This window comes from Lepidochelys kempii, chromosome 11 (assembly GCF_965140285.1).
Source record: "Lepidochelys kempii isolate rLepKem1 chromosome 11, rLepKem1.hap1, whole genome shotgun sequence".
Taxonomy (NCBI): Eukaryota; Metazoa; Chordata; order Testudines; family Cheloniidae; genus Lepidochelys; species Lepidochelys kempii.
In genome coordinates, this window is record NC_136390.1 from 58,116,378 (window position 1) to 58,404,735 (window position 288,358).

The 288,358-nt window shown below is 42.6% G+C and overlaps 3 protein-coding genes and 1 long non-coding RNA gene across 6 annotated transcripts; 1 reads left to right on the forward strand and 3 right to left on the reverse strand.

The window, feature by feature from the left end:
• Positions 1-1,059: 1,059 nt before the first annotated feature.
• SATB2 (SATB homeobox 2) lies at positions 1,060-167,495 on the reverse strand. Of its 3 annotated transcripts, none has more exons than XM_073306320.2 (11): positions 167,414-167,495; positions 162,773-163,000; positions 142,498-142,674; positions 95,807-95,933; positions 92,505-92,628; positions 87,630-87,732; positions 70,965-71,437; positions 49,520-49,732; positions 44,986-45,141; positions 33,006-33,203; positions 1,060-4,065 (listed from the first exon to the last, which is right to left on the reverse strand). In XM_073306320.2, exons 2-11 carry the CDS (start codon positions 162,939-162,941, stop codon positions 3,610-3,612), a joined length of 2,196 nt encoding a protein of 731 aa, XP_073162421.1. In that variant the 5' UTR covers positions 162,942-163,000; positions 167,414-167,495; the 3' UTR covers positions 1,060-3,609. The 3 variants fall into 3 exon arrangements, with proteins under 3 accessions (XP_073162421.1, XP_073162420.1, XP_073162422.1); XM_073306319.2 differs by lacking the exon at positions 167,414-167,495 and adding an exon at positions 164,144-164,873; XM_073306321.2 differs by lacking the exons at positions 49,520-49,732; positions 167,414-167,495 and adding an exon at positions 164,144-164,873.
• Positions 120,390-123,315, reverse strand: LOC144930952 (uncharacterized). Its single transcript, XM_078854730.1, has 2 exons — positions 121,594-123,315; positions 120,390-120,925 (listed from the first exon to the last, which is right to left on the reverse strand). The coding sequence occupies exons 1-2, from the start codon at positions 121,805-121,807 to the stop codon at positions 120,750-120,752; spliced, it is 390 nt and encodes a 129-aa protein (XP_078710856.1). The 5' UTR covers positions 121,808-123,315; the 3' UTR covers positions 120,390-120,749.
• LOC140895781 (zinc finger and SCAN domain-containing protein 29-like) lies at positions 131,955-134,098 on the reverse strand. Its single transcript, XM_073306322.2, has 2 exons — positions 133,471-134,098; positions 131,955-132,529 (listed from the first exon to the last, which is right to left on the reverse strand). Exons 1-2 carry the CDS (start codon positions 133,853-133,855, stop codon positions 132,417-132,419), a joined length of 498 nt encoding a protein of 165 aa, XP_073162423.1. The 5' UTR covers positions 133,856-134,098; the 3' UTR covers positions 131,955-132,416.
• LOC140895782 (uncharacterized) lies at positions 164,536-170,944 on the forward strand. Its single transcript, XR_012154355.2, has 3 exons — positions 164,536-164,762; positions 168,940-169,115; positions 170,225-170,944. It is a non-coding gene; the product is annotated as an uncharacterized LOC140895782 (long non-coding RNA).
• Positions 170,945-288,358: the final 117,414 nt, after the last annotated feature.

Here is a 288,358-nt window from a genome sequence, read left to right on the forward strand (position 1 = left end):
CCAAAATTCAATTGACAAGCAGGTGGTGGGGTACCGTAAGACACAGTTCTCTATTGTCTTTTTTTTTTTTTTTTAAACAAGCAAGTCTGCCGATGTTTCGCGCGGAGTGTAAATGAGTCATTAAGGGAAGAACCGCGGCATCCTAGCCATAGAATTAAAACGGGGGTGGGGAAAATGGCAATACTAAGGCAAGTGAGGACTGTTAAGTCTGGAGTTCAACATAAATTCTGTCTGCTAGGATGGAATCCAGGCACTCGCTACTTTGTTAGCTTAAGAATTTTGAGCAATTTTTTCCACTTATCTGCATTCCCTCAAAAAATCCTTTTCACACATTTCCACAGATACATCAATCCTTGAGGCATTCCCCCAGACACTCAGTAGGATGCCCCGCTATAAATATAATAAAAGCCTTTTTTTATGTCCATTAACCATGGACATGTGTGTTCCAAAAGTTTCCTGACACGCAGTCATTTGTGGTTTTTTAATTATAAACAGAAATATCCACCAGTGAAATATGGGAGCGGGGAACAAATATCTTTATACATTTGAGTTCCTTTTGCATACTGTGATCCAGTTGGTTGAAAGGCAGTGCATCTATGCCCCTCCCTTCCCATCCTGTCACAGATGATATGTGTGTGTGTGTGTGTGTGTGTGTGTGTCTATACACACACAGTAAAAATCCAGTCACATACTGGGTCAGATTCTCAGCTGCATTAATTCGCTAAAGCTCCACTGACTTGAATGGCCTTTTATGGATTTAGCAAACATCTGTAATGACTGATAATGCTGTTCTGATCACATCTTATTTCCAAAATAAGAACATGTTTTTTCCCTTGATTTCACAGGTCTGGTTCACTTTATCTCAGAGAGAAAGAAAATAAGGCCCAGTGAATTACGTGACAAATGAAGTCATATTTATTGAATGCGTTTTATTTCAACAACCAAAAAATTCTAACAGCCTAACAATGCACATAAGTTAAAAATTAATTATCACTTAGTGATAACAAAGATAAAGTTGATTTACATGGAAAAAAGAACATTTACAATATGTTAATCCTTATTCACATTGTTGATACCGCAATAAAACACAATTTGTTTTTTGATTTTTTTTTTTATTATTTTTTATTTCACAAAAAAGGCGGAAAATTGTGCTTTGTTAAGAGGCACTACAAGAAAAGTTTCTTTTTCCAAATAGATATTATATGATGGATACTGAATAAATAGACATATATGCATTGTAATTCGCAAAGTTCTGGCAAGACCACAGGCTAAAATGCCCACAGATTCACTTAGAACCACTGCAAAATTGGCAGTGAAATTAAAAATAAAAGGCAAGACTCAGCATTGAAAAAATACCTAATAAAATTTTTGGTTGACGTGTAAAAGATACCAAACGTTGATACCATCAACAGATGAACAACCTTGCAAGGGAAAAAATCAGTTTCCTTTTACACAGATGGAGTGATTTCAGTAACAGTAAAAGAAGACAGTTTTGAGAGAGTAACTCTTCAAAGAACATAAAACAGCAACCATTGAACTTCTGATTAAAGCTGCAGCATACTACAGAAATAAAGAATGAGGAGCAAGAAGGGTTTAATTAAGCAAACCACCATCATTTCGCAAAGGTACATAAAACTAATGCAGAGATACTGTTATGTTTCAAAACATTATTTGAAAAAGTCCCTTTAAAAACTCCAGAGGTTACTGAGCAGCTAGAATTAGCTTGTATTGCAACATGTCTTCTCCCTGTATATTGTACGTTCTGAGTAAATATCAACACAGAGGTTTGTTTTTTGTTTTTACTCCTACTTTTTATACCTTTCAAATATATAAATAGTATTAACAGTTATATTACAATGCCTGGTGTAGTAAACAGAAAATAACTTTCAAAGTGATATTGCATGAGGTCTTTGTCAAGGTTACATAAAAGCACAACACGGACAAAAAAGAAACCCTGCAGATATGGTTCTGACTGCAGTTTAGAAGGAGTCTGCAATAAGTCCAGCTGCAATAGTAGTGAAGGTGAGGTCGTCTCTTGAAAATCATTACATGGACGTGAAAAGTAATGCTCCCTGGTGTTGCTCCCGACAAGATGCCTCAAAACACTTGGAAACTATAGTAGATTGCAGCTTTAGTGCTCAGACCATTGAAGAGTCAGTCAGCATAAGTTCTGCTTTATGTAATGTAATTGCTATGTTAGGTGTCAGGGAAAATGTTTCAATTTACGACAAGAAGGTGACCACACAGATATCGCCGCTCATTCTTATTACCTAGAGCTGTTAGGCTGCGGGAAGATTGAAAAATGTGTTCGCATCAGGGCTGCCATGCACTGAATGTGGGCTACAGCTTGTGAGACTAGTGGCTGAAAGCGCTTAGTACCACTGAAATAATGTGCATGAAACAAAGGACGCCCAAGTTTAATAGACATAAAAGGGGAAAGGGAAAGGGAAGCCAAGAGTGGGAGACCCCCTTTATCAATCAATTTAACTGGACAGTTTTCTACCCATGTGGGTTTTGATATTCTAGTTTCCTAACTTGACTTTATGTTGAATCAAAAAATAATAATAAAAACTAAAAGCAACAACAAATAAAAGGCATAAATGTATAAATTTTAAGAACTGAAACAGAGAACAAGTAAATAAACTCCACAGTAAAACGTGGTTCATAGTATGAATTCCATACATCAAATCTCAAAATGCTATTTTTTAATCGAGACCTCATTAACGGACAAGTCTTCTATGCACTGAATTTCAGTTTTACTCATTTTGAATTCCGTGAAAATTCATCTGTTCACTACAGAAAGGGCAGTCTGAATAATGGAACGTGCTATATCGTTTTAAGTGTGCACTGTGTTTTAAAGTACTTTGACATAGTAGTTGTTTTTAAGGTGCCCTGATTTTTTTTTTTTTTTCCATTTTCTCTTTTCTTTTTTTGGCAGTGTTGATTTATGTCTTTAAATACATACCTCAAAAATTACCCATCAAGTTGCCAGATAGGAAGCCATATAATAACAATAATAAAAAAAATCAGGGATAAACATAGAAAATAAATAGGAATTCAAAAATAGTCACCACACCCTGAGAGCAGGCGGCAGTTATCAAAAAGCCAAAGCAACTCATTGTGAAGTGGTTTTAATACATAAACAAGTTTCATCTTTAAAGAACTCATTTCACAGTCTATACTTTCGGATTGTAAAGTTCTGTCCCATGCAATTTTATATATATATATATATATATATATATATATATATACACACACACACACACACACACACACACACACACACACAGCTGTAAATTTTTCTTCATTGATTTCATAGGTCTTTTTCTTCCTGTTAACTTGCTAGATGTCCCTTTCATAAGTGCAAGATTACAACAGGCATAATCCTATGTGATTACAACTATTATCTCAGTCAAAAGTAAAAGTGTAACACTCAAGTGTCTGTGTCGAGGCGATGTTTGATTGGATGATGCTGAATTCATTCAGTTTGCACATGATTCGTGTACAACATAAACAACAAAAAATGCAAAAAGAGAAAAAAAACAAATTAATACAAATAAACAGAAAATCCTTGGATCAATGTATTGCTTTCTGTATCATGGGCTCACATTATCTCTGGTCAATTTCTGAAGGAGTTGCCTTGCTTTTGTCAGGATTCTCCTCTTCGGGTTCTACTTTGTACATTTCCTCAGAGCCTTCTTCACTGTCATTCTCCTCCGACTCAGTCAGCAGCTCCTCATCTTTGTACTCTGCCACATCAACCACTGTTCCCAAATGCTCTTTTAGCTTCCCATGGTGTTTTACATGGTAACGTTGGTTCTGGAAGAATTTGATGATCGTGTGTTTGGGCAGATCCAGCTGAGCCGACAGAGTGTGAATGGCCTCCTGGTCAGGATACAGGCCTACATCATGGATAAAACTTTGAAGGATGCCTAAAGCTTCCAAGGATATCTTGGTGCGGGATCTTGGCTTTTTGGCACAACTGTCCTCAGCAGGTGGGGGTGGGACCTCTTCTCTTGGAGGTGTGTTTTCCTTTGCAGGCTGGGACTGCTGTCTATGCAGGACCTATATAATTAAACATATACACATATTCAATGAACTTTCTGCACAATTCAAAAATGTGGCCAGCCCTCTGGTTAAAAGGGCCACCTGATATATGCAGCAGATGGACAGAATATAGGTGAGGTTTTATTTTACCCTTTAGTATACGGACGTACTTGTGAATTTTTATTCTCCATTCCCTTTCTTCTCCACAAAGCACTGCACCGTAAATGCAGATACCAAAGGACAAAATATGAAAGCCCAAGTAAAATGGCCAGAGCTAGAAATTAAGTTGGGGGTCATTGTAGCCCAGTGGACATGGGAGTCGACTGGAATTCAGGATAGCTTGGTTCTACCCCCAGCAGATTAAATTCCCCTCTACCACAGATGGTCTGTGTGACCTTGGGCAAGTCACTTCACCCTTTTGTATCCCTCTTTCCCCTCTTACTCTTTGTCCCACTTATTTAGATAGTAAAGTCTTTGGGACAGAGACTGTCTCTCAGTATGTGTTTGTACAGTGCCTATCACAAGAGGATTTGATCTTGGTTTACATGCTACCGCATAGCAAACAATAGGATTTGGAACAAAACCAATGAGAATTGCTTTTAGACCAAGACTTATATAATGACATTTTTCAGACAGATGTGGCAATATTTTCCTTTTTTTAAATGTAGTGAAACTTGTCTTAACCCAGTGATGCTCAGACTGAGGCTCACGAGCCACAAGTGACGCTTTAATGGGTCTCCGGAGGCTCTTTGCAGCACATGATATTAAAACACTGTGATTTCATTATTAACCAATCTAAGTTATTAATCAGTCAGGATGCTTTTACTATGTTGTTATGTTATCAACTACAGATGGTTAATAATACTCGGCCAGTCATTTTGCTGTGAGAATTTTATATATATATATATATATATATATATATATATACATACATACACACACACACATACACACCACACACAAAGAGAGAGAGAGAGAGACTGGGAATAATGATGATTGCTAATTTGGCTCCTGAATCACTGAGGTCTGAGTATCACTGTCTTAAACACTTGCCTCTCTTTTTAGGCAGCTGGAGTTTGTCCCTATCACTCAAGGGACAGACAAACTTCAGCTGCTTAAAAAGAGATGGCCTTGAAGTGAAGGAGGGGTAGTGTTGTAACCAGAATGGCTAGGGCAGAGGTTCTCAAACTGTGGTCCGTGAGCTCCATGCAGGTGGTCCGCAGATAGTTCCCTCTGAGGTGCATGCCTGGGTGGCCTCACACAAGAGAATGAAAGGCCACCCAACTAGTTAGTGGAGTGCGCAGGCATGGCTTCGCTAATTAGGTGCCTGGACCCTGGAGAAGATGCACGTGTAAGGTGAGGTGGTGGGCTTGGGAGAAATAGGGGGTAAGTGAGAGGGGGCAGTGGGGTGAGAAGAGGGGCTGCAGCGGCCAGAGAAAGAGGTGACTTTCCCCAGCTCCAGGGCTGTGGCTGCTGGGGAGAGACGGCCCTCTTTCCCAGCCCCAGCTCTGTGGCTGCTGTAGCAGGGAGAGACCCCCCTCCTTGCTAGCCCCAGCTCGGGGGGTGCCACAGCGGAGGAGAAAGGGCACATCCATCGCATTAGAAAGGTAAGACTACTGATATTAAAATATGAATTGTGTGCTTTTATTTGTAGAACAAAATTTTTTAAAATTATTATTAAGTTTTTTTTATATAGCGCTTTTATCCAAAGCACTTTAGAATAGTTAGCTAATGGTACAAACAACATTTGGAGAGATCATGAAGTGGTCCGCCAAGACCCTCAGCAATTTTCAAATAGTCTGTGGGGAAGAAAAAAAAAAAAAAGCTTGAGAACCACTGGGCTACGGGATACTCTTGGAAAAGTCTCTGAAGATGAGAAGTTGCCTTTGAAGGGTGTCCTTTGAGCAGGTTTCACTACACTAGGTCTGTATTAATTTTGTTAACTTAGGAGCCTTGAGTTCAAATAATTAATTTTCCTGCATTCTAAGGAAGCCTCTGGACAAACACAGTCTTTGACCCTCTAAAGGGTTTTCACCAGTATTATAATATCTACTATTTGGAGGTAGGTTTAAAGAAAGCATCTGTAATTCCTATAGAATCCTAACAGCCATTTATAATTACTCAGAAAGGGCTTTACTCAGCCATTACCTCAGGTAAAACTTCCATTGAATTGTTAGAACTATATCGGAGTTACAGATGCTTTCTTTAAAGCAAAGTCCATAAAGGAGATATTACTGGCAAGCAAAAAAAACAAAACAAAAAAACAAAAACAAACAAAGAAAAAACCACCACCACAGGATTGAAGGCTGCCTTTGTCCAGAGGTTTCTTCAGAATGCAGGGAAATACTGATCAGAACTCAAAGCTACCAAACTAACAAATTTAATATGGACCTGATATTTCACAAAATAAGAGGAAATCTTGTTTCCCCACTTGAAAAGTATCCTTCAAGTCTTTGCTTTAAATATTCAAAACATCTTGCATGTACAGTATCGTTAAAATCAACCCTACATTCAAATGGTTTAGAAGAACTAAAATGATAGAAACTTGTTCAGGGCTCAGACTGAATTGTATATAAAAGGTAGCTATTCTCCCTGAGAAAGCCAGGATATAGCACATACACACACACTGAGCAGAACCTTGCTAATTCAAACTAACACTGGAAGAGACGGATCCATTGTGGATTGCCAAATCGAGCATACAAGAAAACAAATATTAAGATATCTGCATCAGAGTGACCTTTATTCATTGTCCATCCATGCCAGAAGAAAGACACGAGGCCATAGATATGGTTTAAATAGGCTACAACTTTATTCACGTATAATATCTGGGAGTACTCGGCAACAAATTGTACAATGCAGGAAGGAGGGGGTCGTCTCCCTGCTGTTCAAGATGTAGGTGCCCTAAACCCTCTTCTTCAGTCCCCCTTAAAGGGACCAAAAGAAGGAAGTGGGGTCAGCTCCCCACTGACAAGACATAGGAGCCCCAAGTTCCCCTGCTCAGCTCCCATAAAGGATGATTTCCTTCAAATCCTTTTCCAATCCATTTTATCGGATAACCGTATCCCTTCCATACTGAGTACCTGCACTGGACATCCGCCAAATATATGCTTACATAGAAGAATCATAGAAGATTAGGGTTGGAAGAGACCTCAGGAGGTCATCTAGTCCAACCCCCTGCTCAAAGCAGGACCAACACCAACTAAATCATCCCAGGCAGGGCTTTGTCAAGCCCGGCCTTAAAAAACCCTAGGGATGGAGATCCTACCACCTGCCTAGGTAACCCATTCCAGTGCTTCACCACCCTCCTAGTGAAACAGTGTTTCCTAATATCCAACCTAGACCTCCCCACTGCAACTTGAGACCATTGCTTCTTGTTCTGTCATCTGCCACCACTGAGAACAGCGAGCTCCATCCTCTTTGGAATGCCCCCCCCCTTCAGGTAGTTGAAGGCTGCTACCAAATCCCCCCTCACTCTTTTGTTCTGCAGACTAAACTAGCCTAGGTCCCTCAGCCTCTCCTTGTAAGTCATGTGCCCCAGCCCCCTGATCATTTTCATTGCCCTCCACTGGACTCTCTCCAATTTGTCCACATCCTTTCTGTAGTGGGGGGCCCAAAACTGGATGCAACGCTCCAGATGTGGCCTCACCAGTGCTGAATAGAGGGGAATAATCACTTCTCTAGATCTGCTGGCAATGCTCCTACTAATGCAGCCCAACATACCATTAGCCTTCTTGGCAACAAGGGCACACTGCTAACTCATATCCAGCTTCTCGTCCACTGTAACCCCCAGGCCCTTTTCTGCAGAACTGCTGCTTAGCCAGTCGGTCCCCAGCCTGTAGTGGTGCATGAGATTCTTCCATCCTAAGTGCAGGACTCTGCACTTGTCCTTGTTGAACCTCATCAGACTTCTTTTGGCCCAATCCTCCAATTTGTCTAGATCACTCTGGACTCTATCCCTATCTGCCAGCGTATCTACTTCTCCCCCCACACCTTAGTGTCATCCACAAACTTGCTGAGGGTGCAATCTATCCCTTCATCCAGATTGTTAATAAAGATGTTGAACAAAACCAGGCCCAGGACCGACCCCTGGGGCACTCCGCTTAATACCAGCTGCCAACTAGACATTGAGTCATTGATCACTACCCATTGAGCCCGACAATCTAGCCAGTATTCTATCTACCATATAGTCCATTCATCCAATCCATACTTTTTTAACTTGCTGGCCATATCAAAAGCTTTGCTAAAGTTAAGATATATCACATCCACTGCTTTCCCCATATCCACAGAGCCAGTTATCTCATCATAGAAAGCAATCAGGTTGGTCAGGCATGACTTGACCTTGGTGAATCCATGTTGACTGTTCCTGATCACTTTCCTCTCCTCCAAGTGCTTCCAAACAGTTTCCTTGAGGACCTGCTCCATGATTTTTCCAGGGATTGAGGTGAGGCTGACCGGTCCGTAGTTCCCAGGTTCTCCTCCTTCCCTTTTTTAAAGATAGGCACTATATTTTCCTTTTTTCAATTGTCCGGGACCTCCCCCGATCCCATGAGTTTTCAAAGATAATGGCCAATGGCTCTGCAATCACATCAGCCAATTCCCTCAGCACCCTTGGATGCATTAGATCTGGACCCATGGACTTGTACTTGTCCATCTTTTCAAAATAGTCCTTAACCTGTTCTTTCACCACAGAGGGCTGCTCACCTCCTCCCCATACTGTGTTGCCCAGGACAGCATTCTAGGAGCTGACCTTGTCTGTGAAGACAGAGGCAAAAAAAGCATTGAATACTTTAGCTTTTTCCACATCATCTGCAACTAGGTTGCCTACCCCATTCATTAAGGGTCCCACACCTTCCCTGAAAGTTGTAACATTATAATCACCCTACTGCCAGCTCGATCCAGGTAAAGAGGGTCTTTACTGGGCTACATGGGGTATAAATACACTCCACTCTTCCGGTCAGTAGGAAAGGCAACACAGTGTTCTTCTTCTAAACTGGCCCCAACTTCTTGCCCATCCCTGTAAACTTTTCCTCTTCTTCTCATTTGCTGTAAGGGAGACCTTTAAGGGGCAATGCCCCTTTTCTTCCGGCTAGCCAGACAAAGACCCACTCTCATAAAGGTTTCAGTGGGCACATTTTTTTTGGCCAAATGTCATGTTTTATTTATCATAACTCTTCAGACTACACTAATAAAAGTAAAAGTAATGCAGTCTCAGTAATACGACACCTCACAGCAATGTGCTGCTATTAAACTATTGCTGAAAAGTGAGTTGAGATAGGCACTTTCACATTTAGGGAAGGATTACGTTACCTTTACTCATTTTACTCCATGAGTTGTCCCACTGAAATCAACTGGGCTACTCGACAACTAAGGCTACTCACTATGACTCAAGGAGGCAGAATCTGGTGCTGAATTAGATTGTCTGTCTGTTCAAACAAACACACATATGAATGTGTGGGTAGAGTAGAACCAATCTGTATAGAGATTAAAAATCCATACAACAATATGAACAATCAGCCCAGAAGATGCAAAAATCACATCTGTAATAATACAGTAACTGCTGGTGATGGAGAACTCTAATGCACTGAGCAATAAAGTAGTGATAAGGCCTAAATAACGTCGACCAATTAAAATGAATGTTCCTGGCACTCTCGCTTCACCACTTTCAAATAACAGAAAGCTCATGTGGTCCATTGTGGCATGCTAGCATCAGCAGAAAAGTGAGAACTACAGTACTTCAACATCCTAATTGCATTAGGCATAAAAACACTAGGGCAGCCCCGCGGCAGGGCTGCCCTCCACAGTTAAAAGGCAGATGTCGGCACTGGTGAAATGCAGGTTGGTACAGTTCTGACAGGACCCATCTACAGGGAGGAGTGTTCATTGAATGAACACAGTCAATGTCAATGGATCAGAGTTCTATTTCTGTAAATACAAACACATGCAGTGTCAGCGAAGTTGCATTAGTTAGAAAAAAAAAGACAATCAAAATGAAAAAGCTGCAGTTTCTGTTATGCCTGTCTCCTTTGGGGATTATATTTTGTCTATGGATTTGTTTTTAAGAGATGTTCAGTCATTATATTTTTAGATAGTAGTGATATGGCCCAGTGTATGTCCTCTCACAGACCATTCCTGAAGAGTCTCCAATAGTTGTGTGCCTTGGCATTCTAAAACACAGAGCTGTCAATAGCAACAAGTTTAACTACATCAACAAACTGACAGTATGAACTTCAGAAAGCTGCATGCTAGAAGCGTCAAGAAATATTGCTGATCACAACTTGGTCATCAGCTATTGTAGGTACAAAAGCATCCAGAAAGAGTATGAGTTACTCAGTTTGTTTTTGTTGGAATTGGAAGTGACTTTTCTTTTTTTCATTCAATAAACAGCACGAGAAGTGATCCATCTGAAAAATGTTACAAGACTTCCAATCAAATATAATGATGAAAAAAACTCAGCAGTACAGGATCAGCAGCAGTAAAAGGTTTAATTTGAAGAAAATGAAGGGATGCCTACAGCATCTTCAAAGCAATCAAATCACCAAAGAGAGGGCTGTGCAAAAGAAAGATAAATACAGCGTAATTTTTTTTAACCCTTTCTGAGATGAAACCACCTTCCTACCCTTCCCAGAAGGGAATATGCTGACCATGGCTTATTAGTACAATATATTAGAAAAAGGTTGAGTTTTGTCTGAATTAATATCTTCTTAAACAACAAAGTCTTAATTCTACTTTCAGTTACACCAATGTAAATCTACAGTAACCCCATTGATTTCAGTGGGATTACTCTGAATTTAGACTGGTGTTAACAGCACATTGTAGTGGTATTATTTGCATATATAAATACAGATACACACAGACAGATACACACACTCTGCAATTCCTCCAAATACAAAACCGTTTATTATTTGTATCTCCTGATTAAATAGGTTATTAACCTATTTTGAATTAGTCAGAAGTTTGTATTTCTCTGGGAAACAGACCAATGGTCAAGTTCTCTTATTTAAGTGAGAATTAACTTCATGTTTTGTAAACAACTCCTTTGGACAAGCTTCATAAAATGCACTAGTCGATTTCTGCTGTTTGATTATTTCATTTACTGTTCTGCACACTACATCGTCACAAAGGAAACTATATAGTTTATGGTAGTTCCAGTTCCAGAATTTAGGGTCATCATTTTTCTGATTTCCATGCAAAATTCCTATGGATGTTAATAGGTGTTCCGCATACCACATTATGTACTCTTGTATTTTTGGTTAATGCGGTTCTGGCTCACTTACAGAATAGAAGCATCACTGCAGATTCTCTTTACAGCTAAAGCATGGGGTATGTGCATGTGTGTTTACATACGTGTACAGGTAGTAAATGATAATCGGTAACCTGTCAAAGAAGAATATGCATGAAGTGTCTGCTGAGCTGTGGAGGCAGGCTACAGAGAAGAAAGACATATGCAGCGAACACATTTTTTCAGAATAAAACTGGTTATCTGCTTGGTGGCAAGAGACACACCTGTACTATACAGAGTCTGTTCCCACACACCTCTCTTCCCTGTCCCAGGAGCATGATGATGCCTCCCCATTACTTAGACATCTCGCGGCCCGCTAGTCACTGAAGGATTCAGTTCAAATTTGCCCCCTTTGTTTCTAAAACTCTCCACTGACTTGCTCCATGCTTGTCTCACAGGTCTCCTTTCCCCACTCTCCTCCTGCTCCTCTAGCACGGCTCTCCTCTGTCCCTACACACCAATGGTGGATGAGTTTGTGTGAGAGCCTCCTTCTCTGCATCTTCTGGCCTCTGGAGCTGACTTCCTGTCTCCTTGCCCCTCACTACTTCTCCACCTACTTTCAAATCTAATTTGAAGATATATATCTCACTCCTTACCCATAGGACTTACTTTTCTGTCCGTCCGATAGATTTAATTTTCGAGCTGTAAAAGCAGCATTACACTCTAAGCCATTTTAGAAGGGACGTTGTCCGAAAGATGCCATATGAAATAGAGCTTTATTCCCATGTACTCTAAACACACACAAACATTCACTTTTCATATATGAGCCACCGCCGACAGAAAACGTACAAAAAGCTAATACGATGGAAGTTGACTTAAAAAGATAGAGTGACTAGTCTTAAATCGCACAGTATTGAAATATGTTTTGAAGGCCACAATGAAAACCAGCTGGGAGCCATGTGTAAAATATAATGGTACATGCCTGCAGGGAAGGAAGTTAGATATTGAATGATTAAGTTTAGGAAAGTATATAATGTAGTATATCATTACAGGAGTGAGCTGGATTACTTGTCATAAGCTAAGGCTTTGTGGTCTTTTTAAAATCTAAAGCAAAGAAATATTGGGGTGGGGGAAGGGGCCACTGCTCCGTTTCACAGGTAGCTGCTCCCCATCTCCATTAAGATGATCTTGGATGAGAAAACAGGCTTCAGGTGAAGACTACCAGATGTAGGTCCCATAGAAACAAACCAAACTGGACAAACTCCATTTAACTACAGTTCTCCATCAGCACAGAATTCAATTTTGGCTAGATTCATTACCTCATTGACATTCGTTTCCACTCCCACTCTCTCCCCATCTAGAGCTAAAGATGACAACATAGCCCCTCATTAAGGGAACATGTACTCTCCCACCCCCCAATAAGACAATTGAATAAATATATGTATGTGTTGCATTGTGCATTGAATGTCTGCCAGCTAGCTAAAGGTTAACAAAGCTTACTTTGTGAAAAACAGGTTTTGTTGCCTATATAACTGTCACAACTGATTAGAAACAGGAACCACATTTCTACATGATTTGTGTCATCAAAACTCTAAATTCTTTGTTTTACAATGTGGTTCAATTATTTCCTTCTTAGCAAAGAGAATTAGTCTGTGAGATCATTACTTCTAACACATTCTCTCAGAAACTATTAAGTTATTATAAGGTGTCCCCCCCTTGTCTTCATCGCCATCCCTGTCACTATGTCATAAGATTACCTTCCCAAAAGAGAAGACAGTAAATTTTTTAAGTACAGGCTCTCTCTCTGCAGGGATTATATTGCCAGAAGTGACTCAGAGCAGCTGGAGGCTCTGAGGATGGCTTACCGTGGGCAATATCAGTTCCCATAAAGCTACTGTAACATGAAGTCAGAGGTAGCAAAGATTCATTGGATCTTGCTTTCTCTTTTCTGAGAGGAAAGACTACCCCCGTTGGCAAGAGCCCTAACACTCCCTGGGGCAGGAAACAACCCGCACCCGGAATTTATCACACCATCCCAGACAACCAAAAATTGTAGTTGCATCAAGAACTCTTACGATGCCGATTATGGGGAATTTTAGTCTACTTGGGCCCATGAAACCCTAGAGAGATACAAGAGACTACCAGAGCTTTACAAAACAGTGGAACACACACACTTAGACCAGTTACATACTGCATCCATTACAGACATTTGGGCCGGATCCTACTCCCATTAAAGTCAGTGGGATTTGTCACCAACTTCACTGAGAGCAGGACCAGGTCCTTAATGGGACTTTCAATTCACAACTTAACACACTAAGCATCCACTTCAGAACAGTTACTTTCCTTGGCCCTGATCCAAAGTTCACTGAAGTCAATGGAAAGACTCCCACTGAGTTCTGTGGGTTTTGGATTAGACTCAATCACCATTTGCAAGACTTAACTTTGCAATCAAAGGGTTCCCATGCTGCTCCATCAGTGGCTACTTACCCTCACACCTCACAAGCAGGGTATCCCACTCCCCAAGACTTGGATTAACCTTAGCATGCTAGCATTTACTATAACCAGCCAGCCAAAAGTCATGCCAAGGAAGATGTACTATCTAGCTATGTTACATTAATCCATTGGAGACACATACAGATGTATACACACACAGCTCTGTATTTACATATCTTGCCCACAGGCTGCAAAGAGTTAGCTTAATACATTGTATTGTACAAGAATAGACCAGAACAAGACACTGCAGTAAACAAAACTACACACAAACAGGATTTCCAGTCGGGTCACACTGGCAAAAAGCATTAATTAGACAGAATTCCTGAGCTGAGACACTTTACAGGCTTCTATGAATGTCTGCATGAGAAACTGTAATAGAAGTTACAATTTGCACCTGTGTTCATTTTTCCTTTTAAAGTAGTGGGGTGAGATTTTTTTTTTTTTTTTGCTCTTGCAAAGTGTACTTATTTAGATAAATATTGCAGCCCTAGTTACAGCCCCAAATGAAGTATTTTCTTTGGGTTCATTCACGTGTCTGTTATTTTACATCTTGACACCATAAAGCTGTGTTAAAGGCTGTGGTTTAGTTCCGTTGCTTTTCTTGGATTATACAGTATCCTAAGGTCAAAAGTCAGGAAAATCCAAACTGTTATTAAAAAAAAAAAGTATCTATGAAGTGATGACAAATTGCAGACTACAGGTGTTAGATTACATTTTGACTTCAGGCAGGTTTAATATACTTTCGTTTCCTTTTACAATTGCTCCTAGCAGGTACTGTTATGGGTAAGGGATTTTAAAAAAAAAGTGGTGTTCAATAAAAGAAGACCATGTCAAAAGAAATCAATATGAGCGTGCAAAATGGTAGGAAGTCTGACATGGATATATATGTTCACTTTCATCTAGTTTTAGTCTGAGCTTCCTTTAATATTATAACCAAAATGCTAGTGGCATTTCTCGTGGGTTTTTTTTTAAATGCAGTTTAATAATTGCTTCACAAGAGTAAACATCAGCACCAAAGATAATCACACAATTTGTGATATATAATGCAACTCCTTTTATCAGGGCCCAAATAAATCTTTATGGGTTAGTTGGTTAAAATGATCTTTAAACCAACAGCCCTAATTCTTCTTTTCAGCTGCAAAGAGACAGCAGCTAATTTGAAAAATAAATAAATAACATGGCCACACAGCCCTTCCATATCACTTTTCATCTGCAACATATTAATTCTCTGAGTTAGGTGGACAGGGAAAAATGGGTTCCGCAAGGAACCCAAACTCAAGTACAAGCCCAGTTTCTAAATGGGAATGAGGAACTCGTTGAGTGCAATTCATTTCAACAGCTTCCCAGCATACATTCCATATGCTTCCTTTTGCTTTATGGCAGTCATGTTGCTTAAGGGCAAGAAATAAACAGTGATCGAAAAAAAGGGCAAGAGACAGAACAAACACCGAGCTTCTGAAACAAGGGATCGATCCTGCAATCATTGTGCACCCAACAGGTTCCCGAAGACAAGAAATGAAGGACTGTTGTGGTATTCTTAATTTTTTTTTTATTAGAGCAGCAACAAACTTTAATTGCATTTATAGATAAGGGAGACAAAGGAGTGAACTGTTCCATCCTCCTTAAAAAACTATGAGTTGGAAAAAAGTTCAGTAGTGTACTGCATTTGCCATCACATCAGAAGTGATAAGTGTAAAGTGTTAGTAAAATTCAATTAATCTCGTTGACTTAAAAAAAAAAGAAAGGTGTACTCTCCCCTCCTAGCACACATTGCTCCCATTAATGCTAACAGGGGCTTAGCATGCATCAAAGAGCAAATACACCACAAAACATTTTTAAAAGCTATCATCACTGGAGATAAAATATAAATTACAGCCTGATTACACTGTGCTGCTAAGAGGCTACATGTGTGATATGACTCACAGTGACAACTGGGGATGACCAGATAACATTTGGACAGGTCTATGGTTACTATAAAAAACATCTGGGCATGGGAATTTTTTTAAAACATAGAATTACTGTCTTCACAGTTGTTTGAAGAATGTTTACAAATCAGTCTTAAAAAAGAGAAAAATTTCTGCCATTACTTTACCACAATCATGACCTTATTTTCCAATAATGCGTGGCTTATTTCCCCTTCCTGATCTAGGTTAATAGACAGCACGTGGCTGCACAAGAGTTACTATTTTGCCAGTATAATGTTTTAAAAAATTACAACCCTGAACATGCTAAGTAATTCATGGGTGTCTGGAAAGGGTGACTTTTCCTTTGTAACACTGACTAAGCTCTTCACACAAAAACACAGAGAAAACTTTCATTGCTGTGCAGTGCATGGGAACTAGCTGATTTTATAGTTGAACATAAATGAGCTCAAGCTGATGATCCCTGGATTAGCTCTGAACTTCCCAACTCTTTCTGGTTTAAGCCAGATCCTTAGGTTTATTGTATCGTAGTTTTACGTGAAAGAGAATACACTCCTCTCCAATATCTAGCTGCACTACGAGAATTTTATAAACAACATTGTTTACCCAATAGGTGGAGCCGTCACATACCTACTATGTGGATACGTACTATGTGGAAAACAGGCCAGATTCACTCCAGCTTCTGCTGGTGAAAACCAGGCTGCAGGGTCTCTGATGGCAGAAAGGCCTGATTATGGATGTGGGTTGTAGCACAGGTTGGCTACAATCTCTCATTCGAAAGAGGGTGAAGGAATCAGCCCAAAAAGTGGGTGGCAGAGGCAGGGGATGCAGTATGGCCACTGCAGCTTGTGGATGCGCTTTGTTCTCTGCATGTGTCTCAGCCAGCAGGGCTCTGATGGCTCCCTGGTGCAGCGAAGGTGAAGCCCTTTCCCTATTGTAACTCGTGATGGGATTTAAAGATGAAAACGCTGCCTTACTCAGCCACCGGGAATGAGTCATCCTCAAAGTGCAGTGGCACATGGAGATATCACCTGGCCATTTGCCACCAGCTGGAGTGACTAGCCCAATAGATGAACACTCTAAATACCTAAGCCTCTTGAGTCTGAGAACTTGGCCTCGAAACCTCTGAGGTGACAGCTTTCTATCAAGATTTCTGGCATTTCCTGCTTCAGGTTAGATTGCAGATATTGTGAGAACAGCCTACACGTAAAGTGGAGAGAAGAACCGAGAAGCAATTGCAGGAGGGGAGCAACACTGCTCTCTTCTCTCCGTCTCAGGTATCTTTGGGGTGCCCATCATCACAGCATCTAAATTGCCACTAATGTCAGGCTTGGGTTCCTTCTGATCTCTGGTACAGCAGGACTTACACAATAAAGGACACTTCGCTGAGAATGGCCCATCTCTGGCTCTTGGGGGCTGCATTCTGGGCACTACTGACTACCAACTAATGCAAGCGGAGGTGTCAAATGAAGAGGCTGCCTCAGAGGCATCCAGACACCATCTCATTAAGGGCCATAACAGTTCTAGACGAAGGCTTTGAGCTGGCTCCAGAAGCTAACAGGAAGTCACTAGAGAATGCAAAACATGAGTCGAGTGGTTCTGGGATGTTTTCCTACTCAAGAGGCAAGCTGCTGCATTCTGTATAAGCTGTAGCGACCCACCCTCAAGCACAGAGAGAGGGAGCTGCAATAGTCAAGTCTGAAGGTGAGAAATGCTTGGATTGCTGGAGCCAGAACCTCCTTCAAGAGGAAGGATCAATGTTTCCTGCCTAGCTGGAGGTGGGCGATGGCATTTTGGGGCACTACTGTACTTAGAGTCCTTCCATCTGAATTTGGTTAGGGTGCGGTTCAAGTTTTTGGCAAAGACTTGGGTTGGTTCTTATTTTATCCAAAGCAATTCGCCCATCCCTAATTGAAAGCTGGCAAAACCATCATATTGAATAACAGAGCCACTTTTTCAGTCAAAGTCATCCAAAAATGGATCTAAACTTTTGACATATTTTTGGTACGTTCTGTATCTCAAAAAGTTACCACTCCATGCATTTTCTTCTTTATCCTAAACATCATAAAGGATTTGCCGTTAGCCTGCGGGAGAACTTTCCTGCCAAATTCCAGCCGAGAGCAAAGTTTAAGGTCAAGTTATAAACCCCATAACTATGGTGGCACAAATGGCGCCACTATAATCATGCAGTTTTCCAGCTACTTAGATTAAGAAGAGGGTTTTGAATTATTTAAAGGGAGGATATGTTTGGATTAGACATTTTATTCCGGCGGGTAATTATTTGTCCCATCAAACTGTTTTAGTCCTCACCCATGGCTATTTGGGGTTCCAAGAATACCCAACTGTTCTGTTAATTTTTACACTCAGAAGTCAGAAAAACCTGCCTGTTATGGTTAGTGAAAATAGTAGATTTGTGCTGATAAAACACTATTCAGCATGTTTTTGCTTTCTAGACGTAACCACCAATGCACTTAATAACAGGACTTGAGCAAACTATACCGTGTGAATCAAACACATAAAAGTATAAATATTCCTTTTTTAGAACGCCAGTCTTAAACACCACATTATAATCAACTGCCATGGTAAAAGGCAAAATAGCCAGCATTACCACACATACAACTGGCATAATACGCTTTATTATACCCTTAGCTTAAAATTGGGTAAATAAAGTCAAATGATCAAAGTGCTGAGTTCTCCAGGGACTATGAGACAGAAGACAGTAGATTTTTGGGAATTATAACAAAGATCCTTTGTCTTTGTGTTTCACTCTTGAAAAGGTGTGGAAGTTTTGAAAACACTGGACGATTATCTGATTTTGCTAGTCTTGTTTCAATTGCCATTTTTCACTGGACACTAATTATGACCAGTACTAGTTTTCCTATAGTAGATGACGGATGTTGTAAATTGCAAGCTGTAAGGAAATGTTTCCTACATTGTTTGCACTTGTGCGATACTGGCAGTACAGATGTTTTCTGTTCAGAAAATTAGGCACAAATGCAATTGAAAAATAAAATGCACTTCATTCTTTTTGATTAAAAAATTGAAACAATTCAGTGTAGATGTGGATGGCTGATGCAAAGGCAGGTAAAGTATTCAAAGGCATGTAAGTACAACGACAACAGTCTTGTGGTTAAAGCACTGAACTGGGACTCATGACATTTGGGTTCAATTCCCAGATCTCCCACAGACTTCCCTGGGCACGTCACTTTTCTGTGGGCTTCTGTTCCCAACCTATACAATGGAGCTACTAATTCCTTCAAACAGGAATTAATTCAGGGAAGGCTTGTGTCATGCAGCAGGCCAGACTAGATTATCACAATGCTCCCTTCTGGCCTCATAATCTAAGAAATTACTAATGGTTTGAACAAGCGACTGGGAGTCGTGACCTCTGAGTTCTAGTCCAGATCTGTCACTGACTCGTTTGGAGAAGACGACTGACCATTCTGTGCCCCAGTTTACTTACTACATGTGATCTTACCTACATTACAGGGATACGGTGAGGCTTAAAGGAGGTTTGCAGAGATCCCTGTAAGAGGAGCCTTAGATTTGCACTATAATTGCAAGATCCTTTATTTACATCATTTTGTACCACCAAGAAATGGAAGTTTATGGCAAGAGGATCTAGTCTTCCACTGTGCTACCCCTATAACTCCTGTTGACATGCATAAGGGCTGTGTGCCTACACAAATGGAAGAACTGACCCAAAAGAATAAGAAGTAATGTCGTTTATAAAAGGAACTTAATATATACGTCTTCCATGTGGGAATCCTTCAGTCCATGCAGCACTGATAATCAGTTCGCTTAGAAGTACTGATGAAACTAGGAAGTTACTTAAAACATCTTCAGACCAGCTGCTTCTCAGAGTTAAATGCATATATGTTGCTGTTACTTGCCCAAGGGCAAAGCGTGTACCTTGCAACCTGTACACTGGCTCTGTGGCATTTCACCATGATTTTGTTCCCTCGCCCACCAAAATCAGTTCGAGCATAAATCAAAACTACTATAATCAGTTCCAACACTCCACGACAGGGGCCCATCTTCTTCCATCATTCTCCTTTACCCCTCCTATAAGCCTGAAACCAGGAAATTTACGAACTTGTTCTGCTTTAAGCAACCCAGGCATTTATAGTCGGCACCCAAGAAAGCCTTGCTATCGAGAGATATAGGTCCTAATTCTGATCTCACTTACACCAGGGTAAATCAGGAGTAACTCCTCTTAAGTCAGTGGTGTTTCACTAGTGTAAAGCCAGTGTGAGAACAGAATCCGGCCTCTAGAGTGCCATCAAGAGCTTTTCGCTAAGCAAATGGGCAAAGAAGCCAGCCAAAGGAATGAATCAAAACCAAGGGAAAGTTATAGTTTAAAAACAATAGTACTCCTCTCAGCAAAGGAAAAGCTTGAAGTGCATGATAAGTGGCTAAAGACATAATCAAAGCAAGATCTAGAGACAAAAAAAGTCTCTTGATTGAATGAAATGTAAATTAACCTGGCCCTGCTACAAATGCTTCCAGGGGAGACTAGAGCAGTCATTGTCCTGAAGAGACCCAAACCAGTTTGCCTCAAACCAGGACTGCAGCCGTTCACTTACATGCGATCTCACACAAGGAACGCACACACTTCGGAAGTCGAGAGTTGGAGAAAAAACCACTGCAGAGCTTCCAACTGAGTTTTCCACGCAGCCTTCCTCCCCAAATGAGCAGATGGTTTACAGTTCGTCAGGGTCAGAAAATGCCCTTGTGGCTTGCTTCCTGCCTGCCTGCCTTTGTAGCTTATCTAGATCTTATCAAGATACACAGTCGAAAAAAATTAGAGAAGCTAAGTACAGAAATTAGAGAAACTAAATATAAACCAAGACCCGTTTTGCACTTGTAAAGACCAGCACACAAATCAGTTTTCAATGCTTACTTGTAAAACACATGGGGTATGATTCTGAGAGGTGCTGAGTGACGTTTTAATGAAATCATTGGGAGCTGTGGTGCTTAGCACCTAGGAAAGGCAGGCCAATTATTTTTAATATGCCCATATACAGAGGTACCAGAACAATGCCTAATTTATGTAATGTGCTTTGAAGAAATCCGACCCTGGTTAGACTCTGTTTTCTTTGACTCTCTTGATCCCAGACGGCTACTTTACCTTGCTTATCAACTAAATGAAAGGTCCAATTCTGTAGTCCTTACTCCTTATTAGCTCATGAAATGTTTCCACTGAAGTCAATGGGAGTTTTGCCTGAGTGAGGAATGCAGGATCTAGCCCTAAGCCCCTTAATGACCAATCTTGTAGTAACAGAACCTTTCTCACATCTGCAATACCGGGCTACAGAAGAGCGTACTCAAAAGGGTCCTAAGCGTGCAAAACATTGTTCAAAAAGCTTCAGGAGAAAGAAAATTATTAGTATAGTTCCAATGTCCCATATTGGAGCAATGCAAAAAACCATTGTCCAAGCCAATGTACAAAAAAGGATCATGAGATTAAAATCTGAAAACCATATTGGTTCGTCTAGTTCTAAGGTAAAGACAGTACTTCCTACAGGAAATCTCTGAGGTCAACCAGCAATTAACTGAAAGGTTCTGATTGAATACGCTATTGACTGCTCTCACATCAGACAGCTTCCTGTTTATTATACCTTATGGGCTGTCTAGGTGCCAAGACATTAAACTGTCAATAATCTATTAATACTGAACTACTCCCTCCCTTCTCCTCCCCTCCCCCCCATGCAAATGCTCTCGGGCTAAGGAACTGTACTAAAAATATGTAAATTTTAAAACTGGAATGAAAATTAGTTCTTTAGGTTATTTCTTTATTTTGCTCCAGCTTAAATGTACAGCAATGTTCATAAACAATATGATATACAGTCTATACCTACACAGAAAAAATGTATTAAAAAAATGTCACAGACATGATCGGGACCATATCCTGAAATCTGGCTTTCCTTTCCCAGCCATCTTAAACAGTCGAAGTTAAATTTAATTAACAATTTACAATGAGGAGACAGAAGTTATTTAAAGAGAGGCCTACAGGTCCTTAACATTCAGTGTCTGGGAAACAGTTGTATGTAAAAAAAAGTTTTAATGAATTTAATAGAGAAAAGCACTTTAATTAAATGCTGTCAAAGAGGATTGTATTAATGACTGCACACAAAGGAATTTAAAGCAAGCCAAGTATATTTAGCGAATAGGAACTGGGCTTTCGAAGGCTGTAACTATTTATGTTTCCACAGTTGCAATGCATCTAGAAGATCGCAGTGCCAAGTGAAACCAGTTATGTTATTAGATATGATTTTATTTATTATGGATTATTAAAATTTCAAATGCCACAGGGAAAACATTTATTTCACTTCCAAAATGAAACAAAAATATTTCCTGCTTCTTCAGTACGAGGAAAATAGGCGAGGAAGTAAATAATAAATAGTAATAATAACTTAGCACTTAACTAGTGAAGGGCTGTCCATACACATCTTTTAAGGGATGCATTAAATCTTGGAATTTGAGCATCTCAGCTTCTTTCTTATACAACTGGATAGATTCACAGTTCTTCTAACTGTAATATCTCATAATGCAAAGGAAGTAGAGTAACTAATTCATACCCTTTTACAGCCATATTTCCGTTATATTGACAAAGTGGATTTTTGTAATATATTGAATATCTAAAAGTGAAAAACTGTAGCAAATAGGTACCAGGTTTTCCTGAAAGCATGAAGGCAACCAGGCTGCCATATTTTTCTACATCTGAAGCAAGGTCAGGAAGGTTGAAATTTCCAAACCAAACTAGGAGATTTAGCCACCCAACTCCCAATAAAATCAATGACAGCTGTGTGGCTATATCACCTAGTTAAGTTAGTGCCATTTCAGACTACTTCTGCAGAATGCCCCACAGTGTGGATGAAATTTGGGGCATGGATGAAGGAGTTCTGTCTCCTCCTACTAGCCCCTTAAACTCTGGATTCAGGAAAAACACATAATATGGGCACGGCTTAATTAAGCAGACACATAAGAAAAAGCAGAGACCCAATGCAGAAAACAGAGACAGACACAACCAGAAACCCCAATGGGTGTCAACATGATTTTCTACCATGTTGGTACAAAGGCAATTATCAAAGATACCGTCCTAGGGTTATTCACGATAAACTATTGGAAACTGGGGGCTGTCTTTTGGTTTTAACTATGTCTATGAAACCCAAACAAATGTGAAGATTTTCCACATCTTTCTTGCCAAATGAGTGAAACTGTGTGTGTGTTTTGTTTCTCTTTTCCCAGAAATGGCAAGTGATTTTGCATACTCACATTTTTGGGTACCCAACCTGAGATACCTTGTAGAGGTTTGGGTTTTTATTGGAAGGTGGGTGTTCAGCTTGTCCTGAAAGTCAGGAGGTGTCTCAAAACCCCAAAACTGAGGAACTCCATATCGATAGTTACTTTCAAAAATGTAGGCCACATTATATTTATACATATACACATATCTACACACACAGGCTACATAATATTTCTACACACACACACTCTCACAGAGAGAGAGAGAGAGAGAGAGAGAGAGGCCACATTTATATATACACACACAAGCTTATAATTCAAAACATGAGGAAGGGGGGGAAAGCATTTGAAAAGAGGCAGAAGTTGGGCACCTACTTCCTTTCAGGACGATAAGAATGATCAGAAATGGAGACTTTCAGCTTTCTAAATAAATTAACTAATTATTTTTAAAGTCTTTTATTAAAGTCATGTGTTTGATCTGGGTTTATAACGTAGCCTTTGTTGTTCTACAGCTAGGGATCTAGCAGGCAGCTTCACTCTCCCGTCTGTGCTAAGATATTTTGGAATATTCTTGGAAATACCGTAAATGTAGATGAATGTAAGAAAAAATATGTGCTACTGTACGTCTACATATTCTATGTAAGAATTGTGTATGTACAAAAAACAGTTCCGGTTTTGATATGTACATATACAAAAACAAGCTATACAAACATATTGTATACATCAGCAAAAAGTCTCCCCCTGCAATGTGTGCATATTTGTGTATGAGCCACTATCCAGGAAGTTGGAGCCTTAATCAATGGAGAGGAAGAATAGCCCAGTGTTAGAGCACCGGCCTGGGGCTCTGGAAACCTAGGTTTAATTCCCTGCTGCATCACAGACTTCCTATGTGATCTTGACCATCTCTCCGTGACTCAGTTCCCCATCTGCAAAACTGGGATAACAACACTTCCCTACGTCATAGGGGTGCTGTGAGGATTAATACTGTGAGATGCTCAGATACTGGATATCTTAGACAGATACTCAAACAAGAGTGAGGTTTCTGTGGATGCAAGAGGAAGAGGCTGGGGCAAAGCTGCAGTTGTTACCAGAGGGCAGGGCAGCCAGACATCAGACCACACTTCAGAAATTCTGCTAACCAGCAGCTGGCTGATGAAGTTCAATATGGACCTGCCTCAGTCAAATGGAATCTGTTTCATAACAGGAAATGTGATGGGTGTCCTTTTTTTCTCTTCCCTAATGTCTATAATTTCCCTGCCAATACTAATTTGCATATCTTTACATTGCAGAAGAGGCCAGCTGCACTGGGATTGGCAAAGGGGGCCTTACTCTCAAGAGGGGTCCCCACTTGAAAGCTCAGGTTAATAAGGCCAGTGTCCTAGAAGTGTCCACCACACAGATCTGCCTGGCTGTAAAGCCAGCTATTTTATAACTTCTGGGAGAGGATAAGAGAGACCACTTAGGGAACACTAATATGAAATGAAAAAGAGAGATTTTTTTGAACTACTACTAGAATTTTAGGAGTTTAAGTGGGGCAGCAGGTCCAACAGCTCTTCACCCTCACACCTGTGTCTTGTCCTGCTTTGAAAGTTCACAAGTTAAGAGTTAACTTAATGGTCACGCTTGTGGCCATGTTCACACATCCTCCAACTACTGCATCATTCAGAATAAAGTGACCATCTGAGTTCATGGGCGCCCTGGGACTAGGAAACAGCAGGTTAAAGGTAGTTCAGGTGGAAGCATATTGGCCAAGTTGCATGGGGGGGCGGGGCGGGGAGTGAGCTACATCTGAGACGGTGCAGTGTAGCACAGACATGAACTGAGCAGAGCAGTTTTCAGGGAACATGCCATTCGGACCAATGCTGTCAATCTCTTGTCTCTCTGAGTATTAAATTAAGCTACAAACAGATTTTAATGGTGCTTATTATGCTTGTATCCTGTATATTGTTTAGCAGCATAACCATGAAGACCAGGTGATATAAAATGCTAATATTGACCTTCCAGCTTCTTCCCCTGCTTACAAGTGCCACCTCAATTCACCTACTCCGGCACCAGTTCTCCTACACTGATGTGCATCTGACTGAAAACTCCCAGCCCACCAGCTGTCATAGAGCCAGCTTTACAATTTAAGTCGATCAATTAGAAATCTAAAGGTACATGGTCATATGACTAGGTGAGTACTGCTTCTAGAGAGATCACTTTGAAGAGACTGAACTTGCCACCTAAGAAATGACAAAACTATCCAGCCTTGTTGCTCTCTTCTTTCTAGGGTTAAATAAAATAAATTAATTTCAGAACTAAGGCAGTTTCCCTTTAATTGCAAGTGTGCTTTTACTGTCATTATAAGGGGAGCTGCAGACTTCAACTTAATAAAAATCAGCAGCACTTTTCAGCCACATTAGATATCCACACTAAACAGAAACAGCTGAGAAGGCACAGTAGGTAGGTTTGGCTAGAACAGTAAAAACTCAGTGGCTTTCCACTGCAATTGTAATAACTATCAATCATAGGAAATTCTATCGGATACCTCAGAGTCTGATATAAGGGGCTCATTGTCTGTTATGTGTTGCTTGTTGGCTTTGTCAAAATGCATGCAAGCCTCACTGGGGCAATGTTTCTGAGCTACTGTAGACTGTCAGAAAAATGTTCTAATGGTGCTCATCAAAAGGTGAAGTGGTCAAACATTCATTAGGATGTAAAACCACAGTGCACAGCCACAATTCTTTTCCAAGTAGGGAGGTTGTAATTCCTGAAGAGTTGAGTAACAGAGCTGCATAAGAACAAGAGTACTGCTCTGAGGACTCCAAGTTCACACACACACACACGTCGCTTTCCACATCCACAAGGCCAAAACGTCTAAAGCAGTTACCCCGTTTTCAGGGCAAACAGTTTTACATGCCCAGGTGGCCAAAAACATAGATTTGGGTGTTGCAGGACCAAGGATTTTTGCTGCACTGCTGGCCTCCTGCCACAAGGGGCCGTTGTGCAGAACGGGCAGCAGCCAGTCTCTGGAAAACTTGAGTCCAAACCTCACTGGCTTTCTGGCAGAATATTTTTGAAACTTCCATGCTGCTGAGGTGGATCCCAAGGGAGTTACTGTACACAGAGGGTACAGTCTGGGGGATACATGGCCAACTCCCTCTCCCCACAACATGGCAGTTAGACAGAATGGAAAGAAGCCAAGACGATGGTGCAATGTTCCACTCTCCCACTGCAGCAGCAGCTCTTCTAAAGAAGCTGGGTGTTGCCGATATGGGGAAAGCCGCAGTTATTTTGTTCCGTATTCACTTTGATGGAGGATTTGGTTTCATGCCAGGAGGAAGAAATGAACCAATTTCTCAAAGACACCACACACGCTGGGGCAGTGGGAACAAAGAAGAACTCTGTAGTGGATGGGGACACACATGGGGGATGCTACAGGATGGAGAAAACCCTATTCCTCCCCAACTGCCAGGGGAGAAACAAACCTATTAAGATATATTAGCATTTGCAAATGGGCTGACTTTTTCTGTTTTAACTATCATTTTTACACCGCAGTAATACAAACTTGTCTTTATTTACCATATAGTTAGGCATTTTTCAAAGTATTTTAAAATTTTTTAGGTTGAAAGGCGATACAGAAATGGAAGACAGCGCATGCACACACACATACACACACGCACACAACTCCAGGTAACATTCAGTGGTTAGATAATCTGTCGGGTTTGGAAACAGAGTAAGATTTGACACATATTTTTCCCCATAGCTCAAGGTCAAACAGCACATAAATACACCAAGTACTCAACATAAATGTGCCAGCTCAAATGAAGGTTCTAAGCTTTCTGAGACTGGTTCAAATACAGCTACACTGCAGATACAGTACAACCTGCCTACGTACACCCAGGCTTCTAGACCCGGTTTTATCTGTCGGGCCTCATTCCCATTTTGAGCAAGGACTGACAGGGATTAGAGGGTGACTTTTCTGGTATGTTTTGGGGAGCTATGATGTAGGAAGAGGCTGAAGCGAACATGGGAACAAGAGGGTATAATCATGCAGAAGAGTGGAGTAGAACTGGAGTGCGACACAAAATGTCTGGGGAAATTCATAAGCACAAGTCGCACAAAAAGATAGTTTGGGATGGGAAAGTGGCTTTTGTCTAAGTTGTCAAGTATGTGAAGACTGCTGCCCTTCCCAGATCCATTTGTGGACAAAATGAGTGTGCAGATCACTGTGCAGCATACTCTGCATGCTCTTTTCCTTGAAGGAACAATATTGCCATGGTTTTCCTCCTACCTACTGTTAGCTAAGAGTTACTAATTAGTATTATTTTTAAAATGGAGGAATTTTACATCAGGTTACCTCTTTTTCTTCTAATCTGCATATCGTATGTATTGATTGACCTGTGCATTCTAGTGTTAGTGCCATTTAAAATCCGTTATTTCATAAAGTTGCATTATTGTGGAGCTCATTCCCTTCTTTATTACTTCTATAAAGAGACTACGAGATTAGGGTTTCATGGATTGCCACCTCCCCTGCCTTGACCCATTTTTACAGGTGACTGATGTTCTGATGTTTTATATTCAATTGTAATTTGTCCTGTGGCATCTCCCACAAAATGGTAAAATGATCTCCTTTATTTTTGTGATGCATTTTTCCTGGGTCTTTAAAAAGACACGGTGTTGTTTTCAGTGCTCCAAACAACAGACCAATACAAAAAGACCTTCCTGAAGGACAGCTTTCCACTATACCTTGTTTTATTTACTAACATTCCCCCAAGATGTATGATCTGAAATATTATAAATTGCCAGATTTGTCTAAATCAAAGCTCCTGGAGAAGAAAAAAGATATCCTTAGACAAAATAATTTGACAAAAGTAGCAGTGTATCAGGAAGCATGTGACATACATTCCTGTTTCTTCTTTAAAGTCAATGTTTGACTACACTTAAATCAATATGTATCTATGAGCTTGAGCAGATCTGTCTGACAGCTTATACAAAAAATGAAATGCAAGGTTGCCTTGCTCTTTGAATAGCAGGTGCTTTGCTGCAGCAGTGGCTCATTACTCTAGAGAACTAGCTTATCCATCCTGACACCCTAGAGACAACAGCTTGATTCATCATTCTCCCAACTGAGTCAGGTTTCTCTGCCCCAGCAATTAACAGTGAATTAGCCCTATATTAAAGCACCAGGCAAGACAGTTGCTCTCTGTAATGGTCACCTTGGGGGCAGAAAGGATAGAAGTGTGAATTACTGTGTCCCAGTAGTGAACCCCCAAATTTCAGCATAGGCAAGCTTCTCTAGTCACTTGTTAGCTTGAATGTTATGGAAGGGTAGCTGTGTGTGCTTCTATAGGGCAGAGATTAGCCTAGGACCCATGGTTTCAAAGGCTTATGGGATCTAAGTGAAAGATGGGGCTGGAGGAATAATCCCCCTCAACCCAGAGGCATGGCAAGCAGAACACCTAGGCAGCCACTACATGGCCCTGATAATTGCAGTGACCAGTCACAAAAATGGTCACTATGCATGTAATTTATCCAGTAGATCTATGTGGTTATAGTCTTCCTGGCCTTTTCCTTAGCCCCCAAATGAACTCCATGCTGCCAAAGAATGCAGCCATACTGCAAGGCTCCATAGGGCCTAGGGTTTATTGGCTCTTTGGTATAAAAATGCTTCCTTCTACATCAAGCGTCTTAGTGAAAATTTCTTCTGCAGTAAATTTCACCCCTTGAACAGTTCACTCAAGGAATAGGAAAGCACTCCATTAAATGCCTTAATATGTAGGTGTCAGGGAGAATCCAATGGAAGAGAGAAAAGGAGGAATAAAACAAAGTTACACACTAATAGCATGCAGAATAGAAATGTCAACTGTCTCCTTGATGGTCAGGGATTGCTGCAGCCTCCCCCAAAGGAGCTAATGCATCTAACTGTGGCAATAATCCTTTTAAACTATCAAGAGCCAAATTCTCCTCTCAGTTACTCCGCTGTAGAGCTGGAGTAACACAATCCATTGGATTTAAATTGATACTGCAGAGCAGAAATCAACCACCAGTGATCACTGGCATTCAATCCCTGAACTGTAGAGGAGTTTCAAAATTATGAACTCAACATGTAAATGAGACAGAACCCAGTGCAAAGGAATCTTCATGGTCTCCAATTTACTCCAAGTAGCCAAGTAACTGAATTTAAAGGGTTGCTTTTTCAAAAAATTTTCTCTATTTATTGACTTCTGCCCCGATTTCTGTCCCCTGCCGGGGTTGCACTGCATAGGGGCACAAACTCCATGAAGAGGAACTTCACCCTATTTAATCAGAGGGGGTATAGTTTGCCCTTACCCTGTTACCCCAAGAAAGCAGCAGAGGGATCAATCCAGAAGTCACAGATGCTGGGGGATCTGCTGGAAGCCAGAAGGCATGAAGACCCTATTACTGGGTAGAAGGGAAATGCTGGCCAATGACATGAGGCATTTCTTCCTCAGGCTCCTTTTAGTTTGGCTCTCAGCTTGGGAAGCAAGGGACCAAGCCCAATCTCAAACTCCGATTGCCATGTGGCAATGCCATTGCTAGAACAATTGCACCGTATCTCAATTCTTGAACATGAATGACTGCCACACAGCAAAACCTTTTTTAAAAAAAAAGGAAGACGGAAGAAAAATGAAACAAACTAGAGATGCAAGAATGACTACCCACCGCCTTCCTTGGGGAGCCTTGTAAGCTCTTAAGGTTTTTATCGGTTTGCATGTCTTACATTTACAACGCTGTCACTTGTTCTGGCCTATAACGACCATCACCTTGGCGTCAAGGCTGAGTGGTAACAACATACATTTACATAGCACCTTTCACCCCAAAGACCAGCAAAGCAGAGTACTTCTGTAGCAGTAGTTATAGGATTGTTTCACTCACTGCTAAAATGCAGCGAGCTCAGAATTGAAATGTGGCAGGCATTCTGCAGCAGAAACTGCTTCTAGGAGGAAGTGAGACTAGTTTTTCCAACTGACAATAGAGAGGGAATTTTAGATAGGCAGAATGGAATTACTCCAGCTGGAGTCTGGCCAGGATTCCTGGGCCTGAGACCCCTACCCTTGTATAAAGTGTCACAGAATTTCCAATGACTGCAAATGTGAGGACCTCAGCTTTACATCTCTGATACTAGCCGTCACTGATTCTTCAAAGCTAATTGCCTATGAACGACCCACACAGCAAAGCCAAAATCAAACCTTGCTGTTGAAAATAACTTCAGTAGCAGAGACTTAAAGTATGATTTAAAATAAACCAAAAAATCACTCTGTCCAGAGTTTCTTTTGACACTAGGGGACAGGTGGAGGTCTGTCTCTTGTACTGGTAGCACACCATTCAAAAACCAACTGGGAATTTTGGATGGGCAGACAAAGTCCTTTAAAATGCAGCACCCCCAAAACACAAACCTAATGTATCAACCATATCCCAGAGTCTCCAGAGTTTTGCTATATGCAGTTGCCAGCTGGTTCCATTTATTTTTCTTCATTTTTCATATTTTGCTTAATAAATAATTAATCTATGGCTTTGTAACTTGCTGACAAATACAAATGCATCATATTGCAATGCAGTGTAACATGTCACTCAGATGAGACACCGTGCACTATGCAAAAAAAGTGATGTGAAGAAGAGTTTTGAAAGTAGGCCAAATTATCAAGGTCACTGGTTAAAGCTAGAGCCAACTCAGGGAAAAATTATCTTGAACTGTCCCTGTCAGGTCCTTAAAACTGGTGTTAGTTCCAGGGCTGCGTTTTTCCACTTATAACAGTTTCCTTTGTGTGTCTAACACAGTTAAGTGCTACACAAAGTTGGTAGCCTTCTGGCACAACTGTTGTTGTTTTTTTAAGAGAGAATACTCCGCTACATACAAATTCATCTAGCTTTGCTGAGTATTGTTATTTATACAGTGCCAGAAGTGAACTTGGTCCTTTACAAATATGTAAGACGACAGTTCATTGCCTCAGATCATTTACAATCTGAGAGGAATGGGGTGCCAATGAACCCTGGCCCTCTGATGCAGGGCATTTAGGGTACTTTGTGCTGATGTGAGACTGGAGAACTTGAAGAGAGAAAGATGGAGGCTGGGAATAGGTTTTAAGGAGAAAGTCAAAAGTTGAAAAGCTATATGCAGCTGGATAGGGCAAAAAATGACCAGGGAGAAGTGAAGTTGTTTGGAGAGAAAGGGGGCAGAATTCAAAGAAGAGAGAATGAACTTAGAGTGGGGAACAGTCTCAGAACTGCCTGCAGAGGTGCTCAAAAGCACAGGAACGGAAGTAGAGAACGCGGATTGAATGGAGAGGCAGGGGATTAGAGTGATGAACAAAGCAGTTCTAGAAAAGAACAGAGAATCCAGTAACAGAACAGAGGCTAGAGCTGAAAGTAGAAACCATGAAGCTGAAAGGCAGGATCTCCTTGCATCAAGTCTAAGCTTCTTCTCATCAGCTTCAGGGTTTTTGGCAAATAGGACACCACCCCCCACCTAACTGCTTCTTGTCATCCCTTCTATCCTACTTCTCCAATAATACTAGCCTTGAATGGCCATTGTCCACTACCCCCCAAATCTCTCCAATTCCTTCTGCGCAATACCTTATGCATGAAAAGCTGACTCCAAACTAATCTGTAAGGCCTCTCTTCTTTTGATGACCTCCTCAAGACTTACTTCTGCTTTGACCCCCAAAAGAATGAAGGCTAGATCAAGAGGCGATGTGGAGAAATGATCATTATTCTTTAAAAAAAAAAAAAAAAGCTTTCAACATGATTTGGAGTCATCAAGCTGTGTACATAGGTAGCCTCTATGATTCTTTCTACTGTTTCTCCCTCCACCAACAACCAACATTCCCTCCTAGCATTTTAGCCTCAGTTAGCCTCATATCTTATATCAGATTTAAGATCTCTGGAGTGGGGGGGGAGTGTTATTTTTCCTGGGTTTTTTTTTTATTTTAATAAAGTAGCACCTAGTACAATGGTCCCTGCCGAGCTTTGGACACTACTGCAGTACAAATAATAATACCTCCTGCCCCCAGTGTTGGCTCATACCATAGGACAGTAAAGCACTGGTTTGAATTTACCTGTGGTAATGGTGCGCATGAGGATTGTAGGGTGGGAAAGTACTCTACAATTCTTTCCAGTTCTCATTTCACATTAGTCCTGATCTGCTACATGTTGCTGTCTCAGTTCTAGCCTCTCTTGACAGCCAGATGACTCTTGGTTTTGTGATGTGTATAAATATCTACTACTCATTTTCATTGATGTTTTGAAGCAAGGACCTCAGAGATGAAAGTCTGGTAGTATTTCACTCAGTCCCCTTCTTTTTCTGTGCATGTGTATGTCTATTTACCAGTACAACATCTTCTCATTTCACTAAGAACAACTAAGACAAGGCTAATATAAAGTGGCAAAGAACCAAAATCTAGGGCATGAGGCAGGAATGAAGCCTACAAACGTGCAGATGTCACTGAGGAGGGTTCTGAAATGAAGTTCTGCTTTCAAGGAAATGTTCGCCCTGCTCAGCACACACACATGTAGCTGAGATTTCCAAAGCACGGCTTCTCCAAATGTTTTACTTTTTAGACCACTTCACACGGGACATACCCACTCATGGACCACCTCTCCTCCCAACACCCCATATCTTCTGTGGTATTAGCGGTCTCTTTCTAATGATGGATGCTACAAGCATTTTTGGATAGTGGAGCATAGTTTGAGAATCCCTGTCAGAAGCTGTGAGAACTTTGTGGGTTGAGCGCATCTACTCAAGTTCCCAGTCCACTTTCCAGCTACACACACACGCTCTACGAGAAATTTGTTTTCAAGGAACATACTTTGGATTACTACTCAGAGCCATAATACTAAATCACAAAAATTTAGATTAGGTAGGTCCCAAAATACCACCAGCTCTTCTTCCTATTGAGTCTTACCCTCACTTATTGCCAGTGTAAGTAGTTTGTTTTGACCTCTTCTTTGGTAACCTAACATACACATACACACACACAACCAGCAAGCCCCATGGTAGCTGGAACCAGTTGCTCTTTTCTACCTTGGGCAGCTGTTGCAACACAAAGAACCACTGAATGGGAGGTTAGCGTTCTGACCTGCACAGGCTCAGGAGTGAGCTGGACAACGTGCTGCATGCGCTCGCTGTGGTGATGCCTGGACTCTTCCTCATAGATCACATCCCTCTCATGCTGGGGAAGGTTCAGGAAGCGGCGGATAGTGCAGAGGTTTTCCCACAGGGTGCGATTTTCCGGGCTTGGGTTCTCTTTCCAGCGGAGCAGCTCACACAGCCATCCCTGCACCAAAAGGGTTAGAGTAGTTAACTTGTCGAGCACTGATGAAGCAGATGTGAAATGAACTTCAGCTATCTTGCAGGCTTTGCTGATACACTGTTTCAAGTTCTGTTGCCTTGATCTGTCATGGAAGCCCCCCTGATTTCCACAGATTTAACTGGGTTTAACTGTGGCAAACCAGGGTTGCCATAAATCAATGGTTTCAGAGTAGCAGCCATGTTAGTCTATATCTGCAAAAAGAAAAGGAGGACGTGTGGCACCTTAGAGACTAACCAATTTATTTGAGCATAAGCTTTAGTCATCACTTAGCAATACACAGCAAGGGGAGTGATGTCGTGGTCTGGAAAAGGTTGAGAACCACTGATTTATTGCAACACTTAACAATACATCAAGGGGAGGGTGGTTGTGGCCCCTGACATCTGCTAGTGACCAACTCAGAAGTCCTGTCCCCACACACTAAATGAAAACTTTTGATAAAAAACACCAACAAGTAAAAACTCTTTGATTAGCTCTTGCTACATAATATCCGCTCCTCCAATTCAGATCCCAAAATAAAACTTGACCAGGTGTAAATAATCAAGTGCCTGTTTTATAAAGGAAGATTAAGCCTTATGGAAAAATCCTATCAAATTTAATGAGAATGAGACAAATAGGGCTCTGCAGGAATTACTCTAAAAATCTATGGACAATGATATCTGCTGAAGAGATTTCTAAACCAACCTATATAGTGTAATATTGGATAATGATATCCCTGCTCTATACTTCTATAGGTTAGCTTGAAATTCTATAGAAAAGCTAGCAGTCTGTTAAATACTATAGGGCTTCTCCATAAGGGCCAAGAAACAAAGGTTCCCAGAGAGTGAAAAGTGTGCACTCCAAGAAAGGAGCTGACTGTAGACCATAAAGAATACTGCAGGGCAAAACAACAAGGCTTATTAATGGCATTCACACACCTGGTCCCGTGTGTGCACTGAGCGTGGCTGTCTGTGACCTTGGGCCCTGCGCAGGTTAACTATAACTGCACCTGCAAGTATCTGAAAGTTGGCTCAGTTCACACCTGCAGGCAGATGTATCCTACTTAGCACTGAGGATATGATTTCTTTCTTGTGCCTGTGCAAGAGAAGATGCAATGCAAATGATGGAGTATATGAAAATAACGCCAAGGATGCTGTCAATGCGGCTTACTGACTCTTGTCAAAATATTTTACCTAGTCACTTTATAACCTAATCATTTCCAAGCTACAACTCGGCATTTAGACACCATTTTGACAGGCACCTTAAAATACCTAAAAGATAGACAGCTAGATCGATGTTAAATGCAGAGAACAGGAAGTAGCCCAGGATGCATATTTCCAAGCTGTAACCAAAGAAAACTTAATAGGCCGGTTCATTAAAGGCCCATACAGTCCTTCCTAAAAAAGGAAAGATTTTCATATAACAACTTGTAAGCCAGTGATGACTCCTAATGTGCATTGTAAAACCCCCATATGATATCGTAAGTGTTGTTTGTCTAACTCTCCACTGTGTCTTCTGCCTTCACCCCCTCCCCCCCGCCCCAAAAAGGAAGATTTGATTATCTCCGCTGCATCAGCCAAGACAGCAACACCAGCTGTTCTCATTGTGCAGCCTCTTCCTCACGGCCTACATGTTAATAACCTGATCATTCCATTTTCTCCTTCAACTGCCGGCTGCAGCACAGAGAAGAGACAAAAACCCAGGCCCATCTGCAGCAGCTGTAGGCACTGAACTGTGAAGCCACTGGGGATTTATAAACTAATCTGTAACACAACACTGCCTTGTTTTTACAAGTGAGAGGCCACATTTGTGCAGACCTGATCTTTTCTTGCAATAAACTGGGGGTTGGGGGGGGGGATGAAAACAATATATCTAATCATTTGCTTGGAAAATATATAGATATTTTTAAAGTATTTTACTTGGTATTTAGCTAAGCTCAGAGTCAGGTGATGGCTGAATTTCTAATACAGTTCTCCTCCATCCAAAATAACACCCAAAACTTTGTATCTTAAAAAAGAAAGAAAAAAAATCTTCCAGACCCAAAGTATTTTCTCAGGGGTTCCTTTGTACAAAGAAAACAATTTTTGAAATGGAAAATAAACCATCTGTGGAAAAAATAAGCTCCTATTTCTCCATCCTTTTTACTGATCTGAATAAGTCTCCAACTGGACTCTTTCAAATGTTTCAAGCAGGTATGTTTAACATCTCCCGAGGGATGCTGTAGCATGAAGACCAATCATTAAACAGAAAATAAAAACAAAAACCTACATCTGTTAAAAGACAGAGTTCTGAGAGATACAGACCTTAAGGATGAGAACACCTGCTGTTCTGATGGAGGCAGGAGTTGCATTGTGGGAAGCCCTAATTTGAAATGAGACAGGTGACAGCTGAGTGGTACCATCGCCACGGATGAAACTTGGAATGTCTAGCACAACACTCATTGCTGCATTTTGATTTATAGGCACCGTTATAATCTGCGCTCATTACAATCACTTAGAACAACACTACAGGCCTCATTATGGACTGCGTGCTCTCTGCCATTAGTCTTTAAGGAGTATAGGGCTCAATTTGCCCAGCAACATGCGAGGTCCTGACCTTGGAGCTATTAGGGAGAGGATTAGACTGCAGTGTGACCATGTGTGCAGACATGAGCAAACCAAATTAATTTCTGGCAAAGGAAGGCACCAGGCAAAGACCCTGTCCTTAGGACACCTGAGAACTTCTCAATTCCCCAATGGAGATACGCTAATGGTGTGTTTAAGGGAGCCCAGTTCTGAAGGTAAAGCACATTCATGGTATTTAGAGGAATATTAATCCAGTTTCCCTACAAAGTATTTGCTTGGCTGATCAGATTAAGGGATCTAGCCTTCAACAGCACCCCTCCCCCCCAGCAGGCCCCAAGAAATCTGTGATACTTCACAGGCTCAGACATATTGCACCATGTGTACCCAGCTGCTACAATAATTAGCTTATGAATGTATCAGCTGGTTCTGTGATTTTTATAAATAATAACTAACCCACAGTGCAGAAAGATTTTCATGAGCCTAATATTAGCAAGAAATTGCAAGGTGCTCCTACCTCTGAATTGTCATTGTGCTAAATGCCCTGTTTACGCTCATGTTTTATACGACTGGATTTCCCTCTGATGCCATTTATAAATATTTATTTTGCATCAGCAGTGGCAATTTTTTTGTGTCAGCTTTCTTCACAACAGTCATTATTTGTTTCCCCCTCCCCTTCACCCTCTATTGCACTTGTACACTTATCTACATCAAAACTATTCTTTCACACGCTCTTTTTCTATCCCTCTATTTATTCAAGCATTCATTCACTCGCCTATCTATTTGGGATTATCTATCCATCTAAAGGATCTGTTATTAGGTAGCAGCATAGCTAATATGTCAGAAAACACTAAGCCATTACCACACAAACATACACATTCACCCCTTTATAATTGCAAGTAAACCCTCTCTAGGTAAAGATGAGGAGTCTGCACTGGGGTTTTGGATTTTTTTCATTTAAACAATCTTAGCGTGCCATCCAAGGAAGTTTTGCAGTACCAGGCAAAAAGAAAAAAAAAGTGTAAATGTCAAATAAAACAGTGACAGATGACAGTATTCTCTATTGAATAGCACCGTTTCTTCGTGCATGTTCAATGAGAACTCATGAATTATTAATAAACAAATCTCCTCTTTCTGTTAAAAATCTCAGATTGGGTGTTTGGTGGATTTTGTTGTTGTTGTTTTGGGGGTGGTTTTGTGGTGGTTGTGTAGTTCTGTATATGTTACATGGCGCTTTCCAGGAGAATTATTTTCATTTAAGAAATGCTGATTCAGGCGTTCACAGAGGTACGGCAGTTCATGCTGATTTTCATCCGTGGTTTGATTTATTGGGAAAGAGGAGTGGGGAACAAAAAATTAGAGAAACCAAAAGGGAGATTCTACCCCATCTTCATTTACCTCACTGACCCAGAATGCCTGAGCTACTTTTCAGTGTGCTTACCAGTGAAGCCAGCTTAAACGAACCTATTGAGAGACTGAAAAATTGCATACTCTTCACAGAGATGTCTCCTCCCCGAGCTCCTGATGCTCCTGCCCATGCACATGTTGAGTGGTACTCTACTATGCAAGCAGACCCAGTGATTTCAACAGTGTTACCAAGGGAGGGTGATACTAGTCAAGGTGAATAAGGATGGCAGAATCTGGCCTTCAATGTCTGACTCTCACGTTCTTAAACCGGGCAATGTCTTCCATTAAAAATAAGAGGAGGAAAACACCACAATTAAAGGATGCTTTTGGCTCTATGTTCAGGCACACCCAGTACTTGTGGTTACCAATGAATTTTGCTAATAAATTCTTTACTTTCACCCCAAAACCTGAACTTAAATTGGGCAGAGCTCTAAATGCATCTTGTTAAAAGGAACTGTAAAGAAGAGCTGGCCTCTGTTTTTGCTGTTGTTCCAATCAAAAAGGATGAAGATTTTCTAGGCATTTTATTAGATAAAACTAATAATATCATACTAATGTCCTATTTTCTCTCTCTCTCTCTCCCCTAATCAAATACACTTCCCATAGCAAAACAAAAAAAACTGCAGGAGGCCAACCTTTCCCACTGTGTTTTTATGCTGTTAAACGAACAGCCCGCTTGCTACACTAAAGCATTTAGGCTTGGTGCACTCGGAATCCCCTCGAGGGACGGGTTAGTTGGTTCAACAAATGTAAGCCCTATTCGCTGTCACTTATCATTGATCCCTTTTTAGCGGCTTGACCCTTTTACTTTTGTAATACTTAACATAGCACGGGGGAGGGAGGAGGAGGAGGTTAAGTAAAATGGAAGCCAGGGGTATCAGAGGCAGATAAGATTAGGTTTAGAAAAGCTTTAAGAAGGTGCACACAAAGACCCCCAATGTTCTATGCAGGCAGAGCCCCACTTGTAGTCAATATAAGAGCTAAGAAAGCTTAGGTGAAAAGTCCAGACTTAGACATATTGGTCTTGAAGCCAGTGGCTACGTTCCTAGAAGTATGTCTATGGATGTCCACAATAGAAACAGGCAGCCGGCTGCCCAGCCTAACTTATTTAGACACAGCATAGATGCATGCACAGGATACTGACATGCTTTCAGCACTGATCAGGCCTTATTGCAGGCATGTAATTAAACTGATTCTGTGCTTCCTGGTGTTCAGTTTTAAAAAAAAAATAATTTGAGAATTTTCTACACTGACATTTTCCAGGGATTCCTGTGAATGTATGAGTAGGCAAATGAAGAGTTTTTAGTGAGAGTGATTCAAGATTCCTCTCAAAATAAATGTAAAAGGCCATTTCCTCACCCACATCATCAGTGCAGAAAATGTCAACATATGTGACAAAAAAAAAAAAAGCAACATTTGATGTATGTCTTGAAAGATTTTTTTTTTTAATGTTACGCCATTAGCCACAGAAATATCACTTTCTAAACGGAATCGCATGAATTCCCTGGACCAAACTTTCAGAAGCGCAGAAAGCATTCTTCTCTTCACTTGGCTGGGACTCTTCCGCAGTGCGAAATGAGCCAGATAATATTCAGCTCTTGTTCCTTAGTCGCCAAACTCTCTTTCCATGAATCCAATAAGTGTCTATTAAAATAAATAAACCCCTAATGATTCGAGATAACCTAATCAAGAAAGCTGAAATGGATAAAAGACTAACTAGAATGGAGAGTTCTGTCACGGGCTTCAATGAATTCTTGAGGAGGAGGTCACCTGAACCTTAAAAGCTTTACACAGTGCATTTTGTTCCAGTTCAAGGTTAATAATTTTATACCTTGAATTTACTAACGAAAACTGATCAATATTTTTTCCTCTTCCAAAATTTCAGACTAAACACTAAATCATTGGCTTTACATAGTAACTTCAAATCCTGGCATATTCCTAGATTAATAGAAATGAAGTTTTTTGCAGTTCCTGGTACTATATTCCTGAATAAAAGGGACATTGAAAGATTTTGTGTATTTAGGTTCCCAGAGTTCAAAAGAGCACAACACTGAGGATATCTCCTGTAGGAGAGTAAGACTAGTCAGTGGTTAAGACAATGGATTGGAACTCTTGTGACTTGGGTTCCCAGCTTTACCAGAGATTTTTTGTGTGACTTTGGGCAAATCAGTTAATCTGTGCACCTCAGTTGTAAAATTGGGATAATATTTCCCTACCTCATGGAGTTGTTGTGAGGATAAATTCATTATGTCTGTGAGGTACTCAGTAACTATGCGTAATGGACATATAAGTGTCTAAACAGATTGTAGAGAAGATTGTAGAGAAGACACTGGTGTCTAAGGGCTTGTCTATACTTACAGCTAAATTGGCACTGCTGCAATTGACGCAGCAGCGTCAATTTAGCAGGTCTGGTGAAGACCCGCTAAGTCGATGGAAAAGCGCTCTCCTGTTGATGTCTGTACACCACCCCTCTGAGAGCGTCTCCTATCGACACAGCAGTAAGTCAATCTAGGTTACAGTAACTGAGTTAGTGTAACTTAGGTCGACTTACAGCTTTAGTGTAGACCATCCGTAAAGGTACACAGAGAATTTAAGATCACTGGCTCAGGGGCTTATCTTTTTATGTTTGCCATATGACCTTATGGTACTGTAAAAGAATAATAATACCAAACTATGAATCAAATGGGTGTGCATCACACACTGAGATTCATAAGCACCATAAAGGTTCTCTGGAACTACAGTGATATATATATATATACACACACACACACACAAAATGAACATCTGAGTTCGGACATACCCTTCCAGTGCATTACACTGTAGGATATATGTGACCTGTTGTGCATGTTCATTAACAGCTAATTAGATGCTCACTTATAGGATTGTGGAGGGGTACAAAATATATCTATAATTATTTAAATGAGAATCACCTTACCATACTAAATATAGCCTCATAGAGTTGAAGAGGAGAGAGAAAATGATAAAAGCAAGGAGTTTCTGGAGTTAACCACACCCCCGTGTCCTTAACTCAACCTCTTTATTCCTAGGTCTTATGGAATCTTTGATCCTTTCTCAGAGGAGGACTGCAGCACAGTAAGCTATGTCTACACTGCCGCTGAAGATGTAACTTCCTTCTCAGGTAGACATATACATGATACCTTTGATGGAGCTAGCATGCTAACAATAGCAGAATAGACAGGCTGCACGGACAGCAGGACGGGCTAGCTGTCCCAAGTACGCACGTTGGGTTTCAGATGGGATCGTACTCAGGTGTGACCATGGCTACACTGCTATTTTTAGCATGCTAGCTCAGGTATGTCTACCCAAGCTGGATATGACACCTCCAGCTCCAGTGTAGACATACCTGTGTTTGCCCTATTGCATGGGTTCTCAATCTGGGACTCAAACCTGCCCTGGCCATATTGCTAAATGGGAAGGGGGGCCCAAATAAATCCCAGCTAGATGGCAGGAGTTTCCAGTACAGAAAAGAGGGCTCTGCTTTGGGAAACACTGAGAAACGCTCCATGGCCTGCAGTAGTTTCCTTGCATTTCATCTCAACATCACTAGCCTAGTTTTTTGTACTTAATTTTCCTGGGTTTTATTAATGTTTTTAAAACTGTGTAAGCATAGAAACATATTGGGCCTGATTCTGCTCTTAGCTACACTTGTGTAAGTCAGAGATGCTCAGTTGCGTTTCTCCTGATTTATACAGGTGTGAGTGAAAGCAGGTATTGGCCTCTCGTACATCAGAAAATCAGGCCATAAATGCCTGTATTTAAACTGCAAAGGATCAAACTTTAGATAAAAATATACACATAATGAACATAAATGGTTGTTAAGTAGAAAGTCTGAGATTAATGATCTCAGAACTGAGATCATTACAGGGGTTAAATTCCTTAAAGAAGGCTATCACCATATTGTCTTTGCACCTTTCCCTTTTTGAAGCCCCACACCTTTCATTTACCCTGATTTCCAAACACCACAATCTGTGTTCTCCTAAGAACCCAAAACCCTCACTTCTCTAGCTGCTAAACCTAACCTGCAACGGGATTTAAGAACAGAGATGGATGGGCATTAAATTAGAGGCCAATTCATTCCACCAGTGGATAATCCAAAGTAAAGCAGCCACTTTCATTGGGTACCAACTCTTTCTCCAGGAAGAGGGCAAAAGAAATGGGTCCCGCTGGCTCCTGGCTGTGTGAGAGGCAGCTCAACATTAAGGATTTTTTTTTAAACGTCAGAACATCCTTGTCTGATACTCACCGTCAGTTAACACTGTGAAAATCTCACAGTCATAGGTATTGCGGTTGAAAGAACAAGAGCAACTGCCTTACTAGTAAACTGGACTGATCCCGGTGGTCAGAGTTGGGGAAGAGGGAAAATAACAGGGGAAGCTTATGCAACACTACAAAGCAAGCCTAACCTAGGGAGAACAGCAAAGGAATGAACCTTGGAGAAGAGTGCAATCAGACTCTCCTTTAATATTCTCTCTCTCTTTCTTTCTTTTCTCTTTCAAATATTATTCCCCCTGCAAATATACGGATTTTCCAGAGCACTGTGAGTGGCATTACTCCCATGGAAATCAATGGTAATGCTTACAGTCATTCAAGGAGAGCAGAGTTAGGCTACACAGAGTGAAACCCATTGCTAGTTCTTAAATGAATGAATGTAAGGTTATTTGCTGAGAGCCCCAGCGCGCGTGATGGGGGAGGGAAGGGAATGTCCCACACAAGTGAACCAATCATTTGCTTTCCTTTTTTCCTAGCCCCTCGAATTCAGGCCAACTCGTGTTCAATGTCACCCCCACATCACATTAGCTGGGGAATCTTACTGGAGCACACAGCTAGTCTATGGGTGTGGTCAGTAAAGGGTCTTCAGGAAAAGAGGAGGTGCAGCACACTTCTATTTCTATTTTAAGACGACCCATCACTCTCACAGATCTTGGGAGACAGGCCAGTCCTTGCCTACAGACAGCCCCCCAACCTGAAGCAAATACTCACCAGCAACCACATACCACACAACAGAACCACTAACCCAGGAACCTATCCTTGCAACAAAGCCCATTGCCAACTGTGTCCACATATCTATTCACAGGACACCATCATAGGGCCTAATCACATCAGCCACACTATCAGAGGCTCGTTCACCTGCACATCTACCCATGTGATATATGCCATCATGTGCCAGCAATGCCCCTCTGCCATGTACACTGTCAAACTGGACAGTCTCTACGTAAAAGAATAAATGGACACAAATCAGATGTTAAGAAGTATAACATTCATAAACCAGTCGGAGAACACTTCAGTCTCTCCGGTCACTCGATTACAGACCTAAAAGTCGCAATATTACAACAAAAAGACTTCAAAAACAGACTCCAACGAGAGACTGCTGAATTGGAATTAATTTGCAAACTGGGTACAATTAACTTAGGCTTGAATAGAGACTGGGAGTAGATGAGTCATTACACAAAGAAACTATTTCCCCATGTTTATTCCCCCCCCCCACTGGTCCTCAGACGTTCTTGTCAACTGCTGGGAATGGCCCACCTTGATTATCACTACAAAAGGTTTTCTTCTCCCTTCCCCGGCTCTCCTGTTGGTATTAGCTCATCTTAAGTGATCACCCTCCTTACAGTGTGTATGATAACACCCATTGTTTCATGTTCTCTATGTATACAAATCTCCCCACTGTATTTTCCACTGAATGCATCTGATGAAGTGAGCTGTAGCTCACGAAAGCTTATGCTCAAATAAATTTGTTAGTCTCTAAGGTGCCACAAGTACTCCTTTTCTATTTCAGGGACAATCACTTATTCGTCCGCACTCCTCAGTGCCCCGTGTAAGACAGTTCCACACTCCCGCAGCATGTCATGGTAGCTAGGACCTCTCAGCACGGTGAATGCTGGAGCACCACAAGGAGTGGGCAATGCTGCCTTGGCAGGGCTGTGAAACCAAACAAACATCAGCTCAGAATCCCTTCTGAACTGGCTGCTGTGGGGGACGTTCAACACAACCTTACATTTAGTTCATTCCAGACAAGAGTATTCGTGGGTCCTCTTTTAACCTTCTGCTTCACACTTTCAAACTTTGCGTCTTTTTTTCTTTTTTCAAGTGGGACAGGAATGGGCTTATTTTCATTTCAGGAGAACGGCTGGTGTTCAGTTCTGCCAGGGGAGGGCTCAGTTGCTGCTCATTTTAAGCATTTGAACTGGCACAGACTGATGCTGGTGAGCCACCCAAATTATTTTTGGGTGGTTCGGTGCCTCTATTTCAAGATTCCTCTGGGTAAAATGACAGGAAGTTTGCAGGCAATTTTGAGCCAAACCTCAGAGAGACTGGTTTTCAGTCTGTGCTAAAAGCTCCTTATTAAAAACTGGCCTGTCCGGACTGTGTGTGTAACTTTGATATTTGCATGAATCAAATAATAAGGGGCACGTTTGCAAAATCAATTGTGCAGGTTTTATATTTACTGCACGTTTACCACATATGTCATTTATTACACAGTGGAAAACCGTTAAATGCACAGTAGTTGTGCCAAGTGGCATTATGCTTTTAACAGCTTTATTCGTTTAACAGCTCCAGTTCTCATTATATTTTGCCATGTGGTATATGAGATTTTTATGCATTTAACAGTTTAAAAGGGTTCCATGGTATTTTCCTTTTATGTATTTCATATTGTGCCTGTGTGTGTGTTGGGTTTTTTGGGGGGTTGTGAGCTGTAACCCAAGCACCTCCACATAAGACAGCAAAGGGAAATAACAATTAAGAAGGGAAAGAGAAAATGAAGAAAGGGGAAAGGAATCAGCCTATGCCAGGATATAAATACATATATGAGTAAGGCTCTTAGAATGGTATCAATGGCTTTTAATGCCTTGTTTAGATGCCTTTCAACATTTTCATCAGATTTATTTTACTTCAGTTTGAACAGTATTGTTTTATTGCCTGAAGGAAAGGAAAATATATTTATATATTTTACGAGTAGAGAGTGTGCACATGGGTAACACCCCCCGCCCCCCCGCGGTTGATGCCATCTCATAACAAAACTGCCCCTTTCACACAGACTTAAACATATCCCTCTTAATAGTCACCAACGCACTCACTGTCCGCCCTATACCAAACTCTGTCCCCCACTGTCTCCATAAAACTATTCTGGTTGGGGTTTGTTTGCGTTTTTTTGGTAAACAGCTGGATAAAATTTCCATTTCATTGATTCCTACAAGAATTTTAGCCCCACTTTGAGTTCCCCAGTATGAATTTTTTGCATCCAAGGTGAGAGCTAGTCTAAGTGAACTAAGTGTTAGCCCTTCTCCCCCAACCCCTCCTTGTACAATGGCAAGGACAGATAGTGAATTATTTAAAAGGCAATACTGTACACAGTATATACTGAACATAAAACAAGAAATATCTGCCTCAGATGCAATTTCCCATTGGTTTCCCACAGTTAGGCATTTAAGAAAAATAAAGAATTTATCTCCCAAATGAGGAGGAGCTTTGGAGGGTCCTTGTTCCACTACCAGAAATTTTAGGTTACGTACCACAGTGGGGAGGGAGGTGTGTGCATCTGAGTGAGAGGGCCCCAATATGTACAAAACCAGTACCAACTACATGGGATTGTGAGCTGGTCCCTTTTCCAACCTGTTTTAAAAGGAAAAGGAAACCAGCAGGGAGGCAAAAGACAAAACATGACAGGTTCCCCAGAGATTATTATTATTGCAGGAACAGATGTATTTTTATTGGTGGGAGGGAGAAGGAGAAGGGTCTAATCCCAGCCCCAGAATTTGCTCTTTTAAAAAATCACTCACCTGACTTTTATTGGCAGCCACTTTGGCAAACAGGGCCTGAGACACCTTGGCCCTTTTCATCTCCTGTTGGATCTCGTCATAAATGGCAGCTGTGATGTTGACGTTGGCGCCGTCCACCTTAATGGGGAGGTCTGTTGTCGGTGTTGAGGTTTTGGCCTACCAAGAGACCATGAAAATAATAATTAAAAAAGTGCTGCTTTCAGCCCAGCCATCTGTGCAGAAATTATCAAAGGATTTCAGTCAGCTGATGCCAAACTGCATTAGCTACAGAGGGACACTTCCTGTCCATTATTCTAATCAGGTTAATTGTGATTGGAAATAATTGCAATGCATTCCTATAGGACGTGCAGGGCCCTGTCAACCCTCTCTCTCTCTCCCACAGCATGTTTATTGAACAGCTCAAAGACGGGATAGGTAGCTGGGGCTCTAAGCTGCAGGCAGACAACTAAGTTTGTTCTGCCAACCTGCAAATGCAGCATATATATGGGGATATGCCTTTTTCTTTTTTTATTCTAAAAATGGCATACCTTAGAGGAAGAGCCAATTCTCCCAGAAAAAATGAGTAAATGGGTAGAGGTCTCTAAATAATAAATTATTACTCAATTTAATGCACTCCCTCAAGTCTCCCTCATTCTTTATTAAAGCTATACGTATGTCATTTGAGTATGTATGGTTTCCCATCATGATCATCATTATGCTAGCCAGCCAGTCACCTAATTTCACCTAGGAAATCAGTGGAAATGAAAAAAAAATCATTTAATAAAGCCAGGCTTTGGCATGCCTTTGATGTGCCGCCCTCATTCTCCTTAACTCATATTGCGATTTTGTGTATTCTACTGCACTCCTTTTAATTGAATGATTTCCCATCCGCTTCTGTGACAAATGAAGGACAATAATGGAGGATGCCAGCCCTTCCCCAGGCTGCGCTAACCCTAAAAGATTTGTACCAATGCAATCCACCAGGCTGCTGCAAGATTTTTATTTTAACTTCCTCAGCAGCACTAAGACTTTACTGACGAGTAACAGATCAAGAGCGATGACATGCCCTTCCACTGGTGCTTTTACAGTAGGACGCTCTGTAATCTGTGTCAGCAGCATCAGCTCCTCCGAATGCCAGCTTTCATTCATTTTCCAGAGGCTAAATAGCAGAGGTATTCGAGCTGATCTAAACTAGGTTTTAACTCTGAAACAGCTCACCCTGGAATCCCTGCACCAGAGAGGAAGATCCCTTAACGAAAAGATGAATGTCACAAGTATAAAACTGCCTGCTTGCAACTGAGGTGCAAAGAGCTTGAGAAATAAATGAGCCCAAGTGGCAAAGCTCACAGCACATTCCAGATCCAAACCTTCCCAGAAGTTCTGAGTGTATGTATTCCATTCCCAGATTTTGGTTTGGCCCTTTGTAAACCTTTGCAGCTGGTCCCTGTCTTTATATCTGCAATTCCCTGGAGTCTGGGGTAGTTATGACAGGGTTTTGGTTCAGGCTCATTTCTAGTGTCAATTCTTAGCTGGATACAACTGCACAAATGTCTGTATGTTAACAGAAAGATTACCTGGGCCAATCAGAATGTTCTGAACTCCCTCTCTTCTCTTCCTCCTAGCTCTTCCCACCCCAAATCCTTTCCTCACCATGGAAATCTTCACTGATGGCCCCATCCAAAGCCCACTTAAGTCAAAGATCTAAAGTCACCCACTAGTTCCAATGGACTTCTTTGGATGACACCTTAAATCTTGAGGGGATTAGGTGCCTAACTTTCAACCCCCAGGTTTGAAAACGGTCTTCATGCTACCGTAAAGTTGGCCGTTATTGGAATCTCTCAGTGCAAATAATAAGCAAAGGAAGAGGGTAAGTGGGCAGCAACAATGTAAGAGCTCTTAATTCCGGTCAGTTACTGCTGCATACCTTCCTCTTTTGTAAAACAGAGTGGAGAGAGCTGGCCAAACATATGCAACAACCTTTTAAACTCTCAGAATTTGTTTTCAAAGCACTCAGATCCTTTTGCTGAGTTAATCTGGTGCTTTGCTCCTCACGTTGGTCCTGAACAACACCGGAACATACCAAGGAAACACCCCCGGCGGGGATTTCATCACCAGCGCAGAATTACAGATGGGTGCTTAACTCCCCCTCCCTGTTATATCAACCCCACACTGCCCTTATTATATATTAATAGTAGCTGATGATACCCTCTCGTTTAACCCTCCACACTGAAAGATCATTCCCAGAACTACTGCCTCAGGAGACTGGTATCTATGGAAACAATGTTTCAAAATACCATTAAATCAACTTCTCTAGCACTGTAGCATAATTCCTAGAAGGACAGTACAATTCTCCCATCTAGCTACCTTTGCTATGTCCAAGGCCCCTCTTCTTCTTATTTAGAACATCTCCGCTGGGAGGCTGCACTTGCAGGAATCACTGTACAGGAGATCAAGAAGATACTGGCCTCACCCAGGCTAATACGATGTATATGGGAAGCAAAGTAAAACATGCTGCCTACGGGCTGGTCAGCAGCCTTGTTTTCAGGGGTGCCTACAGCCATGCCACTGGCGAGTGCTGAAGTAGGGTTTCACTGGTGCCCAGACGCTGTGCTGGCCCACTGCAGGGTGAGGAGCTGCTCCCGGCGTACTCAGGAAAAGACAAGCACTGAGGGCACAAAGCTCTATCTATCACTGTTGCTCATCAATAAAACAAATATGTAAAAAAAACCCAAAACCCTGCTGCCTCATTCAAGTCAAAAAGTAAAGTGAGCCTTCGGCCTGAAGAAGAGCTCTGTGCAAGCTCAACAGCTTCTCTCCCCCGCCTTGTCTCTTTAAACTTTTGTAATCAGATTTTCTAACAATGCTGAGCTCTAAAATGGGAAGGTGTTACCCATTATCCTCATTTTACAGATGGGGGAAAGGAGGCAAAGAGATGAAGCGGCTTCGCCAGCAGGTTGGGGGCAAAGACATGATCCAAACTCTGGTTTTCCAACTCCCGTGATCCATTGAACCACACTGAAAGCTAGAGTGCCCGGAGCCAGAGTGCCTCGTATGTAACTCTAGTTGTGGAATTTATCCTACTTGAACATTTGTGTGAATGAGCAAATCCTTTAATATAATAATTAATTCAGAAACACATGTGGTTATGATGTTTTAAAGTTTCAAATAGAACAGTTGTCTCGACAAATCCTTATTTTCATGAGATGGAAACTGGGAAGATAAAGTTAGTTAGGCCAATGACCTGGGTTTGCAACACAAAATTCATTTTCAAATTTGTGTGAGTAGAGTATGCTAGAAAATTACCTGCAATTAACAATTCCTTTATGTAATGTGTAGGTATAAAGTGCATTAAAATGCCAGAATGTATTTAAGCGACCTCAATTGTTTCTACAGAAACAAAATCATGTCTTTATAACTAATCAGTCTGTGCTACGCTACTGCCAATAACAGGACTGAGAGTTGCGGCATCCAGGCTACAGATCTCAGATATGAAAAGTACCCAGTAATAAGATTAGAAGCACAGATAACATGTACACAGAACTACAACTTAAATGCTTTACAGACTTGAAAATACTACAGTTACTAAAGCAGGATGATGAGACATGCCCATTCACTAGTAAAGTTTTGAATCAAGTTTAATGCTGGCACTGAGCTGGCTTAGCTCTGCAGTGAGGAATTTCAAATTAAAGCAATGCAAATGTTGTGATGACAAAGGTAATTTGCTGTAATCACAATCTCCTTCTAAGCACACACCTCTTTTTCAGAAGCCTGAATGTCTGTGAGATTATTTTCAGTCAGCGAGCAGGGGAAAATACACTGCAGTCTGTGTGCCCACATTCTCTTTTTCTAGTGACAGATGAGCATCGTATATGGGGAGTTAGGAAAGTGGGTGGTAACACAGCAACGATAAAAGTGTACAGAAATCTGAAGCTATGTCAATCAGACAATAGTTGGTGGCAAATAGCAAGCAGTGATCTTCTGTTTCAACACCCCACCCACCTGACATCTCCATACTTGTAAGTAATTACAAAAGTAAACCTCTAAAATAAGGACTCTGATGAGGCAGACTATTGAGCAAACTTATTTCGATGCGATTCTCATTCATTGGGAGCCATGTACTCTGTCAGCCACACACTCTTATTCACTGCAAATCACACATGAACCCAGGTCCAGCTCTTATCTCTGCCCTGCCCACTGTAATAGACACTAACAATGTAGGACATAAGTTAGAAACACGGCTCTTTCCATAATCCATCATGTCGTAGCCATACAGTGGACATACACCATTACTCTGTATACACAGCACATGTATCCTCTCTTGTGTACTGAAATACCACTTTATATTTATGACATGGATCATAGCTAAAGTTGTTACAGTGCCTTGCTGACAGCCAATAAACACCTCTTAACAGCAACTCCAAACCCTACAGAAGAAATTTCCAAGACACATCTAGGTGCAGGGAACAACAGACAGGAACATAGTGAGAAGCCCCCTCTCCAAGATATGTGCAGGATCTCAAGCCAAAGAAAAAGTTAAAGCGGGGTTGCACCTTACCTGGGGGGTTCTGGAAGAACTCGGACTGCTGGCTGCCGAAGACACCATGCTCACATTGGGGTTCATACTCCTCTCTCTCTCGTCCTGATATATACGATCCCGCTCTGTGTCAGGCAGGTTGAGGAAATTCTGCATTGCCCTCAAGTTTACCAGGAGGGATTGGGAAGCTGTCCTAGGGTCTTCTTCTTTACGCAGGATCTCTGACAGCAATCCCTGGTTCAAAAAATTAAAAAAAAAAAAGCCAAGTCATGTGTTGATTTTTTTTTTTTAATTTGTTTGGTGTAACCATGCGGGTTGCAATGCTGAGAACCTACATCAGATTCTTAAGGGTTCTCCAGAAGGGACGCTTTGTAGGAAAGTGTTTGTCTTCTGGGGGCTGTGGTTTATTTTGGGAATGTCCTATTCTAACGCTCGAACAACAATCTGAGCACAGAGATGCTGGATAGAAAGGTAGATGCCTGAGCAGAATGGCAAAACTGCAATTACTACCAGGTGCCTCCTGAAAATATTTTAGGAACGGTTAGATCTCTCCCTCTCCCTGCTTGAAGCTGGGAACACTTGGCAGTCCTGTTCATCTTTACAAATCTGCCAAGTTTGGTAAATTTAGTTCCGACATTTAAACAGCACAGGAGGTTTATTTTAAAAACAAAAAAAAAACAAAAAAAAACAGCATTTGGCTGGGTTTTGATGTTACAGTCCATTCACTTCAGTCTGGACAATTTTTTCTCAGAGGAGAGAATGCAGCAAATATGAACCTATCTCCAGGGACTGGTTACTTTATTTGCTGCATCATTTATTTGCTGCATCATTTAAATCATGGACCTCGCAATGCCAATATTAATTAATGAATAACATTCCTTCAGTGTTTACGAACACTTTCATGCCAGCAGGTAGCCAGTATAGCAGAAGGCCCTCAATTCAGGAGGATTTAGGGACATTAAAGTGTTATTTAATAAGGCCCTAAAATCAACAAGAGCACTTAAGCCCATGTATAACTGTAGGCACTACCTTGAAATCAATGTCACTATGCACAAACCTAAGTGCTTTGCAGGATCAGGGCCTAAGACAAAAGGCAATTTATTAGATCGTACAGGATGTACCATTGTCCTCACAAGGCCATACTATATCTGCCACCAGCTTATTGATATGTGTTTCACTTCCACAAGGTAATACTATGGTAACTTCCTTCAACATCTTTGTTTAAATTTATTCACATACAAGCAAGAAGCAGAGAAGGATTAGACTCACAGGGAGAAGAGGTATAATTCAGTACTGGGCATGCCAGTCAAGAGGCTCAGAGTTGGAGATTTCAAAGTATTAAAAAGGCTGCTCTGTCCCATAACATTCATACACCCTGCCCACCTAGCAATCTATCAAACTGAAGTATTACTCCCAGAAATACTGCCGAGAGAAAAAGCTTTCTGCTGGGAATTCCATTACATAACTAATGAAGCTTACCTAAAGCCTTCACCGTTAAAGGGTCAATATTTACCAACCAAATACTGGGGGAAACTGGGGTACCTCAGAAAAACAACTGTGTGGAAACCGTTGTCAAAAATATATCTCACCGTTACTTTACAGTCACGGCCCAGTGAAATCACATTACAGTTAGTCAATCTTACTGCAGTGCTCTTGTCATGCAGCCACATACTAGAAAACCTGAAGTATTTACTCTTGGCTTATTTTCTCCCCTCACATCAAATAGACCCCAATACCCTTGTTGGACATTTCCAAGACAGTTGACCAGTGACCAAAAGCCAATATTTTCCAGTGTTTATTGGCCTTATTCACTACACTTATTGACAAAACCAACAGTCTAGAAAAAAACACCCCATGTCTGCTTACATCTGCTCACACACTGCCAGAACATACACAGAAGAGGTATGTTTGAACCATGATCTGTTATGGAAGAAGCCACAAAACTGTTGTCCACAGACCACTGGTGGTCCCCAAGAGCTGACTGGTCAATGTCTCTCCTTAAAAGAAGCTAAAAATACATTTTCCTAATATTACTTTAGTATGTAAGCCACTGTGGTAGCTGCTACAGAAGTGCAATGGCATTGCAAATGGGAGAGGATTGGGGCCGTGCGATGAGAAGTAGAAGATGGTCAGTGAGGCAACCGGCCTGTTGAGATGAGATCCACACTATCGGAAAATTCAAAGACCCTTTAGTGTAATGGTAACGGCTCTTACTTCGGTTACCCACCGAAATCATTGACAGTACCATGTATCGTGTAGTTGGTATAGCTGTAAAAATGTATTAGAGACAGTACAGTTTGGGGACATTTCAAAATGCTTTTCAAGTTTTCCAGACTAACAAGCCCATGGAGAGATTAACTGAAAGAGGCAAGATATAATATATATTTGGTTTACAGTATTTTTCACTCCATGCATCTGATGAAGTGGGTTTTAACCCACGAAAGCTTATGCCCAAATAAATTTGTTAGTCTCTAAGGTGCCACAAGGACTCCTCGTTGTTTTTGCTGAAAGAGGGATGGATGTCCTAGAGGTCTAAACTGTGAGGTTTGACCTTAGCCCTTTGCCATTCCAAGGTAGATCTATCCAGTTCCTCCAGTTTTCCTTTAGAGTAAATGGAAAACCCTCCAAATTGGATAAAAAAATTAATAACCAATTTTAGGAGTTTCCTAACTCTTGATTCTCTGGCTGTTTTGGGGATATACCAGAAACAAATTAAAAACAAAAACAAAAAAACCACCTCAGCTTCCAAAATATTGCGTGATTTGGTGATTTTTCCTTATGCTCCCCTTTCTTCTCCTCCCTAGCACCAGGCTGATTTGAAAAAGAAACTTGTGAGCAACAGGAATGTACTCTAAGACAGAGGTTCTTGACCTTTTTCTTCCTGCGCCCCCACCCCTACCAACATGCTATAAAAACCCCACACAACATGTGTATCATAACAAACTGGTTTTCTGCATATAAAAGCCAGGACCAGCATTAGGGGGTAGCAAGCAGGGCAACTGCCCCATGCCACAGGAGGCCCCATGAAACTAAGTTGCTCAGGCTTCAGCTTCAGGCCCCTGTGGTGGGGTTTGGCTTTCTACCCTGGGCCCCAGAAAGTTCTAATGCCAGCCCCGCTTGGCGGACCCCCTGAAAGCTCTCAAGGGGCCCCGGACCCCTGGTTGAAAACCACAGCTCTAAGACAGCTTGCACTGCTTCCTCCTTCCTACTCCCTCTCCCTCACTCCAGCATGTCTGAATTTATGGTCTAATTGTAAAAAATGGAGATCAGACACATACACAAAAGTGCACCAGCAATTTCTTACAAGTGCAGTCACTGACTCCATACTTAATCAGGTAGTTGCATGTACAAGTGGCTCTGCCGGTGCCTAAACTTTGGAATGCATATTTCTAGACTCGTGCAAGCAATCGAGGTAACTGCACACCATCTGACACAGCTCCAACTTTGAGGAGTTGAGCTCTCTATGTACACCGATTCCCAATCACATTTGTGCATGTGGGAAATTTGGCTGTACAAATGTTATACTGAGGCTCAGTCCGCCTCGAAAGATGAGGGTGGATGTTTGGTAGCCTTATGAGCTATGTTAATAGTAGGACAGATAATGAGAAATGACTAACTCAGAGGGAAAAATCCCATTTCCTTCTAAGACTGAAGGGAACCCTGTGATGCAGTGCACCAGTAAACAATGCCAGATAGATCGCAAAGTGACAGAAAAGACAATACAATAAAATATCTTGAGAGCAATAACATTTACATTAATATAATTCTGAGCTATTAGAGTATACACAAAGTAACCAGCAAGCAACATTATAAAAAATAAAGTGATACTAAATAATCTGTTCAGCCTCTTTGTCACCTGCAAAAAATTAGGCTTTCAGTATGCAAAACATCTTCCTTCCAGAAAAACAAATGATCGTGATTTCACTTAATTGTAATTTAATGAGGCATAATTTATTTTTTAAAATGATATACACCAGGTGTGTGGTGAGGAAAGCAGCTCAGCCAGACAAACCCTAGTGTTTCTATTTTTGAGAAAAGCCTAAAGCTAGCCAAAGACTGTTTTCATTTCTGCAAATTATGTTTCTGCTAGAGGGGGCTAAGGAGGGAAACCCACAGCATTCATACATTTGTTATAAAATTCCGATGGCTAAATTAGCTCATTCCAACATACATACATTTCCCATATTAAAAAAAATACACACACATTTGGCAATTTGCAGAGTAACGAGCTATGCAAACTTAAAGGGACACTCTGAGGCCTGTCTAGTCTAAATTGAACTTAAATGAATAAACGGATATTCTTCAATCAAACAGAATCCTTAAGATACCCACTTTTAAAAAGTATTTTGACAGGAATTGTGCTTCTTTTTCCACCATAATGCTTATTGGTTTAAAACCATCTCAAGTGATGAGTGATTAAAACAGATGTAACAGTAAATTTAGGCCCTGCTTCTAAACAACATTGTACACATTCTCGGAGACCAGGTATCATACATGTGTACAGCTTAGCTTACATTTGGGGCTTATGCCAGGCACTGTATTTTATTTTTTTATTACACACTGTGCCAATAACTGACTACAGAAAACAAACACAGAGGTAGAAAAAGCAGCATATTTCCAATCAAAATATAAAACTTTGCAGGTATTTAAGTCTAGAATAATTTTGTCAGTGTCTTATGCTAGTTGAGAATTAGTTCACAAAACTTTACTACTGGCTTCAAAAAACGAGACAGTTAATATTTTGCACAAGTCCTATGGAGCCTTGTTTGTGATCTTATTTTATTTTGGTTTTGCTACCGACAGAATCTCCACTCTGAACAACCGGAACCTCAGAAGGAAGTCCTGTAATCAACTGTGGACAAGCAATTGGCAAAGTGCTGTGCACCTCCTAAGAGAGGATGTCCACAGTGGAGGCAACCAGAGCTATGGGTGCTCCACACCTCAGGGGATTGGACCCATGTGAACCAGGGTGGTACTGGAAAGGGTGGTGATTTAGGTTTGCCTGGCTCAGTCAATAGAGGCTGACTGTAACCTTTAATTGCCAGGCAACCTATGGACTTAATCCAACGCTGAAGTAAACAGGAATCTTTTTGCAGTCTTCCCAATGGACTTTGGATCAGGACCTGGAACTGATAAAGGACTCAATGGAAAGAATGATTCTATTGTCCCTGGCTTAAAAAAACAACAACCCACACCTCGTTTTTTTAAGCAAAGCATTTCAGAAGCAGTTTGTGTTGAAGGTGGAAATTAAATTGCCGTGTGGGCCAAATCAATGCATAGGGCCACAGGAGCAAAAAGAATAGTCTAATGCTAAAAGGTTCAAACAAGGCTCAGGACAACCACAGCCTCTCCTTTTTGCGCCACAGCCTGTGTGGAGTTGAATAGCGTGGGCAAAACGTGAACAAATCCCAAGCCTGTCTTTCTGAGACAGGGTTTTAAAAGTCTGGATAATTTTTTCACACTGCTTTTTCTTTTTTGTGCACCTCTGCCCTTCCTGGCTTTGGACAAGAGCAGCATGGAAAGTGCTGAAACAACTGAGGGTATGTCTACCCCCAAAGAAAAACCTGCGGCTGGCCAGTGCCAGTTGACTCGCACTTGTGAGGCTCGGGCTGTGGGGCTGTTTCATTGCCATGTAGACTCCCAGGCTTGGGCTCTACAACCCGACAGGATGGGAGGGTCCCAGAGCTTGGACTCCAGCCTGAGCCAGGAAGTCTATACAGCAGGGAAACCCCCCGGCAGCCAGAGCCCCGCAAGCCCAAGTCGGCTGGCAAGGGGCCAGCCGAGGGCGGCTAGTTGCTGTGTAGACGTACCCTGAAAGACTTGCTGTCGTGGCATTTCAAGCCCAATCAGAACCATGAGAAAGCCAGCTCCACTTCCCAGCAGGTCTGGATAAGATTCAGATGAGCACCAGAAGCTTTGGTGCTCCTTCAAATTCAGCCTCTGGCTCTCAGGGATTAGCGACGGTGACAGCGCCCCGCCTGGGGGGCGAGCAGTCTTTTCCTGCAGGAGGGCAGGTGCTGAGACACGCCACCCCCCTTTTTATGAATGAGAACTCTGAACTCATCCCTAGTGGGTGATACTGAAACTATACCCCACAGTATCCAGCAGCGAAATCTAATTTTACCGTACTAAAATGACCAATTTTAGATATAAACCATTACTACCTGCAATCAAAAGATAGAAAAGGAATGTTGCAAGGTGCACTGTCCTTCTGTAACCTCTCACTTTTATCAGCCCTCAGGCTTATAAAGGAATTTCACATTCTGTATACTTCGTGTCAAGACAAGTCTTTGCCATGACATTTCTCCAACGGCAACACTTATATTATTAGGTTTCAGAGTAACAGCCGTGTTAGTCTGTATTCGCAAAAAGAAAAGGAGTACTTGTGGCACCTTAGAGACTAACCAATTTATTAGAGCATAAGCTTTCGTGAGCTACAGCTCACTTCCTCAGATGCATATCGTGGAAACTGCAGCAGGCTTTATATATACACAGAGAATATGAAACAATACCTATTCCCACCCCACTGTCCTGCTGGTAATAGCTTATCTAAAGTGATCATCAGGTGGGCCATTTCCAGCACAAATCCAGGTTTTCTCACCCTCCACCCCCCCATACAAATTCACTCTCCTGCTGGTGATAGCCCATCCAAAGTGACAACTCTTTACACAATGTGCATGACAATCAAGTTGGGCTATTTCCTGCACAAATCCAGGTTTTCTCACATCCCCCCCACCCCCATACACACACAAACTCACTCTCCTGCTGGTAATAGCTCATCCAAACTGACCACTCTTCAAGTTGAAATCCAAGTTAAACCAGAACATCTGGGGGGGGAGGGGGGGAGGAAAAAACAAGAGGAAACAGGCTACCTTGCATAATGACTTAGCCACTCCAAGTCTCTATTTAAGTCTAAATTAATAGTATCCAATTTGCAAATGAATTCCAATTCAGCAGTTTCTCGCTGGAGTCTGGATTTGAAGTTTTTTTGTTTTAAGATAGCGACCTTCATGTCTGTGATCGCGTGACCAGAGAGATTGAAGTGTTCTCCGACTGGTTTATGAATGTTATAATTCTTGACATCTGATTTGTGTCCATTTATTCTTTTACGTAGAGACTGTCCAGTTTGACCAATGTACATGGCAGAGGGGCATTGCTGGCACATGATGGCATATATCACATTGGTGGATGTGCAGGTGAACGAGCCTCTGATAGTGTGGCTGATGTTATTAGGCCCTGTGATGGTGTCCCCTGAATAGATATGTGGGCACAATTGGCAACGGGCTTTGTTGCAAGGATAAGTTCCTGGGTTAGTGGTTCTGTTGTGTGGTATGTGGTTGTTGGTGAGTATTTGCTTCAGGTTGCGGGGCTGTCTGTAGGCAAGGACTGGCCTGTCTCCCAAGATTTGTGAGAGTGTTGGGTCATCCTTTAGGATAGGTTGTAGATCCTTAATAATGCGTTGGAGGGGTTTTAGTTGGGGGCTGAAGGTGACGGCTAGTGGCGTTCTGTTATTTTCTTTGTTAGGCCTGTCCTGTAGTAGGTAACTTCTGGGAACTCTTCTGGCTCTATCAATCTGTTTCTTTACTTCTGCAGGTGGGTATTGTAGTTGTAAGAAAGCTTGACAGAGATCTTGTAGGTGTTTGTCTCTGTCTGAGGGGTTGGAGCAAATGCGGTTGTATCGCAGAGCTTGGCTGTAGACGATGGATCGTGTGGTGTGGTCAGGGTGAAAGCTGGAGGCATGCAGGTAGGAATAGCGGTCAGTAGGTTTCCGGTATAGGGTGGTGTTTATGTGACCATTGTTTATTAGCACTGTAGTGTCCAGGAAGTGGATCTCTTGTGTGGACTGGACCAGGCTGAGGTTGGTGGTGGGATGGAAATTGTTGAAATCATGGTGGAATTCCTCAAGGGCTTCTTTTCCATGGGTCCAGATGATGAAGATGTCATCAATATAGTGCAAGTAGAGTAGGGGCTTTAGGGGACGAGAGCTGAGGAAGTGTTGTTCTAAATCAGCCATAAAAATGTTGGCATACTGTGGGGCCATTCGGGTACCCATAGCAGTGCCGCTGATCTGAAGGTATACATTGTCCCCAAATGTGAAGTAGTTATGGGTAAGGACAAAGTCACAAAGTTCAGCCACCAGGTTAGCCGTGACAGTATCGGGGATAGTGTTCTTGACGGCTTGTAGTCCATCTTTGTGTGGAATGTTGGTGTAGAGAGCTTCTACATCCATAGTGGCCAGGATGGTGTTATCAGGAAGATCACCGATGGATTGAAGTTTCCTCAGGAAGTCAGTGGTGTCTCGAAGGTAGCTGGGAGTGCTGGTAGCGTAGGGCCTGAGGAGGGAGTCTACATAGCCAGACAATCCTGCTGTCAGGGTGCCAATGCCTGAGATGATGGGGCGCCCAGGGGAAATAGCCCAACTTGATTGTCATGCACATTGTGTAAAGAGTTGTCACTTTGGATGGGCTATCACCAGCAGGAGAGTGAATTTGTGTGGGGGGGTGGAGGGTGAGAAAACCTGGATTTGTGCTGGAAATGGCCCACCTGATGATCACTTTAGATAAGCTATTACCAGCAGGACAGTGGGGTGGAAATAGGTATTGTTTCATATTCTCTGTGTATATATAAAGCCTGCTGCAGTTTCCACGATATGCATCTGAGGAAGTGAGCTGTAGCTCACGAAAGCTTATGCTCTAATAAATTGGTTAGTCTCTAAGGTGCCACAAGTACTCCTTTTCTTTTTACTTATATTATTGGCAGCTGTGCCGAACAGACCATTAACAAGGGTGTTATATGAATGGGATACTTTGAATGGTTTTGAAAAGACAATTCTTAGCCTACAAGCATCCAACAAATGACAAAAATATCTGTGCAATAGTGTGTACTGAAGATGTTCCTTATGGATTATCAGGATTCTGAGGACCTAAGGCCATTTTCATTATTTTCCTTTTTTTGACATCTCTGTACCCTGGCAATTCTTCCAGTTCAATTTTGCAGATCGAAGAAGTTGGGATAGTCAATGGAAGTTTTGAGCGCTTCTGCAAACCAAGCAGCACTAAGGTTCATCCATTCATAGCTGAGAAAATGCAATGTTACATGTATGCCCTGCCACTTGAACAATCCTTGTAACTTCCAATGGGACAAATTCTGATCTCACACAGTTGTAAATTCAAATGAACTGAATCCATTGCTGCAAAGGAGTTAATCTGGATTTATACCAATATAACTGAGAGCACAGTTGGCCCCTGACCTACCAGAGCCGTGGAATACATCCCATCAGCTCCTCATTTTTTTAAAACTTGATTCCCAGATTCACTACCTGTAGTCCTGATACAAGTCTGATTCTTAACACTCATTTAACTAATGCTATAAATACAGACATCTCAAGAGATGTCTGCTTAGGCATGAAGTGACGGCATTTAGTCTGATTTGAATACAACACATTCAGGGGGCAATAATGTCAATTTGATTTTTATTATTAAAATGAAATGTTTAAATTCTCAAGCAAATGGTGTTATTACACTAGTTTAATAAAGCCTCTTTTTTATTATGGCAGCTCTTTTTATTAGGGAAGACAGTGTGTGTGTGCATGGGGATCTGCATGTTGGAGCTGGGGGAAAAGGAGGCAGAAGAAAAAAAAAGAGAGAATATCTGCAAATGCCGTGCCATTTATATGACATACAAGAAAAAAAAAACCCAGAAAGGGAGCAAGACATAGCACATACTTTGTATATCTGTGCATTTGTTTCCAAGGATCAGAAATCCTGTGTATCAGCTGAGTAGGCAGGAGCAGCCTCCTGCAGAACACATTCTGAAAGCCTGACTCACATACTACTTAAGATCTTTTCATCCAGCCTATTGAATACAATTAAGTTAATTGAAACTGAAAATTTGGGTACTGTAAAACCCACTGTTGGAACAAATATCCCATGTACCAAAAATCTGCAATTTATTAATTTAAGCATTTCCCTTACAGACTGCCTTCTTTCCTGTGCATACAACAAAACGCGGCTTGTGCCACATTACACACAAGACTAAAACAAGCAGGCAGCATGAAAAGGTTTCAGGCAATGAGAGAGAGTTTTCTTTGCAAACAAACAAAAACAGGCCTTTCCTAATTGAAAGTCTACGTAGAACGGTGCAGACACCACAGTGATGAGTGTGGTATGAAGGTCTAAACAGATACCAACCAGAGGATTAAATGCTGCTAGTCTTCCTCCCACTTAAGTCAAGGCAAAGACACTCACAAGTGAAAGTGGACAGGATTTGACTCTCAGGCAGCTATACATGGAAGTTATTTTGACAAAATATATTTCAAACCAGAGACCTCGATTTTGCTGCCATTTAAGTCAACTGGAATTTTGCCAATTCAGTCTAATGAGAACAGAATTAGACCCATACCGATGCTATTTTTTCCGTTCAAAGCTCTTCAGTATAAATGGAGATTTGGTATAACTGGAACTTTCTTACCCTATGCACCATTACTGTGGTATCTCAGCTCCTCAGAGACAGGAATAAAATACCTTCCTGACCCCTGTGAGGCTGCTTCATTTTCCAGATAGGAAAACAAGGCAGAGAGATTGGGACTTGCCCAAGGTCACACAAGGAGTCTGTTGCAGAGCTAGGAACTGACCCCAGGTCTCTGAGTCACAACCCAATGCCTTAATCACTTTGCACTCTGCACAACACAATGCATTGAAACTACCTGGGCCTTTTCCTTTTATTTCATTCCAAATGGAGTTTCATTACACCCAAGTTCAATGAAATGGAATTCCACTCCTTCTATACTCTAGATCCCTTTTGCCCAAAACTATCTTCAAGCAATAGCCAATCAGCTACTAGCTGAGCTAGCCAAGTCAAATCTTCAAATTAGAACACTGATTATTCCCATTCACAGCTAAAGAGTTTTAAAAAGAAACAGGGGACGAGGTTGTTCTTTGGGAAGAGAGTTAAAAGTGGCCTCTTCAGCACTGAAGATGCTTGCTGCTTTTTTTTTTTTTTTTTTTGCCAGCTCTCTTTGTATCTGGCACCATGACTGTTTCATTCAAAAAGCCTCAGGTTCACTGATATTCCCAGTTTCTGCAGCTGTTCAGTAAAACAAGCACTGGCCACTCGCCCAAAAATTTTATTAACTTTGGCTACTGTGTCAAAACATTGGCAAAAAAGATGCCTTTAAAAAAAAAAAAAAGACTCAAAACAGAATACATTTGTTTGGTCTATAGGCTTTTCAGTCCATCGGGGGTCCCTTGAGCAAAGAGAACAACAGTTCACTAGTCTACTAACTGAGTCTGCTGGATCCTGTAATATGGAGCTGATCTTTTGTTTACAGCACCGGCAGCTTTCCCGGTTAGAACTCCAGATTCTCCATCATGCCTTTGCTGCACGGAAAGGGACATTAAAGAACGGGGATGAATTGTGTTTATTCTGCTTATGCTGACCACAGAGACCTCAGTTCTGGAGTCAAGCTGCCTGTTGGTCATCTGGGGACTCCCTCGCAAGTGAAGTTCTAACCTTTAGGGATCACTACAGCAAAACTGAAATTGTCTGGAAACTTTCCAGAGAATGAAAGGATAATTTATTCATCCAAAAGTGTCTTTTAAAAGTGTCTCCCTCTCATGGTTGTTACATTCTGTGCCGGTACATTTCTAAATGCATTATCAGCCTTCAGCCTGCTACACTAGGTTCTGGCAAAACATTTTGATTGAGATTTGAATACCAACTTTGCAGAAACTTCAGACTGAGTGAATCAGCATGAATTTGCAACGGGGGCTAAGGAAGAAGGTGCAAGGAACTCTCTGCCCTGAGAAGAGCCAGAATCTAAGCGTGCTCCTTACACACAAGGTATGAGGTCATAGCATCACCAGTGGGGCTACACATCTCAAAAGGAGAGCGGCTAGCCATGGCTCAGCCTCACCTTCCACAACAACTGGCAACCTCAGACCAGCCCTGAAGGGAGCTCACCCACCTGTTTTAGGGCACGTCTCCACCTGACAACTATGCCAGATTAAGGTAGGATGTAAATCTGAAGTGGCATAGATCTTCTGGAATAACTCCTTGTAGATACCCTTATTCTGGGATAAGAGTGCCTTTGTCTGGGGTTTCTATAGTGCCCCTCACCATCCTTTCTAAGTCTTTGCTCTCCCAGCGCATTCCAAGGGGCATTCTGCTCTTCTCGGTCTTCTGCAGAAAGCCTTTTGAAGCCTCTCGTTCACCTTTGACCCTTTAGAAGGCTATGGCTTTAAAAACACACACATACAAACACACCCCACAGCTACAGCTATGTCTATGAGTGGCATCTGCCCCACATTTAACAACTTCATTCATGGCAGCAGCTAAACCCGGTGCCCATTTAAACCCAGGTCTCCAAGAAGTAAATAAATGATGGATTTTCACCATTTATCAACCCTTCCTTGTTTATTTTCTAAAGGATTTTCATGGCTGTAAATAACCACCAAAATCTGAAATACTGAAGTCTTTTAAAACAAGCAAGGAAAAAATGCAAGATCTACCATGAATAAAGTATTTTTATAGCAACTTTCTACTTACAGTTTGGTTTAATGTAAACATGCTTATTCATATGCTTTTCCTATTTTAAAATACAGATATTCGGGATGCCTGCATAGCTTGGGGATGGTGATGAGACACCGAGAGCCTTTTGCCGTTAGGGCACTGATTTGAATTAGTTAGTATGTACAACATACACAGCATTTAAGATGTAAAGCACTATAGGCCAGACTGGAACATGTGACTCATCGCACTAGTCCCACTGAAGTCCCCAAGACCACTCCTGTGAACAACAGGTAGTGAAGACAGTGTCTGCACATTCCTAACTCCTCTGGGCCAGCTAGCCAAGAAGACAGCAGAGCTCTGAAAGGGAACTCAGGCCAGAGATTCCAGGGAGCTGAGTAGAAGGATGACTATTCCTCTCTGAGCTAACCTGTAGCCCCGCCCCTACCAGGCCTGGCAGAATAGCAAAACATGGAACAGTATTGCCTTTACCTAGGGGGAATAGCCACACTAAGCAGAATGCTATCAATTTAGATACACAGAGGGGGCCCATTGCTTCGAGCAACTAACAAACTGTACTTCACACCCACCTGGTGAGGTAGAGCTGTCCTATTATCCCCACTTTACAGATGGAAAACTGAGTCACAGGGAGACTAAGTGACCCACCCAGGATGTCCGTAGCACAGCCAGGAACTGAACTCATGTCTCCTGAATCATAGTCCAGTGCCTTAACAGCAAGAATACCTTTTCTCCACAGCCTAGATCCTCCCTCCACTTATCCTGTGTGGCCCCTAGGACATGTGGGTATTTTGCTGAGGGGATAGGAGGCGGGGGTGAGGGGGAAGGAAGGTAGCTAAGTGCTATAGGGGCCCATTGTGGTTTCTCATCTCTGTGTGCACCTGAAACTTCCTGTTATGCTAATATGAATTACTGCATATAGACCCCAATGTCTGCAAATTAAAACAAAGTCATATTATGTACCCACAGTCCTTTGCTAAAATGAATCTCTCAGGGTACGGTTATACTGCAAAGGGAGCCCTGCCGCAGCAAGACTGCCTTCAGAGCTGGGCAGCTGGAGAGCGGCGGCTTCTGGCCAGGATCCCAGCTCTGAAGGCAGAACCGCCACCAGCAGCAGCGCAGAAGTAAGGATGGCCTGGTATGGTATTGCCACCCTTACTTCTGCGCTGCTGACGGCAGAGCTGGGCCCTCAGTCAGCAGAACCCCCACTCTCCAGCCACCCAGCTCTGAAGGCAGTGCAGAAGTGAGGGTGGCAATACCGTACCCCCCCTAAAATAACCTTGTGACCTCCCTGCACTCCCTTTTGGGTCAGAACCCCCCAATTTGAGAAACACTGGTCTCGGCCCTGAAATCGGTATAGTATAGGGTAAAAGCACACAAAAGACCATATTTCAAAGGGGAAGACCAGACGTCATGGTCTGTGACACGTTTTTCATGGCCGTGAATTTGGGAGAGCCCTAGTTATGAACTACAATATCAGCAGCAATCTCAGAGGAGGCTACGGCTGTGTACATCCTTGTGGGGGGGGGGGGCGGGAATCTCTTCCCAATGTTCACCCAGAGCTCCCATCACGGCTAACTGGTTTAGAGGTAAGAAGGGCTTTGAAAAACATTGTTTTGTGCACAACCAAATTAAGTATTTTGAAGCTTATACGGGAACTCCCGACTTGCTGGAATTCCAGACTATAATTAAAACTAGTAATAATTATTATTTTCTCTCTGTGGGCCTCAGAGCACCATCCTGGTTCTAGTGAGTACTCGATAATGATCCTCAGAATGATATAATACGGTGTGTTCAAACTACTACTGTGACTCAATAAAGATAAAACAAAAGAATGCACAGTAATTAGCCGAAGGAATTAACCAGAAATCAGAGCAAATCACACTTTCTGAGGGTATCTGATGCACGTTGTTTCAGAATAAACTTGCTAAATACACTAATTTCAGATCTTTCAATCCAATTAAAAATTATTCCCCTCATGAGCAACGTAGAATGAACAAATTGTTGCTGCTAAATATTCACTGCAGATTTCTTATCCACAGTATGGATAACTATTGCTTATTCTGCCCGCCGTCACATGCAAAACTTTCATCAACCTCAGTGGGTGCTCTGGGCGCTCAGACAAATGCAGAATTTGCAATAAAGATCTATGGTGAGGGCTGCAGAGGAGTGTTCTGCCTGGTATGCAGATTATAACATAGCCAGAGGCTTAAGCAAATATTGCTGTCTCAAACAAGCTGCGAACTTTAAAGTTTTAGGAGAAGCCTCAGAAGTTACTTGAATCACGTGACTTTACCTCTGACTTCCTTTTCTGACCTTCTCCCTCCCACACACACACATACGCATTTGTTAGGCATTTGTTCCAATGGATTTAGCCTAGTTTGGATCAAAGCTTCCCCTACTTCATTTAACAGATTTGCTCAGATGGAAGGTCTCAGGGGAGAAATGATGTTAGTAAGAGGGGTTTTTCAGCATCTGAGTATGTAGGTCATTGGACTTTAAAATAAATTAGAGAATAGTTTATCTATTAAACAAGCTTCACGGTACATATTTTATGAAGCTATCCTTAATTATAGGTTAATGTACGGCACATAACCACCCTGTAGAAAGATTACACACTGGACCGTGATTTGGTGATTAATACAGTTATTAGCTAGTTGGTACAAGGATTTTAATGTACATAGAAAAATTGCTACAAAAACCTTTAGTTTTTAAGGTCAAGGATCCTTGTAAAATGTAACAAATCTGAACACTTCACTATTTGCCATGCCAGTGGGCTGGGTCTGCTCTGCCTTAGCACACCAGCCTTGGGAGGCGCAGTGGGGGGCAGGGTGACAAGAGGTGAGGACCCAGCCTCTGTCTTATTTTCTTTTTGTGGTGTTTATTGAGCCTTTGAGAATGTCCACGGATAAGTCTTGTGCACCACTAGTGAGTCAGGTCCTATCTGAACCCCTCTCCTACCTTTTCACCTGGTGGCTGAGTATTACTTGAGACATTGGTCTCTGGCCAATGGGAAAACAAAAAGACAGAGCTAAGAAATTTTTATTTAGAATTAAAAGCAAAGGAGAGAGAGGCACCAAAATGTGGCAAGATACTCCTGTTAAAATAACGTGCCCTAGAGTATGTCTACACAGACTGAGGAAGCCTGTGATCACGAGCCTCCGAGCCCAGGTCAACAGACTCAGGCTCGCAGGGTTCAAGCGACCATGCTAAAAAAAGCTGCACAGACAGTGCTTTTAAGCTGTGGCTTGGGCTGGAGCTGGAGCTCCGAAGCCCAGTCCACCCGGCCCCACCCCCCCAGGTGCCAGTGCTCAAGCTGCAACGTCTACACAGCTATTTTTAGGGTGTAGCGTGAGCCCTGTGAACCTGAGTGTGTCGACCTGGACTGGGAGGTTCACTGCCGCGGGCTGTGTAGGCATACCCTAGTGATCTGCTGCACTAATTCCAACGCCTCGTGGCCTTCTTAATGTTACGGTCTTGCACTCTAACACACTCAGGCTGAAATTATAGTAATTTTTTTAATGGATGTTAAAGACTTGTCTCTTTTGGGACAGTTGTTATGGATTGTGTAACACAGGACGTTAGCATCCGGGTGACTGTAAGTCAAGCATGAAATTTAATTTTTCTTTATGTAAAATGTGCCATTTGTATAATATCCATTTGTGAGTTCATCTGAGGAAGACAGACATTTAAAACAAAAAGTCTCAAAATGCTAATGCGACCTGAAAATAGACCTCAACGGGAGCTGAGCATGCACGTCTAAGTGTGACAGGGTAGGATGCGTCTGCATCAAATTATGAACTCCATTCTGCTCTCTGTGCTAACATCAAGTTGAAACTTGCCTGAGGGCAGCATATTGTACAATATTCCAGACAGAGCCCTGCCAAGGAAAGGTGGTTGATGCCTCCTTTGAAGAGTATTACTGAGAAGACATCAAGACTGTAATCTGGAGCCATCAACTCCGATTGTCTCTCATCTGCTGTCATGACCCCATGGAACAGTGTTTTGGGGGGATTTGGGGGAGAAGTGGGGGTTGAGGGTATTTGGGTGGTAACACCACATCTCCTAAAGAATGGTTCCAGACAAGAGGTCCAAGCCTGGGACCGTGCCCTGTAGAGCCACAGATCTAAAAGCAGTGACTAGACTTGGTTTGCTTGGAAGCACATGGGAACCAGCAATTGAGTCTGCACACAGAAAAATGGTGACCATACCGAATAGCAGTAGGCCAGGTTGTAACTCTGAGAACAAACTGACCCTGCCATTGGGCTAGTTTGTCATACAGATGCAAAGTGATATATAAGAGGAGAAATGTCATAACGTTATTATATCCAGTATCCTCTGAGGTGTTTAACATTCAATATCTTTTATAATTATGGATATTGTGACAAAGTTCCTCCTCGGCCTTGGTGGGTCCTGTGCTTATTGGTGGATTTGCTCGCCTCAGAGATTCACGGCAGCCCTTGCTTGTGGCTCAAACCTGCCGTTCACTCAGCTAACCTCATCACTGGCCAGCATGGAGAAAAGGAAGGATAACAATCCCCACAGTCTCTGCTGATCCACTTAGTGGGTCAGGGGATAGGCCAGGGACCTTTCCCTCAGGTGGGACCCACAGTACAGGTCAACTCCTCTTATATCCAATAGGGGGAAGGGGGATATGGGCAACCCGGGACCACCCTCTGCTCCAGATTCCAGCCCAGGGCCCTGTGGATCACAGCTGTCTGCAGTGTTTCGTGTAACAGTTGTGTGCCAGCTACTTCCTTGTGGCCTCCTCCCAACACCTGCTTTATCCTCACCACAGGACCTTCCTCCCAATGCCTGATAGCATTTGTACTCCTCAGTCCTCCAACAGCATGCCCTCTCACTCCCTGCTCCTTGCATGCCCCTCACTGACTGAAGTGAGGTCCTTTTTAAACCAGGTGCCCTGATTAGCCTGCCTATCTTAATTGAATCTCGCAGCTTCTTAATTGGCTCCAGGTGTCCCAATTAGCCTGCCTGCCTTAATTGGTTCCAGCAAGTTCCTGTTTGTTCTGGAACTGCGCCTGTTACCTTACCTAGGGAAAAGGGACCTGCTTAACCTGGGGCTAATATATCTGCCTTCTATCACTCTCCTGTAGCCATCTGGCCAGACCCTGTCACAATATTTAAAAGGCAAGTATTTTCTTTTCATTCATTAAAACAATTTTGGAGATATTTTCCATAACCCAAGCAAAAGTGTGACTTTAGCTGCCACTTTTTTTGTTTTGTTTCGTACTGGAATGCAGAGATGCATGGTCAGATTTGAAGGGTGGCATCTGGTTTGAATGACAAACATGCATGGAGACAGTGTACCCACAAGATATTAGTTATTATGCTTTTTTTTAAGGAAAAAAGAAAGCAAAAACGTACAAAGTAGAATCTAAAATAACTTGGAAGTCAGTGAGACTTGAGGTCCTAAGTTACTTAGATGCTTTTGAAAATTTTAACAGATGTGACTTCCCAAAGTCACACAACAGGCTGGCAATCAAGCTAGGACTTGAACCCAAGTCTCCCAATTCCCAGTCCAGTGTCTTAAATCCACTGGACCTATCCCAGGTCACCACAAGAAAGTGAAGAAATGTTCTGCAGATGAAATACTCCAGATTTCAAATGATCCCACAGGAAACTGTGGTAGGATCTCCACCACAGATGTTAATAGATGATATGGGCATATGCAAAGACTGTGCAATTGTTCGGAAAGGGCCTGACTGGCCTATCTCATATGTCTGCCTTCTGTTGCTGTTCTGGATATCTGACATTGCAGCACTCCATAGATGACACATAGGCATAGCTCAGGATTTTTACAATGTCAAAATCTGGTCACCCTTTACATGATATAGCAAAATGGCCGATTTAATCTAAAAGCTCTACGAGAACCTTTACATTTTGTGAATCAGGTTTTGGTTTACCGCATACTTCCCATTCAGCTTCAACAATCTTGCTAAAACACAGCCTCACATTCAGTGAGAGTCGTAGAATCAGCAGAGGCAGTATTACTGCTGACCTCTTGTTCAAGTTCAAAATATGTCATTCTGTCAATACCATCTACCTTAATTATACTGAGCTTTATATACAACAGGTTATGATCCCAGAAGGATGAAAAGCTTTTCCAAATTAAAAGCAGCATTTTGAAAGGGAAATACTCAGACATTCCTATGTAGTTTTCATTTGATATCCTCAAGGCTAACCCCAGAACTCAAAGTCATGTTGACTGAAAGTGCATGTTTTGCTGGGTGTAGCCATCTTATGAATTTATTGGCAGAAGGGAAGTAATAAAAATGTGCTCCATACTTTAATTAGTTCCCTCATAACATGGTATTTCCAAAATGGCTGTGCCAAAGAAAATCATTACTCCAGGAGAATCGACAAAGGCACTGTGCAGTGTGTGGAAGTCAGTGAACATCTGTGGTGGAGATCCAGGAGACAGGGGTGATACAAATACACACACTTGTCCGTGTTTTGTCTTGTTTGCAAAGCTGAACTAGAGCTTCACATGGGCTATTTACATAAAGTTTGTGCTGTATTTTTAAACATGGAATCCTGTCATCACTACACTCCTTCAGTTCTTTTACAAAACAATACAGGTTGGAGATCCATGTTTTGTATGTGAATGGCAACTGGCATGGAATAAATGTATATGGGAGGCCCTTCATGGACATGTATGTATTCAGGTATTCCACGTGCTAGCATAAAGGTGAGAAGGTTTTCTGCACTCACGTGATACTATCTTGTCATTATTTGCACATTAATGAAAGAGACCATTAATGTGATGCTATCAAACATGGTCTACTGCAAATGGCAGACGGCTCTCCTCGTGGCTATTCATCTGCAGGATTGAAAGCCAGCTCTGAGAGTTTCATCAGACTCACCCACTCACCTCTGCTGCTCTGGGGCCCCCACAAACACCACAATATCGGCATCAGTGGCAGATGCTACAGCAAGGAAATGAGGTCTGACGCCAGCCCAAAGACTCCCCCGGCTCCCAAGAAGGCAAACAAGAAGGCTGATGGCAGAAGGGGATAGGGGGCATAATGTCCCTCTTCCTGCCAGTCAGGCAGAGGCAGCTGTGGAAGGTTTCAACAATGAAGAAGAGTTCACGGAAGAGACAAGGGAGGCAGATTTGAGGAATGACAGATATGAAGCTAGGGAAGCTCTAGGAGGGACAAAAAGAAATAACTGGCAAGGCAGGAACTGAGAGAAAGATCAAAATACCGGGATACTATGCCAAACTCTGGCTGGCTGTGGAAGAAACAGCACTAAAGAACTGCTCCTCAGAGAAAGACTGTTCCCTTTCATTGTACATATGGCCCAATGCCATGGTCTCAAGCACTTTTTGTTCCCTGGAGCAATATTTTACTGATACCTCCTTTGCAACTAGTCGATATTTGTAATTTGTACATACACTGGTTACTGTAAATACCATGCATATCATGAAATAGCCTGTGTGCACATGCGCACACACACACGGACCACATGGGGCAGCTCATGGGGAGGCACAAAGCTTGCCCTTTTCAGCCCCGAGTCCTGAATCTCATCTGGATGGGAATCAATCCAGTCCCCAGTACCATCTGGAGCAGTCTGAAATCTGCAGTAAAATGAGCAGGCTGCAAAAGGCATGAAGGGAGCCAGACGTCAGTAGGGTGTGGGATCATCCTAACGATGTGTGCTTTCACCCAGCCATGCTCCTGACACCAGCTACAAGCAGAGATGAGAAATAGGAGCTGCTATGCTGGCCCGACACCAACAGGGGATCCCCTGCACTGGCATGGATTCTTCCTATGGCTGACTAACCTAGCTTCGCACCCACAATTAACAAGAGACACAGTCAAAAGTGGTCATATCCAATGGTGCCCACAGTCGTGCGCACATTATGCACGATGCATACCACGGGCAGGGGCAAGGAGGAGCAGCCTTGGCCACCCCACTGCCCATTCAGGTTAGGCCTGCAGCCCTCCATCATGACGAGTGGTGACAGGGCCAAAATTGAGTGAGTGGCATTGTGAGCTGGTGTACAGGGGTCCCAGCATTGCTTAGGTTAGGCCCCATGACCCCTCTGTCATGATGGATGGACCACAGGGCCAAAACTGAGTGAGTTGCACTGTGATCTGGTGTGTGGGGATTACAATGCTGTTCAAGTTAGGCCCCACGGCCCCTCCGTTGTGATGGAGGTGCCACAGGGTCAAAACTGAGTGAGTGCCATTGTAACCCAACGCATGAGGGCCGCAGCACCACTCAGGAGGGGCTGCGGGGCCAACCCTGATCATCACTGCGACCCCCATGCACCAGGTGGCAACAACACTCACTCAGTGGAGGGGCTCTTCCTCACCACTGCTGTCGGGCCGGCTCTGGCACTGGCTTCCCCTCCGCCCCCCGGAGACCTCCTCACTTCCAGCAGCACATATCCCCTCCTCAAGGACAGGTAGTGATGGGGACGGATCAGGCTGGAAAGCAGGGCCTGAACATGGCACGGACTAGGAAGGCCAGGCAATGGGGCAAGCAGCTGCAGCGGGCATGGCTCCACCGAGATTGACAGTGAGAACCAGGGGAAAAATTTCTGGGGGCACCCCTCCATATAGCAGCAGAAAATTAGACCCACAGAATTATTTTATCATGAAGTGGTATCCTAGCAGTGAGGGTTGCACTCCCCGTCTGCAAGTGAAATTCATATCACTTTACGCAGAATATAAGCTGCACTTTGCAATAATTTTAATAGCACCCAAGACTGACCATCTAACTTGAAAATTCAACCTAACTTGAAAATTTTGAAAGATTTATAACTGTGATGACAATAAGATGAGATTAGAAAAAGAGAAGCTGATATTTCCTTGGTATGTTTCTTGTCATGACTTGCAATAACCATGCAACCTCGTAAAGTTATGACCTTTTCCCCTCTGCTCTTCTTATTTAATAGAATAAAAATTGATACCTGGGTGCGGTTGAATGCCACTCTTGCAAAGACAGCTTGGGACACACTGGCTCTCTTCAGCTCATCCCTGACTTGCTGGTAAATATCTGGAGAGACTTCCACTGATGAATTCGTTGGCTCTGGTTTGACAGCTCTAGGGATGGGTGGATGATTCAAGAACTGTTGGTTGATAGCTTGTGGGTGTTGGTGAGCCAATAGCCGGCTTACAGCAATCTGTTGGTTTATCAGGTGGGCCATTGCTATCTGCTGCCTTACCAGCTGTGGACTGAGCTGAGGAGACAGGAGACCAGGGCTCATGATTGGCTGCAATGTTGGCACTTGATTTCGGATTGGAGTACTGTGGTGAACTTGGCCATGAGAAGATTGTTCATTGGTTTTTCCCAAGGTTGCCAGCTGGTTGATATTTGGTAAGTGCATGGGACGCTGACCCAGAACACAATAGTCTGATAGGTTTTCTCTTTCCACTCTTTCCACTGTTAAAAGAAAAAATGAGTTCATTGTGATTTTGATTTGCATTTACAGCAGGACTGTTACTATAACTGTTATTACAAGTGACTGTATTTTTAGTACCTATAATAAAATGCTACAGCTAAAGTATCAGACAGAGAAATTATTAATTCACACCTCTACAAGCTTTACTTGCAGAAACATGAGGGTTCCAGGAAAGACACACAGGCAAATGCACTGCCAAAAAGAACCAACACATCTTTTTTCAGTGTTTCAGCCACTGCTTACAGTCGCCTCCCTATAAACCTGCCAGCAGCTCCCCTTTTTTTAAAAAAAATTAATTTGCAATTATTAAGAAATGAAGGACAGAGTGTCCCACCACAAGGACTCTAGCTGCAAATGAAAGTCTTGTACCCCACACAAATAAAATGACCAGGATTGTATGAATTCACCTTGACATACCAGGCCATAGTTTTCAATAAACTTAGCTATAGCCAGTCTGGATGCATTTATATATATGATGTGATTAAAAGGGTTCTAGGACCTAGTATCACATATCTAGAAATTATTGACTCATCACAGGAATGTTTTCCGCAAATAATGAGCCACGATTTATCTCATGGATGTCACAATAATATTAGAACTTGTGTAATCGATAATGTTTGCACAATACTTTGAAGATTTTTTGTTTATCTTATATAGAGATAGTGTGGAAAAGTTCTGGGCATACACATAGGATTTTAAACCCTAGAGATCTCAATCCAGCATCTCACCGGAGTACTAAATACTAGAGCTGCATGAACAATGCCATTTATTTTTGTGGGAAATGTCTTCCATTTTTATTTAATCTTTCTATGAAAAACCAAAACCTGAAAACCTTGCAGCTTTTGGTCAAAAAAAATCAGTTTCTGAACAGCAAACAAACAAAAAATTCTTTTATCAAAAACTAAATAATTTTACTGAAATGTTTTCGGTTTCCAGTGTTTCAAAAAATTCCATTTCAACCAAAATGAGAATTGTGTGCCAAATTTTTCATTGTGGTTGCAAATCAACATGTTTCAATGAAAAAAATTTGACCCACTCCACTCAAAACAAAAAATATTTTGAAAATAAAACCACAAGCTTTTTTACAGTAATTGCAGCATATTGCACAGACACTTCATCATTCAATTTTCTTCAACAATCTAGTCTATGGACGAGGTGTTGCCTACCCTTATCCAAGAGACTAGTCCCAATTAATGAACTAGGATTACAGCACAAGGACAATCCATGTAAGAGTTTGCAGGACCAGGTCCTACTGTATCATTCTCTGATTCCATATCTGTCTTAATGCAAATTTGCACTATGGAATGTGAGCAATGTTAATACAGATCTATACATATAATTTACAAAAGCTTTTTTAGATATTACTGAACCTGTGCAATAGTCACTTGTCCAGCATGAATTAATCTTCCACAAATCCATTTTAAAAATTAATAAATAACCCTAGCATTTGCTAGAGACCAAACACCCAAAGTATTTTTGTTGAAGAGAAAATAAAGGTCAAGCTCAGTCCTCACTTACACCACTGTCAATTCAGAGCAATTCTATTGGCACCAGTGGAATTCACCTCAGTTTCAAGCGGGCTGAATTTAGCTCTAAGCAGTTTTGTAGTTAGGGAAGTGCAAAAGAACAAGGCACTGAATCTGGTGAATTTCTAAGAATACCAAAACCTTAAAGGTAACCAAGTATTTCTGAACATTTAGTAACAAATAAAATTCACTTTCCTGCGCTAAACCTTACTTGCCAAGTTTCCACTCAGACCTGGTTTAAGTGCCAAGCTATAAACCCCTTTAAAAGTAAAGTTTAAAATGAAAATGCTGCCAGGTTGTTAACCTTTGCAGTGCTAGCTGGTATTACAAGAATACAGACATATCATCTGACTCGTTTCCTTGGGTGTATTTTTCCCCTTACTATCAGTTTCCTTTTTTCATCATTTTATGCTGTACAGTAATGCACATGTCCTCCATAAACAAACCAGATTCTAGTCACTTTAGCTGCCTTAATAATAAAAAAGTCACCATTAACAATCACGTTGCATGGAAAAAATATGCATTACCCAACTCCCTCTACACTGTGGTCTCAGACTCACTTTCTAACAATACTACCCATATTGTCTGCCATGTTGCTCTCACAGAGTCATAGAGCCAGAAGGGACCAGCAGACCATCCAGTTTGACCTCCCATGTATCACAATCCACCAACATCTGTCTACTAAACCCAACTAAAATTCGAGCAAAGTATTACAATGCACAGGAGGCTAGAGTACAATATGCCACAGGCAGAGAATAGGAGGTCCCAAGGAGCACCAGTCCTGAGGCCCCTGCAATGGCAGGAAAATGACTAAGTGAGATATACACAGATAATCCTGGCAAGTGACCTGCACCCACATGCTGCAGAGGAAGGTGAAAAAGGTCATTGCCAATCTGACTGAGAGGGAAATTCTTTGCAGTCCCCACATAGGGTGATCCATTAGACACTGAATAGGTGAGCAACAACCAGCCAGTCAAGCACTCGAAAAAGAGAATGCTCTGTCCCACCTCAGAGACCTTCCTCCCTGCCCAATGTCACATCTCAAGCTGTGGCCAGTAGGGGCACTGCAGGGCCAACCCAGGCAGTGAAGTCAATGTGAGAATGCAGAAATGGTGGCATGGTATAATCCTCAGACAAAGAGCAGCCCCATGGCAATTAACGTGAAAAAGAAGGCAATATACAGAGGGCACAACATATGAATCATGAAGCTGAATGCCCTTGCACAGCCATATCAATACACAGCCTCACGTTTTATATAGGTAAGTGATATCCTCCATTTGCACTGTCTGATTTCCACACATTCCACTCACAGTCTTATCCTAGCATGTATTTGTCCTTCTCAGATTGTCTTGTACCTGTGCCCTTTGTCCCCATATCATACTGGCTAACTATTTAAATAAGCAAGTATGCAATATCAGCTATGAAGCTCATTACCCTAAAGAATCCTTGTAAATAAAAATGCAATACTTTCTGACCTACACTCTTCCAAATTTATTACACCAGTTAGCCAGATTTAAGGTGTCTGTGCCCAGGAGGTGCTAAGGTGCATTGCCAGAGCTTAGAAAGCAGCTCACACAGCACTCCAGGAAAGTCTTCATTAGGGGTGATCAGAAAACAGTGATTCAGTTTCGCGAAAACTATGTTTGACTTTTGTTTTTGTTCAGCAACAGGATGAAACCAAGCCTTTAAATATATATATATTATTATTATTATTATTATTGCCACTGCAGTGGAGTCCTTGCTCCAAATCAAATCTGAACCTGGGTCATCCCAGGTGAGTGCCCTAAGAAGCGCGTTACTAGCTATTCTGGGGCGCGGAGGCTGCTCTCTCTCTCTCTCTCAGTCCTGGAACGTGAGGAAAGTTTCATCAAAATAGATAAAAGTTTCTGCAAAAAGTTTCAGTTTCAACAAATCAGTATTTTCTGGTGAAAAAACAGTTGGTCAAAAAACTCCTGACCAACTGTCGTCTCTGTCCCTCATTTCTTATTAACTAGAAAGTCACCAAACACCAAAAACAACCACAGACCAACATGATCCCCTAACTGAGTGCAGCAAACTGTCCATTTTCTATGCTCCTTTCTCCTGTTGTAATGATTACCATGTGTGTCAAAGTATTACAGCTTTACTAGGAAGATGCCTGGATTCGGAGGAAGAGCAAACCAAAGCACATCTCTCCGTATTGTCTACCTGAATCCATCTTGGACAGTCTGGGAGCTGATGCAGATAATAGCATGAAAAAGGACTTTCCATTCAAATGAAAAAAGATGAATAGATTTAAATCAGATGCTTTTAGGCGGAAGAGCGAGGGCGTTCCCTCTTTTTTTCCCCATTTTTTTTTTACTTGGTTGTCAACAGAAACATTCTCATAAACAGCCTGTGGTGCATTTAGGACTTATGAATGACACTGGAATTGACTGCCAGCTCTAGGTACCAATTCCTCAATTCATTCGCAGAATGGTATAGTGCAGAGAGCAACAGGGCAAGCTTAACATGCTTCCCCACCAACACACTACTCCCTGACACTGGTAAGCCTCCTTTGTGGAGGAAATGGTAGACCATCTTCCAAGGCCCATTCAATCCTTGGCCTTTCCATTCCATGGGGGGCTACAAACTCTTTGTCTGAGATCTCCGACAAACAGCCACTGTAATGGAGGGGGAGGAGGTTGTGAAAAAGAATAGACAGAATTGCTTTATTTCCATTGTGATTTTAACTCGCCATCACAGGATAGCAGGTGCCATGTTGCTGTTTTTCAGTGGAACCATTTGAGAGTTTTGGTGGTTTTCTTCTTCGTTCTATTTCTTAATTTAAAACCTGATTCAATTTGATGACCAGAAAAGTCAAAGATTCTGGTCCTCGTGACAGCCAACTATATAGACTGCACTAGGCCAGTTTCCACACACTGGTCTGTTAGTGCACCACATTAAGCCCTGCAATACTTCTGAACCATAAAGATCAGTCATGCCTTATTAGTCACAGTCATGTAGGTTTAGGTATCACCAAACACTGAAGCAGGATCTGAACCCATGACTCTACTATTGCGAGGCCAACACATTAAGCCACAGAACCACCCTCTGCCTAGAGGAGCCAGTGCTACCGTGGCACATCCAGAGGCTACCCAGCTGCTTTCTCTTCATAATTACAAGCCAACTCTTTCAAAATAACAAAACCATTCCAGAACAAAGGAGGTGCCTTTAAAGTGGTAACGTCATATCTTTTCATCTATAATTACTGTAATTACTTATTTCTTTTCATCACAACCCACTTAGCCACTTCAGTACAGGGGACTAGCTTGAGGAGCCTCATTTTCATTCAACATCTAATCTTCAGTGTCTACTAAAGCCCTTCATTTACCGTCTGCTCTCTGGCCAGGCCACTTGCTCTTGCAGGATTGGGATAGATAGGCTCAGAGAAAATGCAGATGACCAGAATGAGCCAGCCTTGATAATAAGTTTTAACTTTTACAATCTCTCTCTGCCTCCATGCTCATAACATGCAAATGACCCAACAGCAGCTATATAGCAAATATGTAATAATGGGGGTTGGGGCACAGGGAGAGGCATTAAGGTGATTCTCTGTCCTAGCCTAATGGAAACACCAAACAGAGAACACGTCTGTCTGTTCTTGACTGTGCAGTGTTTAGTTCTCTCTCTCACACTCACCCCCACTTCATTATTTGTGCATTTGAATTAACACCAGGCTTCTGTGCAACCAGCAGCCAAGGTGAACTGGGCACAAGGTGAACTAATGTTATGGACCGACCCACCACAGCCAAGCCCTCGTACAATGTTAGTTTCTGAGCTCCCACATGCATCAGCACATTTACAAAAGATGCAGAGACTCTCTCTCTCTCACACACACACACACACACACACTAAGGGCTTGATCCACTGGAATAATGGAAAGTCTCCCATAGATTTCACAGTGTATTGGCTCTAACTTTGTTTCTTTTAATTCTGTTTAAACATACTAGGCCAAATGTTCACCCTATAAACGTACAACCCATGGAATCCAACTGGTTATCCCAGAGTGTCTTATTTTTACAGATCTCTTTTGTGCCACTCTACAGGTTAAATAGGACACACTGCCATTCGAATCCAGTATTTATAACTATGTGCAGTCTAGTTCACAGGCAGGATATGCTAACTGTAAGTCCATATGATACAGAGAGGAGCTCTACATGCCAGTCAGACTGAATAAAAATGAAGATGAAGAAGAAGAATAAACATTGTCAGAATAAATTTACAGAAACAGCTAATCTAGACGGACCAGTGTTCTTGTCCTGTATAGAAATGCCTGTGATAGTGTAAAATTATTCTGAGAAATGTTTGTCCTGGTAGTTACGCATCTTCCCTACAATTAGGCAGTGATCTACCATGGATGATGCACCTCCCAAACCATACCTGACCAATTGTGCAATGTGTGCTGTGGGTGATCACTTTCTGAGTCCAATTGCTAGCAATCATCAGGGGAAATGGATCACCCATGTCACTTACCAAGAGACTCGTCTAAAAACATCAGGTAACTGGAGTGCTGAATAAATATAAGTCAGTGACAGAAATACATTTTGTGTAATCTGCAATTCAGATGATCAGGATACAGCAGGGCTGCACTCTCTGTCCCAGCAACAGATATGGGGATTTTGCTAGCAATCATCAGGGGAAATGGATCACCCATGTCATTTACCAAGAGACTCGTCTAAAAACATCAGGTAACTGGAGTGCTGAATAAATATAAATCAGTGACAGAAATACATTTTGTGTAATCTGAAATTCAGATGATCAGGATACAGCAGTGCTGCACTCTCTGTCCCAGCAACAGATATGGGGATTTTCAAACTTGGTCTAGAGTTCCTTTTGCATTCTCACGTTCACCTGACGCTAACTTTCTCAAAAATTCTCCTTTGGGGCTGCAATTTCCTTAGCTGGCCTGAGACTGGAAGTTCGTTTTTGTTTTTTTGTTACGTGTGAGGAAAATCCATTCAACCAATTTTTGAATTATTTGTGACCAAAAAAGTTTTACGCCCTTTTTTTTAAAAAAATTTTTAAAGGGGTGGGGGATTGCACATAGTTATAAATACTGGATTCTAACGGCAGTGTGTCCTACTTAACCTGTAGAATGGTGCAAAAGAGATCTCAAAAAAAAAAAATAAGACACTCTGGGATAACCAGAGGCGGGGGCGGGGGAGAATTTCTTTTTTTACTTTGCTCCCCAATAATTCAAAAATGGCTGAGCAAAACTGCAGTCTTGGCATGTGACTGCTCCACAATGAGGAAGTATCTCTTAGCTAATTTTGAAAGTGAAAGTTTTTAAAAGAAAAAAGGTAAATAATTGACAACTCACTTCTGAGCATGCTTAGTGAGCATCTGTTAAATTTTTTAGCAGACACCTAGCAGTGACAACACACTTGGAGCTGTAAGGACTTCCCATTCTCTCTAGCGCAGTCAAAAAATAGGAATAACATTTTCCAAAGTTGAAATTCCCACACACGTCTTTTTCATCAAAATTCAAATTTCAAAATAGTTCAGCCAGTTCTAATTCTCTCCATCCTGCTTAACAGCCACAAAGGCCACTGCTTATGGGCTTCTGGAATATAAGGCATTGGGCGGGTTGCGTCTCATAGAACCACACACACACACAACACAGTCCTTAAAAATGAACGTCATAACATCACGGAGAGGAGAAAAAGAAATGTGGGTTTGAAAAGGTGTAGACAATTTTCAGATATCTATAACGTTTGCTGTATCCTGCCTGTTCTGTCAATTCTATACTCTGATTTTAAAAAAATTAAGTCTCCATCTTTTTCCATTGTAAAGATACAGCAGTCTCAATGTAAACCAATGCCCTACTGTCCCATCAAAGCAGTACAGCAGAACATCGTCTACAGCTTAACAGCATTAAAGATGTGAGCTCATCCCTCAGTGAACTGTGACCTTTCAAAGCCTCCGTGGGCCACCAAAATGCTAACAATATCAAGACCAATAGTTTCTTTATTTTCTTTTAAAAAAATGAAAAAACCCTATTGAATTCAAAAGAAAAGGTTCAGATTTTCATAGCAGGAGGAAGAGCTGTCAGCTAAACTGAAAGGCTTCGTTTTGGCTTAGCTCCAGATCAACAACTAAAGTACAAGCAAAAACCCCAAGAAACTGCAAATTCTTAAATAAGTTATTTAAGTATCTAAACTGATAATGAGTGTAACTAGCCATCCGAAATGTCGAAGTCCAAAGAAAACATTACTACATAGGCCAATTTAAAGCAAAAATCTTGGATGGAAAAGAACTGCTACCTTTCTAAGAAGTTCCTAAAAACACCTGCTTCAGATGAACAATTCAAAATAATTCTTAAAGAAAGAAATAGGAATTCTCAGTGTGCTCCCTCGGCAGTTGCTACCTTGAATGGGAAACTGAGTTCTGTCAGCCTGAGAGTGGAAAAGCTGGAAACTCATGCAAATGCTGCTGCTTCTAAACTCTCTAATCCTGCAACTGCAACTAAGACCCATGGTCAAAAAACAGATTCTCTGTCCGTCTGTCTGAGGCTGTAAACAAGTTTTCAAAAAATAACAGCGCCTACAACTATATCTGAAAAACAAAGAAGATCCAAAAAGATAAGACGACATAGATTATCCTCAGTTAAAGAAGATGTGTAATCCTCTTTCCTGCAACAGCTAGCTCCTGACCTACTGAAATCAGAAATAATTCATTTATATTGAAGCGATTCATCACTTCACAAAAAGACCATCAGCCAACATCTCTGAACTTACACCAAGATGATTTCTGATCTTAGGGATAAAGATGACTCTTATTATCTGGACAAACAAAAGACTTTTTAGCTTGTTTTAAGGTCACATCATATTTGTTGTTCTCCTTTCTCCCCTCTGCTTGAGAATTTGGGCTCAGGCTAAGAGATAATATTCACAGTACTAAAAAACTTTCAGTAGTGAAGGAGTGATTGTCTTTCCTATAAAACTAACCTTGGGAAGGGAATATATCTTTTAAAAACAGATAGCTGAAAGACCATTAGCAAAATATTACCAAAATGACACTGGACAATGAATTATTTCTATGAATTTTATTCCTTGGAAATGCTTTTGATTGCTTTGAAATATTTCTGTCACACACACACACAGAGTTTTTTATGTATGTATTCTTTAATTTTTACAGGGAATCTAAGTAAGTCAGTGTTAAATGTTGTAGAATCATGCACAAAACAAAGCAAATAATGCAAATGGAATTACTTCTGCTTTAACTCATTGCAAATAATTGCTTTTGCCTTTCAATGCGTTTGAACAAATGTTATGTTTTATTTACATATGGACTGGAAGAGAACATTTATGCTGGATTTTGATACAAACACAGAGAAGACTGACAGAAGAGCTCATTACTTTTGGACCAAAGACTGGGCTTCATTCATATTATATTCTGCTAAGAAATATTAAACTAATTATTCAGATCCTAAATTTCAAAGGGTCTGAGAATACATAGCTTCCGTAAACTTCCAGAGGAGATGTTTATGTTCAGTACCTCCGAAGACTAGGTCATCACTGTCTGATTTACATGCAATCCTCATTAAAACTGTGGGCCTGATTCTCATGTACATGAGGCCCTTTTCTTCTGCTCTGGGAATGCAAAGGGCCTTATGGGGTAATTTTAAATTCACTGCAAGGCCTCTTTCCACTATTAGGGTAGTGCAAATGGCCTCAGTGTAAATGAGGAAGTAGTCCTGTAACCTTAAAAATGTGAAAATTTAAAATCAAAAGTTAAATAAAAGATACATGTAGTAACATTAACTCACTCCATCTTGCACATTCTGTGTATAGTTTTGATCGGTAATTAAACTACCAAATACTAGATCTAAATGATTACATATGTGCTGTGTGACAAACAGAAAGTTACTGAGAACCTTAACTTTCTCATTTCCCAACTTTTAAAAAGTTAGAACTGTATTAATATAAGCCCTCTTTCCACAATTACATACACCAGGGGTTCTCAACATGTTTCTTTCTGAGGCACCCGCAACATGCTATAAAAGCGCCACGGCCCACCTGTGCCACAACAAATGGTTTTCTGCATATAAAAGCAAGGACCGGCATCATGGGGTAGCAAGCAGTGTAACTTCCTGGGGCCCCATGCCACAGGGGCCCCCCAGGTAGCAAAGTTACTCCGGCTTCAGCTACAATCCCAGGTGGAAGGACTCAGGGCCCCAGGCTTCAGCCCCATGCAGTGGGACTTTAGCTTTCTGCCCTGGGCTCCAGTGAGTCTAACACTGGCCCTGCTTGCCCTGAAATCTGCTCGTGGCCCCAGACCACTGGTTCAGAACCACTGGCATACACAGTATATATCATATACACCAAACTGGTTAGGAAGATTTTTCCTGATCTTTTCCCATCCTACTGTCCCATTCACCCATGCCCAAACACACATACAGAGTGCTAGACCAACAGCTGGGAAAACATGGAAAAATCTCCATTCTCACACTAGTAAATTCCAGTTATCAGTATGTATACTAACTCCTATGCTACTGAATAAATGATGAATTTCTTCAAAACTTAAAGGGGCTGGTAGACAGGGGTAGGAAAGTCAAGCCAGAACCTTATTCTATGATGGCCTTGACACAAGAGATAATTAACATTCTGAGCTGAACTAACTGAAAACTTTTAACAATTATAAGCATAAATAATTTAGCTGTATTTTCAGTAAGCTCAACAGAATGCACACTAAGAATGTTTACTTCAAATTTCATACAATTCCATTTGTATATAGGTTTGACATCTGTTACTAATGATATCAAATTATTGATTGTTCACTTTCTTATATTTATTTAAACATTAACTATATACTCTGCAACCTGATGATTTTCTTCTTTATTTTCCCAGAGGACTTTTTTATTTTTGCATTGCTTTAGTCATATTTACTTTGATCTTCCAGAATGTATAATTATTTTACTGTTTATTTATTTCCATGAGAAAGGGGGAAAAAAGTTTGACCTAGGAGATCTATCTATATGTGGCAATTTGTAACAGAATCACATAGCTTATGTTTAGGAAATCATGGTTTTGATTAAGAAGCAACCATTTAGTTCCCACTGTTTTATTAAAACGGACATTAGCAGATAATAGGAAACACATTTAAATACCGTAGACTGCATTTAGTTTGCAACGTCAAAAGTAATTTAGAAGCCCCTTTCTATTTTGCATTTACCACAGTGCATGTGATTTTTTTTTCGCTTGTTTGGGTTTTTGTTTGTTTGTTTGTTTTGTTTTTTTACATTCTACTAACCAAATCTGGCCTTGGATATGTATGTGCTGGTCCCAATGCCTCACAGTGATATCCAAGGGCAAAATTTGACTCTAAAATCTAACTGTTGCTTATATCCAGTTTTTTAAAAAACAGAACTTTTTACTTCTTATTAAAAGAGATGTGTGGCTATGTATATTTACAAACTCACTAATTTCACATATGAAATGAGTTCTACTGTACAAACCACCAACTGTGAAGTAGAAATGAAATTATAACAAAGAAATGGAGATGTGAAATTAAAAGCACCAAACTAAGTGCAGAAATCTTCCCTTTCAGAGGGTGCTAGAGATTATTGCAATGAAGTTACATAGCTGTTTATTTTCCATACCCAACTGTACCTGTCATGGATCTTTTGTTTTCCCTCCCACTCGTTTGGTTGATGAATCAACACCACTTGAACTGTTTTACAGCAGCTTGTGTTTACTTCACACATACCTTAACCTTCTCTTTTCTCCTCCTACTAACACACACATACTCTTCCAAACAGCAACGACTAGCTGAATCTCTTTAAATTGTGCACATACACAGTTATCTGGCAAACTCTTTAGGTTTGGGTCCTTGACCTCTTGATTGAAATCAAGGTCTCGCTCTGCTTTTACTGCACTTAATGATTTAACTGTGCACTTACTAACTAAAAAAAAAAGAAAGAGCTTGAAGAACTGAATGCTCTAAGAAAGGAAGAAAGTGGAAGATGTGGTGTGCTAGAAACACTTGGGAGTCTGAAGTGGCAACACTGAGAACCACTACAGTTAAGGGTTTCCAGTGTCTTTGGAGCTGGCATTACACCCTAGCCTGATGAAATAGCAAACCCATAGCTTTTCTTCTGCAACAGAGAGTTAAAGCGATCTACTAAATGACCTTGAAGCTCTTTGATTCCTTTGATTTGTTTCAGCCAAGAGCACTTTAAAAAAAATCTTTTTACTAAGAGTCATTTAGAGAAAAGAAAACACTTCTGAGTCACACGATGGTAATTTAGAGTGAGAAGGAACTATTCAATTCATCCTGCACAATGGTAAATATTAACGACATAGTAAATGTCTAAATCAAAATTTGCAGATGACCCCTGTGTAATTTTACAAAATGAAAAGATGTGTATCTTAATTCTCTTACGTACTTCATTTACAGTTTTACTTCAACTATTTTAAAATCTTCCACAGACATTTTTAACCTAAAACATAATCGCTCTTGCTAGGGCAAATATCACTGTTGCACACAACAGAGCTCTGATTTTTATACGTATATCTTCCATACTCCATGCACACATGTAACCACACTACAGTTAATGGGAAATAGGCACATAAATCAAAGGGAAAACAGATCCCTCAGTGTTTGCCCTGATCTTATGCAAGATAAAAATATTCTCAATTCTAAAAGAAGCTTCCTTATTACATTACGATGATGGGTTTATATTTTGCCTTAAATGAATTAAATAGCAGCCTTCCACATCTTATATGCTCTACTTTTTAAGAGCAAAAAACTGCAGACACTTTTTTAAAAGATTTGAGTTTCACGAATAAGTATACATTTGGTATATTCACTTCTCAAGAAGTTATGGGCACCATAAGGGAGTCCCGACCCAAGCTTTGTGAATCTGACACAAGCCCTTTCTGGCTGGTGAAAAAAAGGCTTGAGCTTCTGGTGCAAGTCATGCCTGAAATAGCCAATGCATTCCAATTCAGGGAAGGAATCTTCCCTTCCAGAGACCGACACTGAGGAAACCCTCCCTCTTTGATACATTGGTTCACGCCAACTACTGCTTGGTGTCAAACGTTCTGTTTCTGAGCAAACTCACAGAGAATCTAGCCACAGGTCAATTACAAACATCTAATTTAAACTAATATCCAGTCCCCAAAATCTGGATTCAGGCCAGGCCATGGTCAGAAACAGTTTTAGTGCCACCAACGATCTCCTGCAATAAATGGATGGTGAGCAGACATCCGTTCTCATCTTCTTTGACACGTCTGCAACATTTGACATTGTTGACTACAAGATACTGCTGTCTAGCCTGAGAGAGATGGCAGAGGTCCACTGGAATGTGCTAAAATGGTTTGAGTCCTTCCTGCAGGGACACATCCAAACCATGCTAGTGGGAAACTATGCCTCCACCACTAGACCCCTCATTTGTTGAGTCCCACAAGCGTCAATTCTTTCTCCATGCCTTTTCAACATCTATATGCAGCCAGTAGGTGAAATGAACACACAACACAGACTTAAGTGAGAGACATGTAATGACATACAGCTTTACCTTTCCTATAAGAAATATGAACAGAAGCATGACCAATGCATTGGCTGTCAAACTAATGATCCATCAAGCCACATATCCTGTCTTCCGACAGTGACCAGTACCAGATGCTTCAGAGGGAATTAAAAGAACATGATCCATCTCCTGTCATCCACTCCCAGCTTCTTGCAGATGGAGGTTCATGGACACCTAAAGCATGGAGTAGAGTCACTGACCATCTTGGCTGATAGACATTGATGGACCTATCCTCCATGAACTTATCTAATTCTTTTGTGAACCCAGTTATACTTTTGGCCTTCTCAACATCCCTGGCAACATGTTCTACAGATTGACCGTGCATTGTGTGAAGAAATTCTTACATATGTTTGTTTTAAACCTGCTGCCTATTAATTTCATTGGGCGATCCCTAGTTCCTGTGTTTTGTGAAGGAGTAAATAACACTTCCTTATTCACTTTCTCCACACCATTCATGATTTTACACACCTCTAACATATCCCCCTTAGTCATATATTTTCTAAGCTGAACAGTGTTTTTAACCTCTCCTCGTACAGAAGTTGTTCCATACCCCTAATCATTTGTGTTTCCTCTGAACCTTTTCCAATTCTAATGTATCTTTTTTGAGGTGGGGTGACCAGAACTGCATGCAGTATTCAGCGTGTGGGCGTACAATGAATTTATATAGTGGCATTGTGATATTTTCTGTCTTACTACTTATCTCTTCCCAAACGGTTCCTAACATCATTAGCTTTTTTGACTGCTGCTGCACATTGAGTGGATGTTTCTGGAGAACTATCCATGATGACTCTAAGGTCTCTTTCCTGAGTGGTAACAGCTAATTTAGACTCCATCACTTTGTATGTATAGTTAGGATGATTTTTTCCCCAATGTACAGTACTTTGAATTCATCAACACTGAATTTCATCTGCCATTTTGTCACCCACTCAGTTTAGTGAGATTCCTTTGTAACTCTTTGCAGTCAGTTTTGGACTTAAATATCTTGAGTAATTTTGTATTGTCCGCAAACTTTCTCACCTCACTATTTGCCCCCTTTTCCAGATCATTTATGAATATGATGAACAGCACAATTTCCAGTACAGATCCTTGGAGGATCCCATTATTTACCTCTCTCCATTATGAAAACTAACCATTTATTCCTACCCTTTGCTTCCTATCTTTTAACCAGTTACTGATCCATGAGAGGACCTTTCCTCTTATCCCATGACTGCTTACTTTGCTTAAGAGCCTTTGGTGAGGGACCCTGTTGAAGACTTCTGAAAGTCCAGGTACATTATTTCGACTGGATCACCCTTGTCCACATGCTTATAGACACCCTCAAAAGAATGATAATAGAATGGTGAGCATGATTTCCCTTTACAAAAGCCATGTTGATTCTTCCCCAACATATTATGCTTTATCTGTGTTTGATCATTCTGTTCTTTACTATAGTTTCAACCAATTAGCCTTGTAGTGAAGTTAGTCTTACAAGACTGTACTTGCCAGGATTACCTCTGGAGTCTTATTTAAAAATTTGGTGTTACATATCACCAAGATGGCCCAGCGCTTGAATGAAATCAGCTGGTGGATGAAGAGCAGTTGGTTGGAGCTGAACCCAAGCAAAACAAAGAGATATGCTAGTGGGCAGAGGAAAGCATTTTGAAGAGTTTGCAGTAACTATGCAATTCCTTTAGCTGAAGACACACACCTACAAGTGGTCAATCAGTCTGTAGTTTAGGAGTACTCTTGGATTCTTTGCCGACATTTAACTCTCACATACCAGTGTTCATTTCCAGTTACTAGAAGACTCCAACCCATCCTGGCAGATGATAAGCTAGCCTTGGTTATACATATCTACAACACCCACCATCTGGACTAAAATAATGTGATATACCTGGGCAGGAAGCCATCAGTCCTTAGGAAACTCTAACTAAAACAAAACACTGCAATGTATCTTCTTAGCAACCACAAGCTATCATGAGCACATCAAACCTGTCCTCTGCTCTCTCTCCACTGGCTTCCCAAAGAATATCAAGTCAAATTTAAGGTCTAAGACCTTATCTTCATGGTCCTCAATGGCCTGAACCCAGCATATCTAAAAAAGAGACTTAAGTTCTTAGATGAAGACTCTGGCCAACAAGTCCACTCTTCAGGCAAAATAGAACTTTCTACCATAAGGGCAAATCTAGTCTGTGCAGAAGACAGTACTCGGGGTTGGTCCGAGATTGCGGAACAAAGAACCATCACAAACCTCCCACCTCCCCTTCAAATACAAGGCGCACTTCTTCAGCCATACTTTGTCTCACAGAAATACATAGCAGCATGTGTATTTAAAAGAAAACTCCACCAAAACAAAACATTGCATTGTACACACAATTCTCCCCCTGAGGAAAGGGCAAGAGAAAGAACAAATTACCAATGACAGATGTTAGTAACGTCACGTAATGCGCTGCTGGAAGACACTCAGTCATTATGGCAACAAGGGCGTTATAAGAACCTACATAAAATAATGTTCCTGTATGAGACATTAGTATTTCACCAACTAACATAATTCCATTTCATATCATAAAAATAACGGGCCACTTTCAGTTTGGTACAAGTAGGAATAGTTGGGATGAATTTAGCCCAGTGCCTCCAAGCAACTTGGTCTCAAATGCACTGCTACTATCTAAATTCCAGGAATGCCAATACACTTAACCATATTTAAACAGAAAGCGAGGACACATTTAACTTAGGAAGACAAATTTTTAGTTTTCATAAATAAAATATGATGAAGGTGGTTTACATAGCAATTTAACTTTACAATCCAGATCTTCTAGAGCAGATTTTTTTTCCAAGATGTTTTAGTTTTCTTACACACACAGTTGATCCTTTCAATGCAATTACAGTCTAAAATGTGACGTAACTCGCATGTTTTCTTTAAAAATCTTTCCTTTCACACCATCCTTGTTCATAATGCACTGGATTTAATTTCCAGTGTGCTACAACTGTGCCCTCTTTGCGGACAAATTCACTAATATTATTAAGGCTTATCATCACTCTTACTTAAAACAAAATTTCAAACAGTCAAACACAGTTCATTGGCTTGGAAATTAACAATAACTGAAGTTAATTTACCTTTAATCTTCTTGTACTTCTTATACCATCTCCCAAACTCCTGGCACTTGGTTGCTGATACATTGGCATAGTATGTGCTATTTACAATGGATGAAATCATACTCTGGAAGTAGAGGAAGACAGAAAGTGTGTTAAAAAATAATGAAAACTCTTTTCCAGAGCTAGTCAATGACATGCAAGCTCACATTGATCACCCATTTGTGCCTTCAAAACCTAATGCAGTCACTGTGAAGGACTCAAAATTGGCTGTATTTCCCACTCTACATCCCCAGACATGATTACTCTGGTTCACGAATAATGCAAAAAAGGTGCTGTTTGAACCAAGACTCCTATCTCCAGCTCCTACTGACTTGTCATTTTAATTTATACTTGTGATGTCACAGAATCTTCATACTAAAAGCATAACTAGAGGCAGTGACACGTTGGGGGACACACACATTAGACACAAGGGGTAAGAACAATTGTGATTTAGGAACCAGATTCTAAAGGTAAGGTTAGCATGCATAATCCAAATAATGCTTTTCAGCTGCTTCTGTTCTGCTTTCAGCTGCAACAAGACCACACAGCCAAGAACTGGAGAACATCCGTGCTACTCGCTGCAGAACAACAGTTAGGCAAATAAGTTAAATTAATATAATTTATAGAAACGTGTGATTAGCTGTTGTGTGAAAAATCACTCAACAGAAAAATTAATAGTGCTATTCAGAGCAGATTAAACTAAATACACTACAGTTTCAAAGTAACCAAGGGCCACAACAAAATGTGGTACAGCTAAAAGATTTAAACTACTTCACCACCATCCCCAAAGTAACCAAGGGCCACAACAAAATGTGGTACAGCTAAAAGATTTAAACTACTTCACCACCATCCCCACCCTTTGCAGGTATCCTCTGGCAACTACTGCTACAATGCAGCTGGAAGATACTAGGTAGAGTGCTCTGCAGCACTTGACACACACAAAAATATTTTACATTTGGGGCACTTTTGGCTGTATGGTGGAACATAGTTTTGTCACGGGTACTTGTCTCAGTTTTATAGAGTAAATAATTGTTAATAACTTTTAAACTCTTCCAGAGCTGAATCATTCCATTATGTGTATATCTACATAGATCTATACACACACATTCACTCTAAAGCCCAAGAAGTTTAACAAGATGTGAGAGCCAAAGCACCCTTTCTTGAAATCACATTTTTTATAGCTACAGTCATGCCAGGTTTCAGAGAAATGTTGGCACCTGTTATGACACTTCTGCATAGTAGAAGAGATTAGAGAGATAGCATGACCTCAAAGCAATTGCAAGCTATTTACCACAGCTTCCAGCTCTGGCACACAGGCCCCTCTAGGCTCATGTGTAAAATGGGGTCTTATCCATGGCTGTTAAACTACTAGCTAGGCTCACTTCTGGCTTACTCCACTTTTACAGTGTTCTAAAAAAAATCCCATCCTGTTCAAGATCAATTCTGTATTTATTCAGCCCAGTCTGCTACTCTGTTGCAACCTCAAAAGATTCCAGTTTTCCCGACCCCTTGAGTTTTGGAGGTATTAGGAGGTTGAGAAGAAATTACTTTAGAGAGACTTAAGGAAGATTGGATGGTACAGATTAGTTTCCGTCTTTGAGGCATGAATTAACTTTAAACACAGAGGTTCCTCTTCCCTTTCACTTTCACATTTCCACTAAGCTGCAGTATGGGGAATTCAAAGTAGCTATGAAATAAGAGCTGGGAATTTTTTTTTTTAAATGTATGTTCTAATCACCAAAACTCAGCTTCAATTTTCTAGTTAAAATTCATATTTTGAGACCTACACCTAGTACCATAACAGTCAGCAGCACCTCCTTCCCTATTAACCCTTGCTTGTTCCTGAGGAAACAGAAGACTTTTGAGGGCATAACAGAGTGGAAACTTTAGCTGGAAGAAGCAGCTCTAAAGAGTTTATTTTTCCAGCAGGTTTTTCTTTAAGCTCTCACAGCTCTACAATAAATGGGCATTACTAAGATTATAGCTGTGGTGGTTCTGAGGAAGAAAAATGGGGCAGAAATTCCTCTTCCTACCCCCGGTGGGTGAACAGCTTCATTACATCCACGTGGAAAGAAAGCTGGCATCTGCCTGATAATGTATACTAGAACTAGCAGAGGATTCATATAAACAAGATATAATGTCGTAAGTTAAAATAAAAGGAGAAAACTATGGAATGGAAACAAAAACCACCAACCCACAACAAGGAAATGAAGTTTATACAAGTATGCAAAATACATGAACAATACTGGAATGATTAGCACAGTACCCTGCTTAACTGGGATTTATTTGTCTGAACAGCAGCCTTATGCTAAAGGCGGCTAAGCTGCAAATACATAATACACCTAGCAGGAGAAACAGAACAATTGTAAATCAAAGCCAATGATTACACTGCCCATTAGTGGCAATCAGAATCTCCATCTGGGCTGCAAGAAGAGCTCATACACCAAGAACAAGAGCTGGAGCATAGTACTGGTGAGAAAAAAAAGCCCCTTTCCACTTCTATACAGAGGGAAACTCAATGCACTGTGAACACATTATTAAACAGCAGCATTTACTCCGCAGTTGGACTCCTAGGAGACAGCTCTGTAATTTGCCGCTGTCAATAATATATTAACCACAAGGGGGTTGTAATGACATTTCACATTTGGTGCGGTATTTTTTTAAAACTGATTTGGGAGAAGGAATTGTATTCAAGGCAAATTCAGATAATGGCAATAGACAGCTCCTATACAACCTTCCACTGTATCTTTTACATTTTGGAAGCCATGACAACAGAGGTTACAACTTTTTGTGGTTCTAATGCAAGAAATGCATTCATTATGGTCCAGCTTCTGGAGTTCATCGCCATTCAGCAAATCACTTAAGCACATGCTTAAAGGTAAGCATGTGCAAATGCCTTGCTGAATTAGAACCCACAAAAGGATGTCTCTGTACCTTTATTCTCTGCATAATCACCAGGATAGAAATTCTTTCTCCTACAGTTCTGCCATCAGTAGTCTTGCTAATGTATGTCAGGATGAGTTTATAGAGAGGTAAGCCAACTGGCATATTCCCATATGAAAACTGATGGAAAACATCCCTAAACAGTGAATGAATGCCACCACATAACATGGCTCACTGTTCAGTTATACTGGATAGTGGTACAGGCCAGGTGCACTGGGACACACAGGATTGAAGACCAGTCTCCCTCCACCTGAGAGTTGCAGGTATCTCATCTCATTTCACTTCTTGAAATGTAATTTTGATATGCTAGTTTTGTTACCATCAGCCAAAGAGCCCCAACCTACTTGCTGGAACCTTCGCTAGCCAATCAATTTCTCCTCTTGCAGTGTCCATTCTATATATAAAGGCAAACACTTAAAGTGTTGTTCTACTCCAGGGGTGGCCAACCTGTGGCTCCGGAGCCGCATGCGGCTCTTCAGAAGTTAATATGCAGCTCCTTGCATAGGCGCTGACTCCAGGGCTGGAGCTACAGGTGCCAACTTTCCAATGGGCTGGGGGGTGCTCACTGCTCAACCCCTGGCTCTGCCACAGGCCCTGCCCCCATTCCCCAAGGTCCCTGCCCCTTCCCCCGACCCTGCCATGCCCTCACTCCTCCCACCCCACCCTCACCCCCACCCCCGAGCCTCCAGCGCACGCAAAACAGCTGATTGCAGGAGATATGGGGAGGAGGGGGAGGCACTGACAGGTGGGGCTGCCAACGGGCGGGAGGCACTGGGGGCTGGAGAAGGGGAACTGATGGGGGGCTGCTGACGAATTACTGAGGCTCTTTGGCAATGTACATTGGTAAATTCTGGCTCCTTCTCAGGCTCAGGTTGGCCACCCCTGTTCTACTCTGTAAAAGTAACACCTTCTTATGCAACACATCCACTCTTGTATTCAGAGTCACTTCAGTAAGCAATGTGTTTAGCATTTAAGGGTTGTTCGTTTATTTTTTGGACAGAAGGGGGAAGAGGTTAACTATAAAAGACATTTTTTCATGTTTTAAAAAGACAATATAAAAGCAATATATTAACAGCTCTACCTCTGTTCTAGTGAAGTTTTTTGTCAGGTAATATGAATCACTGGATGTTGGCTTTTTTGGTGGTGCAGAAGGGTGCTCAGCTAACCTTGCCAACTTTATACAAGTCTTCATGTAAGAAATTTGAACTAGAGCTCAGATTCATCAGGAGTCCGAACTGCAGTTGTGTCCTCACTGCAAGTGACAAAGTTGTACTGCATAAAGTTTCTCTCTCTATTAACACATACACACACACACACTTTTGTTGTGTTTTCCTAGAAACTGGCACCACACTGATGAGAGTCATATACATTTCTTTGTAATCAGAGACTGATGAAAACTGTGTGTGTCCCTAAAGTATGCTGCAGGCTTCTACCAGTGAGGATAAGCTGCTGTTGCAATACAGAATGTTGAGTGGTAGTACAAAATTCGGAGAGGATATATATGGAGAACTTGGGGTCCCTTTGAAGTTGAGGTCACAAGCCAGCTGATCGCCTTCCAACAACACATCACAAAAAGAAAAAGAGTACTTGTGGCACCTTAGAGACTAACCAATTTATTTGAGCATGAGCTTTCGTGAGCTACAGCTCACTTCATCGGATGCATACTGTGGAAACTGCAGAAGACATTATATACACAGAGACCGTGAAACAATACCTCCTCCCACCCCACTCTCCTGCTGCACCACAATTAAAGAGTAAAGAGATAATTTCCCAAGTGGATTGAAATTTCTCCTTTTTAATTTAAAAAAAAGGATTAAACATTTCTGGAATTTTTTCTTGTAAACACCTTGCTAAACAGTTCCTGGCTTTGGATTTTATAAAGCTGGATCCTCTAGTACAGGTAGAAGCACTGACCTGGGAGAGAGGGCATTCTTTGGCTAATGTGCTCTGATTCATCTCTTTAAGCAGTTCCTTTAAGGCATTGCGGACTGTGGCATGGTTCCACTGCTCTGCTGGCAAGTCTTCCAACTTTGAACAACTGCGAAAAAAGAAAGCAGAAAAATCAGACGGAAACATCACCAGCAAGGAAACCTGCTCTCTTTGTGCAACCATAAATCTTTGTGAAGACATCCCCACTTTACAGTCCCGTGCTCAGACCTTTCTTTAAAGTACATCTTTTTTTTCTCATCCCCATTCCCCCCAACGAGACATATGCTGCAACTAAGAGAATTACACCACATGCCAGAAATCCTAGCTAAGCCTACATAAGTGATGTAACATGTGTGCCTAGCCATTTCCTTTGGGGCCTGAAGGAGTGCAAAGTGCTCTGCTTAATGCAGGCCACACAAATGACTGGGAAAGGCAGCCTCTTAGGCACAGATAGATGCTCCTGCTGGAATAGAAAAAAAATTACACAACACGCTTAAGTAGTGAGAGACGCCCTCATTCTGGAGGGGCAAGGCTTTGGTCTAAAACAGAATTCTGTTCTATATTGGTATATATCCTGCCCTCACCACCGTAGTATCTGAGCACCTTCCACCTGTCACGTCTTGGTCACTCTCACTCTCATTCTCTTGGTAGGTGGGGAATTGCATGTGTTTTTGTAGCGTTCTGTTTCGGGAAGGTTACATTTCAGGTGCATTTGGGTGTTGTAAGGTTGTTTGGTTTTTTTTAAGTACCCACGCTCTGTGTTTGTATTAGAATAGGCAAGGTCAAAGAAATGTGCCTTGCAATCAGTGAGGAAGGCGGGGAAGTTTGTGACAACTGTTTGTTCCTGGGAGACTTTGTTTCAGTCTCAGACTGACCCATGAAACTGTTCTGTCTCCTGCACAGATGAGCTTTACCCTTATGCTAGAAAGTGCCTTTGTGTCTGAGGAGGGGAGTTGTTGACCAGAGTCTTCATCTCCGAACTTGAGGCTCTTTCAGACATGCTGGGCCCAGACCATTGACTGCCCTGGTGATAAGGACCAAGATCTTAAATTTGACTTAATGTTTGGGAGGCCAGTGCAGAGAGCAGAGGGTGGGTATGATGCTCTCACAGTAGCCTGTGTTGCTGAGGAGATGCACTGCAGCATTCTGTACTAGCTGGAGTTTCCCAAGGGCTGATGGCTTCCTGCCCAGGTATATCACATTACTGCAGTCCAGCCAAGAGGTGACAAAGGTGTGAGTAATTGAGGCCTGGTCTTTATCCACCAGGAGGGAAGAGAGGCAACTGGAGATGACAGAGTGTTATTCATAAAAGCTGCTATGTGAGAGGTTGGTGTTAGTAAAGAATCCAAGAGTGCTCCTAAACTACAGACTGAATTGACCAATTGTGGGCACATGACTTCAATCAAGGAGACTTAGTTGGAGACACTTTTCTCTGCCTATCAGCACACCTTCTGCCTTGCTCAGGTTCAGTTTCAGCCTGCTATTCTTCATCTATGAGCTGATCTCCTCCAAGCATTGGGGCATCCTGGTGGTCGTAGTGTGGGCATATGTGGTGAAGGACAGGTAGAGCTGTGTGTCATCCGCATATTGTTGGTCCCTGAATCCATGCTTGTGACATTATTCACAATGCTGTCTGACCATTTCACCTAGCTGCTGCATGTTGAAAAGGACTGGAGAGAGAACTGATCTTTGTGGGACTCCACAGATGAAGGCAGAGTGCAGTGGCAGAGGTGCAGCTTCCCATCACTACTCGTGTGTGTGTTCCTCCAAAAAACATTTTAACACATTACCCAGGACTCCTACCTCCTCTCTCGGGCAAGACAGCAGTATCTTATGGTCAACAGTGTCAAATTTTGCAGAGAGGTCAAGGAGGAGGAGAATGGATGTTTGCTCCATTGAGAGCATTGCCATCAGTGACACTAAAGCTATTTCTATACCATGTCCTGACCTGAATCCAGATTATGCCTGGTCTGGTATATTAGCTTCAATTAGAAGAGTTTATAGTCGGCCTGTGGCTAGCTTATCTGTGAGTTTGCTAGGTAACAAAAGATTTTACACTGAGCAATAGTTCACCAGAACTGAGCTATTAAGAGGGCAGATTTCTTCAGTGTCATTCTGGGGTGGATATTCATTTAGGGTGTTTAGTGCTTCTTAAGCGGAAAAAAATATTGCCATTGATTAAGTAAGTGAGGTGGAAAGTATGCAGTGCCATAAGTTTCAAAGTACTAGGCAGCTCCAGTGTAATGCATAGAGTCAACTCAACCATGCAGTACCGATTTCATACATGCACACAAAGTGGGGCAAGACCCTCTGTTGTTTTGCAGGAGGTTTTTGCAATGGGATTTACTTGATGGTGCTCGGATACGACAGCCATGAGACTCCTAATTATGATAAAGTCAGAATGAACCTTTTCATGTGGGCCAGTTATTTCATAATACTCCACTGTTTCTTACTCCTTCCTCTAAAGCATCCTGATCACTGGACTATGGCAGATGGGCCAACTGTTTGACCTAGTGAGGTACATCCTAGGTTAAACAGAGTTTCTTAAGAACTGGGTGGGCGCTTTGCTGAGGCCATCTGGAGAATTCTCCACCCTTTTCAGTGAGCAGCCCAGTAGCCTCCATCTTCTTTAAATGGGCAGGATGTAGAAGAGAAAAAATATATAAAATAAAAAGAGTGTGTAGAATTGTCAGACAGCAGCTACCGCTTTGTCCATCTGATGTTCAAGAGTAGGAAATAGTTTAAATTACCAGATGGAGCAGTAGAGGCAGGCTCTCCCCACCATGCTAGGATTGGCCACTGGAGATAAAAAAGACGGCAACAAGCTCTCTGGGCCATCCTGTCTGAGCCACAGTTAGCAGAAAGTCTAGACCCTCATAACCTGAGTCCTGGAAATAGATGAGGTGTTTATTTTTCACATACAATGTGCTAAGCATTTAATCAGGCCTGGAGGACCCATTAAATTAGGAGTTGGGGAAAGTTTCCCTTTAAAGGCTTCAGATCCCTCATGATTGATGGAGTCCCCCCACCCACCTACCTACCCACCTGCCCCATTCCTGCCCCCACTACACCACCGTGGCTTTACTGCTTCAGAAAATAAAATGTAAAAACAGTTGAAGGTTCACCGAGAAAGCTGCATCGTGAAGCACCTTTCCCTTCATTTTCCTTTTCATTTAATCAAAAGCCCAGAAATTAATGAAGACAGGATGTGCTAATCTCTGTAGTAATGCTGTGATCAACGGAGCAGCTCAGAGAATAGAGGAGGACAGATGTTCAGAAACACCCACCTTTGTAATTGGATTTTCAATGTCACAACATGATAGACATCTTGTAGCATGTCGGCTACTGTCGCATCTGGTGCATCGGTCACATAACTGAGGGGGAGAGGGTTCCACCTCCCAAGTTTGATTATTCCTGGAAGAAAAAATATAATACACATCTATAAGCTGTTTATGAAACATTTTGATTATTTGCTTGGTCAGGGTGCTCAGAACCTGCCCTGAGCTTTATTGCAATCCTGAACACAAAGCTATTTCTTTCTGACAATTGAGCCTAAGTGGAGGGGAAGGAATATATTTTGAATTGTAAACAGAGAGCTGTTTACATCTTCATGTTTCTTGAATTATTATAGAGAAGTAAAGGATGCAGCCCCCCACACAGCATCACCTTTCCTCATCCCACGAAAGCCTGCACTTTCTAAGTTAAGAGAAGCTTTAAATACCCTGTTCTCCTGATTTGAAAGCCTGCACAACCCTTAAGTAAATAGAAGATTTGGTTTTGAATTGAACAAGAAAATTCCTGTGTGTGGGCTCAGCACACAGTTACATCCTGACTGTGGTGCGATTCCCAGCACAAATAGCATTTGAAATCGATGAAGTCGTTAGAGTTCACTCCCAGATATGCGTTTCACCAGGCAGATGGTTGCTTTCTTTGGCAAAAAGTGACAGTGCTGTACTTGACCACATATTGAAAATAGCACAGCTGTCTTCCAGGTCCCTGTTTATACCTCTGCTCCTTCAGTAACAGCAGCAACACCCTTTCTAGATAGGCTTGTTGCAAGAGACAGTGAGTTCCCATGCGATAGTGCAAACTCTTTAGTGCAGAAACCTTCTCTTCTTTTAAATGTTTATATAATGCCTAGCACACCCTGGGCACTACCAGAAACAATTAATAATTATTAGAAAGGATGGACTTCCAGGGAAGCCCAGAAAACAGAGAGACTTTAGGAATATAACGAGGCACAGTGCTGCCTTGTGTGGGTACACAGCATAGTGGGCAGATGTCTGCTGTTCTGCTTCACTCCATCTCCTCAGCTCGGTTACTGGCTTCCTCTTTGTTTAATCTGCTTATCGTCTCTGGGCCCAGTCCTTCAAGATACCAAACACCCTTGTTCCCACTTAAATTGACAGTGCTCGAGACCTGGTCTTTGGCCCGTTCACACCCATTCAAGACTCCAGAAAAGATCAACAAGGCAGTCTGCGAACATTATCAAAAGCAACACAGAGATGACTGTTCACAATACTGTTACCTGGTGACACCACACTATTGCATATCTATCTGCAAGCTCTTATAATAATCCAACACCTTTGTTCTAAATGGGAAGCAACAACTCATGACAACCCGGCCTATCAAGAAAACTCACTGGAAATCTTCTGAGGTGATATCATGATGCTAAAATTAACGCAGTTCCCCACATGCACCATTTTACCAACGCTGATGATGACCAAATCTGAACTTTGAGTTGCATCTAGACTTATCAAAGCTCCTGTAAAGGTGGTTATGAGACGGCAAATCAAAGGCTTTGTGAAAATGGTAGCCCAATGGTCTCCCTTACTGCATGAGATACTTGGCACAGTGCTAATACTATGGGAATATTTTCTCTGTTTCTGCATAACACTGCCAGGACAATTTTGGTACAACTACTCTCCCCACTTGTAGCATTTCAGTACGTGCATATAGATTTCTTGGGAAACAGATCTGCAGGTGGTTCACGGCACATTTCATTACCATGTACAGACCCTGAGAGGGAAGCCAGAGTAGGCCATTACCTTTGCTAGTTCAAAGTCTCAATCTGATACGCTGGTATAGACTCAGTAGCTTCATTTCAAGAGTAGGTTATGAAGCTTTTGGTAAGGGTAGAATCTCGTCCACGACAAACCAAGTTAATAATTGTTGCTTGACATCCAATGCTTGGAAGTGGGGCATACACAGAACAAAAACGTTTAAATGATGCACTGTTTCAGTATTAAGATTTAACAATCTGGTGCTGAATATGCTGCAGTATAAATAGTGCCTGGACTCGGATCCAGTAAAGTAACACACAGCACTCATTCACAGTATCATATGTCTCCAGAGCTGGCTCCTCAAGCCATATTCCACTTGCCAAGGAAAGCTGTTTTTCTGAAGGGGATAGTTTACTTCATGTTATCTCTGGAGACAATGAGAAGTACACATAGTACAGCATACATTAGTCATGAAATGAGCATCAAGGGTCCACTGAGTGAAACACATGCTAGTGAAACAGTTTAGCTGCCAACTTCCCTTGCCCCTTCTAATACCATGTAATAATTTAACACAAAGTCACCTGAAAAATCCAGAAATCTATATCAGCTTCGCAGAACACTGGCCTTCCTATTTTTGATCACTTCAAGTTTCCATATAACTGAAAAAATAAGCATCATATGTGCCCTATAAGTCACATCTACATTGGTCACATTTTACAAGAGGCTGTATTCTTCATTCAGTTACAGGAACCTCCGTGAGAGAATACCATCTCCAAGTGTTTGGTGCTGGCAGCGCTGGAGAGACAAAAAGGCAGTAGAGGTCACTGGAGTTTGCAAGGAGTTGTCCCAGCCTGGGAAAGTTCAAAGCAAAACCACAGGCCAAAGCATCATGGGAAATACTCTATAAATCACTTTACAGGAAATGTCTGCTACTACTGGTAGTTAGATAGATTTTCTATCCTTCTCTACAGTCGGAAAGGAAACTCTTTTGGCTGGAATTAGACAAACACAGGTGTTACCCTAATGCCTGGGCATGTTAACACCTACTGTGAGTCCTTTACACCTTGTTACAGCACTGCTGATGCACGCTATTATTGCAGCCGGTGTGATTTGATGGGTGACATTTTTTAAAATATATCTTGAGTTAGTCCCTAGGCTAGCCAGAAGCCATGATTTCCATCCAGCACTTCAGCGGGCTCCACAGGGGGTTCCGTTCACGGCACTGTAGCTGCATTTAAGGCATCTGTTGTGTTGCAGGTGGGATGTGGGTGCCGGCTTGTTTAAGCACGCCAGTTCTCTTTCTCTCAAATAACTTTCCATCAGGATTTGAGCAGCACATACAGTCATAGTTTGGCTAGAGGCTCCCTTCTCATTTGTTCCCACTCTCAAGGGGATTTTAATGCGGCATTCATCATGATAGGTGAACGCCAGGATAGCTAGGCATAATCTTCCTAGATACATACCTTAATGGCCTAATTTCCAATTTTTAAGGTTGTGGTCTTTAATTATGCAACTTCACTTGTATTGTATAGAGTTTTTATCTTGTATTGAGCCCGAAGGGTAATCAACCCCCTGCAGCTGGCCTGGGTCAGCTGACTCCGACTCATGGGCTCAGGCTCCAAGGCTGTAAAATTGCAGTGGAGATGTTTAGGCTCAGACGGGAGACCAAACTCTGGGATCCCACAAGAGAGGAGGGTCCCTGAGCCCGGACTCCAGCCTAAGCCTGAATGTCTACACTGCAATTTTACAGTCCTGCAGTGTGAAGCCTGTCAGTTGACAAGGACTAGCCGGGAGTATATTCAATTGCAGTGGAGGCATACCCTGTGAGACTTAGAGAGAGTGGGAGAATCAGTGAGGCACTTTATAAATGATTACTGAACAAATACTCTATTTTAAACCTGAACAACATTCCTCCTTCCTTAATACTGTTTGAGGAAGAGATGCAGCAGAACTCTCAAGAAATCTGTTGGCAGATCCTTTTATGACTTCACAACCTTTTCCCATTAACTAATTCAATCACTCATTCACAAACCAATGACCCCTTTGGGGCTCTTTTTGTGGAGTGTTGGCAAACAGTGCACAAATGCTAATTGCCAGGAGTTTATTCACTAAGTTACTAGGTCAAGCTGAGGAGATTTTGAGGCCTTGCCAACAGGGAGGAACCACCTGTGTCCTGGAACAACCTTCAAAAACTGACCTTTAAATGGTTTGGTGTGAAACCGCCCGTTAGAGGAGGCCAAAAAAAAAAAAAAATCTTTTAAATGGTTTTGTCTGAAGAACATTTTTCAACAACTGTTTTAAAGAAGTTATTCTCCCTCCACTCTGTTTGGCTGAAGGCAGGTCTATACTATGGCAGTGATCGATGCTCTGAGATCAATCCACCAGCAGTTGATTTAGCTGGTCTAGTAAAGACCCACCAAATCGACTGCAGATTGCTCTCCAGTCGACCCCTGTACTCTACCCCTGACAAGAAGAGTAAGGTAAGTCGACGGGAGACTTTCTCCCGTCAACCCCCCGAGGTGTAGAACCCGCGGTAACTCGACCTAAGGTACGTCGACTCCAGCTACGTTATTCACGAAGCTGGAGTTGAGTAGCGTATGTCGACTTACCATGGTAGTGAAGACATAGCCTCAGATGTGTTAGCCGGAGCATTTTCAAGATTAGCTCCTGAAAACCGTTGCCCTCTGTAGACAGGCCCTCTCATAAGCTTGATTTTCAAAAATGTTGCCATCTCTTCCTTGAACAAGATTCATTACTGATCAGCGTCGCAGACTGAAGAACAGAGGAATGATAAGGATATCGATTCATAGATGCATAGATATTTAGGTCAGAAGGGACCATTATGATCATCTAGTCTGACCTCCTGCACAACGCAGGCCACAGAATTTCACCCACCACTCCTACAAAAAAACCTCACACCTATATCTGTGCTATTGAAGTCCTCAAATCGTAGTTTAAAGACTTCAAGGAGCAGAGAATCCTCCAGCAAGTGACCTGTGCCCCATGCTACAGAGGAAGGCGAAAAACCTCCAGGGCCTCTTCCAATCTGCCCTAGAGGAAAATTCCTTCCCGACCCCAAATATGGCGATCAGCTAAACCCTGAGCATATGGGAAGATTCATCAGCCAGATACTACAGAAAATTCTTTCCTAGGTAACTCAGATCTCACCCCATCTAATAGCCCATCATAGGCCACTGGACCCATTTATGAATATTTAATTACCAAAACCATGTTATCCCATCATACCATCTCCTCCATAAACTTATCGAGTTTAATCTTAAAGCCAGATAGATCTTTTGCCCGCACTGCTTCCCTTGGAAGGCTATTCCAAAACTTCACTCCTCTGATGGTTAAAAACCTTCGTCTAATTTCTAGTCTAAATTTCCTAGTGGCCAGTTTATATCCATTTGTTCTTGTGTCCACATTGGTACTGATCTTAAATAATTCCTCTCCCTGCAGCCCCATTTTAAATTTGAATATCTCCTTTCACTCAGAAAGATCCCAAAGTACTTTAAATTCCATATAACAAGCACCACTGAAAATGCAGCCACTTGCAGAGGAGGGAGTGCCAACCAAAAGACCCTCTGTGGAGGGAGTGGCAATCTTGGCTTGACACTTGGTGCTCGACAAGCATGCAAAAAGCATTACAGTTTTTAAGGTCGCATCCAAAAGATTCATACTTGCCTTGGATTTCAATGTATTTAACCCACAAGAAAATGAAGGACTGACTCAATGCTATTAGGATTTGAACTTGTGAATGTATCTAAACATTTCAAAACTGCATCTTAAATCACTAAGCCACCTTACTAGGTATTGCTTTTCTAGACCATTTACACAATTAGGGCTAGACCCTGGAACCCTCACTTACATGAATAGTCCTTTGAAGTTAATAGAGCTACTCATGGATTACTTAGATAAGAGTTGCAGGATCAAACCTTTAAAACTGGACCACTTCCAAAATATCATTCACAACCAAACAGAACATATAGGCACCATACAACAGAACATCTCTTGTGCTATTGTTAATAGCTTCCTTCACATCTACCACATTTATTCCCAATTTTTTACATTTTATAGACTATGGACATACCTGAACAATATTTTTAAAGCATATTTGTAGTAAGTTTGCAAGTGATTAATGTAAATGATTTAAAGCGCTTTACATGCCAGAACAGAGATTAAAGTCATATGGGTCAAATTAAGAAGATCATATACATTCCCCCCCACACACAAATTTTGCAGGTACAGAATGAAAATTCAACAATATTTAAAATAAAAAGTGAAGAGAGGAAAAGAATTCAGCATTCCTTGGTTAAAATAAAATAAAATACTGGCTCAGAAAGAAGAACCCTGTTTAATGAACACTGTGAAGGAGGGTATTTATCAACACTAACCGTGAAGGTTAGCTGATGCACAACACCAAACTTTTTCATTGTCTTCAGCATAAACAAATGCATCCCACAGAGACACACAAGGAGTGGAGGGTGTTAACAATCACTCCCCTCGTGGACTGAGACACTGGACCATCACCAGCTCCTTGCTTATACATTGAATATATCTCACACAGACCTTTGCTTCCGAGGATGCATGGTTCAGGGAACAATAGCATCACTTGCTGTAGTGATAGAAGTCTAATCAAACAAATAGTTTCTCTTTTAAACGAGGTCCTTTTTAACCGTTTTTCTTACCAGCACAATGTAAACTCAAGGGAAAGTAGACATTAGCATTAATATCCAAATTCTTTTAAAATAAATAAATATTACATATATCTATTATAACTTCCAGTTAAAGGCCATGAAACGCTGTCAATAAAACCCTGGGTCCTAGAATGATTGAGCCACAGAGTTGTTCGCAGTGGTGATGTAGCCATGTTGGTCCCAGGACGTTAGAGAGACAAAATGGATGAGGTAATATATTTTATTGGACCAACCTCTGTTGGTGAGAGACAAGCTTTTGAGCTAAACAAAGCTCTCCTTTCTCCAACCTGAGGAAAAGCTCTGTGTAGCTTGAAAGCTTGTCTGTCTCACCAAGAAAAGTTGGTCCAATAAAAGATATTATCTCACCCACCTTGTCCTCAACCTATTTATCACTGTGGACCGCATATGCAGCTTTCTGTGTGTTATGTGGGCCGCATCCACACTATATACTACCCCTATGGCCCTGGGGCTGTCACATGGGTCGCAGCTGTGCGCTGACTGGGCTGCAAGTGGTCTGTGGGTTGCCGGTTAAGAACCACTGCTCTAAGCCGTAGAGTCTCTGTTCACAGCATTACTTCTATTGCTGAAGAGACTGGTAGATTCTTGTGACACTGATTGCATCTGTTTACCATCTTCAGAGCAGTCTTGTCCCTATGCTATAGCAGGTAATTTACTGTTATTCAGACGTGCTTTCTTAAAGAAATTTAAAACTTCCTGTCCTATATAACAAGTACATAGAATTATTTATCCATAAATTAGTTCACAGGAAATCACTATCCTGCAGTATATAATAACTCAGCCTGTATTTCTAACCTGTGGCCTGGTTGTAGTACATCATCAGTGCATAGCAGCATAAAGGCTGCTGTAGTTACTGTTGTTAAACCATTGCAGGGAACGACTTTTCAAGCAGAAAGAAGAAAGTGAGCAATGGGGCACATTTTTTTAAACTGATTGTATTAATTTTTGTATTATATTATATTACTGAGCTGCTTCTTCAAGTTTTTATACCAATTGAACAGATTTTGTACTGCGTTTGGAGTCTGTTACATGGGGGGGCCTACATTTTTCTATTGAATTTGAATCAGTGACATATTGGGGTGAGAACAGATGGAAAAAATAATCAGTATAATTCTCCTTTGCACTTCCAAAACACCTTTCAGCTGAGGATCCCAAAGCACTTTATAAAACATTAATTAATTAAGCCTCATAAGGCTTAATTGTCCCTATGAGGCAAGCAGCATTATCCCTTTGACATACTGGTGATTTAGTGATTGAAAGTACACAATAAACATAATCCTATGTTTATACCAATACAAAAGCACCCCCCCCTCACTTCAGACCATAATAAATAATTCAGTGAGAGAACAGGAATAAACTCTGTGATTATGTTGTGATGTACACATCCACAAATCAACAGGAACACCCACACCTCTTGAATGATTAACACTCCATCTCAGTTGACTAGACATGTACAACTTTAGGTTGCGAACAAAAAGGTGACCTTCATTTGAAAGGCCCGTGTTTGACACTAGCTTTACCTGCAGCTATGGGGGCGAGAGTGTGCTTTTTAAAACTACGCACACAATAATATATAAGTGGAAGTGGAATTCTACAGTGAAAATAGCATGCATCATGCAGACAGTCAGTTTAGATGATCATGCTGGTCCTTTCCAGCCTTAAGAATCTACACTAATGTGGCTATTTTACATAGATGCAATTATATAAAATTATATATATTTGTAGAGAAGTGTCAGTAGAAGATCGCTAGTGTTATACGGTTCAATTATTGAACTTTAGACTGCTTTCAGGGATGAAAATAGCTTTTCTATATGGTCCTCTGCTAGGACTTTTAATTTTTTGAGTGCTAGTTTTGTTCATTCCCCTCCTCCTGAATACACTGTATTGAAGTATTTGACTTGAATAACATACACTGAACAGTCTGATGCCTTGTAATTCTATATACGGACTTTATATGTTGTTGCATAGAGGTTTTGTCTCGTGTAATAGATGCTGCTTCACATTTGGGAAACGTTATGTTAGAACCCTGACTTTTATTAGATTAATTTAATATAGTCACTAAGTAACTAGACTAAATTAATAAAGACTTCACTGAAAGAAAGAGAACAGAATTATTCTGCAAATTCAATAAAACTTCCTAAAACTGGTTATTTTAGAAGCCTTTATTTAATTTTCAAAACTCCCATTCTTTTTGAAAAACTGCCAAAATATTGGTCAGGATATGGAAAAAAACCATGTCTGATGTTCAGTTATTTATTTCATGAGATTGTTATTTAAACTGTTATACAAGGGAACATAACAAATGGTGATGGGGATTGGATTGCTGAAATATCTGTTCAGATTTTTTTGTATGTCAGTTTCTCCTGTTCATAAGAGTACTTGCTGGTACGATATTTTCCTTTTAGCATTTCTGAGATAAGTTTGTCCTTAGCTTGGACCAAGGTGAAGGACTGCAAGAATGAGAAAGAAATGCCTTTCTCTCCCTCTCATTTCTTTTGTGTGACACAGAGAAAACTTTTCCTCTAAAGCACCTTGTCAAAGGCATGAAACTAAGATCTTTTGAACAATCAAAAAGCATGATGGACAATCTACTGTCATCATATTATACTGATATTAGTAGATGCCTTTGATAACTCACATTAGCTCAGTGCCTCAACTTCCTTCCAAAGGGAAGGAGCTACACTCAATGACAACCTAAAAAAATAGGCTTGCCTCTCATACCTTGCCATGGAACTAGACTTGTTTCCACCAATATTTTTCAGTTCCTCAGTGTCAGGCCCAGATTGCTGCACTAGTGTAATACCTATTACGTACAACGTGCTGCATCTTCCTCAGTTTCACAGCTGTCTTTTGGGCACTCTCTGTTTTCTACATTTACGGTCTTTCAGGCCTGGTCCCAGGATGGGCTGAGTTCCCTCAACCCTGACTGCTGGGAGCAACAGATGTACAGCACCTCTTGGAGTCAGGGCCTCATGGGAGCAGTGGCCATTAGCATCCAAATTCATCATATGTTTTGTTCAGAGACTCAGGCTGCTATTTAATAACAGTTCCTGATGGTCTTGCTTTGGAGCATTTCAATCAGTCAGCACATTCCTGGGATACTACGTTGCTTTCTTCCCCTTCGTATTATACAATTGCACTTTCTTTAATAGCAACTTGTCAGCAGTATGATGCCCAGAAGGTCCCATGTTATATAGCTCTACATTCTGCCCTCAGTGATAACCACGCAAACCTAATGACCTGCAAGGTGCTGCCTGGGGGTAAATGAAGATAGAATTTTGCCCTGGCCTTTTTATTTTAATCTTCAACCGTTTACTGTCAACAAGATGCAGAATACAGTTAAAACAATGTGGCTACCTTTCCCTCTTACATTCAGGAGAACATGGGATCCTGAATGTACAGTCTTTGAGATCGTCACAGGTCCTAGCATTCAAAGCCTTGGAAAAGTCCTTTTTTAGATTTTACAATTAATTTGTGGTTTAGAAGGGCAGAGACAGCAGAGAATTTTTCCCCTCCCTTTTTTGGGGGGGAAGAGGATTGTTTTTCTTCGGGGAAGAAGAAATTATTGATTAAAAAAAAAATTCTAGATGTTTTCAAAGAGCTCCAAACAATTCCCTCATCTGTACTGCCCAATGCAATGTTACACCAAAAATCTCATGTAGAAAAGAGATCCATTCAGCAGTAAAACGCACTAACATTGTACTGCAGTTTAATATTTTTGAACACTTTTTTATGTTATAAATGAGCATTATTAATAGGCATTGTGGAGGCGAATAGGTCTAAAACTGAATCCACTGACATTGTTTTGACTCCTTTAAGGGAACAATACTCCTATGAATCCAAATATACTGCCTGTTCACAGCAATAGAACTATATGGAGAGAAGAAAGCAAGGCCAAGATTGCAGAGATAAAATTACCAGACTGTCTTTCTATAGAGGCAGCCAGAACTATAACTAAGACTTCAACAGCCCTCAGTTCTTGAGAATAAGATGATGTACAAGGTCAGGAAGAAGCAGTGTAAAAGAAAACCTACTTTAATACACTGGTGAAAATTTAGGCCTATGTAGCTTGATGGAGTCCCTTTAAAAGCAAAATGCAAAGGGGTTTTCCACAAAATCACTTTTTTTCCCCTTACTTGCTCCCCACCCTTCACCCCTTTCTTTTTTAAAAACATTAGAAATTCAGCTCTTGTATTCCCTATTTCTTCTGGGAAGTGATATGAACGACTGAAGAATTGGTAGGGTGATGTCATAAGCACCAAGGAAGAGGAATATGAACAACTGAGTGTGCAAGGATGTTGTGGGTTTTGGTTTTTTATCTTTGCCTGACTGCTTAGAATTATGACTGTTTCCACCTATTTAACTCAAACGCCTGACACTCAGCTGGGGAAAAGTTCTCTTGCTAATGATATAATACCTCAACCCCTTCAATTAAGCTCTGAATCCACTATGAGACCTTTCATGACCTTGAGAAAACAATGTACCTAATATTTGCAGCTAAAATCAAAACAAAAACAAGCAAGATTTTTTTTTTAAGTCTTTGGACCTTCCTCATACCTCGCAATGTAGCAAAAACAAAGGGCATAAATCCAATTTTCCTTGGTAGATTGATTAGTATTAGAAAAGTATACAGAATCGAATCCTTAAAATGTGCAGTATTTCTTTTCAAAATATTGTTAAATTGATCCTGTTGCCAGAACTCCAGTTTGAAAGTATTTTTAAGCTTTCAGAAATGTGACAGTAAGTTCAATATTAACTCTACAGGCTGATTTTTCCTTCACCAAATCCCACTTTAAAAAGGGCTTATACTCTGATTCCTCTCCTTCTCTCCCCACTTTTCTTCCAAGGAATTGCAAAATACTTCTAAATTTAGGATAACTATAAATAAATTTCTGCTGGTTATTGGGCTCAACTACATTGGGATTCATATCAAACAAAAAGAGAAAAAGGTTGCAGATCACTGCCAGAGGTGATGACTTAATGCAACCAGTAATTGTACCTAGCATCAAAAAAAGCAGCTCCAGTTATATTGTGGGTGCTCTCCCACTACATTGGCCCCCATTTTCTCCCAGCACTACCTTTATCTTCTTGGCAACATCCATTCTGCCACCTTTGTGTTTAAAAATGATGAGTCAGGTGACTAAACATGATGAACGGACTTAAAAAAAAAATCATGGTTATGTTTGGGGGGGGGGTTACATGATAAATTTGGGGTCATTTTTATTTACCTTCAGGTCTTTGAGCCTTTAGATTACACTCAGGTCATGTTGTTAAGCTTTTCTCCAAAACTATGAGGGCTGGAAACTTACTGTTGTGTTTCTTTAAATGAAAGCTCAGAGTCTTATGTAATCACAGGATTCCAGGAGCTGGGGCTTTATGAAAAACAATAAATATTACAAGACTCCCAATAAGATTAAAAGTGCTGGCAGCACTGCCTGTCCCTTGTGCAATGGTGAAGGGCACTATTTCTTCATGAGGATTCAAGGCACCTACCTGAAACCCTTGGAGCTGCCAGCCAGAACAATGGTACTCTCAGGACCCCTTAGTTTGTGACAACATGGGCACTTTAAGTACCATGTATCATAAGGACCTCACCAGTGGTTCTTTGTGGAGAAGTTTTCCAGGTAAGATCATAGTGACAGGATCAATATTACCTTACAAGATATATTTCTGCAACAGCTTCCGTCTCTCCCTTCCTCTCTCCTTCTGCCCAAACGCAGGGGACGAGGGCTTATCCTCTTGGCATTGACCCTTCTTTCCCACACCACTTCCCACGCCAAATGCACAGAGCCACAAACCCATGAATATACTTCAGAGAAAAGAGGTAGAGGAGGTCAAATTGCCATTTCCAATCATCTACCCACATCCCTTCCAATTTTAGCCTATACTTGCCCAGTTTCTGGCTCCTCTGTATGTGGAAGGAAACCAGATGGTGTGGCCCAGTGTTGGTGGGTTACACCACGCTAAGAAGTCCAGATGATGCCTTTCTCAGAAATGTGGCTCTATCACAGTAAGACGCCCAGGATCTAATAAGGATCTCATTTTACTGTGACGTACAACATCTGTTGTTGCAAATGATACCCATGGCATCCTGCACAGGCGATAACTGACTGAGGCCTACAGGTGTTACCAAATTAATAAATACTACAACTAAAGGTCCTACTACAGTATATATAATAAATAGTAAGTCTTTTTGCTGGTACCTGTTTCCACAGACCTATTGGATGGCAAGGGGACAATGGCTGTCTAGGCTGCATGTTTCCCAGAAAGACCATACAAACAAGCATAAAGTTCAATCACCTAAACAGACCCCTTTTCCTTGACCACATAAGAACCAGAGCAAACCTTTGCACCAGTGGGGCACCACATATGACAAACCAAAATACAAAGAGGAAGGCTCAGTTAGTTTGCTAGTGTTCACAGCATGATCGATTTTAAAGGTCAATCTGATTTATGCTCACGTTGAAACTTCCGATAGCTATTCTCTGCACTTAGCACCACTGCACTCAGGTGGAGGGACACATGGTGCACCATGGGTATCTGTATGTTAATTTGAGGCTTTACTGTAGTGCCCCAAAATCTCTTGCATGTTAGGTGACTAAATGTTACTGGCTGCTTCACAGCAGTAGAGTCACAAAAGGCAGCTGGAAACTGCAGTCAGAGGTTTTTGAGAAGCTCTCACATTGGAAAGATGCCCCACAGTACCGCTTGAGGCATATAAAATAACTATTCAAAAAGACTAGGTGGAATAGTTCTTGCATTGTTTCTAATAAATGTTTCTTCAAGAAAACCAAAAGAAGGGAAAGACAACTATCTGCATACATAAGGGCTACCCAGTAACTATTCCAAAGTCAAGAAGACCTTGAGTTATCTCCCACTTGAGAACTGGTTGCAAAAGTTTAAACTGCCAAACACCTTTAATACAAACCCTCCTCCTGGAGATTTTCCAACTTTGCTTCATCTCACTCTCATTTGAGGCTGCTTTTTACTCTCTTCCTGCTTTTCTGTTTCCTTTTTGATTGGCAGCATGCATCAATGGTAAGTACCAAGCACACACATCTTAATGCACGGCCACAAATGTAACCAGATCTCATAGAAATTCCACCACTTCTTTCCACTTAAAAGCTGGTTTTATGGGAGATGAAAATCCAATGAGATTATCACTGATATAAAACAAAACCACTCTTGTTTTCCATATTGCAAATGCTTTGGAGAAGAGTATCATTTGCTACATGTTTGTACAAGGCCTCGCACAATGAAGCCCCAGCCTGGGTGGCCTTCTCATACAATGACAATATAAATACAGAACACCTCCACCCAAAGAGATGGCAAAAATGTTCACTAAAATGATAGGTTTCAGAGTCGGGTGAGTCAATAAGAATCAATGGCAAATGCTGCTGTTTTCTCGGTACATGTTTTCTCTGTACCACGGGATTTAGGTGGGCATTTCACAATGAAATTTCACAAGTTGTTCAATGGCAGTTTGTTAAAAGGTATGTCTATGATGCAGTTAAAAACCCATGGCTGGCCCGTGTCAGCTGGTGTGGGCTCACGATGCTCAGGCTAAGGGGCTGTTTAATTGTGTTGTAGATGTTCAGGCTCAGCCTGGAGCCCGGGCTCTAGGACCCTGAGAGGTGGGAGGCTCCCAGAGCTTGAGCTCTAGCCCAAGCCCAAATGCCTACACTGCAATTAAACAGCTCCGTAGCCCAATTCAGCTGGCACAGGCCAATCACAGGTGTTGAAATGCAGCGTAGACATATCCAAAGAAACTGAAGCCCTGTCTAACCTTTACAGTATAGGCAGCGGGCTACTTTCTTCCTCTCTTATTCTTGGTGGGCCAACAATGCTGGCTTATCTTTCATCTCCTTTACTTATTCTGTAGTTAAATTAATTTTATTGCTTGTATAAAAACAACAGATTGACAGTCTGGGAGGCTGAATCCTTTTATTTGTCAGCTAAGGTGCAGAATGGGCAATGGCAGGGCAAACGTCTCCACGCATCCCTGCCAGTACGTCTCCAATACCTCCTCAAGGGTTAAGAGGGTAACTTGGTCTCTCCGAATCCTTAGCCTCTCTGTCGAGAATGCCCATCAAGGCTGCCAGTTAGTGCCAAATGAAGCAGGACCAGGCCCAACCTTTATTAAAGTAGAGGATTACGGTAATATATGGCAGACAAAGCCACACAATGGAACTGGTGAGATGCGGTTACAAAATGTGATTCCCCTGGACCCTCCTCCTGTACAAAGCAAAAATCTTCTTTTTATGTGTAGCTTCTTGGAAATATATGAACACATTTTTCTGCTCCAAAGATGGAGCACAGAGAAGATACATCAGAGTTTGGATAAACTTTCCCAATCCCGAATGAGAACTCACTCTCCTCTTACTGTGGTAGAGTCATTCTGCCACTGGTCAGATCCTATTCACCCACCAATCACGTGCCACATAATTTTCAGCTTCCTTTTCTCTTCCCACCCACCCACACCAAACTTCTTTTGTCTCATAATTCTGGCCAGCCACCTCCAAAAAGCACAACAATAATAATCCCCAAACCTCAAACCTCTAACACCTCCTCCTCCTCCCACCCCAAAGGCAAAGAATTATACTCTATTAGAGTGAGTCACAACTTTTCTTCCCATCCCGCTACTGGGCACATTGTCCTGAAAGTAACAATTTAAATCCAGGACAAACAGACGTTAGCCAGACCTCAGTGTGTCTAACCTACTGGGATCAGCGAGGGAGCCTCTTAAAATAACAGCCGTGATTTATCTGTGACACAGGTGACCAAATTTTCCCCCATAGAGGGATGCAAAGGCAAATTGTCAGAAGCCTGAGGGTGTCACTTAATTTGTGCAAAATAGAGTAGTCTGTATAATAGGGCAATACAACACACTGAGACTACCAAACGCAGTACGTGGCAGGGCTGCCCTCTGGGATTAAAGTGGAATATTGCATGCTGGTATATGCAGTCTCCACAGGACAAATCTGCACATTAAAGTTATATGCCACGTTGGAGAAATCTACAGGCCGTATTTAACCTACAGGCTGCACTTGGCCTACCCAAAATTAAAAAGTAATGAACATTTCATTTTTTCATCAACACAGTCCATTTTGATTTGCTACCATAGCAAGCATATCTTTTAAATACAATTTCCCATGGTCAGATTTTATATATATAATTAACTGTTTGAAGGAATAAATATTTTACATAAAATTTGTAATGTCTTTAGTAGCTGCAAATATTGTACACACATATATATAAAGAAGTCAGGAAGGGCTGTTTCATTTACTGGTTCTCCGGTATTTGCACAATGACATACTAAGATAGCAAACACTGTACAGAAGTTGATATATTAAAATAAAAGCTGAATTTAAATTAGGAGGAAAAACAGTACATTTATTTTTAGGTTTTGTAAAACCCTTTTTCCTCCCCCACCAAACCGACATTTTTATCTTACCGACTAGACAGTTTTCCATTAATATATATTTACATTTTGCAGGATAATGGTATCTCTATTCTTTTTCTATTTTTATATATAAATAAACCTTTCAATGCCTTTATGCACACAGATAGTGAAACTATAGGTGTGTATATCACCAAGATGAGTAACATGCAAAATGTAAATCAAAAGCCTAAATGCTGAAAGTTACATTCCATTTTTTTCAGTTCCTTCTCCTATAATATTGTACGGTTTCCTTAGTGACACCAATAAGGAATTTTATTCAGACATGTATTTTAACCCTAACAGTCTCCTATTGATGCTAATTCAGATTAGATGTATTCTACTGCATGAAGAAGATGAAGTCATTACTTCTGCTATGGGAAATGATCTTTTATCCCATTCTGAGCCTTCCTCAAGCCATCACACTGTACACAAGAATGATACTCTTTCTGGATAGCTCTTTGGTAGAGCGGATCAGTTGCCTCAGGTGACTAGAAATGCTGAGTCTAAATGGGTTGACTACGATTCCAAATATAATCATCAGCCACATTGCTAATGAGACAAGCAGAGCCCAACACCAGGTTAATTGTAATAAGCAATAATCTAAATTAAACTGGCTGACATTCAAATCAAGGTACCATTTAAACGAGGCTTTTCAAATGAAAACTAATCTCAGGAATTTATTTGCCTGTTCAGTACTGGATTCAAACTTTTTTTAAAATCCTGCCTCTTCCCCTCCAAGGAACCAAAGTAATTATTTTTAATAGAGTGGCATATGTTAGACAAAAATACCGAGGGAGGCGGGGGCTTCATTCCACTCAAAGCCCCTGTGCACTTTTTGCTTGTATGATCATACATCTGAGCTTGGATCCTATTACAACCAAAGTTCTATTTGAAATCATGGCTATTAGTTGATGAGAAATCCTTCACTGGACAAGCCTGAAACAGGAGCAGCACAGGGGACCTTGCAGCAGTAAGAAGTACAGTGGAAGCAATATTACAAAGAAAAAGTTCACAAGTGCTTGAGAGATGGCTCAAGTGGAGTTAAAGATCACTTGGCTTTGGTTCTATTTTGGGGACACAGCAGCCCCAGCGTAGCAAAAGAAATGGAAGCAACTTTCTTCTTTCTGATGCTTTCCCCCGGGAAGGTCCTCATGAAATACTGACTTTCCCCTGCTATGATAATGACCCGTCTGCTGTGATGTGACTAGGGTTCCCATCACAGACTGCCTTAGAAATGATTACTATACCGTTAATTGTGAGAAGAAAAGAATTTAAGTGGCAACTCAAACTGCCACAGCCAATAGCTCCAAGATAATTGTTACTTGCTTTAATTAAAACAGTGTACATTATTTAGAGAAAGGTTTAAAAATACCACCGCGGAGACCAGTCCAGGATATAATTCCACATGGGGGAATCTGTATAATTTTGGTTGTAACCACAGAGGAAAAAATGTATAATTTAAGACAGAAATTATTCACTTACCCTGCACAGCTAGTATAAAAAAAGTGTATTCATTTAATACGAATGAATGCTGTGGGTGTACTTACAGTGTTTTATAAGTCTGCTTATCCAAAAAGAAAGAATGCAACATTTATGGAAAAACATTTCTCTACTCAATTAACCTTTTTTTATTTTAAAATCATTTTGATTCTTTGTTATTTGTAGGCTAAAGATAAGTCACGTTGTTGATAAGAGAACAGATAGCCACATTTTAAAGCATTCAATCCTCCTTTCCAAAGCTCAGTACTAGGGACCAGAGAGAATATGTGGGCACTCAAAACTCCTAAGTTTAACCTCGAACTTGAGATTTGTTTAACAGAGATGATACAGTGAAAAATTTCTCAACTAAATAATGTTTAAATGAAACACACACAAAAATCACGATAGCAAATAATATGAATGCTGATACTGTCAAATAAAAACTATGAAACAGCAGAAATCTTGGCTCTGCCTTTAATGAGATTCTACAAAAAGTGTTCTTCCACGCATGACTCAATGAGCAGAAACTAGTGAATAACTATAAATGCCTTAGTTTAAACGGTAACTGGCAAATATCATGCCATAGAAAGCACCTTCAGCCAGGGTTGGCCCAGTTCCAGTTGACTATGCTGACCTGAGCTAGTCTGAAAAATGTTTTTAATTTTTGAGAACTTCTGATCAGCTCTACTCTAATGATTTTTCAGAGTCAGCTCGTACAATGTACCTGCAAAACCCTCACACTTGCGCCTGCTAAACTGAATGATGGCACATGCACACGGCTACTGTGGGCAGTAATCCAACTCACGTGCAAATGACCATTTGAACATGCTTATATCAGTTTTGCAAACCAGCTGGATGAACGGAAATACTCCTGATTTGCAGGCATAACCCACTGAGCCCAGTTTAGAAAAGCTGACCCCTAAAAGCCCCCAAAACCATCTTTGGAGCTGATGCCAGCACACTCAAAACGCCTCCAGAGATTCTGAGGAGACGCATCAGAAAGGCAGTTCCACTGACCTCCAATGGACTGCAGCATGCACTCTCCTTACCTTCCCCTCTCCTCCCCTCTGACAGCTCAGCTTGCTGCCCAACATGGAAGAAGCAGCAGCCATGGCCCTGTCCTTACACTGCTCCATTCACTCTGAGGAGTCTACTGCCTATGGCTGCAGAGGGTGCGAGGGCTGGGTCTGTAACTCACCCTGGCACAGAGGGGTGGGAGGCCCTTGTGCACCTGTAATAGACCAGCAACACTAACCACCGGCGACTTGCCGAAGACACACAGCAAGTCAGAGGCAGAGTTGGGAACGGGACCTGGGTCTCTTGACTACCTGTCTTGTGCTCTAGCCATTAGACCAGCTATTGCTGTGCTCTTGTTGTGCATTTTTCATTTACAGATGGACACAAGGAGGAGAATGTTCCATTCCCAACATCAGCAGCAATCACATCACATTGAAGGCTTTGATTTTATTATTCTTCCAGATGGCCCTCACCATCCAAAGCATGGCTCACCATCAGCCACTGACCAAAAGTAGACACACACATCTTAGGGACTCCAAGGATATGTCCTGTCCAGACTAGGGACTCTGCATATTAGGTCAAATGACCTGGGCCATTACTTTTCACTTTAACACCCCATCTTCCATCTACACATTATGGCTTTGAACTCTCTCTTTCCATATCTAAGCATTCCCTTCATGTGTAGGAGGAAGGAACTTTAGTCTTCACCCCCTCTTAAAACTGTCTAAGGGCCATATCTTACCATTGCTTTTTTTTTAAAGTGATGATATTTTATTAAAAAAACACACACACCGAGACGTATATATTTAAGCACCTAGAAGCTCCCCGAATTTGAGCATTAAAAGAAAATTGTTCTGAGCATCTCTTCTTATTGGATTATAAATACAGTACAATAGGAGGCATCCAAATCCGCATTTGTCTTTGAAATTTGCTGTTTAGCCTTTTGCTGGAGACCAGATGGAAGGCTGGATGTTAGCAAGACTATAGCTTCAAGTATAAGTGGTTGAAGTGGTTGTGAAATAGTAGTCCCACTACGACAAGCAATATAATGGAACTTTGGGTTCACTTTTCTTCTTTCAAGTAACTTAAAATCACTAAGGAAGTCCTCTGTATACCTGACACTTTGCACCACCAACCGCCAATAAGCAAAACCCGCATTGGATAGCTGACCATATCATTTTTATAGGGGAAAAGCAGAATTTTGCTTGAAATACAGGAACAGTTAACTAGAGAAAATACATCAAAATCTGTAGTCCCAATCAGGCAGTTACCGAAAACCTACTCTGCTTGATTCAAATGGGATTTTAGTTATTTATTTCAATTTATGAGCAAATTCTCTGAGCACTCTAACAATTAAAACTCAGAGGAAGCTCGGGCACCTTGCGGGGTTGAGCTCCTATTGACCTAAACTTTATTACTTAAAAGTAAATAAAAGTAGAAAGGCAGATGTTGATCATTCACAAAGCTAAAGCACTTTCAAAGAACCACACTCTAACACTGTAATAGTCCAAGTCTTAACGCTATAATAGACTCCCTTAGGAATAGCTATTTCCATGGCAAGACAGTGCAATAATGCAATTATCATCGCTAAATTAATTTATGCTCTCGAACTCTGTCTCCCTCTAATTTCTAAATATCTCGCTTTAACCTCAAAATGGGATTTTCTGCCCCATCTTGCCATAGCAACACCTGCAACAAATCTCAGTGTCTGAACAAAAGGGGGATTCTCTGCTTGAGCATGAATGCATTGTTTGACATCGGGTTGTTTTGAAGACCTGTCCTAATGCAATGGTCCTTTTCTATCCCATGGGGTATAACAGTAAGTTTAACTTCCGGGTTGCCAAGCTCATCTTGATAATGTAACAATAAATCCAGATTTAGCAGAAGTAATTACAAGTCTGCAAAGAATCTCCGTGAAAGGTTGTTTTATCTTCCTTCCTTCCTTCGTGGTACATATTTTTTGCCATAGTGCTATGAATATCTTGTATAAGTATTGCACATAAGACTGTTAATGTTCCCTTTAATTTTTTGGTATCAGTACAGTAGTTAAGATGATTTTAAGTGATATTAAGCACTAAAGAGTGAGACCTTTAACTGCCTGTGTCGCAGGCAGACTCCCTTTCCTCCCTCCCAAACCCCAAGCAAAAGCTTAACCAAGAATCCTTGACCTTTGACCTGAAACGGACACTTAGACCTACTAAATGTAATCCAGTCTCCTTGCTCATTCAGTTTCATGATCCCTTTGAAGCAATCATTACTGATTCAGCTACATTTTGTGGTCCCATTATAAAATGAATCATTATTCAGCAGTCCAAGATTGCTAAACTCATTTTCTCTGTGGTTTAGAGCAGTCATTGGTCACTCAGTCTCCCTAGATCTGTATTCTCTCCCATTTAGTCACACCAGACAAAATTGACTTCAGTTGAGCTACTCCAGATTTACACTGGTGTAAACACAGCAGAACTGGGCCTGTAGTATTTGTTCTTACAAGTTCCCCAGAACTAACTTGTATTTCTCAGTCACTCACTTTTGAAGAGATTGTACAGTTCCAACACAAGGAATTCTGGGAATTTGAATATATATCACTCCTGGAGTACAGGTTATGATTACAGTTTCAAAAGGGCAGCTTTGCACTACATGTTCCCATACCCCACATTTTCTATTTTAAGAGAGTCTATGGAATGTTTTATGCTGCAACTTGGTATGAATGAATGAATGAATGAATGAATGCTCCATTATTCAGCCTGGTGGTACAGGGTGGTCACTCTGAAGGTTTACAATTCGGTGTATTGCTGTAATGACATCATATGACATCATAAACCCCACATGACTTCTAAAGCCCATGATTAATTTTCCTACTATAATCATCCTGCTAATAAATGAAAAATAACTGAATGAAAGAAGTTGACCATTTATGGGCCATTTAAAAACCTACACTCAATCAATGAACACCTCTAGGTTAAAAAATAAAATAAAATTAAGTAAATAAATAAAAAGCCCAAAACTAAATTTTGGGCCCAAACTACATGCTGTCCCTAAAGATGTTTTTATGATGTGCAGTTTGCCACTCAGGGCCTATCTTCCCATCCACTTCTCTGATCTGCTTTAAGAGCTCTTCAGAACAGCTTTCAGTAAAAGCACTGGGTTTTTTCAAGGCTTTGAGCACCCTCTCCCACCTAAGCTCTTTCCAGCACCAGCTTCTGTTGATCCTTTAAGGGTCACTGACAGAACTCCAGTGTGTTGCAAGATATCGTGTGTAACTTCAGGGAAATTACTTGCTGCGTTACAAGTTCAAATTGCTGATAGGAGTACACAGGGTAATAAGCTATTAGTGCTGCAGTCCTCCTTTTCTCGGCAGAATCACAAAACACGCCAATTGTCCTATAACATCAGAGAATTAATTGTTCAGTGGTTTACTGAGTATGCCCATTGGCCAGGCACATGCCAGGGTCTACATAAGCCTCATAACTTAAAAACATGCTGAGGTTTCTACAGCTGGGCCTTCAAATCTAGAGTTAGTTGGAGATGAAATCCAGACCGGTAAGGGGTTGTGTCGCCTCTTACCCTGTAACCCTGAGTGCTCACAATGCTTTGCTATTGTAGCTCCCAGCCTGGGAGGCTCAGGGTATGTCTACATTGCAATTAAACCCATGGCCGGCCCATGCCAGCTGACTTGGGCTAAGGGGCTGTTTAACTGCGGTGTAGCCATTCGGGCTTGGGCTGCAGCCCAAGCTCTGTGACCTTCCCACTCACCCTCCAGCCCGAGCCCGAAAGTCTACACCACAATTAAACAGCCCCTTAACTGTGTAGAGTCAGCAACAGGCATGCAGGTCACGCCCTGGGTCTGTATGCTATGCACCCAGCCCTGGTTCAGCAACTCCAACCCCAACAGCCTGTCTACAACCTCACAGCCCCACTCTGGCTTCCACTAGCCTTGGTTACAACCAGCAAGGTGACCTCAACACACTCCCAGTCCCAAATTTTCCCAAAACTGTGTGTTCTGTAACGCCCAGCCCTCCCTGGATAGGTCAGCAAAATAATAAGGTTTGTTTGTTCCTTTAAAGAGATAAAAGCACATCACAGCTTATCAACTTAACTGGGATAAATACACCATTCCCTACAAACACAGCACTACTGAGCTGGTTTATAGTTAAATAAAACACATTCATTAACAACAGGACATAGGTTAGGTGATGCCAAGTAAAAGGAATAGAGTTAGAATGGGTTCCAAGCAACTAAGAAGTGAAAACATGCATTTAAAAGTCTAAAATGTATTCTAGCAAGGTACAGGCTTTGTTCAAGACTGGTTTCTCTCACCAGTCATTCTTCTTCCCAGCCATGGCTGACTTTCCCTCAGTCAGGACCTTCTACAGAAGTTCAAGATGCTGGTTTCCCTTGTCTTCCTACGTGAAAGATCTTTGCCTAAGGCTTTGTCTACACTACCAAGTTTTGGCGACTATACTTATATCGACACCCAAAAGTCAACTTAATAAAAATCGGAAAAGCTTGTTCACTATAGCCCCCTTTGGTGACATATCACGTCCACATTGGGGGCACAGTCATTGACAGTGTGAGCAATGCACTGTGGGTATGTATCCCACAGTGCAGGGCGACACCTTCTGTCACTAGGTGTTGTGGGAAGGTGAAGTGGATCACGGTGCATCTTGGAACCATGCTAAAGGTCCTGTCATGCATTGCTTTGTGTCCTAGCCCTCCACTTGCTTCCAGCTTTCTTTTGCGCCATTTTTTCAATGGCCATTCTTTGCTGTGCACCCAGGCATCTGTAGTGAGAGGGAATGGATCCCGCACTTCTCTTCTGTGCTCTGTTAAGTGTCATGAGGACATCACACATGGCGGTGCAGTTAATCGTGAAATTACTGATAGAGGAAGACTCGCAGGCATCCAACATTCTGCATGATATGGATAGCAGCAACTTTACATTGCTTTTGGCATTCACAGAGCAACTGCATAGGGTAGACCATCACTTTTGGGCTAGGGCAACCAGCACTGAATGGTGGGATCGCATCGTCATGCAAGCATGGGATGAAGAGCAGTGGCTACAGAACTTTTGGATGCGTAAAGCCACCTTCCTGGAACTGTGTGCTGAACTGGCCCCAGACCTGTGGCGCAAGGACACCAAAATGAGAGCTACCCTCTCGGTAGAGAAGCGTGTGGCAATCACTGTCTGGAAGCTGGTGACTCCTGACTGCTACCGGTCGCAAACCAATTTGGAGTGGGGAAGTCTGCTGTTGGGGCTGCATTAATGCAAGTGTGCAGGGCAATAAATCGCATCCTGCTACGAAGGACCGCGACTCTGGGAAATGTGAGTGAAATAGTGGACGGCTTTGCAGAGATGGGTTTCCCTAACTGTGGAGGGGTGATAGATGGCACACATATTCCAATTTTAGCACCAGCCCACCTTGCAACAGAATACATCAATAGGAAGGGGTACTTCTCCATGATGTTGCAGGCGCTTGTGGATCACCGTGGACATTTCACAGACATCAGTGTGGAGTGGTCTGGAAAGGTGCATGATGCATGCATCTTCAGGAACACCAGCCTGTACAGAAAGCTGCAAGTGGGGACTTTCTTTCCAGACCACAAGATTACAGTGGAGGATGTGGAAACGCCCATAGTGATCCTGGGAGACCCAGCTTACCCCTTACAGCCCTGGCTCATGAAACCTTACATGGGACACCTGGACAGCAGTAAGGAGTGTTTCAACAACAGGCTGAGTAGGTGCCAGATGACAGTTGAATGGGCCTTTGGCAGATTAAAGGCACATTGGCGTTGCCTTTATGACAGGTTAGACCTTAATGAGGAGAATATTCCCTTGGTCATAGCCACGTGCTGCACTTTGCATAATCTCTGTGAATCTAAGGGTGAAATGTTTGCTCAGAGGTGGAGTACTGAGGCAGAGCGCTTGGCGGTTGAGTTTGAGCAGCCAGATACCAGGGCTGTCAGAGGAGCCCAGAGGGCAGCAACTGAAATCAGGGAGGCTTTGAGGAAGCACTTGGACAATGAGCAGCAGCAGCGTATATCTTTAGGGTAGCTTCCATGGTGCATTCCATGTTTTTTTCCCTAGGAGGCTATGTTGATATTTGGGGCCACATATCCCAGTAAGAAAATGATTAGAATGCCTGTACATGTTCTCATAGTGATTGCAATGTGAATTTGCAGAAAACAAAATAAAGATGATTTACCATTATAAAACTTTGTCTTTATTGATCAAGAAAAAGCAGTGACACTCACCAACACACAGATGCTTGCTGGGAAAGGAGGGACTGGGAAAGGGCAGACCCTCACAACAGTGTGTAGGTCCAGCTGTCATTGTGAAAGTTGTGCGAAGGGGTGGAGTGATGGGGAAACTGAGGAGTCCCAGACAGTGGAAAGGAAGGTGCGGGCAGAGCGGTGGGGCCAGGGAGCGGGAGAGGGGCAGGGCGGGCTGGTAAAGAATTGTGCATGTGCTGCAGTGGAGGTCGAGCCCGGACCGGCTCACGCTGAACATTTCTGTTTGCTCCTCCATTACTTTTATCATCCACTCAATCGCACCCCTAGCAAATGCTTGATTCTCCTATCTGTCCTGCCTTTCGGCTTCCCAGCAGTCCTTTCGTTCCCTTTTCTCTGTACTGGAGCTCGGCAGTACCTCCTGAAACATGTCTTCTTTGCTGCATCTTGGTCTCTTTCTCGTCTGGCAGAGACCGTTGGCAGGGATGCATGGGGTATTCCTGAAGGCCACATCTGGTGAAGCTCAGGGGACAATGCACAGAAGCGGGTTTGTTAAATTCAAGAACAGCACTGAAACATTTCACTTATATGCACCTTTTGCAACCTATCAATCACTTTCTCACTGACCCGTGCCAGGCACGCATCTCTGCAAGCACCCAAAACTCATGATTTGGGAGGAGGAGGGTGCTGCACCTGGACAGAAAAACATACAGTCTTTGCAGGGATTGTGGTGCAGCTTTACAGGAAAATAATTCTAAAATTATCCCACACTTTTCCACAGGCAGGGATCATTCTAGAAGACATCTCACTGTTGAGGCTAAGCAGGGAAACCAGGGTACATCTACTGCATGCTTGCAGCTTCTGCCCTGCTCTATATGTAGCTCACTTGTGTGATGCTTTGGTACCTGCACAAGTGATTGCAGAATGGCACAGGAAAGTTTCCGACAATGCGGGAAGGAACAAAGCTTCACTGCCATGCAACCTGCACAGAAGATTACCGAGTACCTCCAGGAAACTTTCCTGGAGATCTCTCCGGAGGACTCCCGTGAGATCTTGACTTGCATCAACAACCTGTTCCACCATACCGACTAGCTACATGGGGAAATGTCCAGCACACAGAAATACAGTGAGCCTTCCACATTTCTATGCCCTGAACCCACCTCCGCACTACACAAGCCACAGCCACTTACCAAGCATCTCATCTTCTGCTTCTTGCTCGCCGGAGAACAACTGCTGACACTGGCTAGGCACCTCAGGAGTGGAGAAAAGTTCCTGGCTGCCTGCCCCACCAGACGACCCTGCCAGGAACTCCACATCCTCGTCTATCTCCACCTCTTCATCAATAACTTCATCCTCTGGATTAGGTCCTCTTTCCACCGCTTCTATTCCCTCTGAAGTGTCCATGGGGCTCTTGGTGATGGAGATGGGATCACCACCAATGACACCGTCCAGCTCCTTATAGGAACGGCAGGTCTTAGGTGCAGCACCGGAGCGACAGTTTGCCTCCCTCACTTTCTGGTAGGCCGGCCTCAGTGCCTTTATCTTCAATCTGCGTTACACCATGTCCCGATCTTAGCCCTTTTCACACAAACCTCGAGAAATGTGCCTGTAGGTATCCCAATTCCTAGGGATCAAGCACAGCTGGGACTGTGCAGCCTCCTCTCCCCATATACTGATCAGATCCAACAACTCTGCTGTGGTCCAAGCGGGAAAGCATTTGGTGCAAAAGCCAGTCATGGGCACCTGGGAAGACGCAATGAGACCTCTCTGTGCCGAGCCAGCAAGCAGGAAATGGAATTTAAAATTCCTGCGGCTTGCAAGGGGGAGGAGCAGATTGTTGTTTACCTGGCTGCAGTGAAGCGGAGTTCTAACTGCTGACCAGAGCGGTCAGGATGGGCACTGCGGGACACTTCCTGGAGGCCAAATAAAGTGATTAAAGCATGTGTGGAGTCTACACTGGCTCTTTGTCGATAATAAAGGGAAGGGAAAAGAAAAAAGTCTCTCATAGGGGTGGAAGTATTTTGTCAAAACCAGGCATTTTTCCCAACAAAAGTCACATTGCAGTGTGAACGCACTCACTGTTTTGTCGCCAAAAGACAGTTTTTGGCAACAAAACTTGGTAGTGTAGACAAAGCCTGTGGCCACTTTCTCACCTATATTCAGTTTCCAGAGACTTCAACCCTCCTTGGTTGAAAGACCCATCTTTCTCAGTTTGCAAGAGCTCTGTTCCCTTGTGTCTGTCTAGTGATAGATGCCACAAATGGCATCTGTCTTCACTTATATCTTCCCAAGTTCAATTACTTGGTTTCAAGAGGCAGGAGGACCTCATGCTGTTTTTCCCTTTCTGTGGGCTTCCTATCCCCCTGTATATAAATGCGGCTTCCATTGTTTTGATTCCACCATGCTTAATTTACATAGCAGAAAGGTAAATCGCTGCCTTCTTCCTGTCTGGGAAGGAATCTGTTTCTCCCTGTTTGGCCACAGACCATAAAGCATAATATCATTTAGTATCCACATCTTCTCATGTCATGTCAATATGCACATTTCACAAGGATAGCAATCACCAATGCATCATTAGCTTTCAAAAAAGACCTCAATCTATGCACTTTCAAAATACAGTAATATTGTATACAACCAGTGGATTCAACTGCTTATCTCTTGAGCTTCAGCCTCCCCCTGTCGTGAAAGATCAGTAAACCAATGCAATCTATTCTTTGAAAAATAAGACCCAGACCAAGCTTCTCTCTGCTACTGGGACACAGATACCATCCTGTCTCCTCCTCCACTTGTTGGCTTGATAGCTTTGTTTGCCTAATATGTAAAAATGGACCATCATTGTCTTTGCCTGAAGACTGGGCTGCTCAAAGAATCAAATACACATTCCTTTGTATAAGGCAGACTGTGCTTATGCATTGGTGGCCAAACACAGTTTAAGAATATAATTCTAACGCATATAAGTTTTTGTACACATCCTGTGCATACAGCATGCAAGAATATTAATGAGCAGTGAGCTATTAGTTTTCCCATGATATCTTACAGGCCACATCTTAGATGCAGATTATAGTAACAGTGTGTTCAGATAGGGAATATGTCAGGCCTGACAAGAGCTGCTGACACAGAGTAGTGAACCACAAATGGGCCTCCATGTCCACACCCTACTCCTCCAATTCTCCATCCTCAGTTCTGATGCCCGGAGCGCAAAAGAGAACAAAGTGGCAGCAGTGAGCAGTCCCCATGATATTTGGGGTCAATGCAAGGAGTTTGCACGCACACACGATTATTAAAAATTATGCATTTTTTCTCTCACACACACACACAAGGTACAATGTGTTTCAGATACCCAAACTCCCTTTTTTTTTTTTTTTTTAAATTAAAAGCTGAGATCTTTCATCTAGTCACATGCCCTGGGCTTTCAGAAAAACACCAGAAATTGGCAACACGAGTGCTGGCAACACTAACTATTCTTTTATGTAACATTCTTTTTATGTAAAATACATTACTTACAAACATGGGGATAACGTGGTCTCATATTCCAGGCTGTACACTCATCACCGCATGCCTCTGGAAGGATTTGGGGCAGGGCAGGGATTGCAATCGGCCTCGTGCTGACAGCAGGCACTGGCTGCTGCTGGAGGCACAAGACCTACTACAACAGACCCAAAGGTCTGAACTCGAATTAGAGCATGTTAATTGTTTCTACATGTATATCTAGGTATTACACACAGCAACTGCTAATATAAATAATTCCATAGTTTCATATAAGGGCAGATGCTTTACAGAAATAGAAGTGATTCAGTCATAAGCCTTTTATATTTAAAATACATGGAATACAGATTGCCTATCTGCCATGGGGCAAGCATGCTACAGCTACAGTACTAACCAAGCAAATTTAACTACATATCTTGCCACACATCAGATAAGGTGGTTTTGGTAGAACTGAATACAGTACATATATTAAAAGTTCTAATCTGCATGTTGTTTCTGGACATGCGGACAGACAGAAATTTAGACAAATGCTAAGTGCTCCAAAGGAAAACAAAGCACATAGAGTGTATTATTTAGTACAGTGATTATGTAATCCTCAGAGGAAAAAAGAAAGTTCCTCCTAAAAAAAAATAAAGTTATTTATTGCTATCAGTTGGAGCCATTTATTTAAAATAGAGTTGCACAATTTCAAGACAACTGGATCCATGAAGTAAGTTTTATGGATTTGTGTCAGTTCTTTCAACATTATCCTGGAGCAAAGGCTAACCTAATTTTATCCTAGTGTTATTCTCGATTGATTAAATACCAAGACAGTGTTTTTCAGTGTAGAACTTCATTCCCTTCCCTTCTGTTCGCCGCCCCCTCCCCAACTTATGCTTCTCAGTACAGAAACACCATCCCCAGAACCCAAGTATTCTCCTGCTTAAGTAGTGAGGCACCTATAAAATTAGGTTTTACAATAAAGTTAAGGGTACACAGGCAAGATAAAAATACCACACAGGGTATTCAAATAAAAACATGGCCTCCTCACATTAATCGGAACACCTTAGTTTATTAGGCATGAAAGTATTTTAAAATCTAATTCATGTTTGACCATTCATGCTGCATTATTATTCTCCTATCACTCAACGTGGACTGTGAAAGCCCTGTAATTTAAACAAAAAACAACAACTTAAGATTTTTTTTCTTTTAGGTTTTATAAACAGCCTTTACTCCTGCTGAACACTCTTTTAAAATAAATACATAAATCTGGAGGTTTACCCAATCTGACACTTTTTTTTTTTTTTTTTAATATCTGGAGGCAACAATCTGCTTAATAGAAGCAGCTTGATACTGGTAAATCTCTTAATAAAAAAAAAAATACACTTTGTAAAAACAACACACATGATTATACCAAGTCCAAATTCATCCTTGGGATAACTTTGTTAGCTCCAACGAGGTTGAATTCACAAAAGGAATAATTTGACCCTTCATGTAATAATACACTTACAGCAAAATCTGGGAGAATTTAACACAGATTGATCCAACAGGCTTACCTAGAAACTTAAGAATGATCTCCAGGAATTACTGTAAACATCTATACAGGTTAACAAAAACCAATAATGTTACTGTAGGTTATTTTAAACATTCATTTCTATAGCAGGGATAAAATTCCCTATAGAATGTTTTTAAAAAAAAAAAAAAAAAAAAAACATATACAAAGATCATAGTTTCCTATTAAATTTTAAGACTTTTCCATCAGAGTACTCAGCACTTACAGAATGTAGCACTTTTTATCCGTAGACCCCAAAATGCTTTCCAAAGAGGGTAAATACTATTGTCTGTTTTTTAGGTGGAGAACAGAAGTAGAAAGAGTTTAAGTGACTTGTCTACCTTAACAAGGCAAATCACTGGCATGGGCAGGGAACAGAACCCAGGTTTCCTGACTGGCAATAATGTCCTTTACACTGGACCTAGCTACCACCCAAGTAAAGCCATGTTTACACTACCATTTTTGTTGGTATAACTTATGTCGCTCAGGGGGGTGAAAAAACACCCCCAAGCAACATAAGTTACACTAACAGAAGCGCTGGTGGAGGCAGCCAACATAGCTACCACAGTTCATGGAGGTGGTTTTATTATGTCGCTGGGAGAGCGCTTTCCTGTCCGCATAGAATGGCTACATGAGCGATCTTACAGCGGTGTAGCTGCACGGGTACAGCTGTGCCACTGGAAGCTCACTGCTGTAGACATGGTCTACGTCTAACAAGAAGCACAGCTTCTATCAATTCAAATACACTCAAATCTAAGCTGTGACATTACTCAGAATGGAAATGCTATTCTTGGGCCTGACCCCACAGTCTTCACTGCTGGGGGGAGGGCAGGAAAAATCATACTGAAGTCAACCAGCCTTTCCCAGAACAGAAAGCGCAGAATCAAGCTCCTATTTTGATCCAAAAAGGCACATTTCACAACTTTTAAGACTGGGTGTAAGACATATTTGTGTTTTAATGGCTTAGCCAGTTCAAGGGGTTTTGCTTTATGGGTTTGGTTTGTGACTTTTTTTTTTTAATGAGTTGTAAATCACCTTAAGATGCACTGCATGAATGGCTGCACTATAAAAGAGCAGTTTGTATCGTATTGCAAAATTTTTAGACATTCACCACACACAAATGGTGTTTGTAATGAAAATACTGCCATATATCTTAATTTGTACTAAAACAAATCAGTTTTATTTGTTCATTCTGTGACTTAGTGTCATAGGTCTTTGAGAAAAGATAATTTATAATTCCTTATGCAATTAGATATGAAATTAAGTCATCTCACTTCTTCAGAAGAATTTATAATAGAGCATCAAACTCTTCCAGGTTAAACCAGTTCCACTGATAATATTTTGATAGCGTCAAAAAAGATGACATAAAACTCTTTAGTGTAACAAATTAACACATGCCTTTTGGATAAATTACTGTACATGCTGTTAATCTTTTAATTAGGTTCTCAATTTCACATACACATTTATGGGAGGGGTGTTAGCGATCAGAAAATGCAAAAAAACATGGTGTTGATATGGTCTTTAATAAGACTTCAGAAAGAAAGAACTGGCATATGTAATCTTTGTTTTAAAATTGCCTAGTAATACTAGTAACTGCTGTGAATATTATAAAGAAAAAAACACCTCAGTTCTGCACTCTTTTTTTTTGTTTGTTTTACAACTGAATAATCTTTAAGTTAGAAAAGGAAGAGACTGTTCTCCATGCTCACAGCTCAGAAAAAGATTTTGGGGCTAAAAGAAATACCACCCATAGTCACGTTTAATTTATCAGAATAACAATCCTTTGTTTTGCATATCTATTTTATGTTTGTTACATAAAAAGCTGCTTAGCTTTTTTTTTTTAAAAAGAATAATCTATGTTTGCAATGCACATATAGTTTGCATACATACACACGCACACACTGCATATATAATAAAGATATCTGTTTATATAGCAACAATCTATAGTAATAGTAATAACTGAAACACTTATTATATGGTAATGTTTCACAAAACGCAGTTTTCTCATGATGCTATAATCCTGCCTGAGTATTTCTCTACATCTTAAAATGATTTTTATATATACAGTTCATTATTTGATAAATTCTCTTCCTCAGTCATCTGTTCTCAGTCAGTTTTAGCACAAGATAAACATTTTTTCCTCAATGTTCTCCCCACACACTCTTCCACAGAATCTTCACACAGTGCTGAAAAGAATAGACTCCGAGAAGCAGACAAACTGCCATCCGTTAACGATCCCTGTGCCAAGGGACATTTTAGAATGGAATTGTCATTGTGAAAGTAGGGACTATCTACTAGCTATCCCACATAATGGGTTTTATTAGAAAAAGGAAGAGGGCCAAAATGTGGCTAAGCAGCAAATATATTATAAAAACAAAGTATGAAAGCAATTTAGCAAAGAATCCTGAATGGCACACACATTCTCTCTTAAACTTACTCTAATTAAACTCTTATTTGAAAATTTTAGGAATATCCAAGTGAGGACAGGAAGCAACTGAAAATTACTGTACATACAGAACTGGCCGGTGGGAAGGTGTTGACACTGTTCTCTACAATTAGTATGGCTTTATAATTCAGCTGGCATTTACTTCATTCAAAAAGTGATCATTTTTGTTGGAATAAGCATGCAAGGGATATTGTCCATTAGTATCAAGAAAAGGAAGCCATTCTCTCAAACACTTTCCTGCTCCCATTTAACTGTGATGGAAAAGCTCTTAGGGACAAATTCTACCGTAAGATATAGCACCATAGAGGGGAGGGCTGGAAGGGAACTCAAGAGGTTATCTAGTCCACCCCATACCACCCCATGGCAGAATTAAGTATGCTTTCAGTGAAAAGTGCAAACACACCTCTAAGAACAGAGTTTGGTCTTGTGGCCTCAAGATTACTCATTGGCCCTGTCTACGCTGGGAAAATAGAGTGTTTTGGCAAACGGGCTGAGCTAGAACGCATTAACGCTTTGTTAAACACCACTTGGCAACTAGGGTAGACAAAGGATCTATCTAAACTAGGGTTAGTCTTCACTGCAGAAAAGGTGTGTGTTTTACTGAACTCACTATGTCAAGTTAGTTAAATTCCTAGAGGAGACAAGGCACTGTAATTTTTACCTCATAGAATATCAGGGTTGGAAGGGACCTCAGGAGGTCATCTAGTCCAACCCCCTGCTCAAAGCAGGACCAATCCCCAATTTTTTGTCCAGATCCCTAAATGGCCCCCTCAAGGATTGAACTCACAACCCTGGGTTTAGCAGGCCAATGCTCAAACCACTGAGTTATCCCTCCACCCTCAATGCAGATGGTTGAGGTAAACACCAGTTGGGGTTTATAAGGTTGACCATACCTAGCTCCATCAAAGTAAAAACTACTTATGCCTTTGTCTCAGCTACCTTGATGTGAAACTTGAATGATTTTAATGTAAAAAAATACCTTTTTCTGAAACAAAAGACATAACTCTGGCTATGATATGTTTGGAATAAGCCATGTTTTAACATGTTAGCTGGTCAGGGGGAGCTTTACCGGGAAGCCTAGGGACCTTTCTGATGAGCTAACATGTTAAAATGCAACCTCCCCTGTCTGCTAGAATTTTAAAATGTTTGCTTTTTAAGAATGCACCTCTTATTGTAGTCTACACAGACCACTGTTAAAAAACGTGATCAACGCTGGAGAGGTGAGGAGTTAGGTGTTTCAAACACCATTGTCTTTGCCAACATTACCTACTAAGTGATGTTTTAAATGTGTTATTAACACATTAGCTATCATATCTATTAAACACACCTCATTTTCCTATCATGGACTGGGGGGAAGGGGGGCTGTAACCTAATCTAGCCTATTGTGTTCCCTTTTTTAGGAAATACTGCTACTTTTAAACTAATATTTAGGCCCACATTAGAGAAATGAAATGAGGGCTAAACATAAATGTTCAATAAAAACTACCATACACCATTTCCCAACATTCCTCAAAAATACCAGAGGTTTCTGTGGGCGGGGGTGGGGAGAAGTGGACCAAAAATAATCTGAATTTATTAACAGCTGGTCTGAGTTTTTAATCAAGTACACACAGTCCTTTTGGAGTGAACTTTGGCTATGTCTACACTATAAAATTAGGTCGAATTTATAGAAGTCGGTTTTGTAGAAAGCGTTTTTATACAGTCGACGGTGTGTGTCCCCACACAAATGCTCTAAGTGCATTTAGTCGGTGGAGTGCTTCCACAGTACTGAGGCAACCGTCGACTTCTGGAGCGTTGCACTGTGGGTAGCTAACCCACAGTTCCCGCAGTTTCCGCCGCCCATTTGAATTCTGGGTAGAAATCCCAATGCCTGATGGGGCAAAAACATTGTCGCAGGTGATTCTGGGTACATATCGTCAGGCCCCCCCTTTCCCTCCCTCCCTCCCTGAAAGCAACGGCAGACAATCGTTTTGAGCCTTTTTTCCTGGGTTACCTGTGCAGTTGCCATACCACGGCAAGCATGGAGCCCACTCAGCTCACCGTCACCATATGTCTCCTGGGTGTTGGCAGACGCGGTACTGCATTGCTACACAGCAGCCGCTCATTGCCTTTTGGCAGCAGACAGTGCAGTATGACTGGTAGCCATCGTCGCTGTACTCCAGGATGCTCTTTTAGCTGACCTCAGTGGGCAAACATGAGAGTGACTCAGCCAGGTCATTTCCCTTTTAAGTTTCGTCTCATGGCCATTCAGTCCTGCCAGCAGTCCTACTGCATCGTCTTCTAATGAGCAGCCAGGAGACGATGATGGCCACCAGTCATACTGCACCGTCTGCTGCCAGCAAGATGTATAAAGATAGATGAAGTGGATCAAAACAAGAAATAGACCAGATTTGTTTTGTATTCATTTTCTCCTCCCTCCCTCCATGAAATCAACGGCCTGCTAAACCCTGGGCTTTGAGTTCTATCCTTGAGGGGGCCATTCTGTTTCTCCTTGATGCAAAGCCACCCCCCTTTGTTGATTTTAATTCCCTGTAAGCCAACCCTGTAAGCCATGTTGTCAGTCGCCCTTCCCTCCATCAGAGCAACGGCAGACAATCGTTTCCCACCTTTTTTCAGCACAGAGGCCATAGCACTGGGAACATGGAGCCTGCTCAGATCACCGCAGCAATTATGAGCACTATAAACACATGCGTTATCTAGCAGGATATGCAGAACCATAACCTGCAAGAAAAGCGAAACCAGGTGAGGAGGAGACAACTGCAGCGCAGTAACGAGAGTGATGAGGCCATGGACATAGACTTCTCACAAAGTACGGGCCCCTGCAATGTGCACATCATGGTGCCAATTGGGCAGGTTCATGGCATGAAACGCCAATTCTGGGTCCGGGAGACAAGCACAGAGTGGTGGGACCACATAGTGTTGCAGGTCTGGGACGATTCCCAGTGGCTGCGAAACTTTTTAAGGGCACTTTCATGGGACTTTGTGACTTGCTTTCCCCTGTCCTGAAGCGCAAGAATACCAAGATGAGAGCAGCCCTCACAGTTGAAAAGCGAGTGGCAATAGCCCTGTGGAAGCTTGCAATGCCAGACAGTACCCGTCAGTCGGTAACCGATTTGGAATGGGCAAATCTACTGTGGGGGCTGCTGTGATCCAAGTAGCCAACACTATCACTGAGCTGCTGATATCAAGGGTACTGACCCTTGGAAATGTGCAGGTCATAGTGGATGGCTTTGCTGCAATGGGATTCCCTAACTGTGGTGGGGCGACAGACGGAACCCATATCCCTATCTTGACACCGGAGCACCAAGGCAGCCAGTATATAAACCAAAAGGGGTACTTTTCAATGGTGCTGCAAGCACTGGCGGATCACAAGGGACATTTCACCAACATCAACATGGGATGGCCAGGAAAGGTACATGATGCTCGCATCTTCAGGAACTCTGGTCTGTTTCAACAGCTGCTACAAGGGACTTACTTTCCAGACCAGAAAATAACCATTGGGGATGTTGAAATGTCTATAGTTATCCTTGGGGATCCAGCCTACCCTTAATGCCATGGCTCGTGAAGCCATACACAGACACCCTGGACAGTAGTCAGGAGCTGTTCAACTACAGGCTGAGCAAGTGCAGAACGGTGGTAGAATGTGCATTTGGGCGTTTAAAAGCGCGCTGGCGCAGTTTACTGACTCGATTAGACCTCAGCTAAACCAATATTCCCATTGTTATTACTGCTTGCTGTGCGCGCCACCATACCTGTGAGAGTAAGGGGGAGACGTTTATGGTGGGGTGGGAGGTTGAGGCAAATCGCCTGGCTGCTGGTTACGCGCAGCCAGACACCAGGGTGGTTAGAAGAGTACAGGAGGGTGCGGTGCGCATCAGAGAAGCTTTGAAAGCCAGTTTCAGGAATGGCCAGGCTATGGTGTGAAAGTTCTGTTTGTTTCTCCTTGATGGAAACTTCACCCCCGCAGGTTTCACTCTACTTTCCTGTAAGCTAACCACCCTCCCCTCCCTGCTTCGATCACTGCTTGCAGAGGCAATAAAGTCATTGTTGCTTCACATTCATGCATTCTCTATTTATTCATCACACAAATAGGGGGATAACTGCCAAGGTAGCCCGGGAGGGGTGGTGGAGGAGGGAAGCACCGGATGGGGTGGTGGAGGGAAGGACAAGGCCACACAGCACTTTAAAAAAAACTTTAAAACTTATTGAATGCCAACCTTCTGTTGCTTGGGCAATCCTCTGGGGTGGAGTGGCTGGGTGGCCAGAGGCCCCCACACCGCATTCTTGGGCGTCTGGGTGAGACGGCTATGGAACTCGGGGAGGAGGGCGGTTGGTTACACAGGGGCTGTAGAGGCAGTCTGTGCTCCTGCTGCCTTTCCTGCAGCTCAACCATACGTTGGAGCATATGAGTTTGATCCTCCAGCAGCCGGAGCATTGACTCCTGCCTTCTTTCAGCAAGCTGACGCCACCTACCATCTTCAGCCTGCCAACCCTCCTCGCGGTCATATTGTTTTCCTGCACTCTGAGATTGTCTGCCTCCATGTATTTTGCTATGCTCTGTCAGTGTGGAAGGACAGCAGGAGATCAGAGACCATTTCATCATGAGTGCGTTTTTTTCGCCTTCTAATCTTTGCTAGCCTCTGGGAAGGAGAAACATATGCAGCTGGTGGAGGAAAAAAAAGGGAGAGTGGTAGTTTAAAAAGACACATTTTATAGAACAATGGGTACACTCTTTCATGGTAAACCTTGCTGTTCACATTACATAGCACATGTGCTTTCATTACAAGGTTGCATTTTGCCTCTTATTCAAGGTATGCCGGTTTGGTGTGAGAGATCACTCACGCAGGGCCGGCCAGCAGAATTCGCCTTGCAGGCAGCCATGGTAAGCCACAGTCTTTTAGCTACTTTAACCTTCATAACATGTGGGAATGGTTTCAAACAGCAGTGCCCTCATTTCCCATACAAAGTAGCCGTTGGGTTGGCCATTAAAAATGGGTTGGCAATTTAAAAGGAGGGGTTGCGGTTTCCGGGTTCATGTGCAGCAGAAACCCGACTAACACCCCCTTCCCCCCCACACACACACAATTCTCTGGGATGATGGATTCACCCCTCCCCCGATCGCATAGCTAACAGCGGTGAAGATTTCTGTTCCACCACAGGCAAACAGCCCAGCAGAAACGGGCACGTCTGAACGTCCGCTTACTAAAAGCGCCCTATTTCAACCAGGTGACCATGAATGATATCACTCTCCTGAGGGTAACACAGAGAGATAAAGAACGGATGTTGTTTGAATGCCAGCAAACACCGGGACCATACGCTGCAAAGCTTTGTTCTGCAGTGATTCCCAACTACGTGCTACTGGCCTGGCGTGGTAAAGTGTCCTACCATGGAGGACGCAGCAAGGCTCCCCCCCCAGAAACAGAAAGGCTTTGGGAGTACATCCAGGAGAGCTTTATGGAGATGTCCCTGGAGGATTTCTGCTCCACCCCCAGACACGTTAACAGACTTTTCAGTGGTTGTACTGGCCGCGAATGCCAGGGCAAATTAATCATTAAACATGCTTGCTTTTAAACCATGTATAATATTTTACAAAGGTACACTCACCAGAGGTCCTTTCTCCACCTTCAAGGTCAGGGAGCCCACCTTGGGTGGGTTTGGGGGGTACTGGCTCCAGGTCCAGGGTGAGAAACAGATCCTCACTGCTGGGGAAACAGGTATCTCCGCTTCCTTGCTGTGAGCTATCATCTTCCTCGCCCCCAAAATCCGCTTCCGTGTTGCCTCCCACTCCTTGGACGGAGTCAAAGCACAGGGTTGGGGTAGTGGAGGCTGCACCCCCTAGAATGGCATGCAGCTCATCATAGAAGCGGCATGTCTGGGGCTCTGAACCGGAGCGGTCCTTTGCCTCTCTGGTTTTTTGGTAGGCTTGCCTGAGCTCCTTAATTTTCACGCGGCACTGCTGCGGGACCCTGTTATAGCCTCTGTCCTTCATACCATTGGAGATTTTTTCAAATATTTTGGCAATTAGTCTTTTCAAATGGAGTTCTGCCAGCACGGATTCGTCTCCCCATACAGCGATCAGATCCCGTACCTCCCATTCGGTCCATGCTGGAGCTCTTTGGTGATTCTGGACTGCATGGTCTCCTGTGATGATGAGCTCTGCATGGTGACCTATGCAGGTGAGCTCGTCACGCTGGCCAAACAGGAAACGAGAATCAAAAGTTCGCGGGCCTTGTCCTGTCTACCTGGCCAATGCATCTGAGTTGAGAGCACTGTCCAGAGCGGTCACAACTGAGCACTCTGGGATAGCTCCCGGAGGCCAATACCGTCGAAATGTGTCCACAGTACCCCAAATTCGACCCAGCAAGGCCGATTTCAGAGCTAATCCCCTTGTCAGGGGTGGAGTAAAGAAATCGATTTTAAGAGCCCTTTAATTCGAAAAAAAGGACTTCGTCGTGTGGATGGGTGCAGAGTTAAATCAAGATAGCACTGCTAAATTCGACCTAAACTCATAGTGTAGACCAGGCCTTTGTTTATTTTCCCTCAAATACTGCTGTAAGGGTTACTGGGCCATAGCCCCTTTTCTGTCACAACTTCTTTAGCATTTTGTTCATGGGTTTACAGAACTGACTAAAAGAATATGTGACAATATTTCTCTAATGAGGGTGAAGCTGTGGGACACAAGTTTTATCTATTTGCATATAGCCTGCAGCACAAAGAGTGGAAAGCTTTAAGGAATACAACCTTGTAAAACAGTAGAGCAGATTTGCTATTATGTTCTGGTGTTATTGCTCAGAAACAGAAAGAAAAAAGAAATCTTTAATGTTTTCTTTCAGTGACGTATTCAGAATTTTACCAATTACTGGTATGGAACAAACAAATGATACACACTCCACTGAAACACAAATTCAGGATTCATTAGAGTCCTCAAACCAGTCAAAATATGGTGTATTTCACAGCACTTGGTTTAACAATTTGCATCGCGGACATGCAAAAGCTCACAGGCATACAGGAAACGAAGCAGGGGTATTCTACTGTGACCAAAATGTGCTCCAACCACTCAGCTCTCTCTTCTTTTCATCCCTGCCTCCTCTTCTGCTTGTGAACGCCATGGTATTTTGCTCAGTCACAAACCACACATGAGATGGAAAGCAGCCATCAGAAGTGCTGAGCTATTCAGGGCTCCGTTTGATTACTTTCCTTTAAGCTGTTCAAACACTAATAAATTACCCATTTACTTATACTACCCAGATGTTTGCCATCTCGAAAAACAGATTATTTGTGGAAGTTTTTGTTCCATCTCAAAAATCCTGCAAATAATAAATGGAGAGCAGAGAGCCAATGCCACAAGCAACTTGCATATAGATCAGCATTTTGGTGGGGGGCAAAAAACACTTGTTGACCACTGTTTTAAAGTTAAGAACTTCTGTAACGAGCAAAGCAAGGAATGTAGTGGCCAATGGGTTCATAAGGTAGTGACACAGGAAGTATTTGCGTAACAGCAAAATGACTCTACCAAAAAAAGGTAACATTCACAGATGAGATTTAAAGGCAACCTGCAACATTTTTTTAAATTGGATTTGGACCCTTCCTGCTTCTTTAGCACATGTAAAGAAACTTGAAATGTATTTTTTCCCCCAAAATAAGGTTCTTCATGGTTATCAGAAGTCTCACTATGGTCTTCCATGATTTTGATGGGAGACGGTCTCAGTTATATTTGCTGGGAACACCCATGCCTTATCTGAAAGACTTTGGATGTTGAATCTTTATCAAATATGCCCCTTCAGCCAAGTGTTCATTAGGTGTTAGAATTAAATACATGTAAACAAAAAAGCAAAAAACATTTTAAACAGGCTGAGTAAAATTCCTTGCCCTTCACACTTACTTGATTTTCTCTCTCAACTCTTGGGATACAGTTCTACGCTCCACTTCCCATGAAGCGTTCCAGGGTAGACAAGATACGAACTTTTAAGGTCTTTGTAGCAGAGACCATGATTTTGTCTGTGTTTGTACAGTGCCTAGCACAATGGGGTCCTGGTCCATGACTGGAACTCCTAGGTACTATGGTAATACAAAGTATTATTAAATAATAATAATACTAAACACAGGAAAAACCAAAACCTGAGAAAAATCTTTCAGGCCTTCTTTTTAGAACATAAGGAAGCAAAAATGGAAACACCCAAAACTACAAAACCCAGAGAATTTAGGGAGGCGTTCAGAAGGAAACTTTTCTTCTGGACCCCTTCAGATCATTGCCAGAATTCACATCGGCTTAACAATTCGTTTCAAGGCTGCCAGTATTAACTTGAGAGCTCATTACAAAATGCCCAGTATAGCCAAATCAGGCAGACATGCAACACTGCTGAGTGCTTTAGTCCAACCCCCCACCACCTTGCCTCCAAAATCAGAAATCATTGAGAAGGGAGTGAGTGAGGAGAGCTAGGGATGAGAATATAGACGCCCCAGGAGAAACGAATAAGGCAAAAGGGGGTTACTACTTTTAACTTAATCAGATATAGTTCTTAATCAAAGATCCGGATAAGATTTTGCTGCTGAGAAGAGGCCAGAAGGGAGGGGTATTTTGTTTGTGTATTTTTAAATAAGAGAGAGGTGTTACGTTTTCAGGGCATCCATATTTGGCAACCACCAAGTTGAGGTTATGGGGACATTGCCTAGAACCTAAAGGCACAAATACAGGAGAACTGCACTAATCATTGGGAGGCCCCATGACAAATTAATGAACTTCACAAGATTAGGGAGCAAGTAGACTGTAAGGGCAACTTAAATTGCAAACGTTTTGGAATAGGGACCATCTTTTTGTTCTGTGTTTGTAGAGCACCTACCATAATGGGATCGTGGTCCATGACCAGGGTTCTTAGGCACTACCGCATACAAACGAAGAAGGAAAAAAAAGTGAACAAACAATGCGAGGGCAAGGAAACCATCAGAAAATGCATTTTGTTCATTTGATAACTATCACGGAGTTTCATTTATAGCACCAGAATTTTACCAGTAAAGCAAGTGTTTCTTTTCTAAACACAAAAAAGTCTTGACAGTACGAAACCTGACTAGACCACCCTGTTATTTATTATTATCGGTGCTTTGATCAAAAGAACTTGGGACCCAGCCCTGCACACACAGCTCTGAACAGTACTAGCCAGTGGTCTTTGCTGAGGAGTAGGAAGAGACCACTACACCTGTACATTTTCAGACAACTCTTCAAAGTAGACCCAGTTCTCCTCTCGCATCAGCTGTCCATGGGATAGCTCCACTGACATGAGTGCAGTTATTCCTCTTACTTATACTAGCTGTAATCAGAAAGAAACTTCTTCTCTTCCTGTCTGTAGTGTACTTAGTACACTATTACTACTCTTCAAGCAGTAACATGCATAGATTAGCAAGGTTCTACTGTATTTTCATGATCTTGTTTTATCTTTCTTGATAGAGGAATATTAAAATTATTCTTGTGTGTACTCAATGGCAATAAAGACCAGCAGCTGATCTGTTTGCCTTCACCCTGCAGTTACACAGTCTACGCTGATGTTACTTCGCAATCCAACAGAGCTCACTGTTGGGAAATGTTTCCTGGTATTTTGCCCAAATTATCTTTTACTCAGTTTCCTGTGATTACCCCTAGCCCTGTCCTCTTGGAGGTCCTAGGCAATTCCACTCCCTTCTTGGTATTTACACCCTTCAAATATTTGTAGACAGTTATAGTCCCACAGATAGCAACAGGGTTGTAATGGTCATCACACAATGCAACTAAAGCAGGAGCTAAGTATTCAGGCTGACATAGGTTCACACATTTGGTGGACTGCGTTTTAGTGGCTGGTTGTTTTCTAAATGGCAAAATACCCAAAGCGACTGCAGTATTTAAGTGTATCCAGTCATCATGGAGGGCATTAGGTTAACAGCCCGAGGGCGGGGCAGACTAAGTATATTTACATGTTCAGAAATTTTGTTTGCCCCCCTTTTTCCAAATGAAAAGATGGTTTGTGGTTAGTTCTGGGTTTCATTCCTGGCTTTGTCACATTTGCTATGGATCCTGGGCAAGTCCTTTAATATCTGTGCCTCAGTTTCCCAGCTGTCCAGTTGGGATAATGACATTTCCCTACCTCTCACTCATGCTGCCAGGATAAAATTCTTCATGTTTGTGAAGTGCTCAGACTCTAGAGCAGAGGTGGGCAAACTACGGCCTGTGAGCCACATCTGGTCCACAGGACCATCCTGCCCGGTCCTTGAGCCCCCGGGCCATCCCCTGCTGTTCCCCCTCCCCCGCAGCCTCAGCTTGCTGAGACACCAGCACTCTGGCCCACTGCTCCTGCCAGGAAGCACGGCGGTGTGGCTGCGAGCTCCTGCCGCTCTGAGCGGCATGGTAAGGGGGCGGGGAGGTTGGATAAGGAGCAGTGGATTCCAGGGGCAGTCAGGGGACAGGGAGCAGGGGGTGGTTGGATGGGGTGAGGTGGTTGGATAGTGGGTTGGGTCCCAGGGGGGCAGTTAGGGGCAGGGGTGTGGATATCGGTCAGAGCAGTCAAGGTAAAGGGAGCAGGGGGGGGTTGGATAGGAGATGGGGTCCCAGGGAGGCGGTTATTGGTGGGAGGTCCCGGGAGGGGGTGGTCAGGGGACAAGGAGCGGGGGGGGGGGGGGTTGGATGGATTGGGGGCGGATAGGGAGCGGGAGCCAGACTGTTTGGGGAGGCACAGCCTTCCCTATCCGGCCCTCCATATAGTTTTGCAACCCCAATGTGGCCCAAAAACTTTGCCCACCCCTGCTCTAGAGTTCCAGAGGCCAGATATAATAGCAAGCCTAAAGAGTTGCCCACTTCTTTCTCTCCCTTAGATCTCCTGTCACTTTCTTGTTTCCCTCCACTCCACCTGGCGGCCTCCTACCTTCCTTCAGTCTCCACATTTCACTTTTCTCCTTATCACCGCCCCCCTCTGCCCTCCCCACCCCCATGCAATGGTCTTCTGTCCACCTGGCTAATTGCTACACGTTTTGCTCCTGGTAATAGGATCCCGGAACAGACGTGCACTTTCTGAATGGGTAACATCATGCAGCACAACTCCTCCTAAAGCCATGGCAGCCCCTCCTGAAATGTATCTATCTAATCTATGGCTAAAACTGTCGCTGTGCCCTGGAAACTTTCATTCACAGCAGAGGTATGAGAGGAGCATCCACAGTGGAAGACACTGCACTTTGCCCGGCGAACCCATGTTGACCCTGACCTAGCTGAACCATTTTCAGGAAGTGGAAGCGTAGTTCCAGCTTCATGGTCCAGTCATTCTTTGGCTTCTCTGCAGAGCCTGTGATCAGAGCTAACTAGCAGAGCTGGTCAAAATATAGAAGAAAAATCTCACTTAATTTTTTCCCCTGGTTTCTCTCAGCATTGCAAAATTTGCCAACTAGCTCTACTAAATTAGTATCCATTGTCGTAAGGAGTCTGCTGTCACAGCTAATCCAACAGCTGTACGTTTGCCTGTAAAATGGAGCCGATTGTAGCTACTTTTATTTTTAGTATGGAGGGGCAGCCTGTGGAGATGTCTGGTCCCAGCATTCAGTGCTGTATCTTTAACCATCTTCATGGAGCACTGGCTGCTGAGACACACAGAGCCTATGGGCTACCTCTTCTTATGAGAGAGATCAGGTGCAGGTCACAATGTAGAACTCTAATGGCCACTCAAAAATAGGCCCTGTAGACTCCAGTTTGGCCACAAATGCTCCAGATGAATTATTCTCTGTCTGGGACCCCACCCAATAAATACAATGATTAGAAGCAGACTGTTTTAGATTTGGGATATTAATGTTATTAAATTCTGCAGAGAAAAATATCCTTGTTAAGAAGAGCTCGGTGGTATCACATTCTATTCATAAAGAAATAGGTAGCAGGTTTTCTAATTTCAGGTGTAGCCTCAAATGATGAAATAAAATACATAAATGTTTACTACGCTTTTATGGATTTCACACAACCAACTTCCACACCCTAGTGCCAGGCTGTTAATAAGTCCCTATCTGGTTACAGAACATTATTTGTGAAGATAACAATATGTGAACATAGAGAAAAATTAACAATGTGCATTTTTTCCACCTAATAAATTACAATATCTGGAATTCTTATCCCACAGCTGGATTATTAATCAGTGCACAGACTGCCTTTACAATAATGAAGCATTAACCAGTTAATGTTTACTTTGCCACTAAAATATGTCAGGATAGCTCTTCACATCAGTATCCTAGTCAGTTTTCTACAAAGCAAGTTGCTCAAAGTTTTATTGCATTTAGAAAAGCATCAGAGAATGCTGAACTTCTCACATTGGTCTTATAAATTAGCTGTTTTCCTGTTCACAGAACACTGGTAAAGAGAACTAAAATGATTGTTTATCAATGCATTGTTTAAAAAGAAATCAACTCCAATGATCACAATTGTTGACAAAGTTACTGGCAGCATGTCATTATTGGAGAAGGAGGGGCTGGTCTCTCCTGATGCAGAGCAGCTGAGATAGGCTCAGAAAGGGAAAAACAGATGTACTATAATTTTTTATAAGCTAATACTAATACATCACCACCTTACAGGCCCCCTTGTTTCAACCCTAATACTGATTACAAACCAAACCAATATCCTGCCGTTTTCAGCGGGACTCTAAACTGTTTTGGTGATCAACTAGTTCTATGTCCATGCCTCTGTCACGTCTCGCAGCTTGCACATAAATGATCTGTTCTCTAGCAGACTTCATATAAAAAAAAAAATCAACCTCAAATGATACATTCAGTGTTCCTTCACTATTTGTATGGCGTGTATGGTACAATTTAAAACTGGCTTTTCACAGTGAGGTAATAAGAGCAATACATTAATAAGAGATCTAGGAGCTGATCAAGCTTTATGGCAATTTCTTCCACTTTTAAGTACAATTTCATGTGTGAGGTTTAACACTACAAAGGAACTGGTGGGCACTAACACTTTGTATGAGAAAAGTGCTCATCAAAGAGAGACCATTTCTTAACTGATTAAATCAATTTGATATGTGAGGTTTGAATACTAGCCCTTTAAAACACAAACACACAAGCCAACAACTGATGATTACTTTAACCTGTTCATTTTCCAAGACCACACTGCAAAAAAATGCAGCAGCCACTGCACAGGGGGAAGTGGCTATTAGCCTGTGTGAGTCCCTCTCCCACTTGAGCCCTCAGCAGAAGGGTACTGCAAGAGAGAGGTTTCTCCAAGCAAGATGCTCAGCTGGTATGGGTCACTGCATGCAATGGCATGCCTCCCCGTGAAGCCCCTTCCCTCGATAGATGCCAAAAATCAAATCTTGGCTACTTAACGCAGCGTGTTCCACATGTTAGCTTCCAACATGTTGAGCAACCGTGTTAACGGAGATGAATAGCGCTGTCAAGCAGGAAGCTGGCTCACCAGGATGGAAACAGTGGGATACAGTGACCTTTACATTCAGAGAAAAGTGTCCCTGAAATGGCATGAAGTGTTTTGAAAGAAATCCGAACTTCTTTGCTTGCTTTGATTGTTATGTTTTGTAACAAAACTCAGTGTCGCTGTGCTTGAGTTTTGCTTGGTCCCAAATCCTGGACCTCTCTCGAAAAGCAGACTAGCTGACAGAGGAAATTAATCATTATCACACTGTTTTGAAAGAAGCTTTCTTTATATGAGCCCGACATTATTATATCCTAGTTTCCAGGACACTTCGTTTCAAACACCGCTGCTGTTCACATTGAATGCAGCTGAAACCTCATGGCTGCCTTCTATTTTGATTTTTGTTAAATAAGGAAATACTGTCTAAAGCAGCTAAAAAGCCAAATTTCCAAGTAAAACCACTCTTAAATTAGTCTAATTGTGCATTGGTTTTTAAAAGATCATGTCAAGATTGAACTGAAAGTTACGGATTTTGCTTCCAAAAAAGTAAGCATTACCATCTAGTCAATACAAGCCATTCACTTGAAATGCAGAGAAAATCATTTTAACAGGATCTTGGTTTTCAATTTTTTTCTCAAGAGGTTTTTTTTTTGTTTTTTTTTTAAACCTCTTCTCGACTGCCGAAGAATCATCTACACAACTATAGGGTGACATTCAGCTTCCCAAGAGGCTTTGTAGCACTATGCTAGGGAAGCCAAAATAGATATTGGTCTAATATAAAATAATCAGAATAAGCTATCAGTCATAAAAGGAATCCAATAAATATATATCTATCGATCTATCTCTATTAGGGACAAAGTATGGTGCAGCACAACCATTCTTAAATACATAACCTGGTGTTCATGTGTCATGGCCCTAAATGAGGGGGAAAGATAGCTTGCACATATTGTACACACAGGCGTACTACATGGCTCTTCTGAATAATGTTCTTTAAGGCAGCAAGCTTAGGGCCTTACAGTAAAGAACAAAGCGAGTCATAACATTTTCTCTGATTGATCAGTACCAGCCTTTCATACTTCAGTAGGATTTATCAAATGCTTTCTAAACCAGGCAGAGAGTTTGGGGTTGTTACAAGCCCAGTTGTAAGAAATACTACTGATTTAACTGCTTGCTAGGTTTGCCGTTAATTCTCTTGCACAGTGACCTCAGGAGCTATGAAAGGCTGTTTTCTTATGCCAATGAGCATGAAAAAGAATGCAGTGGAATACCTTGTGCCTGAGCTGCAGAACTGTGGGAATACCCCAGAGCCAGGAGCGCCGTCTCCACCAGCTGGCTAAAGAGCACATCTTTGCGGACCAGAACGAACTCTGCATGCTCCTCTCGATTATCGTATTCGAGGGAGGTGTCCAACTGCTCCACCACACAAAAGACAGGAATCATCAAACCTAAGTGAGAAAAGTTTTTAAAAGAATCATCAGTAATAGAGGAACAGGAACAAATAAGTCATTCATTTCTGATTTAAAATGTCAGATTAATACATCTCCTGGAGTGCTCATGTTAGCAGATTCCCGGTTTTCATTCGGCTGCAGAATGGTCTTTCAAGAGAAATAGTGGGTGCCTCATCACTTGACTCATTTAAAACCACACTAGATAACAATCCAGAGAATACAATGCAGGAACCAATCCGTAACTGGCATGGGGATGAACAAGATGCCCTAATGAGACTTTCCAGATATGTGCTCCAGAAGGATGGGGTGTGGTCATTAATACATATATAGACTGAAGCCACTCAGCCTTTTGCCATATTAAGAAACATTCTACAGAAACATGCAGTAAGAGGCTCGCGTTGTTCATAGGAAAACCCACCCTGTTAGCAAGTGCTGGTCCTGCAGAATCACTGAGGCATGAGTGGGTAGTGGTCACTCATTATCTCCCCATGATATAAGGCAGGAAGGGGTAGTGGTCTAGAGAGGATCTAGGTATGAACTAAGCAGTCCTAGGAGAGGAAGTTTAGAAGCAGTCCAGACTTGGGAGAAGGTTTGGGCAGGGTTGTTTAATTTTGTTTTATTGCAAGTTCCTTTCATGACTCCTGGCAGGTTTGCATCTGCTACAACTTGTGTGGCCTGTGTTTGAAACAGACTAGGGAAGCTACCTTTCACATAACATTACCTGTAACAATGTTATCATCCTTCCTTTTCAAACTGCTGATTAGCTCTGCTACTAGAAGTTTATTAATTGGTTACATATACTTCTGAGTCACTGAACATGCTGGAAATCATTGTGAGGCTGGAGATGTATCTCAGCCTAAAATGGTTTAACTAGTTCCTACCTATACAGTCTAATGAAAGGAGTTCCTTTAGGTCTATTATTGTTGGGGGAAAGCTCATTCTAAAGAGCAGCAGTATAGCGATCTCTCTCTAACAGCAAATAAAAGAAAAACAACTAACTATTTTTAGGTTATGTTAAGGAGAACAATCATTGTGCTACTGTATTGCACATTCAAGCAAAATACAGGGAAAACTGCATTTCAAGAAGTCAACTCTCCTTCCTTTAGAAGCCAATTAAAACCTCTTCGAGGTATCCACTACAGTTCGGTTCAAGCTTTAGTTAAAGATCACTTCTATACACTGACTGAAGTTTCTGGTTCTTTAGGCATTTTCTTGGGGAAAAGCTACATTCCATTTTAGAATCACAGTCCTACAGGAGACAGTGACGTCAATGACAACCATAGGAGGAAAAACTAATGGACTCAAATCCTTATCAGCTCTTGGTGCAAGAGACGAAACTCATTTAAAAATAAAATGTAAAGTACACAACTCTCAATCGTTACATTAGACACTAATCAGGTTCCCTTTGACAAGTACAGCAATGTTGGTTGCAATAGTAACAAGCTCAGGAATGAATCTCTCACTATCAGATTGCTGCGATTCATTTTGTTTTACTTAAAAAATGTTTAACTGAAATAGTTCGCAGTTCTGCTAATACAATATCCATAGTCATATTGCTCCTTGTCTTATTTCTTAACTCTTGGATTCTGGTACATGACCAAGGGTTTTGCAAGCTCAAATAGCACCGTTTATTCTTAATGTACTCAAGAACATGTACCATAAAGCCATCCGGCTTCTTTGCCGGAAAGATGTTATGGAATTGATCCTGCTCCTGTTGAAGCCAGTGACAAAATTCCTGTTAACTTCTATGACCCTAGGATTGAATCCTAGTTGCCTATAAATCACACAAATTTCAGTCTCTCTGTAAGTGAAAATCTTCTGTTTCTATTCAGATATGGTTTATCATACTACTTTTGATGCCCAATTTATCATTAGTAATGCCAACAATCTGTGGTGTAACTATTAATATGTTGCGAGACAAGTTTATGATTGTAGTAACAAGAGGCCAAATTCAGACGCAATGCTAATGGCTGCATAAATTACAATTTGGTAAATTAGCACAAGTGGGTAAATGCAAGCTTATAAGAGAGAGGGGCGTGCTGTTGCATCTTTTATCCTCCTACTGGTTGCTTTTCTTGCTACAACCCTGTCTATCTGCCCCCTTGACATATAGGTTATATTGATTCCCCATGCAATTTATACTATCATTTACGTCTTCTCTGCAGAAGAAGCTCTCAATTGCTGGAAGTAGAATTAGTCACAGTTTAATTTTGGAGTGGCAGGATGAACCCACGGTATTATTGCAGATTCTCCGTAATGCTCCCAAATACTGGGTTTTAAAATGGTCCTTTCCCACCACTGCTTGCTGACAGCTCTGCTACAGAGATGGGGTTTCCAAGGACAGCATCTCTGAGCTTTCTGGCCCGGCAGAAATGACAATAAGATGCTAATAGTACATTAAAAAGAATGGGGGGCAAGGGGCAAAGGGCAAATTACCACATCCTCTACTGCTAATGGGGTTTTGTGCCTGTGGCTACAACCCCTAGAACTTTAAACACCAATCCTACTTTACTAAAGACTGATGGTAAATCCAACTCTCCCCAGAAAATCTCATTCCAAAGAAGTATCACCTGCTTTGTCCTTTATTTAGCATTGGACAGAGTAAAGCTATCATTTCTTCCACAGATTTATTACCTCAGAGTTCCCTGTTTCCTGACAATCTGAGTGAATAAATTAACATTCTTTACTGTACATTAAAAATGAGAGAAGAAAACATTTTCGGCTGGAAGCCAATGTCACTCTCACAGACTGATATACACAACTTCTCACACCTAGGTACGTATATTACACCTCTCTCATACTCAACCCTAATACAATAGATTTAAAGTAGAGCTGTGTAAATTAGTCAATGCTCTGCAACAGCCCCAGTCAGAGAATTTATAGCAATATTTACAAAGCTGGGATCGTGAGCTTAGACATGAAGCCTTGTAGGTGCTGATGGAGTAAGATAAAACAAGCCTTTACATAGTTAGTTTTAACATTGCTTGATTCTCTTCCCATTCCTGATCATCCAGAAACTACCACACACAAAAGAAAACTTCTGGTCCTAAAACTGTGTGTATTTGGTTTCCCAGATTTACAAAGGCGCTTCAGCGGGTCTTTATAACTCATGGTGCAGGACATAAAACTATATGATTTTCATATACAGAGGTTACAAGAGGTGGACTGGAGGCAAGAGGGAATATTTTTTCTTTCTGAAAAGGATAAATGCAATGCCAGAATGCACAAAGGCATTCATATTAAGCTGCTTCCTTTTTTTTATTTTTGTTAATTTATTTAAATGCAGCAACTTAGTTGCTTTTCTGCATAAAATTCAGATGGTGCTTTAACCCTGAACACATAGCATCAGTTGAAACACATAAGTAAAAATGTGGAAGATCCTAGAAAACAGCAAATGCTTTCATGACAGCACTGCATAAAAGCAGCTCTCTGCACTCTGAGGAAGAGGCCAGTTCACAGTCCAATGTATGACAACTGTGCACAAACTGCTTTGACTATAACTGTTTATGCCTGCGTACATTTTCCAAATCTGGGGGGTTTAAACTTCACGATTCCCTTTCCAGTCACAGGGAGCTGAACAGCGAAGGCTTTGCACCTGGCTTTCCTTACTTTTTAGGCAAACTATTCAATTTCTTTTCTGAGCCTGGCCAAAGGTGCAGAGAGAGACTAGAAAGAAAGCACCACTGAAATCATGTACCTGACATTTGTATTTTACTGTACATTTTCTCCTCCTTGTCAAGTTCATTCTGCTGTGAACAGTTCCTTAGTAAATAAAATACATCCATAAAATGTAGAGTGTGGGCATTAAAAACGGAAGGTTTTTCTGAATTTTTCTGAAATTGTCTAAGTCGTCTTCATTCAAGAAGTAGTTTTTGGATATATCTGTGTACAGACTTTCTTCAGTTTAATTAAAAGTTGAGGTCATTTTAAAAAAAAACCAAACAATGTATTGAACTAAATCAATACAGAGTTCTAAACCAATATAAGAATGTCTACACGGGTTTCCACCAGTTTAATTAGATCAACTTGAAGAAAACAAATATTTTTAGTTAAACCAGTGTAAACTGTGTGTGTATGGATGAGTCCCTTTCAAATGACTATTTTAAGGCACAATATGACGCTGAGTCTTACACTGGTTTTATTTATGTTTCAAGTGTTATCTAGTCCAATGTGTGCTTAAAATGAGTAATAAACTGCACTCTACAGTCACTGGACTTCCACATGTTGTCCATTTGCTTGCTAACACCATGCATTTAGTGTCTCCAAATGTGGGGAAAAAAGAAAGGATGTGGAGAGCTGGTGACGATAAATGCTATATATACTCGCCCCTCTATCCCCACTGAATGGGAAGCACTATTTATCCTAATAAATATAATACAAAGATCGGCCAATAAGAGTAGGATGCAATAAAATGTGTCTTTTCAGATTAAAATTTGTTTTCATCAGGCAAAATTTTGAACTCTGTCTAGGTGTTATTTAATTTAATCTAATTTGAACAATTTCCAATCATCATCTTGATTAATTTCAACAGCATGATGTTATAGAAAAATTTACTGTATGGGGGTTCTCTAGAAGTGTATTAATAAAGGAGCCAAGTTCTCAGCTCTGAGTAACACAAGGTTTTAAGACTTCCCAGATTTCTAGTGGGAATACTTCATAGCACAAGCATGTTTTCTTTTGGGAGTTAAACCCACCAAAATTATTAAAAATTGAGATCAAATGGTGGTGTAAAACCCAAAGGAAATCATGCGATAGCGGAGAGATTTTTATCAAATGAAAAAAGTAGAAAATAAAGTTTTTACAGCACACGCACACAAGATAATCTCCTTCACAGACAGACAAAGCTAACATCTATGATTTGATGTTCAGAAACCAGGGCATTTACTGACACTTAATAGACTACAGAAAACCCTCGATTATTGCATAAGAAAGCAGTCTTTGCCTAGTAGAGATTCTAAACAAAGGCCACACAATAATCAAGCCCCTCTCAAACACAGAGGGCCAAATTCAGCCCTGGGTCAAGCAAACACAATTCCAATGACTTCAATGGAGCTGAGCCTGATTACACCAGGACTGAATTTGACCCAAAGTGTGACTACATACTTTTCCTAAATCCAGTGTACAGAAAAGATAGTATCAAATCTGCAGAGGAAGCTAAAATTAATTACAACCTCCCCCTCACACACATACCCTGATGAGAGACCGCATCTCCGTTTCGCAATACAACACTTGTTTTATGGAGGGACCAATCCTGCAAGCCTTCTAGATGCAGAACTGCCAATGACTTCAATGGGATCTCTGCACAAGATGGTTTTCATGACCGGGCCCCCATTTTCGTGATAGAATCTATCTCAATACAACTCCATCCGCAACACAGAGTTTATCTGGACAATTCCCTCTGATGAAAGTCATACACTATATTTAACAAAAAAAAAAAAATTGTTCTCCCCTCTCATACTAAAATCATTCCAGAGGAACAAAACTGAAAGATTTCTTAAATCTGATTTGGTTTCCACCAATCATGTACTTTTCCCTCTAGAGGGGCATTTCATGTAAGGTGGACAGTGAAGAGGAACAGGTCCGTTTCTTTTGAGTCAGTCACTTTCAGAATCTAATGCACTAGGTGAAAGCTGAATTTAAAAAAAAAATACAATGAAAATATTTGTTATCCAATTCTCCCATACCTTCTTTTAAACAAATGCTAATTTTGACAATATCCCTTCAAGAATTCAGAAATCAGAATTCACATAGCAAAAAGAGCTTTTCCTCTGTTCTCCTCCTCATTAGAATCCACCGCCTAGTCCCACTATTTAAAAAGGTAGGAACCTCTAGAATTTAACAATTCCCAGTTCTCTAGAGCTACCTGAATTTCAGCATTGAAGAGCTCCATCCCACATTCCCATGGAAACAAAGCAATAGCCATATTTGCCTAGTCCCCTTTGTAACTGCATAATTTCCACTCTTGAAAATCATATTGTGCAACACCAACCAACAAGATAAGCTCAGCAGCAAGGCTACCATAGCTCCAAAAATGGTATCATCGGAAGACCCTGCAACAACTCTGAGAAATGAACATCTCATACAAATACGAATAAGACTTCTATTTGAGCTTCACTAGCTGAACGCAGATATTCTAAAGTGTGCCACAGAGCTTTTTGAGAAGAGAGAGGCCACGAGTATTAGAAAAAACAGTTCACCATTCTTATCTTCACCCCACTTTTATTGAAAGCACTGCTCAGCTCTAGCTGGGGGGTGATGTGAGATCTTACAGATAAAATCCTACCGAGTCCAATTAAAGATTTAATATTTAGGACACATGATAGACTGAATAGATGCAAAGATACTGTTTCTAAAGTGCAACATACCTATCACTCTTTGTGCTTAAGAGATCATAGCAATGCAGCACAGTAGAGTGGTTGAAGAAACAAAGCTCAAAAACTTCAGCAGGTATTAGTCATGTTCTCTCAGAATCGCTTTCAAGTGATCCATAAATCTTAAATATAATTACATTTGACAGAATATAAGCTGTTGGCAGTTAACCTGTTTACAATAAAAGCTTGGTTTGGGTAAATGGACTGTACTTCAGTCTTAAATAACAAACACAAACCTACGTTTGAGGTAGAGAATTCTTTCACTGTAAATGTTTTTACTGAGGACCGGGGGAATTACTTTGCAGCTTGTTTTCCACTAACCACTTGGAAAAACGTGAAAACCACTACATGTATCCAGGCATGAGGCTAACTGGAATTCTATATGTTAGAATTAGCTATTATATTGAGACCATCACAACATTATGGTGCTGCCCAAAAATAAAAAATTAGCTCAGAAGGGCAAAAACTTCATCTTTACACAATCACAACACTTGCCTATATGGCATTCCAGCTTTTTTAGGTTACTTGTGAGCTAATGGACATTTGTACTAGGACTGGCAGAATTTTAACTGGTTACCTCCTGCTCTTTAATGGTTTATATACCAGTTGTAAAAATTTCTTCCAGACTGAAATTTGGCCTAGAAGATCTCAGCCTCCAGATTTATTTTTTCAAATACTATAGCATGGCTCCCTTTTTGGGAGGACTGAGGGGATAAGTACAGACATTACCTTTCTCCACCTTTCCCCCCCCTCCAACTTTCAGTATTTAACTCAACCCTAGTCAGGAAATACTCTTCTACATATTGTGTTGTAGTCAGTGGTGATGGGAAACCACAGCATACTGTTTACATCATTCTGCAGCTTCCAGTCCTTCTGAGGCATCAGTCCCCCTACCATCGCCACTCTCCCTGCTCTCTAGAATTTTCACAAATAAATCACCAGCATAACCGCAAATTTCCCCCTGTTCCGACAGTTTAGCCAGCCCAAAGATTCTTTTTCTACGTGAAACACAGCTACACTGTTTAACAGGAAATGCTCTAGGCCACTAGGCCATGACACGAACCTATTACTGAACTCGTAACATGATTTGATAATACTCCAGTTTTACATAAGAGGATATAAATAAAATACACTTAACTTGCACGTTTAGACTAAAAAGAAACATAAAAATAGGTATAATGCTGAATCTCCACGCCCCTCTCACCCTACTGCATCCCCAATAGGAAGTTGTAGCTCATAGGACACACGATCACCCTATATGCCAAATAAGAGAATCTCAGCTGCCTCTGATAACCAAGCACAAAAGGATGGGAGTTCAGAGTTTGTCATCTCCTCTGGTTTAGCATAGGAGTTTTGTGCCTGCATTTTCTTCACTGCCTAAGACATACCCATAGGCTAGTACTTCTCCACTTCTCCATCAGTAAAGCAAGGATGATAATGCATACCACAAAGTTGTGTTGTGAGGTTCTGAGAGTCTTGGATGCCTGGCAGCATACAAATGCAAATTATCATTGCCATTATTCTAGCCTAAAACTTTACCCTCCACCCCTCTTCTCTCCCACAAAAAAAAAGCGACAGAAAATACTGATGTCCATGAAAGTTGTATGCATGCGTCAAGAGCAGTGTATGGCCTTCAAAATATATTTTAAAAAGCGAACATGAATCCATTACAGTACCTTCCTAAATTAAACAGCTAAGTTGTTTTCAATTTCCTTTTTAAAAATACCCCACAGCACTACTTTACAATATGAATTAATGGAAAATTACTAAGATTTACTTAAAAATAGTGAAGGAAGGAAGCCCTTTCGGAATTTTTTTTTTTTTTAAGCATCTTAAGCTGTTAAGTGATATTTGCTTTTGGTTCCTAGAACTTAAAAAACAAGACTGGAGTTTGGGGTTTTGTATGTTTTTATTTTACTTATGCAACTAAAGTTTTCTTAGGGATTAAGATTCTCTAATTCTGGGTGGAACTTGGCATAATTTTAATGACTGTGTTATAAAGCCCTTAAAACTAGAATAGGCCTGTGACTTTGGCAGCGCTAGTAGGTGCCACCATATTATATAAATTTTAGAGTAAAAACCCTCTTCTAGCAGAACGATTTTAATGAAGGTTCTGTTACATAGTCTCCTAGCAATGGAATGCATCTCTTGGAATGTAAAAGCACAGCTTTCTTAGTTGCTTTAGATTTCATTTCTAAAGAAGAGCTAAGTAACACACTCCGACTTGTTTGGCATCTTCACTGGAACTCACTAGTAAAGCTCTCTCCCTCCTTGAGCCCCAGCCCTCTGTGCACCACCCTAACAGGAAAGTAAGGGAACAGGAGAAAAGGAAGAATCAGTCCTCACCTTACCAGAGAAGTAGCTGACAGAGGGACCGAGGGAACTGCTACGGTTAGGCTGCTGCGTTCAAGTCCAGTTCCAGACTCCAGCAGCAAGGAAAAGAGGGGACTGATCTGCAACCCTCACCTTCGCGCCCTCTTCCCTATTCCCATTTAGACTATGTCTATACTAGGAAAACTGCTCATTTCTGAAACTGGGTGTCAACCATGGATGCAGCCAAACTGGTGCCAGGCACAGTTTAGCAGGAAACATGGACAAGAGCTAACTACAGTCAATCCATTGTTAACAAGTCGGGTCCAAGCATGGTTACTGAAACAGTCCTGAACACAGTATGACTTTGTCTACACTTTCAGCCATGGTTCAGTTGCTCCCATTGCTGAAATCCATTGTCAGCAAGAGAGAGTTTTCCAAATACAGACAGAACCATCAAGACCTCTCTACAGACAACACCAAGCAAACGTGAAGGAAGGAAGGAAGGAAGGAAGGAAGGAAGGAATCCACACCCTAGCAAGGAGGGAAGCTGATGAGCTCTTCCTGTCACTTTTAGGAAGCAGCTGATCTGCTCCATTCACATTCTCTTTCAGCACATTGCCTGCAAAAAGCCTTCAGGGAGAGTGGACATGGGGCACAAGCACATCAGAAATTATGACTCTTTACCTGCAGGTCCCCAGCCACAGTCTGGTTTGTCTCGCATGGAGGGTGCCAATACTTTGATCTGTGTTAACTGAGGGAAGGAAAGCAAGGGCTGCAGAGGAAACCATATACCTCTGCAGCAGAAGGAGTAGTACCATCTCTCTGTTTAAAATTTAGCCCCCTTTTTCGTAATGCTCTCTTAAGAGCTGGTACCGTACATTTACCATACGGTTTTTAGCAGTAGCCATGCCTTTACCAAACAGGTCACAAGGGAAAGGAATTCCATTTAACAGCCACTAGAGCTTCACAACTACATATTTATTTTGTTCAACCAGCGCGCTATATTTGGTCACAACCTCCAGAGGGAAAAAGGATCTGCTAGGGCAGCCCTACTGTGTGGATTTGGAGGCATCAACTACCCATGCTTTGGGGGTTCTCCAGAAAGGATTGCTACAACATGGTACACACAGGACTATATTGGAAGGACTGGCACCTCATCCTAGTGCAGAATGCAACTGCTTGCTTACTTAGAGGCCGTTCCTTCTCCCTTACCCCTAAGATTCCCTAAGTTTACATGGGTAGCATATGATAACGAGCATCTCTAATCATATTGAGTAACAAAAGGGAGAATTAAACAAGGGACAGAAAAAATTATTTTACTATTAAATCAACAGATATAATGCCTAACCTTAGCTTTAGCATCTTAGTAGTATCCAGTTACTAGGTGTTCATCCATATCTGCCCTTGTGAAGAACCCAAGTCAAAGATCTTCTAGGATAATAAATATAAACATCAGCTAACAAACAAGATGAAATAAACTAAAAAATATTTCAGTTCCTCTGCATTTTCTCCAAGTCTAAAAATTGGTAGAGTGTATGACAGGTCCATCTCATTTTTCTTAATGATGTTTTTATTATTCTTTCACTCAATTAAAGCAGAAATGGATATTGCATCTTCTGACTGTATAATTGTTATTGTAATCTGTTTTCGATCACTGCTTGGGAAATGGGTCCAAAACAACATAAACTATCCACAGCCTCAGAATACAAGTCATTTTCTTTTACTACGATACTTAGAGACATCTATCATGCAGCTCTGCTAGCATGTTTGTATTATGGCAACAAAAGTTATTTGTAAGTTCGGAAAAGACATTACGAAAAATCACCTTTTACTCCAAAGTAATGTATAACACCTAATTTATAACTTCATTCCTTAGTAGCCATTCAAAATATCAAGCCTCAAAACTGTGCACATTTAATTTTTAATATGTAAAGAGAGGAAATGCATATAAACTAAAAATATAGCACAAAATATGAATTTATATTATTTTGGCTATATAGTCTAGTTATGGTTTGGAAAATAACTTGCTTCATTTCCAATATATGCCTATCAGTAATATTTATGAAAAAAGAACTCTTCATGTGTTTATATTACTAGGATATATGGTATTTTACTTAAGTTTTCCCACTTATTCGAAGCTTCAGTCCAAATGAAGATAAAATGAGCAACTTCTAGATAGTATAGCACTAAGTGAAATGAACAAATTGTGGGTGATATTCAGTGATAGATGAAGTAGTACATTTGCTTTCACATAAGATGCTAATATAATAAGTAAAGCATCTTGAAAAAGAAAGTAACCTTGTGGCTAAAGTAAGATAAAAAGCACGGTTTTGGTATGAAGAATTTCCACAAAACATTCTTTGCCCGATCTAGTGCTTTTGAAAAGGCTTGCACATCTTAAAAAGAAAAGAAAGAAAGAACACATAGGCAAAGGAGGACACTGGAGTAGAAGCTGTTTATATTTCACTTTGAAAATGCAATGTGTATATGGCCGAAGTGCAGGATGCATCAATTTCATATGAAAAGTAGTCGGATGGTAGAGTTGGGTTGGCTGAAGGCTTCCTCTTAACCTTCTTACCTTTGTTGGCATTGCTGTAGACAAATTTATGTCATTATTCTGACTATTTAATATGACATGTACTATAATCTACCCGCTGAAAAAAGAAGTGTTGGTTTGACCTCAGGGACAGCAGCATGACTAACAAGGCACAAACTGGAATCCATGTAATTCTATTCAGAAAACAAGACATGTACTTAACTCCTATCCACAACTACCTGTTCCTCTTTCATTTTCTCTCTATCCTTAACGGAATTTCAGACAGCTTATACATGTTATAGTGCTACTTTTTTTTCTTAACAAAACTGAGCGTAGCAGCTACTAACAATTTCGCATTTGACACAAGGTTTAAAATCTCTAGTGCAGACATGCACTCTCCCCTCCGGCATGCAAATGAAAATAATAGACTCTATGGCTCACACTGCACCACGTTTACATTTTTGGTCATTTGGCACTGCGGTAAGTCATCCCTGCAGCTTTGTGTCAGGCAGAAAAGTGTGTTAGTCCTGATCTGTTAGCAACACTGATTTTCAGATTTACTCTAAATGTAGACTTTAAAAAAAAACAAAAAACGAAGAATCTTACAATCAAACTTATTGTAAGTTCTTATCACATTAGTGGTCTCTAAAATACCTTGCTCACTAACAGAGTTACAACTTTTCACAACTTTCGGGGCGGGGGGAAAGAAGGGAATAATGTTGTTTTAGACCAGGTTTAAAATAAGCATATTTATCAACTATTTCAATCTTTAAGGGAAGTTATCTGAATCTTTTCAGCTGGTATTATAGTGACAAACCATTATTAAAACTATCATTCTCTAATCTGAGAGAAGTACAATTCTAAATAGTTAACTCAATATTTTCCCTCAGTACAAAGACAAAAGAACAATTGCCCACAAAGTGTTTGGTTCAAATAATTAGCTTTTATGAGAAGTTACTGTAGCCGTAGCAACTTTTAAAGTAGATTTTGTAAGAACTCAATTTCAAATCTGCAACAACGTCAACACAGTTGCCATTTAATGCAAAGAAGGGTTGTTGTTGTTTTTAAATATAATGTATAAATGCAGTAAAAAACTTTGTGAATGAACTGAAGAACCTAACACAGCCAGGCTAATGAAAGCCCTTATAACTGGGATGAAAGTGTAATTTCTATATTTTGTACTACTAATAAATTTAAATTAGGTTTTAGGTAACACAGGAAATATATATGTTTTAACTGACTAGCATACAGCAACACACACCAAGCTTAAATATGGGTGCGCTAGGAAGGATTAAATTGTTATTGGTAAACGTTGATAAACATCAATTTCACAATACATACACAAACCAACTAAAATATTTCCTTCGATAATCGTCAAAATTTACAGATAGGCAAAGTAAGAAAAATGCTGCTTGAGAACTTATTAGATTGCGATTTAAGGATATTTACATTGTATATTTTGACATACGTAGCTGACAGTTTGTCTTTTAACGATATTAAAGATTTAACTTTTTGAATATCAGCATTTATTATCATTAAATAATAACTGTCTGCCCCCTCCATTGCCTGACCCCCTCCATAATTTCATCCAACTGTGAAATTTTCAATTAATAAAAATTATGGGGGGGGGAAATGTAGAAAACCCATGATTTTGAGCAACTATTAAAACCGAAATAGACAAAAAATGCTTTAAAAATTATCTGTGGCAATTATCTGTGGCAATCATAAAGGAGGAAACATTTTTAGCATGACTAGAGGCTACAAAATATATTTTTCTCTGACGCCATCAAATCCTCAACTGGCTTTTGTCTGTGGTGGCTTTAGTTCGTAAGTCAGTTTCACTTATAGAAGAATGTGAAAATGCATCTGTTGCAGTATAGCTGATAGAGTAGGAACCAAAGATGGGTTCATCATTTCTCTCTCAAAAATGATGCATTTTAACACATTCTGCTATGTTCAAAACGTCTACTTTGTGTTGCCAAAGGAGAACACTCATTTGATAGCTACACATAAAGAGCCTAAATCAGACACTGATTGAGCTAAGTGCTGAGCAACTTCCTTGTGGTGCAAATCACCCACAATTCACATCAATTCAAGAGGAGTTGATGATACTTAATGCCTTGCAGGATTGGGCCTTTGATCTTGAAATACATTAAGTGTCACCAACAGGCAGGAAAAATCCTGCAAAATTTGAGTTAGCCAAAATAAATTATCCAATTTAAGCTCATTATGCATAGAAAGATAGTAAATGAAGAGCAAACTTGACCAAATTATAACTTTTGCAATAGAGATAAAGCTTTCCTCATTTTAACTACTTTCAGTTATTTCAAAAGGACTTTCTACTTTAAAAAGACCACAGAGAGTTCAAAACAATCTGTCAGTTCTAACACTTTACACTACACACACAGCACCAAAGATTCTTCAATGGCCTGATAGTTGTTCATTCACAAAGTCAAAATTTCTCTTCTTTAGGACACACAACAATTTTGTGAACGTAAACTACATACTGCAGCAAGTGGTCTCAGTTTTATAACAGCATAGATGCCAATTTACATTACCATTTATTGTATCATTTTCAGTGACAAAATATGTTACATGCGCCAGCTTTCTCTTTACATAAGGTCCAAAATACCACTGTGCCCCTTTTTGCTCATGCAGAGGGCATTAAAAATTAGTGTTATCACACTTTTGTAATTTCATTAAAAAGTATTCAAACTATAATCTCAATTGAAAATGAAGGGCTGTGTATTAAGGTATTAGAGAATATGTGGAAGTCTAGAATACAGATTAGAAATATGAATTGTGACACATTTAACTGATCACAGAAAGCTTATGACTACTTTATTACAAACAATTACATGAAAAACTAGTTTTCATCAACTATTAAACCTTGCTAAAATATTTCATATAGCAAAATAATTTCATTAGGAATATTGATATAGTTAGGAAAAAAAAACAATCGTTTAGCTTCACCTTTAGGAGTTTATCCATAACAGTAAAGTTTAATATTTTGCAGATGATGTCTAAGCTCTTTGTTCAAATTTGGTTGTAAAAATGTAGCTATTTAATGTTCTGCAGCAAAAGTTCCCCGCTGTTCTATACTGCAGCTATTTTGTCATGGACCTACCACCCTTCCATGTGCATCAAACCAATTCTATTCTACAGGGTCACTGTCTGTTAGAATCACACTGACAGCATCTATCTCAAAGAAATGTCCTGTAAATAACTGACAGTAAATCGGTTCTGTCCTATAAGTACAGCAAGTGTACGGTTTACAGAAAGAAGAATTAACATTTAATTTCTCAAAGATGTTGGTCCCTTTTCTTTTCTTGGGTTCATGATGAAGATAACGGCATCTAGCAATTTACTGTGAGGAGGGGAAAAAAGATGCCTATAGCTACTTCTGAACAGTTGTGGGGGGAAAAAAATCTTATTACAGCTAATCTTCAAGTCTCAAATACATAATGGTCAGTGGTTTTCTGTAGATGGAACTTAGAGTTCCAAAATTACACTAACCATCAAATTATGCCTAGGTCACCGACTGGGTGGATACCCTATATTCTGTTTAATGCATATTTTCAATTACATATATATTTTAAACCAACTGTATCTTTAGTTTAATAACAGACCAAGTATTGAAAACACAGTGAAGGGCTATTTTTCTACCTCAGCAAAAATACAAATGATACACTAGATGACCCCAGAAGAGCGACTGTTAAGTTTATTCTCTTTAAGATATCAGCTATGATCAGGAAAGAAAAATAATCTTTTTCAGCACAAAAAGCAGCCCATTTCTAACAATTAATCAGTCTACATCTGCATTACAAGGAGATACCAGTGTCCCCTTTTCCTTATTCAAATTAGATGAGGGGTTTTTTTCCTAGTGATATACTAGTAATGCATAAAACTAAGAATACGCTTTCTATTTTAATTCATGCTGAATTAAAGCAAAAGAAAATTAGTGTTTTCCAACTATATCGTATATGTGGTATAAGATAAACTACAGTGCATTGCCAATTCCCAAGCTAATAAGGCTTTGCAGCTTTCATAGCTTCAATACCTAGACATGTTCAGCCCTTTCAAATAGCAAAATTACCTTTTTCAGACAGTATTATGTTATTCTTCACCTAGATTTGAACAACATCTAAAACCTATTCCTTATAAATAGATCGGGTAAAATAAAGTAACATTCTCTGTGCAGACAATTAAAACATGTTAACAGTTATTGTAGATAAAATTTAGCTCTAAATGATAGCCTAACAATTTAGAATATAATATCAAATGTGATCAATCTGCATGCATCAGTCTGTATAATAATGGATATCTCCGTACCCCCGGCAACAAGGTATTTATATCCTTGAAACAGTTATAGGATAACAAAGATTAACTAGTATTCTTTTGTAAAACTAGCTGCAAGACACTGATTTTGATAGACTGTACTTTTACCACCCTTGATTGGCATTTCTCTGTGTTGAGAGAGATATTAAAACAGATTTCTGAAATGTACTTATGAAGATCAAAATATGTTTAAGCTTTAATGTTAAAAAGCTGAGAACAATCAGCAGTACAAAATTATCAGGAACACCCATAGAAGAATGCACTGCATCAAGAAGATTTTTGATATTTGTAGCTTCCTATAAGCATTTAAACCATATGGTAGATTTAAGTACTGCTCGTGTAATTTAGTTACAACTGTTTGAAAGTTCTCTCTTTCAGACAAATATTATAAAATTAAATTGCATGTTTTAACAGGTAAATGAAGAAAAAAATAATTGCTATTAAACTGGTTTCAAACTCATTTAAGAAGCAAATATTATACAATTGCTTCCTACCTAAAAGTTGATTGTGTTATTTGGGTTCTACATTTAATTCTTTTATACTGAAGTATTAAATAGCACATTTAGAACATTAATATTTAAGATACACTCAAGACTCTGAACTCATTTTCTGTTTTCTCAGAAATAAAATACACACATACAAATACAGCTCCATTTACAGACAGGTTTGCAAGCTTAATCAACAATTTTGCAAATCTGAATTTCCTAGCTATTAATCATTCTTTTTTTCAAAATCCTTATGGAGTGAATTACTAACTGAGAGGGGACGCCAATTCTAGTAAGTGAATGTTACCCAACAGGAATATAAAGCTGTCAACACCATAGTTCTCCTGCACACTCTAAATTCTCTCCCAGACTTCGTATGTTTTTTAAAGATATATTAGCCTTTTTTCCCAGGGACCCTCTATAAAACCTGCCAGTCACAAACATCTGAGCACTTGTGTTTTATTACATACATGCTTTAAAACAGACTGGTTAGATAACTGGTGAAACATTTTGGAAAGTGTTGGACTAGCCAGAGCAAAACAAAACTGGACTCTAACACCTTCAGCTGAAGCAAACACCATTGTAAACAGTACAGAAACTTTAAAATCCCCTATTAAAAACAGCCTTGTTTATTTTTTTTGTGACCTACACAAGTTTATTACAGCTGCCATAATGGCCCTTTGAATTATGTACATTAGCTACAAAAAAAGTCAGAAGGCAAAACTTCTCCCTAGCAGAGCTGATATACTGTTTGCAGCACTTCGTATAAAATACTCTCACTGAAAAATTCAGTGAGAAAAGTGGAACATCCGTGCACTTTAATATATCTCTCTTTCTCAGGGAAATCATTGTAAAAAAAATGTAATAAACACAAAAAAAAGTTATAAAACTTGTTACCACAGGTCATCAGTCCCACCATAGCTTTAGATAATTTAAATTAAATTTCTCCATTTTTAATGAAAATGTACAAGAATATTTATTCTTGAGATTTAACTAAAAGTGGGCATAATAGAAAAAAAAAACATTTCAGCATTTACCTACATAGAACGAATGAAGGGAAACTAAGAGTAATCAAAATGTGATTTGTTAGCGTCTTATTGCCCTGGGGTTCAAATCTTAAAACACGTTCTACAGAACTGAAAAAGATTGTAATTACACTGTCTCTAAATAGAAAAACATTGAAAATATTTTGCTTTTTGAAAAGTATAAGTTTTTTATAAAACACATTTTAAACTTACAAAATAAAAATCAAACTAAGAGCACATCAGCTAAAGTCTTGGAAGTCACTTCACTATTCAACATTTCAATATAGTTTGCTTTTACTGAAGAGTCTTCATCTATGACTAGCACTGGAAAAGTGGTTTATTAACAACTTATTTTTATAGACACGAAGTTTTGTACATGAAAGGATATTATTTTCTAAAACTCTAATATATTAAAAAAGTACTTTTCAAATGCCAACATTTGAGTGTCACAATTAAAGTGACAAAATTATTACCATTTCAGTGTACATTTGGAGCAATATGAACTTCTGAAACCAACAGACACAGTTATTTGCATTCACAATACATTACTTGAACGCAAAGTCAAAGTAATGTGTTCATAAACATCAAATCTTAAAAAGAAAATGGGAAACATCTCTCTGAAAAACAGATATGCTAGTTTATCCTGAAAGCTTTTCTAAAAAATAAAAATCAATCTTATACAGTGCCATTATCTTATAAAAAAAATCCACCTTAACTACTTTAGCATTGAGTATTATAGATTCTAGATCAGTATTCAGACAAAAATAAAATTGTTCTTGCTCTCAATATGAACAAGAACTAATGAATAAACTGTATTATGGTACTCAAACTATGAGACACTCAGGCAAGCTGTCTAAAAAACCCAAGGGAAAAAAAATTCACCATGATTCCCCTACATTTTTAACACTCCAGTCTATATTAAGCTTATAACAAACCAGACAGCAGTGAATGAAAATGTAACCTCTTAAAAGTTTGTCTTCAGAAAGGAAAGTCTTCATGTTAAACTGAATGAAACGCTCCGTACTTCAATAGGCCAGAGGCAATCTGAACCACCAATATAATCACAGAACCCTGTAAACTTCCTTTGGCAAAGCACAGTTGCAATTATAAAGCAACATATATATTCCAAAATGTTTGAAGTCATCCTTTTTTTAAGTGCATTTTAATAGATCTCCAAAACTTTAGTTCCAAGTTCTAAGCCTTTCGTTAAAATGAAGCCACAGTCCTTCAGTCTTCTAAAAGGCACCTATGGCTATAATACTTACTTTCTAGCATTTTCAGACAAAACTAGCTAGTTGGATCCCACTGTTAGCCAGTGAATTATTTTCCTATTAATTTCTAATTGGTATAATACAACAAGTCTTTAACTGTAAAGTTATTTCTCCCTTTGCATACTTTAGAAGAACAAAAACAATCAGAGGTTCAATAAATGGAGATGAATTCATCAAAAGCACAAGAAACTGCTGAACTTTTCTACCCTTCATTGAGTAAATATACAGATCACTACAATTCGAAAAATACAAGCTGCAGCCTATCAACAAACTTCAGCAATTAGAAACCCTATTGAGAAAAAATGCTTAAATCAACCATATAATGACAAAACTGTTAAATTAAGTTCACAGTACACAGTCATGTGATGACAAAATTAATGTATCTTTTCTAAATGTCCTTAATACTGACCCTTTCTATTATGAACTGATTAGATTTTTGTATCCATCATGGGCTAGATTTAAAAAAAACAAAACAAACACCACAAACATATATTACATTAAATAGCTACATTTCTTACTAAATATAAAGATGTCCATGGCCTGTTTTGAAATATTTCTCTCTCTTATTACCTGATCTGCTACAAAACGTTAAAGATATTTTTCGAAATGTAATGTTACATTACATCAATCTCATCAACATCAAAATTAAGAGGAAAAAGCAGGACATTTAAGAGGTCATCGGAGAGTTTAGCTTGAGTAAGTAGTTGCTTGAAAAAAAGCAGCCACTCGTGTCACTGAAACATGCCATAAACACAAAATTGAATAGCAACTAGGGAGCAGAGCAACTATGAAATTTAAAGCTCTACAGAGAGTAACTGTGCCAAAACTGCAAAATTAATCTGTAATAATTATGTTAAACAAACTGATCCTAACCATGTGTTTATGTCTTCCTATGTCCTCTGCATAACAGGTTAACTGCCTAAAGATTTTATAACTGTTCATATAAGTTCCATAAAGCATATACACTCTACAAGTAATATGTGTTGTAATTCAATAGAGCAGGTTTTTTCAATTTATAAAACCATTATGGTTTTAATTATTATTATTAATAATAATAAATATCATGATATATTTTAAGTCACTAGTGAGATCATGTTAACTATAGTTAAGCGTTCTCCATTGCTCTCTTTTGCTAATAATTATCTATTGATGCATGATTAAAATTGTATTTTCCCCTCTAAAAATAAGGCCGTCATGCAATACAAATTTTAATGTGATCTTCCACTGTCAGTTTATAATTATGCGTATTCAACAAAAGCTTGGCGTATTTCGTCCCAATCCTGTTTCCATTTTTCATCAGTAGGGGTAGGATAAGGCCTTTTGTGAGTTGGCGTAGATATAGCGATGGACTAACCATGGTACTAAAAAGGCCTTTTAATAAATATTCTGTGAAAAGAGTCAATATGAAAAGAAGCCCTTACATGCACCCTTTTAACACTGGAATAGAGTTGAACAGTTAAAAGCTTTCCAGTAAAAGCTAGAAACTGCTAACTGTGACATAAACCTGCCAACACCTCGCACAGAGTGGCAACATGCCCAACAAAATGCCACCTTCTGGATACACCACTTTTCTATTTAACAGTAAATGCCCTGGCTGGTTACTGATGAGGAGCAAGTTGGGTACTGACAATTTGCAATCCACTTCCTGTAATCCTACACCCAGACAGAAAGCTTAATCAACATGAACCCTGACACTATGTCATTGTAATTCAGCTGCCAGTCTGTTATGTATACATTAATACTAGTGGATGGTTACCTCCCACTGATTTGGTCACAGAGCCATTGGGCCTCCCTCGGGTTCCCATAGGACTGCCATTCTGCTCGAGCCTGGCCACCTTCACGGGGGGAGGACCTTTGACATCAGGGCTGCCGCTCCCTCTGTCTGGACTATCCCTTAGACAGGGACTCTCACTTCTCCGCTCCATACTACTTTGACTTGGAGACAAAGTTCCCACGGGCAGATCACAGTAAAATGAACAAGGACCTAGAAAGAAAGAAACATATACACTTCAGAGGTTTGTAAAGAGAGCATAACCAGGGAGTTCAAGAGCTACTAATCATCATTGTCCGCTCACTTTATCCAAATAAAGCAATCAAAACCCCGGCTTTCAGAATCAAATTCATTCTCTATAGCGTGCAAGAGCTAAACTGCTTGAAACCCAGGTATTTGCGGCCGAGTTGTTAATACATTGCCCACCTAGACTGAGGAACAGACAACTAACAAGTACTGACCCACAACGGCTCGCCAGCGCGGATCGTTCGCTTGAAATTCGGTGGCACAAACCATGTTATTACCGGAGCCATTTACACCTTACATTTCTGTCTCGCGGGCCAGTTTAGAAAGTTGGGTACTTTGAAAAAGGCAGGTGTGTTAAGTAACTCCTGCACAGAATTAACCCGATCCACGCGGACACAACGGCCTGTGAATTAATACAGCGATATGCCGAGACATGAAGATCTTCTCTCTTCGGAAGATCGCTCTAAACACTAATGTCGCGCGCGAACACCGCCAGGACAACAAACCGGATCTACACACGCTCTGGGGTGCGTGCAAACGGGACCTGCTCCGTATGCTAGCAAACGGGCATTAACGGCGGCACGTTTTTTCAAAACTACCTGCGACAGGTACTTTGATTACACTTCACTGATCAAAGCGCCGTTAACACATCCCGGGTCAAGCCTCCTCTTAGTTCATGGACACTCGGCGCCAAATCAAACTCAAGTTCAAATTCACTCGAAAAACTCCCCCCACCTGCCCCCGGTCCCCGTACCTCGCGCTCCAGCGTGTCTGCAAGGCAGGTCAGTTTGGGGTGCCCACGCGGGATTTAAAGGAGTTCGGGTTTGCAGGTTTGACTACCCAACGCAGTACAAACCAGACCAGCAAACCCCAAGACCTGTGTGCCCCAATCCTGCTCGCCGGGCTCCTGGGAAGGGCCACACAGACACATAGGAACAAGAAGGGACAGGGCATTGCTGCAGACAGGGCTGTTTCTCCCACAATTAACACCACCGCCGTCATTATTTCATGGACACCGCAAATAAGAAAACTAGCTAGCTCCTCGCGACAAAGGCTGCTGCGAGCTGCTCACCCACGCCGGGTTTGTGGGCGCGCTCCTGCTGTACTTACTGCTTATAGTCTGTCTGTAAGTTGGCTGAGTTGGGCTCTGTCCATGGATCAAAAGTAGAGAATCCAGGGTGGAAAGTTTTCTTGTTTCCTCCTTTTACGTTCCTGTTTGCTTCCTTTCTACTTCCTTCCCCCCTCCCCACCCAGCTGACCCCCCCTTTTCCTTGTCCTCGAGTCCGAGCTTTAAGGTCCTGGGTCAGGGTGCCTTCTTGGGCAGAGCTGGCTGTCACGAGTCAGAGCCGCTTCCACAGAGGGCAGCCGGGGTAGTGTATGGGGGTCCGGGGGGGGGGAGAGGTGAGGGGACTGGCTCCGGGGGGGGGAGGAGACGCCCGACTTCTCACACCTTCGGCAGAGAAAATCAATCGCGGGGGAGAGAGGGGGTGGCGAAGGGGAGGGAGGCCGCGTCTAAAGGGGCCGCTATCCCGGGCAGCGGGAGGAGAAGCGGCAGCAGGAGGAGCCGGGAAGCGGGCGCTTGTGATCGCGGTGAAGAGGCGGCAGCCCCCGATGTGTCACTTTCAATCGCTCCCTGCTCTGCCAGCAGCAGCAGCAGGAGGAGCAGGAGGGAGTCGCCAGAGCGAGAGGAGAGAAATGATTATTAGTTGCGTTGAGTCATCAAGGCAAAGTGAGTCCTTTTTGGGGTTGTCCTTGGTTTCAGTGTCTGTGTGTGTGTGTGTGTGTGTGCGGTTTTCCTGTCCCCAGATCTTTGCATCCAAAATAGCAACCACCTCCCGCCCCTGCCTTCCTCCCCTCCCCCCACACCCCCAATAAATAAAAGTCTCTGGATAAGCTCAGCTCAGGTACAGCGCGGAGAGAAGCAGCCTCCCCCCCCCCGCGCCCCAAGCCACGGCTGCTGCAGCTCCAGCCAGCCCCGCTGCCTGCAGAGGGGTGGGGAAGAAGGGAGGGAGGGAGGGAGACCCGCCTGGCAGGAAATTAAACACCAATAAATAAATAATGAACGTCTCCCCGGAGCGCGCACACGGGCAGGAGAGCCAGGCGCTGCGCCGGGGAGGCAGGGTTAGGGGCAGGAGGCGGGGGAGAGAAGGGCACCCGGGGAGGCGGAGCCGGAGCCGGGCGCTCTGCCCGCGGCTCCGGGCCAGGGGGCGAGCGGGCGGCGTAGAGAGAGGCCCGGCTCGTGACAGCGGGAGCAGCCTGCCCACGGCGAGTCGCGGCCGGGCACGGCCTGGGCTGGAAGTTGCGCCCTCCGCCGGCTCCAAGCCCACCCCCGCGGGCAGCTGGACACGTGCAGCCCGGGGGAGTCGGGCCTCGGCGGAGGCCGGGGGCAGACAGAGGAGCGGCCTCCCCGCCACCCCCGGCTGCAAGGTGCAGCCGCAGCCCGGACAGTCCGCCAGCGCCGGGCTCTGGGGCAGGGGCCAGCGCGCCAGCGGGCCGGGGCCCTCCCGCCCATCCCCGGCGGCAGCCCCCGGCCTCGCCGCTGCCTGGCTGCGCCTGGGCCGGGGAAGGCGGCGGCGGCGGCGGGGGGCTCTGCCCGCAAACGCCGAACCGCGCCGCCAACTGCCCGGCCCCGCTCGGGGCCGCCCCGCAGCAGCCGAGGCGGCGGCGGCACCAGCTCCGCTTTAAGGTGGACCGAAGAAATTCCAACCCCCTCCAGCGGGGCGTCCCCGCCGCTCGCCCATGCCCAGCTCCCGCTCCGCCAGGCACCAACCGACTCGCCCGCCCGCCCGCTCAGCGGCGCCTATTGCGGCCGGCCGAGCCCCCTTCAGTGGGCCTGCTTTTACGGTGGCGCCGGAGGGTCAAAAAGAGGGGTAGAAACGCGTGAAAGGGGGACACATGGGAGACCTGAGGATTGTGGGGAGGGGACTGTTCGTGGAAGCCTGCGGCTGGGAGTGGGAGAGGAAAGGAGCCCAGCCAAGTGCGGGGGCAGCGGGAACGGGACACACACGCTCCCCTGGCTCTGGTCTGTCACAGACCCTTTGGGGAGCGGGGTTCAGTGACTGCCTTTGGGACCGGGAAGAAGAACCAAGAATAGCAAGCGCTCCGGGCGACCCGCCCTGTCCACTCTGCCCAGCCCTGCCGAGGAGAGGGGGGCTGCGGGAAAGAACAAGCTGCAGCCCCTGCTCCCCAGTAATATCACCTGGAGCAAAAGGGGAGCGCGAGCAACAGTAACTCCTTTCCTCCACCACCCCACGCGTGCCCAGGACAGTCTCGGCGGGCTTTGTAGGAAAACCAGAAGCAGCAAGATCAGCAGCAACTTTCAACCCCGCCACCAATGTTGCGCTCCCGTGTGGGGGCGCCGGGGGGGGGGTCAAATTATCTGGAGGTAAGAATAAGAACGAGCAGCACTAATAGCTTCACACCCATCCTATTATCTTAAGTCGGGAGAAAGGAGCAATCGCAGCAGCTCCCAGCCCCGTCGCCACCATGTTGGCAATCCCTGCCGGTAGTCTATGGACATCATTTGGAAGTAGAGCAGCAGCAATGCAGTTTCTTTGGGGATTTGGGCTGTGTGGAGCTTGCAGTCTGGTGGTTGTAGCCGCGGTGCTGCTGCTCTTGCTTTTCCTCCAGACGAGGTTAATAGGTTGCAGAGGGATCGTGTCTCTCTAAGGGTTTTGGGCCGTACAAGGAAGTGGGGCTGGGAGCCTGTGAGACGCGGCGGAGCTGTGACCAGGGTAAGAGAGAAACTCGCTTCACTCCAGATCAATCCCGGTGCAGCAGCAGGATTCCGCCACCCCGGAAAAGGCAGCAGCTGCTCGCCTCCCATCGCTGGGGCGAAGGACGGGTTCCTTCCCCACGCAGGGGACGGGGAGGACCAGCGATCTCTCGCTGCGTGGCTACGAGGCGTCTCGACAGGGTGTAATCTCTGCCCCCGGGTCCGGAAGAAATGGAAGGGGTGGGGGCGGGGGTCGTAGCTCCGGGTCAACTTTGTGGGACCCAGAACTAGAGGCTCCTGCCAGCAAAAGGTAGGGAGGGTGGCGTGGGGCGAGAATTCTCCACGAGGCACGGAGCAACGACCCGCTCGGACAGTTTGCATGACTTGTTTGAGAAGGACTGAAAGCTAATGCATCTGAAAAATGCAGACTTTGGAGGAGTTTAATGCAAAGTAGCTGAAGTATGTCAGCCAGATTTCGTATTTGAAAGATGACAGGTGTGGGGGGGGGGGGAGAAGAATCCTGGAAGTTTGGAGAGCAAACTTTTTTCAATACCCTAGTGTAACTGAACAAAATAAACTGCGTAAAATGCTGTTGTGGGTTATATATGGAAGTTCGTATTTTCTACCAACTATTGAATAATTAAATAATGTTGATTTATTCTTACCTTCGATGTTGAACTACGAATTCCTTCGGATCAATGGCCAGAAAGTTAGAAGAATTGGTGATTTTAGGACTTCAGTACTTCTGGAAAAAAATACCAGTGGTTTAGCCAGGATCTTCCCTGTTTGATTCGTCACTATTATTATATCTGATGATGTGGATGGACAGAGTCAACCCAAGCTCATTAATGAGCTATTTTATAAACACCACCGTCTGAAGATCTTCATTTACATTTTGTCAATAATCCTTTCGTTAACATCAGAGACGTATGTCAACAGCATGATTACAGGACTTTAGCAAAGTTCCTATAAAAGAATACAACTGGCTTGTTAATCGATTAATATTTTATTATTTGTAAATATTTTATAAAGTTTTTAGGGAAACTATTTATTCTAAATTATTAAACCACTCGGTGGGGGGAGTTGAATAATGCATACAATTAAATACATTTAAATATATACGTTGCAATTGCTTTATTTTCAATTAATCCATTGCACCTCTTTTCTGGTATGGGTTTGGGAGGGGGGAGGGGTTGGTCTTTTTTATTTTATTTTTATTTATTTTTTGCATTTGTGCGTTATATGGAGAACAAGAGCTGCAAACTTGTTTTCTGTATATAAAATTCCTTAAACTTTGCATTATTGAGTAGTAATAATTGTGGCACGGAAACTGGGAGGATTATTATTAAAGACACGCAAAACTGAACCGATTACTTAAATTCTGCGGGTTAGTAATTTCTGTTTCTTTAACTTTATTTTATTCAAACAGATTTATAGGAGATTTTGAGATACATGATGTTTATTTTTCTTTTACAGAATACTTCCCAATAAAGGCCTTTTCTGTTTCAAATTACATATGCTTTTTCCAGTACAAATTTTTCACATTTATTTATTTCAACTGGGGGGGAAGCGATTACTTTCCACCGCATTTTTAATATAAAAATAACAAGCTGGCTTCTCTTTTATTAATAACTTCTGCTTTTTCGTCATTTAGAACAAAGTCAAATACCAGGGCTTTCTGTTTGGACCTAGTCTGATGAATGCAAAATGGATGCGCTTATTAGCGTGCGACAATCATCGTTATTTTCGTTTTTTAAATCCTCGCGTGGTGTATTGCCAAATAATTTTCTGAACACAAATCTCAGTGGAAAGGTTTGTTTTTAATTAACTGTCACTTTTCCAGCCAACACGCGATTTCAAGTTCCAGCGTTGTCCGACCTTCAAAAAGCGCAAAGAGCCGAAGGCTGTGGAGTTTTTGCAGATTTTCCTGGACAACTATTGCGCTTCCTTTCTCGGCTGTTCATCTGCTGGGCTCCGTTGCGCGGAGTTTGCGACATTTGAAAGTTGTCCCCGCCTGGGATCACAGTGGGAAATATTCCTTGCTCTTCGCAAATTCTCCCCCCGCAATCGAATGACAAATTACTCCTAGTCAATACGATTTCCTTCTTTTCCTCTTTCCTCCAGGAGCTGCCTATGTCTCTCGGTATCTAGCTCCTTTCCTCACCTTCCCTATTTTTCTTTTTCTTCGTAGAGGCCCCTACTGCCCTGACCCTGCCTTGTGCCCCCGTCTCCCCCCTGGCTTCCCGTGGGTGCTGTCAGCTCGGACTCCTCTAACGCCTGCCACCGGACTTGGAAGCGCCGGGCTCCCTGCAGCAGGCGGCCAGGCTGCAAGCAACAGGGGGTAGCCCTGCCCTGGAGAATCAGCGGGTACTTCGTTTTCTATTTACTCCGCCGCTTTGAGTGCCGGAAGCCAGGGCCTGTCTCTGCATCTCAGCGGCGCTCCCGGGCCAAAGGGGCTGTGCAGCGCTTGAAATGCACCGACTGTTGCTGGGGGGGGCGGGGGGTGGGGCGGTTAGTTTCTTTCCCGGTGGCTAAATCAGCGGAGGGCAAAAGGCCTGGAATGGCCTAAACCTCCACCCGCAAAGGGAAACCCCTAGCGGAGCGCAAGGAAAGGCCACGAAGCCAGCGCCGGCTAATCGTGCACATGAACTGTTCATCCTCCGAGCCCCTCCCTGGGAAGGTCGCTCCGCATCGCCTTCGGGGCTGAGAGCGGCGGTGGGGGGGAGAGTCCGGAGCGGCTGCACCGTACTCCGCTAGGGGTGGTGGCAGGCTACAAGCCTTGGCCAAACCCCTGCCAGGGGTCGGAGGCAGGGCATGGGCTGGAGAACAAAGGAGAGGCGCAAGAAACCACGCAGGCCAGTGAACCAATGTGCCTTAAAACTCATTCTCTGGTGGCAACAGTTACGGCAAAAATGCGAACCACGCAAGTGAAGGGAAACAAAGCTCGCCCCGTCTCTAGAGCTGTAGGGCGCGTCCCTCTCTCTCTCTCTCCTTTATCTCAATCTGGAGGCAATTTGGGGACTGGAAAAGTCTGGTGCGGGCATTGGGAAGTGAGGGCCCGGCACAAGAGGTAGGGAAGCTGGCGAGAGAGTGGGGGAATCGGGGAAGGGAGTGACAGACGGGGGTGGGGGGACTGGGACCAGGGGAAGGGGCAAGTGCGGATGGAGGAGGGGGAGAAGGGAAAAGAAGAGTAGGGGGGAGTGGGGAAGGAAGTCTGAGTGAGAGAAGTGGGGTGGTCGGGGTAAGTCGCCTGGGGGATAGGGGGTGGGGGCCGAGATGTTGCGGGGAAGGTGCTCAGGTTCTGCGGGTGGGCTTTGAGGGACGCTTCGGGCTGGACTCTAGCTGGGCTCCCCTGGCCTGGCGGGGATTTAATGCGGGTGTGATTGACCGGCCTGTGGCCAGGCCCGCTCTGGACCAGAAAGGAAAGAAGGAAGCTTGGTGCTCCTGGCGCCTCACCTTTTCCTTCTTGCCCCCAGATGTGCCAGCATTTGCAGCTGACCCCCCAGAAAAGGGGAGGGGTGGCATATGGCCGAGGGGGAGTGGAGAGGCTGCCTCCGCGCCTTACAGCTGCAGCGCGGGGACACAGCTCCCTCTGCCCCAGGCTCCTCTCGCAGCTCCGGCTCCGCAGCAGCCCGCGCCGCGTCACCGGCCACGGGGAGGCTCCTGCTTCCGTCGCCGGCCCAGCTCAGCGCCCCGGGACCACCTAGGCCCCGCGCTCAGCGCCGCCGCTCCCGGCCCCCAAGCGGAGCAGCCCCGAGGCTGCTTGGAACAGCGCCACCGCGCGGGCAGCTGCGGGAAACTCAAGGCCGGGACCCGGCCGCCTCGCGCTGTCAAGGGACTGGTGCCTTGGGGGACGGCCAGCCTCACCCCTGCGGGGAATCAGTGCTGCGGAGACCCCCGGGGGCGCTGACCCGAGCTCCAGGGAGCCCCCCAGACGCGATCGGACGTGCGATCGCGCGAGGCCCCCCGGGCTGTTTGTTTCCCCTCTCAGCGTCCTTCCTCTCTTCCCAAGGGCAGAGTCCATCCAACACCCACCCCCGGGGCACCTCGTTGGTAAGAGTGCATGCAGGGCTGGTGTTGGTGACCCTACAGCCTTGTTATAACGACTGGAGAGTGCGTGAAAGTGGACACCCTCCCTCCCCTTCTTGGAGCGAGCCCTCTGGATTTCACTGTGCTGGGGAGAAGGGAAACACAGCAAGGGGTGTAAGGGAGTGGTGGGGGGCGGGGGAGAGGAAACCTGGGGAAGGGAGGAAGGAACCTGGTGCATGATTGTATTTTTCTTTCCTACCATTCCTTCCTGATTCTGGGGGGGGACGGACCCTGATTCTCAGGAGCAAGCCCTCAACCCGAGAGCCCCTTGAATGCTGCCCATTTCCAGAGCTGGTGCCGTGTTCCTTGGCACTCTGCAACCCCCAGTATTACAAAGCGATCACTCACACAGTGGAGACGGAACAACACGCACCGCAAGCTGGCATGGCCGGAAGAGGAGTGAATTAATAAAGCCCCAAGGTTTCCCTCCCCTTCGAGCAACTATTACTCTTCACAGTTGTGGGATCAGCACCGGGCTAGAAACTGCGTCGTGCACGGAACACAGCCCTGGTGGTGGGGACAGATTTAAAGAGCAACGCTGCCTTCAGCCTCCTTTCACTCCTAGCAGCCCAATAAGGGACAATCTCATTTGCAGGATTTTCTAGCCAACTGTATTCATTGCGCCTTTAAATTCAACACAACCCATTAATCCAGCAGTCAGGCGGAACAGAGACCGGCAGTGACCGCAGCTTCTGGGCGCACTGAACATGCTTATTTAGCACCAAAGATCAAAACTACTGGCCGTTTTAGACCTGGCTACAATGCTGGGGAGAAAGGCGACCCTCCGCCTTTGGCCTTGTCCAGCCATATAAACTGGTTGCTGAGACGTTGGCTGGCTGTTCTGCATTACAGAATGCAAATGCGAGCGTTAAAGGCTACTTTCCTACGGCCGGGGTTTTGGTTTTGTTTGCGGGGGGGGGGGGTACTGTATTTGTACCGAGAGGCTTTTTTAAAAAAAAAAAAAAAAAACCTAAAGACGCTCAAAGGCATCAGATCTTTAAACAGATCATTTTCATGACGGCGATTTCTCAGCAAAGGCTGTCCCCAATCCTCCACATTCCGCCGGCTGAGGACTTTATTATTAAACAGTGTGCTACTAACCTGAATTGCATGGAGCGGGACCTGTGGATTTGTACTGTACAACTGGAACAGATGTATTCTACAGCTGGAACTGGTGCAAATACAATTTTACCCAAAACAAATGCATACGAAAACCCTGGCCGGGGATTTTATAAGTAGAGATAACATAGTTGGTAGAAACGCTCGCTAAAATGCTACTTGAGAAAAACAACACTGATTTTGCAGATAGGCCAACACGTGCTATTTTCCAGGCCCGAGTCTGCTCCAGTTCAATCAATAACAAAACTCCCCTGATTTCAACTACATCTAAGAATTAGAGAGGTCGCCTTTTCCTGACTTTGGCATGTCACTTATTAAAAACAAAAGTAATCTGTCACAATGTTCACGTGCTGATGGATTCTCAGTAACTTAACAGCAAAAGCACAAACGTGTTTGAAAAGCCAAGTTTCGTTTCGCTTTAAACTACAAATATTATTTAGTAATAAGCGTATTGTATAAGAGTTGAATGGAAAAAAAATGATTTACATTTTCTGAGATAGCTATCTTTTACATGGTACAAAGGTTAAATGTGTTCAAACTGTTTTGTTTTTCATTACTATTAAGAATTATTTTTTAATATTTATATAACTCTATATTGTTATATTTAAATGTTATTTACACTTTAAAATAGCGTGCCTATTTCCGAAATATTAATATTTGCTTTATGATAATTTCATGCTAGTCAATTAATGTTTATCAATTATATATTTAGGAAGCTTGTCTTCATTAGCGTGTCATATGTGGCTTCTTTTATAAACGTGGGGGGGGTTAAAATGATTAAAATGGAAAATAAAGCAGTCATCTTCTATGCGATTTTTCTCATTTAAGGTGACAGAAAGTATATATCATTTCATGACAAGTGTTTTTATTTTGTTTAAGGAAAAATTATTTCATGCGATAAAATAAAAGTTACGTAACAAGTACTCGTGACAAATGCAATCAAAACACCACATCTTTTAAACTCCCTGCTACTAAGCCACGGAAAGTCAAATGAAATGCATCTAGATATAGGATATGCGAAGAGCTGCCGTTTCCAGTGCAAACTATGTCGACACAACGAAATGAATATCATTTCTCTATCACAGGGCCATAATCTATAGCTAACAGATGCCGTAAGGAATCGCAAAACCAAAATACGTACATGAACGCAGCAGTGAGCCTCAGATCTGCATTGTTTGCCCAAAAGCGTTTACAAGGGTGATGATTTCACAGTGGCGAACACTGTTCTTTCCTAGTTATCTCACGGAACTGTTATATTTAGTCGGTGAGGGGTTTAGGCACTAAGGACTCACCAAGACATTTTAAGTGTGCAATGCTGAGCACTTGTACCGCAGAGGCATGGCTCATTTTCATGGCAGCTGTCTGTGTGTTATCTTTCTGTAATGATCTGCGTAAAAAAAGTGAGAGGTTCTTGTTGTTTTTCCTCTCTCTCTCTCTCTCTCTCTCTCTGTTCCCAAAGAAAAGGGAAGATCATTTTCAACCCACGTGAAAAGCAGCACTTTCCCAAAGTTTCTGAAAGTTGCTGCAGCAGCCAAAACCCGAACTTACATGGAAAACATACAGCGATTGAGAAGACAAACCCGTCATCAAAACACCGTCCCCGTAACCTTCAAAATTAGCATTGATCTCTCCCACTTCTATCCCCTCCTCCGCACCCAAGCGCGTCCCAGCTCAAAAGCGGCTTCTTGTAGCGGGCGAATTTAATTATCAGTTCAAACTATGGAGTAAAAAAAACCGTTCGCCTTCCTGTAGGATGCGGTTTCCGTTTTTCGTCTAGACCCAAGCTTTCCCTTCCCCTACAAGCAAACAAACAAAACAAAAACACTCCGATCCTTCCATAACCCCCTCAACAAATAAAACAACCCGAAAAACATCCTCCGGATCCTTCAGTTTTATAACAATTGGCATCAATTAGACCTGAACTCCCCCTTGTTCCCAGCGATTCCTTCATAAATTCCTCAGACATAACAAGGACAATATTGCTAGAAAACTGAGGGATCTGAACAATAAGGAGAAATTAGAAACCGCCGCTTAAAATGTAGCTTTCGACCCTCCGTCCTGTCGCCCCAAACATCTCAGTTAAATCCAAAGGGAGTTCTGCCTAGATCAGGCTTGTAGAAGTAAACGCAGAGGGAGTTTGGGGTGCCCAGAGACGGAAGGATCGGGCCCTGTATTTGTACATTTCCATGCAATGGCTAACCTTGCAGACCTGAATATACGCAGCAGGCTTGTCAGGGAATTTCAAGTTAAGAAAAATATTAGAGGGTTTTATTGCATTGTAAAGACTGAGAAACTATCTCCCTTGTTGATGGATAGCTTAATAGGTCCAGGGAACTAGACTCGATGGCTCTTCTGTAGAACCCAGGCAAGTTTTAGACAAGTAACACTAAAATACAAGGGCCACACAAGAACACAAATCATGGTTCCACTCGATTACCCTGTTGCATGTTTTTCCCTACAGGTACAATAGCAGAGAAGCTATAGGAGAAGGGTTAGTTAATGCTCAATACAAACGTTTAGCTACTAAAGATACTGATCGCAGAGAGCATACTGGTTGTCTGTATTTAGCAAGAAGGAGCTAACTTCGGCCCACCCCTGTCCTGCAAAACACACCGCGCTCCAACGTACTGTACTTTCATTTGGATTTAGATAGGTTTTCGTTTTGTTTTGGTTATTTTTCTCCTCGACTCCTAGGTTTCAGGGCTGCCCATGGCCGGAGCAGGGAGCCCCAGCAGAGTCCTGGTTTGTGGTGCGAAATGTGATTTGTCTGTTTACAGCAGGTTCAATTAAAGCAGTTATATCTCCTGCAACGGTTTGGGCCCAATCAAGGCACTTCCATTCAGAAAGTCAAACAGAATCAGCGTTTACACACGGCAGGTCCCGGAGACCGACGCTCCCCATTTATAACAAACCTAATGAGTCTTGAAGCGCTGTGGAACCCTTGATTGCTCTGCCATTGAGCTGACCAGGCAAATTGCCCCTTTTAAAGAAGTAGGTGTCTAGCGAAATGAACTTTGCTTTGTGTCACACAAAGAGCGAGGCCTGAGGAGGAAATCGGTTTGGATGAGAGGACGTGGTAACGCGGAGAAAGCCTGGCTATCCTTTTCAAATAAACCGTGCTTCAGATAATCGGGCTTTCAGATGCCTGTCTCCTGGATCAATACTCCAGTTTTCAAGAAACACTCAGTTCTTCAGACCCAGGGATCGTATTAGATGAGAAATATTCAGCTCTCTCGACAGTTTTTCTTTTTCCTTATTCCACCCGGCCCTGCAGTCTGCTTCCCACCTCCCCCCACCCCTCCCCTTTTAAATTATTTTAAACAGAACTGTGTTTCTAATTTGTCATTACAAGAAACCCTAGACAAGTGCAGCGTGAAATGTTCAGGGTTTCCATTCAGCAACGTGACGCCAGGAGCAGGGAGGCACATACAGGCGAGAAGCTCATCAAATAAACATCCTCATTTGCCCTGCAACTTAATGAATGTCCAAACATTTCCTGCAGCCTCATGATCGAGTCTCGGGTGTCTCGGTGTATCACGAGAACCCAGACTTTGAACCAGCGCGAAGTTTCCAGGCGAACCTGAAGGAGCCAGGCGTCCAAGCCACCTTCCATAGAAAGGGTCAAATCTTGCTGGCATTGCAGCAAGCCGCCGAGGGAGTAAAGCCGGCAGGATCTGACCCCGAGGGATTTAAATCTGAACCTGAGGTGATTACAGACGAGGGCTGGGCACCGTCCTGCAAATCTCCGAGGCTGGACAATGGCCCAAACTCATGTTGTGCCCAGGCTAGGCATGGCGGAATCACCTTGTTTCCCCACTCAGCGGACCTGCCCCTGGTTAGGGTTTACAGGGAGCAGGACGGGGAGCTTGTTGAGGCAGTTCCAAGCTCACACTTGCTTCCCCTGAGCAGAGGTCACTTTGATCCCTCAATAATTTGGGGTACTACTCAGTGTTATTCAATCGAAAGGTAACGTCTGGGAGCCTAAGGGTCAGTTTCCTTTTCGTCCACTAACCTAAAACCTCGCATTTGCTCCTGGTTTGTGTGGTTGCATGGGTTTTTTTTAATATAATGGCTTGCCTATGTGTACATATACACACGCCTTTAGTGTCATGTACTGTGTGCACACAGGGAGAGATACTCCGCATCACGGTAGAACAGAATCCCCTGGCGTACCAGATAGACTGTGATCCGGATTAGGCTCCCTTCGGACCCGGCTCCCTTCGGACCCACAGCCAGTTTTTCACTTTCCTTGGGAGGAGGATCGCTCTCAAAAACAGCCAGCGAGCTTCCGCCCAATTGCAGATTCTTAAAAGGTGCCATGTAGAAATATTAGTCACTCGACGAACACTTCAAGACCCAGGTCAACCGCGGGCTTGGTCTGTTCCATCTCCCGGAATCGATGCCCTCCCCGAAGCTCTAACAGGCTAGTTGGTCTCACTCTGACACAAGCTATTCCACGCAGGTTTCTGCAGCGCAACTGGCGGCTCAGCCTTTCCAGCTCTTCCCTAGCTGAGCTGGGCTTCTGTAGGAGCAAAAGGCAAGAATCCATCCTACGCCTAAACCGCTGTTTGGTGTCCTGCTCTTCCCCTGCAGCGCTCCAGCCGTCCCGTGCCCAGAGGAGGGGAGGGAGGGGGTCCCATGTCGCTCCAGAGGCGAAACTCTCCAGGATCTCTGCGCTTTGTCAGCACGCCGGAGTATTTGACATTCACAATTACCTGTAAATACTCCGACAGTTTTGTGTATGAAACACTTTTTTAGCCTTCAGGTTGGAATCTGATAAGTTTTATCCAAGGGGAGGGGAGGGGAGAATTGGAAACTATTGCAACTTTACTGGAGGAGCGCTGAAAATTAAGTGCTGAGCGCTCAGTTACTAATAACGCCCCATCTCCCCACCCTAGGATTAGAATTAAGAGAGACGCCTTGTAACGATCATCTAACGTCCTCTAAACAGACAATACCCAACCGGTTGGGTTTTTTTTTTAAAAAAAAAAGTACGGAAGGTAAGGAACGATGGAATCCTATTACCAAAGAGAAAGAGAGAGGAAAGCAGATGCGGATCGATAGAACTGATTAAAAGAACATTACATCACACCGACAAAACAATTCACCCCTGGGTAGATTAGGTGACACCTTTCCACTCCTCACAGTTGCTAGAATATATCCAACCACATTTACAAAATTAACGAGATCTTAATTGGTCGTTGGGAGCTAAACTCCACATTCAGTCGCTCTATGTTTCCGCCAGCCTTTCAGTCCCCTCAGCTTTCCCTGCCCATCACATCATAGCAATTAGCAGCATGGAATTACCTGTCCGCTCCTTTGTGCCTCCTTCAAAGCAAAGAAGGTAAAAGTCACCTCACCTATTAGCTCGTGTAAGTGATAACGTGGTGGTAACTTCGAGCTACCACATTTTGAGATTGTGTGTCACATGCTTTAGCATAAATAAGGGTATTATGGCCCTACTGATTTACTGGATCAGTTCATCTGTGCACCAATTTGTGGCTCCTGCAGTTCTTTGCACATATTACTCTCTCCCTGGGAAGATTTTCGCACGCATGGAGTCTTGCCATTGCCTGATGTAAACAACAACAGCTCCCGTATTTTCATAGCGCCTCAGTCACTTCACAACGAACACGGACTTCTCTTTATTTATCAGCTGGTTTGTCCCGATCTGTCAGGCTATTTCTCACCAGATTCGCCCGTTCTCTTCAGAGGAATCTGAGTGTATTTCAACGTCTCAAATCTCCAAAAAGACAACACCCAGGGTGTTACACTTTTCAAATTGCTTGCTACACATAGATAGTAACTCCACTTTAATCAGCTGGCTGGGACCGTTTGTGAGTGTAGCGGGCAGGTTCAAAACTACACGCAGACAATATTATGGAGGTTTCAGAGTAACAGCCGTGTTAGTCTGCTGTAGCTCACGAAAGCTCATGCTCAAATAAATTGGTTAGTCTCTCAGGTGCCACAAGTCCTCCTTTTCTTTTTGCGAATATTATGGAGGTGATACAACTTTCTTTGCACAAGTTTTGCAGTGCCTGGTTACACGCTTTGGAAGCATTCTGGTGTATTGGTTAGAGACTGGAACAACTCCAAAAGATTTTTAAAGAAATGTTTAATTCCGTTTCAACAGCAGCATCACGCGTTTGATAACTCGTTATGCCTTGTATGTATATACATTTAATAACCAAAAACAAATTAAACATAACGCGACACACTGAGGACGATGACACCGAGTGACCAAAAAGGCACTGTTCTTTCCCACAGCCCCTACAAAGGTTTAGACGAGTCAGAGTGTGTCATTAATTTCCTGGCTGGGGGGGGGGGGGGGCGATCCTGCTCTCCTGATCCAGGCCAAGCTCCAATCGGAATTCAGGCTCTTGTCTGCCCTTGCTCAGTTTGGATCGGCGTTCAGAACCTGACCCATACTATTATGCTAGCTACGCTGGAACCTAGGAAATGTCGCGGAGCCTGGTCGCACGCGGACGGGACCCGGTTGCTAACTTATTTACGCGTTCTGCGTTGACACTGAAATCAACACAGCCCCAGGAAGGACGGTACATGTACCCCTCTAACAAATCCATACTTCAGATATCACTGCCTCTACCCAGCCAAAGAAAGATTTCGAAGCCCATACCGTATGGGACCCGATCCTGCTCTTATAAAGTCAGCGCGATGTTTGCCACTGATTTCTATGGGAGTAGGATAGGGGGCCGCTACACAGACATGTACTGGGACCAATGCTCCTTTCACAGCAGTTTTACCCTGGTGAGAATCTGTTGCCCGCACACCAGCGTGACAGCAGAATCAGGCCTTTACAAATTCCAGTTTTCCATTCGAAATGTGCAGCCAAGAGCGACCGGCATGGGTCTGAAAAAAAGTCCAGCCATTTCACGGATTTCCGAACGCTCCTGGCGTGGCTTCCGGTGCTTCCGTCTAACTCACACCTGGGCCTGACAGCACAGTTGTAAGGGACACATGTCTGCGCGGGTCATTACAGTCATTGTACGGGGTTGGAATCTGACCGCCAAGATAGATGCTGCAGCGGAGTGACCGCAAACAGAGCAGGGCACGGCCTGGCTAATAATATCACGGTCTGAACAAAAGGGGGAGGCAACAATATTGCGTGTGCCCGTGCTGTGTGCTAACTGAATCAGATCCTGGCTGCCTGCGCCCCACGCCCAGAGGCCGTTCGTTTCTATCAGCCCCAACCTGCGGCCTTTGTTCGCGCACCAGACTCCGAGTCTTGCTTGAGGTCTGCAGCGGGATGGGTCAAGTTTTAGCTATGGATTTCCAGCCACTGATCCTGGGTGAGTTACCCCGGCTCTCTTTTAGCAGAGATTCCCAATGCTCAGATTGTAATTCTCGGACTTGGTTAAAGGGGACACAATCCCCGCGGGCAAGAGGAGCCAGACACCGGTCTCCCCCTTTGTTATCACCTCCCCTTTGTTATCACCGCTTTTGGACCCAGAGGCCTTTCAAAAGGACAGGACTTCGCAGGCGCTCAAGAGTGACAAGCCCGCCCAATAAGTCAAGAGTGAGGAGTGAGCGCCCAGCCTGTCACAGGGCCACGTCCCCCCCGAGTGGTTTCAAGGCCAGTTGCAGAGAATCGTAAAAACGAGTCAGTCAGAACAGCCCGGACAACCAGCGGCGTGGCCCAGTTTGCCACTTATTCGCTGTGATTAAAGATACCCCGTCGCTGCGGGAGGCAAACTAATTGTGGTCTGGGGGTAGGGGGGTCTGTCTGGCCGCTGGCACCGGGCTAAGTAGCAGCCGCCCCAGGCGGGGATCAGAGAAACCTGTTCGCCTCGCAGGCTTGTGCCGAAGTTTGATGCTTTGCTGGGATTTCCACAGCGGCGCCCAGGGCCCAGCAGGGCAGGGCTAGGAGGGCTGAGGAGGGCCGAGAGCTCTCCGCCAACCCGCAGCTCCCAGGTCCCAGCTCAGGGAGCCGCCACCATCAATCCTGACAGCTCCAGGAGGAGCAGGGACCGCTCCTGGCAGCCTCAGCGAGGGCCCTGTGCCAGCCCCCTGCGCTAACCAGCGGCCACCTCTCCCGCTACCTCCCCAGCACGGCTGCCACCCCCGCCTCCACCTCCACCGCCAGGCTCGGGGAAGGGGGTCTGCGCCTGCTGCCCATGCCACGCCGGGGCGGGGGGACCTGCCCCACTCGCAGCGCGGAGAGAGGGCCCCGGCCCACGGGGAGGAGGCAGCGCTGCCATCACACAGGGCGTTGATTGCACAGGAGCTCCGGCCCCCTGGATCAAAGGGGATTTTGCTTCAAGGGGAGCGGGAGTCTCTCCCCTCACCACAGTTACCCCACTCCCCTCTTCTGCGGCCTCAGGCTGCCCAAAGCTGCCTACGTCATTTGTTCACTCACGCAGAGCCTACAGCGAGTCCACCCCGCGGCGGGTCACCTCTGGCGTCACGCAGTTGCGGGTCTGCCATTGGCGCGCCTGGAGTGTGCGCTGAGCCGCTCGCGCCCCCCCCCCCGCTCCCCAGCGGAGCACGTGACGAGGGCACGCGGGCTGCTGAACTGCTAACCTGGGGCGGGGGGGCTCCCACGTGGGGCTGCTAAGTTCCGCCGCCCCGCTGGAGTCCCGTGCTGCGCCCCCTGTCGGCTGACCGCCCTGTGCTCCCGGCCAAGGGAGAGCGGGACGTTCGGCCCGGGTGTTTCCGCGTGCGCGGAGCCACCGAACCCCACGCCTCGCTCCTCTGGGCCTCCCACGCGCCTAGGAGTCACCCCGCTTTTCAAGCCTGCGCCTCTGCGAAGCCCCTGCACTTTGCCAGCTGTCCCTGGGGCCAGGTCTCCGGAACTAGCCCGGGCAGCCTGAACCGACCCTGCACCATGAAAACGGGCCCAGCGGCGCTGGCTTCTTTCCTAGCACAGCCCGAGCTCGCCGCCTGCTGCACGTCCCCACAGCTCCCAGCCAGAGGCGGCTCCTCGCCCCCCAGCCCGCGGGGCAGTGTTGTGACACAGGCGGGTGGGTAGGGGGGATTTTGGCGGGTGTTGGTAGCGGGCAGACGGGCGGTTCGCATGCGCTCGGAAAAAGCCGGCAGCGCCTTCCAGGGTCCCCACCCCCACGAGGGAACCTGGCAGCTGCCTGGGTCCCGCGCCGTTGGCAGGCCCCGAGAGTCAATCCGGAGCCCACCGGCAGTGGAAGCGTCTCCCTCGGCCCCTAGCAGGAATCGGCTACAAGCAGACTGCGGTGCAGGGAGCAGGCGGCTCCCGTCGGCCCGCGTGGGGGCCCTGGCAGGGGGAGCGGCCTGCGGGGCCAGGCCAGAGCTCGGGTGGTGAGCCAAGTGCCCAGCGAGCCCGGCAGGCTCGGGCCCCCGGCAGCGGAGAGCTGGGCACGCACCGGCGAGCCCACGTGCGGCGGGGAGTCAGAGATCGCGGAGCTGCGGGGGCCCGCGCCATCTGCCTTGTGCATTGCCGCGTACACATCTATCTTTGCAACCCAGTCGCAAGCGTATGGCTAAAAATAGATGGTCGACTTCCCTCCCCCATGGCTCCATGTGTCTGTGCGGCGGGGAGCCAGCCATCGTGTGATCCCCACCAGTGCTTGCACTGTGTCTGTCTGCTCTGCGGTGCACACCAGGGCAGCTCTGGAGCTGCGGGACTCTGCGCTCAGGGCACGCAGATCCTAGGAGCAGGCCGCTCTGGAGATGCTTGATCTTCTGGCCCCTTGACTGGTGCCCTTCCCAGCTGCCAAGTGTCCACTCCCTCCCAGCACCTCTCTGCTTGCCCTGGAATCAAACACAGCAGCCCAGTGCAAAGCAATGTAGAACTCAGGTTGGAAAGCTGCGGGGGAGGGGGACAGAGGAAGGGAACCAAATATGTCATTTTGTCAATTTCCCCCCTTGTTTATATGGGCCTGCTTTTATGAGCCTGTCCTGCAGCCTGTGCACACAGGTATTTAAACCGCTTTTGAAATACTCTGACAGTAAAATCTCAACGAACTTCCAGCCCCTGTTCACGCCCCTAAAGCAAACACAATGGAGTGTCTCTCCTATTTGAAATAATAGTGTTGTCAGATACATAACACCCGGCAAAGGCCAGCAAGCCCATGGTCCCAGGTGAAGAATACCGGACTGTGCCAAGCTGATTGCCTTATGACACCCTAAAGATGAAGAGTAAAAAGCCTTGTTCTGTTCTCCCCCCCCTCCCCAGCCTATAAACCGCCATTGGTTTTATTATGGCCTTGGATCTTTTTCAGTTTGGAAAAAGAAAGAAAGGAGAGGAAGTCTGAGGTCTATTTTTATTCATATATTTTTGATTAAGACAATTAAGTAACCCGCATAATGTAGCAGCTACTCCCTTTTAACAGTTTCCTTATTTCTGTAAAGACAGTTTACTAACTGTGGCTCAAACAGGCTTCCTGCTCCCTTAAAGAAATTAGAAACAACAGCTAATAAAGAAGCTAAATATGAGGTAGGCTGCATGGGAAAATATATAATTGTCAGCCTCAGATTTCTCTTTCATTTGTTTATGAGTCAGGGATAATACACCATTTATTTTCCCCAAATCTTAATGTCGAGGGACTGATACCACAGTCCTGACTTTAGCAAAAATGAATGATTAGCTTGGAAAGGATAGCAGGAAGAAGCCCTTAACTGGCAGCAGTCAAACTACTGTCGGGCCTGCAGGGGAGATGGCCTTCTCATTAAGGTTATTGGACTGGGACTCAGGAGCTCTACGTCCAACTCCCTGCTCTGTGAGGGGGCTTCCTGTACCGTTTTGATTAAGTCTTTTAGGGCATGTTTATACTGCAGTGGAAGGTGTGATGGCAGCATGGGTTGGCCTACCTGCACTGGCTTTAATGTAACTAGCAATGCTGAAAACAGACGCAGTAGCATGGACATCAGCACTGTCTGTACAAGTAGAATGAGGCCCTGGGTACATATTTGCATTGCTAGTCCACACTGAAATCTCTGCTGCCACATCTTCACTGGTATTTTTAGCCATGCTAGCTGGATTAAAGCTAGCTTGGGTGTGCCGGGCATCATGCTGAATCCAACCTTTCACTGCAGAATAGATATGACCTTACTCTCGTTGTGCCTCAAGTCTCCATCTGTAAAATGGGTAGAGAGTAAACATTAAGTGACACACTGGTTTGAAATAGTTGGTGAACCACAACTTTGCAGCACTTAGGTTATCTATGTAGAGACAATACTGGTAAGCCAATTTACAGCACTTTTCCCTTTGAGCTAATTTAACATCAGTGCCACTGAATGGGGCTAAAGGCCAGTGTGCTGCAGGAGGTGCTCTTTTCCCCTCCGTTTTTTCAACACTGAGATGTAAAACTGAGGCCCTGATAACGTGATCATAACAGATTACCACTGGAGAGTGTTTAATCCAAGTGTCCTAGCCAAATTCCACCCTGGCTAGTTACCATTTTTACATTTTACAAACTAAATTCCCCATACAGTTTCAGTGGGAAAAGCGTATTTACTCACTTCTTGATTTAAACTGCAGCATGGTGCGGCTGGGCATGTTAAACAGTTGCCAAATTTCACCTCAGCTGCTGCCCGCATTTCAGTGGTAGATGAATTAACCACTGTGTATAATTTGTTTTTCAGTCTCAGGTCACAATTCTGTAGCCAGGCTGCACACACAATTCCCTGGGAATTCTGTGCGTGGAGCAGCTAAGGGTTCATATGCCACCCGTTTGTAAAGCACTTTGGGAGTTAGGGATGAAAGGTCAATGTAAGATAATTAGTAAGAGATTGTGTACTGTTTAGTCTTGTATATAGGTTAAAAAGATGAGTTACTGTCAACATGGCCTGCTGGTCTCTAGCTAGTCATGTGATGTTACTGTAAGAAATGGTGCCAGTATTTTCCAAAGGTTCTTGGTATCTAATTCATTTGATACAGCTTCTATTAAGTACTTTCTTTGCTCTTGGAAAACTGGAGTGGTTTTCATTATTGATTTTATAAAGATTTTTGTAATTACAAATAGTTTGTCCTTTAAAGAGAGCATCTTTTCAAACCCCAAAATGAGAAGTAGGGTGGGGAAAACTGACTCAAAGAAATATGACTTTGGATGAGTTTCGAATTTCAAACACAGTCTTTGTTTACATCTGGCTGACAAAATGCCTCTCACATATTCTCTGAAAGGTGATTACATTAGTCAGTGGGCCATTTTAGCAGTTTCACATTTCATAGCACCGTAACAGCACCAAATGTATTCAGGGATATGTGTCTATCCACTTCCCTCACTTTGGTATTAATTTTCAGGGCTTTTAATCTGCTACCATTACATGAATTTAGCATTCATGAATCTCCTTCTTTCCCCTTCCCAAACATAAAAGAAAAGCTCCTCATGTACTTTTCTGGGACTTAAGCTGGGTTGCAGAATCACTTTTTACCTGTAGACGTTTTTTAAGCCCTTACTCAGTAAAGTACGTAAGCACATGTAAGTGGTTGCATTAACTTCGAAGAAGTCAGTAGAAATACTGATGTGCTTAAAATTATACACATGCTTAAGTACCTTACTGAAGTGGGATATTATTGCTAAGGTTAATGCAGATCTGAGTTGAACTAGCACAGACATTTACTTTAGGCTCCAAAGCTGTGCTTGCATGGCTTTTTTAAAAAAAAAACATACTTTACTAAACATTTCACTACTTGTAAAAGGTGCTGGCTTGACAGCCATGGAATCTGCAGTCCCCTTTAATCCACCAAAACCACATTCAACATGGGCATCGGAAGTACAAGCTTCCTCCCCTTGCTTCTGGTGTTGTCCCTCAACCCTAAATCACAGGCACCACATGAGAAGGCAGTTCTGTTTCTACGCTCAGTGACCTTTCTGCAAAAAAACTCACGTAGCCCACTGAAATCAATGGGATATTCTCAACTGTCTTTAAAGGTTCAGACCCCAGTGATGCCTTACCTCAGTGAAAGAGCTCTCTCTGGTGGCAAGCAGACCCAAATTAGGAAAATGCAGTTTATTAAAATGCATCGTATTCCCCTTGGTGATGGATAGCTTGCTTGACTCTGGTTCCTCAAAACAGGGAGGTACCAATGGAATCAGCAGGACAGTTTCAGTTGTCAGTGGTGCTCATGGCTTTTAGGTAGTGGTGGTACAGACGACAGGAGCAGAATTCAGGATAGCCCAAAGAATAGTATGAAAAACGTTAGGGTGTTATGTAGTCAAGGACTGCCTTGGATCTCATCCATTCGTCTACCTCAGAGGTGGAAATTCTGTAATAAAGTAATTTTAAGAGCACACTCTAAGATCTCCCTTGTCTTTGCTATAATATTTGTATCACGCCTGAGGGTCTGTAAGGAATTTTGTGATGCTCAGTGCACCAAAGTCTGTGCCAATTTACATCTTGTCACTCACGCTAAAGTAAATAGGGTAGCGTGGGGAAAACATGTGTACATGACTTCGGCACTGTACCTACTAGAGAACACTGTCTAACAGTGAATAGTATTGTATTATTTGTATCAATCTGCTGAAGATGGAGAGGAATGCACATTCAACATGACTGTATTTCAGGTAGAGACATGCCCCTCACAGTTACAATAAGGGAACAGAGCAGAATTTAGTTCTGTATTGATCTAGTAATTTAGTTCTCCATCTCTGCACAGCATCATTGACTACTGAAGTATAACAAACATCAATATATGGTGTAAATGTTGGTTGTTTTTACCAACATTTTAGTATTTTATGGAAACGCCTATCTTATAAAGAAAAGGAGTACTTGTGGCACTGTAGAGACTAACCAATTTATTTGAGCATAAGCTTTCGTGAGCTACAGCTCACTTCATCGGATGCTTATGCTCAAATAAATTGGTTAGTCTCTACAGTGCCACAAGTACTCCTTTTCTTTTTGCGAATACAGACTAACATGGCTGCTACTCTGAAGCCTATCTTATAATATTTCCTTAACATTTGATGACCAGTTTCAAATTAATATTGTATATCCAGGAAGATTCCCCTTCCCTCCCACCATTAAATGTTGAAATCCCTAGTCCCAAAACACCTATTGTCTTTCTTCAGTAGTGCCAGGGTTTCACTCAAGGTATTTAGGGCCAGTGTAAGCTATTCAAGTCAATGGAGCTGCAGCAATTTATATGTGCTGATGATCTGGCCTTGTGTTATAGGAAATACAGGGTTTGACCCATCTTGCTAACAGAGTGCAAATCAGAAGCAAATTCCATTAATTGCAATGGAGTTAAAACATTTTAGAACTGGTGCAAGTGAGATCAGGACCATAATGATAAGAAAGGATTGTCAAGGGGAAAAAAAGAGGTACAAAAAGACTTTGGCATCACCACAGCTATTGAACAGAGAGCTCAGAGCTGGAAATACATCTGACCTGACATCTACTTCTGATCATGTTAGCCATATTCAGAGGGGGGCAAAGGAGTCTTGCCTCTTTGCCTCAATTTTTTCTCTCTGTCCTGTTTTACCTGATCACAGTTAGTCGGTGCATATACACAGCAGCAGGAAAGAATGAAGAGGGAGGAGGAGAGAGAGTTGGGATGACGTAGTGTGTTAAAGTGTACCGGGGAAAAAGAAAAGTGTGTTGATGACAGGTGACATTTGTGCCATGAGTGGAAGGCAGAGTTTGCTGATTGCACTTCCAAATGTGAAAATCAAATGAGAGTACAATGAAAAACACACCTTTGTGTGCCTATCCAAGGACTGATCCCAAACGCAGAATGGACTTTGCACTAAGCCCTCATCAGATTCTATAAAGTGTTGGTAACCTGTACTCATGAACTCCTCTTCATGTTTACTGGGGCAGCATTGGGAAATTTTTTTTGTGCTAATTTTTAAAACAAATATTTAAAAGGAGGGGAAAATCTTCTCTACAGAAAAATGATTTGCAAAGAACTGAACAGAAAAAGTAAAAGCAAAGTATTAGTTGCAAGACATGCCTTTTCTTCAACTCTTGTGAAAGCAAGTAAAACTCACACTGCACATTTACATGTTTACCATGGGCCAGATCCTCAGCTGCTGCAGTCCAGCTGAGGAGCTGGCTCTATATTTTCAAAAGGAAACCCAGCCTCAGATGAAGAGCTGTGCTAGCAACACAGAACAAGACCCTGCTTAGACTGGGTCCAGCAGTGGGGTTGCATAAAACAGAATTTGGCCTATGGGATATAGTGCTGATGTTTGCTGTTAAACAGTTTCCACGTGAGCAGTCATTTATTATAATGCATTAATATCCTGTGGAGCAGGAGACTGTACAGTTCATGCTTTAAAGAGACAGCATGCTCTAAGGGTTACAGCATAGGCCTGGCAAGTGGGAGACCTGGGTCACAGGCAAGTCTCTTGGGTGAGATTTTCAACAGAGCCTAAATGACTTAGGAGCACAAGTGTCAATGACTGTCAGTGGGATTTGTGCTTCTAAGTTACTTAGGGACTTTTGAAAACCTTACCGTAACTTCTGTCTCAGTTTCTGCATCTGTCAAAAGAATCCGACCTGACCTCCTTTCTGACCTCAGAGATGCAAGGATACACTTGTTTATATCTGTGAAGTGCATTAAATTTGCTAAGAATTTATTCTGAAGGGCAGATCCTGTCTCTTCCTCTCTGAGTGAGAGGAGGGCCCCAGAGGCAGTAGAACCAATTGAGTTCCAATATGCTGGGGGGGAAAGATACAGGCAGGCTTCACAAGGGATACACTGTAGACATTTCCCCCTAGCCCTTACCCATGCAACATCCTTCAGTACATTTCCCCATTTTGCAGATAGGGAAAGTGAGTCAAGAAGCTGAAGTGATCTTCCCAAGGCTACACAGCCAGTCATTGGCAGATTCTCCAGGTATTCTCAATTCCCAGATCTGTGCATTCTTCCAGACCATGCTGCCCCCCAATCTGGGAAAACATTTCCAAAATGCAAGGCAGAATTCAAGCTCTCAGATATTAATTTGGTTTTGGATTCATCCACAAACTTTCCATATTTAGAATAGTTTTGAATTGTCTAATGGGACACAAATATTTGGATTAGACATATTGTAGGCCTTTTCAGAGTAACATCAAGAAATTTGCAAGGGAAAAAATAGCAATTTGATCTCTCAAATTCAGGGCTGTTGAAAAATTATTTAGCTCATCACTGGTTTGCATTAATAATCAATCATGTCTGCAGATGAAGCGCCAAAAAAAAGGCCCAATCCTGCTTTTGTTGAAGTCAATGGAAAAACTCCCATTGATTTTCAGTAGCTTCAGGATCAGGTTGTTGTCTCATGCTGTTCATTTAATTCTTTGAATTTCAAACATCAGTGGCTAGTACCTTTTAAGGACCAGCTTACTAAAGGTTTATCCATCATAAATGTGGTCTTATTGCTTTTTAAGGGTGTAATGCACTAGCCATTGGTATGTTATAGAGTTTCCAACAGTGAATTAAACCTCTGATTATTCCCTACTTACCTACTCTGATTTCAGAATTGTATTGGTTATATCCATTCAAATACAAATTAAAAGGTTCTTATTCCACAATGGAAATTTATTCATCTTCTGGGATTTGGTTTTATTAAAAAATAAACCAGTAATGAGATACTGTAAAGTTCAACTCAAATCTTTTCTTCCTGTCTGGCTGCTTCTAGGGTTCCTCCCTCAGGACTGGTCAGCTCACACCCTGAATCCCCTTTCTCTCTCTCTTTGTCATCCCCGACATTCTCCCTGGAAAGGTAGTTCCACTTCCCTTACATCCAGAGAGTTAATAAACTCTAGCCTAAGTGCATCAACAGACCCTTTCCCTGTGGACAGAAGTGATATCTACTAATGGGGGTGGGAGCATAGGTTTCAGGCAAACACTGCCAACCAGTTAAGTCTCTCTCACCTTGATTGTATTGCTTCCCACCTCCTGATCATAAGCTGCAGAAACCACAAATAAAGAGATAATATAGTTGAAATTAAAACTATTTACCATCCTCACTATATACCGGTCAGACTCAAATCAAAAATAAGAAAAATGTGTGGGCCTAACCAGTGAAGAAACTCAGCCTTGCTCCTCAGAGTATATGGTAACCTAAATACAGTTCAGCGGTGAATACATTCCAGACCCTGTCCTAGGGGACAGGTCAAGAGCCAAGACTGGTATCCAGTGGTTTAGGGTAGCTCCACGCAACTTTCTGAGGAAGAAATAAGACCTACAAAGTGTTGATCCTCTGATGGACTTGGAGAATTCTGCAATGCCGGGGCAACCCAAGGGAGGAATAAATGAGACTCCATCCTCAACAACCCATGTTAAAGACAACTGCGTGCGATATCTGCCCTGATGGAATCATCCATTATCATTTATCTGCAGCAGCACAAACAGCATTTGCTGCGTTCCCTTTTATGTAGTTTCATCTTGACTGTGTAGAGGCTCCATTGTTTATGGTGTGTTGTTCTTTGGCAAATCCTGCTGCCTTAGGGTGTAGAGACTTTCCGTTTAAACAGGTGGCTATAGTTAATTATTCAAAATGATTGTCAGGAATTTGGATTTTTTTGTTTTACTGACAGTGTACAAGTAATAAGCATTGTACAAAAATAAGACAATTGCATGCTGTTTGGGGTATTTCTGATTAAAAAAACATGGCTTCAGCTTATTGTGGAGTTTCTGCAGGCTGGCATTCTTCGTGAGAACTTCATTTGCTGAGACTGTTTTGGTTTCTTGTTGGTTGTGTATTTAAAGAACGATGTCAGCTTAAATGGTTTCATATGAAAAGTGGAAGCCTACTTACCTCTAGGAAAGTGAAACCATAAGTGTCTTTAATTTCTAATTTCATACAAATCTATGAACCATTCACCACACTCGGATCTCGCACCTCCCCCTCAATCTCTAGGACCCCTGGCCTCAGCAGAACCACAGCGGAGACTTGGCTGCTAGTGGAGAAAGCTCAGATGTTCTCACCCAACGGTCTTATGTCAGTCACCGTAACTCAATGGTGGGCAAAAGATGAGGAACCTGCCAGTTAGTGCAGCCACAGAAACGAGCGGGAAGAGGATTGGAACAAAGATATCAGAGAACTATTTCAGCAGCTATGATATATTGGCTTATTTAACTCGCAAGCAAGAACAGTGAATCTGAGATTTAGTTAGAGAACAATGATCATGAATTTCCTGACAAATTCAAAGTGTGGGCTAGGTTCTGAATGCAAATTGCCAGCAGAAAATTTCTGCTATGGAGAGGAACTCTGTTGGTGTGAAGGTGGTGGAAGTGGCTCCTGCACCAGTTGCTTGGCCTCTCCCCACTCTTAGAATCATAGAATATCAGGGTTGGAAGGGACCCCAGAAGGTCATCTAGTCCAACCCCCTGCTCAAAGCAGGACCAATTCCCAGTTAAATCATCCCAGCCAGGGCTTTGTCAAGCCTGACCTTAAAAACCTCTAAGGAAGGAGATTCTACCACCTCCCTAGGTAACGCATTCCAGTGTTTCACCACCCTCCTAGTGAAAAAGTTTTTCCTAATATGCAACCTAAACCTCCCCCACTGCAACTTGAGACCATTACTCCTCGTTCTGTCATCTGCTACCATTGAGAACAGTCTAGAGCCATCCTCTTTGGAACCCCCTTTCAGGTAGTTGAAAGCAGCTATCAAATCCCCCCTCATTCTTCTCTTCTGCAGGCTAAACAATCCCAGCTCCCTCAGCCTCTCCTCATAAGTCATGTGTTCCAGTCCCCTAATCATTTTTGTTGCCCTTCGCTGGACTCTCTCCAATTTATCCACATCCTTCTTGTAGTGTGGGGCCCAAAACTGGACACAGTACTCCAGATGAGGCCTCACCAATGTCGAATAGAGGGGAACTATCACGTCCCTCGATCTGCTCGCTATGCCCCTACTTATACATCCCAAAATGCCATTGGCCTTCTTGGCAACAAGGGCACACTGCTGACTCATATCCAGCTTCTCGTCCACTGTCACCCCTAGGTCCTTTTCCGCAGAACTGCTGCCTAGCCATTCGGTCCCTAGTCTGTAGCTGTGCATTGGGTTCTTCCGTCCTAAGTGCAGGACCCTGCACTTATCCTTATTGAACCTCATCAGATTTCTTTTGGCCCAATCCTCCAATTTGTCTAGGTCTTTCGGTATCCTATCCCTCCCCTCCAGCATATCTACCACTCCTCCCAGTTTAGTATCATCCGCAAATTTGCTGAGAGTGCAATCCACACCATCCTCCAGATCATTTATGAAGATATTGAACAAAACCAGCCCCAGGACCAACCCTTGGGGTACTCCACTTGATACCGGCTGCCAACTAGATATGGAGCCATTGATCACTACCCGTTGAGCCCGACAATCTAGCCAGCTTTCTACCCACCTTGTAGTGCATTCATCCAGCCCATACTTCCTTAACTTGCTGACAAGAATACTGTGGGAGACCGTGTCAAAAGCTTTGCTAAAGTCAAGAAACAATACATCCACTGCTTTCCCTTCATCCACAGAACCAGTAATCTCATCATAAAAGGCGATTAGATTAGTCAGGCATGACCTTCCCTTGGTGAATCCATGCTGGCTGTTCCTGATCACTTTCCTCTCATGCAAGTGCTTCAGGATTGATTCTTTGAGGACCTGCTCCATGATTTTTCCAGGGACTGAAGTGAGGCTGACTGGTCTGTAGTTCCCAGGATCCTCCTTCTTCCCTTTTTTAAAGATTGGCACTACATTAGCCTTTTTCCAGTCATCCGGGACTTCCCCGGTTCGCCACGAGTTTTCAAAGATAATGGCCAATGGCTCTGCAATCCCAGCCGCCAATTCCTTCAGCACTCTCGGATGCAACTCGTCCGGCCCCATGGACTTGTGCAAGTCCAGCTTTTCTAAATAGTCCCTAACCACCTCTATCTCCACAGAGGGCTGGCCATCTCTTCTGCATTTTGTGATGCCCAGCGCAGCAGTCTGGGAGCTGACCTTGTTAGTGAAAACAGAGGCAAAAAAAGCATTGAGTACATTAGCTTTTTCCACATCCTCTGTCACTAGGTTGCCTCCCTCATTCAGTAAGGGGCCCACACATTCCTTGGCTTTCTTCTTGTTGCCAACATACCTGAAGAAACCCTTCTTGTTACTCTTGACATCTCTGGCTAGCTGCAGCTCCAGGTGCGATTTGGCCCTCCTGATAACATTCCTACATGCCCGAGCAATATTTTTATACTCTTCCCTGGTCATATGTCCAACCTTCCACTTCTTGTAAGCTTCTTTTTTTATGTTTAAGATCCGCTAGGAGTTCACCATTAAGCCAAGCTGGTCGCCTGCCATATTTACTATTCTTTCGACTCATTGGGATGGTTTGTCCCTGTAACCTCAACAGGGATTCCTTGAAATACAGCCAGCTCTCCTGGACTCCTTTCCCCTTCAAGTTAGTCCCCCAGGGGATCCTGGCCATCCGTTCCCTGAGGGAGTCGAAGTCTGCTTTCCTGAAGTCCAGGGTCCGTATCCTGCTGCTTACCTTTCTTCCCTGCGTCAGGATCCTGAACTCAACCAACTCATGGTCACTGCCTCCCAGATTCCCATCCACTTTTGCTTCCCCCACTAATTCTACCCGGTTTGTGAGCAGCAGGTCAAGAAAAGCGCCCCCCCTAGTTGGCTCCTCTAGCACTTGCGCCAGGAAATTGTCCCCTACGCTTTCCAAAAACTTCCTGGATTGTCTATGCACCGCTGTATTGCTCTCCCAGCAGATATCAGGAAAATTAAAGTCACCCATGAGAATCAGGGCATGCGATCTAGTAGCTTCCGTGAGCTGCCGGAAGAAAGCCTCATCTACCTCATCCCCCTGGTCCGGTGGTCTATAGCAGACTCCCACCACTACATCACTCTTGTTGCACACACTTCTAAACTTAATCCAGAGACACTCAGGTTTTTCTGCAGTTTCGTACCGGAGCTCTGAGCAGTCATACTGCTCCCTTACATACAGGACTACTCCCCCACCTTTTCTGCCCTGCCTGTCCTTCCTGAACAGTTTATAACCATCCATGACAGTACTCCAGTCATGTGAGTTATCCCACCAAGTCTCTGTTATTCCAATCACGTCATAGTTCCTTGACATCACCAGGACCTCCAGTTCTCCCTGCTTGTTTCCAAGGCTTTGTGCATTTGTATATAAGCACTTGAGATAACCTGTTGATCGCCCCTCATTCCCAGTATGAGGCAGGAGCCCTCCCCTCACAGACATTCCTGCCTGTGCTTCCTCCCGGTATCCCGCTTTCCCACTTACCTCAGGGCTTTGGTCTCCTTCCCCCGGTGAACCTAGTTTAAAGCCCTCCTCACTAGGTTAGCCAGCCTGCTGGCAAAGATGCTCTTCCCTCTCTTCGTAAGATGGAGCCCGTCTCTGCCCAGCACTCCTCCTTCATGGAACACCATCCCATGGTCAAAGAAACCAAAGCCTTCTCTCCGACACCACCTACATAGCCATTCGTTGACTTCCACGATTCGACGCTCCCTACCTAGGCCTTTTCCTTCCCTCTTCTCTTTTGGAACAGGGAGCGTTTAGGGGCAAGGGAGAGCAGCACCAGGAGCTATAGCTGGTTCCTTGGTGGCCCGACCTGCTCAGCCACAGGGAATGAGGAATGTCCCAGTGTCTGTAGAAAAGTGTAAGGAGTAAAATGAAGAACGAGCATTATTGTATTCTGCGGGTAACCCTTGTATTCTGCAAGTCATCCCAGTGTCAATGTCTGGCCTTCGTGCAAGTGAGATCCAGTGTGCACATCCTGAAACGGGAGTTACACAGACTTGCTCAGATGGAAGGATTGCTGTATCACCCAGCCCCACCCAGAATGGGTTATAAATCAACCCCAAATGTAGCCTCTGGTACTGAGGGCACATGAGCTTCAAAATATTCAGAATAGTGACACACACATATTAGTACGACTACCGGGGGAGTGAATCAAGACACCTAGCTAGCCTCACTCTGCCTTTCACTACCACACCCTCATGTCTTACTGAAACTGAGGGGTGGAATCCTAGCCCTGCTGGAGTCAATGGGAGACAGCAAACTGCAGCCATTACAGTGTATGTTCTTCTACTCCAGAGGTGAAAGCTTAGAGGAACAAGACCTGCATGGCAGATGTATTATTATTTATTCATAAATACATATTTACACAGATACTTTAATCTCAAATGGTCTCAGAGCACTGCAACTCTAATAACTCTATTTCTAAGGATCTTTTCAAATGCCTCCAAAATTCAGCCCTTTCCTGAGTGAAATGTGGCAGCTATTTAACACTAAGCAACCACACTACACACGGCTTGGACAGAAAGAGAAGAGTGCTACGCTCAACTGAGACCAGAGAGGATCCTGTTCTTTCACTTCTTGAAATATCCCTGATACTTGGGTACAGAACAAGGATGGAGTAACGAGAGGTCACGATGACCCCACCAAATATAATCAGGCTAAACATGGAAAGTCCCCAAAGTCCCTGTCAGTTATTAAGACTGACAGCTTAGTTATTGCTAATAAGTAGATAAACACGTTACACAACCTAGTGTGTAATGTGGAATCTTACATTTGGTCATAGATATTGTTAATTATTATTATGTAATCAACCAAGAAGATGGGTGTTGATAGATAGTATGGTGTCATCTTGGGTATAAAAGGGTTTATGGAGACTTAAGTCTTTGCCTTTGTTTGCGTTCAGCTTTGTCTGTATGTACTTAGCCAGATCGTTGGCCGGTCATACCTCAACTGATCATTGGGGTATAGCACTCTGTATCTATGCTGAAATAAACCTGATCCCTGGCTCTGGGCTCAGAGTTAGCCGTGGTTTTGTCTGTTACAGTGAACAGTGATTGTCTGCTTTGCTAGGTTCATAAGGTAACCTGTGGATCTGCTTGGTAGTCCCAAAAACATCCTTACACAAAGATGTGCACTAATTTGTCCCTCACAATATTCCTTTACATTAGTGAAGCCACAGAATATTGACAAGACACCCGCTGCTGCAAAGAAAGAAAGAAAAAGAAAGAAAGAACATACCAGTATGGCTGATGGTGAGACGTTTCTGACGGGATCATGGTTATGGTAGGGTAGGTCCATTTTAGCCCTAAAAATCTTGACAGTGTCCTTTAAAAAGTGACCCAAATGCATACCAAGCTACAATTGGTAGAGTATGTTCATTGTTATAATACAAACCAAATCTTGCAATTATAAATACCAAGCTGTACAAGTAACAGCTTATTCTCTTTCCCAAGACGACGTTTATTGGCTTTTTAAAAAAAGAAACACCCAACATTCTGAAGGACCCAAATAAAAATGTAACAATACACTCTGAGAAGCTGTCCCGTCTAATAGTGCAGTGTTACGTGACTTAAGAACCATAGGGTAATCATAAAAGCCAAATATGTCAAGGTTACATAGAAATAGTTAATTCACTGTTGAAATTACTTGGAAAACATAACCCAACCTTCATATCCCTTTACATATGAGTTAGTGGACAGTCAGATTGTAGGTTTTGTCCCTCAAGGCCTTCAGGACAGCTGACCACTTTTTAATGGTATTATCAGTACCTAAATGAGCACATCTGCCTTTTAAAGAAATATTATGAACACAGATGGACAATTTGCGTGCTTGCACTTGTATTTCTGACAAAGAAAATCCAGCTTTTATAGAAGTTCTGAGAGAAAAACATTCCTCTGCTGGAAAGAACAATTTTGGGAAATGACTGTTATTAATGATTCTACTCATTTTAGAGAGTAGCTGAATTCCCTTTTTTATAGCCCTACATGTACCCTACAGTTCATACATGCAAAGTCCATTGACATCCATGTCCTCTAGAGTACAGATATAATCAGAATTAGAAAGTCATAGAAGCAGATGCCTTTTCCAACCTCCTCTTAACAATTTTTTGTTATCAGCATCGGTTCTCCCATCCGTGTACACACTCTCTCTCTCTCTCTCTCTCTCTCAGTGCTCTGAGAATCAAGAAATTGTGGCTTCTAGGACCAGATCCTCCCTTGCTCTAAAGCTTCTTTACCCCACAGCAGCAGTGCAAAGCAGATCTACAGCTGGCTTAACTGGCGACTGCAGGAGGACTCCTTCATAGGTAACGAGATGGATGGATTATGACAGAGATCCAAGCCCACAGTTTGAGAAGCACCTTTGGATCCTTCAGATTTACAATATATTGCATATACTGGAAGGGTGGGGGTGGACAGCATAACAGGAGAATAATCAGCTTTAAAATGTTAATTAGGAGAAACATCCTGAAGAAGGTAATGCTACCTTTTGTTTTGCAAGAGCTATTTTTAAGCACTGTATTGAATCAACAAGAATTAAGATCCTGGTATTCACAGTTGTGGTTATAATCCTTGGGATGAATAAAATTAATACAAATCTAGCCTAAGGTTTAGATTTAATAGACACAATAAAAACCCCATAGTCATATTCCTGTATTTCACTTCATATCATATTGTGTCTTCTAGTACATTGCTTCTGAATCAGAGTTAATTACCAGGCGTTATCCTGTTCACTCCAGGAACAGCATAATGCACAAACAAACTGATTTATCTTTTCATCTCAACTAGAGTGGGGCCCCTGCCTACTAGTGATGATATACTGAATAGCAGCATCCCTGACTGAATTATAAATTTGGGTTTTAGAGCTCACACAACCTTTTGCTCCTGTTTAAATTTGCCACGCAACAAAAATCAGTGGCGCCATTTCTAAGTGAGAAGGCTTTGTGTAGAGACAGAGACCCATAAAGCCTGGGGCCTTAAAAACCTCTCAAATACTTTCTGTCTGAAGGGGGACAGACAGCAAATGTGACAGGGGGTGGTGGGTTATAGTAGCCTATATAAGAAAAAGACCCAAAAATTGGGACTGTCCCTATAAAATCGGGATATCTGGTCACCTAATCTGTCTGTGAAGGGGGTGTGTGTGTGTTTTGAAATTCTCCTCGGTATTAATAGTGTTGTGGTTGAATACCTTTGTATACATTGGAGAGAGAAAACAATGACCCTTTATTCAACAGCAGGTCACTGTTAGAGTCTTTCATCTCGAAGCGATCTATTCAAATCCAGACTAGTTTTCCAGTGGCCCAAAAGCTGTTACAATGTGATGTCCTATGTGTGAGATGAGTTTGGCAATCTCAGTCCAGTTCCAATGGAAATGTCTGCGCCCGAAACAATGACACTGGCATCCATCAGTCCCAGCAAAGAGGCCATGGGTTTAATGGGCATGGGCACTGAGGGATGGGCATATCCCTGAAGGCAGTCACTGCATACTAGCGTAAAGGCACACTGGCGGGTCAGTGAACGGGTGCTTGGACCGCTGTGCCTGTTCAGTGGACAGAGAGGAGTTCATCTTCCAGGGCATTTAAACCAGCCCATTTCCGAGCACTGCACACATAGCCGTTCACTGCACACACTCATCTTTTTCCAGGATGAGTTTGTAAGGGTTGTTAGAACATGGATTTAGGGGCTGTTGAACTGTCCCTGGAAGCAGAATTAGGTCATACTGCTACACAGAAGAGTGACAGGTTTCAGAGTAACAGCCGTGTTAGTCTGTATTCGCAAAAAGAAAAGGAGTACTAGTGGCACCTTAGAGACTAACCAATTTATTTGAGCATAGGCTTGCATCTGATGAAGTGAGCCTCACTGTATTTTCCACTGAATGCATCCGATGAAGTGAGCTGTAGCTCACGAAAGCTTATGCTCAGATAAATTGGTTAGTCTCTAAGGTGCCACAAGTACTCCTGTTCTTTTTAGAGAAGAGTGAGTGCTTGATCTCCGGGGGCTGCATAGGTCATGAATCTACTCTCCCGTGTAGTGTGGCTAGGGGGTCTGTCACTATGTGAATCCTTTGGTCCCCTGGGGCGGGGACATGACACATGTTTATGGTCCCCTGGACAGAAGCAGTATTTATGGCCCAACTCTATAATTGCTCTCCATCCTTGGAAGAAAAATTCCATCCCTCTAAGCCCACCATGGAGTTACTAGGTGAAAACCTGGCCCCCAAAATACCTTTGACTTCAGTGGGACTAGGATTTCACCCACTCAGTCAGCTGCTTGGACTGGATGTGGTCTCTGAGTCTGGACCTAATTCCAACATACCCCATAGAATATCAGGGGTGCTGGAACAATTTTTGTAGTGGGGGTGCTGATGATGGAAACCATGCATTTGGTGTTTGTTATCACTACTTCAAGCCTGGGTAGTTCCGGAACCACTGTACAATATTAGGGCTTTTATAGCCCATCAAGTAAATAACATTTATTTTTAACCCCAACTCCCACAATTCCAGAGAGCTTGTTTTCTTATTAAATGAACATTAAAAAACAAAAATGGATGGGCTCACACAAACAACATGCTAAAACAAAATCAAAGACATGCAGAATTAAGGCTAACTCTTTATTCTCTGTTGTGCACGCAGCTTATTTCAGGTCTTCAAGCAAGGGTCTTGTGCTCTGGAGGAGATGCAAGATCAAGGCAAAACACAATGAATTAAGGACCCAGTTTTACATGAGGGTGTGCATGGTGCGCACAAGAGCTTTCACAATGAGACAAAGGTGTCAAGGAGGCTGGGAGGAGAAGAGCTTTCATGCAAAAAGAAGCATACCTAACCAGGATTCTTGCATGTCCCCTTTGCTCTTATTAAAGTGACGTGTTTTATTAACAGCTCAAAGCCTTCAGTTACCATATCTCATATCCTCCCTGTGTAATTCTACAATAAAATCATAATCCAGCCTTTACAACACCTGTTACCAAAGAAATGAAAGCGGTGTCATATTCAGGAGCACGTCTCCACTACAGGATCATACTGAAGTATGAGACGGGCTGGAAAGAAACATGCCCTTTCTTTAAACACCAGTGGCTTTGGCAATCAGGAAACATACAAAGAAAAAATTGTGACAAGTGAAAGGTAAACAGCTATAGGTTCTATTTCTACTAACCAGAGGAGGAGAACATTTGCCACCTAAGACCAATCTGCACTGGGGAAAGTGCCCTGCCATTTATCACCAGTTTGAAAACTGGTTCAAAGAAACTGGTTTTTAAAGTTAGTAAGATTTTAAAAAAAAACAAAACCCAAAACCAATAAGCTTTATAATATGCTGTAGCAGTGAGTTCCCTGGGTTCATTCCAGTTGCATTACGGTTATTTTCTACATTTCTAATGTGTTTTCAAGTCCATTGATTGTTCCCTTGTTCTTATATTCTGCAACGGGATAAAGAAGTCACACAAATAGTCTGAATTTTTTTTTTTTTTTTTGGATTCAGTATTATGAAACTTGGTGTAGGTCAGGAAACACCCTGCCCCCCGCCCCCCGCCCCCCCCCCCCCCCCCGCCTGAACAATTGTTTTGGTTGAAAGTACTTCCATGATGGCTGTGATGCAACTCAACATTTTACATGACAATTTAAATGATGTATTCTAAAACAAAAGATTCTTTAGAGGCTGCTGTTGACTTTTCCCTGAAAAGGCTGAGTGTAGCAGAGCAAACAATTGCCCTGAGGGGATTTTCCCACTGCTCATAAAAAATGTCACAGCATAATCTTGTCCCATCTGTACCGTGCTTTCTCAGGGCAACTTGGAGAAGGCTATATTGTAAGTAAAGCTGTTTGAAACATTACACTGAACAGTAGCAAGTTTTAAAGTTTAGAACATTAAGAAGTGGATACAATTAAAAATAGTGTCCAGTTACCTGCAGCAGAACAGCAGGGCTGATACTGTGAAATATCCAGGTACCAATGTTTACATACAATAAACTGAGAAGACTATATGCTCCTTCTCCAATAGTTTAGGGGAATGCTGGATTTCCCAGATATCTGTGGGGCTATTTAGTGGGAGGTGGTGTTCCCAAAATTGTTGTTGTTGTTGTAATATGGGGTCACTGTATGGAAGAGGTTGAGGCTATAAGACACTAGCTAGGTGTGTCAGAGGATAAACTTACATAGAGCATAAGCACTTACAACTGTCTTTAGCTTCAGCATCAGGGCAGAGGCCTGTGCTTTTGTCGCTGAAGACGGCATGTTCTATCCCCACTTGTTTGCTGGGGTCATCATATTAGCAAGATATTTCATCTGAATATGCCACAAACTGAAGTGACTGATTTTGCACCAATGTGTGGTGAGGAGGGTCTCTCTATCAGTGGTTCTCAAACTGTGGGTTGGGACCCCAAAGTGGGTCATGACCCTGTTTTAATGGGGTTGCGAGGGCTGGCGTCAGACTTGCTGGGGCCCAGGGCTGATGCCGAAGCCAAAGGGCTTCAGCCCTGGGTGGTGGGACCAGGTTACAGGTCCCACAGTATTCTTGTCAGCAAGTTAAGGAAGTATGGGCTGGATGAATGCACTATAAGGTGGGTAGAAAGCTGACTAGATTGTCGGGCTCAACGGGTAGTGATCAATGGCTCCATGTCTAGTTGGCAGCCGGTATCAAGTGGAGTGCCCCAAGGGTCAGTCCTGGGGCCGGTTTTGTTCAATATCTTCATAAATGATCTGGAGGATGGTGTGGATTGCACTCTCAGCAAATTTGCGGATGATACTAAACTGGGAGGAGTGGTAGATACGCTGGAGGGGAGGGATAGGATACAGAAGGACCTAGACAAATTGGAGGATTGGGCCAAAAGAAATCTGATGAGGTTCAATAAGGATAAGTGCAGGGTCCTGCACTTAGGACGGAAGAACCCAATGCACAGCTACAGACTAGGGACCGAATGGCTAGGCAGCAGTTCTGCGGAAAAGGACCTAGGGGTGACAGTGGACGAGAAGCTGGATATGAGTCAGCAGTGTGCCCTTGTTGCCAAGAAGGCCAATGGCATTTTGGGATGTATAAGTAGGGGCATAGCGAGCAGATCGAGGGACGTGATAGTTCCCCTCTATTCGACATTGGTGAGGCCTCATCTGGAGTACTGTGTCCAGTTTTGGGCCCCACACTACAAGAAGGATGTAGATAAATTGGAGAGAGTCCAGCGAAGGGCAACAAAAATGATTAGGGGTCTGGAACACATGACTTATGAGGAGAGGCTGAGGGAGCTGGGATTGTTTAGCCTGCAGAAGAGAAGAATGAGGGGGGATTTGATAGCTGCTTTCAACTACCTGAAAGGGGGTTCCAAAGAGGATGGCTCTAGACTGTTCTCAATGGTAGCAGATGACAGAACAAGGAGTAATGGTCTCAAGTTGCAGTGGGGGAGGTTTAGATTGGATATTAGGAAAAACTTTTTCACTAAGAGGGTGGTGAAACACTGGAATGCGTTACCTAGGGAGGTGGTAGAATCTCCTTCCTTAGAGGTTTTTAAGGTCAGGCTTGACAAAGCCCTGGCTGGGATGATTTAACTGGGAATTGGTCCTGCTTTGAGCAGGGGGTTGGACTAGATGACCTTCTGGGGTCCCTTCCAACCCTGATATTCTATGATTCTATGATTCTATGATTCCTCTGCCTGGGGCTAAAGCCCTTGGGCTTCAGCTTTGGGCAGTGGGTTTGGGTGTGTTCAGGCTTCGGTCCCCCTTTCTGGGGTTGTGCAGTAATTTTTGTTGTCAGAAGGGGGTTGTGGTGCAATGAAGTTTGAGAACCGCTAAGTCTTTCCCAGAGCATCCTGATGAGGCTACTTGTATTGGGATCTGCACCCAGTTGCAAACTTTAATAAACGTTTTCCAAGTGATAATTATTCAGTTAAGCTGGGAGTTGGGAGGCTACTAGATCCCTAGACAAGGAGTTGTGTGTGCATACAGGTGATTTTTTAAAATGTATTTATCTTCTAACCAACATTAACTGACTATCACAACCACTCCTGTTAGATAGGTGATTATTACTATTCCAACTTTACAGACAAGTGAATTAAAGGTGAAAGCTACTCTTGAGGTGGTCTGCTTTTCAGAGGTGCTGAGCACCCACAGCTCCCATTGACTGGTCCAAAGTGTCTCTTGTTGAGCACGAAAAAATTGACCACCCCAGAATCAGAGATCACTTTGGAAAAAACTGGGGCCTTGGAGCACTTATAACAGGGAACCAGGGACTAGTCATGGACCAGCGCTGATGTGGATCACCAAGGCCTCTGTATGGATCCTTGATGATCTTCCAAGTTTGTGGACAGACCCTGTGCCTTTTTCCACTTGGCGGGGAAGAGCACTCACCCAATAGGACAACATGGAGGAACCTATGCAGAGTTCTTCCCCAAAGGCCACTGGCCCCACCCCCTATGGATAAGATAGGTGTGGAGACTCTGGTCTTCAGGGTTTTTTTAAAGATTTTCTTCATAAAAATCAATCCTTTCAGCTGCTACTCCGTTTTAATGTTTCTTCTCTGATTTCCTTCCCATTTGTCAACATCATTCTGCTGTCGATGGTACTCACTATCTCATTGTTAATTTGTTGCCTTTTGATTGTCACCATTTTGTCCGATTTATTTATTTCAGTTTTTAAAAGGCCCCTGACTAGCCTTCAGGTGCTTGTAAGTTTTTCTAAATACATACAAGTTAATTGGATCAAATCTCCCCAAGAAGAAAATCTCCCCACCCATTACATATAAGATCCCCTTTCAATCCACACATTCAGCCTGCCTCAGAGAGAGACTGGGAAACCAGAGGCTTTTTATAACAAGCCCTTTAGGTCAATGCATCTGATCTCTGTAAGACTGACTAAGGCAGGGAGCAGGCTCCAGAGTCAAGGACCCCTTACTTAAAACATCCTGAATACCAGGTCTTGCCCATTTAAACCAGGAGGGTGTGCGTTCAAGAACCTCATTTGATCACAACTGCTGTGAGAGATCCCATAAGAAGAGAAAGGGAGTTTCTGGGAGTAAGATAAACTGGAGTGGCTTGTCTGTACCATTCATTGTTTTATACACCTCTATATCCTACCTCCTTTAACTCTTCTTCTTTCCATACAAAACAATCCTGTCCTACCCACCATCACACATCTAATCAGGTCTGCTGCCCTTCCTTGAACCCTGTCCATTTGGAGAGGAGAGGACTGAAACTGAATGAAGGTGAGGTTGTACCATAGACACCCTGTTCTATGTTCAGATGAGAGATCACGCTCAAACCTCTCTCTGTAATGGGGGCAAGTCTGAACACCCGGAACTTTGGAATGGTCCAGATTCTGATCCAGATTTTGAATTCACAAGTTACAAAATTGCAATCCAGCATTTTGTTTTTGTTCATTTGACACACATGAAGTCAAGATCTAGGTGAATCTGAATGCCACGACATACCACATTATTCTTGAGTCCCTTTTTATATAGGCTAACATCTATATTCCTCTTTCTGCTTCTACAGAACAGGATAATACTCTGTGTAGTAATAGAAAATGGACAAACTGGAAATAATGGACACTGGCAATCAAACGATCATTTTAGGTACATTATGTTCAGGGTACTAAATTGGTAGGAGCCCTTTATTTTTAATTTCTGCTCATCATTATTAAATGAGCTCAGAAATCAGAGGAGAATAAAGAGCGATGGAGGGTAATTATACACTTTAGGAGAGGATATTTTTCATGATGGTGTTAGAATAGCACCAAGATAACAACCTATTCAAAAGGCAGCAGAGAGAGGATGAATATCTGTGTATTTCAATATAACTGTACTACTGCCCTCAGAGAGTAGACTTCATTTTAAAAAAATCTTTCTGCTTCTCGTTTTGTTGTTTAACTAAGAGAAAAACTATACACTTTGCCTTTAATAATAGCAGCTGCTTAATATTTAATGCCTTTAGATTATGTACCCGATTTTGTCAGTTCCACATTTAAAAATATTTGTGATGCTAATCAATAAGGTAAGCAACTTTGAACTGTTCTCGTGGGGGATTTTTTATTTGGAATTTGTAAGTACAAGAATTTGTCTGTGTTCGCTGTCAGGTAGTCCTATGTGTTTTAGTGGCATCTAAAAGCAAGAAGTTCAGTTGATCATATTTTCCAAGCACTGACTGCAGTATTATATGTATCTAGTACAGGGCTTCTCAGCTGAAAGGCTGCAAAGAGATGTAAGCCGGTTAAAACCAAGCTGCCCTCCTCATATTGCTAACTGGGAGGAGGTTCCGAGTAAATGGGAAGGGTGTCCCAGTTTGGGACAGTATCAGTAACCACTGATTTAACAGATTACCAGAACATCCCCATTCTTGGTCCTGTCCAATGAAGTCCCTCTAGTGAGCTCGATCTGCTGCCCACCCAGGTTCAGTTGTAGGTTCTCCTTTCACATGCAGAGCAAAGTTCCATTCCTCAGCAGCAGTCTTACAATTCCATGCACCAACAGAGGATTAGCATCTAGTTATTGGGTTATCTCAGTCTTTTGTTCTGTGGGTTGGATCATCTCTCCCCACCCCTAGAAAAGCTCTGTGGCTACAGCACCACAAAGCACTTGCAAAAATGTATCTCCTCCTGAGCATAGAAAAATCCACCCCAGCTGTATATAATGCCCAGTCCAGATGCTAATTTAAGTTGATGACACGAAACACTGTCCTAGTGCAGAGCTTCCTGTTTCAGACACAACATAGGGCTCCATCCTATATCTCAAGACTAAGTAGCTAAAACTTTGCCATTAGCAATAGTCTTAAAAGGTACCACAGACCAGATAGGAAATTGTACATGTCCAGCTTGCTAAAGATATTCACAGAGTCTGACGTCTGGTATTCATCTTCGGTTTCTGTAGGTCTAAAAGGCTAGTGCCATGATTTGGACGATAATGTCCAAGATGATTTTGTCAGCCATGAGAGAATTTTATGAATTTTCTTAAATTAGATGTGAAAAATTGGAACATTTCCAGATCTGAGAGGGATGCTGACCAGGGTGTGTGTGTATATACATTCAGTCAAGCTGTGTAATCCCATTTTTAAAGGGAGGTCAAAAGGATTGTGGTTTTGGTCTTTCCCTTTCTTGCTAGTCGACGGCAAAGAATAGTTCATCTTTTCATATCACTACATCTTCAGAACTCCATAACCCAACCTGATACTGGTGGCAAACTAATTTAATTAGATGGTACATATGGACTTCTGGCTCAAGATAAAGGAAAACACTAAAAGCATTTATTGTGTTGAAATTTTCTATGCCAATTTTCTGCTAAAAAGGAGGGATTCTAGAGGTCAGAGCTCTTGCAAGCACAGAGTTAGCAGCATATTAGTTACAGTAGTTCAGCCTGAAAATTCCAGCAGAAATAAATACAATGGAATGCCATGAATTATAGGAGACCACAGCTTTAATCAGCTCTTGGGAAAAGAAAAACATGTATTTGGTTATTGACAGTTGATAAACTGAATTATGAAGTTTGGAAAAACTAGAACAAAAGAAGAGTTCTGGGGTTTTCAAAGTAAACTAACTTTTGGTCATAGGGAATTTTTTCCTATTAATTATAGCAATATGTTTTTCAAAATTATTACCACTGTTGCTGGCACTTGGGTTTTCCAGATATTCACTGGACTGTAAGTGTGGACCAGAAAACTGGGAAAAGCATGTCTCTAGACAATATATTAAAAAGGGGCAGAGATCCTGAAAAGACTGTGATTAACTCTCTTCACATGTACAATAATGTTGTGGCAGACACAGTAGGGCTTTTAAATATACTCTTAGCAGTCTGACAGAAACCAATAAGAGCCAGAATGCTCAGAGTAAAGGGTAAATTTTGTTCTAAACCTGCCAATTGTGTCCATTTCTAGGGGCCAGCGTATTCTACAATTCTACACCCCGCACGGAAATGGCTGCAGACTCCACCCCACCCCTCTTGGTGCAAAATTCTGCTCCAGAATTTAAGATTTTCTTCAAAAGTTGTTTATTGCCCAAAAGGTTCCCCACCCAACTCCCCACCACCACCACCACAAAAAATCGTTGGGACCATGAATGGTGTATTAGCTGATGCAGCAGTGTCTTTGAGCCTGCAAACAGCTTGAGACAATCGCTCTGAGAGATGTGCAATGCCCTGTTCGTGTTCATGGATTGTTCACCCTGAAGCCTAAAGCTGACCTGTTAATGCTACATTTAGTCGTTGCTGATTTTTTCAGATACATAGACTCATAGACATTAAGGTCAGAAGGGACCATTATGATCATCTAGTCTGACCTCCTGCACAATGCAGGCCACAGAATCTCACCCACCCACTCCTGCAATAAATCTCTCACCTATGTCTGAGCTATTGAAGTCCTCAAATCATGGTTTAAAGACTACATCCAGCTAAAGTGCTTATCCCACACACTTAAACTGCCTCCTACTTCTCCCAAGTCCAAAAACCTCAACTGTCCCCAAGCAGCTGACCAAACCTCGAGGCCAATGAGGCATAACTGCACTGTAGTACTACACGCCCTGTAGCATATTAAGAAATGAAAATGTGGGATCTGTGTAAAATAACTTCAATTTCAAATCCAAATTAAACACACCAGGGCTGCCATGCTGATGGTATTATTCATCTTCATATCTAATTTGTTACCAATTATCCATTGTGCAAAGTAAGTCACACTATTACAGAATTCCCAGCCTGATGCACCAAAGAACGGCAGAGTGCAGCTTGCTGAGGAGTCCACAAGGCCTTGCCTGTTTCTACAGGGTCTCTGTGATCTTCTGCTGCAATCCCCTAAAACAACAGATGATGAGTGCAGAGGTACATCATTACATCCCAGTTCCCAAACTGTGATTTTTTTCTGAGTTGGAAACAAAGTGAGAAGAGAACATTGCCTGGGTGTTTAGCCACATGACTCACCTCCAACCTGCAGTGCATTGTTGGGTTACCTATGACCGAGTCAAACGATCAAAAAGGGGTGATCAGCTGCACAAGCAAATTCTGCATTTGGGTGTGCATTGCAAATAGGCATGCAAAAGTGCAGCATGGGTAACTGGGGCCTAAATGCCCATGCAAATAAGCTCCAGAATCGAGCTGTAAGACAGCACCATGGACTCCACATGCAAACAAGTAGAAGAGGCAGCTCAGACACTGCAACATGCATAAACAATACTAACTTTTTTGAAGAGGTTTCAGTGAATTTCCCTTGATCTCTCTCTCCTCCCCCCATCTCTCTCTCTCTCTCACACACACACACACACTCACACAGGTCCTTCTTCATGGGTTACCGCTGGCCTCATGTAGAAAAGCTTCCCCAGTCCCTGCTGATACCAGTCAGCTCTGTGTTTTTGGGGAACCAGGACGCAGTATCTAGCCTGTCTGACTCATGAAAGACACCCACCCCTCCAGTCTCTCCTTGAACCAAAATCCATCAAAGACTTGCAGAGAGCAATGAAGGGCAGATGGGAGACACACCTAGACCCCTCCTGACAAGGGTGACAAGATTAAGACATCTCCATTAGCATACAGAATGGAAAACAGAGACAACTCCCCTAGCCTCATCTGCATGAAAGATGGGACAGGGAGACATCTCAATTTGCATACAGAATGGAGAACAGAGAACCGCACTGAACTCTGGGACCAGAAAAGCAGGGAAGCATGGCATCATGGGGGATCTCTGCTCCAGATGTTAATGAACCTATGCCTGCACACACCCAGCTCAGCAATTATCAGACCAATTCTAGTAATAAATCTTTGATTGATATTCAAAATACTGAAGCAGCCTAGTTGCATTGTGAGCTCCCTGGAAGAAAACACCACCCAGAGCCAAGAGTGATCAGCCCCTATTGTCTAGCCTAAAGAAAACCCTTGAGTCATCAGTTTACCTATAAACAAATCTAGTGTTCTCCCTTGAACCACTGTATTTTCTCTACAAAAATTCCTACTCACCCTCCAGTCAGTATTCTGATGCATGGACCCAACCTCTGCATCAGTTCCACTGGGACTCCATCTCCTGACTGATCATGCTGGGGGCTCTGCCTGTCTCCAGCACTCAGGACCCCGAGCTACCACCATCACCTGGAAACCCTGACCAGTTCAAGCTCCATGGAGTGGGTGAGAGCTGTAATACTAAAGCACCTGTTTTCCACACAGCCTGAACCCAGCACTGGAAACCTACATATAGCAACATCATTCTAGTTCATGAGAGCCAGAAAGTGAAACCGATGAGAAACACTATGAAAACTGATGGATCTAGCTTCTCTCCCCAGTTAAATGCAAAAATTAAGCAAAGAGCATAAATGTCAAAAAGCAAATTCAGCTTTCACATAGTCAATTTGAATAATCTCAGGGGCTGGATATAACATGGGGAGGAATTTTTTATTTTAAATATGATTTTTTCCTCAATACTAACTTGCAAAACATTACAAGCCATGAGCCAATTTTTATTCTCATAAGTGAAACTACCATGGTATCTTATCAACCAATTCCCTTCAAAAACAGGTACTAGAATAATAGGGGACAAACACTTTTTGATGTGCTCCAGTAGCGTCAGAGGTTAAAGAAATCAGTGCTCCAGAGACTCTTAAACATGTCACTGTCATAATGTAAAAACTGACTTACTAACTTAAATTATTTGGAGAGTTAAGTGCTTGTGTTATTGCAGATTAAACTAATTAGTATCATTTCCTGACAGCTGCAGTGAGCGATTGGATTTTTCTTCAGCCGCTCAGATGGGATGAAGAGAGTGGAGACAGCTTTGTGATTTAATGGAATGGAATCAGTTTATCATAGTAAGGGCACATCATTCCGTTCTTAGCTCAGCACGGCCGCCTTCTCTGCTCCCTCTCAATTCATCAGCTATTATTGCACTTTTAACCTATTACATAGGAAGCCATGCGTAGACAGATGTGAGTTGTCGGTAATTTTACAAATAGCCAGAGAAGAAGCCATGCTGGAATATATGATACGTCCCCCTTTTGGAAATGTTGTGGATTATACTCTCCAACCTTTTAACCAACATTGTAGCTGGCAGTAGAAGATATAGGAACTAATTTCCATACCACAACTGGGTTAATTGGTGTAAGGCAGCTTTGCGAACTAGCACTGACTGAAATCTCCAGCTTCTATGACTAGATGCACAAAGTGGAAAGTTTCAGTATGTAATCCTCAGACATTTAGGAAACCAGTCACATTTATGGAGTGTGGAAAATGTGTCCCTAGAATGGTGGTAAAACCAAGTTGCTGACTTGTGCTGAGAATTTCCATTAGGTTATATGAAGAGCAACAATAGCAGGCAGTCCCTACATACAGTTTATAAAATGTCATATTGAAAACTTACAGTAATCAGATCACGAGGGAAAAGTCTAGAATTTCTTTAGTTGAGCCAGAATGAAATAAAAACTCTTGTCCATCTTCCACTTCACAGAAGCCCACACAAATGGATGAAATTACTTGGAATTCAATTATTCTGGAATTCAAATTTTCTAGAGACCACTGGGTGGTGCTTGAACTGTCTTATTAGATGTTCAGTTTGGTCAATTTTTGCTCTACTTGTATTACTGAACTGGCTCCAAAGGTTTGCTTTATCTTGGAGCCATTGAGATAGATGGTAGTTTTGTGGTCAACAAAATGGATTAATGGTTTTGATTGCAATTAATTGCTGATCGCCAACATCCCTACATGGAAATTGAATTACCTCTAATTGTATTAAAATAATTTTATGCTCCCTCCTCCATAGTCACTAAGCTTGGAGTAGCCTTGATGGAAAGAAATGTATATTTCTATAGAGCCAAACATATCAGTGCACAGCCTGAGAGTTTGCCAAAAGCTGGCGGGGGGGCGGAGGAATCCTCTCACAGTTGCTATGCAGTGGCTACTGCCTATCAGCCATCCAAGGCATTTCACTGGCCTCCATTACCATAGTATCCAAGCACCTCACTATCGTTAATGGGTCTATTACCTCAGTAAGATAGGGAAGTGCTTCTCTTTGTTATTATCTGTAGAATGGAGGACTGAGGCGGACAGACAGACTCGGCTCAGTCGACACTACAAAGGTTTGCCAGCAGAGCTACGCGGGCTAGTCAATGTGTGTGTGTGTGGGAGGGGTGGGAATCTCACCTCCCAGCCGCCATAGTCAGAATGCTTCTGTGGGCAGAGCTGTGTCGCGCGGCAAGGTGGCTTAGAACTCCTGTGGCAGAGGCTGCATCTCTAGTGGAGGGTTCTGCTGGCACAGCCTTACGAGCCACGGCTCTGTAGTGCAGACAAGCCCACAGTGACTTGTCCAAGGTAACACAGGAAGTCAGGAGTGGAGCAGGGAATGAAACCTGAGCCTTCCACGACCCAGCTAGTGCCCTAATTACTAGACTGTCATTAATCTCTGAGTCCTGTAATGAAGGATACACTGGACTTGTCTCTCCATCCTCAGGGGAAAAATAGCCAGTGGATCTGCAGAATCATTGATCCACTATCCCAGTCCCTCCATGCTGGTCAGCCCTTATGGGTGCTGCAGAGTGTCGATCTCTGTATGGGACCCATACCGCTTCTGAAGCGGCCATGACCACCCGGCCATACAGGACTTGCCTCTTCCTGACCATGTTAACATTATAGTTATTCTCTTTCCACGAGGGCTCCTTCCCACTGTGGAGTTTTTCATGCGGTAACAACGGGACGGGTTAAAATAAGACAGGACAAAACTGTGTTCCATCTTCCCCTCCACTGAACATGAAGATGTTCTGGGATGCAGACTGTGGCCCTGTGCAAGCTAATTATTTGATAGAGACAATGAAGCCTGTCTCCAAAGAAAATAAAATAATTTAATTCAACAAGTAGAGGTTAGTCTTCAGCTAAACGTTAAACCAACAATCAAAAATGTATATTCCTGTACACAGAAAGTCTGCCCTATACTTTGCCACCCGTGGCAACCTGATACAATAATCAGCACCAGCAATCAGCCTCTTGGGAGACCAGAAGTTACTCTTAGAGATGGGTGAACCTCTTGGAGTGTGAGGTTTTGTGGAGCATTCAGCCTATTTTGGGGCTTGCCAGATTAACTAGAATTGGATTCTTTTCCTATAATTTGGGGCATTTTTGGTGCAAAAAATGGATTGCTCTTCAAATCGTGCTTTTTAATAGCAAAATCAAAGTCTGTGCTATATTAGAACCACCCTCAAAGCTAAGTTGAACTCGTGGGTACCCTTCATCCTATACCTATAGTTAACATCCAGTAGAAAATCTCCCCCATTTCTTCTTCTTATTCCCACACTATTTGTCCCACTCTGCCCCTTCTCTACTCCATTTTACATTCTCCTTTCACACTGGCGTTTTTTCCACTCTGGTCTCCCTAGAGTCTGCTTTTATTCGACTATTTTCCACTCTCTGCCCACCCCTACCCGTCCCCCACCAGTGTCTTAAATGAAATGAAGACTTGAATACAAGTCAAATGTTCAAACCAGTTCTGTCTGAGTGGGTTTGAATTTAAGCCAAAGGAGTTTGCCCATCCCTTGTTATGACTGTCCTAGCCATAGGATAACAGTACCAATGGAAGTAGTTTCCTACAGGTGTTCTGTATGATAAAGTTGTATAATTTTATACAAAAATCACTCCAAGGCATATGTGACATGGAGAGTGTCTCACGACCCCATGCCACTTTCAGTAGAAGACGCACGATGCTTCTTGAGTTTTGTTTGTACAGAACCTATACAGCAGCTTCAGCTTTCGTCACAGGATCTAGTTCAAGAGCGGGACTTCACCCGTACCTTACTGTAGCAGGAGCTGCGAGTGAGGGGCTGTTTTACTCTTGAACTTCAGAACACTATCCGTGGGTATAAGGAAGAAATTGTTCAGAGTAGACCTGTGAAATCAAAAGGTCTGCCTACAGTAAGGAGAGCATGGCCGTGGCTATGCTAAGAGATTTTTTGTTCGGATTGCCTACTGTTCCTTCCACGGCCAGAGGCAGCAGTGCTGGTGGAGTCTGGGCTCCAGGCAGGTGCTAGCATTCTAAGGTCCTTGACTTCTAACCTTACTCAAGCCAAGCCTGCATGACAGAGTGCTTAAAACACTGGCAGCCACCAGTGCTTTGCCTTCACTAGCACTCCCACTGATACCAAGGTGAAATGGGGGTGGCAGTCACCACAGAGAATTTTAGCAAGAATTTCCTCATGAGTACAGGCAAGGCCCAATGAGTTGAGTATCTTACTCTGTATCTCCTGACCGATCCCTGGGCCTAGCTGTGCACACCTGCTCTTTCCCACCTCTCTGCTAGTCAAATCCCAGCAGTAGTTATAACAGAGCCATGCTGGGCACCTGTTAGCATGCTTAGTGGAGTTCACTCACATGTTTCTGTAGAGAGCAGACTGGAAGTTAACGCTGAAGTCAACTGAGTTACATCAGTGATTAGTTTGGCCCAGAAGGTTTAAGATGTGCACCAGAAAATCAGAAGTTTATTTGCAAATTTCAATCTGCCTTTTCTGGGAAGGAGAAAAGAGCAGCCAACATCGTACTGTAGGTTAAAGTCACCTTTGGCCACAGATCAGCTCTAGCCTGGATTTCTTTTTACCCTTCCTTCTCCTGCTATAAAACTAATTCTGACTACACGCCTACAACAGGAGATGTTGGTGCTTGAAAATAAAGGGGAATTGGCTCAACAGTTGTCTTAATCTGCCATGAGCTTTCAAAAACAAGGGACACTTCAATTAGAGAAGATAAACATGGGTGCCTCGATTTTTCAGAAATGACTAGTGATTTTTGGTGTCCAACCTGCCACATCTTAAAGGCGTCTGGTTTTCAGAAAGCACTGGGCACCCAACCTCCGAAAATCAGGCCCTTTTAAGAAGTCTCAAGTTGGGCATCCCAAATCACTAGTTGCTTTGAGAAATTTAATCTTAGAAAACTACTTGGCTTCCTCTGGGAGAGGAGATCATCTCAAGGTGCTTCAAGAAATCGCCTCTGGACAAACAAAATGTTTCTTTCCCAATGGGGAAAATATAGAGAATTTAGTTCCTTACCAGAAAAGCGAGACCATTTTTGCATTGTAAATTAGTTGCTTAAACCAAGGAAGCCAGCTCTTGGACTTCTCAGGTTACAACAGTGATCACAATAATGAACTGATGCTCCCAGTCCTGATCTCTTCCAGAGGCTATAGCCAATCCTGTCTGGAAGAATAGCCACAGCAGTACCCACACAGGGACTTGCATTTGGGTTCTGTTTCTTATAAGTTATTACTTTTCAGTGCTTGCCATGATTAGATGGCAGACATCCCTCAGACAGATCTCCCTTGTGACAGACATTGTCTAGTATTCAATTAACACATTCTTAGGCTGAGGAGACAAAAGATTCTCTTGGCAACAGGCTTTTGCATCATGTAGTTAAACAGAGAAAATAGCTGCTTTTCTGTCACACAAAAATGCTTAGAGAGCCAGGAAGAAGAGCTGACACGTTCCTGCCTGACTAAAGGCTTCTCTGCATTGGGGGTTTAGACAATGCGGTAGCTGCAGCCATGTAGCCACACTGGTGCTGGACCGGAGCAAATGCTTACTGTAGATGCACTGTGCAGGTTGGGAAAGCGACTTGCAACGGCATGGTGTGACTTCTGCAGGCATTTGCACTGATGCAGTTGCAGCAATGCAAACATCCCAGGGCAGAGAAACCCTAAGAAACATCAAACAACAAATGGCCAGTTACAGGGAAAACCATCATCTACCCATCAACAGCTTTACAATGGGCATGAGGCTGCACATTTTCAAGGAGCTAAGTGGTCTTCTGCCACACAGCTACCATTGACCTGAAAGGAAGTTCTGGGCTAAAACCCGGTAAGACTTGAAGTCTTTAAACCATGATTTGAGGACTTCAATAAGCTCAGACATAGGTCAGGGGTTTGTTACAGGCATGGGTGGGTGAGATTCTGTGGCCTGCATTGTTCAGGAGGTCAGACTAAATGATCATAATGGTCCCTTCTGACCTTAAAGTCTATGAGTCTATGAACTCTGACAGTTTTGGGGTTACATTCCTGGTCTTCCCCTTTGAGTCCATGTTGCCACAACTTAAGCGAACCTTAATGAATGAGCCTTTGGAGCTACATGTCATCACTATTAGCTTAAAGCCAAGCCATCCTAAGGCAGACTAAAAATGCTTGTGAAAATTAGAAAAAGAAAGGCACAATAGTGAGGCTGTGACCTGTCAGTTGCCCCGGTCAGCAATTTAAAAATGACAAGACCGTACTTGACTGAAGAATTACAGTGGGATTTCTGATGCTCAGCACCTGTCCTATTGCCACAGCTTCTCTTTCAGCAACTCTCAGTAGCAATGGTGGAACTGTACTGTAAGTAGGACATATATGTTTACCATAGGGTGTCCAAATTTGCAGATTTGTGTCCCATTTTGTTTGAACAGGGTTGTCAAGTTTTTAAAATGAGAGCATTTCATATCTAGCTAACATATGTCTAGTTAACACAAATGGACATGGGTCTCTAAAGTTATACACCCCCTCCTACATTTTACATCCATGTGCTTTGATCTGGGTTTGAATCCAAAACAAAGCATGGAGAGTGGAGATCTTGTTTTGTCCTTGTTGCTTTCAATAATCTAGCCAAGGAAATAAACTGGCTTGATGTGCAAGAGTGAATGAAGTTATCCCCTTGCAGGTGGCCCACAGAACATAAGGAACCTGGCACAGCTCCCTGCTATAGAAATTCTCCTTTAATTCAAGCAGTAGAGGGATGGTTTTCGGGAATGGAGGGATCACAGTTCCAACCCTGGTTCCCAAAATCAGTAAAGGCTGTGTGTTTGGAAAACAAGTTAGGTATACAACTTGACAGACAGACGTCTTGTCCATTTATGTTAACTAGACATATGTTAGCTAGATATGAAATGTTCTCATTTTAAAAACTTGACAGTTAGGGATGGGTAGCCCCGTTCAAAGAAAATAGGACACAAATCTGCAAATTTGGACACAGCATGGTAAAAATATATGTCCTACCTACAGTACAGCTTCCACCATTGCTACTACCAGCAAAGCATACCACAGCAGATTTCACTATTATTAAACAGAATCTTTTGCACTATAGCATCACAAAAATGGCTTCCAAGTCATTAATCTATAATGTGAGTCCATTGCTTTACCTAGCTTCTAATAGACCCAAAGAGAACAGCTGATACAGTTAAGATAACAGTAAGTTGTACAGTAAATAGATTTTTGGAAATAGTGTCCAGAAGTAAAGATGAATATTCTATATTTTGGGCTTTTTGTAAGTTTGCTGCCATATACAGAATGGTTGTGCATACACACCCCACTGATAAATGATAATTCCCCTAGGCATGCATTAACATTCCCTGTGATCATATCTGGTCAAGAGTCCATAGATTTAGAACTCCCGGCTTTCATATAAACTAAATGAATTATAGGCAATCTGAATGAGTGGGGGAAAGAGGCAAAAATCTTAGTTTTAAGGGTCTCTCATCTCAAATACTGAGGCATCAATGATCTCAAGAACAGATTTCTTATTGCACTCATTCTTCCCCCATATAAAAAGTAATTAACACACAAGCCAATTCCTAAACTACAGAGAATTTTTTCCTGGGTGTCTGGCTGGCAAGCCTTGCCCACATGCTCAGGGTTTAGCTGGTCGCCATATTTGGGGTCGGGAAGGAATTTTCCTCCAGGGCAGATTTGCAGAGACCCTGGGGGATTTTCACCTTCCTCTGCAGCATGGGGCACGGGTCACTTGCTAGAGGATTCTCTGCACCTTGAAGTTTTTAAACCATGATCTGAGGACTTCAGAAGCTCAGACATAGGTTAGGGGGTTGTTACAGGCGTGGGTGGGTGAGATTCTGGGGCATGAGTTGTGCAGGAGGTCAGACTAGATGATCATAATGGTCCCTTCTGACCTTAAAGTCTATGATTCTATAAATTACTTCCTTCCTCTGCACTCACTCCCATTTTCTTTTCACACAGGAGGGAGAGAACCCTGTGTATGTTTGGAGAGGAGGGGATGGAAACAGAAAGGTGAGGTCAGCTGATGGACAGGTTTTTCCATTTCTCTTTGTAGGCAAACACAGGTGTTGGATAGCCAGTGGCTCTCCTGGTCAGTAATAAACTAATGCCCCAGCAGGCTGCTCTTGGGAGTGATATCTTTCAGTGGAAATTAAAAAACCAAGGATAAGGACCATGTGTTATTTCTGTGTTTCACAATGCTTTGACTCTAGCACAATAGGGCCCCAAACTTGATCCAGGCTTCTGGGTGCTACTGTAATATAAAGAAAGGTTATGAAACATTCCATGACACATTGCCTCTCGCCACAGAGTAAGTTGTTAACTAGAGCTGGTGGAAATGTTCCTGACAGAACAGTTTTCCACAGGAAAATGCTGATGCAATGAAATCAAGACGTTTTGTGGGAATGGCTCCATTTCGTCCAAATTTTTAATGAAATATTATTGGAACATTTTGTTTCAATAGACTCAACAGGCTTTGTTTTGTCTTTATCATTTCAACTTTTTTACTATATAAATTGCAATACCTACAGATTACATATAAATACAATGCATTATATAGATTGCCCAACAAATATTTTCATAAGTTTTGTTTTGTGAGGAATTTCAAAATTTGGATTCTTCATTCCAATTTGTGAGAAAAAGGCATTTCAAAGGGTTGGAATTTCCCGTGGAATGAAAATTCCAAGTTTCATCCTACTCCAGTATTACCGTGGATGGCCTGGCCAAGTTCTATCTGGCTAGTTACATGCTGCCTTCCTAAATTCCTCCTGTTGCGTGCTGTATCTAATCTGTACAGCATTTTGGGACGAAAGGCACTGTCTATATCTGCTTATTCTAGACTGTAAAGCCCCTTGTAGATTGTAAGTTCTTTGGGACAGGGTCTGTCATTTACTACGTATTTAGATTGTGCCTAGCACAGTGCAGTTCTAACCTGGTTGAGACATTTAGGTGCTGTCATACCATGAATGTTATAGAATAATTGCATATAATACTATTTAATAGCTTGGACTGAAAGCGTGTCTACACACAGAGTTACTTACTACACACAGCTTGTCTACACACAGAGTTACTCTGGTTATTTTGGTTTAAACCAGGCTTATATTTCAGTTCAGTAACAGGTTTAAACTAAACTGAAATGAAGCCACTCAAACCAAAAATAGAGGGTCCACACCGGGGGTCAACTAAACCAGTGTCAGTGTGTAAAAACAAAGCCTTGAAATGCAATGCAATGGAAACTGCACCCTAACCAATCTATTTTTACTTGATATAGACCCTTGATCCCTGCCTTATGATAATGTGCTGCATACACATTTTCAGAGTGATTTTCTTTTCTATGTAAATTCCACTGGTTATCCTAGAGATTTCTCTATGACATTATCAATACATTCTTCAGAACAGGAAAATAAGTCAGCCATAAAATCAACCTATATACCGCAAAAAAACAAAATCCGTGTGTGTCAAAAAAGTTAGTTTCATGGAAATGTTATTAGTGATTAGTTTCAAGGCTGTGTCACTATTTATTTGTATTGTGGTAACATCTAGAGACCTCGGTCCCAATGTGCTAGGTGCTATACAAACATGGAACAAAGATATCCCCTGACCTGAAGAGCTTAGCATTGAAAGACTCTGCTTTCAGTGCCACCAGTTTTCATCTTTTCCAGGCTACCTTCCAGTCAGGTGATTTTTGCTCTTCCTGTTTTTATAAGAGCAAAGGCCTTGGAGAGTGGGATGGGGATAGAAGGGGAGCAGGTTTGTACCCCCTAATCTTCGGTTAGGCAGCAGTTGTGAGAGTACCCAAGCCAGCAGTGATTACCTCCACAGTGCTGCAGGAGTTCGGGAATAGGAGCAGTGGTTCCTGGGGTGCTCTGGTGGAGGGAAATTGAATTTTATTTGTGTTAACTAAAAGATACCTTATCTGCACTCACTGCCCTGTCTACCTCACTAATGCGTGTGTAAAAGTCATGCTGTTAATGAAATAGCTGATTTAAACAGAGGTAGAGTATTTTTAGAACAATAAAAAAAACCTATTCATGATATCTAATTATGCAAACTGTGAACAAGAAGATGCTTGTCTTGCATTAGTTGAGACTGACTCCTGTTGTAATTTGCTCTTTTTTTGCAGCAGAAAGCATTTCTTTTTGTAGCTTATTGCTTCAGTACAGCTCTAAGCCGTAGGCAAATACAGTACAGGTCAGCGAGGAGTGTTTCTGCTGTGGTGGAATACTGGAGTTAGGTAGTGAGCAGAATAATGTATTGTAATGCAGATTACTGTGATTTGCTGCTGTGTGATTCACAGATATGATTGCATCCAATTTCAGAAATAAGTGGAACCGTCTGCTCCTTTGTATTCATTCAAAAGGCTGTTCAGTGGCACTCAAATGATTGCCATCTTTGCCACCTAAAACGTGAAAGGAAGTCAGTCCATGTCTCAGCAGTAACTTTCTTCATTGTGCCCCCAAATTCAGTAGCACACTTGCTCTGGGGAGAACGGTAGCCCCTTTATTCTCCCATGGAGGTTGGGGGGGTTGTTTTGTTTTGAATAGACATACCCATGCTTTCCCATTCTCAGTCTGTCAGTTCTGGATTCTCATACTCTCCCTTCTGCCAGTTCTGTAACAATACAATTTACCAGGAGGCATAACCACTCATGAGTCAACTTGGAAAGCCTCAGAGTTTGTAGTCTAACTTGATATTTTTGGTAAGTTAATGATACCTGTGGAATATAATTGGCCTATTATTTATTACTTCTATTATGTGATACCTAGGTGGTCCAGCAGAAGTCAATATCTCACCCTGCTGGACTCTACATAAATACAGGAAGTCAGAGTCCTTGTTTTCGGGCTTGTCTTCACTACCAGGGTAAGTCGACCCAAGTTATGCTACTCCAGTTATGTGAATAATGTAGCTAGCATCGAAGTAGCTTAGGTCGATTTACCCCGGTGTCTTCACTGCGCTGCATCCATGGGAAATGCTCTCTGGTCAATTTCCCTTACTCTTCTCAGAGAGCTGGAGTACAGGGGTCCCCTGGAGAGCGCTCTGCCATCGATTTAGCGGGTCTTCACTAGACCCGCTAAATCGATCCCTGCTGCATCGATTGCAGCAGTGTAAATCTCCCCATAATGAAGACCAACCCTTAGAGAGTTTACAATCTGAAGGAGTAAGACAGACAAAGGAATTATTGTTATCCGTTTTACAAAGGGGGAGCGAAGAGATTAAGTGATTTGCCCAAGATCCCACAGGAATTCTGCACTAGACCCAAGAACCAAACACTGTCTCATCAGTAAGGCACTGAACTGGGACTCAGGAGACCTATCTTTGGTAAGCTGGGTGAAAAATGGATTTCTTGGTTTGCTGGCAGTTCAAAAAATATATTTTGTAAATTTTGGGTTGAAACAACAAAAATGAAAATTTCCAACTTTTCAGCAAATCAAAAAAGTTAAAAAAAAATAAAATCTGTTTTGGGTCGAGCAAGCTGTTTTGTTTACATTTTAACAATTTAAAGCAAAATGTAAATAAAATTAATGAAAATGTTTAAAAAGTCATTTCAAAGCAAAGCATGGAAACGTTTCATTTTTTTCTGATTCTTTGGGAGGGGGAGGTGTTTACAACTGAAACAATTGGCAAAAATCAACATAAATCTGCAATATATTTTGGCGTTACCAAATCTGCATTTTGTGCTAAAAAAAGTTTCAATTTTTTTTGCTAGCTCTATCTGCTAGCAACTGTCCTAGCACTTCAGCCAGCACTTTTTCTTCTGGTTATGATTCAGACCAGTGGAAATGGTCACATAAATGTGTGGATTTTCTGGCATGACTGTGGCTGAATCTGCATTTTTGAATGTTGAAATGTGTAGTCACAGCCTAAGCCAGAGTAGGCCCAGGCCAGTCAGCAATGCTCCACTGTAGACGTTCCATCAGACTGTTCCGAGGAGCGGCAGGATTTGCCTCTCTCTGGAATGGCATGGGGTTCAGCCCCAAGGCTGATCCATTGAAGGTCAGGTCGATGGGGTCCTCGTGTCGCAGTCCCCTGCAGCTCCCCTACCACTGCCATCAACACAGCCCTAGCAGTCCCTCGAGCTCTATTAGCTGTGGCATCAACAGCCACGCCCCAACAGCTCTTAAGCATTGGCCCTGTGCTGAGTCAGGATGGCTGCTGCAGTCCGATGCATTGCTGCAACGCCAGGGTCACAACGCCACTGCCATTTGACCTGACCAGCTTTCCACAGTAGCTGGGCCAAACATCAGCATGTGGCATTGTGACCTGGAGCACAGTTGTTGAGACACCAGGATTTGACCCCGCTGCCCCTCTGCCCAGAGGGAGACTTGGCTGGGCCAATGGCATTGTGACGTGGCACCCGGGGAGTCTATTCCTCGATGGGGGAGCACAGGGGAGTCTGGGGAGAACTCAACTCCTGTAGTCACCAGCTCATGCATGGTGTGGGTAACCTAGGGTTAGGGTTCATAAAGGTAGGCTCCCCACCCCCTGGCTAGGGATCCTATGGGTAGGGCTCCCTTCCCTAGAATTAGGGTTCCTATCGGTGGGGCTCCACAACCTCAGGTTAGGGTTTTTATGGGTAGGATACTTGGAGCTAGGGTTAGAGATCCTATTGGTAGGGCTTCCTGCCCTGGGGTTAGAGTTCCTAGAGGATTGTGTCCTATGTGATATAGTTAGGTCAACTAAACGCCCATTGTAGATGCAGTTAGGTCAACAGAAAAATTATTCCATCAGCCTAGCTAAAAACTCCTGCATTGATGGAAGGGAACATCTACACTACAGTGGCACAGCTGACATGCCAGAGCTGTGCTGCTGTAGCCATTCTAGTGTAGACCTACCCTAAAATAAAATCTAAAATGTAAATCAAGGTAGAAAAAGTTCAAGCCAAACAACAGACTGAATTCCGCCCTCAGTTGCTGTGCTGTAATTCATGGGTTCCTATGCGTAACTGACCGGATTTTAGTCCAATAGCTGTAAGAAAAGTCACTGTAGAAAATATGTTGGTCCCAGGATATTAGAGAGAGACCTGGCAGGTGAGGCAATATCATTTGTTGGACCAACTTCTGTTGGTGGGAGAGACGAGCTCTGTGTAAACTCGAAAGCTTGTCTTGCTCACCAACAGAAGTTGGTCCAGTAAAAGCTATTACCGCACTCCCATGTCAGTGTAGTCGCATTTAACTTGTCATTTAACCACATGTGCAGTGTTGGAGATAGAACGCAACATGGTTAACCCACTAAAAGCACCACTTCAGCGCTGGCAATCTAAATGAACAGCGCCACTAGATAAGGATGATTATTATCACCATTATTTGTTAAGCACCAACAGCGGGCTAGGTAGTGTGAAGCAGCAGTTCTCAAGGGTACCTGTGCCCATGGGGTACTTAGAGGTCTTCCAGGGGGTACATCTAGATATTTGCCTAGTTTCACAACAGGCTACATAACAAGCACTAGCAAAATCACTATAAACTAAAAGTTCATAGACACTGACTTATTTATATTGCTCTATAATACTATACACTGAAATGTAAGTATAATATTTATATTCCAGTTGATTTATTTTATGATTATATATATGGTAAAAATGAGAAAGTTAGCAATTTTTCAGTCCTTGTGTGCTGTGGCATATTTGTATTTTTATGTCTGATCGTGTACATTTTTAACTTGGGGTACGCAAGACAAATCAGACTCCTGAAAGGGGTACAGTAGTCTGCAAAGGTTGAGAGTCACTGGTTTAAAGAAAGGTATGAAGATAAGGTCCCTGTCCCCAAAGAGTTTACAGTTTAGATAATCTAGTAGAAGGAAATGGTAAACACTTGAGCAGGCCCAAAATTCCATCTAGTCGAGTGTGAAAGTAACTCTCTCTCTCTCACACACACACACGTAACATGAAATAATGTGATGACTAAAATTTAAAGTAGTACACACTGATTTGTGTCCACTGAATACTGTCCCTTTATCCCAGTAAGCAGTCATTAGAACTCTCATTACTTTTTGTCTGTTACCAGAAGTCAACAATCCCTAACTTTTCTATATCACAGAAAACTAATTTCCTCTCTACCTCAAGGAGCTATATACTGATAGGCAACAAATAATTACCTCAGTACTAATAAAAAAAACAAAACAAAACACCATGCTCCATTACACAAGCTGCAGATATTTTGGTCTCACCTGTCAAACAAATTGAGTTTTGACACAGGCTGCTTAAGTTTCCACTGACCTAGCAAGCCACTGCTCTTTCTCACAAGCTTCTTAACATCCTAAAAACTTCATAGCGGAGCACTGCGGGAAGATTTGATGGAGGAGGCGGGGAGATTAATTCAGTGCACATCTCTTTTTACAGGAATAAAGGAACTAAAACCATTTTAAGATGAAGGCCTTTGCATGTTTTACTTCTGAAAGAATCTTTGCATCAGCTGCAATGAATTCAACAGTGGGTCTAAGCAGCTATTCTCTGCCACCAGTGACGGCTTTGCAATGTGGCACTGAATCACATAAAACTTGCAGCAAGCTGTCAGGACCATTTAATGTGATGCTAAGCATGTTTCCTGCAAAGGAAAGAGACATTTTCGAGGCGTTACAGACCTTTCAATATCACTGAATTGGTTTTCCTGCAGGGGGCTGCGTTTTCCAGAAGGAGGCTGCACGACCTGCAACCAGGGAAATTCATGTAAGGTTTTTTGGTGTTTTCTGTAGCTCTTGTACTCATCTAATGGCTCTCATACAACCCTTTAGCTCAGATGCACATTACATGCTAGGAGCACATAGCCGTTCTTCCCAGGCTGCAACTGGGAAACTATGAGGGCCGCTAAAGGCAATTCAAAACGTTCCAGAAACTCACAGAAGTTTGTCTTTTTCCGTCAGCCTCTTGGCTGCCTGGAAGGCTTCTGAAACTCCTCCTTGTGTCAGTTCTAAAACAGTGCTGTCCCTGTGCCCTGTGAGGAATGTGCTGAAACCCTGAGAATACCACAGATTCACATGCAGGCCATGTGGGCTGGCGGCAGCGGGCTCCGCTCAATTAAGATATTTTAATTTGTCACTCTCAAAGCAGATGTGTCTGAGCTGGAAAACTTGGGAGGTGACCACACTGATCTCCCTGAGGGCCCATGGCACAAGGAACTTGGTGAGCGACTGTATTTCTGCCAGAGGAGTGATGTTTTCTCACTTCTTCACAGTCACCATATCAGTCACCGGTCAGGTAGACACATGGTGGTTCTGTTTGCTATTGTAATATGATTAACTGAAAAGGATTCTCTAAGGAGCAGGATGATGCTCTTCTGTGGTTTTGGATTCTACCTACAATAACAATGAGATGGTACTAATAAAAACAGTGCTAATAAAACTTTGCTCTTCTATTGCATTCTTCATTCCAAAGCACTTTTACAACGTTCCATATATATTTGTGCCCAGTACCATGGTGATGAGGCATTATATCCTCGTTTCTAGATTATGCACATATGACATGATTGAAAAGCCATCACTTTTTGTGTGGGGAACAGTAGCAAATCAGGCACCTGATATCAAAGGACATGTGACCGTGGGCACTTGGGTAAATATGAGCTCTTACAAGAAGGGACAGAGCCTCCATGCCAAAGAGACAGGACAAGACATTGGTAAGTTTTTTCAGTTCTCTGGCAATTCAGGAAAAAAAAAATAGTTTCCGGTCGAACTGAAAATAATGTCTTTTGTAAATTTTTTGGCGAGTCAAAACGTTGGAAAAAGTTTCATTTGGAATCAAACAAAATGCTCTGTTCAAAACAAAACTTTGTTTCAGTGAGCATTGTTTTAACATGGTGAAAAAAAATAATTGGAAGGAAATTTCAAAATGAGAAGCTTTTTCAACCCAAAAAAACCACAATGCATTTTGATTTTTTTCCAGAGTTTTTTGGTTTTGTTTTAAATGAACAATTCTGCCAAACTGAGGTGAATTCACAAAATGTTGCAGTGTCACCAAATCTGTGTTTTTCTCCAAAAAAGTTTTGGCCAAAAAATTGTACCATGCTGTAGATGAGAAAAGACCTCCTGTGTCAAGGTCTCATTTTAAAGATCCACACACAGTAAATGAGCTTAGATTGAAGTTCTCTTGCTCAGAAGGTGAAAGGCCGAAATGCTGCTGCTGAGATCCAACTCTCTTGTTTTAGTGAATCTAGGTATTCATACTTGACACGAACTGTAAGACATCCCCATAAATATAAAATATTTCATTTTTAGGTCCAAAATAAGTTAATTAGATTATGATTTTTTTATTCATTGATTGGATTCGCTACAATGTTTATAGGCTTAAAAATTACATTTGGGTGCGTATACCTTTAAGATTTCAGCAGCAGCTGAAATAGCCAGAGGTTAAGACCAAAATAGTCACAGATGGCTTCCAATTTTGGGTGCCCAAATTATGACATTTGATTTCAGAGATATGGGAACCCACAGTAAAGCTGAAGTCAGGAAGGCTCCATGCATCTACCCACATGGCTCTTGTATGGGGGGGCGGGGGGTGGCAGGGCAGGGGGAAAAGAGATTCAGGACCTTAAATCTATCATTCTGAAAATTAAGGTATTTAAGTGCTAAGTTAGTTATGCACCAAGTAGTAAGAGAAATAAGTTACTGAGTTTTTACAAAAATACTACAAATTCCCAGAGTGAAGAAATCTATATAGTTGGAATATTACAGCCACCTAAAAAAACGCCAAAAAAGAAAAAGAAAAGAAAACAAAGATTGTGACAAAAGGATATTTTTGGTCCCAAAATGCATCTTTAAATCAGAAGAGGATCAGGTTACATCAGGGTAACTTTGGCCAATCAGAAACCTAATAATGACATAAAACTGGCACTGAGTAGGCCCTGATCCTGCACATACTTGACTTTAAAGACTTATAGTCAATGGGCCTACTCATGTGCTTAGCTTTAAGCATGTTGGGACCATTGTTACTAAAATAAATTGTTATGGAGCTATAACAACATACACCAGTTGAGCATCTGAGCCAGAGAGTCTTTAATACGTCGTACTTTATGAAGGGTTAACTAATTCTCAACTTAACAGAATACAGGAATATAAACTTAACATTTACAGATGACACACTGGAAAAATCAGTTCCTCCTTCACTGAGCTGTCAAGACCCAAGTTCAGGCTTCTGGGTTTCTCCTGCTAGACAGGGTCCCTAACACATAAATCCACTCCCTGAGCTGGGTTAAGCATGGATCACACCATGAACTGTAGCAGGAGATACCCAGAGGTATTTGCAGCTAAAAGGCTTTTAGTTCATCTCATCTCCTGTCATAAACATACAGCTAAGGGTAGCATAAAATCCCTTCTTTACCTGTAAGGGGTTAAGAAGCTCAAATAACCTGGTTGGCACCTAACCAAAAGGACCAATAAGGAAAGAAGATACTTTCAAATCTGAGGTGGGGTGGGAGGTGGTTTTGTTTGTGCTCTCTTTGTTTGTTCCCTCTGGAACAAACAAAGAAAATTGTAAGTAATAGCAAGGAAATGCGTTAGATTGTCTTTTGTTTTAGCTTGTGAATTTTCCCTATGCTAAGAGGGAGGTTTATTCCTGTTTTTGTAACTTTGAAGTTGAGCCTAGAGGGGAATCCTCTGTGTTTTAAATCTTTTTATTACCCTGTAAAATTACCTTCCATCCTGATTTTACAGAGGTGGTTCTTTTACTTTTTTCTTTATTATGAAGTTCTTCTTTTAAGAACCTGATTGGTTTTTAGTGCCCTAAAAACCCAAGGGTCTGGTCTGTGCTTGCTTTGTTAACCTATTGGTTGGTATATTATTCTCAAGCCTCCCCAGGAAAGCAGGTGAAGGGGCTTGGGGGGATATTTTGGGGAAACAGGAACTCCAAGTGGTCCTTTTCCTGAATCTTTGTCTAAATCGCTTGGTGGTGGCAGCAATACCGTCCAAGGACAAGGAAAGGATTTGTGCCTTGGGGAAATTTTTAACCTAAGCTGGTAGAAATAAGCTTAGGGGGTCTTTCATGCAGGTCCCCACATCTGTACCCCAGAGTTCAGAGTGGGGAGGGAACCCTGACATCCCCCAATGTCAGTGGGTCATCTCAGCATCATTCTTCCCTCTCTTCCTTCCCCCTCTCCCCCACCCCATGAGGGGTGTCTCAGAGGGGGTGGGTAGGCACACGAGGAAGGAGGGGCTGTGCCTGGGCTGTGCTGTGCTGGGTGATACTACAATGACAAGCACCAGAGAACTCTGAGATATAGGACAAGTCACTATTTTTGTTTTTATCATTAGGAACCAGAACTGTCAGCACAGCCTTCTGTGATGGTGAAAAGCATCCCTGTGCAGAGGGCCAGTGCAGGGCCTATGCCCCACTTCAGCATCAACCCATCCTCACAGCATCCTTCTGGGGCTAAGTGACAACACTTTGAGTGTAGTGAGAGGAGTTTCCAAGTTTTAACCAAGTCTTGCATCATGGTAGCCCTCCCGTGTCCTTTTCAGTGCTGCCACGTCACCTCTAGGAGGCAGAGGATGACCACTATAACTATGCACACAGGACTGTAAATCCTTTCAGCGCGTTAAATGTATTCAATATAAATACATGGACCCAAGCACACTCAGACTTTTTAACTCCCCCAAAGTGCACATTCCTTCATAGCTATAGTTTGGGGTTAGACCTCTCTCTACTGATCATGCAGCCTGAGAGAAAATAAAGGTGCACATGTGGTGTTCTATATTGTGACAATTTCTCGGTTAGCTTTCTCGGTAGCAATCGGTGTAGAGTTTATGTAATCCAGTCAGTAATCTCAAGCCCCAGCTCCTGCTCAAATGCTATGCTGATGTTTGGCCAAGCCTTAAAAGCCTCATCATTTGCTAAACAAGGCACAAACAACCCTTCATCGTGGTTTCTATAGATGTAACATTGGGTTTTCTTTCCTGTAGATCTTGACCATTAAAGGAAATGGGAGAGGAACTGGGGGGGGAGAGGGGGTATCCAAGAGGGCAAACTGTAATTAGGCTTAATAGGATAAAAAAAATGTACAGAGTAGAATTTAGGCTGGATATCAGGAAAAAATTCATAATCATGAATATTATTAGACTGTGGAATATCCCCCAGGGGCTGTGGTGGAAGCCCCATGACTGAGTCACTTAAAACCAGCCTGAACAGACTTCTTGAGAAAACACTATAGAGAACAATCCAGCGCCATGTCCCGGGAGATAGACAAGAGGATCTCGTTTTAGGATCCTGTGAAGCATAAATTGGGTTGGATTGTTGGAAGCTGTTCTCGTCCTTGAAAAAGCAGGATTTAGGGGGGACACTCCAGAATTTTGCTTGATACTGAACATAGTTTTGAGCATGAGCTCATCCACCAGGCCCCTAAACTTTCCCTTTCCTGCTGTGATATCGGTTAGATGCACATTAGTTAAGTGACATTGTGATACTTGAGGAGGAACTGGTATATAAGTGGGACATTTGATAATGCAACTGTGTACTTGTTGCTCCTCTCCCCCGTACCTGTTGTCTGTTCACTTGTCCCTCTTTCAGCTGTGAGCTCTCCAGAGCAAGGATTGGGCCTTTCGTGCTTGGAAGCCTACTTGGGGTGCCACCAGACCTTTATTTAAGAGGCCTGATCTTTCAGAGTCACTATTAACTCTGTCAAAGCGGAGTCTTCCTAGACCAAAAAAATCTCTAGTTCTAAATTTTTGGAAGTCACTAGTGATTTGTGGGGTGCTTCAATTTTTGGGTCTTCAGCTCAAGATGCCATAAATAAGCCTGATTTTCAGAGGGCGAGGGCGCCGTGCTTTCCAAAAAAAACCCAGGCCCTTTTAAGGTATTTTAAGTTAGGTCTCTAAAACATGAGGCACACAAAAATCACTAGTCACTTGATTCCTCTTGTGGGAATAAAAATGAGGCCCACCACGTCCTGGCATCTGGATTCCAGCACAGGATAAGACAGGGAAGCAAATTATTTCAAATATTCAATTTTAAAATGATATGTCAATGTGAACATGTCTAACGGAGTAGTCAGTAACAGAAGGCAACCCGCCACAACAGAAGGGGAGAAAGAGAGAGCCATTTATATGACTACAACCAGTTATCCCTCTAAGCACATATTTGGCTGGCTGGCTGGAAAATGCCGGGGTTAAATGCCAATACTTGTGCAACCACTTGAAACTACACTATAAGCTCAGCACAAATCCTTTAACATGACACCAATGTTGAGTCAGAATCCTACATTGTTAAAGATACTAATGCTTCAAAACAGATGTCAGCAATTTTTCCTAGAAACAGAAATTGAGTTACTGGGGTGTTATAGAAGCAGATGAGTTATGTCCAAGTGTTCATTGGAGTCATCTTTAAATTCAGAGTTGAAAGATGCACTTTCATGACGAGGTGACCTTTCAAACTGACAAAACTATTTACTTGTTTGTCATCTCCCCTATCGCACATAATTATTGAGAATATTTGTGGTGAAAAAAAGACTCACTTCTTCAGTGCACAGTTAGAAGCAGAACAAGCCAGAAAATGGTAAATATTTTCCTTTTTTTTTTAAATGAAAACCTAAAATTCTTTCTAACTGAAAAACCTTTGGTTTTATCTGAAAAGTGTGCTTTTAACCTAATAACAAAATAAAAATTAACAACCAAACTTTTTCCCCCAATAAACAAATTTAACTGAATCTGAAATTTTTGGTTTAAAAAAAAAAAAGTCATTTTTTGTTGGGGAAAAACCCCACCCCTGCAACCATTGACTGGGAATTATCAACCAGCCCTACTCAGAAGCTTCTTCGCTTTTTGGCAATGATCAATTCACCCTCTTAGAGGTCTATGGAAAGACTGTGGTGTGCATGAGAACTACAAAAGGGTAAATCAGCACCCACCTCTCAGCTGTCTCCCTGGCCTCGGGATCAGTTGTCCCCCAGTGCCAGGTTGTTTGAATGATGTAATGATTCTATTTTTTATTGTTTTGCAACTTACTGTGGGGAGAGTTACCTGGGTGCAGCCCTAGACTGAACCAGAAGACTTCAGCTTTCTTCTGTTTGGGTGTGTAGTCGAATTTAGTTCTTAATAAGAACAGTTTTCCCAATTCAATTCCAGAGACAACAGGTATTATATCCTGCATTGGGATGGAGACTATCTTTTTCCACCTGTAACTTCTCTAGTCATTTAACGTCTCTTTTATCCTATTACTGAATTTGTGACATCAAGAGAGTTTCCCTTGAAAGCAACCATGATGTCATAAACACACAGGTCTATGACTGTCAATGCCTGACTTTCACTTTTCTCAGATCAAGACAGACATTGAGAGGAGTCAATACTTATTCAAAATGAAAACACACTCACTGCAACAGGGATTTAGAAAAAAAAAATGGCTGGCCACGTGTATTATTTTTATATAAACGTTCCCACCACCTCAGGAGCGTGTGCCAAACTGAACCGCTTTAAACCAAATTAAAACATCCTCGCTGGATGGCATGATTCCTTGGTGGTTTTAATATCCAGCCACAGAAAAATTAAATTATGTGCCTTTCAGTCAGAAAGTCTTGTTTCAGGTTCAGCACAACTGGGAAGTGATTAATCCGCCCCTAAAATATTCCAGATGAGAGTTGCCAACACCACTACCACTTTAAAAAAAAGGGGAAATGGCCACCCCAAGTGGTTAACCTGTAGTGAGATAGCTCACTGTATAATTGGGTTGGAACTATGCATGGGTCTATATGTAAAACAGTCACATTTTTCAGCATTAATAAGATAAGTAGGTTGTGAAGGAAAGAGGCTCAAACATGCCAGTGAATGGTAGCCTGGATCCTGGAGATAAGGTAGAGGCAGAACCTTGGTACTTTATTGACTCCTTGATAGGCTTTTTGCATAGGAAATACCTGCATAGCTCAGGTGTGATAGCTAGTTCCTGGGGGCCGACAGGCCATGAATACACAGAACCATGGTCAGGAGCATTGTTGGTGAAGTCTCCCCACACAGTGCAGTCCGATGGTGGGACCACTAGTGTAGAAAGGACACAGGCATTTCTACCACCATGTCCTCTTTTGTTTCAATTAGCGATACAGGAGGCAGGTAGTGTTGTAGGAAAGATCTTGTTGATCATTTACAAAGGCCAGAGTTAAATGTTGAGAGTACACAGTGTTACACGTTTGTCCCTAGCAGTCCAGCCACAAGCTTCCGTTCTTGAACTCCAGGTGTCAAACCAAGCTAGATCTCATCTGGAACCTCACCGCCTTTCTCCAGTCCCACTCATCATTTTATACTTGCTACCTTGTAGAGATACAATGATGGTAGTCTTTGCCATATCCTCTGGTTGTTTTTCTCAGCTTGTCATCATCACCCCAGTGCTCTCTGCCCTAAGCTAGCTCCCATTCATGGTCCAGCTACTGCCAGACTTTGAGAAAGAGACTCAGCCAACATGATCAGACAAAGTGGAGATAGAATGCTGGGTGCCAGCAGTATGTTGAAAACATTCCAACCCGCACCTCCCACCGCCGGTCCCAACGGCCCCATATACACATTTTGCAGGAGGGAGTGAGAGGAATAAGAGACCAGACCAAATTTCATGGCAAGAAAAGGCTCAATATCTTAGTTTTAGTGTGGATGTGTAGAGTAGATTCTAACCTTTAAAAAAAAAAAAAAAAGAAACCTCCTGAATGAAAAAGAAAACACTAGTTTGTGTTCAACACTTTGATATTCTTTTGGCAACACCCTCCCTTCTGCTGCATTTAATGATATTGCTACAAAGAAACGCAGTTACTGTCTTATGTGGGGAAGCATATTTGTGGCTGACAAAGTGCTGCAAATAGTGCAAAGAAAGCTTTGATAATTTTAAACCTCAACACGGTCGCCCCAGTTTTTACAGCCAAGTCATTTGGTAGACAGTCGTGTTTTCTGCTTCTTATTTTCCATTTCATATCCTCTGGTTTTTAATGATTCAGTTCTGGACTGAGTATCATTTCATGTGATGAATAGGTACCAGAGACACAACTAAGGTTTGAATACTGTATTAAGTATAATTACTTCAGTATTTTCTGAGCAAGGGGTCTAGGATCAAAACACTAATTAGATTCTACTTCTTTGACACTAGAACCCCAGTGCTCTTCTAACCTGTCTCCTAGTCACACCTCTCTCATTATAGAGAATTGCTTTTATCATAGGCCCAGCCTTCCAACAGCAGCTCAGAGTCCTCTCCAGGATCCGCTAATATGCATTTTAAGAAAACTTCTTTTCAGAAGCTGGTAAGGTCTTCAGACTTACCAACCCTTTGTCCCAACACTAGGCATTCCTCACTGTGACCCCAGGTGCCCCTGCAGGCTCACCCTACACACTACTGCAATAACATTTATACAAAATATGCCTTGGGAGTTACCATACAAAAGCTACTACCACGCTGGTTATTAATGTAATTGTACAATGAATGTGTCAATCTTTTATGTGAAGTTGTGAATTTCCTCTTCGTGATGTTACTAGAAGATGTTTAAGACAAGACAGCTTAGCCTAGGTACAGGTAATAAACTGGTCAGTCCTAGACAAAGGAATGTACATTTACCTCAATTTTCATATTAGCAGTAAACTAAGTTATCAGGCTAAACCAGCAAGGGTTATCCTGTTCTTGAACCTCAGAGAAAGAAAATTAGCATGACTCCTGCACCTCAGAGAGGCACAGGAGACTGAATCCCCAACAAGCCTTCCTGACTTATAAGACAAAGACATCCCTTTGGGAATATAAGGGAGAGAGAGAGATTCCATCTTTATTCCTCACCTAGGAGACAACTAAACTAAGCGATTTGATCTCTGTGATGGGCCCTGGCCAGGCCAGCGAGTAAAAACCTGGAAAGGAGACTGTGGTTAAAAAAATAAGACATCTTGAACAAAGACTGAAGACCAGCCCTTGATCTACTAAGATACACATATATTGCTACAGCAGCTGCACTGGTGCAGCTGTAGCGTGTTAGCGAAGATGCTACTACACCAAGAGGAGAGCTTCTTCTGTCGGCGTAGTTAATCCAGCTCCACAAGAGGTGGTAGCTATCAACATAGCACTGTCTACAGTGGCAGGTAGGTCAGTTTAATTAAATCACTCAGGGGTGTGGATTTTTCACAACCCTGATTAATGTAGTTATACCAGTATAGGTCTGTAGTGTAGACATGGCCTAAGTTTCAGACTCCTTGATGCATTTTCATTTTTCTTTGCTTGTAATTATCTCTACCTTTATCTCTTGGTATCACTTAAATCGAGGCTCTTTAGTTAATAAGCTTGTTTTACTTTTACTATAAACTGATTCAGTGCTGTGTTTGAAGGGAAGGGTGTATTTACCCCCAGTTAAATCAATAAGCTGTGATGCACTGACTCTTTAACAGAGCAGCGAACGTAATATCGTCTGTGAATGCACTGTGGCAGGGGCTATGCATTGCAGAGAAACATCTCGGAGAGGCTCAGGGCTGAAGTTCACCAATTGTTACCCGCTAGGTGAGGTTTGGGTTGGGAGAGCCTTGAGGAGTTTGCTGCCAAGGAAGATACTCTTGCTGAGGTAGAGGGTAACAGAGTGGCTCAAAGCTCTGGGTCTCCCCAGCAGCATGTTACACTAACCCTAGACACTCAGCTATAGAAACAAACCATCAAAATACCCACAACCTGCTGCCTATGTAACCTCTTCATTTAAACCCTCATACATGCCGTGCCATCTTCCCGAAAGGGAGTGCATTGTAGAGAGGAGACTCAGACAGCTTGCTCTGCTGCAGTTGGCTCCTTTTGACAAGAGATTTTTCCTTTTTCAATTATTTGTTAAGACTAAAGGTGGCAGAAGGAAGATCTCTCTATTAAACCCAAGCTCAAGACTTGAGGTGTGGGAGAGTGCCACTATGCACTGCAGCCCAGATCCAAAGTCCATTGCAGTCACTGGGAACCTTTCCATTTATTCCGATATGAATCAGATCAGGTCATATAATGGGTTAGTGACACCTATGGACCAATATTTGTACCAACCTTCATGATTTATTCGGCTCAGGGGAGGCTGAGCCCTCTAAAGATAAAGGCCCCAATGACTCCATGGAGCTAAAAAAGGGCATGACTCCAAACTCCCAGATCTTAACGCCCTGAAATTTAGGGAGGAAGGCTGAAAAGCTGGATGTGAATGTCATGGTTCATGCTTCATTTCTAATGTCATTGGGTTTTAGCAGAATGCCCCCTTGATGCCCTGTTGCCCTTCAGGATCTGCGTAAGCTTCAGTGTATGCAGAGCACAGGCAGGCCTCAAGCTCCATCCGGCTGCCAGGCCACAGAGGCTCCAAGGCAAGGCTTTGTCCCTTAGAACATCAAGGTGACCGGGGCAGCTTCTCATAGGCCTCCATGAAGCGGCAGGATGTGGCAAGTTGTTGAGCTAGTACAGTCAGAGTTTCAGAGGCATCTGGTCACAGGAATGATTTGTAAGGAGACCTCAGGGCATGTTTCCAGTGTTCCTTGACATCGCGGTTACTGTATAGGGTCCTTCGTGTTTCACAGATTACTCCCGTTCCCATAAATGATGGACGGGCACAGCTTGCCAACAACAGTGACCTGTCCTGAATTTGTAAGCACACAGCCACACAACAGGGTCCCCAACATTTATCCTCCCACCGTCCCAAGCCTAGCCACACTTTCCTGCTATGGTTATAAAGGGTTGCAGGATAGTGGTGGGGTCACCTGGGGAAACAGCGCTTTGGGTGGGTCGGTCCTGAGATGCTAAGTGCTGGGTGGAGAGTTCGGGCAGGGGATTTCTGGCTTGTGTAAGTGGGCCAAGAAGGTTGCTGTGCGGGAGGGGGAGGGAGCAGGAGGTCAGAAGGAAAGAGATATTTGCTTCCTCCTCTGGCTGCTATCTCGTCTTCTGGCCGTCTCTCATTTCATACCCGCAGTGGGGGCTCTTGGTCAGGGGACCATAGCTACCACTGATAATTACCCACCCCTCTCCCCCAAGATTTAAAGCTGCTGGTAGAAGCCAAACTATCTGCAATGGGGGGGGGTGCGTGGGGAGCGGGGAAGTGAGCTAGGCAGATAATGGCTGGCCTAAGGAGAGAGGGGACTGGAGTCATCTCTCCTGTTATGTGTAGAGCCCTGTTAAAAATTATCTGTTTACTTTGTTTGTTTGTTTGGCTCAACCCTGAACCGCATTTCTTGCCTCAGTTAAGTGGAAACTGATGGCACAGAAATCCAGTTTGGAAGAGTTCCTCACAGCCCCTTCAGTGACACTTTTCACTTGCTCCCAGTGTAAATAGTATATGGCCCTTTCTCCAGGAAAGGGTAAAGCCAGTTCAACATCAAGCACTGTTGTCCTCTGAGGTTTTTTTTCTGGGGTACTAGGAACCAAAGTTCCAGCTTTTATTTCTCTGGCATCAGGAGCTTCTACTAAGCACTGTATTTCTCAATATCTGTACTGAGTATATTGACCAACATTGTATTTCTTGTGTGTTTCTTTGGCTGGGCTTCAAGGGGGCTATGCTGGTGAATGGGAGGAGAAAAGGGGACAAGTGTGTGCACCCATTTAATATCACAGGGTTACGGTGTTTCACTTCTACATACACACAGAGTTAATTTGAGCAGAGGAGTATGGGGGATGGAACCCCAATACCTAATCTGCAACGTCTCTGCCTGCAGATTCAGGGAGACCGCATCAACATTCAGGAAGTCGGTCATGGCAGCAGGGAGATGAACTTGAGTTCTGTCATTTATTAAACCTGGTGCAGAAACTAATGGGTCCATGAAAAAAGCGTGGCCCTAAAACAGCCGCTCAGCCAGGCACCTGGTTGGCCAGAAGAGCCTCAGATGGTATAGTCTCACTAGCAAAGTGGACACAGCATTCCCTTACCTCCCTAAAGATCTTCTGGGGACTACACTGAGAGGCTGGGGTTGCCACAGGATATATTTTAATAGCAAATCACTGCAGCATGATCCACAGTAGGATTAGTACAGTTCAGCCTCAGTTGGGATATGACGACTTATTTTATTCCTATTAGTTTCCAACTGATCTTGGAACACAAGCATTACATCTGATTCTAATGAAACTTTAGACTTTGTTTTTTTCAGTCAGCTAATGAAATAGTTGAACCTTCCCAGGACTCACTGTAATTATAACAAAGGCCGTGCACTATCACAAACAATGTTAACTTCTTTATGAGATGTTACACTAAATCCTCCAGGACTTGCACGCTGCTACGTTTGGAAATGCTTATTTAGAAGTGAAAAGCAAGCCAGCAAGCCCTGCTGAAATGTGACCTTACCTGGCAGAGATGCTTTCACACAGTAACTCTTGGCTCAGGCTCTTGGTTACAAGTAATATTATGTTAACAGGAAAAGTCACTTTAAAAATCTCTTTTGCTCATGAACGCTTCAAGCATACACAGAGATCGCTCACATTTCAAATGTCAGTTTAAAGCACTTGTGACTAAACAGAAGCGCAAAGCTTCAAGGTGCAGAGATCAACACAAACGTGCACGAGTTTCTGAGTTTGAGCACGTGTCAGAAAGTTTAGGTTCGCACCGGCTTTTCCGAGCAGTTTGGCAAGCGGCAGCACGTTCAGGACTGAAAGTCGTTTCCATTTGCTGGGCTGGTTGCCGGCCTGCGTGAAACATGTTGGTGATCTCAGTCCAAATCCGATGCTTACCACAGAAAAGTCACTGTCATAATTGGAATTAATTGTCATCCTCGTTGGCAGCTTCAGCCAAGAAACCAAAAATAAATTGATGGTGGTGGCTGAGCTACACTTCACCCCTCGATGCTGCTACAGGTCAGGGCTGAGATATACTGAGGGTGGGGAAGCATGTGTTCATGGGGAGAGGGAGAAAATGGGTGAGAAACATGCACTGTTGCTACAATCCTTCCTACAGACAAGTCTAGTTCTCTAGCATCTTGACAGATCAGTTACTGAATTAGTGACCATAAAGCAATCAGAAGATTCAGTGCACCATCATAGCCTCCTTGGCAAGACAATCTCATGCACTGAACAGAGATTCAGGAGATCTGGATTTTATTCCCAACTCTGCCGCTGGCCTGCTGGGTGACCTTGCATGAGTCATATTGCTCCGTGCCTCAGTTTCCCCATCTGAAAATGGGGATCTGTATTTTCTTTGCAAACACAGATATCTACAAATGAAAAAAGTGCTCTATAAAAACTAGACACGAATAAATAACTATTCATTTAAAATAAAAAGACATGTCTGACAATGAGATTTAGCAATAGGTGCAGCTGAACTAGCAATCAACACAGTTGGTCTTTGTAGCATGTTCTGCCGGTAGCTGGCACGCATTGCCAACAGGGGACTTTTACCGAGCAAACCTAAACTAGGTAGCCACCAAATTTGCCTTAAACTATTTTAAAACTACAAGTGACATTCCACTGCGCAGCAGGTGGAGTTCAGGAATAACTATGCACTCTCTGACATGCCAAAAGAACAGTACAAACACACGACTTGCAACTTCAGACACACTGCGGCTGCCTTAGGAGTGTGACTTTCTTTCGAACACATTCCCCTTTAACCATAGTTTTGGGAAAACTGGGGGTGTTTTTCTTTCAAATTCTCTGGCTGACCTGACTCAAAGGGTAACAGAGCATAGTGTGAGCTCACAGGTTAGTCATTTCTATTTGTAAAGGAAAGCTAGTGATATTCTGTACGCTCTCCCCAGCTTTTATACACCTGACAGAAATCCATTTCTTCAAATCACGGTCCTTTTAGGGATTTACGTCCTTTCCATCAATTAAATTGAATACTCTCCACGGCACTTTTCCCTCAGACATTATAAGATTGGCAGAGATAACGCCCTCTCACAAGTTGACCGGGAGCGGGTGCTCAGAAAGTGGAGCAATTTCTCATTGATTGTGCTCTCGGAAATTCTGTATACAAAAGCCTGAAAATGACAAATGTTGTGAGAAAAAGAGAGTGTTGTGGCATTAGATTGTGAGAAAGGATAACTATCAGTGGACATACCTGTGTGTCCCTTCATCCATTTTCACATCTCGGCCTCATACATACTTTCTCGTGGGTATTTCTTTTACCAGCACACTCTAGGCGCATGTTACTGTGCTTTGTACATTTACTAGTTGGCTCACTGCCAGCAAATAACTTCCCAGTCATCTCCAAAACTCTGCTCAATAGTCTCCCTCCCCTGTGTAAGAGAGGGAAGATTCATCTTCCAGCATGGAAGGTCATCAGATTTAGCCTTTGCTCCACTGGCAAGGAAAGAGTAAATTTCAGAGCCAAGCACCACTCACCAAGAATGCCTCGATAGCAGTATTTACTGTACAGTAATAGACAACCGGGAGTTTCTCTCTCTCTCTCTCTCTCTCTCTCTCTCTCTCCCTTCTCAGAACAGAACCATTTTTTGCTCAAACTTTCCATATAAGCTCACCTTTGGGCATAGGCCAGGTATGGAAAATTTCAGCCCTAAAGGTGGAACTTTCACAAAGTTATATGGGAACTGGAGAGAGAGTTTTATAACACAAAGTCTCAGGCAACCTTAACTACAGCTGTCACAGCAGTTCCAACCCTAACAACGTAGCAATGAACATGTCATTTGCTTTTAAGAAACCTCCAGATGACAGCACTAAAAACAGTTTTAAATTGACATCATAGCGCTGCTGAACTACACTGTGAGTTAAAACTGCTCCAACTTAAACTAACACAGCTTGCCTAAAACCTGAACATTTATTATAACAGTTTCCCTCTCCAAACCAATGTGGTGTATATAGGATATGTAATGTGCTGCAGTGGAATAACAACTTTATGGAAATACTAATGGTGAAATAGAAATAACTTATTCATGGCTTGGCCGTTCATGAGACAAACTCGTTTCCCTCATCAGGATTAGGGACACCACCCTCTCTTCCCCTAACCTACCCACTTTTTGATTGTAAACCATGCTAAATAAAGGCTACTGATAAAACACGGATTTAAAAAAAAAAAAAAAAAAGGAAATACATTTATTCCATGAGATTGGTAACACGGGCTAAGGTCACCGTAAGCGCACGTACCTCTAGGGCACCCCCTCATCTCCAGTGCCCCCTGTTGGGCACTCTCTCTCAGACTTCCACTGTCTCTCAACTTTGTAGCTTCACCCTCTGGCCAGGTCACATAAAAGTCTAAACCCCCTCCAGGGGAGCAGGAACAAGTCTGAATAAAAGTCTTCACATCAATAGGCCTCTGACCCCCCTCATCTTCCATGTAGTACCTTTCTTGGAACTACTTTAGGACTTGCCCTGCAGGAGCCTAACCTGCTCCTAGTGTTCTTCCTCTGTTGTTGTCCATTAAGCCCAATCTCAGGGCTTTTCTCCACCAGAGGGACCAATCTCCTCTAAGGCTGAACTCCCTCAATCTATTTACAAGGCCTAGCACAACCCCCTCCGGCCAGAAGACAATTAGTTACTCTTCCCCCGCCCACACCAGTTGCAGAGCCTGACAAATTGGGTTCTTTCCCTTGCCTTGCAGGTGTTGGGGGTTAAGCCCCAGCCGAGTCACACAACCTGCTGTAGTGCTAGCCAAATAACCTGTGGTTATAGTTATTTACATTGTAGGTTCTTTGTGACAAGGACCATCTCTTATTCTGTGTTTGAACAGCTTAGCACAATGGGGCCCCAGTCTCCGTGGACCTTTAGGCACTACCATAATAAATACAATAATAATAATTATTAGAAAGAATAAGCAGCAAGAAAAGAACCTTTTACCAAGAGAACAAGATGAGATGGTGAGGATAGGACAGCAATAACAGTCCTGCATGTTGGAGGGTATGGATCAGCAGACTAGCTTAGGGATACTACTCTAGGCTGTCATGTGAAAGACTCCTCTGTTCTGGCTTCTTGCTCTATAGTTTGACAAGGGCTGGTCCAACAGAAATCCTTCCTCTCCATCACAGAGCAGTGCTGCTAATGGGGAGAGACCTATCGACGCTTCTGTGGCTAGTAAGGAAGCAAGTGGGGATCCAACGGAAAGGGAAGAAAAATTGAAGGGAGTGGGGGCAAATTTTAAGCAAATCATCACTGCCCCTAATGGAGCCTCAGAGTTGGGGGCATGAAAACAAGCCTTTTAATTTTTAGTGTGGTATAAATAGACTCTTCGGATGGATGTGTAAGTCAGGAAATAGACCTAAGATCTTGAACCACATTCTATTTCCCAACTTCAAGCGAGCTAACCATTTCCTTACTCTTCACAGCAAGCCAAGATCCAGCATTCTGATGGTTAGAGCAGAGGAACTGGGAATCTGTAGATCTGTGCTCTATTCCCAACTGACACTAACTCACTTGAACTCTATGCTTTTGAAAAGTGTTTTGTGATCCTTCAGCTACAACAATCCTCAGTCATGTGTCTCAGCCACACACACTAATTCACAGCAGACCAGGAAGTTCTTTTCAAACTAACACCACACTCCAAAACCTACTGAATGTGCCTATTAAAAAATATGTATTATTATCAGATTATACAAAATTACACACAGAGAAAATTACACTTCATTAGTTAACTCAGCAGAAATGATGCAAAGCTTCTCAGAAAAGATAGCCAAACACAACTGTGATTTGTAGTCCTCACAATCATTGCAGCCCAGTTCCAGCAAATGTTAAAATAAAAAACAAAAAAAGTTTTCCCTGCCATACAAGCTAAAGTTTTTTCACATCCAATACTATAACTACAGAGACTGATTTTAGAGTTAATATTAAATTATGCAATCTAGAGAGAGATGGTATTCAATACATTGAACTATATATTATTCTTTTGTGAATTGTAAAGTGTTTGCTTATGAAACACTATGAGAGATGGAAAGCTACTATTTACCATGGGTGTCCTATTTCTCATTGTTGGAAACACACTAGTATGGAAGTATGGCCTCCAGCTGGAGCTTTTTATAACTGGGAAGGTAGTTTGAACTTTGCCCTTTGGTCACAGGGTCTGCTGGGAAATGTAGTTGAGTACCAAGTGTCCTCTTTGCTAGACATGTCTGTTTGTCAGTGATCAGTTTACAGAATGTGGTTTTAATGAGGGTCTGTTTGTGTGGTTGGCCCATTCTGACACCAGCACCGCAACCTTTCCGGTCAGCTTCCCAGTGAAGGAGAAATCCATGATTCAGAATCAGCGTATATTCAAAGTGTAATTTGTTTTATTTACACCTGTAGACCAGTCCTACAAAAGAGCTCATGATCAATCAGCATGCAGGCAAGGAGCTCATCTCAGCAACAATGTCCAGTTCTGAGGAGCAACTCTGCCTCAAGAACAGACTCTATCCGAGATCAAAGCAAATAGAAAACTCTCCTGCTGCCTGCATAGCTCCCTCTACACAGAGCCCACTTCTCCCACATGTTGGGGTAACTTCTGAGACCTTATCCACTCAGTTCCCAAGAGTTCAGCTCATCTTCCAACTTGTCACTGAGGTTTCTTTATTGGCATACATTCAAAACTACACTTGAGTTGATCAGACTCAAGAGAAGGGTGGATACAGGGCATACCCCACATCCAGAGTTACACAGCAAAACCTCTTCCTTTATATACATTTACAAATTACACTGCATTTACTATATATTGCATCACATATTTTGAGACTGACTTGATCACTTTACAGGCACCAATCTCCGTACAATATGCTCTGTCCACACACTGTCTATGTATGACTTACTCTAACTCATTTTACATTTCAAGTTGATCTTATCCACTGTTGTCTTATTCATTGTAAAGGATTCCCTGAGGTATTCTCCCTTAATTTAGCTAGTACAGACATTCTGTTTCCAGCCTGCTGATCTACTTACCTCCTTAATCCTGTCTCCCAAGAAATGAGGCCTCACCCATGTCCAGTTACTCAAGTCAAGGCACGCCTCCATCACAATTTTCCATAATCCAGACTAACATCAACATGGCATGTTTTCCCAGCACTGAACACTCGTTTGAACCCTCAGAAAAAGAACTTGGAAGACTATCTGTAACATCCCACCACTAGTGAAACCTGCCAGAACAGTATTAAATGGAGCGACCGAGATACAGATGATGCCACAAACAGACCAAGTATGTTCATTTGGGTTATTTTGCATGGAGAAGGTGGTTTTAAGTGCTTACAGTTGTGAATTATGGATAGTTTCTCTGATGAGGAGAGTTCAGATGAATAGTCCGTGAAGTCTCTTATTAGATACAGGTACTGCTAGAAGACAGAGACTTATAAACAAAGCCAATGCTAGCAGTAAGCTTTAGGTCAGATATTAGTGTTTGCCTGTGCTGTAAATGTACAGATAACTTCCTTAAACTGAGCAATAGTTTATGTTTGTATCTTGCTGCTCTTTTTTCTTTTTTTCATTTTTAAAATAAAGGCATTTGTACCTAATCTTTTCCTCGTCCTTCAAGGGCATTCCCATCTCTCACTGTGCACGTAGTTTGCAAATGGCTTTAGAAAACTTTGATTTTATATAAATTCAAGATTTGATTATTGGGAAGGATTTGGAAACCAATTCCTATGGGCAACTCCCCTTGTCACCGGAGAGCGCAATGGAGTAAACTTCCTTTGCTTTAAGGAAATTGTAATCTTAGGTTACAGTTTACAAAGTGCACCCTGAAATGGGATAGGTTTGGAATTCTCCAGCTCCATCTGATTAAAAGTTTGTATAATAAACTTAAGTGATTCAGAACTGATCCTGAAGTGACATCTGTGTGAGTGGACCCCTGCCCAGTGCAACTGGTGCTTTAGAGAGTCTTTTCTATGGACTGCAAGAACTCTACAAAAGGACTAGAGAATGTGAGAGGACTTACAGCCAGTCAGACTCACCAGCTAAACATCCCTTCCTGCAGTGGGAGAAATATAAAGCATCTATCATGGGACTCTGAAAAGATGATTCTGAACCTGAGGCATCCTGTAGAAAGATGGAGGGTGAAAGAGCTATCAAGGGAACTAAGGAAACTCTTAACCAGATGGGAACTGACACAAGAAGGGATCGTCTGAGTTGGCATCAGAGAATTAACAACTGATCCTTTCCTAAACTCTCCAGCTGGAATTAGAACTCCGAGTCAAGAGGAAGGCTTGCTTATGCCATCATCCAAGTTAGAGAGTTCATTCTACCTGCACAAGCCCTGAGGTATATACTACAGCATGAATGGACTGCTTAGAACACCATCTTCAACCCTCCATCTGCAAGCGATTATTCTGGATTATTACTTGTAAAAAACCCAGCATGAGTTAGGTACATCAGCATTATAAAGACAAGGATCCCACGTCAAGGAGATCGCATTTGAAAAGTCCAATCCTGCAAATGCACACTGCTGTGGCTAGACCCATTGACTTCGCCATGCTAAGCACAATGGCTGGTGGTAAGTGTTTGTAGGACAAAAAAAGCAAATAAGGTTTAGTATATGTCTTGTCAGTTCCAGATTATATATGTGCAGAATCTGGCCCTGAGGATAGGAAGAAGTCAGGCAGCAAATGGCTTTCTATCAGGTCATACAAAGGACTGTGTCTCTGTAAGTGCTAAGTAACTGCTGTTTTTAATATTCAAAAATAAATTGGTGACATATTCTGGAAAAACTCCCTGGACCAGCTCCTCAGCTGGTGTAAATCAGTGAAGCTCCACTCATGTCATTGGAGCAAAGCCAATTTACATCAGCTGAAGAGTTGGCCCCATAAGTCAGGAGGAGTTTTGCCCAAATAAGGAGTGCAGAATGAAGTTCCTTACATCATATCTATATTAATATCCCACCAGTTCCGAGATCCCTACCCATATGTAAATTTTCCCACAATAGAGGAGTCCCGATTCTAATGGGAAACTAATCAAAATCAAATCCAGAGTAGGAGCAGGAATCAAATGTTAACATAATATACAGTGAGTGATTTGTTTCTCACAATGAGAAAAAACAACCACTGCTGAAACTCCCACATTTTCCAGCTCACAAACAAAGTAAGGGGCTCGGTGTATTGTCTACACCAAGAAATCCATTCAGGGGTTATCCCAGCAGAGCTGAATTGACCAAAGAGTTCAATATCTTCTTGTTTATAAAGTTTTAGTTTTAATACTATTGGGTTACACAGATGGAATAAACAAAAGTTTGCAACTTTGCCCATTGTGGTTATGAATTAAAGCACACTTGGATTCTGCTGAGGTTCCTGGGGCTCCTCTTACAGGCTCGGCCAGACAAACAGACCCAAAGCAGTTCAGCCACAGTGCTATCCAACTATATCAACCATTTAGTCTAATTTGGTTGACATCTAACCTTTCAGTAAGATGCTCAGTGTTCATGTTTATAATAAATCCCCCACAAATGCAAAATAATAATAAATAATAATCCTACCTTGAGTTATTAAAACTGTGAGGAGAGAAAACAGTGACTGTGGAAAAACAACAGCTGAAGATGGAATGTGTTACACTGCTCATCCTGGACAATACAGGATGGCACAACAGCCCCCATTAAAGGCCAGGTTGTGCCCCCTTGCATGTGTGTAATACACACTGATCAGTGGTTTACACACGTCCATCGTCCTGCCCCAGCATCAGAGAATGAGAGTCTGTTACAGCCCTGAGCTACAGAGTTTAGCTCAAGCTGTACAGATGCATGCTTCTGGTCCAGGAAGTCCTTCACTCAATCCCTAGTGTTCACCAAGATAGCAGCCATCAGAAGAGGGAAAGAACTTTTTCCTCTTTGCCTGCCTGAGGAGTGGCCAAGCACAAATGTAGCCTCCTCAGTTATATCATTTGGGGTCAACTACTCTGAAAGCTGAAGAGAGAGGTTGAGTAATGCCAGCATTGAGAGATGGCCCTGTCCACTTCCACAAGTTGGTCATCCATTAGGGCCATCTCTGCGCACGCCTTGGCCTGTTGCAAGATGTCAGCAGATGCTGCATATTGTTGGAGCCACTTGTCATACTGTCCAGGATTGTGTCTAGGAATGGGAGACTGGAGATGGGGCAATAGCTGGAGAAGTTTTCTGCATCAAATGTTGGCTTTTTGGAGCACACAATCAAGGCTGGCAGGGTTGCTTCCTTGAAGCAGGCAAGGATTTTCCCCCTTAGCAGTGGGCACAATTGTTCTTCGCTGTCTTTCATCAGCCAGGAGGGAAAAACAGCTCAGATGGTTACTCAGATACTTCTCAGGAGTTCTTAAGCTTATCCAGGATGGTGGGATGGTTAATGCTAACTACTGTAGTTTGGAGTTTTTTGCTCAGGTGAGTTCCTTTCGTAGGAGATTGATCTTCTCTGTAAAGATATTTTCACTCAGACATTTATGTAATCTTCTGTCTGACAAGATCTAGGATTTCATTTAAAACAAATATTTCAAGCCCTTTCCACTGTAAACACACAGTATACCTCAGATCCATCATTTACTCTGGTGACCCAGCCTTTCTTCACCTAAATAATGGACTTTCTAGGGCATTTCTCAGCCCCAGGGGCTCTGAAGGGCAGCTGCATGGCAGCCACAGGGCAATAAGAAGTCTATTTCTGCAGGGTGGGAAGTGCTTAGACACATCTAGCCAAGTACTGCAGAAGCAGGATGCAGGGAGTGGGTCAGTTGGCCCACCACTTGAAGCAATCATCATAAATCATTCACCATTGTTCATATGAACTTCAGAGCTTTTAGACCTAATAGACTGTTACCCTAAGAACACCTCAGTGGCAACTGCAAAGGGTTCATGTCCTATAGCAGTATTCCTCACAGGGCTGACTAACTACACCCAACACATTGCTGTCATAGAATTGACCCATAGAGAATGTCATGTGAGATATAAAATGAAAGCCAGGATTACACTGATCTTCATAGTCATTGTGTGAAGTGTGTACAGATGATATTTAAGCAATTGAGTATATGTACTAAATATATCTACATCAAGGCACGTCTGAGAAACAGGTTGTGAGCCAGGCAAAGGAAGTTGATTCACCTGTCTCGGTGTCAGCTATGTAAATGAAGCACTAAGTCAGCACAATGGAAGCCAAATCTTCAGACAGAGCAAACCGGGGGATGGGAAAACACCAGAGCCTAAACTGCAGTGGATTATGCTGACTCTGGGGACAAAACGATGAACTTTGGGAACAGAGGAAGAAAAAAAAAGGACACATCTTTGTCCATCACTGAAGGAGTAAAAGGGACAGCGCTTTTTACATCCATGAAAGGTGGATTCCAGACACATTGGTTGGTGATGCTGGGAGATTGCTTTAGGTAAGGAACTACTTTAGACAAGGATTTTAGCCCATTAAAGTTAAGTATTGATTCTAAAAAGTCTGTTATTCTTTGTGGTTTCTATGTAACCATTTCTGTTTCCATCACTATCCTCACTGGGTGTCTCTTTAATCTTGATCTTTGATAATAAACTTTGGATAGTTTTCACTATAACCATGTCTCAGTGTTGTGATGTTATAAAGGACCTGATCCTGAGTTGTACCTGTCAAGTTGTGTGTACATTGGGGACAGCAAACCTGGGTAATTCCCAAGTGTGTCCAGAGACAGGGGCTGGATACTAAGGTGAATGCTTTCAGAGAGACTAGGAGGCTGGAGTGCAGTTATTGTTACCTGCAAGGCAGTCTGAAGGCTGGCAGAGCTCTGGGAGATTGTTCTGGTGGTGGCAGGGAGTTGACATCCAGTTAAGCACAAGCAAATCTTCCTCTTGCTGAGGCAGTTGGCAACAAGATGATTCTCAGTTCTGGGCACCCCAAGAAAGTGTAACAGGCTTCAGACCAGAGGTCTGCAGAGGGGTTTTCCCTCAGCCCCCAAAGAGCACAAGGAGTACCAATTTCCTCTCTTCCGTGCACCCACTCATATGCACTTCCTGTTTCTAGGTATAGTCCCCCTTGGAAGAAGAGGATTTTTTTCACATTCTGCCATTCCAACCTCATTGATGTACCTGTTCTTGCTGATCAGCTGCAGGCAGCCTGACAGTCATGTCAGACTATTCCATTACAATCCCACTGTTTTTGTAGAGGCATGTGGCTTTTAAAGCAGTGTTTTAACCCCATCTCTTCCAAACCCTGAGTGAGATCCCTTTATCCCATCATAAATAAATAGCCCCATTTTCCTGTGTGACTGGCTGACGTGCTGGAGACTTTATTGATGACTTAGTGGTAGAATAAGAAAGCCTTTGGTTCCTCTCAGGAAAGTACTTAAGCATGTGCTTAATTTTAAACACCTGCTTAAGATCCTAGACTTCAATGGGACTTAAATGCTTTAGGTAAGGAATAGCTACTTAAGTTAAGCATGTGCATAAGTGCTTTCCTGAATAGGGATGCTTTCCTTAATCAGGGTCTTTGTTATTTATATCCTGCCATGACACTGAGAGAATCCTGATGACCTGGGGCAAGTGGAGGAGAGCTCTGCAGCAGAAGAATTTTCATACTGGAACAGACCAATGGTCCATCTAGTTGAGCATCCCATCTCCAAGAGCAATCAATGCAACTTTTCTAGAAAAGTAACAAAATCCCACTGAGCTCCTATTTTTACAGTAGTACAGCACAGTACATGGGAGCAACTTTCTTCTTGGCCCCAGCTAAGGAGAAGATTACGTCCCGATGTGGGAGAATTAATCATCCTCAGAACTTTGACCCTAGCCAGTATAGCTGCTGATCTTGCTCTAGATCCTCAATGGAACTACACTGATTCACACCAGCTGAGGGCCTGACCTGCTATTTTTATTCATATAACTTGTTGCAGGAGTAGATTAGGTTGTATCTGCCTGCTGAGGGCTTTTGTATGGAAGCAGTGGGCTGTTCTCTTACCTGTTTGTTAGAATATATCTCCTATTTTATAAAGATAATTTGCTTACATTTCATCTAGGAATGTATTTAGGTTTCAGAATTGTCAGCTAGTGGCCTTCGCTCTCAGATTTGATCTCAGATCTGGGAAGGCACCAGGGTTTGCAACATCACCCCACAGCTGCTATTCAACTTCGGATGAAGTGCTCAGTGCAGAATCACTGCTTCACTTGTATTCACTTTAAACTAGCTCCCTTTACATTAGATATAAATTCCACCAAAGAATGTCACTGCCACTGCCAAGATGATGTACCTTGACAGCACATCACAAACCATAACTGATTGAAGTGTCACCCAAACACACAGACTAGTCAAAAACCATCTCTTTAACGAAGCTTCACAGCTACAGCATGAGACCAACACAAGTCATGAAACACAGACGGTTGAAATGGATTAAGCCTATTAGATCATCCAGTCCGTCTTCTTCCAATGCAAGATGTGTTTCTCTCTATTTATTTCCTAGTGTCTTCTGCCCTCTCTGCTTTTATATGCTTATTTGAATTTATTCAAATAAAATAGCTATTCTCTCCCCCACACACATACACAAACCCTATGCCCTGGGTGCCTATCCTATAAATTAGGAAAAGGAAATGCCAAAGGACTGTTCATTAATACCAACATCCCAACTTAGCCCACCTTGCTCCTCAGTAACCTGAGATAAGAGATGGACTTTGCAGTGTGCTCAGAAATTTAACAAATCTGGCCACGGTGGATCCAATCGGGGGAGTGAATTTCAAAATTGAAAGGCCCTCCCAGAGAACTCTCTACCAGGGGCTCCAGGGCTTTGGCTGATTTCACCTCTGGCACATAGAAGGAAGAGATCTTTTAAGAATCCAAAGCATGGAGCTCCAATTATTTCCCTTGGAGACTAATACAGAGTGTAATACAGCTCACTGTCGGAAAGGAAGAAAGTAGACTGACTTTCTTAATTTCATCCTTTTACTCCTAGTGATTCTTTTATTACACTAATTTCTCGTCTCTTTAGTACTTGCCCCCTTAAAAGATTTGTCTCCCCAACACAGTTAATTGTCACTTAGGATGTTTATTACATAATTGTTAAGTCTCAATATGTTTCCACAAGTCGGTTGGTATTTAATTATATAGAAACCGCTGAAATAAATCTAGCTCTGTAAATTAAACAAGAGCTACTCTAAATAAATAACACTTGAATATTCAGTGTATATATATTAGCTGGAATATCCACAACTATACAAGAGATGCTATCTGTTTCAGAGCTGTTAAGCCTCATTGTGTATTGTTCTAGCAATCATTTATTTTATTAAAAATACAATAATTGTCTTATTAAATCATGAAGTTTGGAGTCTTTGTTCATGACAGGAATTGGGTGATTAACTGCTGATTGTAGCAAATATTGTGCCTTTAAGCAGAGTGGGTGTTCTAACTTCCAGCGCCATGGACTAAGGAAACTGGTGTTATAGAATGATCATTTGGGGTTAATGTATGATATTTTGAACATCTGAAACCTGTTATTTTTTCTAGCTGAGGTTTATCCTGCAGCTTCATAAACTTTCCATTTTAAATTATAGAGCTTCCTTTTCAACTATAATAAACTTTTATCTTAAAAATGGTGTGTGCCTTTTAATCATCTCAAAGTATTTGCTTTAATTAGGTTTTAAAAACTTTTACAGAAGACAGCACTGTTCTTAATTTTAGCCGAGAGAGTTTGCTCTGTGTTCAGCGAGCAGCAGTTCCTAACACCCGTGCTGAACAGCAGCCAAACGGAGCATTTCAGGCAAAGCAAAATGGAATGAATTCAAAAAAGAAGATTTGTTTTCATGAAAACATTGATCCAATTTCACAGAGCTATCTGTAATCCATTGGTTTGAGTAGAAGAAAAGAGCTTGTATCCTTCTATTTCCCTACAGACGCGCAACATATGGAACTCCGGGGAGTGTTAATATTCTCGTTTGGAGGATAAGCCCTTTTCCATGCAGCATTCTGGGCCTGCTTTTCAAAGGTGCTGAGCTTCCACAACTCCAGCAGAAGTGATTGGGAGCTGCAGGTGCTTAGCCCTTCTGAAAAAATCAAGCTCTTAATGGAGTTTAAGAGCCTAAACGTCTGGGGTTCATCAGCGTGCACTGGTGGATATGGGACTAAGTGTCTTCAACCCCAGAGTACTACCCCCACTCCCAATTCTGATGTTGGTTCATGACAGAAGTAATCTGGGTTGAGCCTGTTCTTTTGTGTAACCTCCTTCCTCCATGTACCTGTGGCTCATGACAACACAGCTATCCTTCAGCAAGGAGAGTCCCCATTCAGAACTTTATGCTGCCATGAGGAAGTGGTGTTGTGATTGATGGTGGTAAAGAGAGCAAGGGTAACTTCCCCAAGCAGTCAGGCAATAAGTGTTATTTACTCCTTCTCATAACACAAGAACTAGGGGTCACCAAATGAAATTAATAGGCAGCAGGTTTAAAACAAACAAAAGGAAATATTTTTCACACAACACACAGTCAACCTGTGGAACTCCTTGCCAGAGGATGTTGTGAAGGCCAAGACTATAACAGGGTTCAAAAAAGAACTAGATAAATTCATGGAGGATAGGTCCATCAATGACTATTAGCAAGGATGGGTAGGGATGGTGTCCCTAGCCTCTGTTTGCCAGAAGCTAGGAATGGGCCTCAGGGATGGATCACTTAATGATTACCTGTCTGTTCATTCTCTCTGGGGCACATGGCATTGGCCACTGTAGAAAGACAGGATACTGGGCTAGATGGACCTTTAGTGTGACCCAGTATGGCCATTCTTATCTTCTGAGAGAGATGATCCTTGCATGATCAGGAACTGGTTACAAGATAAGAAACAAAGGGTAGGAATAAATGGTCAGTTTTCACAGTGAAGAGAGGTAAATTGCGAGCTTCCGCAGGGATCTGTACTGGGGCCAGTGCTGTTCAACGTATTCATAAATGACCTTCAACCTCTCTGGCCACTCAGTAAAAGACTTAAGGGTGGCAATTTTGCAACAGAAAAGCTTCAAAAACAGACTCCAACGAGAAACTGCTGAGCTTGAATTAATATGCAAACTAGATATCATTAACTTGGGTTTGAATAGAGACTGGGAGTGACTGGGTCATTACACATATTGAATTTATTTTCCCATGTTAAGTATCCTCACACCTTCTTGTCAACTGTCTAAATGGGCCATCTTGATTATCACTACAAAAGATTTTTTCTCCTGCTGATAATAGCTCATCTTAATTAGCCTCTTACAGTTTGTATGGCAACTTCCACCTTCTTTGTATGTATATATATCTTCCTACTTTATGTTCCATTCCGTGCATCCGATGAAGTGGGCTGTAGCCCACGAAAGCTTATGCTCTAATAAACTTGTTAGTCTTTAACGTGCCACAAGTCCTCTTGTTCTTTTTGCAGATACAGACTAACATGGCTTCTACTCTGAAACCTGTCCTATCTCGGGGACTCTCTTTCTGCCCCACCACCCCCATGAACATGATACAGTTCTGTGGTGATCTGGAAGCCTACTTTACTCATCTCCGACTTAAGGAATATTTTCAACATACAATTGAACGGTGCACCGACCCACAGGAACCCTCCTACCAACACTACAAGAGGAAGAATTCTGTGTGACTCCTCCTGACAGTCAAAATGACAGACTAGACTTCTGCATAGAGTGTTTCTGCAGACGTGCACAGGCTGAAATTGTGAACAAACAGCATCTCTTGCCCCATAACCTCAGCCGTACAGAACGCAACGCCATCCACAGCCTCAGAAACAACTCTGACATTACAATCAAATATATTATGACAAAGGAGGTGCTGTAGTCATAATGAACAGGTTGGATTATGAACAGCAGGCTGCCAGGCAACTCTCCAACACCACATTCTACAGGCCACTATCCTCTGACCCCACTGAGGAGTACCAAAAGAAATTACACCATCTGCTCAAGAAACTCCCTGCTATAGCACGGGAACAAATCTACATGGATACACCCCAGAGCCCCACCAGGGGTATTCTATCTGTTACGCCAGATCCATAAACCTAGAAACCCTGGATGTCCCATTGTCTCAGGCATCGGCACTCTTACAGCAGGATTATCTGGCTATTTGGACTCTCTTCTCAGACCCTACGTTACCAGCACTCCTAGCTATCTTCAAGACACCACTGACTTTGAGAAAACTACAATGCATTGGTGATCTTCCTGAAAACACCATCCTGGCCACCATGGATGTAGAAGCTCTTTATACCAATATTCCACATGAGGATGGACTACAAGCTGTCAAGAACAGTATCCCTGAAGAGGCCACAGCACACCTTGTGGCTGAGCTTTGTGACTTTGTCCTCACCCACAACCATTTCAGATTTGGGAACAATTGATACCTTCAAGTCAGTGGCACTGCTATGGGTACCCACATGGCCCCACAGTATGCCAACATTTTTATGGCTGACTTAGAACAACACTTCCTCAGCTCTCATCCCCTAATGCCCTACTCTACTTGCGCTATATTGATGACATCATCATATGGACCCAGGGGAAGGAGGCCCTTGAAGAATTCCACGTGGATTTCAACAAATTTCCACCCCACCATCAACCTCAGCCTGGACCAGTCCACACAAGAGATCCACTTTCTGGACGCTACAGTCCAAATAAGTGATGGTCACATAAACGCCACCTGATACCGGAAACCTACTGACAGCTATACTTACCTACATGCCTCCAGCTTCCATCCAGGACACATCACACGATCCATTGTCTACAGCCAAGCCCTAAGATACAACCGAAGTTGTTCCAATCCCTCAGACAGAGACAAATACCTACAAGATCTTTATCAAGTATTCTTACAACTACAGTACCCACCTGGGGAAGTGAGGAAACAGATTGACAGAGCGAGACAGGTACCCAGAAATTACCTACTACAGGACAGGCCCAACAAGGAAAATAACAGAACACCACTGGCCATCACGTACAGCCTCCAGCTAAAACCTCTCCAGCACATTATCAACGATCTACCCTGGAAAATGATCCCTCACTCTCCGAGACCTTGGGAGGCAGGCCAGTCCTCGCTTACAGACAGCCCCCCAACCTGAAGCAAATACTCACCAGCAACTACACACCACACCACAGAAACACTAACTCAGGAACCAATCCCTGTAGCAAACCTCGTTGCCTACTCAGTCTCCATATCTACTGTAGTGACACCATCAGAGGATCCAACCACATCAGCCACACCATCAGAGGCTCATTCACCTGCACGTCTACTAATGTTATTTTGGCCATCATGTGCCAGCAATGCCCCTCTGCCATGTACATTGGCCAAACCGGACAGTCCCTACGTAAGAGAATAAATGGACACAAATTGGACATCAGGAATGGTAACATACAAAAGTCAGTAGGAGAACACTTCAATCTTCCTGGACATTCTATAACAGATTTGAAAGTAGCTATACTTGGAAAAAAAAAAAACTTCAGAAACAGACTTCAAAGAGAAAGAGCAGAACTAAAATTCATTTGCAAATTTAACACCATTAATTTGGGCTTGAATAGGGACTGGGAGTGGCTGGCTCATTACAAAAGCAGCTTTGCCTCTCCTGGAATTGACACCACTTCATCTATTATTGGGAGTGGACTACATCCACCCTGATCGAATTGGCCCTGTCAACACCAGCTCTCCACTTGTGAGGTAACTCCCGTCTCTTCATGCGCCAGTGTATTTATGCCTGCATCTGTAATTTTCACTCCATGCATCTGAAGAAGTGGGTTTTTACCCACAAAAGCTTATGCTCAAATAAATGTTAGTCTTTAAGGTGCCACTGGACTCCTTGTTGTTTTTGTGGATACAGACTAACACGGCTACCCCCCGATACAATACATACGGATACCTAATTTCTGCTGACATCCAAACTACATGTTAGAATGACTGTTTCTAGCTAACAGCCTTTCCTAACTATTCTAATTTAGATCAACCATGCAAAATGACAGTCACCTTCCCCATTTGTTCCCCCCCACCACCCGCTATTCACTTTACAAGAGTATTGCAGCCATGTTGCCTTTCATTTTACTTAATAGTGCTCAAAGTTTGGGTGGGGAGTGGCAAGGAGTTGCAGACCCGGCAATTTTTTTTTTTTAAACCAAGCTGGGTAACTGAGGGGTGCATTTTAAGCACCATTTTACCAAAGTTGCTGCTCCCAGATTATGCTGCCAAAGTTGCTGCTCCTAGACACTCCCCTCCCCCGCGCACCCATATTTCTTTCAGACTACTTAAGCAATGTTTAGGGCAGCCCTGAGTTACTCCACACAAGGAAAACAAAGGGGGAAAATTAACACCACACTGAAGAGCTACCAAGAAGAGGTCTTTGTTTTTGCTCTAGCCATGCAATTCTAGATTTTCAGTGAAAGTCCTCAGTTCTAAAACTTAATGTTTTCTTCCTCCTGATTGGTCCAATGGAGCCTTTAAAAGTACACTGCAAGGCCTTTCTCCTTTACTAGACTTTCCCTGAAACTGAAATTAGAGCTGGCTGCATACTGGGGGGCGGGAAGCAAGCATTATTTGCAAATATTTGTATGACTGAAACTGAACTTGCTTCAATGGTCTTTGCACCCCCTTTCATTTGCTTTCCACAAACATTTATAAGAGCAACATTTTGTCCACAAGAACGTTTGTGGAAAGGGAAAATATTGTGACTATTCATGCAGACATCTTGAAAGCTCCAAGAGTTTGGTTGGCATCCAATAGGGGCTTGGAAACTGTCCCATATGACTGAGGTGACCAATCATACAGCACAAAGAACAAATATTCACGGCAGTAGTTACAGAACATAATTCACGAGCAATTCATAGGATGAAATACAGCTGCATCTACAATTCAAAGAATTTGGAACAAACAACTTAGTAAAAACTGAAGCCTGCTCATGGATAATTCATAAGTAAACTCATTGAATAAATTGTGTGTTTGTAGAGTTTCACAAACTATCCCAAACAAACAGACACTCCTCTAGTTGAAGTGGGAAGATGAGGAGATTGAGGTGAAGGAATTTTATTTGCAGGATCAGGTCTTTGGCTACTGTAGATTGGGTCTTGGGTCAGGTCTTTGGCTACTGTAGATTATCATAGCTCCATTGACTTTGGAGAGCCAAACAAATCATCTTGGCTTCCATGGAATTGTGCTGATTCAGACCAGCTCATCATCTGGCCTTCTGTAGTTCTTGATTCATTAATTTTTGTTGTGCTTTTATGAATAATGAATAAGCATCTTTGGCAGCAGATAGGCAGAATTTGTTACATTGAAATACATACAAATAATTAAAAGCAATTAAGTACTTGTTCTTTTAGTACTGAGTACATATAATTATCACTCATCAGGAAATTCTAAGAGAAACAATTTGAAACAAATATTGCTTATACTGATGTTTAATATGTAGACTGCTGGGTCAACAGAAAGTTACAAAAAAGTCGTTTACAGTGGCCTATACTCAATGGTGCGCCTCTTTTTCATCTAATGGTCTCACTGGTATATAGATTTCCTATTTGATCAGTGCATCTGGCCCCAGAGGCTTCATGGTTTGCAAACCACAACCTACTAATAAGCACCCTGCAGCTTATTTGTTAAACAGATCAGTGCTGGCAGGCACCCAAAAACTCTAGCCTTAGAAACTTAGAGCTCTTTAACTTACCCAGCCTATTGTGTGGCAAGAAAGACAAACTATGAATCTCATAAATGCTGAGCAATTAAATCTAAGTTAGTGATACTGCTGTGGTAACAGACTGCTTACCTCAATCTCATAGATGTCTCATTTCTTCTTTGTCATCTTTTGCTAAAAAACCAATCAAACTACCGTAAGCAGTTTGTGTACATACTAATGGTGGAAGTTTCCTTGTAAACAAAATGGTGGTTGCCTGCTAAGAGAAATCCATCACCTAAGTGGCAGCAGGTTTTCACTTTTATGGTCAGCAACCAAAGCATCCATGCAGGCTTGGGTTTTTTATTTGGCACATTGAGATGATTTTTTTTCCTTGACAGAAACTCACTGTTGTGATTGGAACCCTGCATTTTGCTGCTGTAAACATGAAGTTGCTGCCTTCTGGGAATTCATCTTCAGAGGAGGCAGTTTTCCATTGAAAATGAGAGCCATAAAATCACTTTGGCTAGCTGGACACCATAATTGTGTATTAGAGAAATGATACTGTTTGTAGTGTGTTCGTAGGCCCACTGGACCATACAGCCTTGGTAGCACATGGGCTACAATGGAAGTGAAACAGTCCTGTCCCTATAAGATCCCTATAGAAGATGGTCCCTATTACTACTGTAGAAGCCAGGGTTGACAATCTATGGGAGCAAGAGGCTCATGAGATCAGGTAGAGGTTTGGGAAGAGGCAGACTTTTCTTTAATTGTGGATGATCAGTTTGGTGTTTCCATTTGAAAGTTGCTTTAGAGAAGGAGAAGATTGACACTGAAAGATAAGGAAGAGACACACATACAGAGAATAATCAAGCTCAGAGAGACTTACATCCTTCAACCACACAAGTCCAGCCCATTAACATCCACAAAAAACACGAATACCCAACTCTTTAACTGCCTGCCGCATACCTAAGGAACAAAAAGCGTGTTCTAAAGTCTGAAAAAGGAAGCCCATTGTAAGGGCCAGGCACTGGCTATTATTATAGACAAGTAAGTAAACAAGTTACTCGTGCAGGAGCCAGCTTTGCATTGGGTGGAGGTCCCCAAAAAGGTCCCCCAAAAGGCTTTGCAGATGCTCCACAGATGTCAAGCTGCTTTGTGGGGGGAAGCTAATGGAAGAGATGAGCTTGACCCCCACCCATCCTGCTGTGCTCATGTCTCCATGCAGGGCCTATTAGAGTTAAACCCTCCTAGCTTTCCTTCCCTCCCTCTCTACCACCTAGAAAGCCGCTACAAGGTACCTTCCTGGCATTAGATTAGCCCTGCCTGTTCCTTCTCAGTTGGGCTCTAGCATCAGTCTGCCTTTCAAGCCTTAACTCGCCCCCCCACACATGCATCCTATCAGGTTAATTGACCTAATTTAATCTGCTCTGCATTGTGCGGGGGTGGACACTCCAAAGTAAGGCTTTCAGAGAACTGTTGTGGGAAAGAGAAACGGCGGAAACAGGAAGTGGAATTCACCTTACCCTTGACATCTACCTAATATACTTGGGTGGAGAGGAGAAGCTAAGGAATATAATGGTTGTCTCTTCTCCAGCCTATCATGTGTGAGGCCTCACACAGCTCCATTTCAAAAAGGGTGGGTGTGGAGGGGAGGTAGTTTTGAGCTAGATTTTTTCCCTAACATGCTTCTCTGTGCCTCTGGGACCTATGATGGATGCACGAACAACGATCCTGGAGAAATGCTCGGGATATGCTGAGTGCCAGCTTCATTTTGAGAGTGATTTATCATTGTTAACAAAAATCTCTTTCCAGGCTGGTTTAGCATTCTGCTTGTCTTTTGGTCAGGATTTGTGTGATGGACTCTTTGCAGCCAATATAAAGATAGAGCCTTCCACTGCTATACAGCTCTCTATTGGAAAGGAGAAGGGGAAAATAAAATTGTTATCTATAGTCACACGAACTACCAAGGCTGCATTTTGTACTAGATCATCAAAATAATTCGCAGTGTCCGCTTCAAGATTCAGGCTACAAAACAGCGCACTATTGTATGTGATCTTAACACAGACAATTGCAAGAGACATTTGTTTTCCATGCCAGATCCCAGAATGCTTATATAGAAACCTATAAACACATATACATGGTATTTCTATTCAGGACTCTTGGTTTGTATTGTATTGGTCTTTATGGGAAGAGTAGACACGTTATTTCATTAATCCTGTTTTGGGGAACTAGGTATGGTTGTGTCTTAGGTCACTAGCATTTGTTCCTCTAGAGATCTAAGCTGAAATTCTCATTAGGTCCCAAGTTAAAGTTTCAGTCTGGGCCTCTGGACATTTGTACATCTAACACCGGCAGAGCCGGTCGTCTTCGGGCAGGATCGAAATGGGGACCTCGGGAGTTTAGTGCATGAGCCTCTACAGCAAGAGTTAAAAGCCAACTGGCTGTTAGCTAAGGCTGTAGAGCAGAGAGTCTCTCTTCCTCCCGCTCCCCCTCTCGCTCCCTCTCCCACACCCAGGAGGTGTGTGGGTTACATATGCATTTAAAAACAAAACAAACACACCACACACCAAAAACCAGGAAACCCACTAGTGCCACTGGCAATTTCTGTTCAAGAATTTCCAGGACGGGAACAAGGACAGCAGAGCATTGGTAGAACCCCGCAAGGTACTTACTTTGTATTCATACATGGCTCCCACCACTTTGTTTAAAATCCTGACCTGGAAGCTGAAGTTCCATGCTCCTTTAGTCCTCACGTTCTTAGCTAATGATGTTAACAGAATTGCCTGTTAGTGCCATTTTGGTGATACGGATATTGTTCAGTGAGAACAGCAGAGAAACCATCTAACAGCAATCAGCTGGTAACAAATTCTAGTTACTACTAACCTGGGTTGGATTCAAACCCAGTAACACAGAAGTGAAAGTCACAATAAGCAATACTAATCCCTTAAGCCATCGAGTCCCGGCTCTTTCTGATATTGCTGATCACAGCTTTCTTTAGACTACCAGTATCTTCACTGTAATCTTGTTATTTTTATATAAAACAAATTTATTGTGTTTTCATACTTCACGTGAAATGTTCAATCATCAATTCTCATAGTTTGAATTTTACAGTGCCAGACATGAAAGAGAAGCAAGTAATCCATTACTTTGTTTGAAAGCCAGAAGCACATAATGTTTATTAATAAAGAGCATGGTTTACATAGATTTTACTATTATGGACCATAAAATTGTATATATTGCAAACAAGGGTGAAATTACCAACTAATTAACCTGTTTAATAGAATATATAAATCTAGGTTCTTTACAAACCTTAAGGGTCCTATTCATTAAATAGGTACATATGCAGTTTTTATGCTGAAACCGGGGATTTTGATACATAACTCAAGGTTAAATTACACTCCTTCAGATTCACAAAACCCAACAGCTTCATGTTCCAGTTCTTTAACCTTAAAGAAAGGAATCAACTCAAAAATGAAAGAGCATCTTCACCAACCAGAGAACTTTAAATACACCCAGAAATAAATATTAATTAAGCAAACACTTCAGGAATGCAGCAGAAGAACAGTGGTATTTGCAGTATTCCTAGCTCCTTCTGCCTCTTGGTTTAGAGCAGTTAACTCTTAACAGGGGAACGGCTATATTTGCTGTCCCTGGGCCTCTTGTAGCACATACACTAGAACTGATTATTCGAATGACTTGGGCCTGATTCAATCGTCCTTCCCTCTTCAGCAAAACACTTACACACGTTGCCAAGTCCCATTGAAGCCAATGAGACTGGGGCACATGCTTAAACGCTTTGCTGAATAGGGGCCTCCATCACAGAAGGCAGAATTTGTTCCACTTGTGCAACTGCATTGGCTCAGTTCAAGTGTCTGGGTGTAGCGGAGGGTAAAATTTGGCCCATTGCATGGCATTACATTATCAGTACAGCTGTCACGTGATTAAAAAAATTAATCGTTCTGTTAAACAATAGAATACCATTTATTTAAACATTTTTAGATGTTCCCTACATTTTCAAATATGTTAATTTCAATTACAACACAGAATACAAAGTGTACAGCCACTCACTTTATATTTATTTTTGATTACAAATACTTGCACTGTAAAAAACTAAAAATAGTATTTTTCAATTCACCTCATACAAGTACTGTAGTGCAATCTCTATCATGAAAGGTTAACTTACAAATGTAGAATTATGTACACAAAATAACTGCATTCAAAAATAAAACAGCGTGAAACTTTAGAGCCTACAAGTCCACTCAGTCCTACTCAGGGGTGAAAGTAAAACCGAAGACTTACCGGTACCGGGGCAGACTCTGGCCCCTGGAAGGAGCGGGGCCTCGGGCGGAAGGGGTGGGGCTGGGTGGTCAGCATCCTGCAGCCAGCCCTTCCATGCTGCCTGGCCCGCGCCGCCCAGGGCTCTAGTGGTGATTTAAAGGGCCCAGGGCTCTGGCTGCTCCCGCAGTAATAGCCGGAGCCCTGGGCCCTTTAAATTGCCAGCCACAGGGCAGCAGCTCCTTTTGCCCCCTGCCCCCATCAGTGGCTGGGGGAGGCAAAAGGGGCAAGGACATTAAAGCACTACCTCGGCAACGCTTTAAGCAGGATCCTTTGCAGTGACAGTGCTTTAAGGTCATCGCCCCTTTTGTGCCCTCCCCACCCCTTTGGTGGCCCTGCTGCTACAGACCTGGCAGGGCCACTGACGGGGTGGGGGGGGAAGCAAAAGAGGCAGCGATGTTAAAGCACTGCAAAGTCAGCTGGGTACGGGCCGGTACTGGTGGCCACTTTTCACCGGTACACTGTACTGGCCTGTACCAGCTTCCTTTCGCCCTGCTCCTACTTGTTCAGCCAATCACTCGGACAACAAGTTTGGTTACAATTTGCAGGAGATAATGCTGCCCACTTCTTGTTTACAATGTCACCTGAAAGTGAGAACAGGTGTTTGCATGACACTTTTGTAGCCAGGGTGCAAGGTATTTACATGCCAGATATGCTAAACATTCGTACGCCCCTTCATGCTTCAGCCACCATTCCAGAAGACATGCTGATGACAGGTTCTGCTTGATAATGATCCCAAAGCAGCGCGGACCAACACATGTTCATTTTCATCATCTGAGTCAGATGCCACGAGCAGAAGGTTGATTTTCTTTTTTGGTGGTTCGGGTTCTGTAGTTTCCACATCGGAGTGTTGCTCTTTTAAGACTTCTGAAAGCATGCTCCACACCTGGTCACGCTCAGATTTTTGGATGGCACTTCAGATTTTTAAATCTTGGGTTGAGTGCTGTTGCTTTCTTTAGAAATCTCACATCGGTACCTTTGTGTTTTGTGAACTCTGCAGTGAAAGCGTTCTTAAAATGAAGATGTTCTGGGTCATCATCCAAGATCGCTATAAAATGAAATATATGACAGAATGCGGGTAAAACAGAACAGGAGACATACAATTCTCCCCCCAAGGAGTTCAGTCACAAATGTAATTAACGCATTTTTTTTTAACAAGCATCATCAGCGTGGAAGCATGTCTTCTGGAATAGTGGCCAAAGCATGAAGGGACATACGAATGTTTAGCATATCTGGCACGTAAATACCTTGCACCACTGGCTACAAAAGCGTCATGCAAACGCCTGTTCTCACTTTCAAGTGACATTGTAAACAAGAAGCGGGCAGCATTATCTCCTGCAAATTGTAATCAAACTTGTTTGTCTTAACAATTGGCTGAACAAGAAGTAGGACTGAGTGGACTTGTAGGCTCTAAAGTTTTACATAACTGTACTCAAAAACAAAACAACGTAACAAAAAAACCCATTTGTAAGTTACACTTTCACGATCAAGAGATTGCCCTACAGTACTTTTATGAGGTGAATTAAAAAATGCTATTTCTTTTATCATTTTTACAGTGCAAATATTTGTAATCAAAAACAATAAAGTGAGCACTGTGCACTTTGTATTCTGTGTTGTAACAGAAATCAATGTATTTGAAAATGTAGAAAAACATCCACAAATATTTAATAAATTTGGTATTCTCTTGTGTAATAATGCAATTAATCACAATACATTTTTTTAATCACAATTAATTTTTTGAGTTAACTGCGATTAAGCAACAGCCCTAATTATTCATGACATGGAGGTACAAGATGGATGACTAAAACAATTCAATTTGGACCTGATCTCACAGTGCTCACCCAGGAAAAATTCTCATCAAGTTCAAGGAAAGGATCAGGCCCATTATTTTTTAGAACTTTGAAGGGAAAAAAGAAAGGTTTTACCAGATCAGGCCTTCGGACTCAGGTCCTGATCCAAAGCCAGCTGAAGTCAACAGGAGCCGGCCCATTGGCCAACTAAGAACTGCACACTTGGATCCAGGGTGAGTAGGTTAATCAGAGTTTGTGTGAGCTACCTGTGGCTAGTAAGAAAATTCTCACCGGCTTCAATGGGCTTTGGATAAGGCCCTTCATGAGTCAAATGGAACTAGAGGGTTTGGCCCTTTCTGATTTTGTTTTAACTTTTGTTTTTTTGAAAGCAATGTTATCTAAACTAAACATATGGGAGAGTATATCACTTAAATAGCTAAGATACTATACTAACCACTATAATGAACGCATCACTATTCTGAGTAAGATAACAAGCTGAAATATTGTATCACCGTACAAAGCAAAGATAATATGACATGACACTGTAATGCTCCTGTAATTGCGGATTTGCTCTGTTTTAATGTCAGAATTTAGAATCGATTCTGGTTTTAACAAAATCGAGCTATAGGGTGTGTGTTCAGGAAATGTGTGTTTAGAAACCCTTTTGGTGTCTATCCCGTGTAAACTGCAATGCTTAGAGTTTAGATTCTATGTTTGTTAGCCTTTTAGGTGGATACATTCCTTTTATTTAAAGTTTAATGCTGCCCTCCTCTGAATAGAATGGAATATTACAACCACTTCTCTTGATTATTCTGAATTCTCAGAAATCAGGCAAAAACTAGAGACAGAGTTCAAGAAAAATATTTTTTAACCCCATGTTTAAGTTGTCAACCATAAAAATGCCTCATTAATAAAACCAGATTAAACATCAACAGGGAAAGTGGTTAAGACATTTTGCTTCCACTTTCAAGGCCTTTCGCAGCCTATGCTTCCCCAACCTATGCTATGGACTCATAGGTTATTTCAGTGTTGACTCTCACCACCACGCTCCCAGCCTTCATTCCCCTCTTGTTAAATTTTCATACAACCCAAAATCGTTGTGTTTTTCCCCCATGCTGACACTCCCATGTAGGAGGAGCTGCCTGTAAACATCTACAAAGCCGCCTCATTGTTGTCCTTCAGATCTCTTCTTAAGTCTTTTCTGGGATACCTATAAACAATCTTGACAACAATTAGGCTGCTGGTGTGCTGAGACCACTGCCTGCCTAATATTGTTTCTCTGTTTCCTGGTGCTGTCCTGTCTGTCTCCACCTGCTGGGCTTTTTTAATCTCATATTTAGATTTTATACTCTTTGGGGTAGAGACCATCTTCTTGTTCCACATTTCTACAGCACTCGTACCTTACTATGAATGATGAGCAGTTACACAAACTGACCTATTGACTTCAGCTGGACTACTTGTGTGAGAAACTGCCCCCTCGTTGGAGTAATGCATTCACCACGTGGTCATAAATACATCTGAACAACTAACTCTAGGGACTATAACATCAGCTCCCTCTCTGGAGGGACCGACTCCTGGATAAGTCACTCAGGGACCCTACACACGTATTTACACATGGAGCCATTCAGGAACAGCTACTGAGCTTTATATTCACACATGACCTTGATCAGAACTAACAAATGACAATTTCTGGTGACCAATTTTGATGCTGAAAATTTGGGGGTGGGACAACAAAATGTGCTTGAAATTTTTTGACAAGGGCTAGTATGTAGAATAGAAAATAATGTTCACCTGTAGGGGGCCAGAATGGTTAACTTGGCCAAGACTTTTTGCAGATTAATCAAAATGCTTGCATACAGGGATTTTATGATCCTGCATTTCCCAAGCAAACCAATATTCTGATTATGATCTGGACATCCCTTTAAGGCTGAGAAGGCTGTAATATACTCACTGCACTGGATTTCCTCCTGTCTTTGCTTAGTACAGGAATGTGAGCAGGATCTCTGTGGAAATAATTATTCATACTTTAACAGCTGCCATGGATATATTTAGAACATAAATAGGAGTTATTAAAGCCCCTGTGCTATGTTGGCTCTGGTGGGGTGGTTAAATAATTCACCATCAGATTAAAGAGCTGATTTGGCAGCCTCTAGCACGAAGGGGAATTGCTGAGCTATTGCCACTCTGATTTTCCTCTTCCAGTAGGATTAATTATAAAAGTCCCAAGCAAACTGCCTTTGGAGACAACAGAAGTTTCTTTTGATCCAAAGTCACGCAGAGGATCTGGGCTGAGATATTCAAAGCCACTTATGGGATATGGGCATCCAAATTCCACAAAAATTAACTGGACCTGGGCAACCAAACCCTGTAGGTGACTTTGAAAACCCCAGCCTTGAATTTTAACATTGATCTTTTTCAGCTCTCCTACATCTTTAGCAGGAGATAAAAAGAAATAAGCAGAGGCTCTGACTTGAGCCTGTCTTCTTTGTAAAGAGACGCTAGACCACAACAACACATGTGCAAACTTACAGACAGATCCATATAAACTATCTAACAGGTCCGCCAATGTAACTTCCAGTGAGGAGCAGTCTATCAGAGAACTGCTGATCCAATGAGGAGCCTTAATATGAGTGCCATAGGCCAGATATCAGGTGGCTTTTATTATATCACTCTGTGTGGTCCCACATTTAGCTCCAGAGCCATGTTGGCAGAGAAACCACAATCACCCTCATTTAGCTCTGATATTAGCCAGCAGAACAAGCTTATCTTTCAAATGCCTGCTCCATCTTTTTTTGCTAAGTGGTTCCCTTTTATGGTATTTCAACAAGTAGGATCTTAAATAATATTTCAGGACTGAGATGTTAACCGTTTGCATGTGGACAATCCTGGTGCTCGCCTAAAAGAGACAGTGTTCCTTCCTTTTTCTTACTCTCATTGTGTAATAGCAACCCTTAAAAGCAACTGTACGTTGTTTGGTTTAATGCCTGTTACCACTGCGGTGGGCATCAAGTATTACATCAACTAGTACTATTGTAATTTACCTCCTGGAGGAATCAGATAGGGTCTCATCTTAAAAGTGATTTTTAATTAAAAAAAAAAAATGAACAAAATTAGAGGTGATGGTTTATTTTTAGAACAACAAGGGACAGCATCAAGTGGTCTGGCCTGCTCAGGAGCTATGTCTCTGTGGTGGTGCAAACAGAGGACATACACTTAGAAAAACAATAGAACAATGTCACTTATGTCTCATGTAACTTCTACTAACAATAGCACTTAGTAGTACTCACAGAGTTCCCAATTCTCACAAGTCTTGCAATTTTTGGCGTTTTTCCTTAAAGTGCCAGCCCCTGGAGCTAGGTGAGATTCTCTGGTTTCATTTAACAAAAAGATTCTAGCCCTCCTGGTTGCTGAGGAAAGATTGAAAATGTGAATGTAAGGTTCAAAAATAAGAAGGCAAATAAAACAAACCCAACATTTATTTTTAAAAATCTCAATCATTTATTTTTAAAAATCTCAATCTGGGCTCATGATTTTTGAACTCATAGGGATGGCAATACTGCACCGCCCTAGATTACTACTAATTAATTCCCACAATACCCCCATGAGGAGAATTAGGTCTATTTATGGTAAGGAAAATGGAGGCAGAGAAATTAAGGGCTTGGAGAGTTATTTTTTGTTGCAAATTTCATTCAAAACATTCATTTCTCATTCATCATTTGCAGTTTTTGAAAATGAATGGCTCTTTGTACATTTGAAGTGGATTTTTTTTTTAAACACAAAAATTCCCACGGTGACTAAGCTAATCCACAACATTCAGTTAAAGTATTTCTTATTTTGAAAATGCTAAATGAAAAAATGATTTAAAATAGTAAAATAAAAATATTTAAACATTTAAAAGATGAATTCAAAATATTCCATGTAGAGATTTTTTTGTTTGCTTTTTTTCGACCAGGGCTAATAAATAGGGTGGATAAAAGGAAGCCGGCAATGTGGCTACTCATGAGCAGCCCTCCTGGAGTGCTCTCTCCAGGTTGGAATGACACACGTTGTAACTTGCTAGCCGTATTACTGCCAGTCAGAACGCTCCGCGACTCTGTAACATCAAATGATAGCTAAGCACTCTGCAAACACAACAGCCTGCCTCACAACACTCCCATGCGGGACAGAAATGGTAGATGAAACAGACAGAGATTAGTTATTTGGCCAAGAGCACAACAGTGACTTAGTTGCAGAGCCAGGAGTGGAACCTAGTGGTGAAATCCTGGCCTCGCTGAAGTCAAAGATAGTTTTGCCATTGACTCCAGAGGAGGCAGGATTTCATTCCAGGTCGCCCAATCTACAAGCCTGTGTATTAAACTCATGACTATCCATCCTCCCTGTGCCACATAGCCCTACATCCAAAAAATTAACAGTGCAAACAAGTTACAACTTTTTTTTTTTAATTCCTCTCATTTTTAGCTAACTCTACAAAGTAGTTAAATAGGAAGCCTCCAGAAGCCCACAGCCGCTAACACAGGGCTGGACAAACTATGGCCCAAGGGCCACATCTGGCCCTCCAGATGTTTTAATCTGGCCCACCGGGGAGAAGGGTCCAGGGCTTGCCCTGCTCTGTGTGGCTTCCGGAAGCAGTACATGTCTTCCCTCCGGCTCCTACATGTAGGGGCAGCCAGGGGGCTCCGCACGCTGCCCCCACCCCAAGCGCTACCTCCACAGCTCCCATTGGCCAATGGGGGCTGCAGGGTCAGCACCTGCAGACAGGGCAGCATGCAGAGCCAGAGGGGGAACATGCCGCTGCTTCTACGAGCTGCTTGAGGTAAGCGCTGACTGGAGCCTGCATCCCTGACCCCCTCCCACACCCAACCCCCTGCCCCAGTCCTGATCCCCCTCCCACCAACCAAACCCCTCAATCCTAGCCCAGAGCAACCCCCTGTACCTCCAACCCCTCATCCCCAGCTCTACCCCAAAGCCTGCACCCCAGCCAGAGCCCTCCCCCCCACCCCAACTCCTTGCCTCAGCCTGGAGCCCCCTCCCGCACCCTGAACTCCTCATTTCTGGCCCCACCCCCTAGCCCTCACCCCCAGCCAGAGCCCTCACCCCTTCCTGCACCCCAACCCCCAATTTTGTGAACATTCATGGCCCGCCACACAATTTGCATACCCAGATGTGGCCCTCGGGCCAAAAAGTTTGCCCACCCCTGCTCTAACAGTATCTGCTAGGTCTTTTCTGCCTCCCGTTAAGACAGCTGACTGTCACCGGGAATCAATGGGAATGTTGCCACTTCCTTTCATGGAAGCAGGATCAGGTCCCTTCTAAAACATTTCGCTGGCCTCCTTCGTCACCTGTTGGTGGTTTAAAGCAGCACAGCTAGTGGCAGGAGTGGCTGTCGAAAACAAGGCCAGTGCAGCCTCTGACACGCCGCTTTTTAAAAAGTGACTCTTGTTAAAAAGGGTTCCGTAAGAGTTAATGGTTTAAACGATGAAAGTCACTATTTTGAGACTGTGGTTTTTCCTGAAATGTAACCTTAGACTAATTTTAAATGTTTATGAATGGGTTCCTGTTTAGAAAGTAATATGTTATAGCTGCAATAAATCTCTCCAGAGTGTGTATTATGTCCCATAATGGCACATCTTGCCAGTTAGCAGCAATCCCATCACCAAGATGCATTATTAGATCATAACACCCAGCCCATCATCAGGCCCTGAGTCTCCAACTCCTTCGTTTTACACCTTCAAGGGCTGATAAACAGGTTTGATTCATCTTGCCACCAGTCCTCATGAGACGGTAGAATAGCACCAGAACTCTCCACGCATTACCTTATATTGCCAGCTAGCCTGGGTTTGACTAGAAATGGCCCCAAGCTGAATATGCTGAGCACAATGTCTGGGGTGCTTAGATCTGGGTTTTGAAATAAGGGGCATTTATGAAATATGGGTCAGCATTCTGCCTCTACAACCGTGGCAAGAGAGTGTTTGGGTCTGAGGGTCTATGTTAAGGCTCATCTCTAGCTTTGGTACTTCACAGCAAACATACCTAATCAAATAGCCAGCCCAAAGCATGTGAATTATTCCTCATTTTATACAATGAATGACAACTTGAGAGGAGAAAAACTGGACATCATTTGAGTTTTGATTTTGAAAAACTAAAACTGAGTGGTTTGGTCCTATGTCCTGTTGTATCAGCCCTCCAACGGTCAGGGTTTGGGACAAATGTTTCTGGCTTGGACAGATTTCATTAAGGATTCTGCTTATTTTCCAACTCCTTGTTTCCCTTTGAATTAAACAATTGCAGACTAGATTACATAATATATTATTTAATGTCCTAATTTATAGTTTAATATTTCCTCTTTTCAAGCCAGCAGTTATTCTCCAATGCTACATGTTACTGTCGTGTTACAATGACAAAGAATTTAAGGGAGTGTTGCTTTCATTCAACTCTGGACAAAGAACTTTATCAGAATAAGGAAAACTCTATAATCCTTATCACTTTTCTCTCTTACTATAGAGTTTCTGCCTAGACTCTTCTCCAGCCTGCTTTTCTGCCTCTTCTTTCAAATTTAAAGAAACAGTATACATAGCCTCACAGTAAGTCAAAAGATTTAGAGGTTTGCTTATAAGGCAATTATTGAAAATGCCTGGGAGATCACTGTGAATGTAGGGGTTTGAGCTGATTCATCCAACAGTGAAATTCACGTGCCTGCAGGGATGTTTGTAAAACACCAGCTGAAACCATTACTCACATTCAATTTTTAAAAACTTAATTCCACTAAATAACTAACTATCAATATTTTGCAATTTGTCCAGGCCTCATTCACAATGAAATTACAATCCAAGTCTGAAGTCACTGTTTAGCTATACTTTAAAAAAACAGCAGGAAGCTCCCGGTAAGAACCCCCTACAGCGGGAACACAAGCAGATGGTGATCGTTTCCAAAAAGCAAGGTATTCTTGGCATTTAATTGACAACATTTCTCTGTCTCACAGACAGAAGTACATGGATTCTGCCATCCCACCACGTACAGTGTATCAGACAGACCCATGTAACAATCTAAGGAACAGTTCATCCTTTAGACAGGCTACCTGAAAATAGGAACTTTTAAACACATGCATTCCTCAGGGGAAGGGGGCAGAGCAGAAGCAGGAAGAGGTTGCATGGTTCTGTGGCCTGCAATGTGCAGGAAGTCAGACTAGGTGATCATGAAGGATCCTTCTGGCCTTAAAGTCTATGACTCCCTCAAACCTACAGATGCCCCAAGATCTGCTAAGGCTCTGTACTAATTCAGCTCCCTCTGCAGCACAACTCTTCTTCCCCCCTCCCCCTAGCCCACCCTCTTCAAATGGACCAATCCTAAGAGCCATGAAGCATGCAGAGAGGCAATAATTCAATCGGAGAAAGGATGGAAGAGGAGCTATGCTGGCAGCCGTCCCATTGATGCCCATGGGCTTACATCCTCCTCCTTTTCATCCCCTCATTGCTAGGAGAGGTCAGTGTTTTGGGGAAACATTTGCAATCACTTGGAGATTTGTTTGTTTGGTTTTTAAGATGAAAGAAAGTACAAATTAAAAAAAAAAATACTTCCCACCATTCAAATCCTTGGGGAGAAGTTCCTGTATGTGACCAACAGATCTAGTTTTCTCCATGTTTCCAGTCCTGGCGCTCTCAGCCTGGATCCAGCTCTCCTCTCCTTACAGTAAGCATTTTAGAGCGATAAACTGGATCTTAGGATGAAGTTGTCTTATAATGGTAGCCAAAAGTACCAAGCAAGCTGGGTCTCATTTCCCTTGGCATTCTGTAATCAAATCACCTCTTAACTTTCTCTTTGTTAAAGACAAATAGACAGATCTTGTGTCTATCACTGTAAGACACGTTTTAATCATTCTCTTGGCTCTTCTCTGAACCCGCTCCAGTTTACCAATATCCGTCTTAAATTACGGGCACCAGAACTGGACAGAGTGTTCCAGCAGCGGTTGCACCACTGCCAAATAGAGGTAAAATAACCTCTTTGCTCCTACTTGAGAGTCCCCTGTTTATGTATCCAAAGATCTCACTCGCCCTTTTGGCCACAGCATTGCACTGAGAGCTCATTTTCAGCTGATTACCCACCAAGGCCCCCAAATCTTTTTTGGAGTCACTGCTTCCCAGGACAGAGTCCCCAATCCTGTAAGTATGGCCTGCGTTCTTTGTTCCTAGATGTACACATTTACCCATATTAAAATGCACATTGTGCACGTGTGCCCAGTTTACCAAGCAGTCCAAATCACTCTGTACGAGTGATCTGTCCTCTTCCTTATTTACCATTGCCCCAATTTTTCGGTCATCTGCAAACTTTATCAGTGATGATTCTATATTTTCTTCCAGGTCATTGATAAAAATGTTAACTAGTATACGGCCAAGAACCAATCCCTGCAGGACTCCACTAGAAAAGTACCTGTTTGACGCACTTACAATTATATTCTGAGACCTCTGAGCCTTGTTTTAATTCATTTAATGTGTGCATTTTAATTTTATATTGTGCCAGTTTTTTAATCAAAATGTCATGTGGTACCAAGTCAAATGACTTACAGAAGTCTAAGTATATTTCCTCAACACTGTTACATTTATCAGCCAAACTTAGTTAGTGTAACAGGATTTATTTTCCATGTTGATTGGCATTGACCTGGTGAAAGAACAGGTTAAGGACTATTTAGAAAAGCTGGACATGCACAAGTCCATGGGACCGGATCTAATGCATCTGAGGGCGCTGAGGGAATTGGCTGATGTGATTGCAGAGCCACTGGCCATTATCTTTGAAAACTCGTAGGATTGGGGGAGGTCCTGGATGATTGGAAAAAGGCAAATACAGTGCCCATCTTTAAAAAAAAAAAAGGAAGTATGAGAAGCCGGGGAACTACAGACTGGTCAGCCTCAGCTCAGTCCCCAGAAAAATCATGGAGCAGGTCCTCAAGGAATCAATTTTGAAGCACTTGGAGGGGAGGAAGGTGATCAGGAACAGTCAACATGGATTCACCAAGGGCAAGTCATGCCTGACCAACCTGATTGCCTTCTATGAGGAGATAACTGGCTGTGTGGATATGGGGAAAGTGGTGGACATGATATACCTTGACTTTAGCAAAGCTTTTGATACAGTCTTCCACAGTATTCTTGCCAGTAAGTTTTAAAAAAAGTATGGATTGGATGAATGGACTATAAGGTGGATAGAAAGCTGGCTAGATTGTCGGGCTCAATGGGTAGCGATCAGTGGCTCTAAGTCTAGTTGGCAGCCGGTATCAAGCAGAGTGCCCCAGGGGTCTGTCATGGAGCCGGTTTTGTACAACATCGTCATTAATTATCTGGATAATGGGATGGATTGCACCCTCAGCAAGTTCATGTATGACACTAAGCTGGGGGGAGAGGTTGATAGGCTGGAGGGTAGGGATAGGGTCCAAAGTGATCTAGACAAATTGGAGGATTGGGCCAAAAGAAATCTGATGAGGTTCAACAAGGACAAGTGCAGAGTCCTGCACTTAGGATGGAAGAATCCCATGCGCCGCTACAGGCTGGGGACCGACTGGCTAAGCGGCAGTTCTGCAGAAAAGGACCCGGAGATTACAGTGGATGAGAAGCTGGATATGAGTCAGCAGTGTGCCCTTGTTGCCAAGAAGGCTAACGGCATATTGGGCTGCATTAGTAGGAGCATTGACAGCAGATCGAAGGCAGTGATTATTTTCCTCTATTCGGCACTGATGAGGCCATACCTGGAGTGTTGCATCCAGTTTTGGGCTCCCCTCAACAGAAAGGATGTGGACAAATTGGAGAGAGTCCAGCGGAAGTCAACGAAAATGATCAGGGGGCTGGGGCACATGACTTACGAGGAGAGGCTTAGGGAACTGGGATTGTTTAGTCTGCAGAAGAGAAGAGTGAGGGGGGATTTGATAGCTGCTTTCAACTACCTGAAGGGGGGTTCCAAAGAGGATGGAGCTAGGCTGTTCTCAGTGGTGGCAGCTGACAGAACAAGGAGCAATGGTCTCAACTTGCAGTGGGGAGGTCTCTATGTTTCTATGATAGTTGGATATTAGGAAAAACTATTTCACTAGGAGGGTGGTGAAGCACTGGAATGGGTTACCTAGGGAGGTGGTGGAATCTCCATCCTTGGAGGTTTTTAAGGTCGGGCTTGACAAAGCCCTGGATGGAATGATTTAGTTGGGGTTGGTCCTGCTTTGAGCAGGGGGTTGGACTAGATGACCTCCTGAGGTCTCTTCCAACCCTAATCTGCTAGGATTCTGTGATTAATTAGATTACTCTCCTTTAATTCTTTGTTAATCAAGTCCTGTATCAGCTGCTCCATTATCTTGCCCAGGATTGACACGAGGCTAACTGGCCTATAATTACCCAGGTCATCATGTTTACCTTTTTAAAATATTGGGCCAACATTGGCAAAGTTCCAGAAGACTGAAAGAAAGCAAGTGTCCCAAGACTTATTCCAAATCAACATTAATGGTCTAGCAAGCTCCTCAGCCAGCTCTCTTAAAACTCTTTGATGCAAGTTATCTGGATCTGCTGATTTAGAAAAGTGTAACTTTAATACCTTTTTTTAAAGAAAAACATCCTCCTGACATACTAGGATCATGGGTTGAGCACAGAATTGGTGCCCTGATTCAGCAAGTTACTTAAACATGTTCCTAATTGTAAGTAGAGGAGTAGTCCCATTGACTTCAGTGGGACTATTCACATACTAGAAATAGGCATGGTCTTAAGAACCTTGCTGAACCAGGGCCTAGGAGTCAGGAGACCTGAGTTTTTGACCCAGCTCTGCCACAGATTTCCATTGTGATCTTGGGCATGTCATTTATCCTTTCGGTGCCTCAGTTTCTCATGTGCCATCAGAATACTAGGCTACCTGGTGGTTTTCAGGTGAGAAGCATAATCAAAATTAAATATATATATTTTCAAATTCAGTATGTGGTAAAAAAATCTGGCATTCAATCCCTGTGGTCAGGACCCCACCGAGATAATAAAAATCAATTGTGTTATATAATACATGCTGTATTCGGCCTACACTAAACCAAATTAAAATTTTGAATGGAATTAACAGCTGCCCAAAGCAGAGGGTGGGCTAGCCCACTGGGGGCCCTAAACAGAAATATTCCCCCTACCCAACCAGCACATAATAAAAAAGTGATTGCCCCCCATCCCTCTTTGAGCTGCTCAGGGCCCTAAGCAATGGTTTAGTCTGCCTCTGCCTAGTGCCAGCTCTGGCCCAAAGCAAAGAGAAAAAAAGAGAAGACATGAATGTAAAATAGGAATTGGTTTTAACACCATCATACGTCAGGCACATGGAGCACAAACTAGAGATGGGCTTGAGCAGCAAAGTTCAGACTCAGATCTAAACTTCCTCAAAGTCTGGGAACATTTGGATTCGGGGTTGTGTTTTGGCCCATTACACAGATAGGGGAAAGCCATAATATTTGGATCCAACTCAGGACATGAATTGCCTCTCTGTATGAGGTATTGAGAGTGGGGATTTTAGCCTTCCTTCACTGGAACGCATACAAATGCAGTAGCCAATCCACTAGGAACTTACTGTGGGATTGGTCCTGCAACTAGTCTCCAGAAATATTCCTGAAGAAAAAATAAGAGAATGTATTTTGATTACCAAGAAGGTGAAAACCTTTTTTATGAAGTGTAATGTGTCTTAAGGAAAACTTTAACTCACTTTCACCTGTGAGCACATCAAGCTGCCTGATTCAGGATTTTTTAAGAGTTTATTACCCCAGTGGACCATTGGGCATTTCACAAGTTTTAAATGCAGACAGTTACACAGGCTTCCTAATGAAGGTGCATATAATGATATTCACATATGTAGCAGTGAAGAAGAATTCCCTCCCCTGTAGGAAGCCTTGGTTGGAATCCTCTGGCTTCTGTTATGCCAGAGGTCAGACTGGATAGTTGTGTCCCTTTGACCTTGAAAGCTGACTCAGCCAACTGGTGGTGAGCCAGGGATGGGTTCCTAAATAGGGAAAGGGAACCAGAGTATAATACACACACACACACAGGGCCAGATTCTGAGTCGGCATACATCAGCATAGTTCCTTTGACTTCAGTGGAACTACACGGATTAACATCAACTAAGAATCTGTCCTAAAGTTTCTCTGGCACTTTCCCAAGCAGAGTTTACAGCTAAGTTTCCAGTCAAGTCCTAAAGCAGTTGGAAAACACAGGAGTACAGAAGAAAACAAGACCAACCTTCAGTTTAAGCCAACAGTGTTTGTATCACTGAAGTGAGTTAGAATGCAACATTAATTCGTGTGTTAGCATTCCTTTACATTGTATTTTAATTTATGTAACAGGTGCCCAAAGCATAGAATGGATGTCTGCAGAGATCTTTATAAATCTAAGTAAATTAAATGAATAAATATCAATCATTAGAGAGCACCAGCTTTCTCCCTGCAGGGATACACATTTTTGATGAGAACATGTACAATGATCTCAGAGCCGTATCTAGTTCAGACCATGTATTTTCCCCACTGTGAAAGATTCAGCTGTCTTTGCTAAGAGATGTCTAATTTCAGTTTAGAGATAGTTAGCCTTAGGCTCTCCATCAGCTCCTCTAGATCCAGGGAAACATACCTTCCCAGATACCAAGCAGTTGGAGAGGCTTTTACAGAGTCCCCAGAGATAAATAAAGCAGCTTGGTTTCCTAAAGAAGAGAAGATTCCCAGTATTTTGAAAAGAATCAAGTGAACCCAGCACTGCAGTGACCAAAATATTTTATTGTCTGACAACGCTGCTAGGGAAGGACTCTCGCTGTGTTCCTGGAACAAGTAGCCTGCAAGAGAGGAAACGGTAAGCAAAAAAACACATCCAAAGAGGGGAACCAAATTTAAGTGTTGTAGGTTTGACTGGCTGTTATAAGCTACAGTGTGATGCTTTACTGTAAGCAGAATAGACATTGACATGCCAAGTTAGTAAAAAGACAGTTCATGACTGCTTCTGCAATTCCAGGAAAGCTAATCTCTCAACTGTCCTCTCTTACTGACCAATTTAAATGCACGCACACACTCTAATGCAAGTACAACTACTTGAAAAACAGAGTCCTTATTGATCAGTTTCATAGCACCCCTTCCCCATAGTGCTGACTGCATGCCAGCTCTGACACTTGAAGGAGCATTGGCAGATTGCTCCTTCTTGGCACTGACTGTGTGGCAGCTGGATGGCTCGTAGTCAGTGCATTTTGCAGCTGGTAGCAGTAGCAGTTGGCAAAAGAATCTTGGCCAGATGGACATCAAATTTTCTTTAATGTTTATAATATGTCAAGAGTGACTAATCCTATGTTAAAGTGTCTAAGAAGATCATTTATTTAGGAGTTTACAGATACTTGTTTGACAGTTCTGAGGCCAGTTAAACTCAAGTACTAGTGTGCATATTCATGCAATCTCTCTCTAGATTCAATCCATATGCAAACGATTGTTTTTGAATCAATTGTTATTTTGCAGCATCTCCATTATTGGATCTGTTTACCTGCGTAAGGAAATACATGTATGGTGTCACCCTACTAAAGCCCCTTATACAAGGAATAGTTTTGTCCCATAGGTCCAGATCCTCAGCTGGTATAAATCAGCATAGGTCACTGAAGTCAATGAAGCTATGCTTATTTACACCAGCTGAGCATCTGACCCAGACTTTATTGATGTCCCAGAACCATTGCACTAGTTGTAGTAGGATACACTGGGACTTTTGAATGATACACGTTCTGACAGGGGAGGAACTTAATACCATTCTGCTCTGAGAAATACTCTACAAATGACACTTTCGAACTCCACAGATCTAGTGGCCTTGTGTGCTCCCCGAGTGATATATACTTGACTCACACACACAAAACAGTTTTAGTGCTCTTCACCCTGTTGACCCTTGCAGGGCCTAAGAGAGGGGGTTGCAACATCTAGTCCTTGTAGATCTTTACCTGAATTGTTTAATAAGCTCTGATCACTTATACCTGTGCAAGCCCGTTCAAGGCAGAGGGTTGCACTGTGCCAAAGGGCATACATTTAAGTGATGCAGTCATAACAACCTGGTTTGCAGAACCTTTATAACTTACAATGATGTACAAGAATTAGAAGAACCCAGTCTGACTTTCCAACCCCATCCTGAGTTGGCCAGGCTAGCAGTGCGAGAGGAGGGGGAATAAATGAGCTTTTCCCTTATAAACCAAGCACACTTGAGATGGAAATCATGGTGAGACAAGAAACGTGGAACCCCCATGGAAATCAGTCCCTTTTCAGAGAGTTTGTTTTCAGTGAAGTCATCCTTTCTGCTGGAAATTTTCCATGTGTGCACTCTTGACATAGAATTTCTTTTAAGTTTGAGCTTGATCAGATAAGCCAAGGGATACTTCACTTTTTGAGGACTGTAGCTTCCCTTTGACCACTCAGTGCATGGCAGTGTATATCCCATACTGGAGATGAGCTTCTGGGCCCAATACGTACAACAAAATAATTTAATGTCAATACTTTTCTTGAAGAAATTAATCTGACAATAGTCTTAACAGTAACATATGGATTGGATTTAAAATGTATATCATTGACTTCATTGGGAGCAGAATAAAGGTCGAACTCTGGTAGTTGGATTCTACATAGATTGGCTAATCTAGTTTAAGTAAGTAGAGTGCCCATCACATACAAGTACGGTAGGATACTGAAGTGCCTTGATTAAGTGTGAGTGGACTTTAGTCACAATTAAATGGATCTCTTGATTAACAGACTCATAGACCTTAAGGGCAGAAGGGACCATCATGATCTAGTCTGACCTCCTGCACATCGCAGGCCACAGAACCTCACCCACCCACTCCTGTAACAGACCCCTAATCTCTAGCTGAGTTACTGAAGTCCTCATATCATGATTTAAAGACTTAAAATTACAGAGAATTCACCATTTATATTAGTTTAAACCTGCAAGTAACCCATGACCCATGCTGCAGAGGAAGGCAAACTCCCTGCCCAGGGTCTCTGCCTATCTGACCAGGAGGAAATTCCTTCCTGACCCTAAATATGATGAGCAGTTAGTCCCTGAGTATGTGGGCAAGTTCCAACAGCCAGACACCTGGGAAAGAATTCTCTGTAGTAACTCAGTCCTCCCCATCTAGTGTCCCATCACCAGCCATTGGAGATATTTACTGCTAGCAGTCACAGATCAGCTACATGCCGTTGCAGGTAGTCTCATCATACGATCCCCTTCATAAATTTTATCAAGCCCACGCTTGAAGCCAGTTAGGTTCATCCTCCCCCTCAAGGCTGTTCCAGAACTTCACCCCTCTGATGGTTAGAAACCTTCATCTAATTTCAAGCCTAATCTTGTTGATGGCCAGTTTATATCCATTTGTTCTGGGGTCCATATTGGTGCTTAACGGAAATAACTCCTCTCCCTCCCTGAATTTATCCCTCTGATGTATTTAGAGAGAGCAATTGTATCTCCCCTCAACCTTCTTTGGTTAGGCTAAAATGGCTTTCCACCTTTCCAGATTACTGTACCCCTTTCAGGAGTCTGATTGGTCTGGTATACCCCCAAGTTACACCTCACCTAAAAGCTACTTGTTTAAAAAAAAGAAAAGTGTCACAACACACTATTACTGAAAAATTGCGTACTTTCTCCTTTTTACCATTATAAAAAATGTATTGGAATATAAATATTGTACTTACATTTCAGTGTATAGTTTATAGAGGAATATGAACAAGTCATTGACTGAATGAAATTTTAGTTTGTACTGACTTTTCTAGTGCTTTGTAAAACTACGCAAATGTCTAGATGAGTTGGTGTACCCCTTGGAAGACCTCTGCGTATCCCCAGGGATATGCACACCCCCGGTTGAGAACCACTGGGCTAAACAGGGCAAGGTCTTTGAGCCTCCTCTCAAAGTCTATTTTCCATCCTTGGATCATCCTAGTAGCCCTTCTCTGCACCTGTTCCAGTTTCATAGAATCATAGAATCATAGAATATCAGGGTTGGAAGGGACCCCAGAAGGTCATCTAGTCCAACCCCCTGCTCAAAGCAGGACCAATTCCCAGTTAAATCATCCCAGCCAGGGCTTTGTCAAGCCTGACCTTAAAAACCTCTAAGGAAGGAGATTCTACCACCTCCCTAGGTAACGCATTCCAGTGTTTCACCACCCTCTTAGTGAAAAAGTTTTTCCTAATATCCAATCTAAACCTCCCCCACTGCAACTTGAGACCATTACTCCTCGTTCTGTCATCTGCTACCATTGAGAACAGTCTAGAGCCATCCTCTTTGGAACCCCCTTTCAGGTAGTTGAAAGCAGCTATCAAATCCCCCCTCATTCTTCTCTTCTGCAGGCTAAACAATCCCAGCTCCCTCAGCCTCTCCTCATAAGTCATGTGTTCCAGTCCCCTAATCATTTTTGTTGCCCTTCGCTGGACTCTCTCCAATTTATCCACATCCTTCTTGAAGTGTGGGGCCCAAAACTGGACACAATACTCCAGATGAGGCCTCACCAATGTCGAATAGAGGGGAACGATCACGTCCCTCGATCTGCTCGCTATGCCCCTACTTATACATCCCAAAATGCCATTGGCCTTCTTGGCAACAAGGGCACACTGCTGACTCATATCCAGCTTCTCGTCCACTGTCACCCCTAGGTCCTTTTCTGCAGAACTGCTGCCTAGCCATTCGGTCCCTAGTCTGTAGCTGTGCATTGGGTTCTTCCGTCCTAAGTGCAGGACCCTGCACTTATCCTTATTGAACCTCATCAGATTCCTTTTGGCCCAATCTTCCAATTGGTCTAGGTCCTTCTGTATCCTATCCCTCCCCTCCAGCGTATCTACCACTCCTCCCAGTTTAGTATCATCCGCAAATTTGCTGAGAGTGCAATCCACACCATCCTCCAGATCATTTATGAAGATATTGAATAAAACCGGCCCCAGGACCGACCCTTGGGGCACTCCACTTGATACCGGCTGCCAACTAGACATGGAGCCATTGATCACTACCCGTTGAGCCCGACAATTTAGCCAGCTTTCTACCCACCTTATAGTGCATTCATCCAGCCCATACTTCCTTAACTTGCTGACAAGAATACTATGGGAGACCGTGTCAAAAGCTTTGCTAAAGTCAAGAAACAATACATCCACTGCTTTCCCTTCATCCACAGAACCAGTAATCTCATCATAAAAGGCGATTAGATTAGTCAGGCATGACCTTCCCTTGGTGAATCCATGCTGGCTGTTCCTGATCACTTTCCTCTCATGCAAGTGCTTCAGAATTGATTCCTTGAGGACCTGCTCCATGATTTTTCCAGGGACTGAGGTGAGGCTGACTGGCCTGTAGTTCCCAGGATCTTCCTTCTTCCCTTTTTTAAAGATTGGCACTACATTAGCCTTTTTCCAGTCATCCGGGACTTCCCCGGTTCGCCACGAGTTTTCAAAGATAATGGCCAGTGGCTCTGCAATCACAGCTGCCAATTCCTTCAGCACTCTCGGATGCAACTCGTCCGGCCCCATGGACTTGTGCACGTCCAGCTTTTCTAAATAGTCCCTAACCGCCTCTATCTCCACAGAGGGCTGGCCATCTCTTCCGCATTTTGTGATGCCCAGCGCAGCAGTCTGGGAGCTGACCTTGTTAGTGAAAACAGAGGCAAAAAAAGCATTGAGTACATTAGCTTTTTCCACATCCTCTGTCACTAGGTTGCCTCCCTCATTCAGTAAGGGGCCCACACATTCCTTGGCTTTCTTCTTGTTGCCAACATACCTGAAGAAACCCTTCTTGTTACTCCTGACATCTCTGGCTAGCTGCAGCTCCAGGTGCGATTTGGCCCTCCTGATAACATTCCTACATGCCCGAGCAATATTTTTATACTCTTCCCTGGTCATATGTCCAACCTTCCACTTCTTGTAAGCTTCTTTTTTATGTTTAAGATCCGCTAGGATTTCACCATTAAGCCAAGTTGGTCGCCTGCCATATTTACTATTCTTTCGACTCATCGGGATGGTTTGTCCCTGTAACCTCAACAGGGATTCCTTGAAATACAGCCAGCTCTCCTGGACTCCTTTCCCCTTCAAGTTAGTCCTCCAGGGGATCCTGGCCATCCGTTCCCTGAGGGAGTCGAAGTCTGCTTTCCTGAAGTCCAGGGTCCGTATCCTGCTGCTTACCTTTGTTCCCTGCGTCAGGATCCTGAACTCAACCAACTCATGGTCACTGCCTCCCAGATTCCCATCCACTTTTGCTTCCCCCACTAATTCTACCCGGTTTGTGAGCAGCAGGTCAAGAAAAGCACCCCCCCTAGTTGGCTCCTCTAGCACTTGCGCCAGGAAATTGTCCCCTACGCTTTCCAAAAACTTCCTGGATTGTCTATGCACCGCTGTATTGCTCTCCCAGCAGATATCAGGAAAATTAAAGTCACCCATGAGAATCAGGGCATGCGATCTAGTAGCTTCCGTGAGCTGCCGGAAGAAAGCCTCATCCACCTCATCCCCCTGGTCCGGTGGTCTATAGCAGACTCCCACCACTACATCACTCTTGTTGCACACACTTCTAAACTTAATCCAGAGACACTCAGGTTTTTCTGCAGTTTCGTACCGGAGCTCTGAGCAGTCATACTGCTCCCTTACATACAGTGCTACTCCCCCACCTTTTCTGCCCTGCCTGTCCTTCCTGAACAGTTTATAACCATCCATGACAGTACTCCAGTCATATGAGTTATCCCACCAAGTCTCTGTTATTCCGATCACGTCATAGTTCCTTGACATCACCAGGACCTCCAGTTCTCCCTGCTTGTTTCCAAGGCTTTGTGCATTTGTATATAAGCACTTGAGATAACCTGTTGATCGCCCCTCATTGCCAGTATGAGGCAGGAGCCCTCCCCTCACAGACATTCCTGCCTGTGCTTCCTCCCGGTATCCCGCTTTCCCACTTACCTCAGGGCTTTGGTCTCCTTCCCCCGGTGAACCTAGTTTAAAGCCCTCCTCACTAGGTTAGCCAGCCTGCTGGCAAAGATGCTCTTCCCTCTCTTCGTAAGATGGAGCCCGTCTCTACCCAGCACTCCTCCTTCATGGAACACCATCCCATGGTCAAAGAAACCAAAGCCTTCTCTCCGACACCATCTGCGTAGCCATTCGTTGACTTCCACGATTCGACGCTCCCTACCTAGGCCTTTTCCTTCCACGGGGAGGATGGACGAGAACACCACTTGCGCCTCCAACTCCTTTATTCTTCTTCCTAGAGCCACATAGTCCGCAGTGATCCGCTCAAGGTCATTCTTGGCAGTATCATTGGTGCCCACGTGGAGAAGCAGGAAGGGGTAGCGATCCGAGGGCTTGATGAGTCTCGGCAGTCTCTCCGTCACATCACGAATCTTAGCCCCTGGCAAGCAGCAGACTTCTCGGTTTTCCCGGTCAGGGCGGCAGATAGATGACTCAGTCCCCCGGAGGAGAGAGTCCCCGACCACCACCACCCGCCTTCTCCTCTTGGGGGTTTGAATTCATCTTTCTTAAACATGGGAGACCAGAATTGCCCACAGTATTCCAGATGAGGTCTTACCAGTGCCTTGAAAAAAATAGTACAAACATTTCCCTATCTCTACCGGAAATACCTGAACTGATGCACATCCTAGGACTGCATTAGCTTTTTTCTCAGCTGCATTACATTGATGGTTCATAGCCATCCTGTGATCAACCAATACACCCATGTCTTTTTCCTCCTTTGTTGCTTCCAACTGATGCATTTTCAGCTTATAGCAAAAATTCTTCTGGTTAGTCTCTAAATGCATGACCTTGCATTTTGCATTATTAAACTTCACCCCATTTCTGTTACTTCAGTTTAGATGGTCGTCCAGATCATGTTGTACGATATTCCGGTCCTCCTCCGTATTGACAATACCACCCAACTTCGTCATCCACAAATTATTAGCGCACACCCACTTTTTGTGCCAAAGTCGGTAATAAAAATGTTAAGTAAGATTGGTCCAAGACTGATCCCTGAGGAACTCCACTAGTAACATCCTGCCAGTTCTCCTTTCACTGTGACCTGTTGTAGTCTCCCCAGTTTGTTATCCACCCTTCATTTCTCATATTACCCCCCATCTTCTCCATTCCAAATGTCACGGGAGCGAGTCAATTTACTGCAGAGGCTCATGGTGTTGTGATGAGGCAGTGCTTGCACTGTGATATGGATTGAACCTACTGCCTGCCCAGTGCGAGGAGCAGGTGTGGGTGGGATGCCCAGCATAGCATTCATAGGTGGGGTGGGAGGAAGAAGCTAACAACCAGGAATAGGAAGTGGTGAAGCATGCCACAAACTTTCGCTCACTTTCTGCATATATCACAGCTAAGATGGGCCAAAAGCAGTGAGAAGCAGACACTTTCTCAGGCAAAACCAGCATGAAACACACAATTACTACTAAGCTCTATTAAACCACCTCCAGCTGTCCCAGTTAAGCAAGACTAGTTCCACATTAAGCAGCAATCATCATCAATAAAGATCATTAGACTTAGAGGATTCTCTTGTAGAATGTCCTGATTAAATAGGTTTCCTTCAAGAGTTTACTAATTGAGCAGAGGAAACTTTTCAAGACCCAGTCTATAGACAAAATTGCACCAATTTAACTCAAAGTGAGATTTATATTGATTTAGTTAAACCAGTCCAAGTTTATGCATGGGCACTCATGTTGATTTAAAACCAGGTTATCAGTCCACCTTGCATTGGTAAGTTTACCAGTGCAAATTAAGCAGATAAAATCCACTTTTCAACTGATATAATGTCCATATTAAGGTTTGCACCACATAAGCTAAATCCACACCTGTAATTGAACTCCCTGAAATTGTTTAGACAAGCCCTGATTAAGCATTAAGTAATCTATTAACACACAATATGGAAAGTGCACTCATTAACTAGTGCATCAAGGACCCACACACTATGGCCTCTAACCTGCAAACACATGCATTTATTTTAATTATGTGAGTAGTCCAATTGAAATCAATACCTTAAATTATGTCTACACTTAAAACGCTACAGCGGCACAGGTGTGGACACCACCTATAGTGACAGAAGGGATAATCCACCTCCCCAAGAGGAAGTAGTAGCTAGGTTGACAGAAGAATTGCTGTCTACATTGGGAGTTAGGTCAGTATATCGGTGTCTTTCAGGGGTGTGGATTTTTCACCTTAGAGTCATAGCTAAACCAATGCAAATTCCTAGTGTAGACCAGCCCTAAATTGATGTGGCTAAAGTTAAGCATGTGCAGAAGTGTTTGCAGGATTAGATCCTATGTTTGGCTATCTACAGACTTATAATAGACTTTGTTTTCTTAAGGGGAAAAAAAATGAATCAAAGACAGAAAGCTTCTCTTCCAGCAAATACTCTATTAATTCTGATATTTAAGGATATTGTACTACGTGTTTAGACTGCAAAAAAGTCCTTTCTGCTGCTCAATAGTATGTTCCATCTAATTGCTCCGATATTGAATAAAAATCTCAGAAGAATTTTAGCTTCCAGCAATGATTTGTCTTTCCTTTGGAGTCTAAACTGATAATGATTTACTGAAATGTGTGGTGAGCAACATAAGAAAAAGGCCTTAAAAGTGTTTAATATTTGTGGTTATTGTGTGTAGGAGAAGAAGAAAGCAATATTGTGGCTTGGTGCTAAGTTTCCAGATGGAAGGATTAGGCTATAAATAGGAGATGCATATCAAAAAGCCCAACCTAAATTAGTTATGGTTGGTCAAGGGAAGGATTTAAGAGTTCCTTAAACTAAATTGGTTTGGAAGAAACTTAGATCTCCCAATGCAGGAACTCACATGACTGGATTCTTAACTCTCAATTCTTACGGACCTGATCCAAAGCGCATTACAGTCAATGGAAGTCTTACTCCCTTGATCCCTTTGGATGAAAGTCTTAAAGAACCAACTCAAGCAGAATCTTTCTCATGGCCAAGTCTTGCTCTTTCAATACGACCTGAGTACAGTACAGATTAACATGACCAATTCCCAAAGAGTCCAAATCTATAATTCATCCTACGTACCTTCATTGAGAAACTCCAAACAACCTACATTATTTTCTCTATTTCCCAGACTAAGGGTTTTTGGCCAATGCCCAACTTAGTTCCCTTTAAAGTCAATGGGAAACTTTCCTCTGACTTTAATGGGAGTTGGATCAGGACCCCAGTGACTACATATATTTTATTTTCATCTCCAAGACAGTGAATATGAATGTTCTTTATGTAGTGGTGAAAAGTGGGAGTTGGCTGTTTGTTCATGACAAATGATTGTCTCAGAGCCCTGCAGAATTTGGACACCAAATAAAAGCATGAATTCTTTCTTAAATAGTTTTGGATGCTTCCTAGTAGCTCCTACTTCAGTGTAATCCACCAGGGTAAAAGTATTAAATTCGAGATACATTTCCTGGAGCCACAATCTGTACGCAGAAACAATTTTGTAAGCATTAGACAACCCAAATATTTGGCCTGAACACTGAGCAGTTACAAGATCATGGGACCAGATCCTTGGTGCAAAATATTCCTTCAATAGAGCCATGATGGTTTACACAAGTTGAGGATCTAGTCCCTGGTCTCTAAATTGTACTGCTTAACCCATAGCAATACAATTGGCTAGCTACTGTTGTATTGTCTTTTCTCTTGAGCATTAATCAAATCGTGGTGACCAGATTTTCCATAAATTGATGCATTTATTTTAAGTGCATTAATCACCCATTTCTTAGCACATGTTTTAGATTTTGCACAACAATCAAACAAAAACATTTACAATCTGGCTGTGTGCCAACAGATGGCTCCTCCCAGCAATCAGCTTCAGAATCCCACTCAACACCCACCCCCCGACGGGAAAAGCCTGGGAAAACAGATTGGCCGTGTTAACACAGAAACACATACAAATATGTATCATATACGCAGCTGCAAGGGCGCAGAGCTAAGAAGCTCTCTAGGTTCTTCTGAAGTCTATCACCAGGGTATCTGAGCACCTCCCCATTTCCTCCAGACAACAAGGCTCAAGGGCATCCTGACCTCTTCCAGGAGTGAGTTGAACAATCCCAGATCAGTTGCTCTGTTCTATACCTTGGCATGAAGCCTGACTTGGAGGGGTCCGGGATTTGGGCAGAATCTAGGGGGTGACCCTTGGTGAGCTTTTCAGTGAGCCTGCTCAGGCATGGGAGTAGCTGGAGAGGTCACATGTACAGAGCACAGCTGCTGAGCTGGTTCCCAGCAATGGTGACGTGGGCCCCAATTCTGCTCTCTGGGCAGAGGGGGAGGAGCAGAGTTCCTCTCCCTAGCAGGCATTTCTCATTGGTGCAGGGAGATTATGCAGGGATAGCTTTTCTAAAATTGCAGCTGCTGAGCTAGCATTTGGCCAGGATGGTCACCTCGGGTGCAATCCATGAAGCACCTTCGGTACCTAAACTCCAGAATTAGGCCGTGAGCCCCCATGTGCAGCACCACTGCAACCCACAAAACTACTGCTTGCCTGCCGCCTAACCCTGTAGGTGCCAAAACTCACTGTGCACCTAACTTTCTATTGAAATAGTTTCCTAAGTTTTAGACCCTGGGACATGTGCACTGCTGCCCCAAGCTAGGCATCTGGGTGCGTATCTCCCACCTAAGCCTCAGAAGAATTCATAAAGCAAGGAGCAGACAGGCATTTGGCCACCTAAGTCATGAGCAGGGCCCAATCCCATAGAGGGCCCCTGAGCACACCTCTGGGATTGGGTCTCATTCAAAATCCAGCTGGAGGAAGTGTTCATCTTGTAACTTTTAGCCTAGTGGTTACAGCACTTGCCTGGGGATGTGGGAGACCCAGGTTCAATCCCCCGCACCAGATGGGGAAACAGGAGACCCCTGCTCAAATCCTACCTCTCAGGAAGGTGCTGTAACCACTGAGCTAGGGGATACTCTGATGTGGGGGCTCCCTCAGTCTTTCCTGCTGAAGCTGCTGCACTGTGGATAAATAATGAAAGAGTGAGTGGAGCAGGACTGGCCAAAACTCCCAATGAAGCAGGATCTTCCCTTTATGCCTCACATCTGCTCTATTACATCATGAGCAGGTTCCCCCGCGTTTCCTCTCCTGCTCATCTCCTTCAGCCTTGCACTGCTACCTACAACGCTCGGCATCTGTACTGGGCAGGATCCGGCCCATGGCAAAACCACATATGAAAGCGCACAAGAGGACAGCCTGCTCTTACATGTAAAGTTATATTCTAAGTTAACCCCAACATAGCAAAAATAAACATATTACCCTAGAAATTGGGCAACAGCAGCAGTTTCAGAGTTCTGTTTGGATGCTCACCAGAACTATCCAAAGCCTAGGAAGACTCACCAGACCTCACAGGCAGCCCATTACCCCCCATCTAATCCCTGTTCCTCCAGAAAGCCTTGCCAACTGGCCCTCTCCAAACAATTCCCCCATTTGCTCCACCTGGTGTTTCCTCAGATGAGGGTAGCTGCTTGGTGCCCCATTTAGCATATTTGGTTAATAGCAGTTCCATCCCTCCTAATAGCACCTTAAAGGGGGCAGGAACACCATGGCCACAGTTTTCCCCCTCTCAGCTGGTCTCTAGGGCAGGCACTCCTGCTGTTTCTACTGGTTGACAGGGCTCTAGGGCTCAGGTGTACTAGACGAATGCCTGTGAGTGGTTGCTAGATAAACCCCAGGGCTCAGACTCTTGAGGGAAAAACAAACAAACAAAAAAAACCATCAGGAAGTCTCTCTTTTCCCTTCGCAGCCAGCATGGGGACTGCTGACCTCCCAGAACTTACAGCCAATAAGCAAACCAAAGGAAATACCATGTGATCAGTTACAAACAAAACTATGCAATTCGCAGTACATGGCAAGAAATCCACTTGAGTCAGAGAGGCTCTAACTACAAAACTCCACGTTGGCAGAGGCAGCTGTAGCTCAAAACTAAGAATTTAAGTGCTTCTAATTTCACGCCAAATATTTCATACAATTTCAACATTTGACCAGGCCTAAAGCCCATTTTTGTTAAAAATGCCACACACCAGTTTAATGGAAGGGAGACTGGATTGGACCTGCAAGGGTCTAGACAGATTTAAAATAAAGTGGGAGCCTATGCAGGGGTAGGGCCCACCTCCCTCTGGGCATGTCACTGCTCATTGGCCAGCTGACAGATGGGAGCTGATTGGTCCTTGCTTCCCACCATCATTAATTTAAGCATTTGTCCGGGGTTTTTTGAGCCCTCCATCCATCCCTCCTCTGCACCTCCCCAAAGTTATCCACTACGTAATGCTGGGGGTTAGGAAGGAATTTGTCCCATTGGGGCCAAATTGGCAGAGGTCTAATAGGTTTTCTTGCCTTCCTCACAGCATCCTGGACACAGCTGGGTTAAATAGGAACAGAATTTAGAAATTTAATATTAGGAATGTAGATCAACATTTAGTTCATTGCAACTGGCGTCCAATTTGGATAAAAGGCCACAAGGGCCAGCGCCCAGAAATAAGAGATTTTGCTGGTGGATCTAAGGCATATGGGAAAAGGGTCACCTGAAGTCTTTGCAGACTGAGGTCCTTTTCTATCGTCTTTGAGGATCTGGGGGTGAAGGAAGAGGATTCAGCAGAGTGAGTTGAATCTAGGGGTAGGCAGTGGAGAAGCTATCCTGAGTTATGGGCTATATGATAGGAGCCCTGTAAACGCTGCACTGGACCCACTTAAATGCCTGGTATGGGGGAGTGGGGGCTGGTTGTGCCCCTCCCCAGTGTAAAGTTAATAAAGTTGCCATCGGCTGCTTGAATGCATCCATGTGTCTGTCCTCATTCACCTGAGTGTCCAGATCAAACAAAATGGGACTGCTAATCTCATCCAAAAGGTTTCCCCTTTCCAAAGGAAAGCTATGGCAGGATAGTGCTAGATGGGCAAATTTATACAAATGCTGGGCATCTGATAGCAGTGCTGAAACTGGGCAACTCATTCAAGCCTCAGGTCCCTCATCTGTAACATAGTACAGTGGAATGGATTGTGAAACTAAGGGCAAGTCTACACTAGAAGTGCTGCCTCAGTGAAGATGCTCTATGCTGATGGGAGAGGGTCTCCCACTGCCATAGCACCAGAGTGGACAGTACTTAGGTCACTGTAACTTATGTCGCTCAGGTGGGGTGTCTTTCACACCCGCAAGCGACATAAATTAGATTGACTTAAGCGGCAGTGTAGATCTGCCCTATTGCTTTCCTACCCACTGTAGTTTTGGGAGACTGTTTATAAAGTCAATAAATCCTGAGATGAAAGTCACTGTAGAAACATTGGTAATACATGAATTCCAAAAGAACTCTGATCTCTGTCTTGTCATTAAGGCACTAGACTGAGACACAAAATTTGGACCAAATTCCTGGCTTCTGTGACACAAACTTCTTGGATGATCTTCGGCAGGTCTCAATCTTTCCATGTCTCACTTCCGTATCGGTCTAATGTGGGTATCATTATAAGAAGTATCATTATACTTCTTTTCTCTGTCTGTTGTGTCTGTTTAGTCTGCAAGCTCTTCGGGGGGAAGTCCCATCATTTATTATGTATACGTAAAGTACCTAGCACAATGGGGCTCTGATTTGGCTTGCAGCCTCTGGCCACTACTGTAGTAATTATTATTTCTATTAAGGAAGCTTTGCTTGGGTTCAGCATTCTGGGTATTGGCTCAAGTTGACTGTTGTAGGGTCTGATGGCAAAACAAGTGGGAGAAAAAGCAGCTGTCAGATTTTTATTTATTTATATTTTAAAGAATGTTCTTCTAAGCTGTATTCTTTGTCAAACTGAGAAGACATATAAAACTGAGCCATGCAGTGGATCACTGTTCACAACACAGGCCCATCTTCAACTGGCACCAGCTGTCATAGCTCCAGTCAAATCATGGATTTCAATGGAGCTCTGACAATTTACATCTGAGGATCTGTCTCACAATGTAACACAGGTAAGTGGCCTAGGCAGAGGGAAACCAAATTATGGACAAGTTAAAAAATTAAGACATCGAACACACATTAAAATTCAGGGTTTGAGCCTGCTCTCCAACAAGCCATCTAAAGGCAAATTAAATTTAATATTGAAATATGCGAGGTATAGGGTTGACTGAAGACAGATAACAGAATTAAAACCCAAGTGGGGGAAATGTAACATTGTAGAACCCTACAATTTAATTGCGGTGATAACTTCGCAAGTAGTTTTGCAGGGCTGTTCTCACAGCTCCCACATGTACTATCAAAACAAATATACTGAATGCTAAAATTTAGAGAATTGGTCATTTAATGTGTTGAACACACACATTTAACAATGTCACTGTACATAATAGCAGCAAAGAGTCCTGTGGCACCTTATAGACTAGCAGACATATTGAGCTTATGCTCCAATATGTCTGTTAGTCTAGAAGGTGCCACAGGACTCTTTGCTGCTTTTACAGATCCAGACTAACATGGACCCCTCTGATACTGTACATAAATTTCCTATTATGTTCAATCCACATATAATCAAGACCACTCATTTATTTTTAATGGTATGACACTATCACATTACAAGTTATAAAAATGTAAAGAAAAAGCATGTATCAATTTAATGTGAATTGACACAAGTGTAGTTTCAAATATACTGGTATATTTTGGTTGCCTAACAACTGTGGTGACATGTACTAGAATCAAGTGATAGTTCTTAAGAGGCTATTCTGTAGAAAGAGGGTGAGAGATAACATAGGATACCGAACTACATGTACCACTGGTCTGATCTGGTATAGTCTGGCCAGTACCAAATGATTCAAAGAAAGATGCTAGCCCAGAATTTTCTATTATTGGGATTCTAACTTGTGTCTGGTGCAACATTCTTCCTAATGTCTGCTAGTTAGTGGTTGGCCTATGCCCTAAAGCTTGTGGGTTTCTTTTTCATATATTTATCCTATTGTTTCTGTGGCTGTTCTCATTATTCACAGAAAAGTCTGGCCCTCATTTGAGCCCCACTAAACTCTTGGACTCAATATCTTGTAGCAGTGAGTTCCACCAGTTAATTATGTATTTCCTTTTATGACTTTTAAATGTGCTGCCTCAGTTTAATTGGCTGTCTCCTCTTGTTTGACAAGAAAGGGGAATAGCAGCTCCTAATCGACCTCTCTCCTACTATTCATTATTTTGTGCACGTCTATCAGCTGCCTTCTTAGAGACAGAGTTTAAGTCCAGAAGGGATCACCAGATCAGAGTTATTCATCTCCTCATTAAATGAAAAGTTCCAGTCTTTTCAACTTCTCCTTTTCTGGAAAACTTTCCCTTCCTTCTAATCATGTTGTCAGGTGATCCTGAAGACTCTATTTCAGTTATATATCTTTTTTGACATGGGGTGGCCAGAACTGAACACAATATTCGAAGTGAGGGCAAACCTTGATTTATATAATGGCGTAATATTTTCCCTACTAATCTCCATCCTTCTAACATGGACTACAGCTTCACATTGAGCAGAG

Coding starts and splice junctions, on each gene's coding strand:
- LOC140895781 (XM_073306322.2), bottom strand. CDS start 133,855: ATGAAGGACAGAGGCTATAACAGGGTCCCGCAGCAGTGCCGCGTGAAA. Junction 132,530..133,470: donor AGGTGGAGAAAGGACCTCTG/GTGAGTGTACCT, acceptor TTCCTCCACCAG/CTGCATATGTTTCTCCTTCC.
- SATB2 (XM_073306320.2), bottom strand. CDS start 162,941: ATGGAGCGGAGAAGTGAGAGTCCCTGTCTAAGGGATAGTCCAGACAGA. Junction 71,438..87,629: donor GAAGTACAAGAAGATTAAAG/GTAAATTAACTT, acceptor TTCTTTTAACAG/TGGAAAGAGTGGAAAGAGAA. Junction 33,204..44,985: donor TGGCTGCCAATAAAAGTCAG/GTGAGTGATTTT, acceptor CTTTTGGTGCAG/GGATGGCTGTGTGAGCTGCT.
- LOC144930952 (XM_078854730.1), bottom strand. CDS start 121,807: ATGGACACTTCAGAGGGAATAGAAGCGGTGGAAAGAGGACCTAATCCA. Junction 120,926..121,593: donor AGCAGAAGATGAGATGCTTG/GTAAGTGGCTGT, acceptor TTGTCCCCTGAG/CTTCACCAGATGTGGCCTTC.